A 205,149-nucleotide genomic window follows, 5' to 3' on the forward strand; every position below is an offset into this window, starting at 1 on the left:
TGACCAGTCATTAAAGAGATAAGTGTGAATGGGTTATGACTTTATCATCTGATTAGATCTTCTTTTCTTCTGTCAGTTATTATTTTAAACGTTTTTAGCACACGACGCTACAAAATAACCAAGAAAACAAGTGGGAAGTTATTTTTTATCTCAGAAATGATTGATTTATAATTATATCCTGAGATTATAAGAATTTTTTTGTTGATATTTTGAGATTATAAGGATTCTGAGACTGATAATAATATTTTTTTGATATTCTGATACATGGTATTATAAGATATTTTTTGTTGATATTCTGAGATTATAAGACATTTTTGTTGATATTCTGAGATTTTAAGACATTTTTGTTTGATTATGCTGAAGCTGCAGTGAAACATTCAAATCTATGTTGGAAATGTATGAGTACTTAAAGATTATTAATCTATTCTTAAATTCCTCATGTTATTTCAATATAAATGTGTAAAGCACCTATAGTTGTATATCGTGAGGTAAACCATTTAAATACAGTGATACACATGCTTTTTCATATACGGTATATGAATGGCAGTTTAAAGATTCGCCTCCCATGTTCATATGTAAATCATTTAAAACCACCATTCTGTTAAAGGTACATTTTGATCACTGTAAATACATGTTACACTATAAATAAAGTGACGGGTCCGGAGAGTCGCCCACCCTGCTTACGTAGCAAAAATGACTATCAATTACACACGCTCGTGCAGCGAACTGCCTACATGTATGCACAAAACCAACACCATATTGGGCGACTCAACATTTGACTAGTCTTCATTTTAATAACAATTCAGGTGTTATTTTTTGTAATCTCTATGAGTCAACTTATGAATATTTTACAAAATGACATTAAAGTACAAAATAATGACAATTAAAATAATTTAAAAGTTCTGCATAAGGTGATAAATGTCCAACTTATCAAAAACTTGACGAATCAGCCATAAATGTTTTTTTTTTTAATCTGTAAACATTTTCTTCGTGTTGGATAGTATGGGTCATGTAATATGATATTGTTTTACCTGTAAATATTTTATATGTGACACTTTGATGTCTAGTACTCTATGACCTCATTTGGCTAATGGAGATGTTAGAGAATACATCGTACTAGGCATCGAAACGTCATATGTTCTCATCGAAACATGACGTTAGGTAACACATCGTACTAGTCATCGAAACGTCACATATTTTTTACTGATGACAATAGCATTACATAAAGGAAACAATTAAAGATGCTCCACCGCTGACAAATGGTATTTTGTCACTATCAAAAACAGGAGCAGACGATTTAGTATTTTTCTTCAGTTGCAAAAGTTACTTACTTTACACCATTACCACCATTGAAAAGTTTGAGCTTCTAATTTTACTTCTTGTTAAAAATATGAAAACTAATTAATTGCATCCCGAAAAAATTCCATCTCACTATATCCTATATGGAATAAAGTAATGATTGCGCATGCACCAAAGGCGAAATAAATTATTTTACGTTGTTTTTTGTGTTAATTAGGCACATATATACACGATTAAACACCAATTACTGTTCAAAGGATGAATATCATTCATGCTCTGTCGGCGGTGGAGCATCTTTAAAGGTTTGAATATTCACTATTGTTCTTCCCTGTTCATATGTATATTGTCACGCTTCATCTGATTGCTAAATATACTATATATAATGGTAATTTAAAGATTTGTCTCCCTTGTTTATATGTAAATCATTAAAACCTAACACACAGGCAAGAAGTATTTTGATGGGTATAAATTCCTGTTAGACTGTGGAGTTGAAGTGACGGGTCCGGAGAGTCGCCCAATTTACTCTTGAAGCATATTGATAAACCAATATCACTTACCACTATCGAGTAAACACTGAAAACCTAACTCTATGCTGGGTGACTCAACATTTGACTAGTCTTCGTTTTAATAACTCAAATCTTAATTTTATAATTACTGTAAATTTATACCCTTTTTGGGCAATTTAGAATTAAAAAAACAATTGAAATAACCACTCCTAATTCAGTTCTTCACCAGATGATTAATGTTAATTAGTTAATTAAAAAATGGAGTATCATCTTGAAATAATAACAACATGTCCATTTTTTACAATTATCATTTCAGCATATGTTGTTGTTGAGTTGTACTGCCTATAGTTAAACTGTATGTTGTATTGTTAAGATGTAATTATCATTGTTTGGGATGGTGACTGAGTGGTTACAGTGTTCCAACACATTGTTAATAGTTCTCAACTGGTGTCATCTGAAGGTGATGGATATTTTTTTCTCTTAACATTTTCTTCAGGTTGATACGGTGGCTGGGAGCGGACATGAAATAAATAAAATTATTGCGTGGGAACGAAATATTATTGCGTGCGAACGAAATATTATTGCGTTCGAACGAAATATTATTGCGTGCGAACGAAATATTATTGCGTTCGAACGAAATATTATTGCGTGGGAACGAAATATCAACGGTTTACCTTTGGCTATTTCAAATGTGGCAGTCTGCGATTTCATATCAATATTCTTTGTAATTGGTCATTTAAAGTGGTTTAGTGTAAACCTTCTTAATAATGTATATTTTATATAGCATATTTTGCTTTAAAACCATTAATTTAAAGTTTATTGCATATATTGCTTGGATTTGTATTGTATTTCAGTATTTGCCTTCAATGATTTGCATTAAAATTGTAGAAAAAGTCATGGAAATTCATTGTTTTACTTTTTAAATTAGTTGACTAAGTATTGATACAAAATAATGTTTGTTGTAACACAATTTGCACACATTAAAATGGAAATATTGAAACATAGTAACCCGATGTATTACAATCATATATATATAGTAATATAAAGGCACATAAACTGCTTTTATTTACCGTAGCGTATTAGGACCAATATATGATTTTATTTATCATGTCCGTACAACTTATTATCTTTTACGTATAACTTAGTAATTTATTAGTATCTATTGTTACAGTATCGTGTACGTTTGTACGTACGTATGCACAAATTATTATCTTGTACGTTAGTACGTACATCGCTGTATCATGTGCGTACAGCTAGTATTTTAATTGTACGTACAAGTTATTATCTTATACGTTTAACTTAATATCTGACAAGTTATTAAGTATCTTGTACGTACAAATTATTATCTTGTACATTTGCACGTACAACGTAGTATCATGTACGTACAAATTAGTATCTTGCACGTACAAGTTTATATATTAAGTTGTTCATACATATTACAATAAACAAAACTTTAAATGGTTAAAAATAAAGAAAACATCTTTTTTAAATAAGGTGCGATTTCATAAGTTGTAGGCCATATAATATTACTACGGTGGCATGATTACTGTCATATCATCCATGAATGATAATGAGCTCAATAGTTATTTCGTTTGAACGCAATAATTATTTCGTTCGAACGCAATTATATTTCGTTCCCACGCAATAATATTTCGTTCGAACGCAATAATATTTCGTTCCCACGCAATAATATTTCGTTCCCACGCAATAATATTTCGTTCCCACGCAATAATATTTCGTTCCCACGCAATAATTTTATTTATTTCATGTCCGCTCCCAGCCACCGTACTAGTACGATGTGTGACCTAGTCATTTGTCTGATGTAGTGATTATTAGTTATAAATACCTAGTAAAACCTTCATGTATAATGATATGTATACAGGTCCGGAGAGTTGACCCTTTCTAAAGTTCCGTATGGTGAAACAATTATTACTGCATACTTCCAATCTCTCACAAAGGAAAAGTGTGACAAATAAATGACTTGCTATCACAGTTGACTCCACAATAACCCCCTTTCATGGCCAATCAAAATTACTTGGCCATGAAAGGGGCTAAATCCCCCATTCACGGCCAAGTAAAGGTTATAGGGAGAGTGGGGGTATAGGGATGGAAAAGTGTGTATTTTTTTCAATTCACCTGTCTTTTTGTTCAGCATGGTTTCTCGTCACTCGGGACTTATTACCCACTCGCTTCGCTCGGGCGAAATAAATCCCTTATTACTCGAAAACCATGCAATAACCTTTACATATCTATACACAAATCTACTACTAAAACTAAATCTTACTTGCTAACCAGATCGAAACAGATATCATAACCGATTTATCACTATTAGACCTGTCGCTTCCTTCTATAAAAAACCTGCAGACAGTTATCGGACAGGCATGTCAATGAGGACAAGTTCAGGTAAAAACCAAACAAAACACGAAAATCTGAAAATTAATTAGTATTAAAAGATAATTAGTGCATATATAGGGATTGGAATTCGTTTTTATGTTAACCATGCTTGTATGGAGCAATTCCTCTAAGAATATATTCTATGGGGCGCGTTAGCGCCCCATATTGAATATATTCTTAGAGGAATTGCTCCATACAAGCATGGTTAACATAAAAACGTAATCCCTATATTTACACTTACACGACTTTTTATTTATATTTTATGCAATAAAATCGTCATTTGAAAGTGACGTAATTATTCAATAAAAGTCGGTCAAAAGTGGGAGGAACAGCGAATGATGACGCTTCACGTAAGGTAGAATTATTCATCCGCGACGACAAAAAAGTTCAATATTTTAGTGTAAAATAAACATGACAAACAAAGTAGATTTCAGAGATTATTCAGATCAGAACTTTAAATATATATTCAATTTTGCTAAAAGTTAATATATAGCGTAATAACATAAAGAATTTGTACACGGCCACATGTGTGCACTCGGTGACCGTTATTGTGCAGCGAGGCGAAGCTGACGCACGCTTACACACTTTAGTTTGCCGAAGTTGTCAAAACACCGATTTTCAAGTAGCTCAATGTGTTTGAGATGTCGTCTGACTTGACGGTATTACATCCTTGGGAGTCATGTGATTATATAATCTACGCTTAGATCCATATCGCCATCGATAGATGAAACAAATTTACTTTAAGTGCTCGATGGATACAATGTGTTTGTGGTGACGCGGAACTGTCAACACGTGGATTATTAGCGGTGCATGTTTTATAGTACACATGATTAAATACTCAAAGAACAAAGACAAGAGGATATGTTTATAACTGACCTCTATCAGAGGGTCTCACACCCGTCCACCCCAAAGGCTCGATCGTAGGACGAACATAGGCGCAGAGGTAATGTTTACATTTGACACCCATCATTTTTAACAAAAATGAAGCACGTCGCCCCGGTCGGGATATTTTTCCGTTTCTTTATACAATTGTTAATTTAAAAATTGTTTGAATCATATATAAATATAAAACATGTATATATTGTTTTCATTTTTCCAAAATTCTATGAAAAACAACAATATACACGTAATGTTGCGTCAAAATGTAAACAAAGCCATGTGTTTCTTTTTTTTGAAAAAAAGTAGTCCTTTTCCGTTGCACAGAACATTTCCTTACGCAAGTTCAAAGTTCAATGTTACCATGCAGTTATGGTAAACAAAATCGGCTAGTATTAGCGTATAGTGACCAAGCCTAGCAAGTGTAAATATACAAAAATGCTTTGAAAATGGAGTTGTGCCTAGAAAATGGAAGGAAGGAATAATTAATCCACTTATTAAGCCGAATTCCACAGACCCCCAGAACCCCTTAACATATCGCGGGATAACACTTTTATCGGTACCGTGTAAAGTTTACTGCGATATTATAAATACATGACTTACGAAGTGGTTAGAACGGGAAAATAAACTGGCCGACGCTCAAAATGGATTCCGTAAGTCAAGAGGATGTCAGGAACATATTTATACATTTTATAACATTATAAACAATAGAAACTTGAAAGGTCAATCTACATTTTCAAGTTTTATAGACCTACAGAAAGCGTTCGACACGGTAGATAGGGATTGTCTAAAGGGAAAAACTCTATAGAGCCATGTTTTCGTTAAATGAGGATGTAAAATGTTATGTACGGATAAATGGAACATTAACCGACAGCTTCAATGTACGGCGGGGCCTAAAACAGAGATGTTTGTTGTCATGCGGCAGCCTTTTCTTTGTACATTATCAGTCAGGATGTGGTGTCAACGTAGACACAATGAATTTAAGCCCTCTTTTTACGCGGACGACATAGCGCTCATCTCGGCGACAGAAAGTGATCTACAAAAAGTTATTGAATATTGTGGCGGAATGGTGCTTCAAGTGGAGAATCACAATTAATACGACAAAATCCAAAATTATTCACTTCCGCCCAACTCTTTATCACGTATGGAGTCTGTGTTCACCTGTGGTACAAATGAGTTGGAGATATGTAAAGCCTATAAATACCTAGATTTAAAAATGGCGGTAAAGGAACTTGCAAAATCGGCCAGCCGAGCTTTAGGAATGTTATCATCGAAGTTGATAGCTGCCCGAGGAATGAGTTACTCTGTTGATAAGAAGCTTTATAATGGTTTAGTAAAACCAGTTTTATTCTATTGTTCAGCGATATGGGGTCTGGCTGAACACCGCATCATCAATTATATTCAGAACAGAGCTATTAGATTGTTCCTGGGAGTCTCGAAAAATAATTCTAACTGTGGAAAAAGAGGGGAAATGGGTTGGATGTTTAGCTACACATCATATTGAAGTGTTTCGTCTTCGCTGTAAACTAAAAATATTGTCAACGGATAGACTTATATAAAGTGTGTAAATGGTCCGAAAAGTATGGCAGATCCTGGGACTCAAAGGCAAACAAACTGGCTTATAAATATAATTAATAACTAATATTATAAACTGTGCTACATCTATTGCTATGAAGTCTATAAAGCAGTGTGTTTTTAGGTATGATGAGCAGACCTGGTTCACGGAAATATGGAATGATAATAGAAATGTAAACGGAAATAAGCTTAGGACATATAGAACTTTTAAGAAAGATTTAAAAACTGAAAGTTATGTTTCCTGCATTATGCCTAGAGGTCACCGTAGCGTTCTTGCTAAGTAAGTTGTGACAGTTTGCCATTGAATATAGAGACAGGGCGTTATTGTAAGCCTCCAATGCCTTTACACAAAAGAACTTGTCCATTTTGTGAAGATATCATTGAGTCTGAAGTTCATTTTATTTTTAAATGTAAAGCTTATTGTGATTTAAGGAAAACTTACATAATTGATAGAGTAACTGTTTTATGTGAACATTTTTAAATCATGTCCTCTGATAATCAACTTATCTTAATTTAATGAATTGTGATGTTTTACAAGTTAGTCTTGCTATATATACCTTTTTAGCGATGAGGAGAAGGCGATCTCTATCATAGTAATTTTAACTTATTATAACTTTAACTGATAATGTTGTTTTATTCACATATATTGTCCATAATTTTAGTACATACATGTCTCGTAAGCCAATTAATGGCTGGGCATTTTTACTAATGAAGAATATTTTTTAATTGTTAATGTTGTGTAAAAATGTGTGACACGTTAATAAAATATATATCATTATTATTATATAATTATATTATATGTAAAATTTTGAATTTCTATTCATTTTTCATATTGACTAACCATTGAATGTGCATGATGATTAAATGGTGTATGACCACAGGGACCTGGCACGAAAATTTTTAACCATTAGTATATATATATATATATATATATTATAGTATAAGTAAAAAAGAACCATGTCCATGTGATGGTTTCCATTTACATAAAAAGAAAACACAACTATAAATATATATATATATATATATATATATGTATACTGTTAGTTAAAAAAAATCGTGCCAGGTCCCTGTGTGTATGACGATATTATCTGAAGTACAGCATCACTTTGATATATCATTAGTCTAAACTCGCTTTACTAAGAATAAGATCGATGATAATTTAAACTTGTTCATGTCAAATCATGTGTATGAAGATCAATAAGATGTCAATTCTGTTATTTATTGCTCTGTTATATTTTGTCCAAACATTTATTGTGATAATAAGATATATCGTCATGATAAGGTGACTTTATTTCATCAAGTGATGGAATAAGTTGACCTTATTACATTATGTGATGGAATAAGGTGATCTAATTCCATAAACTGGTAGAATAAGGTGATCAAATAAAAATGCAAATCCATGATCAATCAAATTAACAGATATTAGCCAGTCCTATATAGAATGCTACAGCCGTCACGGTGTGGTAGCTATCGATGAAATCTCGTTAAGAAAGCTTGTGCGTTACGTAGTTTGGATCAGTATAACTCTGGAAAAAAAGTATGTTGACTGATCAGAATAAGGAATCGTCGATTTGGAAAATGAATCTGTTTAGGTTGACCTTTAGGGGATAACGATAAAATCGCTTTCATGAGAAATCATTGGATTGGTATATTGATGGGTGAAGGTGGGGGTATAAATCCCATTCATAATTGTTATTGCATAAAGTCTTCTTTAAAAACGTGATAATTTTGGTAAAATTAAATTTTGTAAGACTGTAAATATATGCAGGCCTCTGGGGCCTTTTCCGGACATGGCGGTTAGAGTTACTCCCCTTGTCATGCTCTCTAAGTAGTAGAACAGTTTTACAGCCATGTGCACGCTGTTACAACGCATAGCTCCATGCAGTATGGGAGTACGCTTGGTGGGCCATTAAATATCTTTTTAAAGATGTTTACCAAAGAAGTATCACCAACATGAACTTTTTGACATGGAATTGAGACCACGGGAAAAAATACGTGTATCCAGAGTTTTAGGAAGCCCAAAGTCAGCGTTTGATTCTGACAAAACCGGAACAAATTTTTTTGAAATGGCGGCGGCCGTGGTACACGAGGCCCTTCAGGACTCAGATACATCCGAAGAGGAACACCTCGATTTGACATGGTGCAACGCGGAAAAGGGGTCCGAGCAAGATGTAACCCCCAAAATACGAACTTTGCCTCGGCCAGTTTCCAAATCCCTCGGACGAGGAAAACACGTGGTGCATGACTCTCAACCGGCTAGGCCTAGCGCAATTACGCGGGAAACCGACATATTGGAAAGACAACTGGCAGATCTGCAAGCAGAGGAGAAAAAATTAAAACTAATGTCGGACATTGAACAAACAAAACAAAGGATTGCCGATATGCAGACCAAATTGGTTACAAAAGACCAGACGTCGGACAGAGTCTCCCAACAACTTGAACAAGGTAGGCCAAGTGTTGATACCCTGGACCAGATAAACGTTGACAAAAATGGTCACTTCACTAACGCTGAATCTTTTAAAACACTATGTGATAGGTTAGGTGTGTCAGGTATCAACGAAACGCCCCAAAACTGTCAGTCAATAAAAGCATACAAAGTCAAAGATTTTGTTTGGGAAGAACCCTCGATTCGCGAGGAGGGCATTACCATAACGGACAACGGCATAAAATTCAATCGGAAATCACGTCCCGAAGTCCACCAATTGTCCGTAGAACAGTGGGGATATGGTAGCCTGGGAATTTTATTACACATGATCAACAAGGGTGAAATAAAGACCCCAGAGGTTGTACAATACATCAAACACACCCAAAATACATTGCGTCTATTCAGTCGTTATGCCAGGGGTAGTGTCACCTTGTATGACAAGGAATATCGCGAGGCACAGTACAAGGATGGCTTCTCTTGGGGTTCTCCACGTCGTGACATTCAGGACTTCCAGTTAATCCTAAAACCTAATGCAGGTACATTACATCTATACCAAGACAGTCCAAATGGACGTTTTCCAGCTTCAAAACGCCAGAAAGGTCCATTCTTACCCAACGGCAAAGAAATTTGTCGACGATTCAACATTGAGAATTGTGATCGTGTTTCAACGAACTGCAAATTAGCTCATAATTGTTCTCTGTGCTTTTCGCGAGACCATCCGGCCACTAAACACCCAGTCAACGCGGAGTCAAAAAAGTAAATATTCAGAGTCCAGCGCCTAGATTACATGACAATTTAGGTCCTCTGAATTATAGTAGCTGGAATGACTTACTCGATCAGCATGATTTTGATAGGGACTACATATTAAGTGGTGTAAAAAATGGATTCGATTTATTCGACAATGAGCTAGACATGAACAATATTATTGATGTTGAAAATGACAATTATTCATCATGTGTTAAATACCATGACTTGGTTGAAAAACAAGTTCACACTGAGATTATCCATGGTAACTATGTTGTTTGTAGTGAAAAACCGCGAATTATCAGTGCTTTGGGCGCGATTCCAAAATCGGATAACAAAATACGTCTGATTCATGATGCGAGCAGGCCATCAGGCCTTTCTCTAAATGATCATATCACGACAGACTGTTCCTGTTCATATATGGACCTCCGTGAAGTAGATAAACACATAACTCGGGGTTGCTACCTAGCCAAAGTTGACCTTAGTGCTGCGTACAGGTCTGTACCTATTCATCCGTCAAACTATTCAGCCACAGGATTAAAATGGACATTTACAGGTGACTCATCTCCGACCTACCTTTACGATTCTCGGCTCCCTTTTGGGGTTGCTAAGAGCCCGCAGATTTTTCAACGACTCAGTAGTGCGGTATGTCGGATTTTAAAGGCTAAATATGGTATTACTGTTATTGCGTACTTGGACGATTTCCTAATCTTTGGGAAGACTTTCTCGGCGTGTTCAAAAGCCCTCTATAGACTGATCACCATTTTACGCAGATTAGGTTTTTCCATAAACTACTCCAAAGTAGCGGGTCCAAATACTAGGATTTGTTTTCTTGGTATCATCATCGACAGCATCCAAATGACATTTGAATTACCGCCAAACAAACTTGCAGAGTTCTCAACTTTTTTATTGGCGTATCAAAGAAAGCGCCGTGCTAGTAAAGCCCAACTCGAAACACTGTGTGGGAAGCTTAATTGGGCTGCTCAAGTAATCTGTGGTGGTCGCACATTTTTAAGACGTATCATCAACATGAAAGATTCCATCAAACACCGTCACCACAAAGTGCTGCTATCCTCCGAGTTTTATCAGGACATATTCTGGTGGTCTACCTTCATTAGCCAGTTCAATGGTACATGCAAAATTCTAGACACAAAACCTGTAACTTCATTACAAACTGATGCCTGTGATCATGGTGCGGGAGGTTATTTTTGTGGAGACTATTACTATACTAATTGGAATCTTGATTTACCACCACTTAAATCAGAACACATTAATGTGAAGGAGCTAGTCGCTATTTACCTAGCAATTTGTCGCTGGTGTTCTCAATTAAAAGACAAAAAAGTACTTATCTACACAGACAATAGGTCCGCAGCAGCATGGATTAATAAAGGATCTTGTCGAAGCCACACAGGCATGTTTCTACTGCGAATTCTCTTCTGGTTTTGTGCCTTTTACAATTTCACTTTGAAGTGTGTGTACTTCCCCGGTGTATATAATGTGATTGCAGACACATGTTCTAGGTTACATGAGCCACAAAAACTGACACACCTGTACAATTTAATACCATCTCTCCAATTTGAACCATTCACAGTAGAGGAACTCACTCACCATATGTCTTTGTCGTTTGTGAATTACAGGTGGTTCAACAGCAGAGTCCCTCCAGGGAGTGGCCGAAGACCTGAAAAGAAGGGCGTGGGCTAATTCTACGGCGGCGACTTATACTACACATCTGAGGTGCTATGTGGAATTCTGTGCGCAGTTTCGTCTAACACCTGTTCCAGCTGTGTCTACAACCTTACAGATGTATATCGCCTATCTGGTATCGGTAAAGCACTTTCGATTTAGTACAGTTAGACAATACCTCAACATAATCACTCACCTTCACAAGTGTTCAAATTTACCTGATCCCCTAAAGGGAGACTACCACCTGCAGACGGAGTTATCCGGAGTTAAACGTGTGTTGGGTGTCGCGCAAAAGCCTGTTGATGTTATTACACCTCAAATTCTACAAGCAATACATTCAACTCTAACTATGGACAACCTACAAGACATATCCTTTTGGTGTGCATGCTTAGTAGCCTTTTTTGGCCTACTACGGCCAGGTAATGTGGTAGTTCGCCAAGCCTTCAACAAGGATAGAGATCTACGGAGAGTGGATGTTTTAGCCTGTGAATGGGGGTTCATCATTTTTCTCCGTTGGACAAAGACAATTCAATATAGGGAGAAGGTAGTGGAAGTGTACCTCCCCAAATTAGAAAAATCTAGTGTATTGTGTCCAGCAAGTGCTATTTTAGTATTATTACAGCTATCCAAGTCTGCAGACCCTTTGGGCCCTTTGTTTCTTCAGAACGATGGGTCGGCCCTGTGTTATAGAACTTTTCTCAGTTTGCTTCATGGCTGCTTGACAAAGGCCGGCATTCCATCCTCGAATATCAAAGGACATTCTTTCCGTAGAGGTGGAGCCACGTGGCTCAACAAACTAGGTGTTCCTGTGGACGTTATCAAGCATATTGGTCTTTGGTCCAGTGAAGCTGTCTATAGATATATAGAACATGACAATGATGTAAAATTGCGTACTATGCAAGAATTTACAAAATCAGTTGCGTTGAATTGATGTTTTGTGCACAAGCTAACCACGCCTGGCTGTCTCCATATTTTTCCATTTGTACATATACCATAACTATTATTTTTTTCCCATAACCAATTACTTCACTAATCAACCAATTTTCACTGGGCTTGGGGTTAAAGTTTTTTAGACATTTCAACTTTTCAATTTTTCTCTATATGTACAATTAATTTATTTTATTTTTACTGTCAATGGATATTGACTTGTAATAATTTTATGTGTAAATGTTTATTAAATTTGCCCAGTCTTTATGTTGGTTGGTTGCTGTTGTCATTTAGATAGCTTTACACTTAACATTTATATCGTACAAAGTGATAATTTTGGTAAAATTAAATTTTGTAAGACTGTAAATATATGCAGGCCTCTGGGGCCTTTTCCGGACATGGCGGTTAGAGTTACTCCCCTTGTCATGCTCTCTAAGTAGTAGAACAGTTTTACAGCCATGTGCACGCTGTTACAACGCATAGCTCCATGCAGTATGGGAGTACGCTTGGTGGGCCATTAAATATCTTTTTAACCCACCCTCCCATCCCCTTTTGCTTTGCCCACTAGGGTAATATTATTCGCATTGCTTCCTATCTCCATAGTAGTATTACTATAGATAGTTCTCTCCATATAATGTAGGGGGTTAAAGTTTTTTAGACATTTCAACTTTTCAATTTTTCTCTATATGTACAATTAATTTATTTTATTTTTACTGTCAATGGATATTGACTTGTAATAATTTTATGTGTAAATGTTTATTAAATTTGCCCAGTCTTTATGTTGGTTGGTTGCTGTTGTCATTTAGATAGCTTTACACTTAACATTTATATCGTACAAAAACCTATCATCGATTATATATATATATTTCAATTTTTTTACATTATGCAAATCAAATTTATTAGACAACAACTTTTATAACATTTAAATGACTTAAAAGATCATTTTATGGGACAGAAAATTTCTTGGTTCAGTTTTACTATACAATGTATACAGTATACCTATGATAATCAATTAGATATATCAAAATAAAGTCAAAAAGCTAATCCCATCAGCTCCTATGTGGGATTGCACATATGACCTTAAGCGTTTACTGATGAGGTCCAATTTTTCTAAATCTAATCACCACAATGATTGGCGTTCTCCAATTAACGTACCCTAAAACCCAAAATATGAGTTGATATAACATCTGGAATCATCTACTCAATACAAACCAGGGATATATATCCAGTATACAAATCAGGGATAAGATAAATAACACTCTCCATACAAACCAGGGTCTAATACTCTCCATACAGACCTGAGTCTAATACTCTCCATACAAACCAGGGTCTAATACTCTCCATACAGACCTGAGTCTAATACTCTCCATACAAACCAGAGTCTAATACTCTCCATACAAACCAGAGTCTAATACTCTCCATACAAACCAGAGTCTAATAATACTCTCCATACAAACCAGAGTCTAATACACTCCATACAAACCAGAGTCTAATACTCTCCATACAAACCAGGGTCTAATACTCTCCATACAAACCAGAGTCTAATACTCTCCATACAAACCAGAGTCTAATACTCTCCATACAAACCAGGGTCTAATACTCTCCATACAAACCAGAGTCTAATACTCTCCATACAAACCAGAGTCTAATACTCTCCATACAAACCAGGGTCTAATACTCTCCATACAGACCTGAGTCTAATACTCTCCATACAAACCAGAGTCTAATACTCTCCATACAAACCAGGGTCTAATACTCTCCATACAAACCAGAGTCTAATACTCTTCATACAAACCAGGGTCTGATACTCTTCATACAAACCAGTCTTATACTCTTCATACAAACCAGAGTCTAGGCCTAATACTCTCCATACAAACCAGGGTCTAATACTCTCCATACAAACCAGAGTCTAATACTCTCCATACAAACCAGGGTCTAATACTCTCCATACAGACCTGAGTCTAATACTCTCCATACAAACCAGAGTCTAATACTCTCCATACAAACCAGAGTCTAATACTCTCCATACAAACCAGTGTCTTATACTCTCCATACAAACCAGTGTCTAATACTCTCCATACAAACTAGAGTCTTATACTCTCCATACAAACTAGAGTCTAATACTCTCCATACAAACTAGAGTCTTATACTCTCTATACAAACCAGAGTCTAATACTCTCCATACAAGTCAGAGTCTAGGCCTAATACTCTCCATACAAACCAGTCTAATACTCCCCATACAAACCAGAGTCTAATACTCTCCATACAAGTCAGAGTCTAGGCCTAATACTCTCCATACAAACCAGAGTCTAATACTAACCATAGAAACTAGAGTCTTATACTCTCCATACAAACTAGAGTCTATTACTATCCATACAAACTAGAGTCTAATACTCTCCATACAAACTAGAGTCTTATACTCTCTATACAAACTAGAGTCTAATACTCTCCATACAAACCAGAGTCTAATACTCTCCATACAAGTCAGAGTCTAGGCCTAATACTCTCCATACAAACTAGAGTCTAATACTCCCCATACAAACCAGAGTCTAATACTCTCCATACAAGTCAGAGTCTAGGCCTAATACTCTCCATACAAACCAGAGTCTAATACTAACCATAGAAACTAGAGTCTTATACTCTCCATACAAACTAGAGTCTATTACTATCCATACAAACCACTCTAATACTCTTCATACAAACCAGAGTCTAATAATCTAGACAGAGAGAGCTGTAGCCAAGGCAGACCTTCATCATACAATGTTTAGCCATATACTTCTGCATGCAACATGAATAAATTTCTGTATAGAGAATAATAAAGATTGTTTTTTTCAAAAAGACCACCGACCATATTTATAGAACAGAAAAACTATACATACATAATTATATAAGACCAATGACTTTCAATGAGCTGTGAGTATAGAGTAAGGACACAACATTTTAGTTCATGAGAAATCATTGGATTGGTATATTGATGGGTGAAGGTGGGGGTATAAATCCCATTCATAATTGTTATTGCATAAAGTCTTCTTTAAAAACGAATTAGATATATATATATATTTCAATTTTTTTACATTATGCAAATCAAATTTATTAGACAACAACTTTTATAACATTTAAATGACTTAAAAGATCATTTTATGGGACAGAAAATTTCTTGGTTCAGTTTTACTATACAATGTATACAGTATACCTATGATAATCAATTAGATATATCAAAATAAAGTCAAAAAGCTAATCCCATCAGCTCCTATGTGGGATTGCACATATGACCTTAAGCGTTTACTGATGAGGTCCAATTTTTCTAAATCTAATCACCACAATGATTGGCGTTCTCCAATTAACGTACCCTAAAACCCAAAATATGAGTTGATATAACATCTGGAATCATCTACTCAATACAAACCAGGGATATATATCCAGTATACAAATCAGGGATAAGATAAATAACAGTCTAATACTCTCCATACAAACCAGAGTCTAATACTCTCCATACAAACCAGAGTCTAATACTCTCCATACAAACCAGAGTCTAATACTCTCCATACAAACCAGAGTCTAGGCCTAATACTCTCCATACAAACCAGGCTCTAATATTCTCCATACAATCCAGAGTCTAATAATACTCTCCATACAAACTAGAGTCTAATACTCTCCATACAAACCAGAGTCTAATACTCTCCATACAAACCAGGGTCTAATACTCTCCATACAAACCAGAGTCTAATACTCTTCATACAAACCAGGGTCTGATACTCTTCATACAAACCAGTCTTATACTCTTCATACAAACCAGAGTCTAGGCCTAATACTCTCCATACAAGTCAGAGTCTAGGCTTAATAATCTCCATACAAACCAGAGCCTAATACTCTCCATACAAGTCAGAGTCTAGGCCTTATACTCTCTATACAAACCAGAGTCTAATACTCTCCATACAAGTCAGAGTCTATGCCTAATACTTTCCATACAAGTCAGAGTCTAGGCCTAATACTTTCCATACAAGTAAGAGTCTAGGCCTAATAGCATCCATACAAGTCAGAGTCTAGGCCTAATACCATCTATACAAGTTAGAGTCTAGAGTTATGGAAAGTTAGAGTCTAGGCTTAATACTCTCCATACAAACCAGAGCCTAATACTCTCCATACAAGTCAGAGTCTAGGCCTAATAGCATCCATACAAGTCAGAGTCTAGGCCTAATACCATCTATACAAGTTAGAGTCTAGGCTTGATACTCTCCATACAAACCAGAGTCTAATACTCTCCATACAAGTCAGAGTCTAGGCCTAATACTCTCCATACAAGTCAGAGTCTAGGCCTAATACCATCCATACAAGTCAGAGTCTAGGCCTTATACTCTCTATACAAACCAGAGTCTAATACTCTCCATACAAGTCAGAGTCTATGCCTAATACTTTCCATACAAGTCAGAGTCTAGGCCTAATACTTTCCATACAAGTAAGAGTCTAGGCCTAATAGCATCCATACAAGTCAGAGTCTAGGCCTAATACCATCTATACAATATAGAGTCTATACAAGTTAGAGTCTAGGCTTAATACTCTCCATACAAACCAGTCTAGGCCTAATACTCTCCATACAAGTCAGAGTCTAGGCCTACAAACTCTCCATACAAGTCAGAGTCTAGGCCTAATACTCCCCATACAAGTTAGAGTCTAGGCTTAATACTCTCCATACAAACCAGAGTCTAATACTCTCCATACAAGTCAGAGTCTAGGCCTAATACTCTTCATACAAACCAGAGTCTAATACTCTCCATACAAATCAGTGTCTTATACTCTCCATACAAACCAGTGTCTAATACTCTCCATACAAACTAGAGTCTTATACTCTCCATACAAACTAGAGTCTAATACTCTCCATACAAACTAGAGTCTTATACTCTCTATACAAACTAGAGTCTAATACTCTCCATACAAACTAGAGTCTAATACTCTCCATACAAACTAGAGTCTTATACTCTCTATACAAACTAGAGTCTAATACTCTCCATACAAACCAGAGTCTAATACTCTCCATACAAGTCAGAGTCTAGGCCTAATACTCTCCATACAAACCACTCTAATATTCTCCATACAATCCAGAGTCTAATAATACTCTCCATACAAACTAGAGTCTAATACTCCCCATACAAACCAGAGTCTAATACTCTCCATACAAGTCAGAGTCTAGGCCTAATACTCTCCATACAAACCAGAGTCTAATACTAACCATAGAAACTAGAGTCTTATACTCTCCATACAAACTAGAGTCTATTACTATCCATACAAACCACTCTAATACTCTTCATACAAACCAGAGTCTAATAATCTAGACAGAGAGAGCTGTAGCCAAGGCAGACCTTCATCATACAATGTTTAGCCATATACTTCTGCATGCAACATGAATAAATTTCTGTATAGAGAATAATAAAGATTGTTTTTTTCAAAAAGACCACCGACCATATTTATAGAACAGAAAAACTATACATACATAATTATATAAGACCAATGACTTTCAATGAGCTGTGAGTATAGAGTAAGGACAACCATTTAAGTTAAGACATCTAAACTTGTGGTAGGTGTACAATTATAAGGAAAGTGTGACAAAATCATCATATCGAATAGGTTCGTTCTCTTAAAATACATTTACCATGTTAATCTGTTTTCACGACAGTAGCTTCCTGTTTTCTTGTAATTACTAATTAACTTTTACAGTGATGAGTTTTAGTAACGCTCTTAAAATGATATTTGAAATGTATTCCGAAAAGACATTATGGAGATATCTTGAGTACCCATGCACTAAACATCAAAATAATATATTGAAAATCATTCATAACAATTCAACTCGAACATTTATGGACTAGTAGAACTCAAAAAAGAGAACATTACGCTCAGAAAATGTCTTTAAAAGTAATGAACTCTCAAAACAATGTTTATTTTCCCATCCAAAATAATGTCATGATAATTACACTAGATGTGTCGATAAGGGCGAGGCAATCGTGTTGGGGGTTCGTTTGAGGAGAGAAGGCTACATTGGGAGAAAAGGACAAAGAGAAATCGTACATCTTCGGCAGAATACTTTTTATTTCCATTTTTGTAATGTCATTGTATCTCGGGGGAGGGGGTATAATACGGTAACCCATCTCGGGGTAGTGGTGGATAATATCGGTAACCCATCTTGGGGGAGGAAGGTAATAATATCGGTAACCCATATCGGGGGAGGGGATTATATCGGTAAGCCACCTCGGGGAGGGAGGGGGGTAATATCGGTAACCCATCTCGGGAGAGGGGGGATAATATCGGTAACCCATATCGGGGGAGGGGATAATATCGGTAAGCCACCTCGGGGAGAGAGGGGGTAATATCGGTAAGCCATCTCGGGGAGGGGGGTAATATCGGTACCCCATCTCGGGGAGGGGATAAAATCGGTAACCCCTGAAATTTAAACAACACGTGTAGCATTATTTTAGTATTTGTAACTTATACATCGTTGTCATCGCCGTCATCATTGTCGTCGTAATTATCGCCTTTCTCATTGTATTCGTCATTTCTGTCCCACTGTCATCGCTGTTAATCCAACATAAATGCACGCATTCTTAACAAAGCACTTCATCACATTTTAAATAAATCATCGTCAACATTGTCTAAGAATCGCCATCATGACATCTTCAATCAGATTGTGTTCTTTTTCCTCGCCAATAAACATCACGAGACCTGTTACTAAGCATCAGTTACTGTACATTATTTGAATTGCATCAAAAATTGAAAATAATGTTTTACTCTGATGAACAGTTTACATTTTCACATCATATTTTACCCCTTATGGCTGGATTTTAGTATCGACGACTTGTCCTGTGGACTGTGGCGTTGTTTATCCAATGCATGCTGCTCTGTGATTAGTTCTCAAGCATCTCATACCAACTGATAGGGGAGGTAAATAAAATCTCAGATCAGGGATTTTCTTAGAGAATGTGAAAGTGGAAAAATAGTCATTATGTCTCTTTTACAAATCCTGGGATATACATAGTTAATGAAACCCTTGTCTTTTTTCAATGTTGTTCTTTATTTATTAATTCATATTTCTTGTCGAGAGGAGATGAGGAGATGTGGAGGGGCGTTTTATGTCACGGATAAAACCATCATGAAATAATATAAATAATATATGAGTGTTACATATGAAACTAATCCGTTTACATTTTTCAATCTAGTTAACGGGCGGCTGCATTATCTGACAATATAATACATGATAATCAACATTAACTCGCTATAACGGTTTGTTTATTAGATATGTCACTACATAGGAATGTATTAGACAGATATTTTTTTCTTTCTTTCTGGTGATCCTGTATATTTAGTTCGCACTTAAATTCTGGAAATAAAAAGCTTAACGAAAAAGCCTTGTCCTGTTGTTGTAGTTTGAGTTTTTTTATACAAGTGTTGTTTGTGAGATTCCACATCTATTCGGATGATAAAAACCTCTGTAGAGATATAGGTCAGATTATTTCGGTACGTTAACCCCCATAGCAAGGAGGATAAGACTTAAGTGTTATACGATATCTGTGATGTTAAGCAGAAAATGCATGTCTGGGTTATAGAATACATTACAATTGTACATACAGGGGCTTGTGAAATAGACGAACACGTTCAATAATGAAAACAACAATAGCTGACCAAAGCTATGCCAAAAATGAATAAGGAACATTCCCGTATGAATAAGTTTTCTTCTTGCATGTATAAACGGGAGTTTTGGTGTCAGACTTTGCTGACAAACGTAAAACACTTAACCATTCTCCAGTTAATGTATCGCCCCTAGTGCTAGACCACATGCCCCTGTGATAAGATAGCAGCCAGCTATCGAGTACTAGATCGGTTATTTGGTGCGAAAAACTAGATTTTTGTGTTCATCGAATTCGAAAATGATTTTTGATTCGACCCCATCTCATCCATTACTTCACCATGTATTATCATAGGCGGAATCAGGATTAGTTTCAGTGGCATGTATAAAACCCTCTTTAGCTCAATTCTTATCAATCAAACAATATGGTATCCATGACGCCTATGGCTGTTCTTTTCTTCCGGATTTGGTGTTTGATTAGTATTTTCTCGCTGTTATTTTGGTGTTTTATTTAACAGCCTAGACCATCATGAAACCGTTTTAATGGATGACGGAATGCTTCATGTAATTTTTCACATTAAATTACCTTCAGGGTTTCTGTTTTTAAAAACAGCCTCTCTGTTATGCCATGCCGTACGTGTTGTCATCCTCGATACTCCATGGGTTCCGATCACTTACGATCTCTACACCCCTGGACTATCTCATAGTAAAACTGAAGGCAGTTCAGAGAAAACATTCCGAACCAATCACAGGCCTGCAGACTTTGAAGAATACAGAGAGCGATGCCCAACTTCAAAGTCGCACAGTTAACCACAGTGTACCGTTATATGGTTCTGTTCTGTTGTCTCCAGTTTTACCAAGTGATAGTCCAGGGGTGTAGAGATTGCAAGTGATCGGAACCCCTGGAGCATCGAGGATGACGTGTTGTGTGTGCATATCGTTTTGAGGAACTGCGGTATGTTCTATCTCGTTGTAATAGTTGGAACATTTGTATAGTGATATTCCATAGAGTTTGCCCCTACTCGATCGACCTTCGCCAGAAATCCACAAAATAAAATCTTTTTTTAGGATAATGAGTCTTTAAAACCAAGAAAAGCTATTACTTACGAACATGGTTGCGTTTCTGTTTTCTGTATTACCTTAAAAGTCGTTATCAATGGAATGATAGTAATACATCGTTTCTTTTTTTTATAATATGTTACAAAAAAAGGTTGTTGTTTTTTCTTTCTTTTTTTTTTTATCTTTTTTAAACCCAATCTCTCCCTAAGCCTATAAAGGACCCGATCATACCTAATGTTTAAAAAAACATGTCTTTATCTGAAAAAATAAAAAAAAAAAAAAAAAAAATTTTTTTATCAATCTGTAACTAAAAAAGGAAATTTTAGGTCACGGTGTGATTTCTTTTCTTTATATTTTACCTACTTACCTTTTTTTACCTTGACCTCATTAAATGTATTAAGATTACTTGCTAAATTCGATAAGCTGAGCTGATGAGAAAGGTCTGTAAAGGCAACAGTATAATGATGATGATGACTATCTTGTATACATACACTTAAAGTTTAAACGGGCGCGATGGCGAGAAAGCATTTTCTTAGGCGATTACAAAGACGGCTGGCTCCTTTTCTCTTGGAATGGAGGATTTTCGACAACTCTACTTTGAATTAGACATAAAGCATAAGAGAGATAACTCCAACATGGTTCTCTCTCGTGCGAAGATGCGCAGACAAATTAATATTTTTCTTCAGTTGCAAGAGTTACTTTATACCACTACCATAAAGGGAAAGTTTTAATTCAAGATAAAAACATTAAAAATAAATAATTGCGTCCCGAAAAAACTCTTGTTACTATGCCCTATATGGAATTAAGTACTGATCGTGCATCCACCAAGAGCTAAATAAATTATTTACATGCGTTTTCGTGTTAATTAGACACACAGAAACGCGATTGGGTATCATTTATGCTGTGCCGCTACTTTTCCGAAATGGCTTTTATTTTTTAAATATACTTTTTAAAAAGAGTTTGATACTTCTGTAGAGTCTCAAAATTTATTAGCTCACGTTAATACTACCCTTATCATCATCTTCTGACCCATTTAATTTAAATAAAAAAAATGTACTTTCTATATAAATGATAATCACAAGCGGAATTCTTTTTGTAAGCTACATCATTTAATCGCGATATTTTCGCCTGTACTATTCTTGATGTAATAATTTCCATTGCCTTTCCAACATTTTATATGTATTCCTATATCCTCATTTAGACTTGTAACTTTCAGACTAGCATGGTGAGATTAAACGAGGAACACCAAGCTTTATATTCATTGTAATCACCTAGTCTTATGTTCATTGCACTTTCAGTCACCTAGTCCTATGTTCATTGTACTTTCAGTCATTTACATGTAGTCTTATGTTTATTGCGCGTCCGGGTCACCTAGTCTTATGTTCATTGTACGTCCGGGTCACCGAGTCTTATGTACATTGTACATGTACGTCCGGGTCACCCAGTCTTATGTACATTATACTTTCAGTCACCTAGTCTTATGTACATTGTACTTCTAGTCACCTAGTCTTATGTTCATTGTGCTTCCAGTCACCTAGTCTTATGTTCATTGTGCTTCCAGTCACCTAGTCTTATGTTCATTGTACGTCCGGGTTATCTAGTCTTATGTTCATAGTACATCCGGGTCGTTTAGTTTTATGTTCATAGTACGTCCGGGTCACCTAGTCTTATGTTCATTGTACGTCCGGGTCACCCAGTTTTATGTTCATAGTACATCCGGGTCACCTAGTTTTATGTTCATAGTACGTCCGGGTCATCTAGTCTTATGTTCATTGTACGTCAAGGTCACCTAGTCTTATGTTCATTGTACATCCGGGTCACCTAGTCTTATGTTCATTGTACGTCCGGGTCACCTAGTCTTATGTTCATTGTACGTCAAGGTCACCTAGTTTTATGTTCATTGTACATCCGGGTCACCTAGTCTTATGTTCATTGTACGTCAAGTCACCTAGTCTTATGTTCATTGTACGTCAAGGTCACCTAGTTTTATGTTCATTGTACGTCTGGGTCACCTAGTCTGACGTTCATTGTGCTTCAAGTCACCTAGTCTTATGTTCATTGTACATCCGGGTCACCTGGTCTTATGTTCATTGTATGTCCGGATCACCTAGTCTTATGTTCATTGTACATGTACGTCCGGGTCACCTAGTCCTATGTTCATTGTACGTCCGGGTTATTTAGTCTTATGTTTATTGCGCGTCCGGATCACCTAGTCTTATGTTCATTGTATGTCCGGGTCACCTAGTCTTATGTTCATTGTACGTCCGGGTCACCTAGTTTTATGTTCATTGTACGTCCAGGTCACCGAGTCTTATGTACATTGTACATGTACGTCCGGGTCACCTAGTTTTATGTTCATTGTATGTCCGGGTCACCCAGTCTTATGTACATTATACTTTCAGTCACCTAGTCTTATGTACATTGTGCTTCCAGTCACCTAGTCTTATGTTCATTGTGCTTCCAGTCACCTAGTCTTATGTTCATTGTACGTCCGGGTTATCTAGTCTTACGTTCATAGTACATCCGGGTCACCTAGTTTTATGTTCATAGTACATCCGGGTCACCTAGTCTTATGTTCATTGTGCTTCCAGTCACCTAGTCTTATGTTCATTGTACGTCCGGGTCACCTAGTCTTATGTTCATTGTACATCCGGGTCACCTAGTTTTATGTTCATAGTACATCCGGGTCACCTAGTCTTATGTTCATTGTACGTCCGGGTCACCTAGTCTTATGTTCATTGTACATCCGGGTCACCTAGTCTTATGTTCATTGTACGTCCGGGTCACCTAGTCTTATGTTTATTGTACGTCCGGGTCACCTAGTCTTATGTTCATTGTACGTCCGGGTCACCTAGTCTTATGTTCATTGTATGTCCGGGTCACCCAGTCTTATGTACATTATACTTTCAGTCACCTAGTCTTATATACATTGTACTTCTAGTCACCTAGTCTTATGTACATTGTACGTCCGGGTTATTTAGTCTTATGTTTATTGCGCGTCCGGGTCAACTAGTCTTATGTTCATTGTACGTCCGGGTCACCTAGTCTTATGTTCATTGTACGTCCGGGTCACCTAGTCTTATGTTCATTGTACGTCCGGGTCACCTAGTCTTATGTTCATTGTACGTCCGGGTCACCTAGTCTTATTTATGTTCATTGTATGTCCGGGTCACCTAGTCTTATGTTCATTGTACATGTACGTCCGGGTCACCTAGTCTTATGTTCATTGTACGTCCGGGTCACCGAGTCTTATGTACATTGTACATGTGTACGTCCGGGTCACCTAGTTTTATGTTCATTGTATGTCCGGGTCACCCAGTCTTATGTACATTATACTTTCAGTCACCTAGTCTTATGTACATTGTACTTCTAGTCACCTAGTCTTATGTTCATTGTGCTTCCAGTCACCTAGTCTTATGTTCATTGTGCTTCCAGTCACCTAGTCTTATGTTCATTGTACGTCCGGGTTATCTAGTCTTACGTTCATAGTACATCCGGGTCACCTAGTTTTATGTTCATAGTACATCCGGGTCACCTAGTCTTATGTTCATTGTACGTCCGGGTCACCTAGTTTTATGTTCATAGTACATCCGGGTCAACTAGTCTTATGTTCATTGTACTTCCGGGTCACCTAGTCTTATGTTCATTGTACGTCCGGGTCACCTAGTCTTATGTTCATTGTACGTCCGGGTCACCTAGTCTGATGTTCATTGTACTTTCAGTCACCTAGTTTTATGTTTATTGTACGTCCGGGTCACCTAATCTTATGTTCATTGTACGTCCGGGTCACCTAGTCTTATGTTCATTGTACGTCCGGGTCACCCAGTCTGACGTTCATTGTGCTTCAAGTCACCTAGTCTTATGTTCATTGTACGTCCGGGTCACCTAGTCTTATGTTCATTGTACGTCCGGGTCACCCAGTCTGACGTTCATTGTGCTTCAAGTCACCTAGTCTTATGTTCATTGTACGTCCGGGTCACCCAGTCTGACGTTCATTGTGCTTCAAGTCACCTAGTCTTATGTTCATTTTACGTCCCGGTCACCTAGTCTTATGTTCATTGTAAGTCCCGGTCACCTAGTCTTATGTTTATTGCGCGTCAGGGTCACCTGGTCTTCTGTTCATTGTACGTCCGGTCATAGTCACTATGTCTTCTGTTCATTGTACGTCCGGGTCACCTGGTCTTCTGTTCATTGTACGTCCGGGTCACCTAGTCTTATGTTCATTGTACGTCCGGGTCACCCAGTCTGACGTTCATTGTGCTTCAAGTCACCTAGTCTTATGTTCATTTGTACGTCCGGGTCACCCAGTCTGACGTTCATTGTGCTTCAAGTCACCTAGTCTTATGTTCATTTTACGTCCCGGTCACCTAGTCTTATGTTCATTGTAAGTCCCGGTCACCTAGTCTTATGTTTATTGCGCGTCAGGGTCACCTAGTTTTATGTTCATTTTACGTCCCGGTCACCTAGTCTTATGTTTATTGCGCGTCAGGGTCACCTGGTCTTCTGTTCATTGTACGTCCGGGTCACCTAGTCTTATGTTCATTGTATGTCCGGGTCACCTAGTCTTATGTTCATTGTACATGTACGTCCGGGTCACCTAGTTTTATGTTCATTGTATGTCCGGGTCACCTAGTCTTATGTTCATTGTACGTCCGGATCACCTAGTTTTATGTTCATAGTACTTCCGGGTCACTAAGTCTTATGTACAATGTACTCCTGATAAAGTTCAGAAGTCTTTTGAGGTTATCCTATCTTGTTCGGTACAATTAGTTCAGTTGGTTCATTTTTCTTTTTATTATCAAATACTATTATATACCTTCGTAGATGACCAAGAGTACACAAAATGTACATATCCATTTTTATGAGTAGGGTGTTTTCAGTCGAATATTTGCAGGCAAGAAATAGTTTTCAAATTATTTGAATAAATAACAAAGACAATGAGTTGAATTGTGAATAGGTGAGAATTTATAGCACAGTACGGTAATGTCACTAATCACAAATAGTATAACAAAGCGAGATCAAATTGAGTCCAAATAAAAATTGGTATCTACACTTGGCTATGTACACAGCCTATATACACAGTAATGGTAAACAAAAATACTTAACTTCTTCTGATATAACCAACAGATAACTAATATTCATCATGATTGACATGTAACAAATAATACTATCAAAACAGACACACACATAACGAAAACAATAGCCCACAACACTTCCGATCCCTTATCAGAGTACGAACGAACTCAACGCACTCTTCATTATCACAAAAATTATAGCATTCATACAAAATGACCTGACATTACAGCTGTTTGATTTCAAAGTTTGACAACTATCAAAGGTAAGTCTTTAACCATTATACACAGAGTTGTTTATTCCTTGTCTGTAGTAAATACACAAATACATGTATTATCACTTTGAACTTGGGATAAAGATCCATATCCATGATACATCATGTCACAAGAATGGATTTAATTTTCTGCGTTGTAAGATTTCATCAACTTTTAATGTACTATAATGTTAATATCGATAATCATCCGAGTACTTAAGACTTTCATGAGTTACAATACTTATAGTTTAATTTAAAAACTGAAATATATATCAGAAACCGAGTTTTTTTCAGCTCACTTATATATATATTTCTCACTGTGAAAAAAACATTATCTATACAGCATTTGATACAGGAAAATTTCCTTTACAGTTTTTGATTAAACAGCTTTCCAAAAACAGTTTAAAAGTAGTACATGTTAATAAAGTTATAGAAAAACTAGTTTGTTCACTTAGCACTTTCACCTTGAAGGCTAAATAATGACAGGTCTTTCTGATACATCAGCTTTCCATACTGTACATAACTATCACCATCCAACCACATTACTGTACAAACAACGTTTACTGGGGAAAATTTACAAAAAATTCTGATTGACAGAAATATGTTTACAGATTGGGTCTTTTCTGAAATTTCAGACACAAATGAATTTTATCAATAAATAACATTGATATATAATTACAGATAACAGAACAACATACAACAATCACAAGGTCATGGGGTCACAGGGCTTCAAATATATTAATGTTACAACATATTAAACATATAGACTGAGAATCAGTTTAATGAAGGTCACACTACAGCTATATTTTATTTCTGAACATATAAATGCAGTTGTTTAAAGTGAACAGTCGGGCAAGGATGGCTAAAGTCGGTAAAAATGGTGTGAATGTATCCAGTATAATTTCTTATGAAATGGAAAAATAAAATCTCTCGTCAAAATCTGTCTGCGTACAAAGAAATTGATTTAAAGTATAGAAATTCTAAAACGTCCTCCCGGCTCACTATGTCCGTGGTTACATTTCCACGCAGCCTCGCTTTCAATGCTTTCAACTTTTCTTTACTTTAATGGTCAGAACTGGGAAACTAAGCAGAACTTGACCGTCGTATTAATATGTGAGAACTTTTGGAAGGCCAATGAACGTATTTAGACTGGTTCTCTTTGCCCGACTATTCACTTTAACCTTTACTGATTTTGAACTTTACATAAAAGAATTTTCTCATTTGTGATATTATTAAAATTTTGTCAAACAAAGACCATACACAGATGTATTGTTAAGTTTATGTCAGTAGTTGAGAAACACATTAGCCTATTTACAGCTATCAATGAGTAGGAATCCGATCATTATCTATTTTACCTTTATATAATGCATTTCAAGATTACCATCCTCAACATAGAATCAAAAAGTAAGAATTGACAAAAAAGATGTTTAATTGTTAATGTACCTTTATATTTGGCATTCAATAGTTTTGCTGTAAGTTATTGTGAAAATTAACTAAGGATTGTTATGCTAAAAAAGAGATTGTCATGTTTTTCCTTTTTGGAAGTTATAGACAAAAAGATAAAAGTGTTCAAATGGAACCTGACTTACACAACATCATAAGTATCAGTAATTTAAGCCACCAATCAAGTTGCAACAAAAATGAAACATGGAAATTTGTACAGTATTCATATTGACTTTCAAGGTAAATGGACTTAAGGCCTTGAAAAGGGTTCTAGGTTTTTTTTATTAATCAAATACAGTAATTGTTTATGTGATGGCAATATAGATAAATGATTGATATGGTGAACTTGGTTTACCATAATGGGTGATTTCCATGGAAGCAGTAAGAAAAGGTAAAATATGGTTTCCAAGGTTACCATTATGATTTCCATGTCATCAGTAGTACAGGGAATATGGTTACTATGGTGATCAAGTAAAGAGAGTAGTTTCTGATATATCCAAGTAACTACTTCAGTACAGTCACAAATTCAATGCAGAGAGTGTTTTATCAAAAGACAAGACAAAAACACATGTATGTATCATTAAACGTAATTTTTCACATACATACAACACCACAATTTATCACAATATTTCTGTTAAAGCATTGGTATTCCTTGGTGTCACCTCCATGATAAAATTGACACCAACAGAACTTAGTACAAGTAAACCTAATATATACATATCAAACTACAGACTGAACTTTAACTAAAGGAGACAAATCACACATACTTGTTCAAACTCTAGTTTACAACAATGTACTGAACTTCTAACCAAATTGAACTATTTCAGTGATACCCATCAACTAAATTATTTTAAAAGTTTGATTGACAACTTTTTGTCATTGTTTTGGTAATTTTCTTATTCATTGTATTTGACTATATTTAAAACGAATTTTAATTCTTGTGTTTTTTCTGGTATTTTTAAGGTTGTAGAAACAAAAAATACTTCTTATTTAATCAACTGTCATCATTTCTGTTTGAACTTTTTATTGGTTCTCAACCTACAACTAATTTGCATTGATATCAACCAGATTTTGAACAAGTTGCACATGACTAATACCATACACAGTTGGTCACAAGTACACCTCTGGCCAAACAATATTATCATAAAAAAGGAAATTCAAAAAAGATATATAGATATATATATATATGTTACAAGTACAAAATAATTGAGTATTCTTCTAGAATCTTTAATATATTCATTTAAGCTTGCCATTCTTTTGTTGTCTCAGTCACCTATGATATAGCTAGCTAGAGACATTACTTAACTGTATAACATGAAATCTTGATTGTGCTCTAATAATTTCTTCTTGTAGATTCAATAAACAAATAATCTTATGTGCGATACATGTAATTGCTATATTGGCTAACCATGACGGTATATACACATGGGCCGTTTTCGTTTAATTGAAAACGGCCATGGTATAAGCTGAAAACTCATTCAACCCCATCAATTATCTGATAAAATGATCAAACCTTGAAAAAGAAGAATTCAAATGTTTTTTTCAGGGGTCAACAAGTTATATATTAGGGCCTGAATGAAGATTTTGTGTTATACAGCTACTATCGGCCCGGCACACTGACTTGTTGCGGACTCTGTTGAAAGCACATAGTAGTACAATTTAATCACAGGCGATAACATAACAGCTAACACAACTCAAACACACACCAATAATATCACATGATGGTATACATACGGTAAACCATCAAGTCCATGAATGAGTTTAATAATTTATGATTTGTTCCTTGAACATAAGTTGGTGCCACACAGATACACAAGTTAAATATAGACTTCTCACTTCCTATAACATTTACCATATAATCATTTATTCGTGTTTAGCACTATGGCCATGGTATAGTAGATATACTCTACCTTTACACACTCTTACCTACACTACACAATTTCTGTCCTATGCCTTGACAATCATTTCATTACAACCTCAGAAAACAATTCCAATATTTTGCTGTTTTTTCACTCCATATGTAACAATATTCATGGAAAATAAAAGTCCAATGGGTTGTTACCGTAGATACTGTGGAATACTTGCAGCTACATTCACATACACACAGCACCAAGTTAATTGAAAACAAAAATTGTTTTGAACACCTAAAAGTGAGCAAAAAAAGGAAAAAGCTTACTTATGTAGAGCACACATATGTAGTGCATACTAGACGTACTGGTAGCCATGGAAACCAGGCTCACATTTGAGTAATCCCCACATTTCCTTCATTGTCTTTGGAACATCACAGATTTCCAACTATGATATGAAAACAGTTGTCTCATACACAACATTCGGCTATTCCACTGTCTTCATTCCAGTTTGAATCTTATCACATGAAAAACAGCACTAAATCCAGACAAATGATGACCATCCAGCATACCGTTCCCATTCCAATCCCATCCCCAGACGATTTTGTCCTCGGGATGAAGACCATTCACACCAACAATACTACACACATCAGATTGCAGTTGAGCCCTTTGAGTAGATATTCTTTAAATAGATTATCACAACACAAATGTCATAGAGCGTCCGAGAGACTACTCTTTTTTTCCTGTAATGACGCCTTCCTTGGTACGGGCGTGACTTTCTCAGCAGAGTTAGGGTGGAGTCTGTCAGGAGACAAAGCTCGGCGTAACAATGGCGATCCAGGCTCACAGCTTTTGGGGCGTGTAAACGATGGCTTCCTTGCCACAGGAGTGGTTGCAGGAGCCTGTGTTGATGAGTTCAGATGAGACGGTATTGTCTGCTGTACCATGTTTGAGCTGCCGATCTGGTGCCCATGAGCAAGTGCAAGAGGACTAGGGCTACGCGTGGGAGAAGCAGGAGGCATTGGAGACGGGGAGGGTGTACGAGCTAGAGGAGACAGAGGGATATTGTGTACAGACTTGCGACGATGTGGAGACTTGAGGCTCTGTGCACGTTTGTGCTTGAGTCCATGTAGGGAGCTTGGTCGACAAAACTGTGAGGAGCTTGCTGGAGAGTTAGGGGCCGATGAACTAGGGGAAGAACTTGTGGAAGAGTTGGCTGCTGACGAGTCTGGTGACCATGGCATGGAGATAGGTAAGGACCTATTGGCCTTGCCTGTCCCTGGAGTACTGTCCCCACACGACCACGACTTACTAAATGTACTGGAGGAATAAGACCTCGAGGAAGTCAGTGGAGAACTGGGAAGGATATGGTGGTCAGTCTTCTTGGTGCTTAGACGTCGTAACAGAGACCGGCCTTTCTTTTTCTCCCCCTTACGTTCCTGTCGTTTACGCTGGCTAGATCTACGGGCCATCTTGCCAGGGTGACTCCGTCGCTTGCTCTGTACAGTTTTGATTGTGGTGCTTTCCATTGGGATGGTGCGGATCTGTACAACGTTTCCACCTTTTAGGATGAGGTGGATGACTTGTGTATGGAGGAGACTTTGGATAGGCTCATCATTAACATGAGTGATTAGATCTCCTGGCCGTAACCCTACCTCAAACGCTGGGCTGTTCTGTTCAACACTCTGAAACAATACACAAAGTATCTCCTTAATGTATGTCAACTTTGTCAATGTATCACAGCAAGTGTTTCTTTGTACATCAAACTTAAGTGAATAGATGAACATTTTGGAGTGAGGTTTCTTTATCTTTAACAAGTATGAGATCCATCAGACACCATGAAAAGAAATAGGTTTAAAAGAAGACCAATATATGTTAAACAAAGACACAAGCATGACAACAACAACCAAAATGTTTCTAAACTAGCAAAGATATTGATGTTTGCTTTAAGAGGTAAAATATTTACCTGTAATTAGAGTCAGTAAAATGTCCTTTCTGCTTTTAATAGCGTTTTTATTTGACTTACCACGACAATGTGTTGGAGAGTGTAGACGTCCGAGTCCCCTTGATACACACGGATTGTATGGATATTAAAGCCAAAGCCTCGTGCTCCTTTCTTTATAATTGTTGGTGGTTTGAGATTCCGAGCGAGTGGTGAGACATCCCTGGAAGGTGATCCATCCCGAGAACTTGTACTTGATCCAGGGGAAGTAACTGGTGCAGATATAAAATCATCTAGGGAAAACAATATTAATATAAAAATTCATGTTTTGTTAAATTGTTGATATACATAATTATTTATAAAGAGTATGTAACAAAATGTTGTAATACATAGATTACAAACTACTTCAGTTTAAAAAAGACTTATACAGTAAAATCTATTTACAGAAGTCTGTGAAATGTTTTAGCAAATTACCTTATTCATATTATAGTTTAAATCCTAATTCTTTACAAGCAATCAAGTACAGAAAATATGGCATTAGTTCAAACAGAATATTGATATAGTCATGACAATAATTCAATCTGAAATTATATATAGATTTATACACAAACTAAAGTCCCATGACAAAGTCAAGGGCAACACTTATAAATATAGATGATATTTTACACAAAATCTATATTAGCAATGTCATATATTTGGTCTTTGAAGAGATGCTACTATGCTACCTACCTGTTGGCTGTATAAGGAGCGTAAGAGCAGTGGTCGACGCTGATTTCTGGAGCTGTTTCCGTCCTCCGATACTCATACTGGGTAGTGTCACGCTGCCTTTCTCCTTGTTCTCATCCACGGGAGATAACTCTGAAAAGACATCTGTCAAGTCACACACATCATTTCTACATTCAAGTCACACACATCATTTCTACATTCACCAGAACCCTGAAAATTCTGAAACTATAATATTTAGATAAATTGCGACAAGGAAAGACAGCTTTTAAACTTCTAATAATTAACATGTGTGTTTTAGAAGATAGTAGGATTCATCATCCGTTTAGTTCAAAATCAAAGTTTAAAATAATTATTTTGTAAATAGGCTACAAAGTCTAGAATATCTAGCTACCTTTACACAATCCTTGGCCCTTGTCATCGTCAGTAGAGATGGCAAATTTTGGAATGACACTCTTGATGATAGGTGGGCGGATTTCCTGTTTCTTTGAGCTGGACTCGTCTCTCTCAGCACTCTCGGGGGTACTGGTCTTAGGCTGGGATCGTGGTGTGCTACCAAAACATACGCAATTAAATCAAACATCCAATCAAACAAAGGAGACTGTATGCATAACAATATAGTAAAACGAATCTTTCAAAATATTATGCTTGGCTCTATCATTAAACTGTACATAATATTCTTTTTCAATTGTTTTGCCCAGATTTTTATCTTTCTTTGGCACCTAAAGTCATTAGTTAAACAGCAGCCCAAGCTTTACCCATATAAATGTATGATACAACTTGCTTTCCTTCAATTTTCAGAGCATCCTTAGCTTTTCTGATTCAATTATAGGGGTAAAATCCATTTTCTGCTGATTTTTCTTCTGTGTATCAAAGTTTGGAGTACAGTGTGTGTATAAGCTTTTATACTTATTTAATGCCCTGATAATGCTTATTCCAGTGACTTTTTCACACCTCCAGGAGTGGACATAGTATCAGTCTATATAAAACAATTCTGTCACACACTTACGCCTCAGGAGAGCTGAACACATCCTCGTCGAGCTTCATAGAACCATCATTACGATCTAAAGTGTCGACAAGTGTACTACTAGTGTCGCGTCGTAGGTACCCTTGGATCTCTGTGGAGGAATCGGAGCCCTCTGATTGGTTGGAATCCTTCCTATCCAAAGCCTGCTTCTCTAATAATCTTGTACGCATTTCATCTGCACTGGAATGTCTCCGTCGACTCTCTTTCTCTTTGTTCTGTTTTAAAATAATTTTGTCATTTGATCACTGATTTTGTTTCTTCCCCTCCCCCATTTGATAACAAATTATTGATACATTCCCTGCAGCTTGCAAATTCACCAAGAATCTAATAATTTGTTAAAACAACCTCACATTGCTTGTAAATATGATTTAAGGCTTAAATTAGCTGGGAAAAATATGTAACTGTAGAGAGGAGTGTTCATAGATCTATCAACATGCTTGTTGGCACTAGTACAACTCTTCCTTTTTATCAACTGTGTAAGCCAAGTAAACCTAAGAGAATATTATACCGAGAAGCTGTAAGAGAATTCCTGATTGACTATTGTAAGTAATCTCTCCACACGTATAATAACTACATATGTTAAGATGTTATTATGACAACATACCTCATGCAGCTCCTCTATTTTGGAGTAGACTTTGCTGTAACGAGGTGAGCAGGAGGAGAAACTCTGAAATAACACATCTTCGCCATCATCCTCTGTGTCATCAGCATCTAGGTCATGGTTGTACCGATCCATTCGTGCTAAAATGATCAAAGAATAATGTAAAACTGTTTATTCAGAATGTTGTCACCGACAAATGTTGGATTATCATTCCTTTGTTTCTATCCTTCAAATCTGAGTTACACTTGATTCAGTCACTTATGCTTTTATTGTAAACAATTAATTATTAGTCAGTAGCCTGACATTTTCTCTGGCTATTATCTGTCTTTGTAAAGCATTCAGGCAGGACTTACAACCGTCAGGTAAACAGTAACTCCAGTGTTACTCATTTATAACTGAAACAGGCAATAGACAACAAAAGACTGAGGGTAATCTTACTGTCAAAGAAGCTAGTGTCTTCTTCATCCTCCAATTCTGGCACAAACTCTGCTTTTTTGCGTAGAATTCGCTCCCAATCCACATCCAGGAAGAAGATGTGTTCCTTGACCTCGCTGCCTCCTCCTGTTCCGAGGCGATTGAGGGGGTTGTGTTGCAGCAGCTGTGTAATAAGGTCACGGGCATCGTCCCGTACCTGCCAATCCTCCTCCTGAGGCCACTCTATTTCCTCTACAAAAGTCAAAGGTTAGTGGAGTCAGGGTCATAAACAGTTAATGATAGCAAACAAGGTATGATAAGGCTTTCTTTGAAAAGTCTGTATATATGTACAAGGGATGAGTCTTTGATATGGTAGGATTGCTTAAATTATACAGTTGTACCTTTAAAGTTTTAGATTAAAACATGCACCACTGGTCAAATAACCATTTTCCAACACACAAATAGGGAAATAGTGGTTAATGTATCGAGTAAAATGCATTCTATTTCCATGTGATACTCTTTTTTTTTTTAACATACATTGTATTTCCAAATTTTTCACCGGTAGTTCGATCCTAGTATTTAATGAACAGCCAACACATCTTTATTTACAATACTATGGTCTTGCTATTTTTATTGGCATTGTTCTTACCATTGATGACCTGTGAGAAGAGCTCCTCAGGTGACTCCCCGAAGAATGGTGGACATCCAACCAGGAATTCATACAGAATAATTCCCATCGACCACCAGTCCACTGGTTTACCTGTAGCAGATAGATACATCACTTAATATTGACACAACAGCTGGAGATCAAAGTAAGGTTTGGCTTCTCTAGACTTCTTGTGGGGAACTTTATATGTTAGGTTTATTTTATAGTTGTATAAGCTGGCTGTCAACCCTAACAAAATCAAACACGACCGAGACTCACCATAGCCTTGACGTAAGATGACTTCTGGTGCAATATACTCTGGTGTTCCAAATAGCTGTTTGTCGCGGAACTGCTTACAGTCCTTATCAAGAGAACCCTCGTATAAATTGGTCGTCACTGGAACAAGATATGCATTGTGTAAACAACTAGCTATAGTCTAGTTATACCTTCTTTTGCATTTTATTTCAAAATACTGGTGACCCAATTTCCCCTTCCTTTACTGGTTATAAACTATAACACAAAAACAACCAATCAAACTGAATTAACGTAGAAATCTCTGTAAGGAGAAATGCCTGTCTCCTTATGTCAAAGCTGGTCATACTGAATAAGAAACGACCCAATGGGACAGGACAAGTCAGGAGAGCCCCAGGTACATAATACAAATTCAGGAATAAACTGAGAAAATATTCCATACTTCACTTGACTGCTTTACTTTAATTATTTCCATTCATGAAGTATTCATAATCATATGTCTTTCTTGCATGTTACTTACAACTCATGAGTCCAATTTTGGAGAGACCAAAATCTGTCAGTTTGATGTGTCCTGTAGCAGTGATTAGAAGGCTGGAAAAAGATACAGACACAGTTAAGATAACGAAACATGGAAAGCTCAAGTTGAATCAATACAAAAAGAATTGATGTCATAAACATTCATTAATTATGCCATTGAAGCTTTGTAACCCAGCAATTTACGCAGGAGTTTTTGAGGAGAGTCTAGAACACTAACTTTGAGTTTTGATGAGTTCCAGTACAAATAAATATTGATGGTTCTCAAAATCTTAGGCAAGCCCCGTAAATCAGTGTAACCTTGCAAAACATTTGAACAAAGATAGGAACTATCTACAGAACCACAAATGTAATGGTGTTCCTGTAAATGACTATTGTGTCTTACACATACAGGAAATAACATCTGTATACATAGGACTATACCTACTTGTCTGGTTTGAGATCTCGGTGTACGATGCCGTAACTATGAAGATACTCCAAAGCCAGCACGGTTTCTGCAAAGTACATCCTATCAAAACAAACAAAATCATTATAACATGCCAGACATGAACGAAAATGTTTTGATGAATGTATGAAGAGAGTTGATCCAATATTTCAATCTTTTCTCCAACAAGCAGTATAATTGTAAATTGGTACTCTCCCATTGTATTTTCTTAAATCTCAAAAGATAATAGTTACATTGGAAAAGCTCTTGGAGTCATAAACTAATATTTGAAAATGATTTTTGTTTACATATGAAAACAGCATTATCTTATAGATGGTATCAGAGACAGAAACTTACCTGGCAAGATCAAAAGGCAGTGGTCCCCACTTCTTTACGAGGTTAGCACAGTCCCCTCCCTCTACGTACTCCATCACCATACACAGGTGCTTCTGTAATGCAATTCATATTTATTGATTAAAAAAAAATTGATCTAGATCATAATGCCAGACTCTTACAAAGAGTCTTGCCATGTGTACAAACTTTTAAATGTTGTCTACAAGACTAAATAACTACCACCATAAAAAGAAAGTTTGCTGATGTCCCCACAAAATCTTCTAGCTTTGTATCACTATCTAAAGAAAAAACAAAAATTGAGTGGTACTGAGATATGTTTGGAACAAAAATTAAAGACTTGGTCAAAATACCCACAGAGAGGTAGTGATATTAACTAAATGAATTGTAAATCTAAGACAAACAATGGGTTAAGCAGGATGTTAGACTGACCTTGGTGTCGAAGCTACAGTACATGCTGACCACAAATGGGTTTTCTGTAAAACTGAGTATGTCTCTCTCCGTGTACACTTGTTCTGTCTGGTTCCGCAGGATTAAATTCTGTTTACAAATCTTCTTCATCGCAAACCGCTGTCGACTGTCTTTGTGACGAACTAAGTATACCGCCCTATCAAAGAAAAAACACACATTATCAATATGGCTGCTTACCAAATAAATAATTTTAAAAAGCATTGATCCTTGCTAAAAATTTTATTTTTAGTCGAACTAATTGAGCCAAATTTGTCTATGGAGTGGAACATGGCTAAATAGGTAATGGTACCCAAATGGTATTACCAATCAAAGGTTTGTACATTGCTTATAAACACAAATGTTTCAACACCATCAAGTCAAATTATAGAATTTTAGCATATAATTTCTTCTTCTTTTTTCTTCTTTTTCAATGAAAATCAAAATTCTTTTTATTTCACAAATACTTTTGCTATATGCCATTTTAGGAGGGCTACTTACGCGTAAGCACCATTGCTGATCAGTTTGATTGTCTCAAAATCCTCCTCACGAGGCGTTTTGAACTTTGGCACATAATCTCTTCTCTGAAAGACAAGAAATAAATGATGAATATTCATCTTAACTTGCAGCAGACTCTACACACTCATCATCAATCAGTTTGGGAGAAGTTCAAATTTCGGTGTATGAAAGTAAATTTGCTTAAATCAGTGTTAGGAATGACTCGTATATCTATTTATATTTAAATTTCTCTATACACACCTCCATGAATTCCTCTTCAGCTTCCATACTCTCATCAGGGTCATCCATACCCATATCTGTGGACATAATAAACAGACTTATGATATAACGAAACAGACACCTTCTGGTAACAAAAGTGACACGATACTGAACTTATTATCAACATAATTGATAATCATGTATAAATGAAAATTACACTTAATCAAGCTGAAAGCATCCTAGATGGAAGATATGTGCTAATATTATATGATATTTGAGACTTCGCGGTGAGGTTGATTTCGTACGTACCTTCCAGAGGGTCCCTGTTTAAACCGAGTTTGTTGATGATATATTGAGGTATGTCAGCTTTAATCTTCTCCTTGGCTTGCCCTTCAGCTGCCTCCAGTAACTGGTAAAACTGTTCAGGGTCAAACTCCTGTACAACAGACACAGATAATTCAGGTCACTTTCTGATGGAACAGGAATCTCATTATTCAAAGAAATATTAAACTTTTAGTCGCAGATTGAAACTAGAACCGTCACCAGAGTGGACCACTAATACCCCCGCAGCACAAATTTATTAATAACTCCATTGGTAGGGAACATTGCAGAACCTTATGTAGTTTACTCAACTCCCCTTTATGTCAGGGTTCTGTGTACCAAATTTTATCAAAATCTGTCAAGTAGTTTAGGAGGAGTTCACTGGACAAGGTTGTGTCTACAGACAGCCTGGTTCCAGTATACCACCCACCCATAAAAAGATCATTTTTACTTAAGGATATGTTTTCAAGAAATTGTTTTTGAAGCATATTACAAAGACACTAAAGCAATGGAGCTAAGGCATGGATCAACAGGTCACTATCATTTATTTAATTTACAGGTATAAGGTAAGACAGTAATGGTATATCAATGTGAAGCTGTACTAACCAGACACTTGAGTTTAAGGTAAGACTGTAATGGTATATCAATGTGAAGCTGTACTTACCAGACACTTGAGTTTAAGGTAAGACAGTAATGGTATATCAATGTGAAGCTGTACTTACCAGACACTCGAGTTTAAGGTAAGACAGTAATGGTATATCAATGTGAAGCTGTACTAACCAGACACTTGAGTTTAAGGTAAGACAGTAATGGTATATCAATGTGAAGCTGTACTAACCAGACACTTGAGTTTAAGGTAAGACAGTAATGGTATATCAATGTGAAGCTGTACTAACCAGACACTTGAGTTTAAGGTAAGACAGTAATGGTATATCAATGTGAAGCTGTACTAACCAGACACTTGAGTTAAAGGTAAGACAGTAAGTAATGGTATATCAATGTGAAGCTGTACTTACCAGACACTTGAGTTTAAGGTAAGACAGTAATGGTATATCAATGTGAAGCTGTACTAACCAGACACTTGAGTTTAAGGTAAGACAGTAATGGTATATCAATGTGAAGCTGTACTAACCAGACACTTGAGTTAAAGGTAAGACAGTAAGTAATGGTATATCAATGTGAAGCTGTACTAACCAGACACTTGAGTTTAAGGTAAGACAGTAATGGTATATCAATGTGAAGCTGTACTAACCATACACTTGAGTTTAAGGTAAGACAGTAATGGTATATCAATGTGAAGCTGTACTAACCAGACACTTGAGTTAAAGGTAAGACTGTAATGGTATATCAATGTGAAGCTGTACTAACCAGACACTTGAGTTTAAGGTAAGACAGTAATGGTATATCAATGTGAAGCTGTACTTACCAGACACTCGAGTTTAAGGTAAGACAGTAATGGTATATCAATGTGAAGCTGTACTAACCATACAATTGAGTTTAAGGTAAGAGAGTAATGGTATATCAATGTGAAGCTGTACTAACCATACACTTGAGTTTAAGGTAAGACAGTAAGTAATGGTATATCAATGTGAAGCTGTACTAACCAGACACTTGAGTTTAAGGTAAGACAGTAATGGTATATCAATGTGAAGCTGTACTAACCAGACACTTGAGTTTAAGGTAAGACAGTAATGGTATATCAATGTGAAGCTGTACTAACCAGACACTTGAGTTTAAGGTAAGACAGTAAGTAATGGTATATCAATGTGAAGCTGTACTAACCAGACACTTGAGTTTAAGGTAAGACAGTAATGGTATATCAATGTGAAGCTGTACTAACTAGACACTTGAGTTTAAGGTAAGACAGTAATGGTATATCAATGTGAAGCTGTACTAACCATACACTTGAGTTTAAGGTAAGACAGTAAGTAATGGTATATCAATGTGAAGCTGTACTAACCATACAATTGAGTTTAAGGTAAGACAGTAATGGTATATCAATGTGAAGCTGTACTAACCAGACACTTGAGTTTAAGGTAAGACAGTAATGGTATATCAATGTGAAGCTGTACTAACCAGACACTTGAGTTAAAGGTAAGACAGTAATGGTATATCAATGTGCAGCTGTACTAACCAGACACTTGAGTTTAAGGTAAGACAGTAATGGTATATCAATGTGCAGCTGTACTAACCAGACACTTGAGTTTAAGGTAAGACAGTAATGGTTTATCAATGTGAAGCTGTACTAACCAGACACTTGAGTTAAAGGTAAGACAGTAATGGTATATCAATGTGAAGCTGTACTAACCATACAATCGAGTTTAAGGTAAGACAGTAATGGTATATCAATGTGAAGCTGTACTAACCAGACACTTGAGTTAAAGTTAAGACTGTAATGGTATATCAATGTGAAGCTGTACTAACCAGACACTTGAGTTTAAGGTAAGACAGTAATGGTATATCAATGTGAAGCTGTACTAACCAGACACTTGAGTTTAAGGTAAGACAGTAATGGTATATCAATGTGAAGCTGTACTAACCAGACACTTGAGTTTAAGGTAAGACAGTAATGGTATATCAATGTGAAGCTGTACTAACCAGACACTTGAGTTTAAGGTAAGACAGTAATGGTATATCAATGTGAAGCTGTACTAACCAGACACTCGAGTAAACGGATGGGACGAGACAGTATATCAATGTGAAGCTGTACTAACCAGACACTTGAGTTTAAGGTAAGACAGTAATGGTATATCAATGTGAAGCTGTACTAACCAGACACTTGAGTTTAAGGTAAGACAGTAATGGTATATCAATGTGAAGCTGTACTAACCAGACACTCGAGTTTAAGGTAAGACAGTAATGGTATATCAATGTGAAGCTGTACTAACCAGACACTCGAGTAAACGGATGGGACGAGACAGAATCAGCAGTAACTTCTTCACCAGGGGATATATGTAGTTGTAGGCCACAAACTCTCGCTCCTGGGCCTGTAACTCAAACAGTGTACAATGTTATCAAATGACAAAATGATTTTAAATGAAAAACTAGCGGTTACTCTTAAATAAATTGAATGTAACCGAATGTAACTTTCCTTTTACAAGCATTATAGAGCCAAACAAATAAGTTTGATTGTCCAAATCAGTCTTAGTAACATTCACTTTCATTCTAAAGAACATTGAGCAGGGTATTCATGCAAGAGGATAATTGCCAATTAAATTGGTATGAATGACAATTACCAAACCTGTTATAAAACCATATTGATTTCATTTCATAGAAAAATCATTAAGAAATATTAATACACTTAATTGTGAGCATGCCACTGTGTAGAACACATTCCTAGAAGTAACTAACTAAACAAAAGACTATCGCAATAGGTCACCATGACCTATATGGTCAGGTGACCTAATAAATCTGAAATATATCAAAAATTAAATAAAAAAAAAAAAAAGCACCCAGCTCAATTTTACTTGATTCTGACTTACATCTTCCAGAAGTTTCTCAAGCTTGTCCGATAGATCAAAGAAGTAGGAGCGAGTGATGAGTTTGTCTATGGACTGGGTGAGACAGTCGCGTGCCAGCTCTATAACTTGGTGGTGTAGGAAACGTGTGATTGCGTCCCCTTCCTGTTCTGTCGGTAACACCTTGTTTTGTTCGATAAAGTTACTCAGTTTTTCCTCCATCTGAGCTGTAGCCTATCACAACAAAATATTTATCAGAACTTAGTCAGGTGTTAGCTTTAATTATCTCTCCTTACTTTAAAGTAGTTGGTCTATATTACATTTATCTCCCTTGTCACACAAAAAGGACATCACAAGGTCTTTCAGGAAAATTCTTGACTCGCATCAACATTCAGTGTTTTTTTCAGTGAAAGCCAGACTCCACCTAATGGCGTAATGGTTATTGAAATAATTCAGTTTTTTGCATAAAATTCAGCTGCCCCGATTTTTTCCGTCTTCATTTTTGTTTTTCAATTCTGTGTAAGTGCAACTTTTTACATGACCTCCAGTCAATAAAATAAAATAAGTATTACAAAATATATCAATTTGCTGAAAGTCATGAGACTTGATTTTAGATATTAGTTTATAAATCTGTTTTGATAATCCTTTTTACACATGTAATTAAAAGAAAAGCTAATTCACTTCTTTTTTGGGAAAATATATAGGACCAGAAATTAACAATAGGTTCAAAATTACAAAATTCAAAATTATTTGGGAGATTTCAAATTTGTTTGTTAAAAGCTATATAATCAGACAAATTGCTTGGAGATTTCAAATCTGTTTGTTGATAGTTATCAAACAAATTGCATGTGTTTATTTGTGTCTCCTTTGACAATGTATTAAAATCCCTTCCTTTGAAGTATGTGATCAAGATAACGGAGACATCAACAATATATATTGATAAGCTTCTTACTGACAGAACACTGAGGTTGTATATTGGAAATTGTAGCATTATTGAGGTCTAGTTACCTTTGGGAACCGTTCTTTATACACGCTGTTCATCATAATGATTTCATCTCCGCCGGGAGAGCGACCTGGACTACTACAAAATACAAATAAGAATAATTAACTTCATCAAAAGAGGCTAATTAGGCCTGTATTACACTCCAATTACAACTTCTATCACAAACTGCAGACCTTTATCACATCATTTCCTACAGGCTTGTAGCAAGGATTGTAGACTACAATACAAGACTTATAGCTCCCTCTAACTATACATTGTATCATTATAAAGTTCCCTCTAACTATACATTGTATCATTATAAAGTTATATGTACAACATGACTTTAATAAGACTGGGAGATAACAACAATCTGTAACGGAGATGAATTGTGTGATGCTAAACAATGATGTCAATGACAGACGTAGACACACACTTCGTTTTAGTTATACACCTCACAGATAGAAAAAACATCAGGTATATATTGAATGTGTTGGCCACTATTTTTACATTTAAGCTCAAAAAGTAGAGTATCTCCATACAATTCCTTTTTATGAGACACAAATCACCTATGGGTTTTTTTTACATAGTAATACATAGATTAGTATACATGTACATGTATATGCCAAATTAAGGAAAATGACAGCTCATAATATATGGATGTCAGCTTGGGTTTTACATATTGTATAATCAATTGAACCTTAGTGCCATTCTAACTGTGCTTCATGCAAGCAAATATGTACATATATATAGGACCAGCTTTTTATTCATTCAAATTATTTTCTTTAAAAGATTGAATAATGAACTGGCGTTCTGAGTTCCAAAGGGCTGCTGACAACAAACAAAGCCAGGCTAGAACAAATATGGCACTACAAACTGTACAACATTTACCGCTACTACACGCCTGGATAAATATCTTATTTATACTATCTACTAGTCATTATCTTTTTGCTAGTTAGGTACTCGTTCATCATGCCACAATATGTTTAATCACAATGGTCTGTATACTTTTATTCTTTATACTAAAATCAACCATTAACCCTTGCCACAGGCTGATGGTTATACATGTACAGACAACAAAAAAGTACATCAGAATATATCAAACTAAAAACAAAATCAAAAGGATTTGTCCTAAATCGTGTTGATTTAGCTTTTTCCAGGGCAAACTAAGGTTAAACTAATCGAAAAAGTAAATCTCTCTTGATTCTTTCCAAATAAAATAACATCATATAAAGATAGTAATATTTTACGAATTGTATATTTTGTTTACCAATGCTAAAATAATTATCAGAATACTTTAAGAAATATTCACACTTGCAGTTAAATCCAATTTAATATTCTTGGTTCTGAAACTATTTTTAGAACTTTTTTGTTACTTTCAGAACTTGTATAAGTCAAAATAACTCTTTTGTACATCTACATATAAGTAAGGGTTTGAAAGCATTGGGAGAAACAAACAAAAGGTAAATATATATAACATAGTAAAATATACCAAACATGTGAAAGAATAAAACCAATCTTACTCTAACGCTAGCCAGGATAAACTGCTCACCAAAGCAAGGACGGCAGGTAAAAATAAAAACCAACAAGAGTTAGTGTAACATGTAAACCAAAGTTCATCGGTCAGACAACAGTTACTGATCAGGGTTATTTGGTTAATAAACTAAACAATAGTGTTAGGATTGGAAATCAATTTAAAAGCCAACCAATATTGATTGCGACATTTTTACAAAGTCATTTTGAACGTGTAGCCGTTTTATATACCAATTTACACCCAATTAATGAAGCTATAGATCATATCACCAATACATTTACAGTGAAAATAGAATTTGTTTCATAAGTGGATTCTTAAGGATGTAATAATGGATTATTGGCAATGAAAATGATTTCCATGGAGTAAATGAAAAGAATAATTAGTATATGAAAATTAGTTGGTAAGTTGTACTTTCTTTCATGGTTTTGTTAGCTGATATTGCTCATGAAACATTAACAACAATATATGCTGAAATGATACTTGTAAAAAATGGACAAAGAACATTCCATATTGTGTAGTATTACTAATTACATGTCATGTAGCATTACTAATTAAGCCATTTAATATCATGTCTTCTTCCAAGGATCAAGTAACAAGTATTAAAAATAATCGTCTTAAGACTTTTTAAAACATGGAAAAATGTTTACATGTCCGTGTACATGGATATTTTCACTTTGGTGCCAAATTCTTGTTTTTGGCACTTTTGTGTTCTAAATTCTTACAATTGACACTGATTACCTGAATTCTTTTTATTGGCACAAGTCACAGTACCTAATTCCATGATACAGCTGACTATTTTTAAACTCTGATATCTCTAACAGACTCTATAATTTACCCATCACAAGCCAGTAGTAAGGATTTACCACAGAAATCAAACTGTCCATGACCTTTTAATTAATTGTGTATTAATGTATGCTAATCAATTTTTTGAGTATGTAAGTGTCCAGTAAACTTCACTAAACCATTGATATTTGCATGGACATTTGATGTCCAACACCTTGTAAAGAGTACCATTGTGAGGTTGATTTTGTATTTCAGCTAATATTAATTAATGAATACCAAACACAAATTCACACATTAATTGTATTAACATTTGTATGAACATTTTTACCTAAATGATCCAACAATAAAGTGAACCAGAAGAATGTGATCTTTTTATGTTTAATATCAGCAGGATTTCTACTGTCTGCAGAGAGAGGCCACGTCATTTCTTTATATATCTGTTCTAATTTGATAACAGTACAAATATATGTTATTCACAAACAAGCAAATTCGTGGAATTTCCATCCCCTGCTTTCAGGACATATTGTAGGTAAACATTATTGAGGTTAGGTTTAACCTTGGTTGAAACATGAAAAAACATTGAACCCTGTTAATGTGCTTGAATACGATAAAATAATAGTGGCAATCAAATGTGGCGGAGCCCTTAAGACGTTTAACTATGTGCCCTTAAGACATTTAACTATGTTACCAAGTATGAATAAAATCAGTTTACATTTGTTACAGTTATTACATGGAAATGGCAGAAACTGAAATTTTTAGTAAATGAAAGGGGCATAATCTGTGTTAAATAATGTCCGCTGAAAGTAACTATTAAATTTGGCTGAGCTCTTAAGGCATTAACTTCGATATTAACTTTTAAGATAATTGGTTTACATTTGTTACAATTATTGTAAAGGGAATGGCAAAAAATGTCGTTTTCAGTATATCAAAGGGCCATAACTCCACTACATAATGTCGGCCAAAAGTCGCGATCGAACTTGGTCGAGTCCTTAAAGCATTTAACCTTGTTACTAAGTTTGAAGAAAATTGGTTTACATTTGTTACACTTATTGTACAGAAATGGCAGAAAATGACTTTTTAGTAATTCAAAGGGCCATAACTCCGCTAAATAAGGTCCAACGACAGTCGCCATCGAATTTGGCTGAGCCCTTAAGTTTGAAGAAAATCAGTTTACATTTGTTACAGTTATTGCATGGAAACGAAGTGTTACAGACAGATGGACAGGCAGACAGATGGACAGATGGACGGACGGACAGACAAACTCAAATTAATATCCCCCGTTTTGGAGAAAGCGGGGGATAAAAATGTCACGAAAAAGATTAAATGTTTTGGATGCCACACAGCCAAAGGGAAATCAGGAAAAATCTCTTCAGCATGATCTTACAACAAACAACATTTTTCTTAATTATATTTTCCAATTAATTAGAAATCAAACTTCTTCTCTACAATGACTGTAGCAGCTGAGACCACAATGCATCCATTAATTTATTCAGAATTAAATCCTCCTAATGCTGAATAGCACTGATAAATAACTGCTGTCAGTGGGAAATCCTTCACAAAATATTCCAAATTACTTCTCTCACGGAAAATAACTATTTACTATTATAATGTCATCCAGGTAACAAATACTGATCATTAAAGAATCATTTAACTAAACAAATTTTAGAGTAAATCACATGAAAATCAATTCCTGAGATTAACACTTATCACTAATGACTCCAAAGATTCATTGAAATGCATTTTCTAAGCAAATTAAAATATCGAAGACTAAAATCAATATAATGAGTTTCCCCCCCCCCCTCTCTTTTTTTTTTTCAATTCCAATTCTATTGAATTCTTTAAATAATTTCATGCAACGAAAACGAAAATAGTCATTTTTTATTCTAGATTAATTTTAATATTAAAAGCTACGTCAAGTTTATGAACAGTTAGATTGCAAGTAATTTGTGACTGTTTCATGGTGGTTTTTTTTCTTTTTCTTGTACTTTCTAGTCATATGTGAAACCATCATCCATCACAGGTCAATAGTATGTATTAGTTTAATTACTATCCGAGTCAGGTACATCATGTAGAGAGCTTACACTACAGTTGTAGACACATCGATTCACATGCCGTTACTCACACACCTAACATCAACACATCCCGTGTTAATGAAGAGTCAGGCATGGTGTTGGTAAATACCAGGAACATCTTCCAAAATCCCATATTATTGATATGAAGGATAGCAATAAATCATTAGCTTCCAGAAGGTTATCATTACATTACAGGATAATGAAGGTTTTTACAACATTTTGTTTTTCTCGCACAAGAAAAGGTATTTTCTCTCAAACCAATTCCAATTTTCTGGTACACAAAGGAAATTTTGAAATTTCTCCACTATTTACTTGAAAAAGAAAAGAAAACTGACTCAAACTATACAACCAATAGTTGGATAAGATATTTTCAATGGTAATCTCATAATGTACTTTCCAGTAAGCATGATTTTTGAAAATGACAAACATTCAGTATTGTATAGGTAGTCATGTAGCACAGCACTGTATAGTTCATTGTACACATATTGCAAATGTATTACAGTAACATTGGGAGGAATGAAAACCACTACTTTATAACCATGGATTCACTGTAAACATGTTCGTTATAAACATGTTTTACTGTATAAATCATTACTCGTTAACCTTGAAACACTAACAATGGCTATGACAAGTAATTTTCATTATACAAATTCAACATTGTAGTATTATTTCATTGATTGTGTTATTGGCTGCTATATGACAATCATAAATAATAATTCGATTTGTCATCTAGTCTGCACATTATAATGACTTGTTATAATGGTCAGCTATCAGTGCTTCCTTATATTATACAATAATGACTCCAGCCTTCCTGTTAGTAATTCTACATATATAACTTTAACAGTGTTAGTGACATGCAGAGGATGACATTTTCAGATCTTTGAAAGCTACTTGTTCATTGCAAGTTTATATTCTATGAGTTAAGAACACACATAACATCCTGGTTTTAATTTTCATTTATTCACTTAAAGCTATGAAAGTTATTTTGGTTATACCTGAGACTGCGTGACCGTGGCCGCATGAGAGGGGACACAGGTGAGTGACCGCCATCTTCATCAACAGTATGATCAGCTGTTGTGAGGTTCCGTGTAAAAAGTGACAGTTCATCGCTTCCCAAAGGGTAGGCAATCTGATTCAACTTTTCCTGGGAAGAATACTGGGACTGCAAAATAAAGCTCCAACTCAAACAAAGTCTTATGCATCCCCCCCCCCCTCCCACATGTATATCATCATTTATGTCACATGATCACAATTAAAACATCCCTGCTCATAGCTGATGATTACTACCTAATAAAACAAACCAATATGTATGCAAGAATCAATAAGTTTTATAAATAGGGTTTTACTCATTTGTGGGGTTGGTTTATACCATGAAATTTCCTAATGAACTGGTCTAGTCATTGATTTAGAATAGTCTAAATGTGTCTTCAGGGGTAAATTGGATATCTATTATGGTGATTTTGACTTCTGATACTATCAGTCTCCTCATGAATACACTATACATTAGATATTACTATAGTCTTCTGCCCCTCCCTTTAATATCAGGTCTTTTAGAACTAGGTCCATGTAGTCTGGCATTGTTTCACAACGTCTTGTTAAAGGGGCAGACTGCATTGAAAATTTGTATATACGACTGGAAAAACTTGACCCATATATATGTAGAATTGAGTGACTTACAGATACATTGGAACTGCCTGGGGTGTTGGTCCCGTACCCTGACGAAGGAAGGGAAGCAAAGGACCAGCGTCTGCCATCACACCTACAAACATACAATCATTATATCAAACATGTTTATATCCTATTTACTGCAGGGGTCATTTCAGGGTGTACCTATATACTAGGAGGAGGAAGAAAGCTGGAGTACCCAGAGGAAAACCATTGGCCTACAGTCACTGCTCCTGGTGGATTTAAAACTCAATTCCCCATAGTTGAGAACAAGTAATTTATAACAATGTGTAGGAACATTGTAACCATTCAGACACCATCACAAACAATGATAATTACATCTTAACAATACAACATAGTTTAATTATAGGCAGTACCACTCTACAGCAACCTCTTCAGTATCATTTCTTCTACATATACACAAAACACTGTTGTCATTTCTTCTACATATACAAAAAACACTGTTGTCATTTCTTCTACATATACACAAAACACTGTTGTCATTTCTTCTACATATACACAAAACACTGTTGTCATTTCTTCTACATATACACAAAACACTGTTGTCATTTCTTCTACATATACACAAAACACTGTTGTCATTTCTTCTACATATACACAAAACACTGTTGTCATTTCTTCTACATATACACAAAACACTGTTGTCATTTCTTCTACATATACACAAAACACTGTTGTCATTTCTTCTACATATACACAAAACACTGTTGTCATTTCTTCTACATAGAAACAAAACACTGTTGTCATTTCTTCTACATATACACAAACACTGTTGTCATTTCTTCTACATATACACAAAACACTGTTGTCATTTCTTCTACATATAACACAAAACACTGTTGTCATTTCTTCTACATATACACAAAACACTGTTGTCATTTCTTCTACATATACACAAAACACTGTTGTCATTTCTTCTACATAGAAACAAAACACTGTTGTCATTTCTTCTACATAGAAACAAAACACTGTTGTCATTTCTCTTCTTCATTACATACACAAAACACTGTTGTCATTTCTTCTACATAAACAAAACACTGTTGTCATTTCTTCTACATAACACAAAACACTGTTGTCATTTCTTCTACATAGAAACAAAACACTGTTGTCATTTCTTCTACATAGAAACAAAACACTGTTGTCATTTCTTCTACATATACACAAAACACTGTTGTCATTTCTTCTACAAACACAAAACACTGTTGTCATTTCTTCAAACATATTTTCTACTACAAAAACACTGTTGTCATTTCTTCTACATATACACAAAACACTGTTGTCATTTCTTCTACATATACACAAAACACTGTTGTCATTTCTTCTACATATACACAAAACACTGTTGTCATTTCTTCTACATATACACAAAACACTGTTGTCATTTCTTCTACATATACACAAAACACTGTTGTCATTTCTTCCACATATACACAAAACACTGTTGTCATTTCTTCTACATATACACAAAACACTGTTGTCATTTCTTCTACATATACACAAAACACTGTTGTCATTTCTTCTACATATAAACAAAACACTGTTGTCATTTCTTCTACATAGAAAAAACAAAACACTGTTGTCATTTCTTCTACATAGAAACAAAACACTGTTGTCATTTCTTCTACATATACAACAAAACACTGTTGTCATTTCTTCTACATAGAAACAAAACACTGTTGTCATTTCTTCTACATATACACAAAACACTGTTGTCATTTCTTCTACATATACACAAAACACTGTTGTCATTTCTTCTACATAGAAACAAAACACTGTTGTCATTTCTTCTACATAGAAACAAAACACTGTTGTCATTTCTTCTACATATACACAAAACACTGTTGTCATTTCTTCTACATATACACAAAACACTGTTGTCATTTCTTCTACATATACACAAAACACTGTTGTCATTTCTTCTACATATACACAAAACACTGTTGTCATTTCTTCTACATATACACAAAAACACTGTTGTCATTTCTTCTACATATACACAAAACACTGTTGTCATTTCTTCTACATATACACAAAACACTGTTGTCATTTCTTCTACATAGAAACAAAACACTGTTGTCATTTCTTCACATATACACAAAACACTGTTGTCATTTCTTCTACATATACACAAAACACTGTTGTCATTTCTTCTACATATACACAAAACACTGTTGTCATTTCTTCTACATATACACAAAACACTGTTGTCATTTCTTCTACATATACACACAAAACACTGTTGTCATTTCTTCTACATATACACAAAACACTGTTGTCATTTCTTCTACATATACACAAAACACTGTTGTCATTTCTTCTACATATACACAAAACACTGTTGTCATTTCTTCTACATATACACAAAACACTGTTGTCATTTCTTCTACATATACACAAAACACTGTTGTCATTTCTTCTACATATACACAAAACACTGTTGTCATTTCTTCTACATATACACAAAACACTGTTGTCATTTCTTCTACATATACACAAAACACTGTTGTCATTTCTTCTACATATACACAAAACACTGTTGTCATTTCTTCTACATATACACAAAACACTGTTGTCATTTCTTCTACATATACACAAAACACTGTTGTCATTTCTTCCACATATACACAAAACACTGTTGTCATTTCTTCTACATATACACAAAACACTGTTGTCATTTCTTCTACATATACACAAAACACTGTTGTCATTTCTTCTACATATACACAAAACACTGTTGTCATTTCTTCTACATACACACAAAACACTGTTGTCATTTCTTCTATATACACAAAACACTGTTGTCATTTCTTCCACATATACACAAAACACTGTTGTCATTTCTTCTACATATACACAAAACACTGTTGTCATTTCTTCTACATATACACAAAACACTGTTGTCATTTCTTCTACATATACACAAAACACTGTTGTCATTTCTTCTACATATACACAAAACACTGTTGTCATTTCTTCTACATATACACAAAACACTGTTGTCATTTCTTCTACATATACACAAAACACTGTTGTCATTTCTTCTACATATACACAAAACACTGTTGTCATTTCTTCTACATATACACAAAACACTGTTGTCATTTCTTCTACATATACACAAAACACTGTTGTCATTTCTTCTACATATACACAAAACACTGTTGTCATTTCTTCTACATATACACAAAAAACACTGTTGTCATTTCTTCTACATATACACAAAACAAGGTTGTCATTTCTTCTACATATACACAAAACACTGTTGTCATTTCTTCTACATATACACAAAACACTGTTGTCATTTCTTCTACATATACACAAAACACTGTTGTCATTTCTTCTACATATACACAAAACACTGTTGTCATTTCTTCTACATATACACAAAACACTGTTGTCATTTCTTCTACATATACACAAAACACTGTTGTCATTTCTTCTACATATACACAAAACACTGTTGTCATTTCTTCTACATATACACAAAACACTGTTGTACATTTTTTACAATATACACAAAACACTGTTGTCATTTCTTCTACATATACACAAAACACTGTTGTCATTTCTTCTACATATACACAAAACACTGTTGTCATTTCTTCTACATATACACAAAACACTGTTGTCATTTCTTCTACATATACACAAAACACTGTTGTCATTTCTTCTACATATACACAAAACACTGTTGTCATTTCTTCTACATATACACAAAACACTGTTGTCATTTCTTCTACATATACACAAAACACTGTTGTCATTTCTTCTACATATACACAAAACACTGTTGTCATTTCTTCTACATATACACAAAACACTGTTGTCATTTCTTCTACATATACACAAAACACTGTTGTCATTTCTTCTACATATACACAAAACACTGTTGTCATTTCTTCTACATATACACAAAACACTGTTGTCATTTCTTCTACATATACACAAACACTGTTTCATTTCTCACAATACACAAAACACTGTTGTCATTTCTTCCACATATACACAAAACACTGTTGTCATTTCTTCTACATATACACAAAACACTGTTGTCATTTCTTCTACATATACACAAAACACTGTTGTCATTTCTTCACATATACACAAAACACTGTTGTCATTTCTTCTACATATACACAAAACACTGTTGTCATTTCTTCACATATACACAAAACACTGTTGTCATTTCTTCTACATATACACAAAACACTGTTGTCATTTCTTCTACATATACACAAAACACTGTTGTCATTTCTTCCACATATACACAAAACACTGTTGTCATTTCTTCACATATACACAAAACACTGTTGTCATTTCTTCTACATATACACAAAACACTGTTGTCATTTCTTCCACATATACACAAAACACTGTTGTCATTTCTTCCACATATACACAAAACACTGTTGTCATTTCTTCCACATATACACAAAACACTGTTGTCATTTCTTCTACATATACACAAAACACTGTTGTCATTTCTTCTACATATACACAAAACACTGTTGTCATTTCTTCTACATATACACAAAACACTGTTGTCATTTCTTCCACATATACACAAAACACTGTTGTCATTTCTTTACATATACACAAAACACTGTTGTCATTTCTTCTACATATACACAAAACACTGTTGTCATTTCTTCTACATATACACAAAACACTGTTGTCATTTCTTCTACATATACACAAAACACTGTTGTCATTTCTTCTACATATACACAAAACACTGTTGTCATTTCTTCACATATACACAAAACACTGTTGTCATTTCTTCTACATATACACAAAACACTGTTGTCATTTCTTCTACATATACACAAAACACTGTTGTCATTTTCTTCACATATACACAAAACACTGTTGTCATTTCTTCTACATATACACAAAACACTGTTGTCATTTCTTCACATATACACAAAACACTGTTGTCATTTCTTCTACATATACACAAAACACTGTTGTCTTTCTTCTACATATACACAAAACACTGTTGTCATTTCTTCTACATATACACACAAAACACTGTTGTCATTTCTTCTACATATACACAAAACACTGTTGTCATTTCTTCTACATATACACAAAACACTGTTGTCATTTCTTCTACATATACACAAAACACTGTTGTCATTTCTTCTACATATACACAAAACACTGTTGTCATTTCTTCTACATATACACAAAACACTGTTGTCATTTCTTCTACATATACACAAAACACTGTTGTCATTTCTTCCACATATACACAAAACACTGTTGTCATTTCTTCTACATATACACAAAACACTGTTGTCATTTTTCTACATATACACAAAACACTGTTGTCATTTTCTTCTACATATACACAAAACACTGTTGTCATTTCTTCTACATATACACAAAACACTGTTGTCATTTCTTCTACATATACACAAAACACTGTTGTCATTTCTTCTACATATACACAAAACACTGTTGTCATTTCTTCTACATATACACAAAACACTGTTGTCATTTCTTCTACATATACACAAAACACTGTTCATTTGTCATTTTCAACCTGTTACTTTACATATACACAAAACACTGTTGTCATTTCTTCTACATATACACAAAACACTGTTGTCATTTCTTCTACATATACACAAAACACTGTTGTCATTTCTTCTACATATACACAAAACACTGTTGTCATTTCTTCCACATATACACAAAACACTGTTGTCATTTCTTCTACATATACACAAAACACTGTTGTCATTTCTTCTACATATACACAAAACACTGTTGTCATTTCTTCTTCTACATATACACAAAACACTGTTGTCATTTTCTTCACATATACACAAAACACTGTTGTCATTTCTTCTACATATACACAAAACACTGTTGTCATTTCTTCTACATATACACAAAACACTGTTGTCATTTCTTCTACATATACACAAAACACTGTTGTCATTTCTTCTACATATACACAAAACACTGTTGTCATTTCTTCCACATATACACAAAACACATATACACAAAACACTGTTGTCATTTCTTCTACATATACACAAAACACTGTTGTCATTTCTTCTACATATACACAAAACACTGTTGTCATTTCTTCCACATATACACAAAACACTGTTGTCATTTCTTCCACATATACACAAAACACTGTTGTCATTTCTTCTACATATACACAAAACACTGTTGTCATTTCTTCTACATATACACAAAACACTGTTGTCATTTCTTCTACATATACACAAAACACTGTTGTCATTTCTTCTACATATACACAAAACACTGTTGTCATTTCTTCTACATATACACAAAACACTGTTGTCATTTCTTCCACATATACACAAAACACTGTTGTCATTTCTTCCACATATACACAAAACACTGTTGTCATTTCTTCCACATATACACAAAACACTGTTGTCATTTCTTCCACATATACACAAAACACTGTTGTCATTTCTTCCACATATACACAAAACACTGTTGTCATTTCTTCCACATATACACAAAACACTGTTGTCATTTCTTCACATATACACAAAACACTGTTGTCATTTCTTCCACATATACACAAAACACTGTTGTCATTTCTTCCACATATACACAAAACACTGTTGTCATTTCTTCTACATATACACAAAACACTGTTGTCATTTCTTCTACATATACACAAAACACTGTTGTCATTTCTTCTACATATACACAAAACACTGTTGTCATTTCTTCTCACATATACACAAAACACTGTTGTCATTTCTTCTACATATACACAAAACACTGTTGTCATTTCTTCTACATATACACAAAACACTGTTGTCATTTCTTCTACATATACACAAAACACTGTTGTCATTTCTTCTACATATACACAAAACACTGTTGTCATTTCTTCTACATATACACAAAACACTGTTGTCATTTCTTCTACATATACACAAAACACTGTTGTCATTTCTTCTACATATACACAAAACACTGTTGTCATTTCTTCTACATATACACAAAACACTGTTGTCATTTCTTCTACATATACACAAAACACTGTTGTCATTTCTTCTACATATACACAAAACACTGTTGTCATTTCTTCTACATATACACAAAACACTGTTGTCATTTCTTCTACATATACACAAAACACTGTTGTCATTTCTTCTACATAGAAACAAAACACTGTTGTCATTTCTTCCACATATACACAAAACACTGTTGTCATTTCTTCTACATATACACAAAACACTGTTGTCATTTCTTCCACATATACACAAAACACTGCTATTGATATTCGTTGTTAGAATTTTAAACAACAAAAGGCTGACGACTATTTATTATCCATTTGGAGATTTACTATCATACCAATAAGGGTTTAATTTTTATACTGTTCTATCTAAGATTCCACCATCTAACCCATCAATATATATCTATACTTACTTTCGCACATTGTGGAAGGCAAAGTTTCCATGCTGGTTGGGAGACATGTTACGGGGACTTTCATGGGGACTATTTCCTGAAGACAAAATAAAATACAACAAATTAAATATTGAAATTACTCAAGAAATAAAAATTTTCCAGCGATTACAAGTAATTACATGCTGGTTATTTAACTAACTTTGAAACATGGCATTGTAATGAACAGGTTTTTATTGCTATGCTGAACGCATCTCTGGAGTAATTCTCTTGGGATCTGTTTCAAGAAATTAGTAAAAATGATACTTTATTGACATTTGATCTTGTGCAACTTGTAGTGGCAGGATGTATAATTCAATTAACCAGAGTATTACTCATTCACTGGCTATAGAGCATGGCATATTTCACACATTTGATTGAAACATGTTGTTACTGGAAATTTCAAAGGGGTTCCACAGCAGTACACGTCATCCAGACCAAAAAATTAGAAACATACATGAACTCAAATATTTCATGTAGATTTTAGTTTTGTTTGCTCACGTTTACTAAGAACAGATATTATATTTGTTATAAGTTCTGTGATGAAAATTTGAAGTACATTTCTCAAAGTTTTATTTGTTAGTAGTTCCACAATTTACAATTTAATATCTGTTTTTGTGAACCAAAATATTTGGTTCTCCTTTTACAATTGAACTAAGATAGACAAATAGCTTCACCTTAATGTACGCCTTTGAAATGTATGAAAAAGTCAGTATTAAATTTATTTATTGCAAAAATTTATCTTAAAATAAAATTATTTCTGTGAAATTTTCTAAAAAGGAGAATAAAAAGAATTTTTTATCCATTAAGTATCATTGAATCTGGCAACGAGATTCTAGATGAGCCTAGCTAAAAGTTCAAGGAAATTCAATATGGTTCCCCTGCATTAGGACAAGGACGGAACAGAAGGTAGCGATACAGGGGATAATAGCACAGACAAATATATGTGCCCCCCATACTGTACATTTCCTTGTAAATGCATTTCTATTGTGATGTAGTTGACAACAAAGGAAGTAATCCTTCACGCCTTAATGACACACATGAGCCGTTAGCATGATCATTAATGTAATAGGTAAAAAGACAAACACTGTCGGTTTTCTAGTGAGACATCAACGATTCTATCATATTGTGTTTATGTCTTGATTGCTATGACAACATGTCCCCTTAATGAGGATTGCGTGGCTGGTTACCGTGTGATGTATAGGTCTATAATACACAGGGTTGTTATGAGGGACAAGTATGGGCCCACTAATGGTAAACTGACAATTGGTTGATGGAGTTGGTGACACTGGTCTGAAGCCTATAATGGCTAATTCTACAGGTACTGGATGTCCATGTATTATACTTTACACACACACCATTATGTACATTAGGCTGCACTGTAGCTAATGAGTTTCTGCCTCCTTCCTACTGAGCTAGCAGTCGTAACATACGCTCCAGACTGAAAATGAATTGACAGCCAAAGTATCTAATTTATCGTCACTATAGGCAACCAGTCGCAATTTTTTCAATTTTCTTTGAAACACAACAGATTAGGATTTCAGCAAGGAAATCAACGTCTACGACGCAAATCTCCGGTGATTTGATTACAGCAGATACTGAGATGTGGTTATTTATGGCATAAAACACAACTTCCTGTATAATGACCTTTCAACTTTGACATACTAACCGTCAATGGCTCTCTGTCATCCAAAGTCAATCTGTTAATGGCAGGCCGGAAATGGAGAATCTATATTTCTAGCAATCTTTTCCTAGGGCACACAGTCTAGTTATATTATAATTAGTTTACTAAACCTCACAATGAAGAGTATTTGAAGAGCCATTTAAAAGTAAAGTATTGAAAATAATTTGGATTGTTGGTATGAAATTTGAACTTGATTGACTTCAGGGAACTAGTTATCTCACATAGTCCTCTATATACAGTGTAGATGGCGCTGCCACAGACGCCATTTTAGTGATATCTTTATTGCTGGCTTGAGGCTGAAGGCAAGCCATACCGACACACAATAACACAGTCCTTTAGGTTCAAACTAGTAAGCCAAACATCAATACAATACACAACTCTATATTTGTGACCATGTTTGGAGGTCGGAACCTTGAAACCTTATAACATGGTTATCAACAATGTTATCATCATGAGGGAAAAACTGTTGTTGGTCAAGTCAGATAATATTTATATTTCAGCCAGCTCAATCCCATTACCATAATGATGACGTGAGATGACACATACCAGCTAATTATCTCATCAGGAATCTATGCAGTAATAATCCTGAGTAGGTCTGAAATATCCAATACAATTCGCTTCACTAATTATTTGTGCACAGATTCCTCGGAGGGTCGTTAAAGCTGATATGAGGTGAGAAATACAGAATCAAACAAATTCTATCAAGCCATGTTTCAGACAATAACATGACTTAAAAGAAAACAAATACAAAACATTATTAGTATAATTTGTTAGAAATTAGTGGTGTGCGGTATTATCGGTATACCGATATATCCAGGTTCATTTTGAAAACGATACGTATCGCGGTACGATTTAGTCGTATCGGTTCACTCGGAATCATTCAGGGATTTTCCGTATATTTCAGTGAAAATTTCGTTTTTGACGGGAAATATTTTTAAAATGAGAATTTGTATAAAAATTAAAACTAAAATATATATTTTAACAACATTTCAGACAAATGTACAGGTTAAGATGGATTTTTGGGATGTTATCATACGTAGATTATGATTGATCTTGTGCTTAGTAACGTTTCAAAATGGCGGCCTTCATAGGCACGAATGATAACCTCGTTAAAAATCCAAAGCAAAGGCGGTTGTATGGCAGCATTTTGGCCTTACAGTACGTAAAGGGGAAAGAAATAACGAGGAAAGCATCGCTGGATGTCGATTGTGTACGGCAATCGTTAAATGTAGTGGCGGAACAAGGAACCTGACGACTCACTTGCGTCGCCATCACCCAGCTACTGAGTCCCGTCCAGTAGTAACGTTAAGTGTTTGCAAAACATCGAGCGGAAGTAACACAGACATTATCTCGCATTTTATAGATAAAAACAAGAATAAAAGTGATATATTGACAAAACATTTATTTCATACTCTTTTTAGGTGATTGACAGAAAAAAAAAACATGCAATTCTTATTAAACAAAAATAATACCAAAATATCATGATATGTATCATAATACACTTATGATGTATCGTGATATATCGCGATACAAAATTTTTCGCGATACCCATCCCTATTAGAAATGTAAGATAAGTAGACATCATACATACTATTAAATCTTTAGATCATTAATAACTGACACACAACAATTAGGAGCACCAAGTAAATAAATAAAAATAATGCAACAACCTTAAAACAAACAATCAAATACATTATCATGTAACAGTAAGGGATATTCTAAAACAGCTGATGCATAGACATTTGGTTTCCTTTAAATATTAAAATCTAAGAATAAAACCTGAGGGGAAAAAAACCATGGTAAGAGCCTTATCTAGCTTTAGAAATAAAGCAATCAAGCTTAGTTTAAATGAAAAACAATTCTATCAGAAAGCCACCAAGGGCACAGCTTTAAGGAAAAGAAAATGCACACAAAGCTATAGATATTTTATCCACTCCTAATGCACACCTTAATCTGTTATGGAATCAGGCCAGTCAGTAAAATCCAATAACCAGATGTCATAAAATATTACACGCTCTGGCACATTGCAATCAGCAACGCGTTGCCCTAAATGTCACTACATAAGCGGTAATTCGGTGGCAGAAAATTTGAAAACCAAATATTTCTTAGCTATACCTAGTCATGTTTTATCACCAGAAAAACAACAAAAGTTTTATATCTGGTATTTAAAATTTCTCTATTGATTTCACAATAAGAGAAAGAGAGATGGAGGCTTGCTTAGTGCCTGGTATTCACAAACGTGTGAATTCCACTCCAACCAGACTAGGACCACGTCACAAAGGTGTTATCAGAGCCGGTTACAGAGAGTGCTGCTGGCGTTTTGTTCTCGCCAGTCACAGGGATTGGCTTTATAAGAGCAATGGTATTCTTGTCACGACAAATACAGAACAACAAGACAGGCACTTGTTTAAACCATGGAGACCATCATTTCCTGTCAAGTTCCTCTGCAAAATACACAATAGTGTGCAGCTACCTCAGACACAGAGAAGTGTTCAAATCCCACAGAAGAAACATACCTTCGGGGTCCATATAGAGACTTAATAAAGCTTTTCATACAAAAATAGTTCTTTTCATTAAAAATAGATGTTTTTAAACCAAATTCATACTGGAACAGTCCACTTTATATCCTTTCGACGGCCGGCAGGATTCGAACTTGACTCAATTTTGATAGTAGGTTATTACAAATGCCATCTATGAAAGCAGTTTGCATCTAAATTTCGGTTTGATGCCATTTTCACGATGATAACAAACAGTACACACTACAAACAAGCAAAAACAGTCACCGGAAGTCCCCTAAAGGTCACCTCGCACGGGTCATGGGAGGCAGAAACATGCGCGTGGGACTTGTTTTTTTTTTTTTTTTTTTTTTTTGAAAATCGGTGCTATTTTCCCCTTCCTTTTCCCTTTCTCTCTATTTTCTATTACTTTGATATCTCTTCTATCGTTTAAGATCATCTGCCTGTCTGTATCTTGATAATTAAGCTCACAATGACAGGTTTCCAGGCACACACTAAAATCCGGATTTCAGACCTCAATTTTTGACTTATTTGGGCATGTTCAAAGGTGATTTGTGACGTCACTAATGCAATGACCGCATCAATATTGTCATTCTATATAGGGATGAACATCTCCTTTTCAAAAAACTAGTATTTAGTTTTCCACGGTCTCAGTGGGGCTCCAGAAGGGTGCATGAAATGGGGCAAATGAATAATTACGCATAAATACGTTACGGCCGTCCAAAGGATATAGAAATGATTCTTTTTATACAAAAATAGTAATTCTTAGACTAAACATTTATAATTAATGAGAATTAACAATACATTAGATTTCTATTTACAGAGTATTGGTTTGATGGACATGTCGCAAAATCCATGAGATGATGTAGAAAAGTCAATTGAAGGCCATAATTCACAAAATATACTATTTTAATGACAATATTCAATGAATGAAGGACTACATTAATTAAATTTGCAGTCATTATAAAAATTGAAAATTTCACTAAAAAGCCCTGAACCATCACATTATAAATTACTTGATAACCTGTTCTAGAACTAACAAGCCTACAGCACTGCTTGTTCTGTAAATAAGAAAGTGTTATCTGCTGTGTCCTAAGTACAAAGTGGACCAGTTGAAGTTTTTTTTATTGCAAGCTAACACTACTTAGAAAATCATTATCAGAAGAACTGGTGAAATCGTCTACCACAGATCTCCTATAATATAATGAGGGAAGGTCAACCTTCCATTTACAACACCAACATGGCCAATGGTTCATTTTACAATACACTGATTACTGGACACCCACTTGACCACTAATGAAATCTGTGACAAATTCTGTACATTACTGCAACACTCTCTCTGGGACTACAGCTCGACTGGTCGGCCAGAAGAGATGCGAAGACATGTATTGATCTACAGGACTCTTATAATTGCAATGTTCCGAAATAACAGGGCAATAGCCTCAACCAATGTTTGCCGTATAATAGCCGACTTTATTCAATTATGTCAAGTGAGCCTTTTTTTGTGTTAAGATTTTTGTTTAACACAGTGCATTCCTCCGAGATTATCATCTGCCCTGGAGTCTCTTAAAAGTGAGATGCATGCTGGATTTGTGTCTCTAAAGTACATTTATCAAGAATTCATTAGGAAGGCCACACCAACTCTAATGGAATGATAATGCAGACAAATGTTTTACACATTTCATCTAAGACTTTATTTGTGCCAAATCATTTATATTCTGTTAGTTTGATCATTTGAAGAAGAGACTCATTGGGCTTCCAAATTTAATGCTGTTGGGGTTAGCATTAATCCTGATAAAAACTAGTTCTATTTTTGATATGACTTAATGTTGACTCAGACCATCCATAACAACTCAGACCCACCACAACAATTCAGACCAACCACAACAACACATGCTAACAACAACAGCTCAGACCAACTACAACAGCTCACGCTAACCACAACAGCTCAGACCAACCTCAACAGCTCAGACCAACCACAACAGCTCAGACCAACCACAACAACTTAGACCAAATACAACAACTCGGACCAACCACAACAGCTCAGACCAACCACAACAACTCAGACCAACCACAACAGCTTAGACCAACCACAACAACTCAGACCAACCACAACAACTCAGACCATCCACAACAACTCAGACCAACCACAACAGTTCAGACCAACCACAACAACTCAGACCATCCACAACAGCTCAGACCATCCACAACAGCTCAGACCATCCACACCAGCTCAGACCAACCACAAAAGCTCCGACCACCCACAACAACTCAGACCAGGGTTTTTCACTTTTTCATAGCTTTCCAACAATCCCTAATTATCTAATACAATGTATTATTGATACAAATTATGTAAATTATGGTAGGAGCAGATACTATATGAAATCAATATTTCAATGCCTTTGAATTTGAAATGCACCAGGATTTAATTTTGTGTGACTTACTTAGATGGAATGGATGTTATGCAACTGAAATGTTATAAAAGTCACCAACTGTTTAGAGCACTGACCTTGTAACTTCAAGGTCACCAACTGTTTAGAGCACTGCTTGTAACTTCATGGTGGACAAAGATTGGCAGTTTGATACAAAGTCTTTCTGAAAACTCAGTGACAAGTATTCTAAATATGACAGTTAGATAGCAATCAGCTTCTACACTATCTGCCCATAATACATTGACTGTTTACAGCGTAATCAGTGAAAGAATCAAACAAATAAGAAAGAATGCAGTCGATCTTCTCTTGCATAAAGTACCAGCGAACTACTAAACAATGAGACCTGTGTGTACCACAATAGGGTGTCGTTCTATCTCATCAATTGTGTTAGAGAATTCTTACCGAAGTATCCAAATTAAAGCTAACACCTAGTGGAATATTGGACTGGTTCAGATAGACTTTATCAGGGTAAACCACAGTACAAACCTCGGCTTACATCAAAGGAAAAGTCGGTGTTATCAAAGCCCACATATATCACCATGCTTCAATGTTGATGAAATATTCATATTAACGATTTCTTGGTGCACGAACCTGTGAGAAGGTACAACTAAAGAGGTTGGTAACCTCTCTTACCAATCTACTTCTGAAATTACTGAAGATGTAACCTTATTAAAGATACTTCTCCCTTAAAATTTGTATTCTTAGTCATATGCAAATGTATACAATTACATTACTTTTATCTTAACCTATCTATTTTAATTCATTTGATTCTTGGATTTTGACTTAAAAATCCTTTTACAAGATTCAAATATTTCTGAATTTAAGAAATTAAATCATTCTCCCATGTAAAGAATTTCTTCAACCATCCCAATTATTTTTTTGTAAGTTGAATGTTTTTCTGAACATGTTTTTCTATGTTATAAACTAAACCTCACACCAGGAAAATACAGAAAAATAAATACTAACAGGAAGGAAGTATAAAACTTATATGCACCAGATTTTCCTGGCTGGTATAATATGAAAGTATAATTATGTAATTCATACTTATGTAATCAAGGGAAAGAATGTTACAAAGTAGAATTTTTTTCCGACAATTTATGATATATCAGCAATACCCATTTACATGAATCGAAAATTATATCTTTTATCAGATATGAATCACAAACTCAGTATCTTTTAACAAGAGAATGGATTTTTGAAATAATACATTATTTATCCTTATACAAACTTATGTTCTTTGCCTTAAATAAACATAACTTAATCAACCTACATACCAAACCATGACAAACATTTCTGTCGCCGTAGACGGGATCGTCCCCGCAATCGGAGACTGTCCTCGGATGCAGCTAGGTTTTCCACTGAGCCAGATTTGGACTCCCATATGTGAGAATGATGTAATCTTCTTAGAAATAAAATATCATCATCCATGATTGGAGAATATTTGGTCAAACACAACGATGTTGAACTTTAAAGACTAAAACCGCAAAACAAACCACCATCATTTCTGTATCACCTCATTATAGAGCAAAGATTAAATAATGATGGCCGAGTTCTTGTTAGCGCAGATTATGTCTATTTACTATACAACTCATCAAGTCAAATCATTATCTGTCCACTGAAGTAAAACACATTTCACTTGTACTATGATTCACCACCTCTCGTTACTAAATTCTCACAGTGGATCAAAGAAGATTGAACATGTATGGCTGAGTTGCAGATTATGAGTTCAGTATACAAACAATCAAGGTTATACTGATTATTAAAGTATAATACACATCTCACGCTTGTACTGCGATGTTCACACAACATCAGTAGTCAACAGCTTATCCTTTTACATCGCCCAGGTTGTTTACTCTAAACTGAACAGTAATCAAGTTGAAATTGCTGTTTACTGTTTGTCTGATGAAATTTCCTTCCAATTAATCTGGTACAGGAGATAAAATGGTCTTTGGTAAAAGCAGAGACAGGAGAAGGCTGTGTGTCACGTTCGGAGTCTTTAATTACCAAACCTAATGATTGAAACACCACCATCTACTAGCATGTTAACAGTTCAAATCTGCCAGGCTCATTATCGTATGCTGATATGAAATAAGTTCACAGAGTCTATATCCCCAAGATTTTTTGGCCTTGTAGACACTTTGCCAGTAAATAATCTGACTAATTTACACACAAGTATGGTGTAACAAAATCAACATTGTATTAGTATTTAAGAGTTCTTCCAGTCAATAGTTTCTCTGAACCATGTATCAGTATAACTAACTATTATACAACATGTTTATCAGCACACTGTTTGTAAACACTACCAAAGGTAGTCTCACTAGACACATCACAGCACGAAGCTACTGTAGCACACTAAACCTACAGGACATCCCTATATATATCTATAGATGTCAACATGTGACAAGGGATGAAGTAAGCCCAGCACAAATCTCCATCTCCCCACAGTGAATGCAGCAGTTTTTAAAGGGAAGGATATGCAGTTTCCTATTGTGTGTTACACATGGTACTCAGCAGTGAACTGTAGCACCTCCCAAATCAATAACATTACTATTCCACAACTTGACTGCCATACTTATGAAGTAGTTTATCCGTTTTCTTCCTCTCTTGCTGTAACGTATACAGTATTGTCCCTGGTAAAAATAAATTTTCTGTACACTAAAAAGTATAGTGGTCCTTTGAATTCCCCTCCTGAAATATACTGTGAGTATATATTAGTTCTGTTAATAGTAACAATCACATCCGTATAACGATATCACATTGGATCATGTATGTTATATATAACATCACATTGGATACTACTTTATCACATCCCTGTGTAACACCAGGGTGGACCAGTATTGTGTTATAATTATGATGCAGTAGCTTGTCCAGAGAAAGATATCCACCAGCTTGAGAGCTGAAGTATCATTGATCTCATTACTGTTATAGGCTCAGAACCATGTGGCTGTGTAATACATTAGTGATGCCCAGCAGGTGCTCCGACACACTGACAGCCTTCTTCTTCATCACATTTATCTACCTACTGTCAGTCTTCCTTTAACTGAATTCCTGTCCTGTCCTGTTTTATCTGACCTTCTCATCTGATCAGCATGACCTGTACACATCAGTCAATACCAAAATCTGTATCTGATGCTTCCCTTCTGGAGGTATATTTCAACTGTGCATCTCCCTCTAGGTATATCCTAGTATATAATGTATACAGTGTACTGGCCTGCACACATCCCTTGTTTAAGTTATCCAATATCTTTTATTTTCTCCCCGGAGGTAACTCCTGTTAATCTCGACACTTCAGAACAACAAATTTCTTTTGTATCATAAGTGCTGCTCAATCGTCCTACACACATCTATGAACGGTTCCTTTTACACAAGAATTATATACATGATGTATAAATACTTTCTGCTCAGTAAATCATTTACATGTACTTAAAGGTCTGGTTTGCATTACTCAAGGACATGTTACTTGATGGAATGCTACAGGATTAGCACATTACACAATGTTAGTTATTACTTTACACTTCCTTGTGCTTCGGTACAAATCAATTTGGGCTTGACAATCAAAATAAAACAGTGTTAAATGGAATACAATTGTATAAATGAATCTTCAAATGTTTCCTCAAACAAATATTGAATCAAAGCACATATTCTGCTCTTGATCACAATATTATCAAATGGGTCAAATTATCATAAAAACTGTCAAACTGGTCTGTCTTTGAACATTGGACACACCATGGGGGTCATGAAAATAGAGAGTTTTTTACACTTGTAACTAAACACAAAACCGTGATCATTTCAGGACTTGATTTGTGTCACTAGAAATATGGGATATTCTCAATCCTATTACAAAATGGGTCTCCTCACCACATGAGAGCTGTCTATAGCGAGCTGATGAGGTTACATGATGGAGTTGATGACGGTCTTATAGAACTCCCAAGTGTTCTCATTGCACTATAAACTATATCCCAGATCAATGTTCCTGTCATTTCCTCGTCACCCACATATGGTGATCTGCCTAATAAACGCGAAGCACACCCTTATGTGTGTCAGTAATGAAAGTAAGGGGCTGACAAACAAGACAAACCGTTCCGTATTCCCATCATCTCATTTCATAAATCCGCAGGATTAGATCAAATAAAGGTCTGAAGCAGATTATTTGATATTTCTGCAACAGATTATACTTAACAAAGGTCAGAAAATTAAATATCAACTGTTCCATCCAAAGTAGATAGACACTTTGATATTAGAAAACCTATATCATCAGTGTTGCTGTTTCCCTTAGGATTAATAAAGGAAAACTTGGTATCCACAGATACCAACATCACATATACCAACTCCTTAGCTTCATAATCTAGTTCTGTGTCCTCATCATAGACAAAGGAAAACTTGGTATCCACAGACATCAACATCACATATACCAACTCCTTAGCTTCATAATCTAGTTCTGTGTCCTCATCATAGACAAAGGAAAACTTGGTATCCACAGATATCAACATCACATATACCAACTCCTTAGCTTCATAATCTAGTTCTGTGTCCTCATCATAGACAAAGGAAAACTTGGTATCCACAGATATCAACATCACATATACCAACTCCTTAGCTTCATAATCTAGTTCTGTGTCCTCATCATAGACAAAGGAAAACTTGGTATCCACAGATATCAACATCACATATACCAACTCCTTAGGCTTCATAATCTAGTTCTGTGTCCTCATCATAGACAAAGGAAAACTTGGTATCCACAGATACCAACATCACATATACCAACTCCTTAGCTTCATAATCTAGTTCTGTGTCCTCATCATAGACAAAGGAAAACTTGGTATCCACAGATACCAACATCACATATACCAACTCCTTAGCTTCATAATCTAGTTCTGTGTCCTCATCATAGACAAAGGAAAACTTGGTATCCACAGATACCAACATCACATATACCAACTCCTTAGCTTCATAATCTAGTTCTGTGTCCTCATCATAGACAAAGGAAAACTTGGTATCCACAGATACCAACATCACATATACCAACTCCTTAGCTTCATAATCTAGTTCTGTGTCCTCATCATAGACAAAGGAAAACTTGGTATTCACAGACATCAACATCACATATACCAACTCCTTAGCTTCATAATCTAGTTCTGTGTCCTCATCATAGACAAAGGAAAACTTGGTATTCACAGACATCAACATCACATATACCAACTCCTTAGCTTCATAATCTAGTTCTGTGTCCTCATCATAGGCAAAGGAAAACTTGGTATCCACAGATACCAACATCACATATACCAACTCCTTAGCTTCATAATCTAGTTCTGTGTCCTCATCATAGACAAAGGAAAACTTGGTATCCACAGATACCAACATCACATATACCAACTCCTTCGCTTCATAATCCAGTTCTCTGTCCTCATCACAGACAAAACTTCAGGAGTCACAACATTTGCACTGACAGTTCCACTCGTGAGGTACTTAATAGTAAGTAGAATATATATTGTTGTTTATCTGGGAAGGTTATAACGGCCAGTATAATCCGACAGACAGACAGCTCTCCTGCCAAGTTTACCTGTATAGTGACTATACCTGCGACCACAACCCTGGCCTATAAATCCTACCTTATAACATGCCCAATGTAATCCCTATTGCAGACTAATTATAACATGTGCCCCTGATAAATTTGTTTACAAAAATTCCTATATCAACCATATAAAAAATCTTTGTTTTTATCTTCAGACTGATAGTGAGTTAAGGTTAATGGATATTACCACACAAGAAGTAGACATCAGGGGAAAATTTGTATCCAGGATAAGATGGACCACTTACTTGATGTATATAAAATGCTGAATCAATTTTTCCAGCTTTATACCAAAGTCAATATTTTTAACAGCCAGCTTTAAGGTATCGCCAGAGGACAAACTCAATAGTCTGATCAATACATAACCTGGAGCCCTTCATAATCATTGTAAAGTCATGATATCTCATCAATTCTAATGATTTTTTTTCTACTACTTGGTATGTTTTCATTCTCATAATGACTTATAATAATAATATAATCGCTCAAAGGTTTCTTTGATATCAATTGTAATTCTTTATACAATTTAATCAAGAGGAAATTGATACTGGGGTTCCTAGAAACAATTTTTTTGAAATCCATATTTGTAGCAAACTGATATATTGATACCATTCTCTTTGTAATCTATTGTTTCAAAATATACTGAAGCATCCTCATTGAATCTGTTTCCTACTGGTTTGATATTTTTTATTCTCATTCTAATGGCTTTTTAATAATCATTTTCATTATTTTCGATGGAAACAGAGAGCACATAATGGCAGTAATATAGCAATTATTTTATTGTGAATGGAAAACATATGACTTCCATATGCCATACAAATGTAGTTTTTATCTTCCTGCTAATCAGGTACACTCGTTAACCCTCCATCCTGTTGCTGATAACTCATTCACCCCTGAAGGCACATTTGAACTCTTCTCATTCAAAACCCGGACCAATTCATTATGAAATTTAAGGGGTGATTTAGTTACCTGTTTTGTATTGTGTGTGTACATCACAATACCTCTGACAGTAACAATGCGACTAACTTGTGGGTTAGTGATCCTGGTCGGTTGTAATGTCATGATCATTATTAAATAAACCCGGTGTCTATTGACAGCGACAAAAAAAATATCACTTATGTCATATATTATACAGGAATTCCTGTAACAAAAGTCTCATTGGAAAACTTGTCCTTTTTGATTGGAATTATTCAGTTTTCTACAGACATTAGAGACAAGGTGAAAAACTTAGACCAGAATCCACAATCTGTCAGTTGTAGATTGAACTTACTTGTACATAATGATATTAGTACTGTACAATTTTGTTGTAAAAATCAAGATGGAGACTTCAATATTTCTTTTCAGAGAAGCCCTCACAGATCGCTTTATTAGAGGTATTGCTGGTGAATAACAGCATTATTTTCCGGATAAATACAGCATAAATGACACTGGTGGGAGGGGATTACTCTAACATAAATATGGTACAAAATAATCTGCTACTCTTCTCAGTGTCAAAGTTATACATATTCAAAATAAGATAGAGACTACTATAAGTTCAATACCAACCAAGAATACATGAAATTAAGTTACAGGCTGTATCATTAGTCTGTATGAAATCAGTAAACTAGATCAACATGCTGGTCATAGAGAAATTATTACATAAATGAAAACACATCAACTTGATAGAGTCTGTCTCCAGAACTAATGATAACAGAATTGATTCAGAAACGCATGATAGGAGATGTTCCTGGCCACAGTAAGGAAAGGTATTGGACTATCTGTATCCTAGCTTAATCAGACATCGTAATAGAAGCATATTTGTTAAATAACCTGTATGGTTTTAGTCTATGATTGATAAATTGATCATTCAATTACTGGCTATTTTATATTCAATGGGAAATGAATAATGCATGCATCAGTAACTTAAGTATGTATCAGTAACTGAGTTCCTTTGAGCAAAATTCCTAAATATTTCTTCCATAGCTATTTGTGTTCAAATAAACATCCTCTACAAGGAAAAGTTTCTCTTTTAAGTAATATGATAAATGTAATTTTAAGCTAATATGTTGTTTTTAAATAATGACTGAAATTTGTTATTTTAGAATTCTTTTGGTGATAAATGGAAAATTTCACACTGTTTGGAGTGTATTAACAGGCAAATCTGTCAGTGTAAGCCTCCAACTCACAACCTGAGGTGGGGCCACAGCAATATGGTGATAGAATGGTAGAGGTGGGGCCACAGCAATATGGTGACAGAATGGTAGAGGTGGGGCCACAGCAATATAGTGATAGAATGGTAGAGGTGGGGCCACAACAATATAGTGATAGAATGGTAGAGGTGGGGCCACAACAATATAGTGATAGTATGGTAGAGGTGGGGCCACAACAATATAGTGATAGAATGGTAGAGGTGGGGCCACAAAAATATGTGATGGATGGTAGAGGTAGGCCACGTAATATAGTGATAGTATGGTAGAGGTAGGGGGCCACAACAATATAGTGATAGAATGGTAGAGGTGGGGCCACAACAATATAGTGATAGTATGGTAGAGGTGGGGCCACAACAATATAGTGATAGTATGGTAGAGGTGGGGCCACAGTAATATAGTGATAGTATGGTAGAGGTGGGACCACAACAATATAGTGATAGAATGGTAGGTAGGGTGCCACAACAATATAGTGATAGAATGGTAGAGGTAGGGCCACAACATATATGATATATAATATAAATATAAACTTTATTTATTTTACATCGATTGAGAAACAAGTAATACAACTTATGTAAATCACTCTCGATGGCCCGGATGTAAGCGCGCGAGGGGTCTTAGTGTGGGAGGAAACCGGAGTGCCCGGAGAAAACCCACAGTGATCGGGCAGGTGACCCCTGACCTTTTCACGTCCGTGCCGGGGATCGAACCCTGGCCGGCTAGGTGAAAGGCGAGTGGCTTAACCACTACACCACCCGATCAACAATATAGTGATAGAATGGTAGAGGTAGAGCCACAGCAATATAGTGTAGAATGGTAGAAGTGCAGCCACACAATATAGTGATAGAATGGTAGAGGTGCAGCTACAGTAATATAGTAGAATGGTAGAGGTGGAGCCACAACAATATAGTGATAGTATGGTAGAGGTGGGGCCACAGCAATATAGTGATAGTATGGTAGAGGTGGGGCCACACAATAGTGAATAGAATGGTAGGTGGATAGATATAATGTAGAGGTGGGGCCACAACAATATAGTGATAGTATGGTAGAGGTGGGGCCACAACAATAAAGTGATAGAATGGTAGAGATGGAGCCACAAAAATATAGCAATAGAATGGTAGAGGTGAGGCCACAACAATAAAGTGATAGAATGGTAGAGGTGCAGCCACAGCAATACAGTGATAGAATGGTAGAGGCGGAACCATAGAAATATAATGATAGAATGGTAGAGATGGAGCCACAGCCATATATAGTGATAGAATATAAGATATCTTTACTACTTGTCCTTATGACCTAGAGGTTGACTGCAGTCAGTACAAACAGTTCAAGGTTATCTGTTGTGACCTAGCCACATTTTGTGTGCTACGTAACTGTTCTTGCCTGGTGCATATTTCGGAAAGATTGTCACACACCTCAACCATGGCTCAGAGGTGGAGCACTATTGTAATAGAAAGAGGGACACATTTACCACAACATCACTGTGACTAGGGGAGAAGCACCAGCAATTGAGTTTCATATAACTTAGCTGTGTGGTAACCAAGGACAACAGACAAACAATTTATCAGCTAACTAATTCTATTTCCTTCTTCCATTTCTTCTGGGCAAATTTCATGAAATGAATTTTCAATCAAGACTGACACAGAACTACGTTAACCTGTTGAGATTTAATTTCCATCAAGAGACAATTTTTTACGGTTTAATCAAGGCTATGATAGAATTGTCTACACAGGAGATATGTTGGTGTTATACTAGAATGTCGGTAACCTGCTCAGGTCTTCAGTAGTATACAAAATATCATCTAGCTACTTCTAGATAAATCCTTTTTGTTGTAGAACAGAAATGGCTTTTGAACCAACTGAGGGACAGACTATCAATCTTCCCTTATAGACATAAAACCTGTGAGTAACTATTAAATTTGATTCTAGTAAGTGATTGCAACAGGCTACGAAAACTTTCTATTTCAGCCATAAGATGCAACTTGATTAATCATCTAAGATCTACTATATCTCCACGAAAACGGAGACAAATTTATATGAAATTTGATATCAACAAATCAAATAACATGCTTCTTTTTTTTTCAACTAAAAAAATAATAAACCCTGAAAATATTTGTATAAATAAGACTTACCAAGGGTTTGTGGTGATGGACATCTAGCTGAAAGTACAGGGGATGTGTTAGGACCAACCATAGACTTCCTTTGATGGCGACTGAAATATAAAAGACCATATTTTACAAAATAGGGCCTTAAAAAGTCTTTTCAATGTGAACATAAAAATTATTTCAAAAGAAAACATAGTATCACAGTTTTTAATTTGATATCTAAATTGGTTTGGTTCCATATTACTTATACTTGATCAATAGATAATATAATTTCAGGACACCTTAAATTCCCTGATTCTGATGTGCTGTGTATGATAAATGTGTGGATTTTTTTGGGAGTATGTGGTATGATTTTTTGTCTCATATCAAATATAAGGTAATACCAGGACAGTTTCCCCTGTATTTGAATGATAATTCTGTTGATGTTTTTGGGAGTCTGTGGTATGTTTATTGTGTCTCCTTTTTCAGTTCAATCAAAGTCTTCCTAACTTTCATTTTGGGGCTGGAGAAGTAATGTCCCTCCTCTCACTGCTTAAGAAACTACAATAACCTACATATAAATTGTAGTTGTTGTCTGTCTTGGAGTGTACCCATGCTTATGAAGAATGCCTGCAGTGGTGCTGTGACTGGCTGTGGCCATTGATTGTGAACCTGGCCACAAATCAATGGCTTGGGACCAACAAAACACCATTATACATCAAGGCAGACCCACAGATAGGCTTTTTCAGCTTAACATGTAAATTAAGAATTTTCTTTCCATTGATTTCCTTTAGATTACACATTAAAATGTTCCAGCTTCTGACAGGCAGCCAATTGTTTTTAAATATGGTATGTGTCATTTCATTATATATTCTAAACAGCATATGATAATTTTTGAAATAAAAACTTGTAAAAATGATCCTATGCTATGAAAGCTTTCCTAGTTAGTTCAGACAACTTCCTCTTAGCTTAGTCATCAATAAACATAGACCAGTCAACTGACAGGTTACCTCTCTTACTGAACATATCTCAAAGAATAAAGCCTGAACAAAGCCTGAATGATAAGACAACAGCATAATGATGTAAAATCTATCTAGTAAATACAGACACAATGACAGCTAGGTCCAGTATTAGTGTTATCTATAACTATAACACTTACACCCTTCAGATAAATCAGCATGTCAAGGCTAGGGAAAAGTGGGGGTAGCCATCACTGCAATCCAACATATAACTCGTATCTTGTATTATGATTAACAAAATGGTTTAACTATAATATCTCAAACTATATATCAGAATACTTAAACAAAAAGTTCAACAAGATATCACAAAAGAGATCAGATTAGATTGGATTTCAGCATACTCAGGGGTCAGATTATACAGTAGTCTGATGTGTACAGGGTGTCGGTCAGGTTATACAGTAGTCTGATTTGTACAGGGTGTCAGTATACTGAGGGTTCAGATTATACAGCAGTCTGATTTGTACAGGGTGTCGGTATACTCAGTGGTCAGATTATACAGCAGTCTGATTTGTACAGGGTGTCTTTATTTAAGGGATCAGATACAAGTGGGTAGGATTAATAACGGTACTACAAACAAGCCAGATAGTCAGGACTTCAGAAAACAACGCAGATATTCTGGACACGAGTGAAAATTAACATCACAATGAATTCGAGCAACAATTCCAAAATGTAACTTAACATTCCAATAAAATTCCTCAGCTGACAACTTTGTTACCTGAAGTGTCTGAAAATGACAGCGGCAGTAGAAAATTCAATATAGCTTAACCCTTAAAATGAAAATATGTCATATGTGATGAATATGCAATGACAGAAGTCAAAAGAAATAAGCTTCAGCAAAATAATTTTTAGAAATATACCATAACTATTACTGATAACATAACGTAACTGAGATCGTTTTTTTTTTTTTTTTTTTTTAATTTTTTTTTGCATTGTTCAAATTGAATTTATGCCCAAAGCAGCAAATAATGGTTATGACATTTTGAGTTTTATAAAGCCTTCATACAAAAATATCAATCAATAGTGATATTGGCTTACCTTCCTCTCCTTCCGTACGAAAAGTCTTTCTGCAAACAAAATACAAAACCTGTTAAACATATCGAACAATTTTCTTCACTAATTTCAGCTAAAGAAGCTGAAGTACCCACCAACTTTGAGTCAGCAATTGCCTTAACTTAACAAAGCTTGACATGTACATGAGGTTTGATTGTATATAAAACAGTAATTAATAATATGCATTTATATATGTTATATGTGTATGTGTAATTTTTTAAAACAAATACTTTTGAAAATTACAGTGAAAACATTACTTTTATCAATCATGATAAAATGAGTATACAATAATATCTCACAAGTCATATAGAATTATTCCCCTTTATTAACTTTGGTTTATACAAAGTCAAATTAAGAGTTGCTTCACTTGAACCATCATGCTATTGCCAGAGCAACGTAGACAGCTTACCATGCCTGTAAGGGAGGGTGCTGACTGACCAAGCACGATATTCCTCATTCTCATCAGATTGGTAGGCTCTATCAGGGCTCCAACACCTGTACACAAATCACATACTTCAACTTGTATTTCATTATACAATACTGTCCAACAGCAGGGAAGTTACTACAAAAATATTTATTTATTTGTATTATTTTCTGGAGTGGACTATTCTTTGCTTTCTTTGATTTTCTGTCATTCTTTCTTTCTTATTTCGATTTGAAAGTTTTGTTTTTTAAGTTTGAAATTCAACTTGCATCATAGAGAATACTACAGACAATTTTAACTAGATTTATAAGCCTTAAATGCTCCACATTAAAATAATGAGAGATGAAGAAAAAGCACTTCACAACCTTTTTCATGAGAGCATAATAATTTTGAAATTACGAGATCAACTGAAGAACGCTATCAACGCCTTTGATTTTGCTAACAAAGAATTGCTTTCTTCATTTTGCTTTTATTTCCATGTCTACAAACAGCTGAATCATTTCAAGCTTTCGAGCAGCCTCTAGAACACTGACAATAAAATCTCTAATGAGACTCACAAAGTTATGTGCATTCATAGAGCAATAACTGTTGTAAACAAGTGAAGAATGTCTCTCTGACACGGGAGTTGCCCGTCATTGCTTTGATCGGTACAGAAAGCAATCAAAGATGTGAAGGCTTTAAAATAAGTGAAATTGCTTGTATTATATAAGAAATGTTTTGAAATTACTCTTGTTTTATGATTAAAAATGTTTGATTGCAAAACATTTAAACTTTAATGTCCGCATTGAGATCCCAATGAAGCAATTCAAAGAAGTATCAATAGATATAGCACTACACCAAAACTTTGATATTGCATCTAAAAATCACATTACATTTTAATGACTTTTTCAAAAACATTTAAACATATTCTGGTAAACAACAAAATTTATTTACTTAAAACAACATTATGAATCAAAATTTTGTAGAATTATAAAACTAAACTTGAAGCTCTATTGAAATATGGACCATGTGTAGTTTTAAATAGAAGAGCAATGCTACGCACTGTGTCCTAGATGTCCCGATGCAGTAAGGTTTGAGGGTAGACCCGTTGGAGTACTGGGAAGACTTTCTCGTCGCCGGTGACCTCTGTAATCCTCTGACAGGGTACGCTGGAGGCGTCGTATCCCACCAGGCATGTGTAGGCCGAGAGGGAACTCATCCTGACCAGTTCTCCGTACCCGCGGTGATACTGGTCCAGGTGAGCCTGTCACACCACCATCAGACTGAAAACAACAATTTTTTTTAAATAAATCTTGGAAACATCAATTATTTTCATTCTTATAATTGATTTAAGTCAATTACAGACTGTATCCCACTAAAGGTAACCTTCTTAATTCAAACTGGTCTGACTACGAAATCCAATTCCATGTGAAGTATTTGGCCGTCACCAAACAAGTTTCAAGGTTAACTTTAAACTCCCACAATATCAGTACTCTGATGCTTACGTTGACCACAACAAATTAACAAATACAATATAACTTGTCAAAACAAGCCCTGTTTAATGCAGATCCCTGTCTATTCTAATATAAGTTAATATAGTTTATTTAATTGTGTATAATCTAGAACCTGTCTATACCAACAAAATAGATAAGTTATTTGGTCTCAACAAAGGATAAAATCTTCAAGTACATTCTATTTTTCATTGTTTTTAAATTAAGGTACCAGTCAGTTTCTGTTGAAGCCTTGAATTCAAATGACATCACAGTATTAGAGAGTAAATCAACAGTTTTTCTTTAAATTCATTATTTTAATTAGCAGGTATAGAAATAAATAAATTGTTAGAATTATTTACTTTACAGGTAATCATTAAAATGATTATATTTGATATGATTTCTTCTTTCTCCTTTTATAATCCTGATATATGTCATAGAGATCTTTTTGTAGGAAGGGAGGGGCCAGAATAATACACAAATGTATGTATACAAGAAATCCCAGAGGGATCTTGGTGTCCACCAAAGAATGATCTATGTCTGATAATGGTAAGTGGGATCTTTTCCTTGCTTTTCAAACTTTTTCAAACACACGACATATAAAATTTGAGACAGATCGCTATAGTACTTTCTAAAAGGTACTATGCACAACTAGGATACAAGGGGAACCTACATATAAAATTTGAGAAAGATCCCTTCAGTACTTTCTGAGAAATAGCGGTAACAAACTTTAACAATCAAAATCCAATATGGCCGTCGGTCGGCCATCTTGTTTACCAATCGGTCCCAAATAAAAATATGCACAACAAGGGTCCTTGGGGAACCTTCATATGAAATTTGTGAACGATACCTTCACTACTTTTTGAGAGATAGCGGTAACAAACTTTAACTATCAAAATCCAAGATGGCCACCTGTCGGCCATTTTGTTGACCGATCGGTCCCAAAATGCAATATGCACAACTAGGGCCCTAGGGGAACCTATATATGAAATTTGAGAAAGATCCCATCAGTGCTTTTTGAGTAATAGCGGTAACAAACTTTAAGTATCAAAATCCAAGATGGCCACCTGTCGGCCATCTTGTTCACCGATCTGTCCCAAAATGCAATATGCATAACTAGGGTCCTAGGGGAACCTGTATATGAAATTTGAGAAAGATCCCTTCAGCACTTTTTGAGAAATAGCGGTAGCAAACTTTAACTATCAAAATCCAAGATGGTTACCTGTCGGCCATCTTGTTGACCGATCAGTCCCAAAATGCAATATGCACAACTAGGGTCCTAGGGGAACCTACATATGAAATTTGAGAAAGATCCCTTCAGTACTTTCTGAGAAATAGCGGTAACAAGAATTGTTAATGGACGGAAGGACGGACGGACGACGGACCACAGACGAAAGGCGATTTGAATAGCCCACCATCTAATGATGGTGGGCTAAAAATAGGGGCTATATGTCTTTCACCTCAAATTATAGCTCTTCAGCTATAATGGCCTTACAGTCGAGTTGATGCAAAACTATAACTAATTGTGCTTAACATTTTAAAAACTACATGTCTTGTGCTTCTCTGGCTCAAATATACTTCTACCTATCAGATGCATCAGAATCAAAAACTTTGTTTGTTGAATTGAAGCTAGGGTTATTTGGAAAGAATTGACATCAATAATGTGTGTTTTAATGTTGAGTCAATATTTCATTTGTTTGCAGAAAAATAAAATTTGGTTTTAAAAGCTGAACTCTACTTTTCTAACCTGAAAATAGGAATGAATACAGGGACTCAGTGTTCCAGAAGACCAAAGATGGAGATTAAGGTAGTGTAGCACTTTACCAAGGAAGCATCCCATGTGCCTCCATGTATATAGTACACATGGAGGAAACTTTCACACCACCCTGGCACACAGCCTCGATTACTCACCCTATCAGAATGCCAAGGTGAACACAGGTTTTATAGAGTAGACATGGCCAGCTGAAGCCCACCCTCCCCTTCATCTATAAAGTCAGATACCACATGATCTCTCCACTAAAACAACACCATCAAATATTCCAGGCTCTCAATTTGTCCATGAGTACCATAGACATCAAACATGTTGTCATTCAACTTTTAATGAGCTCTAGTTCAATGATGCTTATCATTTAAACCCAGAAACAAACGGTTTTTATAAGATATATACAAAACAAGTTTTTTTTCTGTTCTGTTGTGAAAATAATCAAAGAATAATATTGCAAAACCAATAACATGTTGACAAAAAGTTTTTTAGAGAAGTGATGCTGTTGGTGAATGTGATTTCCTACATAAGATCTTGTATTTGATAAACAATTACTTTACTTGGTTTATACCCTAGCAGCAATATAAAAGGAAATAACTCGGCAAGCAAAAGGCTCAAAAGTGGTTCGGTAATTAAAGTCACAGAGATAGTCATAATGAAGGTATTTTTTTTTCATGTTGGTGGTTCAATACCCCCCCCCCCCCCCCACTCCCAAGTAAACAAATAAATCAAATACATAAAATTTGCCTTAATGATGTTTCACTGATAATAAGATGTGTATACCCAGACTGATCATGATGGAAATCAATGAATATAAACACTATGTGTGTGCTCTCATGTCCTCCCCCTTTTCAATTTGTTTTGGCAAAAAAGCCAGAAACTTGTTCCAAAACATCACTTCCACACACACAAATTGAATTATTTTTTACACTGAAAACACAATAGGACATTTAGTTATTATCGCTCATAACAAATGAGGAAATCATCAAATAAAAAATAATAATTGGCATCCTATTCAATTTTTAGAAAACAATATACATGTAGATTTATCTCCCTTGGAAATCTTTATAGCTAAATAAAAGGAGCTCTTTAACTCATGTAGGGTTTTCCCCGTCAGTTATTCTAAAGTCTATAATCAATGCTATACTCAGCTGTATGTCAGAGTTATATAACTCGACTGAGGAAACTCTTAATAGCAAAATTAGCGTGCCTTCACTGACATACCTATCAACATACAAGTATATAACATAACTACTGAACACATGGTTCTGGCAGAGTATTTATACAAACAATAGTCAAGGACATCCCCAGTGTGTTAGGGGAAAAGGTAGATAGTTATTGTAAAATGCAGTTAGCTGTTTGAGAACTAGAAAGCTTGCAGTTAATTGTAATTTATATGATTTTCAACAACATTAAAACCACATGCTCTAGATCTAGAGCTGTTTGAGAACTAGAAAGCTTGCTTGTGGCAGTCTTAACAAACAGGAAAGAGCTAAACTTTGGCCCATTGACCCTTAAAATTCTCAAAATCCTTCATTTTCTTACCTTTAAGGCAATTAACACAGAAATCAATGGATGTTGTTAAAGCATATCAACACTTGCACCAAAACAAAAACCAAATATGATTTTGAACCAATAAGTTTCTTTGATATTCTCTCAAAATTCATTCTCCCTTTAAATGATTTTTCAGCTGGTACTCTAAATAAAAGTTAAATCTATTTCAATGTGCAGATTGATGTGAGATGTATTAAATTTAGAACGGAAGGTCAAAACTTGTGCCAAAACCGTCATCAAAGTTGATGCCAGATTGATTTTGTGAGTAATCCTCTCTAAGAGTGGGTCACAGTGGGCGAGCAGGACATCCTGACATATCATTACAAGCCTTCCACCACTGGGTCCACGGCTGTTTTGCAATACCAAACAAGCCAACTCATTGTGAAAGTTGAGCTAAAAACCAGTCATTTTTTAAAGGTATTCCATTTAAAATATAAATAGAATAAATAGTTTAATGACAGAAATTAGAATTTTAAGCATCAACAAAGATTTTGACAATTTACTTCCAATTTAGCCACATAATTATCACATATAATATCACATCACATATAACTTATTTTGGCCCATATCTAAAAGGATAGTCCTAATTAGAATATTAAATATAATTGGCAATTATGCATGGTGATATTATTCACTATAAACTGAACACCAGGATGGTACAATCACAATACCTTCACATAAATCATCCCATATTAGAACTTACCATTCAAACTCATCTCATACAGTATTAGCTTGTCCATAATTAAATTTCGTTCCACACTTAAGCACAAACCAAACTTTAATCCGTGACTAGGGACATTAAAACCAGTCTGCATTTATGGATAATCAATACAATTTAAATGACTTTCAGAGAAGAGACAGGCAAAAAATAAATAAGAGATTTATGTGTCCGTTTACCAAGACCTCAACTCCTATCATGTAATGCTGTTCTGTTTTACTACAACACTCCTACAAATCGATCTGTTCTAGCATTAAAATTAGAAATCAATATCAATATTAATTTTCTGAGTTTCTTAATTGGGGACACTGAGAAAAAACAAAGAAAAATTGTGATCTATATAAGCCTGTAAATAACATTAGCAACCTATTTGTATACTATACATGTTTCTACCACAATAGTCAGTGTTATTCAACTCTCAGGGTATCAAATAAACGATGCAGCTGTTGATTAACAATTTGTTTATACCACACGTGGTATAAACTCTGTACGCATTCTGATTGGCTGACACGGTGAATTTTGACCGAACTACATCTTTCTGAGTGTCGTGTCATCATTTGTCAACGTCATCAATAATCGAGTGACGTCATGCTATGCTGTGATCGCCGCTTGACGCCAATACTGCTGTTGGATAGCGTACTTATCCTCGTCATATTTCTATCGGCTAAAAGCGGACATAATTGTGGTAGAAACAGGTCACACAACTCGTGGTTGTTGGATATGGAATTTATTCCACACTCGTAAGTTATTTTTTAAAAGTTACAAAAGACACTCGCTAAAGCTCGTGTCTTTTGTAACTTTTAAAAAATAACTCGCTCGTGTGGAATAAATCCCATATCCAACAGCCACTCGTTGTGTAACCTCTATATATATGATTTGGAAGGGAAGTGATGGACATTCTGTGCGAGATGAACACTTGGCTAGCCACCAGCTACTATACATTACATATACACTAAGCAACACCAGGTATATATGTTATAATAAACTGGCATCAAAACAATCTAACTTTTTATTTAGTGGAAAATGAAAGAAAACTACCACCCAACCTTTTTTTTTTAATCTGTGAATTCACAGCTTTATATATCATTTTACTTTGCTCAGGAAGTGCATGTGACCTTTGAACACTTGAGATCTGAGTACTACACCAGTGAATGACCTACAAAGAGTAAACAGAAAATCTATACTGTAGATAATCCCCTGCTTTTGATATAAGTACTCAGTACATTTCCTTGTGTGTATCAGGAAATCTCATAACAACTTGGCCAAGAACAAAATTTGTTTACATGTGCTAAGCAGAACTTCATTATTTTTTGTGAGTAAACAGTCAAGTAAACTGTTGTGAACAGCCAAGGTGGGAATTAGGTTTACAAGTTATGACCTCTTCTTCACCGCTTGTTTAGTCAGATCCAATTATTCTGAAACCCTGACTATACTGACACCCTCTCTATACCAACTTATACAATCATACTTTAATTCTGACCTAGCTGTAAAATACAATCCTTTCTGATCAACGTCATTAGTTGGTTTAATTTGATTGATTTAACGTCCTATTAACAGTCAAGGTCAATCAAGGTGGAGAAAAACCAGAGTACCTAAAGAAAACCTACTGACCAGCAGTCAGTATAGGTCTCACAACTGCCCCACATGGGATTTGAACTTGTGACCTCGAGGTGGAGGCCAGGGCTTATGGTAATATGTGGTGACATTATAACAACTTGGCCACCACTACTCCTAGGCCTCTACACCATCAGAACAATGACATTAATGAAAAGGTGATTACAACAGGCAGAATTATGTAGGTGGTAATCCAACTATTCTTGTACTTCCAACTTGATAAAATTTAACGCTATGTATAGTACATGACCTCCTACATATCCCTACATCTTATCTGGTCTAATACAACACCTATCTAGCGTGGTGTTAAAGAATGACTCTTACTCATCTAGGTTTTCATTTCTATAAACAATGTTGCTGCTTTTCAGTCAGATATACTTCAACAGTATCTAATAACATGAAGAATATTCCCTGCCTCGTTTGCTTTAATACTAACTGAACATAAGAACATATGGCATGTAGAAAATATCACTTGTATGACATAATTATATATATATATCTAATTCATGTATCTCGATAGCCGGTTTAATATCCCACCATTCCATCAAAAAGTCATAAAAATAAATTACAGATTTCTTTATCGTTACCCGATTCAGACGACAGCTATGCATGAATCTATAATGAAACTCCAGAGCATTGACAAAACTGCAATTTTGTGTAGCCTATAATACCATTACCTAATCTGGGAGATAATATCAGTACTTGTAAAACCAGAAAAATATTCAATAAATTCCATCACACAGGACGCACCCAATGTTTGAAAAACACAACCAAACAATGGTGGATTAGATCCCAGTAGTCAAAGTTGAGTCATCCTGCATCTGATTCTACACACAAGCTTCCTTTTTACACTATTGATTTGAATCCTCTTATTCCGATTCATTTTTTTATTGACTTTATCAGGATTTGCACTTATGCTGTCTGCATATTTTTTTAAACACAGAAAATGGAAAGGACCCAACTTTTTTCTGAAAATCCATTCAAATTACACAGAGGGAAGGGGTACCCCATTTTATCTGAAAAGGACGTCAACCCACTTAGGGAACACCCAGAGCAAACTCTCCTTTATAGCATAATTTGTTTCAACTGTGTAGACAAACAATTCCATGAATCTTTGTGGAAATTGAACCTGTACATGCTTGAAACTATCACCAATAGAACGTCTCATGAACCTTACCGGAATCTGTGTCACGACACTTGTAATTGATCATACTGTATCTATTTGATAATAACACCATGTCTGCTAATGGCCTCAGATCAATGTCAACAGCAATTGAGTGACTCTCATACAAACTCAGTGCTATTGCCATGCACTGTATATACCACAACAACTAAAGCTGCTTAAATATACTGCATACATACATATAGTGTAAAATGGTTTGTTCTGTATTCAATATTTGGGATACCTACACGGAATGAGAAATCAGAATCGTCGACATAGGATGTAATTCGGACCCGAAGTGTACAGCCCCGCCTCCTCATACTGACTGGTACATCCTCCTCCATAATCGTTCTACTGGCCATTTCAGTCATGGAAGCTGATAATGGACGTGGCTGAGATGACCGGTCACCGCCCCGGAGGTCGGACACTGTGGATGTCCGTTCCCTTCCATTGACTGTGAACGTTGTGTGGGACAGAGTGTCTGCTACATCAGATATACGGCGATCCCCACCCTGGGGGTAAGACGATACTTCAGGGAGGAGCTGAGGCAGCCTGTCGTTTTGGTCTGTACCTTCGACCAGAGAGGCTGAAAATGGGCGTGGCTTTGATAGCCTGTCTCCTGGATCCTTATCAGACATATCCCTCCTCAAACCTTTATGGCTGTGGAGTGGTCAGTAACTATGGCCCATCCAAGCCTTGTATGTGCTGTGGCCATGTTTAATATATGGTTTTCAATTTTCTAAAATCACAGTGTTGGATAACCAATGGTGGTAATTATATCAAGAAACTCAAAACAACGGTAGACTGTTTGAATTTCAACCGAGAACACTCATTTCCTTCACAGCTGAAAGGAAAAATGTACACAGGATCCATTAGCTGTATAAAATCATCCACGGACAGGCCTGAGAATGACACAGAATATTGTACAAACAGCAGGGTCAGGCCAAGAAAACTTTTACGATTACACGTTTGTTGATCTAAACAAGATCAATATTCCAAGAAATATTTTGATTAGCCAAACACAATATCCAGCCTTAATCCTCACTATATTACAAGTTTTATGGCAGTGGCAGCATGCGTCAATACTATACAGGAGAAATGTTATGCTTTAGATTCCACATGATGAATGAGTAAGTTTGTAAAACATCTCTTAAAAGTACAGTCTTCACAAACCCATGGCCCAGATATTCATTTTTATAATACATTCCTTCAAAAAAAGCTGTACAAATCAATTTTTAGGTGGAAAAAGAAATATTTGGTTGTTAGTCAGATGTTCTGGACCGCTAGTAATATCTTGATCCTGTTAGAGAACTCTGAGATAACCTTGTGTTTATAATCAAGCCAGTAGAATCATCCCAGCAGTTGATATCATCAATCTCCAGCCACGATCTGCACTCCCATATCACATGGGATAACTTACTACAGCAATTTGTATAATCACAGAGAGAAAAAAAAACAAAGACTGTAGGTCTTGTAAATCCCAAACAGCAAGACAAGAAACGGAATTCCAGTATCCTGCCTGTCACCCCTTCAGTTCCGAATCAGCCGATCCAGATCAATAGATGGCCCATTCCAATCCAAGAAGACTGGAATGGTCGACATTTATCGCTGATGAGTTTGTGGTGTGACAGCCTGTATTTGATAAAACATTTGCAACTGACAGCACTGATGCTTAATATTCCCCGTGTAAAACACTTGTTCTATCAATGTAACCACAGAAGGCTAGCGTTTGTCTGAGAGGAGACTCGTCCTGTTTTGTTTCGGCGTGGCAAAGCTGCAAGACACTAGCATAATTTGTCACCGACACTATTGGCTACACGGATAAGTAAAGCGTAACAGCAAAGTCATTGATCTACTCGGCAACGACAGTCACTGACGCAGACAGGACCAAAGCAGGGACACGTAATCTTGGACCCTGGGGACGAGAATGTCATCAGTTTATATTTACATACATGAAGGGAAAATGTCACGGACATCTTAATTAATATGATGACCACAGAGTCTGTAGTTGTGTGTACACCATCTGACTATTTTGCTGACTCTGTAGATGTAGAAAAGCCGTACAGAGGTGACACAATATCGGTTTGCCTCCACACCTATTTCTACAGTAATAAGCAATGACGACAACACACAGTCGGTGTTACAGAGAAGTCTACAGTAACAATTCCAAAGTCTGCTGAAATTCTAATAACTTCAAATGTCTGTTGTGGTTCCTCTGGGTTACATATTCAGATGTAAATCTAACGATTCCAAAGTCTGCTGTAATATAACAGTTTCAAAGTCTGCTGTAATCTAACAGTTTCAAAGTCTGTTGTAATCTAACAGTTTCAAAGTCTGCTGTAATCTAATGGTTTCAAAGTCTGCTGTAATCTAACAGTTTCAAAGTCTGCTGTAATCTAATTGTTTCAAAGTCTGCTGTAATCTAACAGTTTCAAAGTCTGCTGTAATCTAACAGTTTCAAAGTCTGCTGTAATCTAACAGTTTCAAAGTCTGCTGTAATCTAACAGCTTCAAAGTCTGCTGTAATCTAACTGTTTCAAAGTCTGCTGTAATCTAACAGTTTCAAAGTCTGCTGTAATCTAATTGTTTCAAAGTCTGCTGTAATCTAAGTTTCAAAGTCTGCTGTAATCTAACAGTTTCAAAGTCTGCTGTAATCTAACAGTTTCAAAGTCTGCTGTAATCTAATTGTTTCAAAGTCTGCTGTAATCTAACAGTTTCAAAGTCTGCTGTAATCTAACAGTTAATCTAACAGTTTCAAAGTCTGCTGTAATCTAATGGTTTCAAAGTCTGCAGTAATCTAACAATTTCAAAGTCTGCTGTAATCTAACAGTTTCAAAGTCTGCTGTAATCTAATTGTTTCAAAGTCTGCTGTAATCTAACAGTTTCAAAGTCTGCTGTAATCTAACAGTTTCAAAGTCTGCTCTAATATAACAATTTCAAAGACTGCTCTAATATAACAATTACAAAATCTGCTGTAATCTAACAGTTTCAAAGTCTGCTCTAATCTAACAGTTTAAAAGTCTGCTCTAATCTAACAGTTTCAATGTCTGCTGTAATCTAACAGTTTCAAAGTCTGCTGTAATCTAACAGTTTCAAAGTCTGCTGTAATCTAATGGTTTCAAAGTCTGCTCTAATATAACAATTTCAAAGTCTGCTGTAATCTTATGGTTTCAATGTCTGCTGTAATCTAACAGTTTCAAAGTCTGCTGAAATCTAACAGTTTCAAAATCTGCTGTAATTTAACAGTTAATCTAACAGTTTAAAAGTCTGCTCTAATCTAACAGTTTCAATGTCTGCTGTAATCTAACAGTTTCAAAGTCTGCTGTAATCTAACAGTTTCAAAGTCTGCTGTAATCTAATGGTTTCAAAGTCTGCTCTAATATAACAATTTCAAAGTCTGCTGTAATCTTATGGTTTCAATGTCTGCTGTAATCTAACAGTTTCAAAGTCTACTGAAATCTAACAGTTTCAATGTCTGCTGTAATCTAACAGTTTCAAAGTCTGCTGTAATCTAACAGTTTCAAAGTCTGCTGTAATCTAATGGTTTCAAAGTCTGCTCTAATATAACAATTTCAAAGTCTGCTGTAATCTTATGGTTTCAATGTCTGCTGTAATCTAACAGTTTCAAAGTCTGCTGTAATCTAACAGTTTCAAAGTCTGCTGTAATCTAACAGTTTCAAAGTCTGCTGTAATTTATCAGTTAATCTAACAGTTTCAAAGTCTGCTGTAATCTAATGTTTTCAAAGTCTGCAGTAATCTAACAGTTTCAAAGTCTGCTGTAATCTCTGTTTCAAAGTCTGCTGTAATCTAACAGTTTCAAAGTCTGTTGTAATCTAATGGTTTCAAAGTCTGCTGTAATCTTATTGTTTCAAAGTCTGCTGTAATCTAACAGTTTCAAAGTCTGCTGTAATCTAATGGTTTCAAAGTCTGCAGTAATCTAACAGTTTCAAAGTCTGCTGTAATCTATCTGTTTCAAAGTCTGCTGTAATCTAACAGTTTCAAAGTCTGCTGTAATCTTATTGTTTCAAAGTTTGCTGTAATCTAACAGCTTCAAAGTCTGCTGTAATCTAACAGTTAATCTAACAGTTTCAAAGTCTGCTGTAATCTAATGGTTTCAAAGTCTGCAGTAATCTAACAGTTTCAAAGTCTGCTGTAATCTATCTGTTTCAAAGTCTGCTGTAATCTAACAGTTTCAAAGTCTGCTGTAATCTAACAGTTTCAAAGTCTGCTGTAATCTAATGGTTTCAAAGTCTGCTGTAATCTAACTGTTTCAAAGTCTGCTGTAATCTAACAGTTTCAAAGTCCACGGTGTTCAAACGACATAAATTCTGCTGTACATGTATTGTAATGGTTTCAAAGTCTGCTATTATATCAATAGTCAATGTAACATTTGCTGTAATTTTATAGGTTATAACAACTCCAGAAAATGGTCTTCCTTAATTCTAACTGCTCTGGATCTCCTATCTCACAACATAACTTATAAAGTCCCAATGTGATTTGGGTCACTGAACTCCAACATCTAGGAAGATTTCAGAAGGATCCTATCAATCTAGACTGCATTATTCTAGCTATTTCACTGTAACACAGACACTTCTCCACACTATAATCTGTTTGTAGTCATGCCACTGAGAAATCCAAACCTAGCTAATTCACTAATCTCCACTAATACTATTTCCAAAATTCCACAGAAAACAATTCCAATGGCTGCGTTGTTATCTGATTAAAACAGTAAAATATGATTAGAGGCAGCTTGATTGACTGGCTGTAAATGCCACCACCAACTTGTGTAGTGTTAATGAAATCGTGCAGCAGCCTTAGTCTCCAGCTGGTCCTATCTCCTCAGGTGTGGCGATCTGACTTCCTCCTGTTTACACTGGACTCTGTACATAGCACAGCTGTTCTGGCCAGTAATACACAAACCCTGACTAAAGCCAGGTATGGTCAGACACACTTCTTACACATACTTTACACAACATCAGTTTTACAATGTACAACACTGCCTGTGCAATAACAAGAAACTGTCTTGTACATCTAGCCTGCTATTACACAATGGGGGCGAGAATTGTCATCCTTCTTGGTTTCTGTGAAAATCTGAGTTTTTTTTTATCTTATGCTCCTGGTACATTTCTTGATCATGTCCTCATGAGATGGCCATACTTAACTTTCACTGCTGAAGTCATTTAAATCTCTGCCCATGTCCATATTTCATATCCATCTTTAAAACTGGTTTGCCATGTTATGTCACCTGGGCGGTATTTAACTACAGATTTGTGTTGGGTTTCTACAATGGGGTGCAAAATTACACACATATGCACACAGTTGGAAAATACTCCACATGTTATCCTGCCTGCCTGCCTGCTACCACTGCTGAAAACACATGTGTACACCACTGGTACAATTATGTCACAGCACACACGTGTCCGTATATGTAGCCACCCTCACACACCAGATAATGATTAGTACTGAACAGGTGAATGGGTAAACATTCCCACTAACTGTTTTCTGGCACAAAGCTTAGGATGATACTTAGAAGATAATCAGCATTTGATAGGTAATGTTCCTTGTATTTGTCCATTAGTGATGAGAGAAAACACTCTTCTCTCCATCTAACTTTGTAATGGGGCCTCATGTGATGTTATAAATTCAACAAAGACTTGTTCAAGCATGCATGACTGTGATGCATCCAGAGAGTTTATAGGAATTGACATGATCAGGATATTTCTAATACTGTCACTGTGAACGTTAATACACATTGCCCCAATACTGTAGTTCATTGGGAGAAGACTGCCATGGATGGACAATCAGAAATGGCCCCGAAGGACTATGGTTGAAGGAATGCTTTGGTTATTGGACGTCAATTATATTAGAACATACACCTTGAGCTAACAGGGTGATAGCCAACAGGGAATGGAACTTAGAATAATGAATGGCGAGCATTAGAATAAATACATCTGCTGTAACGAGAGTACATAATGCCACGTGTGTACACTTAAAATTCCTTACGTCAATGTACACTGTGTCTATAGTTCACCCTGATGTACAATAACCACTCCGTTAATGCACCGATCCTCCAACACTTTGCAGTTAAATTTACACCAGTAGATTAAATCCTTTGGTAGCCCAATATCAATAAATGATATTCTAATGCTGTCACACAAGATTTTGTCATCTGTTTGCTGTGAAATCCTGTAATGAATTGTATTCCGTGGAGATTTGATGTATAATGGCCTATCAATGTTTCTATAATCCCTTTATGTATCCTTGTGACTTCACAGCATCACATCACATAGTCGTCCATTGATCAAGTTATTACCTGTAACTTCCCCATGGAAACAAGGTAGATATATCATTAACATCAACACACACACAACTTATACAGCATATTTACTGTAGTCTGTGGAACAAAGTTGTAAAAGGTGACAACATCTACCTGACTTTTTTTATATGTACAAGATCTAATCTTATGATCGATCCTACAATCTTGTGGTAAACAGCCTACAGCGGCAATATACTTTCTGAATTATAATATCACTATAGAATGTTTGTATACACTGGGAGAGTGAGCTTCTAATTTCTTAGGTGTACTGTTAAATAAAGCTGACAGGACACCAGTGTCCACACTAAGTTTCTCCTGTCAAACAATGACCAGTGGGGAAAAATTGACCATTAAGTTGACAAGGCACTTCAAGGGAACTCATCACATGTATTGTTAGCTTCAGAAAGTTAAATGAAAGTTAAATGAAAGTTTTTTAAAGATGAATTATATCAAAATTAAATAAAAATTTTATAGGGTTAGCTCCCTTGCAGGTAGGTATCCATTGTGACATCATTATTTTGAGGGTGTAATTCACATTTGTTTTCTTCGAAAAGTATGATGTAACGCTCGCAGACTCATGACATCACAATTAATACCTACTCCCAGGGTCATATAACTCTGTTATATGGAAATATAGAATAACTATGTCGGCAAGACCTGTCAAAAACTTCCTTAAACACTACAGACAGGGCGTAAACAAGGATACAGGCAATGTTATTTTGATGACAAGCATTAGTGTAGTAGCTGGTGGCTACTTCACTGGATCTAAGGCCTATCACATGCCATCACAGCAACTAATGGTTCATTTTGCAGAAAAGTTTCAAAATATGTGCAGCTTGTAGAAAAACAACCGGTCAATATATGTATATACTTTGATCCATTATTTAATTATAATTTTGAATGACTGAAAATCTGATTATCATTTAAAGTAAAGTAAACATTCACCTGTTCATTACAGTATTCCTTTATGAATATGTCAAAACACCAACCAAGATCGAAATATCAGGGAGCCAGATAACAATAACATCAAGCCTACAGATCTATTTTTGTTGGATATAAAAACCTGAATTAATGAATCTGAAGGCTGAGTGAAATGAGATTGCACTAACAAAACCTGCTACTGAAATAGAAGGCCAATCTCTACAATCTCTGACTCACAAGTCTGCGAATAGTTGTTGTTTTACATAGTCGAAAACATATTTCCTTATTCGTCACATTTAAAATTTGAATAAAACAGAAAGTTCAATAAACATAAAGCTACTTTCCTTTAATTTAGACAATTTTCCTTCCAACCTTTGGTCAGAAATTTGCTATGCAATCAATCTTTTCAGCCTCCAAGCTAACAACCCTACATGCATAGCTACCACATATAGGGTATACTGGTGTATACTTCACAACAGAACTAAGAGTACCCTGTGTAATGATCCACCAAAAAACTGACCTTGACATTTCTTCACTGAATTGTATACACAAATATCTGTTGGTATATCCACTTACATTATTTGGTTGTTTTTCAAAGCTTTTAGCCTGGTTATTTCTTTCCTTTTTTCATCAGAACAGACCTAGACGGAGACCTTTCAATTTGTCATAACATATTTGACCCAATAAGTGCCCAGGACGCTTAAAAAATGGAAACAAAGTTGGACTAGCCTTTCATAAAATTATTCTATGAAGTAAGCCATAAACCAATTTGCAAAAGTAAGGAAACAAGTTTTTATATTTTCATTAGAACTGCATTTAATTCTAAGTAAATTGAAGCGTAAAAAAAGGGTGAGAGGCGCTTATTGGGTCGAATACATTACAAACATTATGTTTGCATATTTTAAGTTTTTGTATGTGCTTTTGTCCTGTATTTGAGGCTATATTGAATAAGCTGAAATATTATGTAATGTCATTTAGAAGCAAAGTATAGCAAATGTTTTACATGATACAAGATCTTTGAATAGTAGTATTTTCTCACATATTTAAGATTAGTTATCCATTGAAAAGAAAACTTTATCCTGAACAGAGGGTTGTAAGACAAATCACACACACAAAACAATGATGTGAGATCATCAGTACAGAGTACCCATGGTATGTATTGTAGATGGTGTCATCAGTTTTAATACTTACAAAGAGCCATGTGATGATGTGGCAATGACAATCACCGCTAAACAACTTAAGTCTCATCCTTACCTTTTAAGACTAAAGGTGATATAATCAAACACATGCCTAACAAGTGGCTTGGGATATCTCAGCCCAAGTAAAAGATTGTCTGGTCAGTACTCAGCAAGCTTCATGCTAACAAGACAAACTACTTCAATTAAGTTGAGAAGACTCTTGCTGACCAGAAAAACGCTTTCATTGACAGATCCACCTAAGACTCAACTTGATTGAAGTATCATCTACTTAGCCATTTTATTTGGATACATCCGATTCAATCTATACATGATGCCTGCTGTATGTGCTGTACTTTGCTGTCAAACCAGTTACATACACTACTGTAACTACAGATTTTATTGTATTTTTACTATTGTTATATTTCAATCTGAACCATCCATCATCATACTACAATACCTGGATAAAAGACACAGCCTGCTCCCAGCTGTCACAAGTGACATTGACTGAAATATCAGGTAAAATGTAGAAACACAAATACCAAGGTCAACAAATCGAAAAGACAATGGATCACACTATCAAAGGACACAGCTCTGTTTTGGTCCCTATCAATAAAGATATATTCTAAACAATAATAGGTATTCTTGCTTGCTGTTGCTCCTTCATTATATGTTAATTTCATCTCTGAAAGACTGTGTATATTGTTACATGAAACATTGTGAGTTTAAAGAAAATTTACCCTTCATATGAAGCCATTAATATCTGTGAATATTGTATGTGTCACATGCTTCATTATTTTTTTCTATTTGTATGTATATACACGGCCTTGAATCGTTTACATCACACAGTCATTATATCAGCATTCAGATCCAGCATGCTATAGTATTTGAAACCATTAGAATATCAATGCTTCCAAAGAATAAACTACTTTAAGCCCTGGGTATACAATTTGAACATAGTCAACACTCCTCAAATACATAAAATAAGAGAAATATTTTTTTCAAAGAAAATACAGATTTTGAGGCTAAAAATATTTATTTTGAAACAGATTCCTATTTTTCATTCTATGATTCTATCACTAATAGATAAATTCAGTCCAAGAACTTGGTCATGTGCTGTCTGAGCTCTCATTCTATGGGTTTGACATCTCAGATGAACTAACTCCATAACAGGAAGCAGTTGTATGATTATATACAAAACTGCTGGCTACAGTCAAACTATTTAAAGCAGACATTTTGAGTCAGTGGATTTTAAGGCTTCGTATATAAGGTTAAATGGTTACTGGGTAAGCTTAACTTTTACATCAACTTAGACAGGTTTCTTATTTTCAAGATAATGTAACCTAACATCATGCTTCTTTAGATTGATCGAGGGGGGACTAGAATTGTCGAATCCTCATTACCATGATAAGAGCTGCTAAGATGGCTGCTACGTCCCTTTAATGAAATCAGCTTCATTTGCATTGTAGATCTAGCTGATACACAGAGCCTAGAATGGACACAGAACCTAGAATGGAGAGGCCATTGTTAGAACAAGCCTAGACAGCCTATTTGTAGGTTGATGAGACTGGTATTACACAGGATACTAATCAACCATGCATGTCAGGTCCGATCAGTGCCTGTGTGTTTGTGCTCGAGAGGATACAATTCATTTGTGTTGCAATTCCCTACGCCTGTAGCAAACTGAAAAGGGCAACTTTCTGCGAATTTGTCATGTATCGGTATTTCTGACTCAAAGAGAACAATCTCCTAAATGGGTGATGCACATGTTTTTAATGACTGGTTTGTGGCTCTAGATATGCTTCTGATGCACAGATATCTATTATTCATTTATGTTATCAGCTGATTTAACTGTAGCAGCTGGGGATCAATCAAATATACAATTTCTTTTTTTTTCCTTCTAATTTTTCAGTTTTTATTTCATAAACACTAAAGTTCATTTACTCTTGAATTGACTTGTATTTTAACATACAATCTTGAACCCCTATTTCCATAATCTTTTTATGGAATCAAACTCTAACAGATCAGGACTACATCTTTAATAATTCAGTGTCTGCTGATCAGACTTAATTGGCTTTTACCTATCAGTGACTATTCCATTTCAGTGTTCCCAATTATTACCTAGCACTAACTTCACCGATTTTTTTTTTTTTTAGTAATACTGATGATTGTCTAGACAATTATCAAAATGGGTGTAGTACTGAAAAAATCCAATAGAACAAGACAAACTAGATCTGGCATTCTGACAAATACATTATTACATAATGCTTTGTCAGTCAGCCCAATGTTACATATTAAGTCATTTCTAGAATTTTTTAAGGATTAAATACAATCCTATATATGTCCCCATCATCAAAGGACAAGTCCATTTTTGTTGATAAATAAATAAATTCTTGTTCATTAATGTATGAGTTGGTATATCTTGAAACCAATTTAGTTGAGCTGACAAGGAGATCTGAAAAGTGTATCTTGTAATTTTAATACACCTATAGAGCATTATAACAAAATTGATGATCTAATAGCATGTCAGTGCATGCAAGTTATAGTACTTAGACCCAGACTTACCATCATAAAATCTGAAATATTTATAAGCCTGGAAACCCCTTTGTTCTACAGGCACTGTTAATATTAATGTACTCAAATGGAGTCATGCAATTCTAATTAGGGTATGGGGAAATGTATACCAGTACTACATGCAGGGTTCACTATCACTAGAACCTATGTGAAATATAAAGGTCAATAAATTCTCAACAGGACCATGAAATATTTTGGGAGTAATATTGGAGATAGAGATAAGTCGTATAGATAAACTATCTGTGTTTTATCATATTATGTGTTACAGTTTGAGGCAGAAGAGCTTACTTCTGTAATTAACCATGGGAACTAGAGCTATCAGTGCCTAGCTAATTATGATACCTAATTTCTGTAGCCATTTGAAATAGAATTGTTGTGGCTGACAAAACCACTACAAGAGTAAATCCATGCATTGATATCAATCTAATACTATTTACCATATGTTTATGGTAAAATGGGCCAAGGACAAAGAGACATAAACCACTAAGCTTCACTGAATATCTCTAGCAGCTCTGCATTGTTGGAGCAGTACATGTACAGAAGCTGGTGAAGCTACTGCCAGGGAAGTCACACAACATGACAGTCAGAGTTATCTCCCTTCATCAATGAACGATGCCAGCATAACAATGGCTTTGTAAATGTAGTACATGCAGAACAGAACACCTATATACCCATTAACAAATAAAAGTTTGGCACCAATTCCACATTCATTGCTGTGTCTGGTGGCAAATTTTCCACAGAAGTAATGTTACTTAAGACGATTTCTTTAGGTAACATTATTTTTCCTATAGCGGACGTAATATTATTCTACTTCACATCAAAGTTACAACTGAAAGTACATTTGTTTTAGAGACAAAACGTCACAGCATCAGAATTACAAACTACACAAGAGTTACATGTATAAAGGAATTATGATGGACACAAAGACACCCATTTCCTGTGCTTTATTGGTGTACATTTAAATCCATTTGCTTGATATCATATCAAATATTTTCCAGGGTTTATCAGTTGACTTTACACAAGTGGCCTTGGGGTATATTTACCAATTCAGAAACCACTCCAACTTGATCATCCAGACAAAATAGCTCGAGAAGGCTTTCTACTGCAAATACAATCTCAGAGAAAACTAACAAGAGGCCCATGGGTCTTAACAGTCACCTGAGTTATGAAACAAAGACATATAAAACACTATAGATTGGTCCATTGCAAATCCACCAAGCTTTTAAATCAGTCAGGATTTATTATCTTAAGTGTGTATATAATTTCATATAGTGCCAAAAATGGCCCCAATGTGACAAAAATAACATAAAGAAGTGATTTTATCAATTTGACCTCTTAATCTATGAAGGGTATTTGATTCATTACATAAGTGAATTCAAAAGACGAGTTTTGAAATTTTAAGTCATCTTGACTTATCTTGGCCCCATCCCTCTGGCCCCTGGGAGTCAGCTACAACCAATTTGGATATGATGTTAAAACACTAACTCAAATTAATAATTCTAACCAACTTTTACTCTTTTCCTACTGAAATTGCACAAATAATGCTCAAAAATGTTTTCCCTATATAAACTATATTAATTTGATCTCTTACCCATGGGAAAATCTGAGACTACAAGGCCAAGAAATTCAATATTTTATAGAAGGGCCTTATGACCATTCCATCTCTGAAAAGTATTTGATTCCACTACATCTGTGAGTTGAGGAGAAGATTTTGGAAATTTTAGTCAATTATCCTTTTTCTTATCCCTCCCAACAGCCCTCTAGATGGGGTGGGAGCTAACAATTTTGAATGGGATTATGCCTAAGAAGGTTTGTGTAAAATTTCACTGAATTTGATTTAGCAGTTTTGGAGAAGAAGTCGAAACTGCGAATTGTTTACAGACAAACAACTTAACAGACACCACAGGATGCAAAATGGACTACTTTGTCTCAGGTGACTTAAAAATATCTGTAAGACATACAACACAACAGATGAGACAGGATGGACACACTACACCCCTCCCCTCCAACTTGTTTCATTTCAAAAGTACATGGTACTGAGCTTGAGGTTAAGTCACAGAAGCAAGCAGATTATTATACTTTGGAAAATTTAATCTCACATGAAAGTTTGGTTAGTAGTACTTGGATGTACTGCCTATGGACTATCTTCAATGTCCCAGTAAGATACAGTCGTCACAAAATTAGTAAACTATTAGAGGTCAAGTACTTCAGGCGTACATAATAGCTATAATTATGGAACAGTGCACGCAGGACAGTCAGACTCCTAGGAGTAAAGGGTTCTCAAGCATGCAAGATCAGACAAATCACAAATGGATGGGCCAAAAACTAAAAACTTTTTGGTGTATACAGATATAGACTATAGAATATTTTAATCAAATAGCTACTTCAGCAAAGGGTGTTTCATTGCCCAACATTTTTATTGACAATTTTATAAATCAATGTGGTATATTTCTAATGAGATACTCAAAAACTAATCAAAGAAGATTATGTGCTGTGGAAATTTTGATATTAAATAATTATTTTTTATTTGTTTTCATACTAAATCTGACTTTCTGATTGGCAGATTCTTTTCCTTCATGTACTATGAAGAAAAAATCTGAGAATGGCACGAAAACCCGACATTATCATGACGTCACATTAGAGACTTTGACGTTGTGTATTGATTAAGAAAAAATAATCCTTTTGAAAATAAATGGTATCGTAGGTTTAAACATATTTTTTGCTATCAAGTAGTCTGAAAAATTAATTATAAGCATTGATATAAATATTTTTTAACTTTGTTGGGTTATGAAAAAATTTTTGTTTGCAAACTTTTGTGAGAAACCGCTACGCTAATTTACACAGTTTGCAAACAAAATTACTTTCATATCCCGATAAGTTAAAAAAAAAGTGACATCAATGCTTAAGGTGGTTCGATGCAGTTAGGCCTAAAAATTTCCCGTTTAATTTTCTTTAAAATTTGCTCACTGAAAGATTGGTTGATAAACTGTTTATTAAGGCTTTTATTTGAAATTTGACCGGCGGTTTTGGAAATATTGTACTCTCAATAACCCTGCTTTACCGTCTGTTTTTCTCAAAATACAATTTTACACACATATTTTCAAAGCTTGGTAATTGACTGAAATATTACAAACAACAACATTTTTCATCTTTAATATGTAAGTTTATTTGGCTATCAATGACCTAAATGTCGTTCCACTATTCAAAATACATTAATTGTGAATTTTTCACGAGAATGCGTGTAAATGAGGCCTAAAAAGGGCCCTTTTTTGCATTTGAATTTCAACGAAAATACCTAATTTCAAAAAATTGTGTAGTTTAATTTTCTTTATTTTTTATCCACATAATTAGACAGTTGTTTGGGTTATGATGAAAGAATATGAAAAAATTGACCGCAAAATTTTAGAGTAATTAGCCTTTCTATACCCCTACCCCCTAAAAAATGGCTTTTTTTCACAATTATATTATTAGACCGAAATCGAGCGGTAATATTTTGATAAAGAACATCTTATATATTCAATATTATAAAGTGTAATAGTTTGATAATATAAATTGTTATACCTGTTAATTTTATGTCACGATGTTACCAATTTGATGCTATACAAAGCTAAAAAATGGCACAAAAAAGCCATTATTTTGACTCGATATAATGTCTGAAAAATTTATATGGAAAATTCTGTGTAAAGATTCCACTTCAATTACCCTTTAGACAATCCATGATTTTATATTGTTTTAGCGGAAAAAATATTTCATCAAAATCCATCTTTCCATCGTCAAGATATCTCAGCTTCAATAGTCGTTTGAGGCAGATATTCAAGCATAAATTTGAATTTGGCGCTAAAATTGTAACGATGAAAAGCATCTACGTGACAACGATTGAAGTTGATAACTTCAACTTGATCATAACAATTTCGATAAAATCGATGTCATCATACACAACTGTATGTCTTTGTATGTTTTTTGAGGAAATATCTGCATATCTAATACATGTAGATATATATTTATTATCCTAAGTAAACTAAAACAAATTTTTGTATCCTCAATATAACCTGTACGGCAAGTGTACACCTAAGAAAAAAATCTCTTATTCTGAATCCTTGATCTACGTTCAGCTGATTACTGTAGACAGGAAAATAATTAGTCTATGCCTACATGTACATGTTTTGTTTCTATGTCTCAGATATAATACTGATGTTGACACTAGCTTACATGTGCTTTTTCGTAAGATAGTATTTGATCAACTGAATCAGAGTACATCCGTGCATTTTCTCAGAACGGAAATACATGCACCATCTAATTACAGTAGTTAGGCCTTTGTCTTATCGTACATGTATACAGTAAATATAGTCTTGTTTCCCGAACATGTTAGTGCTTATTGAGGATCATATTAGATAAACATGATACATGTAGACATCTACATACGCAATATTTATGAAATATACCAGCTTGTATAAATTGAACGAAAAGCAGGGGTGGGGCGATGGAGAGATGAAAATATTTGTATCTAGTTTTATACTAGAGGTTTACTTGTCAAAATTGGAATATCTTGATTTAATTATGCATCTCCCTTAAAACACTTGTATATTAAGTGTCAAATATTTACAGTTTAACGGAGTTGAACAGAAAATGTTTTAATCACTTGATTGTTATGAAATCTCATTTTATTCAGTACAAGATCGAGACCGTATCAACATATATCAGTCCGTTTGCATGAGTTATATATATATGTAATTTGCTTTTCAAAAAATACATGTAGCTTCATTTCATATTAGCCTAACCAAATTCAAAGATCTAACAATATTATTTTTTTCTAGTTTGTTGAAACTAGGTCCTACACCTACCGTCCAAACTTTGATTTCCACCCGGTATCAAGCTTTCGGCAAACCGAACTAAGTACAATATCGACAAATACGCCTTTTATCGACTATACTATCCTGATTTTAATGTTAAAAGGTAAGATATCGTTAGACGGATAACATATAGATCGTTATTCTTCATAATCTTAGTCACATTTCCTGTGCAGTTCCGAATGCACTCATTGACCCGAGGAAGTCTGAACGAACGGCGCATTCGATCACTGTTCGCAACGTCCTTAAATGAAGAATGTCATCATAAGTAGATCTTTTAAGATGGTTCACTCTTACTAAAATACAAATCTTAATCACAAAGATGATAATGATAGTGACCAATAACAGGTTTGGTATAAACCTGTTTTAAGTGACCTTCCAATGGAAGTTCAAAATAAGGTCACATGAGACAGGTGGTCGCTTAAGACAGGTCAATATTGGTAATAATAATTACGTACCAGATGCATGGTTAATCGTAAAATGCTCCATTGGGCCGCATAATTACGTCGTTATTTACATGTAAAAATCAGCGTTCAAAATTAATGCCTGTCCTTCTGCCCGTGACCAGCAACTTTATTGTCGGGCAGACAATTTTTACCATGTAGCTGGTCTTTTGACCGGGAACTTTTAGAATTCTGGTTTTAGGTCAACTTTGTTGAGAGCCTATGATACTAATCCAAATATGCATATATATTTTGTTAGTAAAACAAAACTTTTACTTTGCTAGAAATTATATAAACTACAAGAATGAATTGTAACTTCATAAGGACCAGTAACTTTCAGTCAGGACCGGTAACTTTTAGGGTCAGTCGGTCCTTAGGAATGGTAGGAAAAAATCCTTCAGGGAAAACACTGGTAAAAATGAATGTTTTACTCGCTGATGTATCAAAATTATACATCAGAATAATATGGGTAAAAGTGTCTAAAAGAAATAATATCAACTGGAAATATGATGAGGATGCATATAATTACGCGAGATTTCATGCCAAAACTTTAAGTTTCAATTTTAAAATAGTCGCTTGAGACAGGTTATGAACACATTAAGGTGTGAATTTTTAAGGTCATTAGTCGCGTTAGGCAGGTGGTTGATGAATACAGGTCATTTATACAGTAAATATCATTGGGAGAAATTATTAAGGTCGTATAAGACAGGAAGTCGCTGAATACAGGGGGTCATTAGACAAGTTTGACTGTACATGTACAGTCAAACCTGTGTAATGAGACAGCCCAAGGGACAAAAAAAAATGTGTCTTATTAGACAGGTGTCTTAATATACAGGTTACCGAAGAATCGCGATACCATATTATACATGTATAACATATACTTTGAAATATTGGAAACAAGAGGCCCATGGGCCTTAACGGTCATCTGGGGCTTAATTAAATTAGTTTTAAATGTTTCACAATTATGAATGTGCTTAATTTTCACCACAACAGAAGCACTTACTAATTACTTAAATAGTCTTAATCTGTTACAGTAGTAGTAAAATGTATTTTAGAGAGAGAAAAAACAAAAGCAAATTTAAATTTGATTTATTAAATATTAAAATTTAAATAAAAATATTAAAATTTAATTATTTATAACTAGTATTTTTTATTTATATTTTTCGTTTTAAATTTACACCAAAATTTTGGAAAATTAATTCCCTTTCATTATTTTTAATATGATTATTGGTGAGATCCAGAAATTCTAAACCACTCCGGATCTAGTATTACAATTACCCAAAATGGCGGCCATTACGTTTGCAAAGCTTGTGACTAACACCTGAGTGTTAGGCCTATTAAACATTAAAAACGTGAGTAAATCATTTACAGTTATAAGCAGAATTTGTCTTTGATGTAATGCTCACTAGCTGTTATCACAAAATTTATTGAAAGGTCAGAATATTGTTTCCTAATCGGCCATAATACACATAGGCCTACACACATGAAATTGACACTGCCAAGCCAAATTAGATAATACAGCCCCAGACTGCTAATTAATTAGGATCAGTGGGGTGCCGATCAAGGAGTTTTCACATCCCTTTTGTTTGTTTAATAATCAAGCCAGTACCCCACTGCCTGGTATGTAGGCAAGATTAGGATTGGTAATTTAGTGACGCAGTAAACAGGTCTTGTACGAAATATGTGCAAAAAATGGCTGGCGCAGACGCTTTAGACAGGTTGACGCATTAAAAAGGTGAAATATATGGGAAATCTTGCGGGAGGACTTTGGATATGACGCATTAGACAGGGTGACTTAATATACAGCGTGACGCATAGGCAGGTTTGACTGTATTTACCTAAATGCTTATAAGCCAACCAAATTGCAAGTGACCAAAAAAAATTATGATGTTGGTGGATGTTGTCTTCACACTCATTAATTACAACATAAAAGCCAGTTAATGATGGTAGAGATAGGTATCAAAGATTCTGATTGGCTAAAAGCCATCCTTTCATGGTTATCATTGAGGTCATCTGAACATGCCCTCTTAATGGCCACTGTTAGATCTTCATCACTCAAGTATCTTTTAGTAAGATTGAAATCAAGGATATACTCCAAACTAAATATTAACATTTCAATTGATACTGTAATTGTCGGATATCAAACAGAAAATATGTAACATCAAATTCAAGGAAAATTACATAATTCATTTCATAATAAATATTTAAGGAATATTTTCAGGAAACCAAAGTTAAAAAATGTTTTTCCTAGTCAAATATTGCCACATTATGACAGACAGACTGGGCCTAAACACCATGTAATTCAAGCACTGGACCTTACTGCACCAAGATATATATCTATTGCTCTTTGTGAACCCAGACCAGTAATTTGTAACTCCTTATCAGACATGCTACATTCTCTGTTACACCAATTAGAGTTCAGACTTCCATCATCAGTCAGTGTGAGTAACCGTCTGGAATCTGTCTGTACTCCAGATCTCTTACAAGAAACAATTATTATTAAAGAGTAAATCACATGCATACATTCACCATAAAATATCAAAACTTGTTTAATGAGACCAATTTAAAATTGATAAAAACGTGATAATTTGAATACATATGTTTAAATCACAATATGTATATAGGTACTTTTTGATACACTATATCAAATTATCAATTTTCTTTTAAACAATAATGGGATACTTTAAGTTCAAAAGTGACTCAAAAATCAATAAAGAAGACTATTGTTCCTTCTTTCAGAGTAGATTTTAATAAGAATCTAAAAGACTGCCATGGGGGCATAAACTTAAAGGGGAGATAATCTAAACACAAAGGAAAAAAGTGAACAAAGAAGGGAGATAACCTACCTCATCTGTATCGAGATCCTCTCTGCTGGCTTGCCCCACAGCATGCATGATTCGTGCACGAACACTTGGATTCTCAATGTGGTAGGTTTCTTGTAGTTCAGTATCTGTCAGGTGCCTATGAAAACAAGAATTAACACATCATCTCCAGATCTGTCTTACATTTCCTCACACCTACAGATATATTACTTCCACAGCACTTGTTGGCAACTGTACTTTCCTAATTATCAGATACGCCATGACCACAGGAGTTGTGGAGAGTTGTGGTTGTGACATCCAGTCATTGTTTGTAACATATTTAATGCTATCCCTATCAATATTTCAATAGAAATATGAATTTCTCTTGAACTGAATACATTGGGTTCATTACAAGATGCATAATAATGACAGTTTAAGTGTACCTTTCCCAACCTAAATCAAAACCCTCACTCTCCACTCTCTCATCCTATAGCAACCCTTACTCTCTTCATTTTCATCCTTCCATATACTCCATATATAATGCAAAAATTCCTTCCCTACCAACTCCACTCCAATATAATACAAATTCCGTCCCCTACCAACTTTACTCCAATATAATATAAAATCCCTCCCCTACCAACTTCACTCCAATATAATAGTGCTATCATTCACACATTTTGTCTCCATCTCTTTGAGTGCCGTCATCGCGAAGTGTCACTTGACCGTCATCTTGTTGCTAATGACGTTATGGGCAAAGAACGATAACTCTATCGTCCAAACCTGATACGATTTCTACTAACCTGATACGACAATATCTTGGATATCACGTGATGTCATTTTAACCAATATGAATACAAGATTCTTGTTTGAGGTGGAATGAAATATAAAATCCCTCCGGATCCCCTACTAACTCCACTCCAATATAAATAGCATCCCTTCATTGTCCACTTCAATCCCACAACAATAAAACTCTCGTTATAATACATTAGTGATCTGTTCTATTGGTTTAATTTTTACCTCTATAATTGGAGATTTTTAAGTAATTTTTGATGATATAAATGTAAACAGTTTTATTTTATTAATTTAATCAAATTATATACAAGACAAGAAATATCTATAAGATGGGACAGTCAATATGATGGGACAGACATGGGTAACACTAGCCCGTTTTATGGTGGGGGCATACAAAAGGTTCATTATGTAGGACAAAAAAAACGCACACAGGAAATTGTTAATTACACCAATGTGTAGACAACGGTGAGAAGAAACAGATCTAAACAAACTAATGTAGTACTACCACAAACAGAAATGTTTACCACATCCGGACAGAACCTGTTTGAAGGTAGTAAAACAGACATAATGGGACATACAAAAAATCCACACTATAGCCACAGAATGTGTTTAACATAATTTGTTAAAGTGTAAAATATGGATCATGCATCATCTCATTCAATGTAAAATCCACAGCATACTTCAGGTGTATATTTTTCACAATCAGTGAGTTTAATATTTTCCTGCCTACTGTTGCATGGTGTCATTCGAAATCAATATTTTGTACTGGATTGATAGTAGCAGATCAGATAGGGCTGCCTCTCATTGATTGATTCCTTCGTGCATGTAAGACATTAGTCAAGTTGATTGTTAATACAGTAAATGAAATTTCAAATACGCATTATGTATATAAGATTGTACAGATGCTTATACTATAATGGTGATCGGTCTCAGAGAATTTTCGTTGGTGTAATAAATGAAATAAAGAATTCTGGACATTTTGGAAGGAATAACATTATGGGCAAAGTATATATGCTTGCCTATATCAAGAACATGTCATAACAACCACAAGTGGCTCTGACTTACCCCAACCTTGACCCCTTGTCTTATCTGGGATATATTTATTGACCCTTCTAAAATGTTCTTCCATAAGAAACATCACCTATATGTTTTATCATTTGGGTGTGCACAAGCTATTCAGATCTCCTTGATAGCATTGATGGATTCCACAAACTAGCAGATTTTGAACACAAGTGCTTGATAAAATAAAACATCTTAAGGAAATTTTATTGCTGAATCACTGAAGAAGACGAACTGGAATACTACTAGACTCATATCGCCATTATCTACTAGTGGCTATATACTGATAACAGATCATACTAGTTTTTATACCCATGTAAACATAGCTGATCATGTTTCTAAAGTAATGATTTATTCTTAAAAGAAAAAGCTTTGAACTCTTCAAACAAGTCAAAATATTTGTTAATTCTGATAAAGAGTCTGTAATTCTTACCTAAAGCTGTCAATGGTCATGTCTGATGGAAAGTTGTTCAAAAAAGATGACAAGCCTTTCCGTCGCATGAAGTCCACAAACAACAGATGATGGGACAAACGCTTCAGGAGGCCCCCTCCAGTCTGAGCGTCCATGTTGGCTGGAGAACTGGCACGGCGATCATGTGCCGTGGGCCGGAGACTTCGGTCCATGGAGGTGACAATTCGCAGTTGTTTGTTTAAAGGTACAGTAAAACTGGCTACTTCCAAATCTTGCATATCATCACTGAGATCTATGCTTTCTCTCAGTCTCGGACAGTCACTATTGTCATCACTAAAATCATCAATTCTACTTCTACCATCAAAACTCCGGAAGCTTGCCGTCGTACTGCAAGGGGAAAACCCAGATGATGACAGAGACATATCCTCCAATTCATCGTTGATGCTTTCTCGATGGACAAGACTTGACTTGGGAGATTTTTCTACTGTACCTGATGTAAGTTCCGAGGTGCTTGTACTCTCTGATAACCTGAAGCTAACTGATGATGTTACAGTTTGCCGGGAAACACCTGACTGAGTGATAGAATCTGTTACTTGCTCAAGACTTGAAGTTTCAGAATTCAGTTCCAAGCTTGGAAGGGTTTCCTCTTCATCAGTTTTCTGTGATTCATTGCTCCCTAGTCTAAATATAGGTCTGAAGAGTTTCTGTGCAGTGGTGGATTTCTCTGTACTGCCCTCCACATTATCATCGTGACCCACATCTTTGAAATCAAGACTTACATCTTTTAAACTGACTGATACGATAGTGGAGTCATCAGCAGCAGATGTTATTGAAGAATTTATGCCGCTCACTGTACTATTATTTACCCCACACTGAGATACTGTTGACTGTTGACTAGATTCTGATTGGTCTTTCACAACATTGTCACTCAATGTTGTGTCTTTCACAGCTTTCACAGTTTTTGCCTGAACAGGCTTAGGTCGTACTACTTTGTTGTCTTTAGTTTGTGATCGAGATGTTTGACTTCTGTGAGTGCTTGATTGTCTGGCTGGTGAACGAGAACTTGTTGTTGAGCTTGTGACACTACTTGAGCGAGGTTCCTTACTCTCAGCTTTTGATTTTGGGCGGACTTTTCTGGTCTTTTCTGTTTTTTCAACTTTCTCTGTCTTCTCTGCTTTTTCAGCAGAAGTTTTACTTAGATCTACCTTTTCATCTGTCGAAGATTTACTGCTAAGACCCGCCTTTTTCCCTGTACTGCTCTGTGGTTTGGTGGGTTTCGGAGACGAAACTTTCTTTCCACGTACCTCCAAAGAGAATTTAGATGATAATGATTTCCTAGATGAAGCCATTTTGAAACTACTTTCTTTTTAAATGACAGTTAATCGTCCAAATCCTTCTCATTGTAATGTTCATATGGCCAATTTCGAACTGTTGGCAAACTGGTGTTGCCATTGTTACTTTTGAGACACGTACTGCGTGCATACATTGTGCCTAGATATTGATTTTCACTCATCATAATAAAAAATATATGTATTTTCTATCGTCGTGTGTAATTCAGCATATTCTAGCACGTATATTTAAACATAGCACACATGTTTGTAAACACACATGTCAAATGTAAACAAGGGATTGTTCAATACACAATTACTTCAATACACACAAGAATACACAAACCGCATTGTTCACTCCCATTCATGAACGTCACCCTGGAATATTTAGGGCTTCTCCTATTTGTACATTATAATTCCACAATTAATTTCCACTGATACAACAAAAATATTCCCGTTTACCCACGGGAATAAAATGAGATAATGAGTCAGTCTTGTCGACGAAATACTCAATCGACCTCCACTGCCGTAATGTAATAACTGCCATCTTTGACACGATCTCACAGCCCGTGTCGTAAATAGTTAGTGTCTTTTAACACAAATACGTTCAATTGTATCTTCGAAACGAATTCCACGACAAAGATAGGTATTATGTCGTCAACTCGTTCCTGATGTAGATAGGAAGTACACTAAACTCCATCCATCACTAGCCAGACAGGTCGTTCCCGTCCATTCGATAGCATTGTGGGTATGTTTAGAGAGGTCATATCCGGGTCAAGGTTGACGTAAATTAAAAACGCGGGAAGATTTAAAAGACAATTTTTGTACTTTTTACTGTGGTTTTTTTTTTTTTTTTTTTTTTTCAATTTGTTAATCTAATTTTTACAGACTTACCGTATTCGACCCAATATTTAGCGCTGACAGGACGGTTAAAAAAATAAAAAATGAGTTCAAAGAGGCACTTAGGACAAAATTTGAGCAAACATTTCACAAAGTTAAAGATGCTCCACTGCTTACAAATGGTATTTTTTCACTATCAAAAACAGGATCAGACGATTTGGTAGTTTTCTTCAGTTACAAAAGTTACTTACTTTACACCATTACCACTATTGGAAAGTTTGAGCTTCTAATTTTACTTCAAGATGAATACTTCAGAAATAATCAAGTGCATCCCGAAAAAATTCTGTGGCACTACAATTGTATATTCTATATAGAATGAAGTTCTGACTGCACATGCACCAAAGTATAATAAATGATTTCATAATATTTTTTGTGTTAATTAGATATATATATTCACGATTAAACACCAATTGTTGTTCAAATGATGAGCATCATTTATGGTCTGTCGGCGGTGGAGCATCTTTAATATACAAAGTAAAACATTAAACAATTTACATATGAAATCAATTAGAGAAATCTTCAAAGTTTTCATAACTTCAGTCTGTATTTAAGTTAATGTAAGTGAAATTGAGGCCTCAAAAAGAGGGAGGGGCACTTTGTGGTAGGGACAGGGGTGCTTTTTGGGTTGAATAGTCAGTAAATAAAAAGTCTGTCTACCATATTTAAAAAAGAAGTGAGTTTCGTTTTTTAATTATCTCTGGTAAACTATTCAAAGCGCAGTTCATATTTGACATGTTATACTGACAGTTGGAACCATAGTGCACTCTGGGAAAGATTACGCCAGTTTTCTGATAGCTAAAAATGATTCTGATTTTGGAAAATCTTTTTATCTCATTGACCAAAATCAAAGATTTGTTAAATTTTCAAATCATAATTTCACGCAAAAGACATTTCCAAGGGATATTTAAAATCATTTCTTTTTTTTTTTTTTTTGGGGGGGCCTTCAGTGAACACAAAAAGGTAAGGTCACAGTGACACCACTTACTCCAACTGTCATTAGAACAGGTTCATTTCCTATGCAAATGGAATTTCAAGAGCTCTTTTACTCAATTGTTCCTTTATAGAGCATACTAGTTTAAGGAAAGGACCTAAAATAAAAGTTTATTTACTGAAGTCAAATTTGCCAGCTTTTCCCCTTTACTACCAGGATATTTAAAATCTAAATTAGAAATTCTGGTTTACCCTGGACAAGATGATTAATTCACAGTGCATGGATTAACCACTTGTTGGATATATTTTTAATCCCAGTCAATATCTATAACACAAAGAGACTGCCGTATGTAAAAATCATTACAATAAACTTGTGCTTTTCTGGGCTCATGCTACCTATTCGCATTTTCGTTAATAACAAATCGATCTGGCTAATTGCTAAAATAAATTCATCCTAATTCGCAAAAAATGCTTAAGTTTTTCTTAACACACCCGATATCCAATCATGCAGACACAAGCTTCAAACATAGTTTTTTCAGTCGCATTATTTTCATAGCAAGTTAATAAATTAATCAGTTACTGTTCCATATATATTTTAATGTTGAAGGGATGTAGAGTAACAATACGCACGACGGAGTATGGTTTAATGAACGATCAAGATCTTTTGTATGTGTGTACTTTTCACTTGTTGCATAAAAAAAATATTTGATGCTCCTTAGTAATTTAATGCTTTTAACAATTAAAGAATTTGCTAAATGAAATTCCTATTTGCTAAAGAGAAAAAAATAACTATCTTAACTTTTGCTTTGCAAACTGGAAAGTTAGTGTGAGCCCAGCTTTTGATGACAGTCAAACAAAACATAAGGCGACTGTCTTGAGTCTCTGATAAAATCAAAGGTTAATATGTAGGTCAGTTATCTACTTTTGGTAGCGGAACAGTTATTTTTAGCTTACCATATGCTGTGGTCTGTTGTTTGTTATCATGTTTGTGTCAATTCTACAACAAGGATTAAATTAGCATGGCTAACATTTTCCTCAATTTGTCATCATTGGGTATCAGTCAAATATCCTGAATATAGGGAGTCTACACTAACTTGATGATACACAATAGACAACACATCATAGCGTTTTTAAAGCATTGAACTGCATTCAGTTATCACGCTTCATGTTGGATATGCTGTTGTCCAGTTGGCATTCATACGCCTATAATTCCCCAGTGAATGTAGTTCAATGCTTACATTACTACATTTGACAACAATTTGTTCAACTTGAGAAATTTGCATCTGTAATGAAATAGAAATTCATTATAGTCAAGGACAGAACAGCCATTTCGACAGCCATCATTCATGATCACTGTCATGGCAATTGTGATGTCACGACGGCAATGACATCAAAATACGGGGATGGCAGTTCATCCATTAAACAATGCTATTAGAAAATTTGTCTTTGAACAGCCTTTTTAAAAACATAATACACACACACCATCCTAGTGTTATAATATTTTATCATATATTTGTACATTCTCATATTGCAAAGTTTACATCAATTTTAAAATTGTCTCTCACACATCTTCCATAAGTTAACCAGATAGTAGGTTTGAAAAGTGCATTACAATATTATCATACCCAGTATCAATTTCAAATACAGTTTTCTAATTTAAAAATATTCAATCAATCTGTAACCTTACAGGATTCATATAAAGAAAACAGTTACAGCCTCCTGATATTTGTTTTTCATTCCAGAATAGTAACACTGCAAGTATGATTGTCGACAATGACTTCTGAACTGATTTGTCCTATCCATATGACATTGGTCCCATACATTGAGTATATATACCTCTCCTTTTATATCTCACTATAAGCTTGCTCCTATTTTTCCCTTGATAGTCTATAAGACAAATATGTCTCCGACTCCGCATCAAAATGGGATGAGAATACACTGGACATTAGTAACGGTATAATCTCATCATTCCATGCGGAGAAATAAAAATTCAAAATATTTCAATCCAACAGTTTGATATATGTTATGATTGGTGAAGTTTGTGTTTTTAAAAATCGTATTGCCTTCACTCTACTTCACAGCGAAACTGATGATTCGAATGTCGTCGTGTGGTTTGTCTGTTTTTGGATTAGTTTTCACATTCCCGATATTTTGTACAACCTCCATGCCTTTCACGACACGTCCAAATACAGTATGTTTGTTGTCCAGCCATGGCTACAAAATAACACAAACCAGAATCAGATAAAGTTATAAATCAAATAAACCAGAATCAAATAAAAATATTTAAGGAATAGATTTTTTATTTTGTTGAGGTTATGAGTGTATAATGATAATGGAGCACATGTAAATTATGTAATCCCGTATATTTACAGTTTTTAACGTAATTGAATATTATTTATTCTTGCCACAGTTGCATATTTTTTATTGAACTACCCATAATATTTTCATCTCCCCTCATCGTCAAAGAATTCAATTGAACAGCTGATTGGGATCGAGTCATTCATATGTTACCACCAAAAGTGAGGTCATGACCCCACGTTGATATGCCAGCGACTATTCCCGTACGATAGAATCACCGCACATGTCGTACTATCATTATACACTGATAATGATAATACTAGAAAGCATGGTTATTGAGTCCATGTCAGTGCAAACTGTTAATACACATGTATAAACAAAATGAACCAGAATAAAATTAAGTTATAAATAAAATAAACCAGACCATGATTGGAATGGCAGTAGGGAAATAGGAGGGGGGCGGGTTAATTGGAACTGGTCAAAGTTTCAGAACTACATGTTTGTCTGTAATTAAAGACATCCATGCCCCTGGCTATATATCACATAACAGGAAAGAACCGACATGGCTGGCACTATATTTCATAGCAAAAACAAATAAGAACAAGAAATGAACGTATGAGAACAGCAAAGCTAGCCTCTGGCGGTTTGTTGCTTTATTTCAGGTTCCTTCTATTTCACCAGTATTATACAGTTAAGCTGAAAATCGAGAGGCGAGCTAAAAATGATTAGAGGTAAGGAAGCAGGAGGAAGGAAGATAAGATGGAAAATAGGGTCAAGTCTGGGGTGGAAAATGAAAACAAGAGGCCCATGGGCCTTAACGGTCATTTGAAATCATCTCCACAAATTTTAACAAGAGGGAGGGGGGGGGGGGAGGGTGTCAGAGCCAAATTTGGCCAAAATCCAATAAGGTCTTTATGACAAGTAGCATTTTGAAGGAATTTTCCTTTATTTCCCCTATTGGGCCCCGCCCTTCAGGCCCCAGGGGGGTAACAGAGTCACCATTTATACAAAATCTATTCACCTTCCCATTAAGATATTTTAGACCAAATCTGGTTGAAATTCTTTTGAAACTTTATGACTAGTAGCATTTTGAAGGAATTTTCCTCTATTTCCCCTATTGGGCCCCGCCCCTCCTGCCCAAAATCTCTTCACATTCCCCCAAAGATGTTTTGACCAGAGTCACCAGTTATACAAAATTTGTACCCCTTCCCCAAAAATTGTTTCTGGTCAAATTTGCTTAAAATCTGTTAAAAACTTAACCAAAATTTCCCCTATTGGGCCCCGCCCCTCAGGCCCAAGGGGGGTCAGACTCACCATTTATACAAAATCTTCTGTTGTTTCTGGTCAAATTTGGTTAATATCCATTAAGAACTTTTTGACTAGTAGCAATTTAAAGGAAAAGTTTACGCACGGCGCACGACGACGGGCGGTGCACGATGACAATAGGTCATCTTGACCCTTTCGGGTCAAATGACCTAATAAGAGAGAAAGAAAATGAAGGAGAGAGTGAAAGAATAGGGAGGAGTTTAAAAGAAAATGATTACATAGGAGGAAATGGAGCTGAGGAAGAGGCAACAGTTAAACAAGGAATGACACATCATAAAGGGATTTTGGGAGATAGAAGGAAGGTATATGAATACTTGCTCCGAGAGTCTGTTTACTTATAATGTTTATAAGACTTACAGTGGGACAGACTGTGATGAAGAACTGGGAACCGTTGGTGTTAGGTCCTGCATTGGCCATGCTTACTGTGTACGGTCTGTCATGTCGTAAGGATGGGTGAAACTCGTCTTCAAACTCACCACCCCATATTGATTCACCCCCTGTTCCATTCCCTATAACAGAATAAATACAGATAAAAACAAGCATACTGAGACTTTACTGAGTAATGGATTCAATTACTTATATACAAATTTGAAGTATCATAATAATCGGGGAAGAATGAAGTCCTGAGAGCACAGACAAACGTCACACGGACATATAAACAGACAGAGATGAAAACCAATCCAGTCTCACCCATTGGAGACTTCAAACTTCCTTTTTAGGTAAAATGTTCATCCGTCAAAAATGGTTGTTTAAAAAAACGTATCAATAAAGGCATATGTTGGTGTTTCTTTTAACTAATTACATGTTTTTCCTCATATAACACTATTTGTCTAGCTTTAAAAAGTAAGAATATCTTTATACCATTTAGATAAACTATGATTATACTGATTGAAATACTTCTTTAGAAGCCCAATCCATTTGAGTTAAAATTTTCCTTTAAAGTTTATGTACGATTTGATAGGAGGCACCTTAATAAACACAAGGCTAGATTTAAATATCTCTAGGATATTGTCTGAAACATTACAAGGGAAACTAAATCAACAGTAAGTATGTAAACTTACCCTCTGGGTCCCCTGTCTGTAACATAAAGCCTTTAATAACTCGATGAAAAATATGACCATTATAGTAGCCAGTTTTGCCATGAACACAGAAGTTCTCCACAGTCTTTGGACACCTGTGAAAAAAAATTTGTGAAATTAATGCATGTTATAATCAAGTACACTGTATATACTGCCATCACTTAGTTAATCATTGAGATTTCTTTGCCTTTATACTATAAGAATCAGACTTTCTAATTGATCAGTTCTAGGTTTTTTCATACCACTGTGATTAAACCCCCTTGAGACTACACTCTGTATCACAAAAATAGATGTTATTGTGACATCACAATAGAGATATTGCATAAAGATTAGGTTATACAATCCCTTACTAAATCAACGGAATAGTACATTTATTTCACACATATTTGATTTTGTAAAGTAGTTTGAAAATTAATTATAAACACAGTTTTTTCAATGAATTGATAAACTGCATCCTTCTCAAGTTATTTTCATTATTTTAGTTTAAATGTAGTCTAGATTAAGCAAACAAATAGACAATGACAATTCTTTTCTCATAAACAGGAGTATGACTGAGACAGTATCAGATCTAAAACTGTCCAGATCACAGAAGTTTACTTATAAAATGGTGATGACAAACATCTGATAGAGTTTATTGTACCCTGTTGGTATTGTAATCAAACTAAAACAATCATAGCTTACACACAGTAGAATATGAAATCTGGCAGTTGTGGGCTAATACAGAACATATTTTTCCTATCATGTTCCATTCGTAAAAAAAAATATTTAAAGATGCTCCACCGCCGATAGAGCGTAAATGATATTCGCCATTTGAACAATAATTGGTGTTTAATCGTGTATATATATGTCTAATTAACACAGAAAATAATATAAAACAATTTATTTTGCCTTTGGTGCATGTGCAATCAATACTTCATTCCATATAGGATATAGTGCCACGGAATTTTTTTTCGGGATGCAATTAATTATTTTTCATACTTTTAACTTGAAGTGAAATTAGAAGCTCAAACTTTTCAATGGTGGTAATGGTTTAAAGTAAGTAACTCTTGTAACTGAAGAAAAATACTAAATTGTCTGCTCCTGTTTTAGATAGGGAAAAAAATAGCATTTGTAAGCGGTGGAGCATCTTTAATGATGTTATGGTGAATATTTTTATACTTACTCCTTTGCAAACAGTTTGATATGAATATCTCCCATGGTGGTATGCATGATACAATTCTCCGACACACGTGTGTAGGATATATCCTAAAAAAGTAAACGTGTAACTTTTAGCAAGATCTTCATTCAGTCATGTATGCGTTTTGGATATTTCATTAATTTGGAAAAGGAATAACAAAAATTTAAACTAGAAAACAGATACCCATCACAAAAGACCCCAGCACCTTCTAATAAATGACTCTTAGCTTCAGTAAATGCTGTATACCGGCTCTTATCAAACCTTTAGGGGTCATGGTGGCCATTTTGGATTATCTAACACTTCTGTGTACTATTACTTCTGTTATATGTGGAATATTGTTTTGAGGAAATCTGCAGAAACCCTTTGTAGACAGACAGATGGACAGTGATAACTATACAGTTCCTGCAGGAGATGTGAGGCCCTTATATTTCTATTCAACTTCTGTGTAGGTTAATAATGTCACGAACCAACAAAAACTAATTCAATTTAATTTTAAGTAATACTGGAAACCCACGGGTGGAGGGCTACTCAGGTCATACTCAGACAGCATAACTAGTGGTCAAATGTAGCCACTGTAGCCCCTCCCTTACCCCTATAAGTAATTAAATGCAAATACTACATAATGTCACACAATTAAAACAGGGAGCCCCATTGAAGATGACAAATTAAATGTGTCTATGAACAATAGTGGGGAATAACATGAATACCTGTGTGGCAGACACCATATCCTCCTTGGATGGTTTCTCGTTGAAAACATCTCTCTCTGTTTCTGAGCTGCAGTATAGAATGTAACAAGTCCTTATTTATACAATCTATCTAGTCACCAACAAAGCTTAAAAAATTGAGCTTTAAAATTTTCTAAACTTATTAAAAGTATTGTGAAGCTGACACATAGTAATCATTTTAAAGTATTTAACATTGTAACAATAGAAATCACCTCATTGCTGGCCTATATCTATTATAACAGTGACCTTGACCTTTGACCTTTGGACCTAACATGCGACCCAAATCAAGCTTTTTTGTGTGTAAAGTTAAACTGAATTGGTCCCTTAAGTTATGCCATGAAAATGGCTTTTCTGTTTTAAGTAACAATGACATTGAACTCTGACCTTTGAGACAAATAAAGTTACAGCTTGATCAGCAGCAAGAACTATGAATTATTGCACAAAAGACTCCTCTACAGAGCTACTTTGAGGACAAGTTATTAATATATAAGTGTACAGCAAAATGGCATACAAAGTATCAATAAGATTACCTTTTAATATCATCTGGTTCTCTACGAGAAAATAAATAAAACCGGTTCTTTTTGAAGGCCGTACAGAACAGTATTGGATCAAGGTTAACGGTCTGTAGAATTGGGTTTTCAGAGGCGGCCATTTCCACGTCCACTGCTGCCTTCTGTTTTTTGCCTGTTCCCTGGAACATGCTGAGAGCCAGTAATCGAGCATTCTCCTTCTTCCCCAACATCCTAACACATCTATTGGTATGGAGGTTGATCACTGAAACACAGACAATTAAACATGTTATTTCATTAGATAAACATCCAGAAGATTGTTAGGAAAATGAAATGGGACAAAAGTAGCAAAGTTCCAGGTGTATAAAAACAATGAGTCATTTGATTTAACATGAAAACGTTTATAACATGTACAATTGCTTGAATGAACTTTGCTTCTGAAACAGACACTGGTATCAATATAAATATCCTAATCGGAACATACAGAAATCTCAAAGGGATCTTGGCACCTGCAAATAAATGGTCTTCAATATGAAACATGAAGTTTGTCACTGCTTTTCTTTTTTTTATCTTTTCCATCAACAAGAAATCCCAGAGGGATCTTGGCGCCCACCAAAGAATGATCTACGTCTGATAATGAAAAGAGGGATCTTTTCTCTGCTTTTCAAACTTTTACTTCATATTACTACATATGAAATTTGAGAAAGATCCTTCCAGTACTTTCTGAGATATATAACACTAACAAAGTTCAATTATCAAAATCCAAGATGGCTACCTGTTGGTCATCTTGTGGACCGATTGGTTCAAAAATGCAATATGCACAACTAAAGTCCTAGGGGAACCTACATAAAAAATTTGAGACAGATCGCTTTAGTACTTTCTGAGAAATAGCGGTAACAAACTTCAATTATCAAAATCCAAGATGGTGGCCTGTCGGCCATCTTGTTGACGAATCAGTCCCAAAATGCAATATGCACAACAAGACCCCTAGGGGAACCTGCAAATGACATTTGAAACAGATCCCTTCAGTAATTTCTGTGAGAAATAGCGGTAACAAACTTCAATTTCAAAATCCAAGATGGTGGCCTATCGGCCATCTTGTTGACCGATCAATCCTAATATGTAATGTGAGTAATTAGGGACCTAAGGGAACCTGCATATGAAATTTGAGAGAGATCCCTTCATTACTTTCTGAGAAATAGTGGTAACAAACTTTTACTATCAAAATCCAAGATGGCTGGCTGTCAGCCATCTTGTTGACCAATCAATCCCAAAATGCAATATGCACAACTAGGGCCCTAGGGGAACCTACATATGAAATTTGAGAGAGATCCCTTCAATGCTTTCTGAGAAATAGTGGTAACAAACTTTTACTATCAAAATCCAAGATGGCTGGCTGGCAGCCATCTTGTTGACCAATCATTCCCAAAATGCAATATGCACAACAAGGGTCCTAGGGGAACTTACATATGAAATTTGAGAAAGATCCCTTCAGTACTTTCTGAGAAATAGCGGTAACAAACTTTAACTATCAAAATCCAAGATGGCCGCCAGTTGGCCATCTTGTTGACCGATTGGTCCCAAAATACAATATGCACAACTAGGGCCCTAGGGGAACCTACATGTGAAAATTGAGAAAGATCCCTTCAGCACTTTCTGATAAATAGCGGTAACAAGAATTGTTAATGGACGGACGGACGACGGACGGACGGAAGGACCGACGGACCACGGACCACGGACGAAAGGTGATTTGAATAGCCCACCATCTGATGATGGTGGGCTAAAAATATTTGACAACATGAGGAACCTGCATAGGGTATAAGCTGTGCTCAAGATAATTTTCTAGGGAGTGGATAATTGTACTTGCTTTATGAAGCAGAGGGGTACAACTCTTGACTTCTGTGCAAACCCAAAACTTGACAGAAATATTTTGATAAAAGTTATATGGTTATATGTGGTTATACATAGTATAAAGTTATTGATAAGCTAGCAATTGTGCAAATATCTAGCTAGTATCTGAAACAATAGCACAATCGATGCAAACTATTGAAATGGAATTACTGTGATTTTAATGTCTTCTGATTTTATGTCTGGATGGAAGTACCCATACCAATTGGAGTGAGTAATACAAATATTGTAGGGGTAATTTGTACACGTTCATACAATTTTTAAGAGTATCGTAATTGACCGATTTCCTAAAGGTATTTTATCCGTATACGAATCTCAACTGGAGCATTGGTATAAGGTCAGTCAGAAAAGGCATGTCATATCATAATTAAGTCCAACCGTTTTTATTACGTACCAATCTTACAAAGAAGAAACAAGAGGCCAATGGGCCTTAACAATCATCTGACTATTGGCACAATAAAACAAAGAATATACTAGTGGCAAACAATTAAAGCAATACAAAGAACTCTTTTAATAGAAGAAGTTCAGGCTCTGATGTATTTGATGAAATAGACCTTGAATGAAAGTCAAGATCATTCATTTAAATAAACATGGTGTCCTTTCATGCCAACATGCTATAAGTCCAATATCAGGGCCCGTTGTTAGAGCATGATTTGTGAACATTTCATTTGTCATTTTCTGCAAAATTTATCATTATATCTTCACTAAACTCAGCAAGTAAGTAAAGAATGAAGCTCTGAAAATTCTAATAATGAAGTTCTGAAAATTCTTATAATGAAGTTCTGAAAATTCTTATAATGAAGCTCTGAAAATTCCTTTAATGAAGCTCTGAAAATTCTTATAACATTTTATAAGATTTGTATTACCAGAAATGATTTTCTCTAGGCCTCTTAGCTATACACAAGAAGTTGTTAAAATTTCTTAGTGTATTTGACCCCTGTGACCTTGAATGGCCATCAAAGTCATTCATTTGAACAAACTTATTAGCCCTTCATCCCAGCATGTAACAGGACCAATATCAGGTCTCTAAGCCTCTTAGTTATTAAGAAGAAGTTGTTTTAAGATATCTTTTTCTACTGCATATGACTCCTGTGACCTTCAATGAAGGTCAAGGTCAATCATTTGAACAAACTTGGTAGCCCTTCATCCCTGTATGTTGCAGGCCAAATATCAGTATCATGGGTCTTGGTTATTGAGAAGAAGTAGTTTGAATGAAAACTTTACGAACAGCACACAGTGCATGATGACAGACGAAGCACAAAGACTACAGGTCATCTAAAAAGAGAAAATGTGGAAGAGGAAAAATTAGCACCTTTTTTTTAAAATAGAATTAGTTCCCAGGGTTTTTTTCCCCCTCCATCCCTACTTGTTGACTGTCTACTGTGAGTTTTTATTGCTAAGTAGCACTTATCATCACAGCAAGTATCACTAGGAAGTACAATGTAAGCATTGAATGTTCTCAAAAAACACATCTTTATAACAACACACTGTCAATCCTTATAATACCAGGATAGGGCAGATGGAGGCCTAGACAGATGGAGAAGTGACACACAGAAACACAAATGGATGGAAGGACAGACAGAAGGAAAATGCACTAAACCATATACAGAAAGATAAATGGAAGGTGAGCTCTGTTGATAACAGTTAATTTGAGCGTGGTTAAACTATCTACATTTAGGTTATTTAATAATAACTAAACACACCCTCTCCGTTCACAGTTGTTCACAAGTTGGAGTCAAACATCCGCTTATACAGGTTCCTTACATTGCCTATATATGACTTACTATGACATATTGACAAGTCTCCATTGTTTCAATTGTAGCTGTGAAACAATATGAAATGTTTCACTAAACTTCCTTTTTTGAATTATCAGTTTGCCTTTGAGAAAAGCCATCATATGTACTAACGACTTAATGAGTGTTATTTTCTTCTTTACCTCATAAATGAAAATATCAAAGCTCATCAAATTCATCAGAATTTCAGCTGAACATAAAAGAATAGAATATTTTAAACATTATCCTTCCATGAAAATACTCAGGAATAAATGCCCTGCAACTAGAGATTTGTTTTAAATAACAAAACATGTGTCTCTTTCCTCCAAAATTCATCACATAAACTATTGCAAAAAACTACAGAATAATTTTTTACTGTACTTTTGAATTAGGAGAGGCAGGTAGGTATCCTTCAATTTTCAAGAGAACAAGCCTAAAAGTAGAACACGATTGCCTTTAGGCAATGCAGACATTCTTTATTACAATATGGTTCAGAGTTCATAGCATGGGCAAGGAATACTTTTAAAGCAGAAGAAGCAAAGTGGTAGAAGACTACTCATTCCTTTGTCTATGTTACGTATGCATAAGTGCACAATTTTGTGTCTTAGATACAAAGATAAGTACTCTCCCTTAATACACTGGCCAAGTAATCTAGTCATCTGACTCCCTAAATACACAGGCCAAGTAATCCAGTCATCTCATTCCCTAAATACACTGGCCAAGTAATCCAGTCATCTCACTCCCTAAATACACTGGCCAAGTAATCCAGTCATCTCATCCCTAAATACACTGGCCAAGTAATCCAGTCATCTCACTCCCTTAATACACTGGCCAAGTAATCCAGTCATCTTATTCCTAAATACACTGGCCAAGTAATTTAGTCGTCTCACTCCCTAAATACACTGGCCAAGTACTCCAGTTATCTCACTCCCTAAATACACTGGCCAAGTAATCCAGTCATCTCACTCCCTAAATACACTGGCCAAGTAATCCAGTCATCTCACTCCCTAAATACACTGGCCAAGTAATCCAGTCATCTCACTCCCTAAATACACTGGCCAAGTTATCCAGTCGTCTCACTCCCTAAATACACTGGCCAAGTAATATCCAGCCATCTCACTCCCTAAATACACTGGCCAAGTTATCCAGTCATCTCACTCCCTAAATACACTGGCCAAGTAATCCAGTCATCTCACTCCCTAAATACATGGCCAAGTAATCCAGTCATCTCACTCCCTAAATACAATGGCCAAGTAATCCAGTCATCTCACTCCCTAAATACACTGGCCAAGTATATCAGTCAGTCATCTCACTCCCTAAATACACTGGCCAAGTAATCCAGTCATCTCACTCCCTAAATACACTGGCCAAGTACTGCAATCCAGTCATCTCACTCCCTAAATACACTGGCCAAGTTATCCAGTCGTCTCACTCCCTAAATACACTGGCCAAGTAATCCAGTCGTCTCACTCCCTAAATACACTGGCCAAGTAATCCAGTCATCTCACTCCCTAAATACACTGGCCAAGTAATCCAGTCATCTCACTCCCTAAATACACTGGCCAAGTTAATCCAGTCGTCTCACTCCCTAAATACACTGGCCAAGTAATCCAGTCATCTCACTCCCTAAATACACTGGCCAAGTACTCCAGTCATCTCACTCCCTAAATACAATGGCCAAGTAATCCAGTCATCTCACTCCCTAAATACACTGGCCAAGTAATCCAGTCATCTTATCCCTAAATACACTGGCCAAGTAATTTAGTCGTCTCACTCCCTAAATACACTGGCCAAGTACTCCAGTTATCTCACTCCCTAAATACACTGGCCAAGTAATCCAGTCATCTCACTCCCTAAATACACTGGCCAAGTAATCCGGTCATCTCACTCCCTAAATACCACACTGGCCAAGTAATCCAGTCATCTTATTCCTAAATACACTGGTAAAGTAATCCAGTCATCTCACTCCCTAAATACACTGGCCAAGTAATCCAGTCATCTCACTCCCTAAATACACTGGTCAAGTAATCCAGTCATGTCATTGGCCAATTGCAAGTAATCAAGTCGTCTCACTCCCTAAATACACTGGCCAATTATTCCAGTCATTTCAATCCCTAAATACACTGGCCAAGTAATTCAGTCATCTCATTCCCTAAATACACTGGTCAAGTAATCCAGTCATCTTACTCCCTAAATACACTGGCCAAGTAATCCAGTCATCTCACTCCCTAAATACACTGGCCAAGTCATCCAGTCATCTCACTCCCTAAATACACTGGCCAAGTAATCCAGTCATCTTACTCCCTAAATACACTGGCCAAGTAATCCAGTCATCTCACTCCCTAAATACACTGGCCAAGTAATCCAGTCATCTCACTCCCTAAATACACTGGCCAAGTAATCCAGTCATCTCACTCCCTAAATACACTGGCCAAGTAATCCAGTCATCTCACTCCCTAAATACACTGGCCAAGTAATCCAGTCATCTCACTCCCTAAATACACTGGCCAAGTAATCCAGTCATCTCATTCCCTAAATACACTGGCCAAGTAATCCAGTCATCTCACTCCCTAAATACACTGGCCAAGTAATCCAGTCATCTCACTCCCTAAATACACTGGCCAAGTAATCCAGTCATCTCACTCCCTAAATACACTGGCCAAGTAATAATCCAGTCATCTCACTCCCTAAATACATGGTCAAGTAATCAATCATGTCATTTAATTGCAAGTAATCCAGTCATCTTACTCCCTAAATACACTGGCCAAGTAATCCAGTCATCTTACTCCCTAAATACACTGGCCAAGTAATCCAGTCATGTCATTGGCCAATTGCAAGTTATCCAGTCGTTTCACTCCCTAAATACACTGGTCAAGTAATCCAATCATGTCATTGGCTAATTGCAAGTTATCCAGTCATCTCACTCCCTAAATACACTGGTCAAGTAATCCAATCATGTCATTGGCTAATTGCAAGTAATCCAGTCGTTTCACTCCCAAAATACACTGGCCAAGTAATCCAGTCATCTATTCTCCCTAAATACACTGGCCAAGTAATTCAGTCATCTCACTCCCTAAATACACTGGTCAAGTAATCCAGTCATGTCATTGGCCAATTGCAAGTTATCCAGTCGTTTCACTCCCAAAATACACTGGCCAAGTAATCAAGTCATCTTACTCCCTAAATACACTGGCCAAGTAACTCAGCCATCTCTCCCTAAATACCCTCAAATAACCATCATGTCATTGGCCAATTGCAAGTAATCCAGTCATTCACTCCCTAAATACACTGGCCAAGTAATCAGCAACTCCTAAATACACTGGCCAAGTAACTCATCATCTCACTCCCTAAATACACTGGCCAAGTAATCCAGTTATCTCACTCCCTAAATACACACTGGCCAAGTAATCCAGTCATCTCACTCCCTAAATACACTGGCCAAGTAATCCAGTCATCTCACTCCCTAAAACACTGGCCAAGTAATTCCAGTCATCTCACTCCCTAAATACACTGGCCAAGTAATTCAGTCATCTCACTCCCTAAATACACTGGCCAAGTAATCCAGTCATCTCACTCCCTAAATACACTGGCCAAGTAATCCAGTCATCTCACTCCCTAAATACACTGGCCAAGTAATCAGTCATCTCACTCCCTAAATACACTGGCCAAGTAAACATCATCCCTAAATTGGCACACATTGGCCAATTGCAAGTAATCCAGTCATCTCACTCCCTAAATACACTGGCCAAGTAATCCAGTCATCTCACTCCCTAAATACACTGGCCAAGTAATCCAGTCATCTCACTCCCTAAATACACTGGCCAAGTAATCCAGTCATCTCACTCCCTAAATACACTGGCCAAGTAATCCAGTCATCTTACTCCCTAAATACACTGGCCAAGTAATCCAGTCATCTTACTCCCTAAATACACTGGCCAAGTAATCCAGTCATCTCACTCCCTAAATACACTGGCCAAGTAATCCAGTCATCTTACTCCCTAAATACACAGGCCAAGTAATTCAGTCATCTCACTCCCTAAATACACTGGCCAAGTAATCCAGTCATCTCACTCCCTAAATACACTGGCCAAGTAATTCAGTCGTCTCACTCCCTAAATACACTGGCCAAGTAATCCAGTCATCTTACTCCCTAAATACACTGGCCAAGTAATCCAGTCATCTCACTCCCTAAATACACTGGCCAAGTAATCCAGTCATCTCTCTCCCTAAATACACTGGCAAAGTATTCTAGTTATCTCACTTGCTAAATATACTGGCCAAGTAATCCAGTCATCTCACTCCCTAAATACACTGGTCAAGTAATCCAGTCATCTTATCCCTAAATACACTGGCCAAGTAATCCAGTCATCTCACTCCCTAAATACACTGGTCAAGTAATCCAGTCATGTCATTGGCCAATTGCAAGTAATCCAGTCGTCTCACTCCCTAAATACACTGGCCAAGTAATCCAGTCATCTCACTCCCTAAATACACTGGCCAAGTAATTCAGTCATCTCACTCCCTAAATACACTGGTCAAATAAACCAGTCATGTCATTGGCCAATTGCAAGTAATCCACTCATCTCTCTCCCTAAATACACTGGCCAAGTATTCCAGTTATCTCACTCCCTAAATACACTGGCCAAGTAATCCAGTCATCTCACTCCCTAAATACACTGGTCAAGTAATCCAGTCATCTCACTCCCTAAATACACTGGCCAAGTAATCCAGTCATCTCACTCCCTAAATACACTGGCCAAGTAATCCAGTCATCTCACTCCCTAAATACACTGGCCAAGTAATTCAGTCGTCTCACTCCCTAAATACACTGGCCAAGTAATCCAGTCGTCTCACTCCCTAAATACACTGGTCAAGTAATCCAGTCATGTCATTGGCCAATTGCAAGTAATCCAGTCGTCTCACTCCCTAAATACACTGGCCAAGTATTCCAGTCATCTCACTCCCTAAATACACTGGTCAAGTAATCCAGTCATCTCACTCCCTAAATACACTGGTCAAGTAATCCAGTCTCACTCCCTAAATACACTGGCCAAGTAATCCAGTCATCTCACTCCCTAAATACACTGGCCAAGTAATCCAGTCATCTCACTCCCTAAATACACTGGCCAAGTAATCCAGTCATCTCACACCCTAAATACACTGGCCAAGTAATCCAGTCATCTCATTCCCTAAATACACTGGCCAAGTAATCCAGTCATCTCATTCCCTAAATACACTGGCCAAGTAATCCAGTCATCTCACTCCCTAAATACACTGGCCAAGTAATCCAGTCATCTCACTCCCTAAATACACTGGCCAAGTAATCCTGCCATCTCACTCTCTAAATAAACTGGCCAAGTAATCCTGTCATCTAATTCTTAAATACACTGGCCAAGTAATCCAGTCATCTCACTCCCTTAATACACTGGTCAAGTAATCCAGTCATGTTATTGGCCAATTGCAAGTAATCCAGTCGTCTCACTCCCTAAATACACTGGTCAAGTAATCCAGTCATCTCATTCCCTAAATACACTGGCCAAGTAATCTAGTCATCTCACTCCCTAAATACACTGGTCAAGTAATCCAGTCATGTCATTGGCCAATTGCAAGTAATCCAGTCATCTCACTCCCTAAATACACTGGCCAAGTAATCCAGTCATCTCACTCCCTAAATACACTGGCCAAGTAATCCAGTCATCTCACTCCCTAAATACACTGGCCAAGTAATCCAGTCATCTCACTCCCTAAATACACTGGCCAAGTAATCCAGTCATCTCACTCCCTAAATACACTGGCCAAGTAATCCAGTCATCTCACTCCCTAAATACACTGGCCAAGTCATCCATTCATCTTACTCCCTAAATACACTGGCCAAGTCATCCAGTCATCTTACTCCCTAAATACACTGGCTGGCTAAGTGATCCAATAGGTGTTGATATCAACTACAGTCCTTTGGGGGTCTATTTATTGGTAGCTAGTTCAAACTGGAAGAAGTGTCTGTAAGACACAAATGTCCAGCCTCTCCATTTTTAAACATACCGTAGTTTTGATGTCACCTATTGTTGTGTCTGTACGTTAACTCCTAGATTATCGTGCCATTACATGTAATCTCTGTACCATATGTATGGAAGCAGGACAGAATACAGACAACACTTTGTTCTTACCCCCTGGGTGAGAGGGGATTGCACCAGGCAGGACAGTTATCAACATACTGATTAAAAGCTTTTCTCTAAATACATAATGTACTTAATTTATCAGTTAAGGATAGAATCTTGCTTTGGTCAATTTCATGAGGTGATGAATTGAGCTGTTCTTGAAACAAATTGAATGAACTGCATACCCTAGCATGGTATTGAATAATGATGTCAGTGAACAGGACAGGAAACCAATACCAGTATCAACAATGTCAGGTAATACACATGATGTGCTACATTTTCTACAACAGTTACTCTACACTTCACCGCATACCAATACATACCTTTGATCCCTAGCATGGTAGCGTAAAGCACAAAATGTCCACTCTCGTCAAAAACTGGAAAAAGAAACACAGGCACTTATTACAAGTCATAAACAATAGAACTCAAGATAGAGAACATATGATAATACATTGTTAATGATACATAAGCAGTTTCAATTTTCTCATCATCAATATTGATATCTGAGGGCCACAATTAATACAAGATCTGACACACTTGAATGTCTCTGTCAGCCATCTTATTTTTAAATAGGACACCGATTCACAGTTACTGAATATTGACCATATAAACAATGTAATGGCTTGCAGATTTGCATGTCCCTTGTTATTTGCATTATGTGTTTGTGAGCAAATCTTATTTTTTTAGAGAAAACAACTTTATTTTTAACACAAAAATTAGACATAACAACAAAAATACTAAATAACTCTAATATAGAATAATCAGAAATAAAAGTGTAACAAGTTCACATCTAAAGATATGGTAATGACATTGTGAGATATCACAGCTAGACATAGTTTCATAGAATATACACTCACGTATACTACACTTAAGGAAGAATTCAGTTTTCTCTAAATCTCCCTCAACAGACAGACAAAGTAACATAAAAGTGACACTCACTTATACTACACTTATGGAAGAATTTGGTTTTCTCTAAATCTTCTCTTCACCGCTAGACATAGTTACATAGAACTAACACTTACTTATACTACACTTATGGAAGGATTCAGTTTTCTCTAAGTCTCTCTCCACAGCCAGTCGACGTCCAAATTCCATGTTGGGCAGCTGCTGTTTCATCTGTATATAAAGAAATGTGTGATTCGTTAGTGATGTTACAATAAAACTTGGATTTCTTAGTGAAATATCTGGGTCCAGTTTAATGAACATTACTTAGCATAAAATTTTCCATTGGAAAGCATCACAGACTGGAAGGCTCCTTAACTTAAGATTTTTCCTTAACTTTTGCAATGCTTTTCTATGGGGAAATTTTTAGTGATTTTAAATAGATCACCAATAAATAGCAATATACTTAAATGAAGCATGAGATAAGACAGCTAAGAGGCCCCTATACTGTAAAATCACAACCGGCAAACTCAAGCAAAAATCCAGAGTAATGATTTCTTTGTTCAAACATGTGGAAGTAAAGTTAATCTTGTATTGAGTTTTTGAAAAGTTTGGTTTTAAAATGATGGTTACCAAATTACATTGAAATAAACAATGTCTTTAATAATCAGTGAGGTTCAATACTTTATTTGATTTCACGATTTACCAAAATATGATTTTTTTTCTGTCATCTTTTTCTTCCAATGATGTGAAAATGTACCAACCAATATGTAATAGAATTAGTTTGACATTGGCGGGCAGCATTAAGATGCTGTATATTAACTAGACACTGTGATTACTACTAACCTGTTGTAGCTCTGTATACTGCTTCAGAGATTCGTCCAAAACTTTGGATAATTTTCCAGTTAAGAATTTGAAGATTCTAACCTGTGTAAAAGTAAACATTTTATATATAATATCTGTAAAGTAAAAGATTATTTTTAATCGGTATCAGTATAAGAACAATTTTTACTCAACACATCATCTGCACACATTTAACTTTGACTTAAGATCTCCAAGACTCACTTGTCACATCATTTACACATATTCAACTTTGAATTAAGGTCTCCAAGACTCACTTCTCACATAATTCACACATATTCAACTTTGAATTGAGATTTCCATGACTCACTCATCACATCATTTACATATATATAACCCAAAATCTTGCAGAAACTTACCCTTGATTTTTTACCTCGAAAAGTTAAAATAGTTTTGGTAAAATTACCAGACCAAAGGATATTTTAGAGGAAATGATTGATTTCACACTAACAATCCATGTAAATTACATCTGAGTGGATTACAAGATTTACCAACCCAATCCCTCTTGATAAAAGAAAGAAAAGTGATTCCATTATCATCAACTTAGATTTTTTTTCCCAAAATCTCTGTGAATTGATTATTTATTATATAGTGATCTTTAATCTATTTAAAGTCCTTCTCTCTCACAATGTCATGTTTTTCTATGTACAGAATTATCTTAAATTTTATAAGTCACCAACCTTTCTGTCCTTTGCTATAGTGGCCATTAATTTGCCGTTTGGTGAAAAACTGATATCGCTTGGAATTGTCTTGTTCTGAAACCAGGAGAAAAATAATGATTATACATATTTGTAAAAATAAAAAAAAATGGATATAAAAAGACTTTAAAGATATTGTACATTAACTTCAAACACCATTGTTCACATACAAAAGGTCTAAAATATTTCTTAAGAAAACTTGGATCAGTTAAAAACTTTTTGACTGCAATATAATTGAACTGATCAAGAAGACCATCAAGTCTATTTATTATAGTTTTGTAATAATAATATAATAATTAAATTACAAATGTTAAAACATACCCAGTTACACATGAAAGCTTTTCAATCTGTCAGTATTTACCTGAGCGAATGTGTACAGATCTGTATCAGTTTTATACTCCCACTGTAGATTTTTAGGGAATTTGTAGTCAAACTTAGGCCCTGTCCAGTATTCCAGCATACCATCTTTATCAGCAGACACCGCCACCTCATATACCGGATTATACTGGAACAGCAGTTGTTAGATTTTCAAAATGTAATTTACGTCAAATAAAAACACACATTTAACTAATTTGTTTTTACTATCTACATGTATATATAGTCAAATAAAAAGGGTCCAATGGGCTCAAATCACTCACTTGCCATCTTGTGATCCTCTAACTTGCTAAATGATCAAAATACAATCTGATCAAAATACAGATCCTTATAAACACTCTGTTCAATAGAGGATCTGACATCATCCCATAAGGGGTCAAATTTAGATGACCTTTATACCAACTTTACTTCAGATCAAATGCATTTTCTACAGATAATTATAGCTGGAGAGACAACAGACCGTGCACTATGTCATAAGCTCACTTAAGCCCCTTAGGTAGGCGACCTAAAACGGCATTATCTACAGAATATATGTTTTAAAATAAAACAGTGTACAGTATTTTCAGTTTTACAATCTTTTAAAGGGAACACTATGTAAAACCATTTCCCAAAAACATATTAAACTTTATATATTTAAAATAATAAAACATGTTATCCTATCACAAAAACCATATTATAATGATACAGATAATATCAAATGATTAATACATATAGAATACAGTTTATTAACATTAACAAAGCAACCACATCCAGATTACCTCCCCTGCTTGTTACTTACCCTGATTAACTTGACGGGTGAAGAATGCATGTTGGAGAGTGTGTGTAGGGAGGTGCTCGTTCCCCTGCCGTCGTATACGTGTATGTTACCACTGTCCTTCTCTGAGCTGCAATCAACAAATGATAACAACAAAATGACAACAGCAGGCCTAAAAGGTGACAGGCAGCAGGGTCCTTCACTTAGAATTTCAAAGTTTCCTTTGGTGATGAAATCACATCATGTTTTGAGCCAAGTGGAACCAAATTTTTTGAGTAAACTTGTATAAGAATATCTGAATATCATCTGCTGCTGATTTTACTGAGGAATGAGGAACAGTTATGTGAGCAGGTGGTTTATACTTACATAGCCAATGCACAGACAGGATCCCCTGAGGCGTAGATCCAACCACAGGTATGGGGGGTATAGTCCAGCTTCATCATGTTGATCATATCTATCACAGGCAAAATAGTTATCAAGTTACAAGTGAGAGAAATTACATTGGGAGAAAATGATACTGCTTGTTTTTATAACATTTATAATAATGTGACTTGATGCACTGAGAATTATCAAATTACATCATCTCAGATCACAAGTAAATTGTATCAATGACAATAAAACTAAAAGAAATAAATATAGATTTTGATGTGCTTTTTCAAACACATGTGAAATAATTGACAGATCACCAGATTGACGTTAACCATGCCCACCTTAGCGACGGTTGTCAAGTGGGACAGTGTGTGTCTGAATAAGATTCAGTCACTTTAAACCAATCACACTAATTGTATTCTCCCTTCTAAAATGACTTACCAAAGTTGACAACATCAAACACTTTGGTTGATTTGTCATCAGATATAGTACAACAGAGATCGCCCGGACTGCTAACACACATGTCCTCAATCGTTCCTGTAAAACACCAGAACATACGACACTTATAAATAAGCAGAATATCACATACAGAATATCATTTGCTCTTCACCATATAACGTCATTATTCAGATAAAGAAAATCATTTGTCATTCACCATATAAAGAACATCATTTGTCCTTCATCAGATAATGTGCATCATTTATCATTCACCAGATAAAGTACATAATTTGTCATTCACCAGATAAAGAATATAATCTGTCCTTTGCCAGATAAAAAATATCATTTTTTCTTCTCCAAATAAAGAATATAATATGTCCGTCACCAGATAAAGAATATTATTTGTCCTTCTCCAGATAAAGAACATCATTTGTCCTTCACCAGATAAAGAAGACCATTTGTTCCTTACAAGATAAAGAATAGCATTTGTCCTTTACCAGATAAAGAATATCATTTGCCTTTCAACAAATGAAGAACATCATTTGTCCTTCTCTAGATAAAGAACATAATTTTCCATACAACATCTATAAAAATCATAAACCATATTCTTACCTAAATGACTCCTAAAATGCTTGACAAATTCAATTCCAGCATCTTCATTTTTTGTCCAGAATTTAACATGTCCATCACAGCTAGCAGTGATGATGAATCCAGTCCTGTAACAGAAATTTATAGTGAAGGTCATGATACATGTCAATTTATTAAAAAAATATTGATATTTTACATCATATTCATATTCATCATTCAGGCTTTCTGAATCTTTTGTTTATAACTTTAAATCATTTTAGCAACAATTTCACAAGTTCCAAACAATTTCAAACACTCTGCTTTATATATTTAACCCTAGAAAATCTATGTGCCTGGAATTAATATCACTCACTGGCTTCTTTAATATAAATTTATGGGACAAAGAAAGGAGTTGCTATGAACATAAACACAGCAAACATTGCAGTATATAAGATGGACAATACGTATGAAACTGCATGAAATACACAATATAACTGGAAATATGTACAACATGCATGCACCAGAAGTTATATTCCTTGGTGGTTTTTTTTTATTTCATCATAGTGGGTTTTTTTTTCAATTTTTATTATTTTCATATTTTACAACAGAAAAAAACTAACAGTATAATTGATTAGACCAAAAAAATAATACATCTGTTCAGGGTTACATTTGCAAAAAAAATAGGGTCGATAGGTCTGCATGTTTTTTTTAATGTCTTTCACTAGTACAATGAACTCTAAAATAATGGCTGGAACCTGAGTCTGAGATCGAAATCATGACTTTTAAAGATGCTCCACCGCTGACAAATGGTATTTTTTCACTATCAAAAACAGGACCAGACAATTTGGTATTTTTCTTCATATACAAAAGTTACTTACTTTACACCATTACCACAATTGAAAAGTTTGAGCTTCTAATTTTACTTAAATTTAAAAATATTAAAAATAATAAATTGCATCCCAAAAAAATTCCGTGCCACTATGTTCTATATAGAATGAAGTTCTGACTATGCATGCACCAAAAGCAAAATAAATTATTTTGTATTATTTTTGTGTTAAACAGACATATATATGCACGATTAAACACCAATTGTTGTTCAAATGATGAGTATCATTTATGGTCTGTCGGCCGTGGAGCATCTTTAATTTTTTTTTCGTAGAAAGTGGAAAAAAAATTACGGTCGGGGGTAAAATATTAGGGTCGGTCAGATAACCCTAAACAGACATATTTTTTTGTTTGGCCTTATTATAAGAATACATGAACCTTGACACAGCCACATGAGTCACCACATCTCTGTGCATAAAGCTCTTCTCATATGATTCAGCGTTGGGCATGTTGTCCAAGTAAACTTGTTCAAATTCAAGCACTGGAAAAAAATAGTAATAATTTAATTTAATATCACATTAAGTTTAAATGAAGATAATTAATATCACTTAAATCGCCATACATGATCTAGTCATTTAATTGAATATTTGGACTATCAACGCTTAATAAAAGGTTTATATCAATGATATTTAGGCAAAGTCTATCGAAGAGCGCAGCACTATATGCAACGGATATTCAATAAATATGTGTTTCTTAAATATGTGACTGCCACTACAAAATATATCTCAATGATAAATGTCAGTCTCTGTTTCAAGGCGAAAAAAACTGAGTGGTAGCTATGACTTTTAAGTTAAGATTTAGGACAAAATGTAACATTTTGTTAACGATCCATTCTGATTAATGTTTTCATTATGAATTTTTCAAAGTGTATATTTTGATATGGTCGTATGCAACATTGGATTTGGTGATATCCGCTTCCGATTTAATGAGAAAGTTTTCCAACTCTACACATATGGATGAATTAGTTGATTTGATTTCTGTTACCTAGACATTTCTATCATTAGTGTTCGCTATTATTCAATTTAACATGGATCAAAGAAGGAATATCAACAGTATGTTCCTACATATTACATATGTAAAAGGAGCGGGTCAGTGTGCTAAATAGGGTCTCTGTCACTCAGCTGAAAGACAGATATATATTCAGGAACCAGGTTTGATTCCTGGTTTGGAAACTTCATAGAAACATTTAATTTTCCTTGATTTTCTACATTGGCACCCGACTGTATGTAAATAACCCAAAAAAAGTGGTTTAGGAGTCTTGAAAAATAGGGAGTAGTTTAAAAGGCTGTCAAATTTATGTGTGCATTAACAAAATTGTGCGTGATTCACACACGTTTCTGCATGATCAGGAACACTGTAGATCTATTAGCATCTTTTCATTTCTTTTATTTTTTTTAAACATCTTGGGCGCCTATCGAATACGGTATAGCGTGAATATTTTTTTCTACACAGAACTCAAGTACTTATAGATCTACGCTTTTATATTTTGAAATTTAACTAAAACAATTGAATACATAAAAGGTTGTCTTTTCTTATTTTAGCATAGATGATATATATATGGCTAGCTAAAGTAAATAAAATCAGCTGCACAATGAGTGTGTAGACCAATGCTTGATCATAAAAACAATCTATGGATTTTTGAGACTCGAAATTGATAGTTGGAGAAAGTTTTGTTGTCGAAAATTAGGACAGGAGATCATGTGGCGTATGCATGTAGCATCTATATTTGGTAACCAACCATGTGTTAGTAGGTCTAATATTGATTTTTCGTGCAATGTTTACCAAAGCACTTTCACCACTCACCCATCTTTTAAGAAAACAAAAGGAAGAGTTTTTAATAAAAAAAAAAGTGATGACAGAGTGTTTATAACTATCTGACCTTGATAAAAATATCAATATATATATATATATGAGGTAGTTCTAAAATTTGAACACAAACAAGAGGCTCAAGGGCCTTAACTGTCATCTGACTACCTTGGCATTAATCATATAGAAAATTATTTAGATATAGTGTCATGTCACTTGAGAAGAAGTTCAAAATATTTTTTCAAGATGGTGACTGTGGTGGCCATCTTGGATTTCGGATCGACCCGGAAAATAATAACACTTTGTCGGGACCATGTCAGGATCATTTCATGCAAGTTTCAGCCAAATCACACTGTTAGAACTGGGGAAAAAGTTCAAAATATGAAAAGTTTACGCACGGCGGACGACGATGGACGGCGGACAAAACATGATGACTATAGGTCATCCTGACGTTCGGGTCAGATGACCTAAAAATCCTATTAGAAATCAACAGGTAAATATAAGCCGAGAGATTTTTCACCTGTTCCATGCTGACAGCCACTTGCAAGAATGCAAAAAAAAATCACAACAAAATACAGACTTCAAGTGTTTATTTTTTAAAAGTGAGTATGGTTGTAATAGCGATACTTTTGGTCATTTTGTATGATGAAATTGCTTTTTAATTATTTTTTTACAACTTTTCTGTCTGGTTTTATATAAAATTGTACCTGTTTTGTGATCCCACTATTCAATCACGCAGACACAAGAATAATCAGATCTGGTGACATAGATCTGCATGACTTAATCTCAATCAACTTTCTAGTTGTTTATCGACTAACTTTTCTTAACATGCTTTCTCTGTATACCCTCTTTTTTTTCAGTCGCGTTTCTTTCATAGAAAGTCTAAAACTGTCTATAAGTTAATCAGTTACAGTACCAGATATGTTTTATGAATGATCAGCAGCTAAATGTTACTCCAATATTGTATGTATGTGCTTTTCAATTGAAGCATTAAATATATTACTTACTGCTTCTAAGTGATTTAATTTGTTCATTAAGAAATGCTGTAAAATTATTATTTGCTAAAAGAAAACAAATCACGTTCGCAACTTTTGCCAAGGATGATGACTTATAAATCCTTGCTTTTGCTTAAGCAAACTGGAAAGTTAGCGTGAAACTCTTAAACTTTGAAATTTTATTGTGCCATTGATATTGTTGATTAAAATATTATCGATTATTGTAACAGGAGAGAAGAAAATGAAGCGGCCAGACCGGGATTCATACTCAGGACCCTCCGAACACTAGCCGAGTGCTCTACGAACTGAGCTACCTGGTCACTGATGATCGACCCAGTCCAATCCCACTACATTATTAAGAGATCTTTTGTAATTTGGACTTTTATCTACAAGAATAATTTTGGTCTGGTAAAATCTTGTTCGGTCTAGTAAACATTTTTATTTCACCAGACCGAATGTCCTGGAAAGGTTGGGAAAGTTTGGCAAGCACTTTTTTTCTGCTGCTAAAATAGATGAAAGTAGACAAGGTAAGAACAGGATAAAAAGGAAGTGTTTATTTGTGAGTGGGGACTTCAAGGACACGTTGTTTATATTTGCCTTGAAGCCCTCCAGTGTAGTACTTTGTACTGTTGCCACAGGGAGGAGATTCCAGTGTGTGATGGACTGATGGTGTATGGGAAGAAGGAATACACTAAGACTAAGTACTTGAATGCATTCTTTGCGGCTGCGATGTGTCTGTATGCATAGGGATTTGTGAAATAGACCACACACAATTTTGTTCTGAATACCAAGTTTTACCCTTTCTCTTTTTAGTCTTGACAGCCTCTTCGGGCATGGGACCAACCCATTCATCGTCATCATCATCCACTTCGTCGATATCACGCTTGCCGCTTTCAGCCATTGTTGATTTTATGCCGTCGCTAAAACGTTTGTAACGGTGTTAGTTCTAGCAGTGACACAGATTAAGTTTTTTCCAACGTATGAAACGGAGGTGGGTAAGAAATTCCGGATTTTTTTTATATTATGATTTTTTCTCTCATTATAATTTTAATTAACACCATTCAAGCAAAATCAAGCACTTGGATTTTTTTTTCAAAATCGAGCTTAATAAGTCTGTAATAGACAAAAAATAAAATGTTTTCAATAACTATGTAGCCTATGGGGAAAAACTCGTGAAATCAATTTAGCACAGGCGTTTGGCTCAATTTCTATGGTGGTCGTTTTCGGTTATTCGAAACAACCGGTTCGACGAGAAACATATATACATAGAGATTGGCAGCTCTTCCAATTTTGCTATCGGCAGATGTACCTCTGTATGTGCTTGGGTTTTTTTAGATAAACTCTTAAATAGTTGAATATAAAAGAATAACTTTGGTATGTTGTAAAAGTTCAATAATTTTCAGATGGTTTGAGTACGATATCGGATAGAAAAAATAATATTTTAACTTCTTTATTGATAAAACAAAACGCACTTCCGGTTTTGAATGCCTGATTTTCGAAAAACCAGGTAAAATTGCTTATTTTCGTGCTTTCAAAAATCATATTAAATAACATCAATCGGGAAAACTGATCACATCAAACCATTATGTAATGTTTAAACTTTATGTTGGTTCAAAAATATCATGTTTAAAAGAATACACTTTAAAGTAGTTAGCCAAGGCAAAATGCCTATAAACCGGAGGTCCCTCTGCCTGTCAACAAAGACAAATAAGGAGTTTCCAATCTCTATGTATATATGTTTCTGGTTCGACCGTTTGTAAAAGTCATTATTCAAGTATAAATTCTGACGGACCTGCAGTTTATGATACAAGCCTGTGAGCGATTTGTTGAGGAACGTCTGAAAACAAAATTAAATCACCAGGTTCTTTTTTAATTCATAAAGGAACAACTAGGTCCAACAAGTCAAACCGCATAATCTAAAACGGATAAGGACACAGTATTACATATATATAGAGAGAAATCTATAGAGTTAAACGTCTGTCAATTACTGTCAAATTGCTGTTAACTAATACCAAACTGAACAGATACATTGAAAGTAATTAAAGAAAATAAATGTGCGCTTCTGTTTTTGTTTTATTTTATATTTACAATATAGATTTGATATAGACCTGAATATGTTAACATTAAAAAATAGTAATTAATGGTTGCAAGGATTTATAAGTGATGATGGATGTAATCGTATATTGACAGATAAGGGTAAAATTCTGTGATTAAAACTAATATATCGTATCTTACAAAATACCTGGGTGTGTATTATTGTTTGGTTTTGCGAGATGTGTGTATAAGTAAGTTTAAAATGCATATTTTTACTTAATGCAGCCTTGTGTCCTTATCAGATAAGCTCCAAAATACTACAATAAAAGTAAAACATACCACTTTACCAGTCGGTTCCGCTAACTAATAAATATAATATCCCTTATAAATATATAAAAAAATGTCCAAGAATTCACATTAAAATCACATCTTAATTACCTCAAACATACATATACATAAATAATCATAAACTCTGTTTCGCCGAGTACACATGATGTACATGCACGAGCACAATAATGCGTTGGGTTTTCTTAGTTTGGTTTTATAATAATAATAAGTAGGATATCTTGTGTAATGGATTACATATAAAATAGATATACAGTAAAACCATTTTGTTGTGAGGGCACTGGGGAAACACTCAATTGTTTTACTGGTCTTTACTTTCTCAAAATGAAATTGATAATATCATCATTTTCATAATAAATATTATATATGAGGACGATATTGAAATACACATTTTATGGTAAGTTAAAGTAAGATATATCATTTTGAATATATAGATTATTGTAATATCAAGGACGGAAATGAGTCTCACTTATAAATCCTTGGTAATACATTTACATGTATTAGTGTTTCGTTTATCATTAAACAGAGGAGAACCCGAGAGGATAGCATTAACATGTTATAAAAGTAGTCAAAATTCTTGTACTAAAACATATTTCGCACTAACTTGAGCGAATAGAACAGCTTCTAAACTACATATTTATTTGAGTTTAAGCTTAAATTTATCATTCTTTTTCCGTCACAGATCAACTTTAATTCGTTGACGATTGGCCGTTTGTAACTTCTATTTTTAAATAGTTCAAATGTTTATCTTTATGTTGATACCAAATTTAATTTATTCCATCACACTTAACTATTTTTATTTTTTTTTAAATCACGATAATATGTTCAGTAAAATGACACGAAAACCTATTTGACCTACTTTTTTTCAAAGGGCTGTGTTTATTGTAAAATATCATATAAATTCACTTAAAGCTTATTTATTTAAAGTGTTGTGGACCAAAGCTTATTTACAACTCGCTATTTTTTCACGATAATATGTCGCCAGCCAGTTAGTCGTATAGGTCAATTAGCATTCCATTGCGCGAAATCCTTGCCCGAACGCGCCTACTTTGTTTTTATATTTCAAGTAGAACGCGCCTTTAGTTTTATTTCATTTCTTAAATTGATTAGCTTTTAGCCTAGTTATATTTTAGCTATGTGGCTATTTTTATGTTTTAGTTGTTGTGAAGTTATATATTAAAAAAGATAGAAAAAATTGATATTTCAAAAAGTATTTCGAAAACTTTTGGTCATGTGACCCACACTTCATTCCAAAATGGCGGATGGTTTATTTTGACAATCTGTCTGTCGCCCGGGGGTTGAATACATGGTATAAACAACATACATGTAGACTCCGTCTGTTCTCGTCTGTTCAGACTCGCCACTAGACTAACAATGAATATGGAAAGGAAGAGATCGGACGATATTGTGTCTCTTGATTCGTGGAACGACGCCATCTCCACACCTGAGAGTGAATCACCGAGGTCCCAAGCGGATGCATTCATGGAGGACGCTAGCTGTGGCAAAACGTACGGTAAAAAACGGTCTTCTGGGCGGAGGAACCATCGTAGTAGATCACATAGTGATCGTGACAGAGATCAAATTAAACAATCGGATCCTGTGATACTCAGTCCCTCAAAGTTTTTAGACCGACAAAGTAATATAGGAAGTGGGACAACATGGACAGGTGTTATTGAATCACATGAACAGGATGTATTTGAGAACAGGTTAGAACGAGAGACGCTAACGGGTACAGGTGCAAGAACTAAACAAGAAAATGAATTCGGTAAAACGTACCCCAAACAAAATCGCTTTGGGAGCTCAAGTGAAGATCAAAGACAAGCAAAGATTGTGCAAGGTAGAATTGGGGAGTTAGAAGATGACCAAGCTAAAAATACTTGTCAAAGACACAAATCAAAGAAATCAAGCTGTCATCAGCAAAACCAAAAACATAACCCTAATTCACAACAGTGTGAGCGTTGTCAACAACAGCAGTCTGTCAATCCCCAAGTGATGTCGCAGTCATGGCAGACACAGCCTCATCAGTACCAACCTCAACACCACCCACGGACACGTCACCATCAACAAAAACACTGGATGGGCCATGAACGACTGTCCAACGCTCTAAAGTATCCGTCAACAGCCACATATCCTCCCTCATCCAGAAATGTATCCCAGTCCTCCCAGAATGATGAAGACATCGACCAAAGTGAAAAAGTGAAAAACAAAATACTCTCAGTTTGGAACAATGTTAGATATGGTATGAATAAACATCATAGAGTGATATTTTTAATATTCAGCTTTAATATTATATATTAAAACATTTAGAGCATGTATATCATGAGAATCAATTCAGTGGATTTAGCTGTAAATCAATAAAATTTCAAATTCAGTCAATGAATCAATTAGAGCATGTCATTTATATCCAGTAGACTAATTGGGTTATCCTTTTACAGTCAGTTCTTAACTTGTATGTAATTAATACCTCTCCTTAATTTGAATGGTCAGTGCTTTTTAATTGATGAATTATGATAATTCTGTGATATTCAGTTAATATATAAAATACATGTACCATTTTGTTTTCTAGGTTGGACACTGAAAACAAAAACAAATTTTAAATGTGACAGTCCCATATTTCTGCTTGGACAGTGTTACCATATCAGACCAAGTGGTAAGTGAATAAAAACAGAAACCAAGGTTACCGGTATTTATATATAACATGTAGGTGTATTATTTTAAGTATATAGGCTATACAAATTTAGTTTTTTATTTGTTGGTCATGGGCTTAAAACAATTAATCACATAACTGGCCCATACAGCCATGTCATAAATATTGTAAATTTATATGTAATAACACTACATAATGTAACATGTAGTTTTGATGTCATAATCTATATATGATGTCTCAGTAGACAGAAAGTCACATCCTAGCCAGATTTCTACTGTTTTATATAGACAAAATTCAAAGTTTCATTTCTATTTCTATTAATAAAAGTTATGTAATGAATAGAATCTTACACTTGTGACTATGAAATATGAAATTTATCAAACTCGTTTAATAATTTTATTTGTCGTTTGCCTAAGATAATTTTTAGGTCATCTGACCCGAAGGGTCAGGATGACCTATAGTCATCATGTTTCGTCCGTCGTCGTGCGCCGTCCGCCGTGCGCCGTCCGCCGTGCGTTAACTTTTCACATTTTGAACTTCTTCTCAAGTTTGACCAGTGGGATTGAGCTGAAACTTACCTGAAATGATCCTGAGATGGTCCCGACAAAGTGTTGTTATTTTTCGGGTTGATCCGAAATCCAAGATGGCCGCCACAGCCGCCATCTTGAAAACACATTTTGAACTTCTTCTCAAGTTCTACCGGTGCGATTTGGCTGAAACTTACCTGAAATGATCCTGAGATGGTCCTGACAAAGTGTTGTTATTTTTCGGGTTGATCCGAAATCCAAGATGGCCGCCACAGCCGCCATCTTGAAAACACATTTTGAACTTCTTCTCAAGTTCTACCGGTGCGATTTGGCTGAAACTTGCATGAAATGATCCTGACATGGTCCCGACAAAGTGATGTTATTTTTTAGGTCGATCCGAAATCCAAGATGGCCGCCACAGCTGCCATCTTGAAAACACATTTTGAACTTCTTCTCAAGTTCTACCGGTGCGATTTGGCTGAAACTTGCATGAAATGATCCTGACATGGTCCCGACAAAGTGTTGTTATTTTTCGAGTCGAACCGAAATCCAAGATGGCCGCCACAGCCGCCATCTTGAAAACACATTTTGAACTTCTTCTCAAGTTCTACCGGTGCAATTTGGCTGAAACTTGCATGAAATGATCCTGACATGGTCCCGACAAAGTGTTGTTATTTTTCGGGTCGATCTGAAATCCAAGATGGCAGCCACAGCCGCCATCTTGAAAACACATTTTGAACTTCTTCTCAAGTTCTAACGGTACGATTTGGCTGAAACTTGCATGAAATGATCTTGACATGGTCCCGACAAAGTGTTGTTATTTTTCAGGTCAATCCGCAATCTAAGATGGCCGTCTCAGCCGCCATCTTGAAAACACATTTTGAACTTCTTCTCAAGTTCTACCGAAGGGATTTGGCTGAAACTTGCATGAAATGATCCTGACATGGTCCCGACAAAGTGTTGTCATTTTTCAGGTCGATCTGAAATCCAAGATGGCCGCCACAGCCGCCATCTTGAAAACACATTTTGAACTTCTTCTCAAGTTCTACCGGTGCGATTTGGCTGAAACTTGCATGAAATGATCCTGACATGGTCCCGACAAAGTGTTGTTATTTTTCAGGTCAATCAAAAATCCAAGATGGCCGCCACAGCCGCCATCTTGAAAACACATTTTGAACTTCTTCTCAAGTTCTACCTGTGGGATTTTGCTGAAACTTGCATGAAATGATCCTGACATGGTCCCGACAAAGTGTTGTTATTTTTCGGGTCGATCTGAAATCCAAGATGGCAGCCACAGTCTCCATCTTGAAAACACATTTTGAACTTCTTCTTTGAAGTTCTACTGGTGTAATTTGGCTGAAACTTGCATGAAATGATCCTGACATGGTCCCGACAAAGTGTTGTTATTTTTCGGGTCAATCCGAAATCCAAGATGGCGGTCACAGCCGCCATCTTGAAAACACATTTTTAACTTCTCCTCAAGTTCTACCGGTGCGATTTGGCTGAAACTTGCATGAAATGATCCTGACATGGTCCCGACAAAGTATTGTTACATCTCTGGTTGATCCCAAATCGAAGATGACTACCATGACACTATATATCTAATTAATTTCCTATATTTAAAGGCCCTTGGGCCTCTTGTTTGAAATAAAATTTGTTAAAAGAAATTGAAAATGATCCTGACTTGATCCTGACAAAGTGACACCATATATATTTAATTTTACTATTGTCAAGGTAGTCAGATGACCGTTAAGGCCCTTTGGGCCTCTTGTTGTTAAAAAATCCTACTTTCCTACCCAAATGATTAAAGTGAATAGTCGGGCAAAGAAAACCAGTCTAAATGCCTTCATTGGCCTTCCAAAAGTTCTCACATATTAATACGACGGTCAAGTTCTGCTTAGTTTCCCAGTTCTGACCATTAAAGTAAAGAAAAGTTGAAAGCATTGAAAGCAAGGCTGCGTGGAAATGTAACCACGGACATAGTGAGCCGGGAGGACGTTTTAGAATTTTCATACTTTAAATTAATTTCTTCGAACGCAGACAGATTTTGACGAGAGATTTTATTTTTCCATTTCATAAGAAATTTTACTGGATACATTCACACCATTTTTACCGACTTTAGCCATCCTTGCCCGACTGTTCACTTTAATACATTGCGCTGTGGACAAGAAAACAAGCATTTTTCTCAGAATGGCCTTGATAGCTTGTATTGATACATTTGTGTTAAAATTACTACAAACAAATTTTACATATGAAGTGATTAACATCATTAAAGCATGCTAATCCTTTGGATTCCCTTGTTCCAGATGATGCTCCAGTTCCTGGAGAGAAAAGATGTATGGTTCCTACGGTGGAGAAGTTTAAGCAGGATTTCTCCAGTCAGCTTTGGTTCACCTACCGTCAGGACTTCCCAGCCATTACTGGTACCAAGCTCACCTCAGACTGTGGCTGGGGGTGTATGTTGAGGAGTGGCCAGATGATGGTTGCCAGAGCTTTTGTTAACCACTTCCTTGGCAGAGGTAAACTACTCAACGATGTATATGTTGATAATCTGACATCTTTATTTGCAGATACAAAAATGTGTACATTATTATATGTTGGTAGATCCGGCCTTTGGCTGCCACTTGCTGAAGTGTTAATTGAGCTCCATTGTGCTGCTAAATATTTGTCTATTTTCATTGTCCCATATTACTGTTCGTATGATATTATGTAATCGTGTTCATTCTGTGTGTCTTGGTAGGGGCAGACTGTCTTGAAAATTTGACATTTTTTGTTCACACAATTAGAATTACTTCTCTGTCCCTTGTTTAAATATATTCTACTGCTTAGGTATCTCTGAAATCATAATTTTATCAGTTTTGATCAGTTTAATTAGTATAAAAAAGAGACATCAGAATAACAAATATTACCCATGAAATATTTAAGTCTAACAAGATTGTATTAACCCTAACTAACAATTTTATATGCTTTGATAGTAAGGCATTCAATATAATGTATGTATTAATTACATATAGTAGATCAGGATTTGCATATTAAGTATTAGTGTAGATATTTATATTACAAAGTTATTTGTTCTGCTTGAATTATACCTCTGAGGCATAGCTAGAAACATTTGTACAACTTATTTGTAGATTGGAATGTGTTCAGAGACCAGTCAGTTGGAGAAGAAACATTTAGAAAACAAATAATTCGTTGGTTTGGAGATTTCCCAAGTGAACAATCTCCATTTTCCATCCACCACCTAGCAGAGATAGGAAAGAAGCTGGGTAAAGACCCAGGGGACTGGTATGGACCGTCATCTGTAGCACACATCCTCAGGTGAGGTGATCTTCTGTTCATAGTGAAACATATATTGGTAGGTTTATTTGTCTTTCATAAAATTGTGAATATTTAATAAATCATAAGTGTCTTACTGTATTCAACCAATACACATCCATGCATTATGCACAAAAACTCATTGCACAATTGATTATAAACCATATCTATTTGAAAAAGAAAGAAAACAAATAAACAGAATGGTATTCATATACAGTGTATATTAATTAGCCTACACTTGATAAAGAAGTCAATGTAATTGAACATGAGACCATGAAAAGAAAAGAGGGGAAGTGTCTAATTAAAACATTATACAACAATTAAACATTTTGAATCTATGGATGAGAAGAATATAAATCGAAATTTAGATAGTGATATATAATTGTGTGTTACAGGGATGCCATACTTCGAGGATACTCAGCCCAGCCAGTCCTGGCTGATATCTGTATATATGTGGCACAGGACAGTACAGGTAAAGCAACCTCATGTATCCATAGCAGCGTTCTAAATTAACGCCTGTCCGTCTGTCCATCTGCCTGTCACCGACAGCTTTATAGTCGGGCAGAATTTTTTTCCATGTAGCTGGTCCTTTGACCGGGAACTTTTGGGCTAGATAGAGGATATACAAAACAAAAATGGCAGTAGAATTGTAGAAAGGTTGAAGGTCAGATTGTACAAAACAAATTTTCGTAGTATTCTGGTTTTCAGTTAACTTTGTTGAGAGACTAAGATACTTATCCAGATATGCAGATATATTTTGTTAGTAAAACTTTTACTTTGTTAGTAATTATATAAACTACAAGGATAAAATATAACCTTGTAAGGACCAGTAACATTCAGTCAGGACCAGTAAATTTTAGGGTCCTTAGGACCAGCAGGAAAAAATCCTATAGGGAGAACACTGATCCATATCATATAGTGTCAAAATTATTAGATATGGTATGTTTTTAATTTCTTACCACATTGAAATAGTATTAAGTGGGGGAAAAACAGTAAAAAAAAATAGATACATTACCATAAAATTGTTATGAATTATTATATCAAAGTTACCTATAAATGTTATGAAAAGATATGTAGATTGATAAATACTTATCATTTTCTTTTAAAATGTAAATCATGGACTTGAGGTTACATTGTAAGAATTAGTATTGAATGTTCTTTATATTGTTGTCCCCAGTGTACAAAAAGGACATTTATGACATGTGTAGTAAAAGACCAAGATCTGTTACTAAACTGACAAGCTCAACAGAATCTGAGACAGATGGAGTGAAAAGTAACTCAGAAAAAGAGACTGAGGAATGGAGACGGGCAGTGATTATATTGGTACCGATACGTCTGGGCAGTGAGGAGATGAACCCTGTATATGGACCCTGTATCAAAAGTCTACTAGCCCAGGATAACTGTATTGGTATAATAGGTGGCAAACCTAAACACTCGCTCTACTTCATAGGGTTTCAGGGTAAGTAAGGCATATTGACAAAACACGAGATTAGTCATCGTTAGAGACCCATATGGTTGATCACTGATCAGTGTAGCATGGTGCAATCAACTGTGGATCTGTGACAATGGAGGTTAGGATAAGGAACAAAAAATGTTTGTGTTTATGTTAAGGTATCCTTCAATACCTGAACACTCACATACACATAGTATTAAAATGTCATCACTAATTAAAAATAATAACGTTTATTAATTATCATAATTGGTATTAACAATAAAATGTTCTGTCTAGATGACTCCTATTGTCTTTGGTTTGCACCAGAAGATACAATTTTTGTATCTCAGATTTCCTATATGTTTTGTGTTTGTTACAGAGGATAAACTGATCTACCTGGACCCTCACTACTGCCAGGATGTGGTCGACACTAGAGAGAGAAACTTCCCAGTACAGGTATGAATATCTAAAACTGAATTTACAGTCCTCCGAGATATCAAAAATTATTTTTGAAACTATCTAATAAGTATAATTACAATCCAGATATGGAACTAAAAGTTCTCTAAAACTATGTTCATTTGTTCTTCTGAACACTTCTCGATTTTACAGACCAGCACAACACTAAATAATTTGCATAATGCAGTCACGATATATAAAATCAAGAAGTATTTCGAGAAAAAAATGGACATGGTCGTGGTGGTTTAAGCAAGTGATCTACACAATGTTGAAATGGAGTTTCTACAAAGTTCGAGACATGACACCTCCAAAGCAGATTATTGATGAACACAGTTATGGCTACTGTTGTGTACCTAGCATATTTTTCGTAAATTTCCATCAGGTCATAACTTAGTCAATACTTGGCCAATTTTGTTCATCAAGCACTCATTGGAAAGATAAATTAATTCTCTTTAAGGTAAGATATGCATCACTGGTGTATAGAGCCCGTTTATTAAAAAAATCATGGTTTGTAAAAAAATAGGTTTATTTTTTCTCTACCGCCGACTTCATACCCTTGATACAATAATATATACATATACTGTTGGCAAAAAATTTGTACCAGGTCCCTCTCATAGTAAGGTGTAATTGTTCATCCTAAAATAATGTTCAAAAGTTTTTAAGTTTCCTGTATTAGTTATCTATTATGTTCAGTTGATTTTGTTTCCTGTATTAAGTTGAATCACTGGAAACATATTTTCAATTATTGGTGATTTTGTTCCATTGACATGTATTAGCAGTCTGACTGTCTGTTATGTTGAATCATCAGAAACATATTTTCAATCATTGGTCATTTTGTTTTGTAGTCTTACCATTGTTTGTCTCCAAGAAAAGTTGCTTTGTCAAAGATGGACCCTAGCTGTACTGTAGGTTTCTACTGTAAAACCAAGAATGAATTTGAGACCTTTGTTTCACAGTCTGAAGCAGTAAGTATCGAATACCATTTTGAGGGACATTGATGTGGCTACAAAAATTTCAATTGTGAAGAAATAACCAGCTTTGCATTATATATGACTGTAATTAAAACGGCAATGTGAAAATAAATCGCCATAGAAAAAATACTGCCTAGAAATTAGCATGAAAATGCTATACAGTATTAACACGCCATGGAAGGAAGTTGATATACAGTAATATCTTGCATTAATCAGTCTGTAAGCTAGTTTTGACTATGCTAAAAAAAAATATATATGTAAGTCTACAAGTTAAAAATGAAGTATTGACTCGTAAGTCTATACATGTATATTCATAGAACGAATATACGTACCCGGCCTACTATACCTTTCGGCCGGGTACGAATTGGTCCCTATGTGTCGTAGTGGAGCACTGCCTCCGAAAATCACTCGGGCATAGTTTTCTATACTTTTTTTGTAGGTTTCCAATTATTTTATGCATATACATGCATCTACATGTTATTTTTGTCCAAAACAAACTATTTTTGTCCAAAACAAACATAACTACCATTCTTAATATCTACCGTACCACTCACAAGACGTCAAATGCACAATTTGTGGACTTGCTGTATAAATTCCCTTCAGAAAGACCTTCATATGTATTATGTAAAAAAATAATGCCTCGATGAGAATTTGATATTTTATGTGGTTCAGTTTTATTGCCTAGTAGGTAAGCGATATCAAACAAGTATGATAAAAATGCAAACAAACGTTTTATAATGGTTTGCAGAACCATTACTTTGCTCCATTAGCAGTAATAGGCACCAATTGTAGCTCTAAAGACGACACCATTTTCTGTCAAAAAGTCTTTTGAGCTACAATATTGCAGCTAGTATATTCAATAAAGGTGTTGTTACATTATTAGGAAATCGTTATTGTAGGTAAATTTTATCTGTTTCTCTTTTACACAGATGGTGTCACCACCAAAACAGAAACTGTCATACCCCATGTTTGTATTCAATGAAGGGAGTGGTTCAGAACTGAACCTAGACAGCCTGAGTCTGGAGGAAGACAAACTGTTACGCATACGACACATCAAAACTGATCAGTACGGACGTATACGTTCATCAACAGTAGATTCTGAAGAGTTTGTAGTGTTGTAGACCCAAGACACCATTACAATATTTCAATATGATTAACAATCTTTTAAATCATTTTTCTTCAGATTGATACTTTTGAAGATGCAGTTTTAGTTTGAAAATTCTCTCTGAAATGTTATTCATTAACTTTCATAGGTTTATATAAATGTGGAAATAAGGAAATATCACTAAAAAAAATCCATCTATCATCCATGATTGTGCATTCACATAAATGCTACTTCTCAGAAAAAACTTTACAGATTTTGTCTATTGTAAACCAAGTTCAGTTATATATAATGACCTTTTATGTTGATACAAGACATGAACAGTGACAAACTTTACTTTAGAAATTAACATGGATAAATTTACATTTACACAAAGCAATGTGGGAGAACCAATAGGTAGGATATTTTGGGATGTATTGGGACATATATCCAGTGTATATATACGTGGAATGAGATTAGGATGATGAGGATTGCAATAAATGCTAAGTACAGCGCTACATAAATTAACATTATAGAAGGGCAGGATATCATGTTTTCTTAAGGATATCTTATCAATAAATGAAAAAGATTACCTATATTGAAACTCAAAACTCAAAGCAGCTTTTTGAAATAAAGATTTTTCTTCTTTTTTTTTTTCTTTCTTTTTTTTTTTTTTTGTGTTATGTACAACTAAGCTACAATCAGTTTAAGTAATGTCCATTAGAAAAAAAAATTAGAGAAGAAATGAAATTCTAGTACATACGAATAAAAGCCTAATTATTATCAGAAACCCACATATCTGTTTTATGACAAGAGCAAATTATCATGGATTGGTCAGACTACTGGTAAATATTACTGATATTGGACTTTCTTTACATTTGATAAACATAATACAGCGTATTACATATGTTGTTGTTGCACATTACCTGGTACTAAAGGTAATTGAATGATTTCTTTTAACTTAGAAGTTTTTATGATTTATGAATACCTAAATTAGGTACAATGCAAGTTAAATTGATTTATTTGATATACTATACAGCACTTTGAATTTGTGGGGTCGATATTTCTCGGTTTACTGCTCTGGGCATATTCGTGGAGTTTAAATTTTGTAGTTCACCATTTCCTATAATTCCTTGAACCACTGTACATGTTCTTAGGTGAAGTTCAGAATATTTCGCTTTCGTTTAGAATTGTGTATTTCTGTGCAACGTGAATGTAACGAAAAATAAACACCTGCAAAATTTAACCACTGTACAGTATTGGTATGATAATGTAATAGGTAGATTTATATTTTGTTATATTTTCATCCGATATTATTGTAGAGTGTCCTAGGGATACTGACTATAAATAGCTACTTTTTTATGTAGCACTTATTTATTATTTATTGTATTTATATAATGAAAGTGAAAGTTTTTTATTTTAATGTTATTTATGATAATTTACTTTGATGTTAATGAAAATTCAATTTGTTATGAATCAAATAAACAAAATGTTGGATCTTAGAAATTCTTCAGTTTTCTATAAAATTTGAGTTAAAGAACGCATGAATGATTTCCAATAAATAATTAATATTATACTATGTCTTGAATGGTCTTGATCAATGATAGAATGACATCTCAAAAAACAAGAGGCTATTGAGTTTTATCTTGATTTATAGTTATAGCCACGCCATGAAATTTGGGAGATATATTGCTTCTCATGGCATGGAGGTACATTGTAGCACATTAAACCTCTTGCTGACGTTTCTAGTTGTAACTAACTTGTCCTGTTGTGAATTAAAAACCAGATATGGCATCATCATCATACTGGTCAGGAACAAAATTGTATTGACTTAGACAGTAATTGTGACAGGCTACAACTTGTTACCATCCAAGAATTCTTCTCAAATGCATAATACCTTTATTTTTAGGCCACCATCTCAGATGGTGGGCGATTGAAATCACCTTTCATCTGTGGTCCGTCCCTCCTTCCGTCCGTCCGTTAACAATTTTTGTTATCGTTTTTTTCAGGAAGTATTGAAGAGATCTGTCTAAAAATTTCATATATAAGTTTCCCTAGGGGCCTAGTTGTGCATATTGTCTTTTTGGACCGATTAGTCAACAAGATGGCTGCCAGGCAGCTATCTTGGATTTTGATAGTTAAAGTTTGTTATCACAATTTTTCAGAAAGTATTGAAGGGATCTGTCTCAAATTTCATATGTAGGTTCCCCTTGGGCCCTAGTTGTGCATATTGTCTTTTGGGACCGATTAGTCAACAAGATGGCCACAAGGCAGCCATCTTGGATTTTGATAGATGAAGATTGTTACTGCTATTTCTCAGAAAGTACTGAAGTGATCTGTCTCAAATTTTATATGTAGTATGTTTGAAAAAGTTTGAAAAGCAGAGAAAAGATCCCTCTTTGCATTGTCAGACATAGATAATTCTTTGGTGGGTGCCAAGATCCCTCTTGTTATTAATTCACATGATTTATGAAACACTAAAAAAGAACTTCAAACGTAGCATATGGTCTATCTAGGTTTCAAAGGGGCTAGCACCGCTAGCAATTAGAACACACACTGACTTTCAATCATGAGAACAATATATTAAGTTTGTTTCTGATTGAACAGTATCAAAAGTGACATTTTATCATGACTTTAAGTCTGTTTCTGTATCAAATTTTTGAGTACTTCATTTTAGTCTAAATTAAAGAAGAATATTTTACGTTGAAAGGATTGATAGCTTGACACCATCGACTTGTTAAATTTGCTATCAATTGATGGAATTGAGAGGCATAAAATTGTAATACATTGAAAGCCAGATGTATTGTTACACCTCTAGTTACAGTGTTCACAAAAAAGTTCAGGCACAGCAGATACTATAAATCAACTCACTTTGTAGCTGCTAATTTTCATAATTCCCATTTCAAATTCCTGTTAATTTACCAATCGCCAGCTCAAATCATTTGGATAGTGGATACTGCATGTGACATTGTATTTTATATGGTGTATACTTCAATGTTTGTTGTGACATTGAATTAGCACATGTGTATTTACAAGCACGAGGCAAGGCTAAATACTGCCTGATAATCAGGCAATATAAATGCTGTACTGGTAGATTTTAATTTGTTGAGAAAACTTTTCGCGAATTTACTGTGATTGCGAAATTTGCGAGAGCAAATCACACATGAAAGAAATATGGTTTACAGTAGCACAATGTGCTAGAGATAAAAATGGAAAATGTATTGTAATAGGTCACCATTGACCTTTTGAGTATTAAACGTCAAACAAAAGAAACCTTGATATTTATATAATTACTTTATTTTTTAATGCAGGACCCATTATTGTACAAAATTAATATTACTCAGTTTAATTTTAAATCTGCAGTTTATTGTTATTTACACAAAGAAAGACAAAGAATCCATAAACACCACACTCCTCAGGATTCGTAATACTCTACATGCTCTTTGCCCTTCGGTTTCATTACTGTTTTATCATGAAGGTTCACTATCCATCCTGGAGCAAGCCCATAGAAAATTTGGCGTGGATCTTTTCTTGTAGATAACATAGGAAATTTCTCGTCATTTGTGATATCTGGCAATTCATATCCATACTTTTGAGCAAGTTCTATGCGAGCATCCTTGATCTTTTCAGGGTCAGCTAAATATCCTCGGTTTCTGGCATCAGTGTAATATTTGAATACGTCAGTAGGTGGTATCTTACATTTGGGTATGGGCAGTCCTTTCATAAAGAATGTCTTTGGTGCTACAGCAGCCATCAGAGACGGTCTATCGAAGAAGCGTGTTGTGATTGTTCCTCCATTTCTTTCAATGGCTGCAATTGTGAGTTCGTCCGCCCACTGGACTTCAATGTTAATCTGAGCAGCAAACGTGTCGGCTCCCTATTTTTGAACAGAAAATAATTCATCGATTGTAATGACTCAGGCTGTCAAACATAGCTCATTTACATAACATGATACATTGTCCACTACCATCTCTTGTTAACAATTACACTAGTGATTACTAATGATTTAATGCAAAAATATTAAATTTCATCAATGATCTCACTGAATTAAGATGCTTGAATGCATTGACTATAAAAACAGTTCCTAACAATATTGATCAAAACAAAACATTTGAATCTCAAAAATCTAGAAAACTAAATATGAAGCACAAAATAAATTCTAGTTTCTGCTTCCTACCTCTTCTGTTAGGTGGATGCCAAATTGTTTCTGTTCTGGAATGACCCTAACCAGGCCAGTGTTACATATTGACGTCAGGTCAATTGGTTCATTTTTGTCGACACGGTTCAAGTCTACCATACGCTGTAGTTGGACCAACGATACTGGTACATATTCTTTACGTAAACTGTAACAGAATGAAATCTCTCAATAACATAATCTCTTTTAAGAGATATGACTAAATCATCTTTGCTAATACATGTATGTATAACATTATCAAATCTCTATAAATCTCTTAAACTAGCATATTTGGCCAAATTAGACAGAATCCTGATTATATAGGTTTTGATAACTACCAGTATAATACTGGTACAATACTTGTAGTTATTAAACTTACCCATATGAATAATCAGAAACTCCAAAACTAAACCTGTCGTCCAGGAGACCAAATTATTTTATCCCATAATTATGCATGTTTCACAATGGAAAACCAATGTGATAAATCCCATAGCAGTTGGTTATCATTTATATATATGTTTACACACTCCAGTGTGTAAACACCTATGACGCCTCTGATTGGTCAACTCTAAGATCTCTTGATTTCAATTGGCTCTCAAGTTCGGGCTACTTTTCTTAGCGCATTTTCTTTTAAATAGCATTGTTTTTACTGTTTAACAGGTAGTTGCTTATTCAAATTTTTAAACAATAGAATATTGGCTCTCAATTTAGGCACGATATTTTATGGCCGAAAGATATTACTACACATTGTATGGTGGTAAGTTTCACCCCCGTATAAATGAACAAGTTAAAGTTATGGGATAAATAATTTCCCCAACGAGTGACTGTTGTTTATCATGTTTATCTAAACTCTCATTAGTTAATTTTTTAATTTTTAAAAGACACTCGCAAATTAAAGCTCGTGTCTTTTCAAAATTTTAAAATTAACTAACTCGAGTTTAGTAAACATGACAAACAACAGTCACACGTTGGGGAACCTCTATACCTCAACCCTAAACTCTCCCCTTGATTTAACAGAAGAAGTTCCAACATAGACATATCTACACTGTATAAGAATTATTGTTACCAAGGTTCAATGAAATCTATCCAGCAGTTAAGCTTAATCATTTTGTAACAACAAAGGCACAACTCGCAAAAGAAGAGACCAATGGGCCTTAAAGGGACATGAACCTTAAATAATTTGTTCTGTATGCTTAGATATGGTTTCCAGATGTTTATTGCATATTTTGTTACAATGATTGGTTATCTAAAATGACAGAAAAACGTGGGGAATACCTACCTCAAAAATAATAAAAATAGACTGTCATATTCTATTTTTGGAACACAAAACGAAAGCTGATCCAAATCGAGGTAACAATGAACAACAAACTTACTGACATGACAAGGAATATTAGTTTTCCACATTTTAAGATTATTTTCTTATTTACGATGGTTGACAAATGAAGTTTAAGCCATATTTGTTATTCAACAATTTGTATTTGGCGTCAGAATGATCAGTTAAAAATTCAAACGATACTTTTCATTCGACAGGGCACCGTGAAGCGAGGTTCCTGACTTATTGCACATAGGTATATCACGCAAGTATAAAGTGGGGAGTTGCTCCCGTCTCTTGCATTTCAGCGATCTATTTTTAGTTACCTACTTTCCCAATCGCGCAAGTTACCGACTCTTGACATACACTGTTTTCTATCGGAATTCGTTTGTGTTCGCTTCACCCACGTTTTTGACCCTTACGTTCATTTAATTTGTGCAGTGCATTGTGGGAGGTCACTAAAGTTCAACACTACATTACTATCGTTACAAAATTTGACGGGGCTGTTTCAAAATACAGAAAGATGGAATTTCCTTTATAATTATTTTATTTGACACATTTGCACAATAACTGATATATATTACTTAGTAAGGTATCAGGCCCTGATTTCTCGAAACACAAGTACAGACTTAAGTCAAAACTCAAGTTTTTCTCCTTATGGAACATGTCTTAAATATGTATTTTACTCAAATTTACATGGTTTATTTAGGTTCATGTCCCTTTAACGGTCACCTGTTATTTGATACATTTGAATCAAGCTGATTTTTAAGCTCGTTCAAGATCTATTTAATGTTAGTCTACATACAAAGTTTCAATAAGATTAGTTCATATTTACTTATCGTGTTCACAAGGACATGTATACGGACACCGGACAAAAGACTATCGCAATAACAAGGTGGAAGTATCTTAATATAGATAACACACATCTACACTGATTAAAAATTATTGCTGACAAGTTTTGTTGAAATCCTTCCAGTATTTAAGGTAAAGGGTTGATCGTTGTGCCTACAGGCAGATATGGACACTCTGAATCTAGTATCCTTCCCTATCTTCGTTACAGGAGGTAAAAGAAAGAAGGTAAAATTGCATGTACCGGTATTCAATCTGCTTAAAACAATATCTTTAATTACCAGTACACTCTGATAATCTACAGTATCAGAGTGTAATTTGAAGATCTGATTTTAATCAGATTGAAACGCATGCCAAAATAGGCAGGGATCTTTATTAGAAAAGGGCCTATTTGACAGGTTATATTGTATGATCTTAATTGAAGTAAAGCCATAACACAATTTAAACTTATAGTGCAAGTACCTGACTCATATTGTAGCAATCTAATTAAAATTAGACTTGTAATTCTGTTCCACTACGATACTCTACGTTACGCTCCAATACAAGATCTAACGATGCCCCGTTCGAGGTCACCTCAGCATGACCTCTGGCCTAAAATCGGAACATCTCGGGACGTATTATTTATCCGTTTACACTTCCGAATGAATCAACCACACCGAAGATTACGTAGACGACACCGTGATTGGCTAACCATAGGGGTCATGCTGAGGTGACCCCGAAAGGGGCATTGTTAGATCTTGTATTGGAGCATAACGTAGAGTATAGTATTGGAGTGGAATTACAAGTCTAATTTTAATTAGATTGGATATTGTAGTAAACCTGTATGTTACAAACATAGTTACATAACTTACTGATGTTTTTCGTAATATGGTTCCTTGGGGATCTGGAGGTAAAAGGGTGTGTTGTTACCCTCAAACCCTATTCTTGGTAAGGTCCCTCTAGCTCCTTGACCTTTGTCACCACGCCCACTGCCTCTTTTAGAACTTCTTCTACGAGTATCCTAATAACAAACAATTGTTGAGTTAGTTCTGGTGAAACAAGAATTAAAATTAACACTTGTAGCATGGGTCATTTTGAAGGATGCCCTTTGTCCATTGGTCCAAACTTTTATAAATGGCTTCTATTGAAAACCCAGTGTCTAAACTCCACTACTGTCTGTAGGCTGATTAACGTGGGTTACCAACGCAGTACATCATGAAACGGCATCAAATGAGTTACCACCGATCCTGCATGTATATTTGCCAGCACCCTGTTTGAGCGAGGTGTAACTCAAATGAATGTTGCTTGCACAGGAAATGAGTAGCCTTTATTATGGTCTTTATAACATATTTACACTTACGATCAGTTAGTAAACCTGACAGTAAAATCAGCAAAACCAACACATACAGCAGTGAATTACGCTCCATTAATAGATCTATATTAAGGACCCGTACAAAAGAAATGTAGTATTTTTACTAGATATATATTTCATGCATTTTTATTATTACTCAATTGTGTTTTGTGTATTGATTTTTCAATGATGTTAAATATTTCTTTAAATTTGGCAATGTATGTACAGAAATATTGTATAGTTTTCCGTGGCTTATTCCTTTATATATCTTATGTTACATAATCATATAAATTACGGTAGCGATATATTAAAAAGTGAGAATTTATTGACGTCAAGGTTTTGTATCACTTTAAGTTCTGGTTATCTTCCAATTTTCTTGACAGAGACGAAATTGATTACTGACCTGTCAAAATCGTAGTCGTTTCATCCAAAAAACACATATAGCTTTATGAACATGTATGGTGTGACGAAATGTCCTGTTCAGTTGCTGTAGCTAGATGTACAAATGAAGTACAGATAGTATAAAGGTCATCAGAACGTGACCTCTATTGGGTTGTTGTCATATTCTCTGTGAAACGCAGTGAGAATAATATCAGTATTTTGATCAAATTGATGGTAAATCAAGCGCACCTTGTTAGGAATCATAGACGTCTCGGCACTTGGTCACCTCGGCACTTTGATATTCAGCACTTGGTAATCTTGGCACTTTTATTTTCGGCATTTGGAATGTTCGACACTTTTTGAAGAGAATTCGGCACTTAGTTTTTTGAAATATAAAGTCTATCGCTGGACGAGAAATATTTACTTTCCTTCCTATAATTTTCTCCGAATTTATGAAACTGTTTGTGTCAGATGCACAGCAGTGACGACCGATTAAAGTTGTTAAAAAGTTGTTATATTTATATTTCAGTCATGATACAATAATTGTGGAACAAACATATTTCTAATTTATTAGCATTTAAACGTTTTAATATATTATTGATATTTTACTTACATATAATATTTAATGCATTTTGACTATTTTTCGATCGAATTTCACGGTTTGTTTTTCAAGAATTTTTCATAAATTCCGCGGTAATATAAGTGCCCTTTCATATGTGAATAGACGATCAAAATACAGTGTAACAGAACTTTGACGTCAATATCAAGTTCCACTGGCGATAAAAATGCATGCAACATAAATATCTCTTGAATAAGGCCACGGAAAATTATACATTCAATTATTACGGAATCTGCTAATATTATTTCTACGGTCAGAAGTAATTTGGTTAAAAAACGAACCGGTGACAATCAACTAAAATATGTTAAAATGCATGAAATATAGTAAAATGTTGGGAAATTCGATTTTACAATTAAAAGCAAATGTAAAGAATTGATTTCAACCGTGTTAAAGGCCCAATTTACGTAACTTTTCAGGTTTTGTTTTTGTGTTTTTGTTTTTTTTTGTTATCACAAACATTTACAAGAAAATTACCACGCTCTCTCTGTGTAAAATGTTGACTAAAGCCAGTTAAGTTGTTACTGAGACCAACTGTGAAGTTTTGAAGAAAAAAAAAAACCAATTAAACGTCGACGATTGATTGATTTTACAACATCTTTTGACTAAGTTGTATCAAGACACGGTCTGGACAAGAAAACAGTGCAATGAATAAAGTACGTGTCAGATTTTTTCGTACTGAATCTTGCTCTTGTTTTCATTCTCGGCTATTTTGTGCTGATAGGTTTGTCTTGGATTAAACTTGAATTTTACCTACAACTTTCTAATTTATCGTTTGCTTACTCTTCTGATAATCATGCTTATTACTAGAGTCAGAGATTTAAATTTCTGCTAGAGTATAATTTTCCAGTGCCATATGCCGCATTTAATCGCTGTTCCAACGAGTGTTACATGTATTTTTAGTAATTTGGTCAATTCAATATCGTAATATATTACGGGTAATTCACATGTACAGTAACCTAATAATTTATTTATAACTGAAAATACTGGATACAACATATTGAAGATATAGACGGTTGTACAACCTTATTTAAATATGATTTTCTTTCCCTGTAACAAATTTTATTGTGAACTAATAATTGGAAATTTTGTAACGAAAAAATATACATCAAATTTAAGTAGATGGTATTTATTTCTGGTTACCGGTATGCCAAAATACAAGGACAGTCCAACGTAAATGAACATGATTGCAAAACATAACTAAAGATTTCTTTATAGCAACATATTGCATATCATATGCTTCCTTTTGGTTACAGAAATAAATCTGAGCGTATTTCATCTGGAGCACAGATTCAGTAACCAATATAAGGAACACGCCTCGTCAATCAGTTGGTAATTATAATTGACCGACACATGAACATCGAGGCTAGTAGCCAATAATATGGTAGGGGCGGGGCCTCTGTAGTCACGTGCTTGTCAATTATACCCGGTCACGGCGACCGTCTCGCAAAAGCCATATTTCAGTGAAAGATTTATTACATAAAATTGCATGTGTCCGTGTCAAATACACTGCGCTTTAATCTTGTTGTTGGTATAAGCATGATAATCTTATAGCGATACGATGATCAATATGCTGCAAATATTCCAGTTATGAATAGTCTACTCTATTTATTTTAAAAACGCTGAAATTAAGAAATTGAAGCATTTTGCATTCTCTTACGGGATCGCGATTTAGACAATATTTTTTTAGTTCCTACACGCTTCAAAAGTCTGTCGACAGCATAATACATTCCATGCATCTTTTACCATTAAACACTGGCAGCTAGTTTATAAAGATTTTATTGCCGTAATAATTGTATGATATGAAAGACAACTGACGATCTTTACATAAACATAAAACGCAGTGAATTATGAACAGAGAACCCTTAAATACATTATCATTGTACCAGTCTACGGTACGTATGTGTTTATGAAACAACGTTGCTTAGAATAAAAAAAATTAAGAATTATTCAATATTCTTGTACGTGTATTTACATATATTTGTGTAACTCAAAATAAACAAGTGCCGCAAATTGTAATCAATCTTTTTTTTTTCAATTTATGTTCGTATTCTGTCAACATGTATAACTACAGAAGCATATACATAAGAAGGAATATTTTATATATCAAGGACTTATAAGTGAAACTTTATATACTGTTGACAAAATGTCGAACCGACAAGTGCCGAGATATCTGACAAAAGTGCCGAGGTGACCTCGGAAAAGTGCCGAAGTGACTCCAAGCCCAAGTGCCGAGGTCTCCAAGTGCCGAGATGTCCTGATACCCTTGTTAGCGCACCTTGGCATAGCCATAAACCGTTGATTCATTTCGCTCTCTGTCGATACAGCTCATTTATAAAAAAAACTTTGAACGTACCCGATGTGGTCTTGATCCAGGCATATCTTTTAAATTTCCCAGGGTTACCCTGGGAAATGTTCGTAGCAGTTTCAGAGCCTTTTCTGCGACCTTGCCGGACATGTTGAATTTATGGACCAGCCCAGTCAAACGCTTAGCTATCGGCAACAAATTCAAACTTTCTTTCGACTCCGCTGAACGACAGCGCATTTTGGAACTCTCTAATGTTTACATGTGATACCAAGCCTGAGCATGAACAGATGAAATAACCGAAATTTGCTTTGGACGGCGTAATCGGATGATACATAAAGATGGTTTTTAGTAAGTATTGTTCATATCTGATGGCGGTAACATAAAATGATCATACCGCATGTTTCATGTCGTCTGTTTTTAAAACGAGCATTTTCTAGAATTTTCTTCATGGTACTGAGTTCATGATGTACTTTAACTGTTACTCATCAACATTGTTTCTCTATTGTTACACTGTCATCAAACACGCTCTAATAATTAATATGTAAAACCATACATTCCGTAATATGGAATCAAATAACAGTACACTTAGATTAAACAGCACTGTGTTTAGATCTATACAGTTCTGTATGGGAGTGTTAGTATGTATATGTGGATTTATGAGTAGATAATCATAATCACTTTATGTACATAAAGCTCTCTTCATGATAAAATACTCAGCAACAACATCTTATTATATTCTTAGATTGGAATCTTACTTTAAGTTATTAACACTGCAGTTGCTGGAAAACAAGACCTAATTAGTTTCCTAAAATTGGAGATTTAGTTCCATATTGATCACCGTTGACCCTGTATAATCTCAGATGCGACAAAAATCAATTAGAAATGGTTAAGTGGAAGACAGCTAGTCTGAAGGTTCTGACTATCTGACCCACGTCACCCAGTAAACATTATGTTGGTTACTCGCACCTGCATAATCAACCTGACTTAAAATGTGCTGCCCGATATGTCGCTAACAAACGTAACACATAGAGGATTGATAAAATGAAATTTAATCTAAAATAGGCTTAGGTCAGTTGTAGGGATGCAAGAATCCATTTGCTTTATACAATAATAATAATTTCATTCCAGCAAAACACCCTTACAGCCAAGAACTGACGGATCAAATTATTTCTTCTCATGAATCATGATTAGAAAAACTGTCCTCTGCAACTGTTGAATGTGGACCCATTTTGATTATTGCTTTTCTCACATAATAACTCTAGTTTTTATTTTAGCATAACAATTCTTAGAAAGAATTTCATTGTGACAATATTTCCTTTCAGTAACAGAACATCTCATTAGGAAGCGAGCAGAGCATAACAATTTGGAGATATCAACATTGGAAGAAGTGTCATTACATCAACAGGACATTGAAAAGTAATTATTAAATTTTATGAGAATCATATCTGTAAACTGCTGTTTCATATAGAGAGTTCCATAATGTTACATTAAAAAAAACATTTTCACAATATATATTCTGGTTAAAATACTGAAACATATACAACAATTGTTAAACCAGTGTAGTTATGTCCCTCTGTCCGTCCATCTGTCTGTCTGTAGACACAACATTGTCAGACGAACTCCTCCGAACTATTTGACAGATAAAATTTGGTACACAGAACCCTGACTTAAAGGGGAGTTGTGAAAACTGTATAGAGTTCTATAATGTCAGCCCCTACTAATGGAGTTATTACTAAATTTGTGCAGCAAGGGGTATTAGTCGTCCACTCTGGCGACAATTCTAGTTTAGATAATTAAAGATGCTCCACCGCCGACAGACCATAAATGATATTCATGTTTTGAACAATAATTGGTGTTTAATCGTGTATATATATGCCTAATTAACACAAAAAATAACATAAAATAATTTATTTCGCCTTTGGTGCATGCGCAATCATCACTTCATTCCATATAAGATATAGTACCACGGAATTTTTTCGGGATGCAATTAATCATTTTTCATATATTTAACTTGAAGTAAAATTAGAAGCTCAAACTTTTCAAAGGTGGTAATGGTGTAAAGTAAGTAAATTTTGTAACTGTAGAAAAATACTAAATTGTCTGCTCCTGTTTTTTTATAGTGAAAAATTACCATTTATCAGCGGTGGAGCATCTTTAACATTAGAAATTACACTGTAATGTACAGGAACCTTTTTGAAATAAATTCACTTTTGAAAGCTTATAGTGATTGAGTACATTATATTTATTATTATGTATATTGTTTGTAGATGTGTCACTTTCATATTTACAGGATTGATTGAGTACATTATATATATTCATATGTATATTTTGTGTAAATGTGTCACTTGTATATTTACAGGATTGAGTATATAGATAAATGGTGTAGAGAGCTGAAGATTCTCTACTTACAGAGCAACCTTATCCCCAAAATAGGTGAGTGTCAAATCTCTACGCTCATCATCTGAGAATTATTATTTATGCAAAAAGCAGATGTCTTCTTTATTATGTATTGCAGAATTACATTTTTCTATAAAAATTTGATCAATATTTAACATTTTGATTGTGATTTGTTTTCTTTTCACAGAAAATGTTTCAAAGCTGAAAAAATTACAATACCTCAACCTTGCCTTGAATAATGTGGAGAGAGTTGAGAATTTAGAAGGTAACTTCAGCTTAACCAAAGCAACAACGTGGAGGTGGGGATGTATTGAAATCATCCTGTTTAGATGTGTGTCTTTCATCTGCAAATTTAATGCAGACACCTTCTCTTAATGTGTAAACCAATTTTTATGAAACTATGTGATTACACAGCACTGAGGCTTTCAACATCACCGGTAAAAGTGTATAAATACTGAAGAGAATTATGTTGAAAAATAATGCAATATATTCGCTAAAATCCAAACCCTTACATATGAGGCTCACAACATATCAATCTGCCCTTGTATAACATTCATGAATAACATAAATATCCCATCATGACAAATAGAAGATATTATTTCAATGTTTATTTCAGGATGTGAATCTCTTCAGAAGTTGGATTTAACTGTTAACTTTATAGGAGAAGTTACCAGCATTGAAAGTCTTAAAGATTTGGTCCATTTTAATGAATTGTGAGTATTTATCTTTTTATCTATCAGTCTTTCTTTCTGTCACTTTTTTTCCACTTTGTTAAAAACATAGTTTCAATGAAGTAGTCAGTATATGTATCATGAGATACTTGAGGCACTGTAAAACCTTTTATGTTGACTTATTTAAATGGAATTAGGTCACTGGATGTGAATGTGCATGTATTATGCGACAAATGTGCATGGTCAACTTTCAAGTTCATGAAAACTGCTTGATTATGACATGCAGCAAAAAGAAATTCCACAAATGGTTTTGTGCACAATAAAATTACAGCCATAATTAAAATCAAGATGGGATAATAACATACTGTACCATTAACTTTGTTATTAGGATAAATGGTAAGGAATAGTTAATACAATGGAAAAGAAAACATGAAAAAAAAAGACATGATAATTTGCCACTAATGGCGAACTGTTTCTGCATCCTACCTCTTTGTACTCTGGCTTTGCCCCATCTCCTTCAGCTGACAAGTCTTCAAATGGCTTTGGTTGTTATAAAGGTATAAAAAAAACTTTTAAAAAAAATAACCTTTAGAAATCCTCTTTATTTTACAGATACCTGACAGGAAACCCTTGTGCCCAGTTTGAGGGTTACAGACAGTATGTTATAGCAACTCTTCCCAGATTAAAGGTGAGAAATAAAGAGCTATGGTAAAAGATAATGAATGTTGCATACCAATAATCTATGAATTTTTGTTACATAGGAAGTGATATACATATAATAGTGCATTGATTTGTTTTTAAGCATTCAGTGACAGGTTGAAAAAGTACATAAAACAAACAATCACAATGATTTCATTAATTATTGATTTTTGTTTCAGAGATTGGATGGAATAGATATTGAAAAATCAGAGAGAATTTTAGCTTGTCAGGTGAGTTTTAAATCCCCATAACAGAATATAAATATTAAAAAAAGAAATGACATTTAAAACTGTACATGTATGAACTCATTATTTCTGTATTTTGTATGCTAATTTAAGTACACATAAAGGATTCAAAACAAAGTCACTTTTGTCAATATTGATGCAAAATTAAAAAAAAAGTTTATACCAGTATTACATCAGGATGTGAATTCTGTGTGTCTCCTTTAATATACTTTTACTACACTTTGTCAAATTATAACCAACAAAATTCTAAATAAATTAATCCAATTAAGCTAATTTCAATAGGCGTAAAATGAAAACTTTTTCTTTTTCTTTGTTTTCAGGATTATGGTTCAGTTCGAGCAGAGATTGTTCGACAACAGAAACAACACAAGAAAAAGCGGGTGAGTTATATAATGACCTTCCTTGGTCGTCAGGGCCCAGTTTCATGAACATTCCATAAATTTAAGGAACCCCTTACCTTACAAAATTCCATAGGAAAGCATTACTGATTTTAAGGAAGGTTCCTTAACTGATTTTCTTTAACTTCTGTAATGCTTTTCTATGGAGAATTTGAAGTTAAGGGATTCCTTAGAATTAAGAAATGTTCATGAAACTTGGCCCAAGGGTTATGATAACATACAGATGAGTTAGATAATAACTTTCCTTGGTCTCCAGAAGTTATGATCACATACCCTCTCATCAATAAGGAAGGAATGGATGTGATCCTAACCCAGTGAGATGGAGGATGGCTTATAACTAGAAAACATATTTCCACTTCATTACTACAGAACAAGGGTAGTCTCCATTCTGTTCCATGTACAATTGTAGGTATAGAGTATAGTGGTTTGAATCAAATATTGATGCATTTCCCTGATGACACACCAGCTCTTTGTCTCCAGATGACATTACTGGTCGTAATTCCAACTGTGTCTATGTAATTTGTCTATTTACTTCCATAACTTAAAATCCATCTTAAGGAAAAAGAGAAGAGAGAAGCAAAACTTCAAGAAGAACAAGAGAAAAGAGAGAAAGAGTCTGGAGATGGAACAAAAGAAGAGAAGCCAGGATTTGATGGGCGTTGGTACACGGATATCAATGACAGGTACAATGGTCTAGTTTTTGGATGTTCATGATAATTTATATTTGATAACTACCAATATTGAGAGTTTAGGTGTGTTTGATGAAAATGAAATCCTTTTAAAATTATGATATATACATCATACTTATTGACCAAGGGGTTGTATGCATTATAAATAATCTAGCAACCTTCCAATGCTGACCAGTGACCGCTATGTAATAGACTCATTATAGGATGTTAAATCTTGTTTTCACAATTCACTGCATAGTGCTGATTGATATTTTTGAACTTTTTAAGTGATAAAAAGAAAAATGATGAAGAAAGAAAACTGACTGAAGAAGAAAAGCGGAAAGAAGACCGTGATAAGGAAAAGGAGGAGGAAGATAAGGAAAAAGAGTAAGACTTGATATTTATTTTTACATACAGATTATTGTGACCTTTTAACTTTTGATATTTAAATCTTTTACCTTTAAACACTGACCTTTAAACCTTTAATATTTAAATCTTTGACCTTTTAATATTTAAAGTAAACCTTTGACTTTTAAATCTTTGACCTTGAATGTAAACCTTTGACATTTAAATCTTTGATCTTGAAATGTTTCATGAACAGGTACTGGGAAAAACCATGTGCGTTTACCCCTGAGTCAAGGCTTGAAGTCCACAATCATCTGAAGGAACAAAGAGAACGCAAGGAAGGACCAAAGTAAGTGATTTTAACTTACAGTAGTGCAGAATAGAGGATTCTTATCATGTAAAGGTGGTGAATACCCAATGAGAAACATTTTGAAAAAATCGCAACAGTGTTACCTTATAACATTAAGCACATGACATCATGTAGAAAAATACTTACCTAGGTAATTGTTTTAATAGCTAAAAATTATCATTCGCTGGCGGTGTAGCACCTATATCTAATTTAGAAAGGTAATATTCTTGTGACACAATTTGTGCTGACAATAACGATTTATTTTTTAGGGAAAAGCCAAAACCTCCTCGACGTATGTTTATGGAAGATGGACGGCCACTTAATATTAATGAAGCAAAGTAAGTATGTATGGTACCACATTGTGATACAGGATCTGGAAAAAATCCAAACAGAAAAGTATTAACACTGTGATCATTAATTGCTTTAATATAAGATTCACTTCATTATTTACCATCAAAAGCATCTGTTGTTATTTGTATTTTCTTAAATGTAAGTGGTTTGATGTATGGTAATCAAGACAAATAACTAGTTATTAATACGTTAAATAAAATTTTGTTGTCATAAGCAATAAGCAGAAGATATATTTAGTATTTTTTATCAATCATTAAAAAGTTGCTGCCATTTACATGTTTATGATAAAAGCATGATAACAATATACATGGGTTTTTTTCTATGTAGGGTTGATTTTAGTCTTGTTGAAGATGAAGAAAATAACTGTTATATCCTGGATGTTGCTATATTTAAGTAAGTTACTTATAATGCAGAGTAAGTTTTATTGATGTAATGTGGACATCCAACTATAATATACAAAAAAAGATGACATCACATCTTTTTTTTAATTTAACATATACCGATTCTTTTTCATATTCATGGAAAATTGTCTGTCAATCCTTACCTCTTTCCAAGGGCGGATTATTCATTTGAAACTTACAATGTAAATATAATCAGATTCTTGTAAGATTGATAAATTTCACATGTTTGGCATGATTAGTTTTACCTGTATATAATTTTCGTGGACATGGCTGGTTCTGTGCTTGAAGAAAGTCTGAGCTGTCAGAGAAAAACTATCCAACAGAAGTCAGTTCTGGCGATTGCTCATCATGTGTTCCCTCCACTCAGCTAAAAGTGTAGTCATAAACATTCAATGGGACTGATTCATGTGATGCCTGATAACGTTTGTGCAGGACTATCATTTTGTGATGGAATGACGTTAAGATATGATATCCCGTACTATCATCATTTCAACGGGAAGATTACAAATAGTTACGTTCCATCATCACCACTTGAGATACTAGTCCGCATTCACAAACGTTATCGGGTATCACCTAGCTGCTAATATAAGACTTGTAGGTTTACCTCTAAATACGCATCATTTCATCTCTTCTTTGTTTTCTATCTTTTGTGATGTCATTGTTTTACAATAGACCACTTATTGTATATAAGCATGTTTATATTGTGACCTTGACTAAGATAGCAATGGTCATTTTTCCTGACATGCAGAGAAAAGATCTGTTTACTCATATATTAGAAATTGGGCAGATATTAATGTTAATTTCTGTCTTGAGTAACAGACGACAGAATTAAAATACTCATCTTAACTGTTTACAATAAATGTGTTATTTTTCAGACATTCATATTTTGTTTTTGTTTATTTTAAGATTTTTAGTTGATGCAGACATCTCATTTGTTGTTATTTACATTTTTGGCTAATTTAGATTTATAATTTTGTACACACAAGTATTATCTAAGTTCATGTATATTTATGTTTTTTCTTTATTGTCAGACATATGGATACATCTCTGATAGATGCTGATGTCCAGACCAACTATGTTCGTGTTACACTGAAGGGAAAGGTGAGTGTGGATACTATTCTGACAACCTGTCTTATCTTGTGCCTAATGTATATGAAAATTTTGATATATCTGTATAAATTGGTAACTGTTTATTCTGGCCCCTTAACTAGTCAAACTCCTGATGATTCTTAATTCTATTGTCCTCAGTAACTATATAATTTCTTTCTTACTATTATATCTTTAATGTAAAAATTCAATTTTCAGAATTAATTATAATTACCCACAGAATTTACTATAAAAAACATGCAAAAATATATGTTTACTGATTACAATGAAGTGTACACTGCTACTTGATAGTATTCACGTACAATGGACCTATCACATTTCTGATGTTACCAAGACCATATTTGTGTTGACTTTGTTGAAATGGTGTCAAGTTAAATCTTTGTATGAAAAATTAGGTATTCCCCATGATTTACACTTGTATCATGGTTTTCCTTTACTGAACTAAATGAAGATCCACATAATTGCTATTCTATTACAGATATTTCAGCTTTGCCTTGACCAAGATGTTAACGCAGACTCGAGCACAGCGAAGAGGTCGCAGATCACAGGTCACCTGATGGTCACTATGCCAAAGGTCAGTCATTTCGTACTTTCTTATTGGAGTTACTTCCCTTCACTATAATGCTTTCCTCTGCATAAAGTTTATTCCCCTCTTCAAAAGTTATTCTGGTGCATAATAAAAATATTTCATTCTATTCCACTTTATTTCCTATCTACTACTTCCCATCACAATTTTTTTATGTCAATAATTTTCCTTACTTCATACAAAGTTACCAAACACATCAGATTGGTAATACATTGAATTATTTTTTTTAAATGTTATATACCCTAACAATATACATGACTATTGTAGGGTTGGGAATATTTGTTTAATTTCTTTTTTCAAAACTGACCACATGAATTACCATGTTTCTTATTTTACAGGCAAAGCCAATGTTAACAGCTCCCAAACCAAAACCTAACGTTCAGGAGAAGAACCAAGAAAACAAAGAGAACAAGACAACAAACAAACAGTAAGTGTCTGTCCAGCTTACTTCTTATTGTATATACATAGTTTAATGGTTTGTGTGGACAAAATAACGATATAAGGTGTATAAGGACAAAACAATTTGCAAAAGATGTCAAGAGTCGTTTTTGTGCATAAAAATGTAGTCATCTAACCCAAAAAGCACAACATAGCTTCATATACATATATGCATACTGTAATGAAAAATTGGTTTTGGTGACGTTGCTAGGTAAGGTGGAGAAAGTACAGGAAGTATAAAGGTCACCAAGCTAACCAATACAAAGAGTTTATATCATATATATCACTCTGTATTTTCATCCATGATAAACTAGAATAAAATGACTATTATCTACTCTGATCCTGCCCATTTCTGCTTGATTTCCGGATACACTGTAACAGTTTTGTAATTCTTTTTATGATGCAAAGAGCTGAATTTGCTTGAAATTATTTTGTATTTGCATATTAAAGAGTTATCTGCCCTTGGTGGCAGGTATTGATTGTGACGTCACGTGTTCAAGTGTAAAATCATACATATTGGAGAAAACGACTTGAATTGCACTCACAAAATAAAGATGCCATAATGAATACCTACCTGCGAGGGAGCTAACTCTGTAATATGCAAAGACGTAATAGCATTCACATAGGAATTCATTTAAGATGGCATGAGACAAGAACGTAGATTGAATTTGTGAGAGAAAAAAACCCATTATAATGCAGAAGCAGATTATTCATTGTCATCAAAAATTGAAATGCTATGGCTTTGAAATTTTATGAATTTCAAACGCTTACCAGACAATATGGAGGATCGAAGTAGCAGACGGCCAGAGTGGATTTTAAAAAGCTAATGTTTCAGGAAGTAGCTGTTAACTGCTGCTTCCAGGGTTCTACTCTCTAGTTTTATCATTCATTTTTTATCTTTCATAAGCCATAGTCGTTTAGTCGGTAGGGTTATTGATGTAAAAGTTATGAATACCACATATTGCTTATTATATTATCAGTAAATTATATTACAGGAACAAAAACAAAGAAGAAAAGTTGGAGGTAGATGCATCCGTACACAAGACAGTAGACATTGCTGGCATCATGGAAAACAGTAAGAAAACAGTTCCTCCTTTAGGTGGAAATATTCGACGGCCGGTGGCCGAACGTCCAAACAGTGAAGACTTTGTAGATGATCCTGATGTTCCTCCACTAATGTGATGAATTTGTTCTCTACACAATAAGGATCCCTGATATTTATCACTGCAAACACACTGTATTTAAAAAAAAATTGTGACCCAACTATGGTGCATCTAAGCTCACATGAGTATAGTAGGCGAAGCATTTTTACTTAGTGATTTATTTATCAGACAAGAGTATAAGTATGACTATGTGACAGGTTTGTGTTACTGCGCATTGTACGTACGTGGGCCAAGTGAATGTGAGTGTGTGTACAGATGTGCATAACTGTTCATTGTACATGAGCTGAGTAAGTATGTGTACATGTACACTGCTGTACTTTATATTTGGACTGTGTGTGTACAGGAGTGTGTTACTGTACATTGTACATGGGTTGAGTGTGTATGTGTATGTGTACAAGTGTGCATTACTGTACATTGGCAGAGTGTGTATGAATATTATACAAGTTTTGCGTCACTGTACATTGTACATGGGCCGAGCTAGTATGAGTAAATGTTGGTGTAACTGTATATGAGCTGAAATTATCACGATTTAGGCATTATCACCAATCAGACTCCATTCCATGAAATATGTAACATGTAAATATAGTATTTTAAATGATATTTTTGTATACGTTATTTATTCCATTCTTTCATGGGCTAACCATGAATGAAACAGAATAATGGACAAAATTGAAACCATAATTTAAAATTCATACTAACTTTTCATGTTACATACCAATACAATATAATATTGTTTGTGTATTTATCATTATTTCAAGATCTGAGTATTCCGTCCATTAAGATTTCAAGTTTTGTATATGTGCTGGTTTTTTTTTTAAATTAAAGAAATAAGTTTGAGATCAAAATAATATCAAATGTATTACAAAATGGTGAATCCTTTGGGAACAACTATAGTAATAAATGTTGTAAATGTTTGTTACATATTATTGCATATGAACACTGTTGATATTGTGACGTATAATTGGTTTCAGCCATTCTGAAGAAAAGATAAACTTGTGAATAAATATCTAAATTCAAATCCAATATGTATGGTTGGTCTCGACATTCTGTTGTTGATGTACAATTCATGCTAATGACAGCGCCCCTCCTACAACACCAGATAAATCGGCTTTCCTTATAAAGAGCATCCTCGATACTCCAGGGGTTACTATCGCTGTTGTCATATCCATCCCTGGACTACATTGTGGCAAAACTGAGGGCATTTCAGGAGGAATAGCTGACCAATTACAAGCCAGTACAGAGACTTTCTTTGAAAATTACAGAGAGTGACACACAGCTTAAAAAACACATACTGTTATTCCTTTATTTTGATCAAACATTAAAGGACCAAACTACCTGATTATTTACTGTTAAACAAACAGCCTTCAGTTATGCTAGGCACAATTTAGGGATGGATATAACGTTAGTGATAGTAACACCTAGAGTATCGAGGGTGCATTCACTCTTTAGCTACAACCCATACACAACAATCTGAGCTATTCCATTAACTCTCCAAGGCAGATAATGACAGTACAATTATAAAGTTAATAAATCAACGTATAAAAGAAGTATGTAAAACATGAGACACACGTACAGTCACATGACAAGGAAGTATCAACGATTCACATAGGTCACATGACTTGGGCGGATTTACAATGCATGGAAGTCACATGATAAGGGTGAATTTATGGCATGCCAAGTTACATTTTGTTCTGTTTATTCTAATTTCTCATTCCGACATAGGAATTTCCTAAAACGGAAATAGAATTCCCATATCAGAAATTCTGAATAAAAAGTGACATGGTTTGTCATACATATTGACATTGCATGACAAGGGAGTATCGACAATGCATGCATCCTCGATACTCCAGGAGTTCCGATTACTTACAATCTCTACACCCCTGGACTATCTCATAGTGAAATCGAAGGCAGCTCAGCGGAAAACATTTGACCAATCACAGGCTAGCAAAGATTTTCTTTGAAGACTACAGATAGAGCGACGCTTAACATCAAAGCCACACAGTCGACCACAGTGTACCGTTATACGGCTCTTTTGATGTACATCAAATGACTTAATTACCTGTTCAATTCTGTTGCCTCCAGTTTTACTATGAGATAGTCCAGGGGTGTAGAGATCGTAAGTGAATGGAACCCCTGGAATATCGAGGATGCAATGCATGCAAGTCACATGACAAGGGTGTATTGACAATGCATGCAAGTCCCAAAACATGGGTGTATCGAAAATGCATGCAAGTCCCAAAACATGGGTGTATAGACAATGCATGCAAGTCACATGACAAGGGTGTATCGACAATGCATGCAAGTCACATGACAAAGGAGCGTCAACAATGCATGCAAATCATATAACATGGGAGTATCGACAATGCATGTAAGTCATATGACAAAGGAGTATTGATAATGCATGTAGGACACTTGACAAGGGAGAATCGACAATGCATGCAAGTCACATGACAAAGGCTTATCAATGAAGCATGCAAGACACATGACATGGATGTATGGACAATGCCATCCTCGATACTCCAGGGGTTCCGATCACTTACGATCTCTACACCCCTGGACTATCTCATAGTAAAAATGAAGGCAGCTCAGGTGAACAGATCTGAACCAATCATAGACCTTCAAAGATTTCCTTTGAAGACTACAGATAGAGCGACGCCCAACTTCAAAGCCACACAGTCAACCACAGTGTACCGTTATACGGCTCTTTTGATGTACATCAAAGGACTCAATTACCTGTTCTGTTATGTTGCCTCCAGTTTTACTACAAGATAGTCCAGGGGTGTAGAGATCGTAAGTGATCGGAACACCTGGAGTATCGAGGATGTGTCAGAACCAAAAGAAAATAAGGAAAGCCATAACACTAGATATAATTTACAGTTGCACGGCAGTCTCGTGAAACAAGAGACAACTCACCAACAATTCACCAAAGCCACGTGCAAGAAATCAATGACATGGGAGTTTGGTACGACGTGCTATAAACAGTTACAAATTTATGGTTTAAAACACACGTATTAGACAAAAGAAAAGTTAATAAAGCTAATAATAAATGCAGGTTTAGAGGACCAGTTGTAAGGCATGGAAAATATCACAAACTCTGAAATATCACACGGAGAATTGATTGATGAATACAAAATTTCTAGAATACCATACCATATCTGTCTCTTACTGAAATTAGTTGACGGTTGCATTACGGTAACGGGAAAGTGTACACACATTACATGTAAAATGTGTTTCTTCTTGAGTACAAAGCTATTTATAAAGTAACTACTGTTGTAGCGGAAAAGATATCACCTTATGTTTTTTGAAAAGTCAGTCAGAAGGTGATATCTTTTCCGCTACAACAGTAGCTATTTATAAAGACAACCAAAGCAACAAAGAAAATAGTCTTTGTATTCAAATGATCTTGACACACAGGGCAAATTGTATTGAACCATTTGGGACCTCGAGAATTCGGTCTTAATAAGCAGGTGGTCTTTATACAGAGGTAGTCGCTCAGACTGGATTTAGTTTACATTTAAGGACGAGCATATACTATTACATTTCGCCGCTAATAACCAGATACCGGTATAATTATAATTATGGTCAAGGGCAATACACTAATGTCGACTGGGGCTGTATTCCATGGCTACCCTAGTCCGCTAAACCTGCCTATATTATTAGGCTTATGCAATAAAGCCTCGTGACGTCACGGCGTCAACAAAATTTCTATTTCCTCGGTAAATTTTTAACATTTTTTTTCACAAACATGACTGGTTTTACTATAAAGGATGCAAACAACGGGAATTTTTGTTGAAAATATGTAATTTTTCATGTATGGAAAATTGACTTTCCGTCGTGGATTTCTCCGAATTTATTTCAACATGGCGAGATATTATAGTTGTAAAATTGCAATAAAACGTTGAGGTATGAAAAAAAAATACTCTCGGCAAGCCTCGGGTTTTACTACATTTTGTGACCCTCGGGTAGAATATACCTATCCTTCATATCCACACATGAAAGAGTCTTATATTACTGTACACCAAGAAAAACTACGATAATTATGCATGAGACGTCACAATATAATTGTAACACAACAGCTCCATATTTCATTTATAAGAATGTGATCGTGGCCACGCAGACCTATTCCAGGAGGCGATAATTGTCCTTATTTGGAGACAGTCTGTAGAAAATATATGGTAGTAATTGTGTCTGATCACGTATTCCCAGCCTAGTAAAACCACAGGGATCTGAGAATTAGTTACAGATTATATAATCATGGACCCACCCCGAGTGCCTTAAGACCATTTTTAGAGGTTTTAGTGCTCTAGATAAAAAAACCAGATAAAAATCATACTCTACATTGATCTAAAACGTAATTGGTCTTACGGTACTCTAGTGGGTCCATGAATATATAATACCATGTATGATTTTTATCGTTTTTTTATTTAGAGCTCTAAAACGTCTAAAAACTCTGGCGGGTCCATGATTATATAATCTGTAACTAATTCTCAGATCCCTGTGCTAAAGACTGTACTTTTGGTGTACTGTATGTACTAACGACTGTACTTTTGGTATACTGTATGTACTAACGACAGTACTTCTGGTATACTGTATGTACTAACGACTGTACTTTTGGTATATTGTATGTACTAACGACTGTACTTTTGGTATATTGTATGTACTAACGTCAGTACTTTTGGTGTACTGTATGTACTAACGACTGTACTTCTGGTATACTGTATGTACTAACGACTGTAATTTTGGTATATTGTATGTACTAACGACTGTAATTTTGGTATATTGTATGTACTACCGACTGTACTTTTGGTATACTGTATGTACTAACGACTGTACTTTTGGTATACTGTATGTACTAAAACTGTACTTTTGGTGTTCATGTGCTAACGACTGTACTTTTGGTGTACATATTCTAGCGACTGTACTTTTGGTGTACTGTATGTACACACGACTGTACTTTTGGTGTACATATTCTAGCGACTGTACTTTAGGTGTACTGTAAGTTCTAACGACTGTACTTTTGGTGTAATTTAAGTACTAACGACTGTACTTTTGGTGAACATGTACTTACGACTGTATTTTTGGTGTACATGTGTTAACCACTGTACTTTTGGTGTACGTGTGCTTACGACTGTACTTTTAGTGTACATGTACTAACGACTGTACTTTTGGTGTACTGGAAGTACTAACGACTGTACTTTTGGTACACTGTATGCATTAACGACTGTACTTTTGGAGTACTGGAAGTACTAACGACTGTACTTTTGTGTACATGTACTGAAGACTACTTTTGGTGTACATGTACTAACGACTGTACTTTTGGTGTACATGATTCAAATAAAGTGTTTCGTCGTGCTAAACTCTATCATTGTTGGAGCATTAGTAAGCTAATACCTTCGATTACATAATATGTGGGCACAATTATTGTTGCAGTGTTACAAGAATTAGTTATACTAACAAATCATTTCCAGACGTTTTGGGGTCTATAATCTTCATTATTCATCGTTCACATATCGAATTCATTTTGAAACTACATTGTACTTGAAAATGCATGTATACTTTCTGGTTTTGTAAATGTTTAAATAGATTGTTAATCGTGAAAAGTTTGGTATGATTCAATTAAGTAAAGTATCATACTGTATAGTAGATAAGAATTGGTTTGTGATTAATGTCAAATAACCTTAGGGGGAAATTTAGCTGTTCCTTGAGACGCCAAAAGTACCCCCGGGGGCCCATAACATTCACTCGTCATTCGTTGTGAGTTTTTATTACACGTCGTAATATTTCAAATCACCGCAGATTTTTTTTTCAATAAAATCAATTTATATAAGTTATTTACATGATACATATACATGTATTGTGTTGCCCATTTTCTATCATAAATACAATTATTATGTGTTTGTTACAAAATTCCCTCTGTAAATCATACATAAATAATGTTACTAATTACCCATTTTTGTAGGTAATAACCTGTCGGTTCGTCCTTGTAGAAATTCACACAAGCGACAGGAGCGCTGCCTCGTAATGATTATATGTGATAAGTATGCCATTACTTACTCATCAATTCACCACATTCAATAAAGGGTATTCATGTTATACCAACAGGGCGATAAAAAGTGTAAATTATGCCAAAATTCAAAGGTAAAAGACAGATTGACGTCACAGTATTCATTACTGATAATTGTATGCGACAAATAGTGATTTTGGCTACCAATATTAGTGATAAGTTTCTTTATTTCTAAACGTCAGATTGATACTTCGTGAAAGTCGTGCCAGTGCTTTGAACAGATCGTGAGATATAAGGTACAAATCCATTATTTACACGACCTTTCTTGAGTATATGTAACTTTTGGGTCTCATGCAAAAGGTTGTACCGCTGACGACTTCAGCTGTATTTTTGGTAATCAAGAGTATAATTTGCCCGGATGGGATGAAATGTTCCATGTCTAGCCACAGGAACCTGGCAATTTTTTTTACCAACAGTTTATATATGTATATATCATAGCATCATATACATGTAGATAAAATGATGTTAAGATTGCAGATTCATTTTGTTGTTGTGCCCTCTGGCGCAGTGATAAGTCAAATACCGCGCGGTAATAACCCGCGTTATGAAAATCAACATTTGATTTATTAAAATTTAATGGTTCAGAAAGCGATGATATGTGTAGTATTGACGATAAGTTAATAACTATTGCGATTCTACAAAATAATCGATCTCGTTTTACATTCCCATTTTAAAAATCAAAGCCTTTTCAAAACATAGAACATAAATTGGGGAGAAGGAAGGTCCTCTGGGGAGTATGACCTTACTAAATGTGTTGCAGTTTGAAAGAGGCAAAGGTCACTGTTACTGAATCAAATGCGAAAACTTCACTTTCCTACATTGAATTAGAATAGTTCAGGTCATCATATCCACCCCTGGGGGTATAGTTATTCCGCACCAATTCCAGCTCGTATATTCCGACCCGTAAACAAAATTTGCGAAGTCGTACCCAAACAATTTGGCCAGCTCGTATCCATGATTGGCCAACTCGTACCCACAAGTTTCGTTTTTTTTAAATTTAATTAAAGGAAAAAATCTTAATTTCTTTTGAATGAGGGTCAAGGTCATTCATTTGAACAGACCCAATATAAGGTCCCTTGGCCTCTTGGTTATTAAGAAGAAGTCTGTTAAAGATTGTCACCTATTTGACCCCTGTTACCTTGAATGAATGTCAAGGTCATTCATTTGAAGAAACTTGGTAGTCCTTCATCCAAGCATGTCACATTGAAGCAGAAGTCTTATCAAATCATTTCAGCCTATTTGACCCGTTACCTTGAATGAAGGTCGAGGTCATTTATTTGAACAAACTAGGTAGCCCTTCATCCCAGCATGTCACAGGCCCAATTTCAGGTCTCAAGGCCTCTTCGTTATTAAGAAGAAGTCTGTTAAAGATTTTTACCTATTTGACCCCTGTAACCTTGAATGAAGGTCAAGGTCATTCCTTTGAATGAACTTGGTAGCCCTTTATCCCAGCATGCCACAGGCCCAATATCAGGTCCCTATGCCTCTTGGTTATTAAGAAGTCGTTCATTTGAAGAAACTTGGTAGTCCTTCATCCCAGCATGACACATGCAAAATATCAGGCCTCTTGGCCTCTTGGTTATGAAGCAGAAGTCTTATCAAGATATTTCAGTCTTTTTGATCCCTGTGACTTTGAATGAAGGTCAAGGTCATTTATTTGAGCCAACTTGGTAGCTCTTCATTCCAGCATGTCACAGGTCCAATTTCAAGTCTCTGGGCCTCTTCGTTATCAAGAAGAAGTCTGTTAATGATTTTCACCTATTTGATCCCTGTGACCTTGAATGAAGGTCAAGGTCAATCATTTGAACAAACTTGGTAGCCCTTCATCCCAGCATGCTATAAGACAAATCTAAGGACTCTAGGTCTCCGAGTTTTGGAGAAGAAGTTTTTTAAATGGAAAAGTTGACGCCAGATGGCCGGACAATGGACAAACGACGGACGCCGCACCACAGCATAAGCTCACTTGCCCTTCGGGCAGGTGAGCTAAAAACCCTTTCACATACTTGACCAATAACAATGATAATTAACACTCCAAGGTTACCTGAATAGCAGTAAATATGTACCTTTTCAATGCCATTTGGTTACTGAGAAGTTTCTTAATTTCCCAACATATTAACTAACAGCAAAATGCGAAATCACTGGGATGTGAATTTGTAGTTACATGTATTTGATATTCTTATCAAAAGTGTCCAAATACTTGTTACCTACTATCTTGACCTCCATTTAGCTTTATTTCTGCAAAAACAACAGAATTTTGTTTTTAAATTCTTCTAAATCACATACCATATATTGGGACTTTAGTTCTCAAAGTAAGGTTCAGCAGTACATGTAGAATGTGTGTACATACACTTACGTATTTTGTTAATGTGAGTGATTCAGCTAAAAAGAACATAAAGATTCATGATCATGTATGCATTTTAATACTTATAATTCATAACACATTTCAGCCAATTACACATACATGAGATTCCATCCACACTAAAACTATGTGATGTTCGTAAGTATAGACATTGAATGCTGTTGATCATGAGTGAAACAAACGAAAAGATATGTTCAGTACATTCCCTGTACAGTTCTTTATATACAGACTAATGAGACAAATACTGCCCACATTTCTGATTCAATAAACCATATTAAAGGGTCCAATCTCACAACCATACCTTAACTTAAAGGAAATTCCTCAACTTCAAGGGGCCGAGTGGTTAAGATGTCCAAACATATGAGTTTGAATCCCATGAATGGAAGTTGCCAGGTACTGACCGCTGGTCACTGGTCCCTGACTGTTAATAGGAGGTTAAACTAATAAAACCATATCAACAATCAACCTAACAATGATTTGTTTTCAAAAAGAAAACATTTCATGAAACGAGGATGGTACCTTGCCTCAAGATAATCTCTTTGACATCTGTAAATACTTTTTGATGAAGAATTTGAAGTTAAGGAGTATCCTTAGTTTAAGAATGTTTGTGAAACAGTGGCCAGAATATTTATAATCATATTACAATAAAGAAATAAAAATACAACATATTTAAAGATCAAAACAAAATTATTTCAATGAACTCAAAAACCTCTCACAAAATATTGAAACACAACTTACATTTCAAGATTTTGACAATATGAAATAAGACTAAGAAAATATATTGAATACTGTTCATATACAGTCTTGAGTACTTCCCATTCATACACATAAGACATCTTGAAACTATTGACTGAATAAAATGGTTTCCATTGAGTCAACATTCTCAAATTGTAGTGATCTTATATATTACCTTAAGCAAGACATCTGAGCGATGGGATTATTGATGGTCATCAAAGATAGATCTCTATTAGTCAACTACTTAATAGGATATTGATGCTCATCATAGATAGATTTCTATTAGCCAACAATTAAATGTTTTATTGATGGTCATCAAAGATAGATCTCTATTTGTCAACTACTTAATAGGATATTGATGCTCATTATAGATAGATTTCTATTAGCCAACAATTTAATGTTTTAATGATGGTCATCAAAGATAGATCTCTATTAGTTAACTATTTAATGGGATATTGATGGTCATCAAGGATAGATCTCTATTAGTTAACTATTCAATGGGATATTGATGGTCATCAAGGATAGATCTCTATTAGTTAACTATTTAATGGGATATTGATGGCCATCAAGGATAGATCTCTATTAGTTAACTATTCAATGGGATATTGATGGTCATCAAGGATAGATCTCTATTAGTTAACTATTTAATGGGATATTGATGGCCATCAAGGATAGATCTCTATTAGTTAACTATTCAATGGGATATTGATGGTCATCAAGGATAGATCTCTATTAGTTAACTATTTAATGGGATATTGATGGCCATCAAGGATAGATCTCTATTAGTTAACTATTCAATGGGATATTGATGGTCATCAAGGATAGATCTCTATTAGTTAACTATTTAATGGGATATTGATGGCCATCAAGGATAGATCTCTATTAGTTAACTATTCAATGGGATATTGATGGTCATCAAGGATAGATCTCTATTAGTTAACTATTTAATGGGATATTGATGGCCATCAAGGATAGATCTCTATTAGTTAACTATTCAATGGGATATTGATGGTCATCAAGGATAGATCTCTATTAGTCAACTATTTAATGGGATATTGATGGCCATCAAGGATAGATCTCTATTAGTTAACTATTTAATAGGACAATTATGGCCATCATAGACATATCTCTATTATTTAATTATTTAATGGGATGTTGATGTTCATGAATTTATCTTTTATGTGTTCTTCTCTTCTTCATTTTTCCATCATTTTATAACATGGGGACTACACATAATTATAATAGTTATCCTAATAAATTTTGTCATATTTCATGATTTATACACATCTGAATTTCTTCTTTTCCATCATAAAGGACCAAGGGAATATTATACATGCAATTTGAACAAGGTCCCTTAGCACTGCCTTAGAAATAAGAGTAACAAACTACAACTGTCAGCCATCTTGTTTCTAATTGCTTCATAAATTAACAGACACTGGGGAAATTGTAAATCATTCTACAATTTCAACTTATTACAGATATTTTTAAGATATCTATATTTTTTCTTCTGTTGGAATAATATTTGGATTACAAAAATGTAATTTCCATTTTGGCAAGTTGGTCAGACAGAATATGTTGATAAGAAAGTATAGAATACTATATAAATATCCAACAGAAATATGTTACCTACACATAACATAACATTTATAATATTTCAAAACTAATCAAGTTAAATAACAGTTATCTCAGGAGGGAAATCCTGAACATCTGAAAAGAGATTGTCACACAAGATGTATCACAATAAATACTAGACTAAATCACAATAACATGAATATATACCAACCACTGAGTTGGAACCTACTGTAGCTAACTTTACTTCTAGCACTGATGTTTGTTTTTGACTTTCAGAATGACAATAAGAGTGGGAGACTTTCTATCTAAAGAGTTTTTATGAACCCCTATACATTTAGTATTACCCTGCTCTATGGTGATGTGTCTGGTGTTAATAATGATAGGAGATGGGGGGGGGGAGGGGGGAGGATTGGTGTGCCTTAAAGACATTTCTAGTTTATTCATATGACGAAGGAGGCAGAGTATGGCTGGGTATATATGTGTTAGGGTTATATAGCTGATTGATAGTATGGTAGGTTATGCTATGTAAAATCATGAAGGACTATAATAAATTTGTTTAGATTGTTGATGTCTTAAAGTTCGGTTATCTATTCTCCAATGGTTTAGAGTGATTATAGTTTTAAATACAATTAGATATATGTAGAATATAAATTGTTACTGAAGTCATTTTAAGAAGAGAGATGTTTTGTATGGCATTTCTGACCATTGTGGCTTGATCATAGAGGCTTGATACAATCTAGTGAGAAATAAAAACAATAACGACTGACTAGTGAGCACTTTCGCCCCATTCAAGGGAGCTCTTCAGACTCCCTTGAATGGGGCGAAAGCACTCACTAGTCAGTCGTTATTGTATTTATTTCTTATAGATTTCGTCCATAAGGATTTTTCTTCAAATTTATAATAAATATATATAAATATATATCAAATATATATAAATATATATCAAATATAGACCACAAGTTTGGAGATAAAAACAACTCCCTTTGGGACTGATAGATGAAATGCAGACAACTCATCTTTACAAGGTCAAAGAATGGTGGGATTGAGGGGGGCGTTTGCCATTTTAGGATTCATATGTATATGTTTCATATATAATCAATGAAAATATACAACTGAAGCGCAACAGATCAGAAATGTTTCTGAAAACAGTATCAAATGATTTCCATTCATTCTCACTTCATTATTCCCATACCAAGGTATGGTATTTAATACCATTTCTAATAAAAATCTACAAATAACACTTACTTATTCAGTTAAACACATGAAGAATGAAGTTTTTATATATGGATAAGTAAATGCTTTTGATATCATTTTAAAATTAATTTCAATCAGTTGGCATTATAAATATGAGCTTTTATGATGGTAAGCAGTCTGAGATACAAAACTTAAAGGCGAAACATAAGAGCCATATACCTGGTACCCATCGCTAATAGAGCATTACGAAACTAAGACTACATTCCCCAAATATAGTCAGATCATCACTATCATTATAATACTGCATTACTTATGTTACACCAGTAATCAAATATCATTTCCTCTAATGTTTTCACAAGCAAATAAAAGAACTTTTATTTTAATATCTATTTGTAAAAGTTGTGTATTCAAGATTCCTCTTCCTCACAAAAAAGTCACTGTTTTGCCCCAAAAGGAAGGTATTATAAGTACTATAGGCGTCAGTGAAAAAATGGCAAGAAAAATCACTAATCTCACTATATCTATCATAAACTATATATCATACCTCATTTTATCTTTAGACATGTAAGTTCTTGGTCCATACTAATATAGCGTTACAGACATATCATGCACAAACATACATTATTTTCTCCATTACTGAGCACTTCAAACCCAGTGTACTGTCTAAATCCATAACAATCTATTACAGTAGAACAGGAAATATTCTTTGTGAAGATACTTTCGTCATTGTTTTGTGGTGGCTTTAGAAGCCTGAATGTAAAAATAACCAAATTTGTTTGATATAAGAGCATAAAACAAAATAAATATTTCTGCCTAAGATATAACCTTTATTCAATCTAATAAGTGCCCATTGTCCCTATTAGCGCCATTCCCCTTTTGATTCCTCAATTTCAAATGCCTGGGCGCAAATAAGGACTAAAACTATCAAAACTGTATAGGTTTGCACTTTGTTTTTGAAATTGTTTTGTCTTATTAAGTATCCTTTCATTTTTTCAATTTTCTAAACGCCCTGGGCGCTTGTTGGGTCGAATACGGTATATCAATTTGAAAATCACTAAAGAAAGTATAAAAAAATTTCATGTAATACAGTATTTGACAGAATGAAAGGGACAGCATCCCACTATATAATATTCCAACAGCAATACTTGCAGGACAAACTATTATCTTTTTGGCAGTAGAATCCAACAAGATGGTCACTTATTGTTCGAAATGCTTCAAAAGTGCCTATCAATGCGAGTACAGTCGGACAATATCCCATCTGTGTGGTTTGAACTCCTATAACTGAATTGTCACACAACCATGGAATGCACGAGTCTCCGTCATTGTCTTTCCTACAGTCCAAGTATCCGTAGTAGTGTCATAGCACTCAACTATACTGCTGGGGCGGCCGTCGACAATACCACCAGTGATGTATATCTTATCACCAAGGACAGTTGCCCCACTGTGCTTGTGAGCATAGTGAGTGTCTGCAAGACTCTGGAATGTGCGTCTGCTGGGGTCTAATGCTATCATTTTCTTCAAGTCTTCCCATATGATATAGAATATACCGTTTATGACAAGAATTTTGGCAAATTGGATTGGTTCTGGCAGGATGAACTGTTCTCCAGGTGAGCGGAGCTCACCATTCTCTGAGCACTTGTAGCTGTCCATAGTGTCGACCTTTGCCCCACCCTCTTGACCTCCACCCTGTAAACCGCCAACCTCTACCAACATGTCCCCAAACAACACCACTTGTGACTGTTTTCGTGGAAATGAGGAGCGTCCCACTATGGTCCATGTATTAAGGATGGAATCGTAGCACTCTATATGATCAAGGTCAACCTGCGAGTTAAAGGCATCATAAGTCACTCCACCAAACACGTACAGACGATCTTCTAGAGCCTCAGAGGCATGTCGGGCACGAGGCTTCAACATGGGTTCTATCTCAGTCCAGATCCGTTTGACACTGTCAAACTTCCAGCAGTTTTCTATGATTCTAGCGTCAAGGATGCCTCCCGTCACAACAATGCAGTTAGACACTGCACAAACACTGAACCATGATACAGCTTTTGGGAAGTCTGGCAAATCTGACCATCTGTCTTTCTGAGGGTCAAACATCTCCACCTTACGTGTCACATAGCTATTCCACCCACTGACTACAACCATCTTCTCCTTAGCTACAGTTGACGGTCGAGGATGTACCTGGCTGTTTTGCATGCTCCGCCGTCTTCTGCCATGTTGGTCGTGAATAGATTCGTGCTGTTCCTGAGCTTCTTTTACTAGTAACATACATTTCTCACAATTCTGAATCAAAGGATCCTGTTCTATCAGATTCAGTCGACTCATATCGACAATGGGCAGACGGACACACTCCAGTAATTGAAATAACAAATACTTTCTTTCATCAAGATCATAATGAAGCCACTGCATGATGGCCTCGTACACAGTTTCCTCTGTTCGAACATCTATCCAATCACTAGATATATATACTTTTAACCTCTCTGCACTTAACTCAAGAAACTCTTCAAACTCTACAACAGCACTGAAGTTTTCCAAAGCAAATTTGTGTGAATCTTCTTGAAGCCTTTTACATGAATGTAACATTGCAAAATTCTCAATACCTAAGCAATTTGATGGGAAAAGTTGAGATTTTAGAAACTCGCAACAGGCTTCGATGATAGCAGGGTAGTTGAACAGACTACCAGCAGCCAGTAGCTCTTGAGCATTGTCTGTAGTGATTTCCACGCGTCCTGTGTACACATAATCAAGAATTCGTTTTATGATCCAAGGGGATACTTCATTAATGGAGACCACAGTCTCGAGTCCCTCCCGCAGGTCACTGGTAAACATTGCCTTAAAGTAGGGGCTACTGGCAGCAAGTATATTTCTATGGCAAGGAAACTCCTCTTGTCCTACACAAATGGACGCATCGGTGAATACGCGTTCACTACGCAATGTATTTATTCGACGGAGGATGTCCAATCCATAGTCTGGATCTTGTAGAACCAGAGTGTTTTGATCGGTTGAGTTTGACATCCATGTTAATGTGCCTCCTTTTAGCTCTGACACATCCATAGTGATCAAGCTCCTGAGAGAAACTGTCACAAATCTGCCTGTCTTTCGCTATTAATGGAATCTGCATAATCTTGGCCACAGGTTTTGCTAGACCACTAATTACAGTGTCAACCTGGCTACCAATGCAACCCCTTCTCAGTGACCTGCTGGGCTAACTCAATCTGCAAAGAAAAAAGGAGCAATATAATCTATAATCCAGCCTAACACACAAGGCTGTATATTAAAGGCTAAAGATAAAAAATATGTAAGGAGCTATCAAAGTATTAATCCCTACATTCAGTCAACCATACAGGCTTCAATATTAGCTTTGATGTCTTTGTACATCTGGAAGAAGTAAGTGTGGATAGAGGGATAAAAACCATGTCTGCTGTGCTTTAACCTTATATCAACCCTTACCACAGGTAATTAAATATCAAACTGGGCAGGCAGAATCATAAATCAATAAATCTCTTAAATTGCCATCACACCCAATAACATTTAAATCTCAATACAAGAACAAGCTTGTCTTCAGTAGTATCACTATATAACAGTCGCCTGAATACCCAGTAAATAATATCCCCTTCTCTATATAACAGTATCACTATATAACAGTCGCCTGAATACCCAGTAAATAATATCCCCTTCTCTATATTTACCTGCACACTAACACAGATTCATATTTACATTAATATAGATAAATAAATCAATAATAGCATAAACAACTATTTACTTGTAACAGAAAGCTAAGGTTGCTTGATTTACCTGGTAATGATTAAATTTCATCACACATATAGAAGAAAACTCAAAATTTATATTTCAGTGTCTGTCTGAATATCAAAACAATTTTGATTCCAACACTATCTGATATCTCAATATAACGACTATTTTTTTTATGATTATACATTACCATTAATTGAATTTTGTTGCAAACCTTTAGAAACTCGTTAAAATGCATACTAACCAATACATTGCATAAAAGCATTCAAAATATTTAGGACAGAAAATCAAACTCACCAGACTTCAATAAAATTTTTAATCTACTTACATCAAATCTCAATTTAGTACTTTAGAGAATCGGATTTATCAATGTGGCGTCAGTTTAAATTTCAACAGTCTCAGTAATGAAAATTAAATGTCAGACGGCATTCTGTAGGCTTTAAAACAAAATCAATTAAATTGTGTATGTATTTTGGCACAGTGACTTTTAATATGCTTTACCTGTATAAAACCAAGGATAAAATATATGATTTTATTCAACACAGCCAAGATTTGTAGATTAAAAGCCTTGCCATACTAATGCCCGCTCAATATATTTTTGTTTGTCCATGCATGTCTAGCAATAAGAGTACATTTTATATCAGGTCAGTTCTGTGAGGAAACTTACTGCATACTTCCAACCTCTCACAAAGGAACAGTTTTCATGGCCAATCACGATTACTTGACCATGAAAGGGGCTGAATCCCCCATTCATGGCCAATCAGAATTATAACCTGACCATGAAAGGGGCTGGACATGTGTGCAGTCAACCATGGTAAATGCTGTAAGAAAGGGGAGATAATGATAACCATTACTCTTCTTGTTCTAATAATTAGATTAATCAATTAACCAACAAACCATAATAATAATATTAGTTACAGGTAAATCAAAACAGAGAACAATGGAAGATTGGGGGTATAGGGATGGAAAATGTGTGTATTTTTTCAATAAACCTGTCTTTTTGTTCAAGGTTAAGAAGCATGCAGTAAGTCAGTTATTGCATGATTTCTCGTCACTCGGGACTTATAACCCTCTCGCTTCGCTTGGGTGTAATAAATCCCTTATTACTCGAAAGTCATGGAATAAACTTTACTTATTCATAGTGTTAAAGGGACAATTCAGTCAAGCTAATTCTGTTACATAACCACGAAGCCAAACATGGTATAAGAGTATTGTTCAACATTTCTTATGAAACATAATTTTTTTTTTAACAAATTCCATGACACTGTTAAGCATTTTAAGAAATTGGGAAAATGTGCGATCAAACCAAGTTTTGAAATATGAAATAAAGTAAAACAAATAAGATTTTTTTTAATTTCCAATGTAGTTATGTACTTTTCTAAAGCCAATTCACAAATATTTAAAGCCTTAACCAACTACCAAGTAAATGCAATATTGTTGGATAGTTTTCAAGAAACTTTTATTTTGAGAAATTTAAGGCTTGAATTAGGAAAAATTTATTGGCTTTGACATGGGGAATGGGGCTGAAAATTGGCCCCAAATCATGCTGGAAACAAGAGGCCCAAGGGCTTTAACTGTCATCTGACTACCATGGCAATAGTCATATAGGAACTTTAGATATGGTGTCATGTGAGCCATCTTCTATTTGGGATCGACCAAAGATATAACAACACTTGGTCGAGATCATATCAGGATCATTTCAGGGAAGTTTCAGCCACTCGAGATGAAGGTCAAAATGTGTTTTCAAGATGGCGGCTGTGGCGGCCATCTTGGATTTCGGATCGACCCAAAAAATAACAACACTTTGTCGATACCATGTCAGCATCATTCCATGCAAGTTTCAGCTAAATCGGTGTACACCGACAGAAATTGTGATGAAGTTCAAAAATGTGTTTTTCAAGATGGCAGCTGTGGCGGCCATCTTGGATATCAGATCAACCCGAAAAATAATAACACTTTGTTGGGACCATGTCAGGATCATTTCATGCAAGTTTCAGCTAAATTATACTGGTAGAACATGAAAAGAAATTCAAAACGTGTTTTCAAGATGGCAGCTGTGGTGGCCATCTAGGTTTTCGCATCGACCCGAAAAATAACAAAACTTTGTCGGGACCATGTCAGGATCATTTCAGGCAAGTTTCAGCCAAATCGCACTGGTAGAATTAGGGAAGAAGTTCAAAATGTGAAAATTTACTGACAGCAGACAATGAGGTTGATTTGATGTGAATATCTTACACTTTTGTGATATGAATATATATTACACTTTTGTGATGTGAAAATCAGTGATTAAGGTTTCAAGACTTATTACCATTGACCCTGCACCTCTGTATCCCACAGTGAATTTGCTAGGTTGGTGGTTTTTCCCTCGGTAATCTAGCTTATCAAAATCACTTCTTTAAACCTGGCTCATCAATCAGAGATTTAGAAAAAATAGTTTTGAAATGCCTGGCATACTACAGTTTGTACTTTAACTGAAAAATATCTACCGTATATATTGCAAACTGAAATTTGACCCAAAGAATCAACATGCAAGAGGACCATGGAATATTAATTGGTTTGTGTGGTCTTCATGTGGCCTTAACAGCAAATTATCTTTAAGATGTGACAGCTATCAGCCTACAGCACAAGTAGGAATATTTCTTGCTCTGGTTGTCTTACTATGCCGTGACATTTCACTTGACACAGGGACAATCAGACAGAAGCAGCAGAGTATCCCTAACTGTACTGTGCTCCAGGCATCTATAGAGATTTTTCCTAGTATGATCCAGGGGTTATGACTATTAAATATTTTTGACAACAACACTTTATAATATTTAAAGATCTCTGTAAAAGGGTATGAACTCCACCCTGTTGCCGATAGTGTTGACCCTGGATAGTGTTTGGGGGATCCTAGGTTTGAACCCCAGTCTAGCTACAGTATGTACTAATTACACTGTACAATTGCTCCTCTCTTGCCACAATATTAAGCAAGTGTTCTTCCTGTTTTATCGACGAATTACTTTATGCTAGATATAATAAATAATACTTTTACTAATAACAGAAGGTTTTACAAGTAGGCCTAACTGTCTAGTGGTTCAAAACATTATTGACAAGGACACATTCAGGTGGCAAATTAAATCAATATTTATCAATAGACTCACGTTAGAGAATAATCTTTATCGTTAAGAGTGTACTTTTTGCATATATTTGTACATGAACCGTATATTACAGACAGTTCTAGGACCATGTACACTGTAGACCTAATATGCAAGTGTGACTACACATTTATGTCAGTTTAGGATCATGAGCATAGCCAAATATCGTACACATTATTTGAATGACACGCCATTTCCAGTGGCATTGCGATATCGTAACAACTGAATACAGGCCATGCCTATCTAAGATACATATTTAAATGTGTACACGTGCATCATATTGTTCAAATCACTTACAAACATGTTGCAACATCAACGAAACGACTAAAAGTTGTAAAGATGAAAAGCATACACAAAATCTAGGCCCTTCATAAACACCATATTGATATCATTTTGGTAATAGAAATGGCGATAAACTAGACAATTTACACATACAATACACATACCTGTAAATAAATAAGAGATTCATTTGTCAGTTCTATTTGCAGAGATCTTGCTGTTAGCTTGAATCGGGTAGGTGTGACTTTAACAAGGCATGCTCACCGTGTACACACATTGTGCTCTTCCACTGACGTCACCGTGACGTGTAAGGATTTCCCCTAGTCTGAGGTCATGGGGTCAAATGGAACTCTAGGCAGGTTGTGAACACAGGGACTTGTAACGTAGGTTGTGAGAAAGTCTGCTGTGTATATTTAATTATATTTAATTGTATAAGTTTCATTTGTTTTAAATATTTTCTCGGGAAATGATTTTCACAGACACATACACAGTCAACTGAAAAAATTAAAATGTAAGGAAATTGTTGTTATTTTAGATACGTGTAGAATATAAATTTAGAATCTACTAGAAATTTAACAAACAAGTTTTAAACGTACACAGCCAAATAGAATAATCCTATCAGAAACGTATATTACAGGGCCCTGCACCATGAAACATTCTAAGACAGTTTTTTTACTTAAAAGTCTACTGTATGTAAAATCATATAGACTATAGACTTGAATAAAAATCTGTCTGAGAATAGTTTTATGGTGCCGGACCCCGGCCCGGGGCTAGCGTGATGAATAAAATTAAATTATGTTTCTGTCATAAAAAAAAAACATGTGTGCACTGGGACCTGGCACGAATTTCTAACCAACAGTATATATACTGTGTCTATAAATACTGTTTGTTAGAAAGTACCAGGTCCCTGTGCGTGTGTGCAACGAGAACTTTCCCAATGGAATCATTATTCATGGTCCTTTCATGAATTCATATGAATTATCAAACTAATTAAAGAGAAAGGGGAACATCATACCCATGACTAAATATGTAGGTTAGTTGTACTATGAAGCTGCATGCATTAACCCATACTCCAGGCACATGTATTTAGTGAGTTAGAGACTATCTAAAATAATAATTTTAAAGAAATGTAGGGGAATGCTAATTATAGATTATCTTCATATAGATAAACTAGAATACGAAATAAAAAAAATCAAAGTTTCATAAAAACAATAAGAAAAACTATACTGACGGTCTAAGATGAGGTTACAACACCATACAAAACTAAGACAGATTCCCGATGTAGTCCGACTAATTTGCCGTGTGGCGCACCCGTAGGGAGGACCTATATACTGGAGTCAACTATAGATTTTATTATTATAGTCTCCCAGACACATTAAAATGTGTTACATGGATTATAAAATTACAAGTTACATTTTCAACTGCACGTGGCAGGATGGACAATATATATCATTACCAATTACTAAAATATGGACAATTAATTTGGAAATTAACAATATTTATACCGTACTACTATCATAGCTTTTATTCACATTTACAAAAATACCATCATTTTTCTAATGAATAGAGACACCTTCTTCAATAATTGGATATTACAAATACCTATAAGGCCACCCATCTTATGAAGACTGGGATTACTATAATAATACTGTGGGATATATTTAATACGTATATTTTTTATTTCTTCGTGTTTACATACAAAAAGATAGTGAAATTCATCCCCGATATTTTCATTGCATAAATGGCATATTCTTTCACGTTTCTCAACATTACGCCATCTTCCAGTCTCAATTGGAATTTTTAAATTTGATGTACGGAATTTAGTTATGTATACTCTATTCATTTCCGATAATTTTATAAGATAATTTTCAAATCCAAATTCTTTTTTGTATATTAGATAAGTTTGCCCTCTTGAGGAATTTTCCACATCTGAGAACCATTTTTGTATAAACTGATCTTGAAGGCGCTGTTTCATAAAACTTTTATAAAAACTGTTAATCATTTGTATTTCATTGAGGAAGACAATTGACTGACCAGATTCATCAAAAATATTTTTAATGAAAGATATCCATTTAAATGTGTATATTCCTTCGAAATGTAACTTCGAGATTAGTTTATAAAGTATACTACTTAATTTATTTTCATTTTGTATAAGTCTATTCCAAAAACACAGCATTCTCAGTTTGATATTTATTTCGAGTGGGAATCTTCCCAGTTCCCCATACACCATAAAATCTGGAGTGCTACTTCTGACTTTAAGTATTCGTTTGCAGAATTTCAGGTGTGTTTGCTCGACTGACTTTAAATTCCCATACCCCCAAACTTCGGAACCATATAGCAGTATTGGTTCAACTAACGAATCAAATAATTTTAGTTGTAAATCTATTGGAATAGCTTGGTTACGCACCTTTTTATATATAGCGAATATTGATTTTTGGGCTTGGTCAACCAATCTGTTAATAGCGTTGGAAAAATTACCATTATATTTAAAAGTGATGCCTAAATATGTAAAAGTATCTGTTGTTTCCAAGACATGACCGTTAAGCACGAAATTATACACCTGTTTAGTTTTCCTCTTGCTGAACACTAACACTTTAGTTTTGTTAATATTTACCTGAAGTTTCCATGTATCGCAATACTGTTGGAAAATATCTAGTGCGTTTTGCATACCTTCTGGTGTTTCGGAAAGTATCACAGTATCATCTGCATAAAGTAATATGAATATTTTCAAAAATATGCTTAATTTATCAGACATTTTCTGTTCGATAGTCTCAAGGGAGCTAACTCCTGCAACCTCCATATATTGTTCTAAATCGTTTAGGAATATTGAGAAAAGAAATGGGGATAGATTTTCACCCTGGCGGACACCAACTAGGCACGGGAAACAATCAGATATTTGACCATTGTATTGTACACAAGATTTTATATTATCATACATATTATAAATTACTTTAAAACATTTTCCCTTTATTTTGCTTTTCCTAATCTTTTTCCATAAACCTATACGCCACACAGAATCAAATGCTTTTCGGAAATCAACAAAAGTGCAATACAGCTTTTTATTATTAGCGAGATATAGAGATATCAGAGATTGCAAAATAAAAACATTATCCATCGTGGAGTGATTCTTTCTAAATCCTGCCTGATTTTTTGAAATGAGGTTTCTTTGAATAGAGTATTTATTCAACCTTGTGTTTATGATAGAAGTAAACAATTTCCCAAGACAACTTATAAGGGTTATTGCTCTATAATTATCCGGATCTTGCTCACTTCCTTTATTTTTGTACATGGGTTTTATAATACCAATAGTCCAACTCTCAGGTAATAATCCTGTATCCAAAATGACATTAAAAAGTTTACAATATATAGTTAATAGTTCAGGCGGAGAGTTTTTTAAGTATTCATTTAATATAGTGCATATCGCGGTCGATGTCGGGAAACAATATTATAAGACGACCCGTGTTACGAAAATGAACAATTGATTTGTTCAGAACGCGATAATAAGTGAAGTACTGCTGTAACCGTACGCTAATAACTTTTGTGATTCTACAAAAATATCAAATTTCGGTTAAAAAAAACCCTATTATTTTAAATCCGTACTCAGCTGATGAACATCTAGTAAAAGTGCTCACAGTAGGCCTAGCAGAAACATATTTATTACATAACTAGCCCGTCCAGCCATATCATAAAACTATTATGACGTCACATGTATTTTGACGTCATAATACTATATGACGTCGCATGATTTTTTCAGTAGACGGAAACGTGATATCCGAGCCGGATTTCTAATGTTTTATATAGAGACAAAATTTTATAAGTTATGCGTATATTTCTATTAAATTATATGATAAATAGAATTTTACACTCGTGATTACATTGTAAGTGATATGAAATTTATTAAACTCGTTAAATAATCTGATATGCCACTCGTCTAACGGCTCGTGGCATATCAAAGTATTGAACTCATTTGATAAATTCATATCACACAGCCACTCATGTAAGATCCTCTATATATTGGACGTACATGTATTATACTCTTTTAGTATATGGGGATCCCCCGGAGTAGGCCTTAAGATCATATGTGGTAGATGCATTTTTAATCCAGCCTGAATAATATGCTTCTAATATTCAGTTGGTCTACATATTAAAATATCTTTAAAATGCCCCCCTTCGTCATTGGAATCGTATATTACACGTGCTATGTATCAATATTCATCGGCTTAGATATTGACATCCATCAATGAACGCAATATCGTTTATTGCTCAAGTTTACATTTAACTCGGCATTTAAACGGACTTTTTATGGAGTTTATCCACAGATTTGTAAACTGTACGATGAATCGAATATTTCAAATGCAGATATCAATTCTAACATAAGTTTCAGAACTCATGTACAACTACATGCGTGTACATCCTCAAACTACTGAAAGGGTGATACAATTTCAAAGAACTATACTAGTATAAACCTAAGGTAAAAATATGATATACCACTATGTGCTACATAGTAAATTGAGAGGAAATCTCCCATTACGTGACGCACATGGATGTAAACCTTCACATATTAACTTTTGACAATACATTTCAAATGAGATTTTGAAAACGTCCAGGTTTTATAGACAATAACTATAGCATGGCTTTTTGATTATACCAGTTTCAATTTGTTTCTCAGTCTTGATGTCCCATAAACCCATATCTCGTCTTTTTTAATGGCAACGCAAAAACATGTTTTGTAGTGTGTGTATGTGTGTGTGTAGTATTCTAGTTTAGTTTGAGGAACTTGTTACACTTGTTCTATGTTTTTTAACTTTTGGAACAAGATTCAGCTCATACCAAATATACTGCAATCATACAATCCTACTACCGGTATATATCACGCAGCGTCCTATGAGATATAACGCATGGTCCTTTGAGAGAGCATGCAGCGTCTTATGATATGAGATATAATTCTTCAGAATCCTAAAAGATATCATGCAGTATCTTATATTGCCTAGCCCTTAATGCTTCTTAAATGGAAACACCGGGTCAATATTCGAAACATTACCCTCCATGACGATGTATAAGCCACTGACAACAGTGAAACAATGACCAATATCAGGTTTATAAGCTAATCCAATAATATGAGACATCGGTATTGAGAAACTTCTGATGGCCAATACCGACGTAATGATAAAAAGTGTCTCGTCGTGTTATACCTCTAACATTATTGGAGTAGTCTAGCTTATTAGTTACTGACAAGAGTTGAAATTTGCTTATTTTATCTAACTTCCTTGAAATGAGGTTAAGCTCTTTTATTTGGACAAACTACTATCCGAAACTATATAAGCTTTAAGTCTCTCAACTAAAAATATCAACTCACAGAGTCACAGGTAATTTGACAACTACCTGGCTGTCCTCTTCAGCCCTACATGTGGCTAGTTAGGAGCTACAGACTAATCTGGAGTAGGATTCATCTACAGCCTGATCTGGATTGGGATTCATCTACAGATTAATCTGGAGTGGGATTAATCAGTGGACAAATCTGGAGTGGGATTCATCAACGGAATAATCTGGAATGGGATTCATCTACGGACTAAACTGGAGTGGTATTCATCAACGGACTAATCTCATCTGGTGTGAAATTCATTCAGACTAATCTGGAGCGGGATTCATCTACGGACTAATCTGGAGTGGGATTTATCTACGGACTAATCTGGAGTGGGATTCATCTAAAGACTAATCTGGAGTGGGATTCATCAACGGGCTAATCTGAAGTGGGATTCATCTATGGACTTTCTGGAGTGGGATTCATCAGTGGACAAATCTGGAGTGGGATTCATCAACGGAATAATCTGGAATGGGATTTATCTACGGACTAAACTGGAGAGTTATTCATCAACAGACTAATCTCATCTGGTGTGGGATTCATCTACAGGCTAATCTGGAGTGGGATTCATCTACAGACTAATCTGGAGTGGGATTCATCAATGGACTAATCTGGAGTGGGATTCATCAATGGACTTATCTGGAGTGGGATTCATCTATGGACTTTCTGGAGTGGGATTCATAAATGGACTAATCTGGAGTGGGATTCATCTACAGACTAATCTGGAGTGGGAGTCATCTGCAGTGTAATATGGAGCGAGATTCAGTCACATGACCCAGGGGTTAACTGATGTCATGTTACTGAATTTTTATACTAGCATGCTACTAGCCCAATGACATTTCTAGTTAAATGAAGATTATTCATTTGAACAAACTTGGTAGCCTTCATGCATGCTTCAACCTCATATTATCCCGAGGTTTCTGGGTATTACTAGTAAGAAGTCCTTTTAATCGATGTGGAGCTTATGAGACCAATTTCAATGAGACATGTTAGTTGACACAGTGGCAGCATAAATTTTAGACCTTACTCTTGCTTTCCTCAGCTATAAACAAACACAAGAATTAACAGCAAACATAAAACTAAGGAACCAGTACAATACCTTACCCATCAGTTGATATGGAAGCAAACAAAGATAAAATGAAATGAAAAATTAACAAGTTTTATTTATTTCCTTAAGAAACATCAACATATTTTAAATGTGCATTACAAAATTATCAAAAGTTTACAGGGTTAAAAAGAAATAAAAAGATCATGATCTGACTATCTGACTATCACCACTGGGAATGGAAAAATACATTATTAAAAGTTTAAAAAAAATTTCTGTTTTACTCAGATCTTCAATTTATTGAAACAGTCATAATATTTTACTTAACAGCTTCAGAATTTCATATCAATATGCTTTTAAATCTGGCTCCTTTTTATTGAATGATATTGTCTTTGATTTTATAATGAATAAACAAAAACCTTCAGAATACATCAATTTCAATACTACAACAGATTTGCCTTTAATAGGTCCCACCTTCCAGTGATTGTAATATCATATTTTGATGCAAGTTTTGTGACACAACAATGATTGGAAGGTAGAACTTAGCAACAGTAAATCGTACTTTACCCATGTTTTAGTATCTCAAAATCCTGGTCTTCTCTTGTATTACATAAAAATTATTTGCAAGTATTAAAATTCAAGACAATCTGAAAAAACCCCACTGATCCTCATTCACTTGATTCATTATTTTCCTTGACCAAACAAAATTATAAACAATTTCATCATGTACTATGTTTTCAATCAATGCAACCACTAAACATTCCATTCACAACAGTAACAAACACTTACACTCCGACTCATCTGACAAAAGCAATTCTCATTAATACATGTACAACTAGACTAGTATATGCTATCTCATAATAATGACAATAAGACAATTTTATGGTTACCATAGAACTCAAACAAGGTGTAATAGGCAAAATCATAGCACATAGCAGTAACTTGATTATAAACAGATTTACTGTTGATTCTATACTTTATGATTACCCAATGCTTTATGTACCCAACACACATCTTAGGATTTAGTATTATATAAAAAAAAATTAATTACTGACATTGAAGTTTTCTAATATGCTTAATTTATTATCTGCTAAGTTAAAATTTCAGAGTTCATTTTCTAGACACAATGCTCTCTGTCCTTTAATTGTTATGTAAGGCTGACTTAAACAATGGATTTCAAGATGTTGTACAGAAATAAGGACAGTAATACTAGTATCAATTTAAATCCATAAGAATGTAATAAAGCTGATTTACTAAGAAGTACTTTCACGTTTGTTTGTTTTTCCAATGATGTAAAAAAAAATGAGAAAGGAACAAGATAAAAAAAAATCTTTCTACAAATATACCAATTTTCAAGGTACACCTTTGCCTGTGAATAATATTACAAAAAGTTTATGCTTCCACAACTAATTCCTATTAAAGTCCCCCCCCCTTAAGTTTTAAAGGCTTTGTTAAATCTAAGGACCTGTAAAGTCTAAGGTTTTCTTATTGCAATCCTTGTCTGAGCTTTCCACAGTTTTTACAAATAGTATTTTCATCAAAATTAAAAATAGTAAAAACCACTGGCAATTAGTGATCAGATCAATCCAAAAAAACTACAAGTAGAACTTGGATTATAAATGTATACATCAAATGTGATTGTTGAACAAAATTAATATTGAGCACCTGTACCTTGTGTTTGCAAACAAAATAGAAAAAAGATTTGTCAACTTTTGTAGGATGATTTAGTTACACAATAACCTTCTGTATATCAAACAAGAGTACTTTATAATGTAAAATTTCATTTATGTAAAGTCTTCAATTGAAATTTAAAGTTGGTGTTAATATTTCTAAAACTGAGAGAATTAAAATGTTTATGAAAATTAAGGAGTTTTCTCTTCTGAGTTTGATTTGCACTCTTCTGGTGTTTCACGGTCATCCTTTTCACTTTTTTCCTCAGATTTTGTAAAACTGTCCTGTTCATTGTTCTGATCATCACATTCTTCATCATGTGTATCATGTTTTGCTTCTTCCTCGTCTTCAGCTTTATCCTCGCTGTCATCAACCACACCAACCAATTCCTGTAACAACAAATGACAGATTTTATCTACATAGACACCTGTTTGTTTCGTTTATACAAATCGTTTTTTATTTCAATATCAAACAAGAGGCCCATGGGCCTTAACGGTCACCTGTGTTCAGATACAGAATGAAACAAAGACATGCATATAAACACTATATATTTGCCCATCAGGCCCTTGAAGTCAGTCAGTGATTTTATAAATTTGACTTTTTAATCTATGAAGATTATTTGGTTCCATCAAATCTGTGAATTCAGAAGAAAGATTTTTGAAATGTTATCCATTTTGACCCCTTTTGGCCCACCCCTCTGGCCCCTGGGGGTCGGCCAGGACCAATATGGATATGATGTTAAAATGCTATCTCAGACTAATAATTCTAACCCAGTTTGACTAATTTCCTATGAAAAATAGGCAAATAATGTTCATAAATGTGTTTTTCCTATATAAACTAAAGTAAACTTGACCCCCTCCCCAGAGGGAAACATGGGACCCCAGGGCCATGAAATTCACAATTTTTGTAAAGGACTTTAAGACCTTTCAATCTATGCAGAGTATTTGATTCTACCAGTTCCAGAATTTCAGAAGAAGATTTTTGAAGTTTTAGCCTATTTGACCCGTTTTGGCCCCGCCCCTAAGGCCCCTTGGGATCAGTCATAGAAAATTTGGTAATAAGATTCAATGGTCATCACATAGGGATAATTCTGACTACAATTGACTAATTTCCTATTATAATGACTAAATAATGCTCAAAAATGTCTTTTCCCTTTATAAACTACAGTAAACTTACCCCCCTCCCCAGGGGGAAACCTGAGACCCAAGGGTCATATAATTCACAATTTTCATAAAACACCTTAAGACCTGCCTTTTTTATGACGAGTATTTGATTCTACCATTTCCAGTATTTAAGAAGAAGATTTTTAAAGTTTTAGCCTATTTGCCCCTTTTGGCCCCGCCCCTGTGCCCTGAGGGGGTTGACCAGGACCAATATAGATATAATATTTAAATGTTATCTCAGGCTAATAATTCTAAACAAGTTTGACTCATTTCCTATGAAAATTGAGCAAAAAATGCTCATAAATGTGTTTTCCCTATATAAACTATAGTAAACTTGACCCCCTCCCCAGGGGGAAAACGTGATGGGTCATATAATTCACAATTTTCATAAAACACCTTAAGACCTGTCCATCTAAGAAGAGTATTTGGTTCTACCATTTCCAGTATTTAAGAAGAAAATTTTTTAAAGTTTTAGCCTATTTGCCCCTTTTGGCCCCGCCCCTCTGCCCGGAGGGGGTTGACCAGGACCAATATAGATATGATATTAAAATGTTATCTCAGGCTAATAATTCTAAACAAGTTCGACTCATTTCCTATGAAAATTGAGCAAAAAATGCTCATAAATGTGTTTTCCCTAGTAAACTTGACCCCCTCCCCAGGGGGAAACATGAGACCCCAGGGTCATATAATTCACAATTTTTGTAAAGGACCTCAAGACCTTTCCATCTATGAGTATGTGATTCTACCATTTCCAGGATTTCAGAAGAAGATTTTTGTAGTTATAGCCTATTTGACCCCTTTTGACCCCACCCCTAAGGCCCCTGGGGGTCAGTTATGGAAAATTGGTTAATAGGATTCAATGGCCATCTCATACGGATAATTCTGACAATATTTGACTCATTTCCTATTACAAATGATCAAATAATACTCAAAAATGTGTTTTCCCTATATAAACTATAGTAAACTTAACCCCCTCCCCAGGGGGAAACCTGAGACCCCAGGGTCATATAATTCACAATTTTTGTAAAGGACCTCAAGACCTTTCCATCTACGAAAAGTATGTGATTCTACCATTTCCAGGATTTCAGAAGAAGATTTTTGAAGTTATAGCCTATTTGACCCCTTTTGACCCCGCCCCTAAGGCCCCTGGGGGTCAGTTATGAAAAAATTGGTTAATAGGATTCAATGGCCATCTCATACGGATAATTCTGACAATATTTGACTCATTTCCTATTACAAATGATCAAATAATACTCAAAAATGTGTTTTCCCTATATAAACTATAGTAAACTTAACCCCCTCCCCAGGGGGAAACCTGAGACCCCAGGGTCATATAATTCACAATTTTTGTAAAGGACCTCAAGACCTTTCCATCTACGAAGAGTATGTGATTCTACCATTTCCAGGATTTCAGAAGAAGATTTTTGAAGTTATAGCCTATTTGACCCCTTTTGACCCCGCCCCTAAGGCCACTGGGGGTCAGTTATGGAAAATTGGTTAATAGGATTCAATGGCCATCTCATACGGATAATTCTGACAATATTTGACTCATTTCCTATTACAAATGATCAAATAATACTCAAAAATGTGTTTTCCCTATATAAACTATAGTAAACTTAACCCCCTCCCCAGGGGGAAACCTGAGACCCCAGGGTCATATAATTCACAATTTTTGTAAAGGACCTTAGGACCTTTCTATCTATGAAGAGTATTTAATTCCATCACATCTGTGAGTGGAGAAGAAGATTTTTGAAATTTTAGTCAATTTTACCCCTTTTAGCCCCTCCCATAGCTCCCTGGGGGGTGGGGACCATATAATTCACAATTTTGATTGGCCTTATGCCTTAGAAGGTTTGTGCAAAATTTCATTGAAATTGCTTCAGCAGTTTTGGAGAAGAAGTTGAAAATGTAAATTGTTTACGGACATACGACGGACGACGCACGACGCACGACGGACGACGGACGACGACGGACAAAAGGCGATTAGAATAGGTCACTTGAGACTTCGTCTCAGGTGACCTAAAAAAAGGAAAAAGCAAGTTTAAACTAAATGAACAAATGACAAAGTAATTTTAGAAATAACATTTAAAGACAAGTTGTATAGCCTAACTACCAACTTTTAATAAAAGAATTTCATGTATGTAATCATATCTCCTACCAGCTGCATTGTATAATGCTAAGTCCATTTGACAGATTAATAGCTTGCATCTTTAAAATGACAGTAATAAGAACTTTACCAAGTCTCAGTCCGCTCAGATTAGATAAACTTTATCAAAAAGTAGGCAATTCTCAAAATCCACTAAAGTTTTGAGTTTTCATCTCAAAAGAACTAGAATCCAGTATTGACGAAAAAATGTTTCGTCAATTTTATCTATAGTTCTGATGATCTAATGTATATCTTAACCCAGTTTCAGAACAATTGGAATGGAACAACTCTACACTAACAAAATCTACTAAAATTCGGTATGTTTAACCCAAAATTACCTGTCACAACCGCAACAAAAGTGAACTTAAATTATGCAAATTTTCAAAATTCTGAGTTTTCAGCCAAAAAATACCAGAGCCAGTTTAAAGTGAACAGTCAGGCAAGGATGGCTTAAGTCGGTAAAAATGGTGTGAGTGTATCCAGTATAATTTCTTATGAAATGGAAAAATAAAATCTCTCGTCAAAATTTGTCTGCGTACGAAGAAATTAATTTAAAGTATGGAAATTCTAAAACGTCCTCCCGGCTCACTATGTCCGTGGTTACATTTCCACGCAGCCTCGCTTTCAATGCTTTCAACTTTTCTTTACTTTAATGGTCAGAACTGGGAAACTAAGCAGAACTTGACCGTCATATTAATATGTGAGAACTTTTGGAAGGCCAATGAACGTATTCATACTAGTTTTCTTTGCCCGACTATTCACTTTAAACATTTTCACCAATCTTTGTCAATCTGTTCTGACTGATGCAAAAAGTAATATGACCAAGTTTGAGTTCAAATGTATGGGATGAAGTTTGTCTAAAGTCGACTTTAATGCAGCTGCTGTCAATGCTGCCAGAAAAAACAATATTTTGGGTTTCACCTTCCTTGGATATCGTCAACAGGGAGACAAAACAGACGTGATATGCAAAAACATAATATGTTATTATGAGATTCCCCTTCTAATTCTGAAGTAATTTACCTTAATTACGCCAGCAAAGTATTCTGCTTGGTTGGCCATTTTTTCAAGTTTCTGGTTTTCGTTTCGAAGCTCCTCAATTTCACTATGAAGCTGAAATACAAAATAGATATGAATAACATTTATATCATTTCTCTTTATACAGGAAGTGTAAGATCAAGCAATCCCCAAGGAATCTTGGTTATTCCGTCTTTGCATATTACAGAGTTAGCTCCCTTGCGGGTAGGTATCGATTGTTACGTCATTATTTTGTGAGCGCAATTCACGTCTTTTTCTCCGAAACGTATGACGTTATGCTCGCAAACACATGACGTCACAATCAATACCTACCTGCAAGTGCAGATAACTCTGTAATATGCAATTTCAGAATAACCGTTTATTAGTCAAATACAAATTTGATGTATCAATTTACTACTTTTCCCTGTCTATCTCTAGGTCTCCTTTTTTCCAAACCATTACCACATATAATTGGAAGTTAGGAGTATATGACTGTCTGTCAGCAGTAAGTTCGGAAATGGAACAGGCACAACTTTAGGCCCAAAGCAAAACCACATACAATCTCAGGGTACAAATGCCATAAAGTTGCAAATGAGGATAAGATTCATTTGAAAATTCTTGAGGGAATAAAAGCTATTGATCTATTAAATACACAGATTTTAAACACCAAAGTTGAATAATTATAATTTCCTAGTCAGGAGAAGGATCTCAATATCTCCATGAAGCATGCTGCCAAAGACACGAACCGAACACACCCCAATTAGTGGCAATTACATTATAATGAAAAATGAGCAAACCAGTAGCCCCATTGTGCTGAGACTGAGTGCTAAGCAGGAGCAGAAACTACCATTTTTATAGACTGGTGTGTCTTGGCAAGAGGAAAGAACCCAGAACCTATATCACAGATGCAAGCGCTCAACTCGTGGTCAAAAGTGAACCGATGTCAAGGGAGATGTTAGGAAAAAAGTCAATTAATAGAAGGAATCAAAGACAAGATTCTAAATGAAGTTGCATTTTATGATGCAATAAGGATAGTAGGTACAATTATAACACCCTACCTGTAGAGCAGCGCTGTTATAAAGACATGGATGGCTAGCTACATGCATATTTCAATTGGTCTCACAAAATAAGATACCAAATTCACTTCCCACCAGCTAAAATATGCTACATATTTTACCTGTTCATTTTCAGTTAATGATTCATCCAGTGCTTCTCTCCTGCGTTCAGCCAAATCTCGCCAGTAGTTTTCTGGAATTTCCTCTGAAAAAATGATTCATTCTTTTATATTCTAACTATGAAAAGGCAACTTTATAAAGCATAAGAGTTACAGAAAAAAACAAACTGAAAGGTGATAGTTTTTAATTTTTCATGGTCCTTATGCATACCATTGGAAAGTGTAAGCCAGAAAATCCTTGACCAGTAGCTAGCAAGGATATGACAGTCAATTACAATCCATGTAGACTCTATGACTAGTAGTGATTTAAAGTATCTACCTTTATTTCCCCTGTTGCAACCCGCCTCTTGTCCCATGAGGGGTCAGAAACATGATTTATACAAACTTTTTTCCCATTCTTTGGGGGATGGGAACAATGTTTGTATAAATTGTTACTGGCCAAATTGGTTTCATCCAATGGTTGTTTCTCCACTAAATCATACACAACCAAGTATATGAAGCGTTTTCTACATTAAATTGAACATACCATTGACCATTAAATCATAAGCCTCCTGATCAACACCCTCCTCTGATAGAGACTTTTTCTCTGTCTGAACTCCCTTTTCATCAAATGTTTTGTCCTTACTATCCGGCGTCTCTGGATCAACATAAATCTGAATGCTGTCCTTTCCACACTTTTCCTTCTGTATAATACAAAATTATATCAGATAAAAAAAAGTTATGAAGAAATAGCTTTCACATTATCTTTAGTTTGCTTTTTGGTACAAAATAAAGGTCTATCATTAACCTATATGTTTTAGAGATATTCTATTGTTTATGATCACCAGTCAAACTAGTTCTTCTTGTCAAGTTTCAGTAAATAGCACTGGTAGAACTTGAGAAATTCAAAATGGGGAAAGTTAATGGAGTGCCCATGGCAGATATCTGACCTACGATTTGGTCAGATGACCTTAATTCAAATACCTGGAGAATGTTTAGAACTTAATTATCACCCAGTGGTGGGAGCCTAGTAGAAATAAGTAGTGACTCGTTTTAATCATGAGCGGCTACAACCTATGATACATATCCAATACTAAGCTGGTAATATTCAGCAACTGAATAATGGTACAAGGTATAGTGTATATATATTTGCAGTTCTCCAGATATTTTTTGGGGGGATGGGTAATTGTACTCACAGTTTTGAAAAGAAAGAGTACAACTCTGACTTCTGTGAAAACCCAAAACTTAACCGAGATATATCAGAAAAGTTCTGTGGTTATTGTATAAAGTAATCGATGACAAGCCTGCAATTTTGCAAATATCTAAATGGAACAAGAGAACAGTTAGTGTAGACTCTTGTGCATGACTGGAAGATTTTCCTATTAAGAAAAAAAAAATTCTGGATGTAAGAGCTACCGGTAATAGTAATTGCAAATATTTATAAGGGTAATTAGTACCCATTCATACCATATTTAGGGGTAATTGGTAAATTATATGGACATTTTAAGTTGATTTTACTCATGTATGAATCTTTACTGGATCACTCTATGTATACCTACTTAAAGTTGAAACTGTTGTGTTGTCTAATTGACAAATAAAATACTCAACGCCATCGATATCTTCACAGCAACACATGTATTCAGATAACTGCAAGATCCGGATCGGATCATACATATTACAGTTTGGACAATACATACGATATGCACTATCATAACATAGGGAACACATTACTATAACATTTACAACAGAAACCATTTTTTCCTAAATTAGTTATCTCAAGTAAAAGGCTGAAAATTTGAATGAAAATCCTACACTGATGATAAATGCATACATTTGTTTGTATTCATATTTGTTTGTTGGGTATTGTTATTCTGCTATTTACAGCCATGATGATTCAAGTATGTTCCAGGTTTTGGATATAGAGGAAAAATCTGGTTTAGACATGTGGCAGTCTCATGTAAGAACACTTATAATAGTACTGTACCTGTGCATTTAGGAGGGCATCTTTTCCAAGATTCTTTCTGTCTTTCACAGCAGAATACTGTAATGTCTGCAAAGTTTTTCTGACATCTGTTGGTGCCTGTAAAAGAGGTTATAGTTCCTATTTTCCTAGTTGAATAACACATATTATTGCAACTTTTGTAAAAACTGGTTTACAACTGAATCCGGGGGTTTCGAGATCCCAAAACAACTTGAGTAAAGTACAATTTACCGTTGATTAGTCCCACCTTTCGGTAATTATGACGTCACCCACGAAACTCATGTCAAATGACGACGTCATAATCACCGGAAGGTAGGACTAATCGACGGTAAATAGTATTTTACTCACGTTGTTTTGGGATCTCGAAACCCCCGTGTTAAAGACTACATTAAGAATTAATTCCTCAAACCTCTACCAGTATTTTGATGACTAGACATTTTTAATATCATACCAATGTAAAAAATATGTAGCAAATTCAGTGGCAATGTCATAGGTGAATGAGTTTTATCAGTGTTGTATAGTGCCATAGTAAGCAATGGAGGTGATTAAGTTTATGACCGACTTTAACCAATAGGTTGGGCACAGTCCCGCATATGTGTTTGAGTAACAGTCCTGCTTTTTTTTTGTTTAATTTGAGTAATCATTTAATCATGCAACCTAATGCATTTTTATTTCACAGAATCCTGCATTTTAGTAACTATAAATGGTTACTTCAATTCAATTCATTTCAACTTTATTGCTTTCATACATCCATACAAAAAGGATCAATCGCAAAACATACATAACACACAGTAGATTAAAACAACAACTTAAACATTTATTAAGCCATGCCAGCTTTCCTCGGTTCAAATGACTTTTTAACAAAGACACTCAAATATGACTGTTGCAGTGACCTGTATTCAAGCGTCCAGAATGGTCTTAACTGGCTTTCAGATCGTTCAAAACCACAAATCACGTGAATAGTTGCAACTCCTACCCCAAAAGTTTAGCATCATGCAACGACAACCAATGAAAACTCTTGAAAATTGCCTGGATTGACTATAGAATTTCAAGTGGTGTTTCAGTGCATGGATTCGGGAACCAAACAAAATGGCCACGAAAATCTGCAAACTTTCAAAATGACTTGGGATTAAACTTATTGTGATGGGGTTGTGAACAGGTTAGTGTTGATATATGTGAAGAATAACATCTTATTGTATTATCAGTGCGGTGACACATGCAGACAATCCTTAGAACAAATTTTACAGAACTTTTACCGAAGGTGGTGAAAATTTTGGTCAGCGATGCATTTCATTCCTGGTGTTTTTATATAGTATATAGGGGTATTTTTTTTATATATATGTATGTATACTATATATTATTGACAGAACGTCAAACTCCTGTGTTATAACACACTTCTTTTTTTGTGCAACACAAATCTTCATTGACCAAACCTGCTTTGGTAGACTGCACTCTTTATGAAATCTCGCGATAATTCATGAGATATTAGCAAAATTGTAAACATGACGAAACCAGGTCCCTGACGAATTTAGAGCACATGACCATCTCCGACTAGATCTATTGGGAGCATTGGAAATAAAGGATTGAGTATTTAACGGCGGTCCATGAAAATCATTTCGTATTTAATCTATTTTATAGCCAAATGGCGATGTATTTTCAAAAGTTTCTCTTCGTGCTATAGGCCTACTGTACCTAACAAAATAACATTGTCAGAGTACGAAAAAAACCCACACCAATGGCAATGTATTGTTGTCATTACGAGTTCTTGTTAATTAACGAGAACAAATGTTGCTATTAACTTAAGAAAGAAGTATATAGTAAACAAACGTATTACAAGTCTATTGAGTCCATCTTGAGAAGCATTCTTCCCTTTGAATGCGGCCATTCGGATATTTTCTTGTTGTTTTTGTCCAACAGTGGTTGCCATTTTGTCTTGAAGTTCCCGCAATCTTCTGGTCACGTGACAAGGCTGGTCTGAGTAAACCCGAAAACGGAAGCCCCATTATATCATATTACCCGGAAACTACGAAAACGACTACAAACATTGTTCAGAATGATGAAACTATTTAATTTGGCGGACGCTATATATTATTATCAATGACGAATAAAGGTTTTATGGTTCTAAAATAAGCTATATTGAAAAACATAGTTCACTAAATCTATTGAATATTTTTTTTGTAACGTGACAAAGTGTACATGTATTTTTGTGAAGATTTTTATATAATTTTAATACGAGCACCGTTTTCTCCTCATTATCACCAAAAATTGTCACCAAAAATAATCATTAAGAGAAAGGAAGCATTTTCTTAAAAGGCATTTACACATAATTCTGCAGTATCCTGTAGATGCCTTTCGAGAAATTAAAAAAGAAATAACAAAAAAAAAAAAAAAAAAAAAAAAAAAACCACGGTATTTAGTCGCAGAGCTAATGAAGAAATTCAATATGGTTAGAGAATTTATATAATTTGAATGTGTGCATCCTTTCGCCTTTTTTTTAATCATATCTCATAAAAGTGAAGCTATAAAGTTCAGTACCCTGTCACCAGCTGTGTAGGCCTACTTCCTTTTTTTCAGATTTAGATACTTTAGTATTTTTTTATTTCCTGCATTGTATAATACTGAATTTCTTTACACAAAATTAAAATGAAGGTTTGTATCATACAACATTTTGTTTCAGATTTTTATTTTTTCGGTTGATTACCCCGGACAAATGATGTTGTTTTTTCAGCTACATAAATTTTAGAAATAGGACCCGATTTGGATATCAATAAAAAAAATGGCAGGTTCAATTTCTTCGAAACTTTGACGGAATATGCATAACAACATGTTTACTTAAGAATGTAGTCTCATGGTAAGGGAGACAGATCGTGATTTTTTCATACAGACGCTTGAGTTATGACAGTGCCCCAAGCTCTTCAAGCATTTGAATGACCGCGATTTGATTAAAAACCCCTTTTCTGAAGTTTGAATTTATGAATAAATAATTGTATTGTTTTTAAAAATAACAACACAAATACTCCTATCAGTCTTAAATTGCAATTTAATGGTAAATATATATTGATTAAACATTGTTAATTATTTTAAAACTAAAACTATTGACATCTAGGCTATATTTTAGGAAAATTTTGGGGAATGTGAGACTACCACCTTAATAGAACAAAGTGTAAAGAATATTGAATTAAGGAGGGAAACGTTTGGGGTATGTGAGCTTACCTGGGACTGTTGCATACAGACAGCCAGTTCTTATAGTATCGACCTAGATTTCTGTCGTACTCATTGCTTTGGTCGTTATAAGTTTCCATCCCCAGGTTGTAGAAATTTAAGATTGGCTACTGATCAGTACATCCTAGTATATTCTATGTCGCTCCCGGTAGACCGCCCGCTTATTTATGAATGCTCTACGAATTAAACATCAATGAACCTTATGAATTTATCTTTTTTAACGTGCTTTACTAAATAAGAAGATTTTCGATAGAAAATATAATGGAAAATCTTTTTCCTTTTTTTTCATTTTAGTGTTGATTGGAAAATATAGCACTTAAT

At 35.1% G+C, this 205,149-nt stretch overlaps 6 protein-coding genes across 9 annotated transcripts; 1 reads left to right on the plus strand and 5 right to left on the minus strand.

The window, feature by feature from the left end:
- Positions 1-29,312: 29,312 nt before the first annotated feature.
- On the minus strand, positions 29,313-107,107 carry LOC138325314 (microtubule-associated serine/threonine-protein kinase 3-like). Of its 4 annotated transcripts, none has more exons than XM_069270874.1 (29): positions 104,673-107,107; positions 102,434-102,548; positions 76,076-76,295; positions 75,019-75,104; positions 74,595-74,623; positions 72,589-72,668; positions 56,062-56,137; positions 48,619-48,700; positions 47,937-48,103; positions 44,076-44,096; positions 42,582-42,654; positions 41,598-41,807; positions 41,004-41,102; positions 38,104-38,230; positions 37,837-37,892; positions 37,579-37,661; positions 37,063-37,237; positions 36,637-36,728; positions 36,283-36,363; positions 35,842-35,912; positions 35,349-35,465; positions 35,073-35,183; positions 34,448-34,675; positions 34,013-34,149; positions 33,391-33,623; positions 32,776-32,933; positions 32,388-32,516; positions 31,743-31,951; positions 29,313-31,401 (listed from the first exon to the last, which is right to left on the minus strand). In XM_069270874.1, exons 1-29 carry the CDS (start codon positions 105,998-106,000, stop codon positions 30,427-30,429), a joined length of 5,568 nt encoding a protein of 1,855 aa, XP_069126975.1. In that variant the 5' UTR covers positions 106,001-107,107; the 3' UTR covers positions 29,313-30,426. The 4 variants fall into 4 exon arrangements, with proteins under 4 accessions (XP_069126975.1, XP_069126974.1, XP_069126976.1 ...); XM_069270873.1 differs by having other exon boundaries at positions 32,388-32,528; positions 104,673-107,106; XM_069270875.1 differs by lacking the exon at positions 44,076-44,096 and having other exon boundaries at positions 32,388-32,528; positions 104,673-107,106.
- Positions 107,108-109,295: 2,188 nt separating this feature from the next.
- LOC138325316 (peptidylprolyl isomerase domain and WD repeat-containing protein 1-like) lies at positions 109,296-134,327 on the minus strand. Its single transcript, XM_069270877.1, has 17 exons — positions 134,187-134,327; positions 130,966-131,068; positions 129,748-129,851; positions 129,139-129,234; positions 128,695-128,782; positions 128,353-128,458; positions 127,561-127,704; positions 127,182-127,256; positions 126,487-126,567; positions 125,781-125,874; positions 125,082-125,135; positions 114,945-115,188; positions 114,397-114,463; positions 113,675-113,757; positions 112,495-112,607; positions 111,791-111,942; positions 109,296-110,023 (listed from the first exon to the last, which is right to left on the minus strand). Exons 1-17 carry the CDS (start codon positions 134,287-134,289, stop codon positions 109,880-109,882), a joined length of 1,851 nt encoding a protein of 616 aa, XP_069126978.1. The 5' UTR covers positions 134,290-134,327; the 3' UTR covers positions 109,296-109,879.
- A 2,688-nt stretch (positions 134,328-137,015) lies between these two features.
- On the plus strand, positions 137,016-168,007 carry LOC138326395 (uncharacterized). The gene is made up of 26 exons (XM_069272506.1): positions 137,016-138,006; positions 138,334-138,417; positions 141,248-141,460; positions 142,073-142,259; positions 142,652-142,728; positions 143,434-143,715; positions 144,068-144,144; positions 144,990-145,109; positions 146,045-146,232; positions 146,594-146,613; positions 158,489-158,582; positions 159,526-159,599; positions 159,751-159,828; positions 160,180-160,276; positions 160,847-160,922; positions 161,113-161,163; positions 161,499-161,558; positions 162,135-162,259; positions 162,533-162,631; positions 162,846-162,938; positions 163,208-163,276; positions 163,617-163,682; positions 164,722-164,791; positions 165,276-165,371; positions 165,722-165,810; positions 166,817-168,007. The coding sequence occupies exons 1-26, from the start codon at positions 137,142-137,144 to the stop codon at positions 167,001-167,003; spliced, it is 3,537 nt and encodes a 1,178-aa protein (XP_069128607.1). The 5' UTR covers positions 137,016-137,141; the 3' UTR covers positions 167,004-168,007.
- Positions 149,541-157,407, minus strand: LOC138325317 (large ribosomal subunit protein uL15m-like). The gene is made up of 4 exons (XM_069270879.1): positions 157,215-157,407; positions 153,383-153,531; positions 150,374-150,539; positions 149,541-150,073 (listed from the first exon to the last, which is right to left on the minus strand). The coding sequence occupies exons 1-4, from the start codon at positions 157,401-157,403 to the stop codon at positions 149,612-149,614; spliced, it is 966 nt and encodes a 321-aa protein (XP_069126980.1). The 5' UTR covers positions 157,404-157,407; the 3' UTR covers positions 149,541-149,611.
- A 10,625-nt stretch (positions 168,008-178,632) lies between the features above and the next one.
- Positions 178,633-186,376, minus strand: LOC138325318 (kelch-like protein 24). Its single transcript, XM_069270880.1, has 2 exons — positions 186,239-186,376; positions 178,633-182,123 (listed from the first exon to the last, which is right to left on the minus strand). Exon 2 carries the CDS (start codon positions 181,960-181,962, stop codon positions 180,184-180,186), a length of 1,779 nt encoding a protein of 592 aa, XP_069126981.1. The 5' UTR covers positions 181,963-182,123; positions 186,239-186,376; the 3' UTR covers positions 178,633-180,183.
- Positions 186,377-192,576: 6,200 nt separating this feature from the next.
- Positions 192,577-203,597, minus strand: LOC138325319 (geminin-like). The gene is made up of 6 exons (XM_069270881.1): positions 203,441-203,597; positions 201,610-201,705; positions 200,173-200,329; positions 199,650-199,732; positions 198,479-198,568; positions 192,577-194,538 (listed from the first exon to the last, which is right to left on the minus strand). Exons 1-6 carry the CDS (start codon positions 203,531-203,533, stop codon positions 194,341-194,343), a joined length of 717 nt encoding a protein of 238 aa, XP_069126982.1. The 5' UTR covers positions 203,534-203,597; the 3' UTR covers positions 192,577-194,340.
- Between the last annotated feature and the right edge of the window lie 1,552 nt (positions 203,598-205,149).

The sequence above is a fragment of the Argopecten irradians genome, chromosome 6, assembly GCF_041381155.1.
Source record: "Argopecten irradians isolate NY chromosome 6, Ai_NY, whole genome shotgun sequence".
Lineage (NCBI taxonomy): Eukaryota > Metazoa > Mollusca > Bivalvia > Pectinida > Pectinidae > Argopecten > Argopecten irradians.

What these genes read in the sequence shown, in the direction of transcription:
- LOC138325314 (XM_069270873.1), bottom strand. Translation starts at nt 106,000, where the DNA reads ATGGCTTCATCTAGGAAATCATTATCATCTAAATTCTCTTTGGAGGTA. An exon ending in ACTGTAGCTTCGACACCAAG is followed by an intron (nt 36,729 to 37,062) that starts GTCAGTCTAACA and finishes ATTGCATTACAG; the next exon opens with AAGCACCTGTGTATGGTGAT. An exon ending in CTGCCTTTTGATCTTGCCAG is followed by an intron (nt 36,364 to 36,636) that starts GTAAGTTTCTGT and finishes TTGTTTTGATAG; the next exon opens with GATGTACTTTGCAGAAACCG.
- LOC138325317 (XM_069270879.1), bottom strand. Translation starts at nt 157,403, where the DNA reads ATGCGCTGTCGTTCAGCGGAGTCGAAAGAAAGTTTGAATTTGTTGCCG. An exon ending in CTGGATCAAGACCACATCGG is followed by an intron (nt 153,532 to 157,214) that starts GTACGTTCAAAG and finishes GTTTGTTATTAG; the next exon opens with GATACTCGTAGAAGAAGTTC. An exon ending in CCATATTACGAAAAACATCA is followed by an intron (nt 150,540 to 153,382) that starts GTAAGTTATGTA and finishes ATTCTGTTACAG; the next exon opens with TTTACGTAAAGAATATGTAC.
- LOC138325316 (XM_069270877.1), bottom strand. Translation starts at nt 134,289, where the DNA reads ATGGCTGAAAGCGGCAAGCGTGATATCGACGAAGTGGATGATGATGAC. An exon ending in GCATTTTAGGAGTCATTTAG is followed by an intron (nt 129,235 to 129,747) that starts GTAAGAATATGG and finishes GGTGTTTTACAG; the next exon opens with GAACGATTGAGGACATGTGT. An exon ending in CACCCGTCAAGTTAATCAGG is followed by an intron (nt 127,705 to 128,352) that starts GTAAGTAACAAG and finishes CTGCTGTTCCAG; the next exon opens with TATAATCCGGTATATGAGGT.
- LOC138326395 (XM_069272506.1), top strand. Translation starts at nt 137,142, where the DNA reads ATGAATATGGAAAGGAAGAGATCGGACGATATTGTGTCTCTTGATTCG. An exon ending in TCTGTAGCACACATCCTCAG is followed by an intron (nt 142,260 to 142,651) that starts GTGAGGTGATCT and finishes TGTGTGTTACAG; the next exon opens with GGATGCCATACTTCGAGGAT. An exon ending in CAACTCTTCCCAGATTAAAG is followed by an intron (nt 160,923 to 161,112) that starts GTGAGAAATAAA and finishes TTTTTGTTTCAG; the next exon opens with AGATTGGATGGAATAGATAT.
- LOC138325318 (XM_069270880.1), bottom strand. Translation starts at nt 181,962, where the DNA reads ATGGATGTGTCAGAGCTAAAAGGAGGCACATTAACATGGATGTCAAAC.
- LOC138325319 (XM_069270881.1), bottom strand. Translation starts at nt 203,533, where the DNA reads ATGGCAACCACTGTTGGACAAAAACAACAAGAAAATATCCGAATGGCC. An exon ending in AAGATGGACTCAATAGACTT is followed by an intron (nt 201,706 to 203,440) that starts GTAATACGTTTG and finishes CCTCTTTTACAG; the next exon opens with GCACCAACAGATGTCAGAAA. An exon ending in TTATGATTTAATGGTCAATG is followed by an intron (nt 199,733 to 200,172) that starts GTATGTTCAATT and finishes TCATTTTTTCAG; the next exon opens with AGGAAATTCCAGAAAACTAC.